This window comes from Amblyraja radiata, chromosome 1 (assembly GCF_010909765.2).
Source record: "Amblyraja radiata isolate CabotCenter1 chromosome 1, sAmbRad1.1.pri, whole genome shotgun sequence".
NCBI classification, from domain to species: domain Eukaryota; kingdom Metazoa; phylum Chordata; class Chondrichthyes; order Rajiformes; family Rajidae; genus Amblyraja; species Amblyraja radiata.
The window spans coordinates 115857408-116111940 of record NC_045956.1 but is presented as its reverse complement, the minus strand read 5'-3'; the positions used below and the strand labels follow the sequence as shown (position 1 = coordinate 116111940).

Genomic DNA, 254533 nt, shown 5'->3' with positions numbered 1-254533 from the left:
GGCATATCATAATCAGCATCATCATCATAATCCTCAGACTGCGACCAATAAGCAACTCTGTACACCTTATTTTTCCTCAACTTTTCAATTTTGGCATTGTAAACTACAAGTTTTTGCTCTTCAAACCACGCATGACATGCTTTTCTGCCCACTACTTTCCCATTTAGACCGACTTTTTCCAAACGAGGTATACAAGTACAAGATGTGTCCATTTTTAAGATCCCTCTTAGACTCGGGCATGACAGAAATTCACTTCAAGGTGAGCTCTAGCTATGCCAGGCTGGGCATTTGGATTGACAATTTCTTCTTCGGAGGCATCTGTTTAAAATGCAAAGAAAAAAAACACTGAACAGCATTGAGTATAAACAAGTTATTATTTGCAGTTTTAGAAAAAAAGTAGAAATTATTTTATTCAACAAAATGCCCAACACAAGTTAAAAGTTAAAACAAATAGTAAATACCCAACAAAAAATTCATATTCATCAGTGTCATCAAATCAATTAAATTCATCTAAATTCAATGACTAGATCTAAACATCTATCCCATTCTTAAGAAAAGGCTAAAAATATGTTTTTAAATAGCCAAGTATCCAAATAACAAACTGATGTACTGTGTACATAATGTACTGTGGAAGTTTTTAGTCAGATATTTAGTATGGAAAATATTGATCATGGATAGACAATAAAACAAAATATAGATAATTTAGATGTTCATGACATGATTGTGCAAAAAATAATGAATTTGATTATCTTGAGAGTGGATGTTTGTGGATTATGATACAGAGATCGGATTGTGGCTGCCGCCATGATTTTACTCATGCTCACAGCCGGCAGGCAAGACAAGGCTGATAACGGGGCCTAAATATCATATTTCGCATCATCAGATTAAATGAAATTACACCAAAAACTAGATAAGATGTTAAATAAACGTCCTACATACCTTTTGTTTTGTCCTGAACTTGCGATCCGTGATTTTGAAGTCGGGGCTAACTCATCCAGCGATTGGGATTCAATAGACCAGCAATTTTTTTTTTTTAATTGCGAACGGGATAACAGAACAAAATTTCTTCATGAGCTTGTCGTATGAGCAAATCCCGCTCCCACAACCAATAAAAACCTGCATTTTAATCACCCCTCCCACAGCCTCTCGAGTTGCACGCACAGGCAGTGGGCAGATCTGGAGCGCCACTGATGGCAGGAATTTGTAACAACGCTACACTTAGGCGATTTTATAGACGACTACAGGCGACTAAGCTATCACCACATGGTCGCCGGGGTGTCGCCTGTATGGTTTCCTCAGTCGCCCAAAGAGTTGTACCTTTTTTCTGGTCGGCGCTGGATTTTGAATTGTTCAAAACTTTTCGGCGACAGTCGGCGCCCGGGGGCTTGACGTCAACGATCATAGCCTGACTTAGGTGCTGTCACCAGGTTGACGTAGGCTGTCGCCGGAGCTGACTTCGGTGAATTCCAATGGCGACTACTTACCTCAACTTACGTCAACCAGCGACAGGTACCGGCGACTGAATTGTCTTACCTTGTTGTAGCTTGTTGCGGGTGGACGTAGTTTGTCGTAGGTGTGGTTGTAGGTGGACGTCCAAATGGGTCGCCGGTTTTCGTCAGCTTGTCGTGGCTTGACGTCGACTAGGTTATTGTAGACATTGTCGTAGATATTGTCGTAGGTGGGTCCAGTCGCCGGTTTTTCGGCGACCTGCTACGACAATGGCAATCGTCGAAATAATCGCCTAAGTGGGACAGGCCCATATAGGACGTACTCACTGGATACTGACTCCTATGTACTGTGTGAACATATTCCATAGGCTTTAACCTCAAACAATTATTTACCCGTGTAATTCCCAAACTATAGCTTTAATGACGGATATATTTTGTGTAAAACTGACTTTTCAATGTATATCTTGACAAAATAGGTTATTTTCAAAGTAAAGCTAGTTGTAATGCTTCTCGTGCATTTAACTTGATATTGTTAAAATGCTGAAATAGCAAAAGGAAAAACATTAAATACACCATTTACAATTACTATAAAGTTAAATATCTAACAAAAACATTTAACTTTTATTTGAATGTTCATTTCAAGAGCCAAGACCTTGGACTTCAATACATCAGATGAATCTTTGGTCTATTAAGGAAAGGGGTGTTTGAAGAGCATGACCTGCCCACTTTACATGAGACACTACAGAAATGGGTACTTAAGGAACTTGAAAGATATCAAGCTGGCTCCACAAAATCATCCAAACTCATTGGATGTGTTAAGGTTCATTTTCTTAAAACAGACAACTTACAATAAGTTAGGTAAAACCAACACAAGCTTTACTGATCATTTAGCCTGCGAGAGTGCTAGGAGATACAAGGTCAAGCATACAGCAGATACTTAACTCCTCCTAGGCCATCACTCTAATGAATGAAGACATACAGCATATTTTTATAGTATTTCGGAAACATAGTCACATATTTATACAGAGTTGCAGCAATGACGTCTAACATATCAATCACAGCTCTACCCATTCAAAGCATGCTTGTCACTAATACAATACTTCTCATGCTATAGTTATATTGATCACAAACTTTAGTTACAAAACCCCCAAATAACAGGAAGTTAGTCAAAGGTCTATCATCTGCAGTACCTTCTTAAACAATGTAAGGATCCTTATTAATTGCCCACAGAAGTTTCAGTATACAGAAACTTCCAATGTTTCAGAAAGCTTATCCTCTCTTAAGGCTTCTGTTTACAGAAGCCAGAACCTTCTCAAGAAGTACATCCCCTCTCACCATTGTCAATATCTTTTGCTTGGGCACAACAGGAAGCAGCTTGGATGCAGTTTGAATGCTGGCCTCCAATTTCCTGATTACCCAGCCCTTCGACAGAACCCAAATTTCAAAGCTTTCATTTACTCAGAACCCAAAACCCAAATAAGTCAAATTAATCTTTACTTAATAAAATAATAAAATATTCCATTATTAACTAGGATATTATCAGATGAATAACTAAGCGAATGGCTGCATCTCTTCCAAAGTCTGGATTGTCAACATTGGTATTGATTCAATATTGTCACGCGTACCAAGATACTATGAAAAGCTTTGTTTGCGTGCTCTCCAATCAAATTGTACTAGACATGAATACCACCAAGCCATACACAAGTACAAAAGGCAGTGCAAAGAGAAAAATACTGGAGTACATAATATAGTGTTGCAGCTTATGGGGCGAAGGCAGGAGAATGGGATTATGAGGGAAAGATAGATCAGCCATGATTGCATGGCCTAATTCTGCTCCTATCACTTGTGACCTTTATGGGGTGCTAGTTACAGAGAAAAAGTGCATGGTCTTCAATGTGTTAGGTTTGAGGATCTGGTCATGAGGAGGACATTTAAGTAATTTGATGTAAGCGAGGAAAATGCTAATCCTGAATCTGGTGGTATACATGCTTTCAAGCTTTTGTATCTTCTGCTCAACAGGAGAATGAAGAAGAGGAAATGCCTGCAAGTGAAATAGGTCTTAATTATGTTAGCTCCTTTCCTGAGGCAGTCTTAAGTGTAGATGGAGTTCGTGACAGGGAGTCTCATCTGTGTGATGAACTGGACTGATAGACCAAATATGTGGGTTGGTCAGTCAGGGAAGACGTGAAAAACGTACTTAGTCTCCTGAGGGACAACAGGCATTGGTGTGCCTACTTGGCCATGGCTGCATTTGGTAATATCAGACAAATTGCTGGTTTTATATACACCTAAGAACATGAAGCTGTCAAAGATAGGGCCTGTCCGACTTGGCCGTCATTTGTGCCTCATTTACTCGTTATATGTAAATTAGGTCGACGGATCGTGACGCGTGGGGTGCACATGCGTTGCGCATGGTGAGGCGTGGAATCGTATGCGGCAGCATGCGGTCTCGCGCGGCGCTCCAGGATTTAGTACAGGAACTAAATCCTCGCGCGCCACCTGCGTGACGTATCGCGTACGCACGCTGACGCATTGGGTACGCACACTGACGCATTGGCGTCGTACGCTGGCGTCCCGACGCCTCACATGTATCGCGTGGTGACGCATGGTTACGTCATCGTGTGTCAACGTCCTTGCGTCAATGTCCTGCCCCGTGCCGCAGGGTATTCTAATGACATCACGTGCACCAGATGGCTGTGATGACGCGTGGTTTGGCCATACAGTCGTGAGAGTGTAGAGTGTAGAGAGTGTAAGGGGCTGAGAAATAATTCTGGTAGGTCACCAGTGTTGAGAATTATCATGGAGGATGTTTGGTGGCCTATCCTCAGTCACTATGGTCTATGGATCAAGAAGTCAAGGATCCAGTTGGAGAGGTGGGCCAGGAGTTTTATGAGACTGGACCTGGGGGCCAGTGTCCCGTCGGTCCGGCCGCCCCCCCCCCCCCCCCGCTGCCTGGATTCCTTGCGTTTGTTGGAATACCGAACTCGCTTATTCTATTGTATGTCTGCGTCTTGTAAGTAAATGTAAGTAAAATGTCTCCGTAACGGTCGTTGCGGAGCTTCCAGAAGTTGACACGATGGAATTAAGTTTGCGACATGGTCTCTCTTTTACTGTCACTTGCCCTTTAGCAGCATATGACATCACAATGGGATCTCATTTACATAAACTGCCTGTGCATTTACAAAAGAAATACGAGATTTTCATTGTGCGGGGGTGGGATGGGGGGGGGGGGGAGGTGAGCGCTGATGCATCACAATGGGATCTCATTTACATTTTTTTAAACTCGCTGTTGCCGATAAAGCTGGACACAGACACAGACAGGGCCCAGAGCCGCGCTCCTCCCTCCCCCTCCCACGGCTCAAGACGCAGTCTCAAAAACTCATTGACTGACTTTCAGTTATTTTTAAATGTCGCACACGCTGGACACAGACACAGACGGCCCGGAGCGGTGCTCATCCCTCCCCCCCCCCCACCCCCCCCCCCCCACCCCCCACTGCTCCAGACCGGAATATTGTGTTGAGGGAACAAGGCTCAACGGGTCCCACGGGGTAGGGAGTGGAGAGGACAATGTTAACAAAGACAGGACTCTCAGTTCAATGAGAGATTTGTAACATTGTTGTCAGGAGAGGGAGGAAGTGTGGGAGGGGACGATGAGAGGATTGTTGTTTAATGTTATTTATACAGATAGATGGAGCGGATGGGTGTAGGGAGGGGAGTGGGGTTATGGTTGGAGTGAGGGATTGAAGGTAGGGGAAAGGATGGAGAGGTGAGGGAGGGAGTGGAGGAGGGGAGAAGGAGAGGGGAAAGAAGAGGGAGGGTGAAGAGGAGGGGAGGGAGTGCTGGGAGATGAGGGGAAATGAGCCATGCCTGCGCAATTGGGGACTATGGGTGAGTGGTGGAATATTGCGTTGGGGAACAGGTAGCGTTGGGGGAACGGGTGAGTGGTGGAATATTGCGTTGGGGAACGGGGCCCTACGGGTCCCACTTGGTCTAGTATATTACTAAAACCCTCATCTAGTTTCCATTTTTGTTTGACTGGTTTGTATTTGTGCAAAAACGGTACAGGATAGCGCTACAATTTTTGGCCCACCATACTCACCATTGTCATGTGATGTAAATTTAACACGTTAAAAAAAAACTGTATTCCACTTGCCCTGCCCATCAGCAGTGTTCCACCCCACAATGATACATCGATGGGATTCATTTACATTTTTTTTAAGTCCGTTTTAAAAACCACCGCAGGTTCCACCTCACAATGGCATCACAATGGGATCCTGAACTTCATTTACATTTTTTTTTAAAGCCGTTTTTCATTTTGGGGAACTCAATACCTGGGACGGTATAAAGCTTGAAACCCACCAGCACCCAGTCTATCTGGGAGTAGCTTTAGATCGTACCCTCAGTTACAAGGCACACACCCAAAAGACAAGAACCAAGGTCTCAACCTGGAACAGCCTTCTACGACAACTAACAAACTCAAAGTGGGGGGCTCGTCCAAGGCATTAGCCTTGTGCTTCTCCACCGCTGAATATGCCTGCCCAGCATGGAGCAGATCATGCCATGCACGTAAAATAGACCGTATCCTCAACGAGACCTGCAGGATAGTGAATGGGTGCATCAAAACAACCCCGGTGCACTGTCTTTATGCCCTCTCTGGCATCGCTCCCCCTGACATCCGCAGAGCAATCATCACAAAAGCCGCGCGCACAAAGCAGGCCAATGACAATCGGCACTCACTCCATGAACACTCTGCTGCCCAGAAACGGCTCAGCTCCAGGAGCAGCTTCTTGGACACCACTGAAGTACTGGAAACCACCCCAACTGATGCCAGGATTACTGAATGGCAGAAGCAGTGGAACAGCCTTGGCAGCCAGACAACAGAATAGATGGAGAGATGCATCACCCCAGATGAATGCCTCGCTACCGGCCACGATCAACCTGTCTGGAAAACACTGAACTGCCTGCGGGTCGGCGAAGGACGCTGCAAGGTGTCCATGAAAAAACAGAAAATAACAACTTCCGATGCATGTGTGTGTGGCAAATCTCAAACCATGGAACACATCATGAGATGTAGCCAATCTCCACAATGTACCGAAGATGACCTGGGCGAACCAAATGCCACTGCGCTCGCCTTCGCCAACCACTGGAAAGACGTGATATGGAAGATGGCTGGACACACGGAAGGAAGAATTGTGGGGAGAAGGGGTTGCGAAAAAAACGAGATTTTCATTGTGCGGGGGTAGGATGGGGGGGTCGCATTTAAAAAAAATCATGATTTTCTTTGTGGGGGTGGAGTGACTGAGGGTAGGGGAAGGAGGGGAGAGGTGAGTGGGAGAGGGGAGGAGGAGGGGGAAAAGAAGAGGATGGGTGAAGAGCAGGAGGATGGAGTGTTGGGGATGAGGGGGAATGCAGGAGGATAGGGTTAGGAAAGGGGGTGGCGAGGCGCAGTTGGGGAGGGATGCCGTGACTTGCTTCACATGTCAGCCCACGCAGTTGGGAATATTGTGATGGGAAACGGGGCCCAATCGGTCCCACTTGGTCTAGTATCTATCTATATACTATTAAAAGTCTCGTCTTGTCTGTCTGTGATATCAAGGAACTACGCCAAAACGGTACACAATAGCGCAACATTTTTTGCAGAATCTCACGCAACTTTTTTCCGTGGTCGTTAATATCAAGTTTCTTCACATTTGGTGTTATATCTCACAAGTTATTGATATTCAGAAACATAGACATAGAAACATAGAAATTAGGTGCAGGAGTAGGCCATTCGGCCCTTCGAGCCTACACCGCCATTCAATATGATCATGGCTGATCATCCAACTCAGTATCCTGTACCTGCCTTCTCTCCATACCCTCTGATCCCCTTAGCCACAAGGGCCACATCTAACTCCCCCTTAAATATAGCCAATGAACTGGCCTCAACTACCCTCTGTGGCAGGGAGTTCCAGAGATTCACCACTCTCTGTGTGAAAAAAGTTCTTCTCATCTCGGTTTTAAAGGATTTCCCCCTTATCCTTAAGCTGTGACCCCTTGTCCTGGACTTCCCCAACATCGGGAGCAATCTTCCTGCATCTAGCCTGTCCAACCCCTTAAGAATTTAGTAAGTTTCTATAAGATCCCCTCTCAATCTCCTAAATTCTAGAGAGTATAAACCAAGTCTATCCAGTCTTTCTTCATAAGACAGTCCTGACATCCCAGGAATCAGTCTGGTGAACCTTCTCTGCACTCCCTCTATGGCAATAATGTCCTTCCTCAGATTTGGAGACCAAAACTGTACGCAATACTCCAGGTGTGGTCTCACCAAGACCCTGTACAACTGCAGTAGAACCTCCCTGCTCCTATACTCAAATCCTTTTGCTATGAAAGCTAATATACCATTCGCTTTCTTCACTGCCTGCTGCACCTGCATGCCTACTTTCAATGACTGGTGTACCATGACACCCAGGTCTCGCTGCATCTCCCCTTTTCCTAGTCGGCCACCATTTAGATAATAGTCTGCTTTCCTGTTTTGGGTAACCTCACATTTATCCACATTATACTGCATCTGCCAAACATTTTCCCACTCACCCAGCCTATCCAAGTCACCTTGCAGTCTCCTAGCATCCTCCTCACAGCTAACACTGCCCCCCAGCTTAGTGTCATCCGCAAACTTGGAGATATTGCCTTCAATTCCCTCATTACAATTAATATATATTGTAAATAGCTGGGGTCCCAGCACTGAGCCTTGCGGTACCCCACTAGTCACTGCCTGCCATTGTGACCCGTTTACTCCTACTCTTTGCTTCCTGTTTGCCAACCAGTTCTCTATCCACATCAATACTGAACCCCCAATGCCAACTTTGAAAATAATAACTGCTTGTGTGGGAGACGATTCTGGCAGTTTCCAGTGATGATATCACAATGGCATCTCAGTCGTCCAATGACAATGGGATCTCATTTACACAAGCTGCCGTGAAGTTTCCGAAAACCGAAAATGACATCACAATGTGATCTCTGCTGCTAATACACAAGCTATGAGAGTTGACGGAGTGGGGGATGGGAGAAGAAGAAATGTTATTTCAACATTGTCTTTAGTGGGAGAGTGTGAAAGGGGAGAGGTGAGGGAGGGAGTGACTGCGGGTAGGGAAAAGGAGAGGGAGGGAGAGGTGACAGAGAGACAATGGGATCATCAGCTTCAAGGGGAGTAAGGAGAGAGTGAGATTTTTGCTACCCCCCCCCCACCCCCACATGGGAAGGATTGATTGGCTCAAGGGAGCACCATCACCAACCCAAAATTCGAGTTCATTCATTGGCTCCGGGAAGCGCCGACTGCCTCCTCCCCCCCCCACCACATGGGAAGGGTTGATTGGCTCATGGGAGCATCAACGCCGACCCAAAAGTTGAATCAATTGGCTCCGGGAAGCGCCGACTTCCTCCCTCTCCCCCCGCATTGAAAGGATTGTTTGTGTTGAGGGAACGGGTTGCATTGGGAGAACAGGTGAGTGGTGGAAACGGGTTGCATGGGGAAACCGGTGAGTGGTGGAATGTTGCATTGGGGAAACGGGGCCCATGGGTCAGGGGGGTAGGGAGGGGAGAGGGGTTATGGAGGGTGGGAGGGAGTGATTGAGGGTACGGAGTGACTGAGGGTAGGAGAAAGGAGAGGGAGGGAGAGGTGAAGAAGGGGGGGGTGAAGTGAGGGGGTGAAGAGGGAGAGTGAAGAGGAGGGAGAGGGAGTGTTGGGGATGAGGGAAAATGAGCCTTGCCTGCGCAGTTGGGGGCTATGGGTAAGTGGTGGGTGAACGGGTCACGTTGGGGGAACGGGTGATGGGGTGATTGGCTCCAGGGTGGCCTGTCTAAGGGGTGAGCGCCGACGCCACGTTCGGGGACCAGCCCTACCGTATGACGCCGCGCCCCTCCCTCGCATTGGGGGACAGGGCCCAACGCGTCCCACTTGATCTAGTATCTATATTACTAAAAGTCTGTTCTTGACCGGTTTTGGCGATCTGTGCTGCGATTTCCGAGAGAACGCCGCCACCTACGGCCGTCATTTTTAGCCACCTCGCTCAGAGCCCCCCTACGCCGCATGTGTGCCAAGGATTTTTCCAGTCGATGAAAAATGACATATATATTAATGATTTAACAAAATTCCCCATTCTCTCTGCTGCCCCCGCTGGCGGCAGGGGGGATGGACTATAAAACCAGGAAGTGGTGTGCCTCAATTAGTCTGCAAGCTGGAGGAAGGCAGAGGGTCACGTTTCTCTGAGCTGTGAAAAACACTGAACACATGTCCACACAACTGTGAGTAAGTACCCTTAATGTGGTTTGAAAATGAAAATATGGTTAAAGTAAAAAAGCACTGCCTGCAAATGGTTGTTTGGGGGGTTTGGGTTGAAATAAAAAGGCGCTCTCTCTCCCCCCCCCCTCTCCCCTCCCCGCCCCCCCCCCCCTCCCCTCCTCTCCCCCCCTCTCCTCTCCCCCCCTCTCCTCTCCCCCCCCCCTCCTCTCCCCCCCTCTCCTCTCCCCCCCCCCCCCCCCTCTCCTCCCCCCCTCTCCTCTCCCAACCCTCTCCTCTCCCCCCCCTCCTCTCCCCCCTCTCCTCTCCCCCCTCTCCTCTCCCCCCTCTCTTCTCACCCCTCACCACCCCCCCCTCACCCCTCCCCCCCCTCTCCCCTCCCCCCATCTCCTCCTCCCCCCCCTCTCCTCTCCCCCCCTCTCCTCTCCCTCTCCTCTCCCTCCCCCCCTCTCCTCTCCCTCTCCTCTCCACTCCCCCCTCTCTCTCTCCCCTCCACTCCCCCCCTCTCTCTCTCCCCCCTCTTTTTCTCCCCCTCCTCCCCTCCATCCCCTCCCCCACCGTCCCTCCCCTTAAACCCCCCTCCCCTCCACACACCCCTACCCCATTACCTTCCACCCCCTCCCCTCCCTGCTCCCACCTCTCCCCCCTCTCCCCCCCTCTCCTCTCCCCCCCTCTCCTCCCCTCTCCTCAACCCCCCCCTCTCCTCTCCCCCCCTCTCCTCTCCCCCCCCCTCTCCTCTCCCCCCTTTCTCCTCAACCCACTCTCCTCTCCCCCCCTCTCCTCTCCCCCCCCTCTCTCTTTCTCCCCTCTCTTTTTCTCCCACTCCTCCCCTCCATCCCCTCCCCCACCGTCCCTCCCCTAAACCCCCCTCCCCTCCACACACCCCTACCCCCTTACCTCCACCCTCCCTGCTCCCCACCTCTCCCCTCCCCTCACCTCTCCCCCTCACCTCTCCCCCTCCCCTCACCTTTCCCCCTCCCCTCTCCCCCTCCCCTCACCTCTCCCCCCTCTCTCCCCCTCACTCTCACCCTCTCTCTCTCCTCCCCTCCACCCCCACCTTTCCCCTCTCACCCACCCTCCCTCTTCGCCTCCTCGCCACCCCCCTCTCCCTCTTGCCCCTCTCTCTGTGTCTCTGCCCCTTCTCTCTCTGCCCTCACTCTGTACCCCCCCCCCCCCCTCCCCTCCTCTCTAGATGTGACTGCAAGTTGGGGACTATGCGTCAGTAGTTAGGGTGGTTATGGGGTAAAAGGAGCAAATTAATAATATTAATATAATATCAAGGGGGGTAATTAGCGTGAGTGCGGGGGTGCGGGGGGGGGGGGATAGTTACTGTGTGTGACGCTGCATGCCATCTCCCCCCCACAACCGCACGTTGGGGGAACAGACCCAACGGGTCTGCACTTGGTCTAGTATTATACTAAAAGTCTTGTCTTGTTTGGACGTCGGTCTGTGTGCGTGCGAGTGAGCGATCTCAAGGAACTACGACAAAATGGTACACAATAGCGCCAAAAACTTTGCAGAACCTTACTCAGCTTTTACCCCTCGTCATTCTTACAAATTTCCTTCAGATTTGATGTTATATTTCACACGTTAATGATATTTAAAGTTTTTAAAAAGCCAACTTTGAAATTATTAACTGCCTTTGAGAGGGAGACTCTTCTGTAAAGACTCTTAAAACACGCGATGTCTTCACTACTAGTTTATTACAAACATTGTTATAATACACACACCGTGCCCTAGCTGTCCGTGGTCTGTCACTGGAGCTAGAGAGCGAGAGAGGTGTGGGGAGGCTACAATTATACTGAAGATAATGGGGAGTGGTTAGTAGTGGTGAGGTCACTATGTTAAAGGAGCATGCACTGATCTACATCCTTCCCCTTGGAAAACAAAGCATTACAATAATGACAGTGAGACCACGACTCATACGCTAGAAACAAACCCGCGCGTACACCGGCAGGAAACAGTTAAAACATTCAAGCAAACTCCCCGTAACGTACAGGCGGCTTGAACAACCGCCCGGAGCGGGTACGCAGCCCGCCCTCCCCCTCCTCCGCAGGAAGAGCAGGGACAAGAGCAGGAGCGGTGACAGGGGAACGGGCAGGAGAACGCGCAGGAGAGGGAGGACGAGGAGACCGGGGAGGAGAAACGGGCACCGCTGCGGGCACGCGAGCGGGCGAGGCAGGCGAGGGGGGAACAGGAGGAGCAGTGGGAGAACGGGGCACAGAGAGTTGAGAAGGCAGAGTCCTGGGCATGCGAGGAGTGGTGGGCAGAGAGGAAGCAACCGGAGGGGCAAAAGGGGCTGCAGGAGGCGGAGCGGGCTCATCGACCAGCAGCAAATGCTGGCGGGACCGGCGGTAGATGGTACCCTCGTAGTCAACTAGGTAAGACCGCGAGAGCCCGCAGAGCCGACGACAACAGCCAGCCGGTAGTGTCCGGAGGCGGACTGCCTCCGGACCACCCGATTCGGGAAAAGACGCGGAAGGGGACGGCAGGACTTGTCATGGGAGCGCTTCTGGATAGCCTGTTTCTGGGCAATGCGCTCCTGGACAGCAGCAGGGCTGAGGACCGCGGGCTTTAGGGATCGCTGGGAGACAGGGATCGGAGGGCGTGTGGTGCGGGAAATATTGCGGATGTTGAGTAGGGCCAGGTAAAATTCCGACTGCGAAAGTCTACAATGCTCCAGCAGCTCCTTGGCACTGCGGACGGCGCGCTCAGCAAGGCCGTTGCTCTGCGGGTACTCAGGGCTGCTGGTGAGGTGGCGAAAGTTCCAGGAGGCAGCGAAGGTGCGGAACTCCGCACTCGAGAACTGGCCGTCGTTGTCAGACTGCAAAGTCACAGGAGAGCCAAAGGTCGCAAAGTGGCGGCGCAGCTTCCCGATGACAGCAGCAGATGTGAGGGAGGGCAGCTGATCCACCTCGAACCAGCTGGAGTAGGAGTCCACAAGGACCAGGAAATGCTTGCCACGCCACTCAAAAATGTCAGTGTCGACCGACATCCACGGCAGGTCGGGGGCATGCTGTTGCAGAAGCGGCTGGCGTTGCTGATGGGGAGCGAGGCTATTGCAGGTTGAGCAGGCGGAGACCCTCTCTTGGATGTCCTGTGCCATGCCGGGCCAATAAAACTGGCTCTGGGCCTGGGACAGAGTGGCCTCGGCCCCGGGATGGCCGCTGTGGGCAGTTTGAAAATAGTGATCCCGCAACGCAGCAGGCACCACAACCTTGTGGCCCTTCACCACCATGCCGTCGTGCAGCACAAGTTCATCCCGGACTAGGAAGTAGGGCGCAGCACCATCCGGCAAGGATGAGCGACGGTCAGGCCAGCCACGATGGATGACGTCCACAAGCTGTTGCAGGGCAGGATCCTTGGCAGTGTGCTGAATCAGGGACTGCATCTGCTGGGAAGGCACAATATTAACGTTTAACACCATCAGGTCAGACGATTCGTATGGGTGTCGGGCAGTGGACGTCAGCGGTGCGCGGGACAGCGTGTCGGCCACAAACATGTCCTTGCCCTTGCGGTACACGATTCAAAACGTGAAGCGCTGGAGCTGCAGCATCATACGCTGCAAACGGGAAGAGGCAACGTGGAACGGCTTATTCAGGATCGTGACCAGCGGCTGGTGGTCGGTCTCAATAGTGAAGGTATTGCCCAGAATGTAATCCTTGAACTTCGAGCAGGCAAATACCACGGCAAGGAGCTCCTTCTCGATCTGAGCGTAACGCTGCTCAGCAGGGGTCATGGTGCAGGAAGCGTAGGAGACAGGCAGCTGCAGGCTGTCGTAGAGCTGCAGGCAGGCGGCACCGAGACCGAACTTCGAGGCATCGCAGGTGAGGACTATGGGGCGCTTCAAGTCGAAGAACTTAAGAGTAGGGGTGCGAACCAACTGGGACTTCAGGGCTTCGAAAGCCGTCTGATGGTGCGGGAACCAAACCCAGGCAGTGTCCTTCTTGGTCAGTTCCCTCAGGGGCGCACTCAGCTCGCTGAGGTCGGGAATGAATTTCCCCAGGTAGTTCACCATGCCCAGAAACCACTGCAGGCTGGGCACGTCGGCCGGAGCGGGCATCCCCGAGACCGCAACTGTCTTCTGTGGGTCTGGCTTCAGACCCTCAGCCGTGAAGACGTGGCCCACGTACGTGACCTCCGGGATGCGGAAACGGCACTTCTTGGGGTTAAGTTTGAGGTTGACCTCACGAGCCCTATCCAGGACTTGGCGGAGGTGGAGGTCGTGCTCAGCGACGTCCCTCCCGTACACCAGGATGTCATCGACTATGATAGCACATGGCAGACCTGCAAACAGCTGCTCTATGGTGCGCTGGAAAACCTCGCTGGCAGAATTGATCCCGAAAGGCATGCGGAGGAAACGGAACCTGCCGAAAGGTGTGCTGAAGGTGGTCAGGAAGGAGGAACGTTCATCCAGCGGAATCTGCCAGAAAGAGCTCTTGGCATCGAGGACAGAGAAGACAGTGGCTGGGCCAACCCGTGCAGCGACGTCCTCCACCGTTCGCATGGGGTAGTGCGGGCGCTTGATGGCAAGGTTCAGGTCCTTGGGGTTTATACAGATTCGAATCTCACTCTTGTCCTTCTTTGCAGCAACAACCATGGTGGAGACCCACCGGGTGGGATCACTCACCTCCTTGAGGATGCCCATGGCCACCATGTGGCGCAGAGTCGACTCCACCCTGTCCTTCATGGCAAAGGAGACGTGGTGAGCCGGTAGGATTACCGGATCGACCCCCGGGTCCACAACGATTTTGTAATTGCAGGGTAGTTTGCCCAACACATCATCAAAACGATCAGGGTACTCGCTCATGGGGGCCTGCACCAGGTGGATACCGCAGTGGAAGGAAACCAAACCGAGGTCCTGGCACGCACGAGCGCCCAACAGAGTAACATTCTCAGAGTTCAGCAGGAGGAAAGTGAGGGGCCGAGAGGTCTCCAGAACCATACAGATAAGGGTTGCCTTCCCGACTGGTACGAGCACTCCCCCCCCATAGGCATGAAGACTGGAGCCGCCGGGAGTAACCTTCTCACCAGATCTTATCTGCTCGAAGAGGCTCACTGACATAACATTGGCAAACGCCCCCGTGTCGACCTTCGCAGGAAAGGTCGTTCCATTCACAGTAACATGCACTGAGGGATCAGCTATCAAAGCAGGTGCACCCAAGAGTGAAAAAATACTCGATTCATCATGGGAGGAACTGTTATCTGAATCAGGGAGTTCGTCTAAATGGTACTGGGAATCGTGAGCGCTATCAGTCTCAGTAAGGTTGTTTAGACTCCTTCTTGGAGCAGGGACAGGCCTGCCACGAGAGCGACATGCTGCAGAAAAGTGATTGAGCTTTCTGCAGAAATTGCAAGTTTTCCCCAGCGCAGGGCAAACATTAAATTGATGATTGGCGAAGTTGCAGTTGGGGCAACGACGCGGGCTGTCCCTCGCGGGTGCGGGAGCGCTACACTGGCGTGGCGGGCCATCGTTCCGCCGGCGTCCAGCAGCACCGGTATAGTGAATGTCCTGAGCCACAGGTGGAGATACGGAGGCGACAGCAGCAGCCATGCGAGAGGCATGCAAAGCATCGTTTAAAGTCAGGTCGGGCTTCCTCAAGAGCTCTGCCCGTAGCTTCTCGTCCTGGAGACCGTGAACTAGGACATCCCTGATCATTTGGTCGGGGGTCACCGCGTCCAGGCGGCAACGCCGAGCCAGGTGACGCAACGAGTCAATGAAGGAGTCGATGTGCTCCCCGGGGTTCTGGCGCCTGGTGAAAAACTTAAACCGTTCTATGATGCAATTAGTGGGAATGTCACAGAGCACGGTGAATTTATCCCTAAGACATACTGGGTCCCGAGCATCCTCACCATCGCCGTACTCGAACGATTCATAACGTTCCATGACCTCCCACTTCTGACACCATGTAAAGAAATTAAAACACGCGATGTCTTCACTACTAGTTTATTACAAACATTGTTATAATACACACACTGTGCCCTAGCTGTCCGTGGTCTGTCACTGGAGCTAGAGAGCGAGAGAGGCGTGGGGAGGCTACAATTATACTGAAGATAATGGGGAGTGGTTAGTAGTGGTGAGGTCACTATGTTAAAGGTGCATGCACTGATCTACAGCTTCCAGCAGCTTCCAGTGATGATGTCACAATGGCATCTCACAGTCATCCAATCACAATGGCATCTCATTTACACATGCTGCAGTGAAGATTCCGACAACCGAAAATGACATCACAATGTGATCTCAGCTGCCAATACACAAGCTATGAGAGTGTTTTTACATAGTTTTAAGGAGAGGGACGTAATGGGGAAGATTAGTAAGATTAAACGAGAACTTACCAGTTTGAAGTTTCATCTTTATTTTATGAGGAGTTACGATGAGGGAATACTTGAAGAAGACCCCGTCCAGCCGCTCACGCATCAATCTTCAAAGCAGCGGTGTGAAATCACAGATAATAATTACTGAAGTATGATAGTAAGATATGTGAAGACTAGAACTACCAGTTGACCTTTATGAGGGGTGGGAGTGGAGGGCACGTAATCCCTCCTCGTAACTCCTCATAAATTAAGATCAAACTTCAAACTAGTAAGTTCTCGTTTAATCTTACTATTTTACTTCGGAGTCACGTGAGTGACTACGTGATGATTTTTAAGCTCTGTGATTTCATGCCGTAGATTCAAATCCAGGCGTCTCACTGCATTGATTGACTCTGAATGAGTAAAGCAATCAACAATGCATAACCATAACATAGATGCAATCAGTTAATGGTTTATTTATCACAACAATAGTAACCCCTTTATCCCAAGGGGGAACTTAATACTGAATCCAACACAGCATCACCAAATACCCCAGGTTTTGTAATCTCCTTATGGTAATACTTGTGAAACATCCGTTCACTTGCCCATCCTGCGGCCACGAGGATATGATCTATTGGGACGTCCAAATCCTTGGCCGCCGATGTTGATGCCGCCCTGGTGGAATGAGATTTAAATTTGTCAGTATCAATACCTGCATCAACCAACACCTGCTTCAGCCACCTTGAAATAGTCTGAACCGACACTTTCTTATGTGTTTTTATATGGCTGATAAAGAATGCTGATTCTGCACCTCTTAAGGTTCTGGTGGTTTCAATGTAACATTGTAAATGTGATATTACACATAGACGTGGATCCGTAGGATATGCTGAAAAAAACAACTTACATCCTGTGACTCCAGGTCTACTTTGTTTGAGTATATCATAGACATAGAACGTAATGGCATCTGCTGCTATTTTCATCCTGTCTATTCGTAGTTTCTGCAATGTTTGCACTCTCTGTGCTGAAACCAGTGCCATGAGCATGACTACCTTCATGGTAATTTTGGCCAAGGACAGAGCTGCAATAGGAGTCCATTGACGAAGGAGCATTAGCACATCTCTTACATTCCAAATCTCTGTATACCTGGGTCTGGGAGGCTTGGAATTGAAAATCCCCTTCATAAACCTACAGACCAAAGGGTGTGATCCTACTGGATTTTGTTCTGATTCCCTCCATAGATATGCAGAGAGGGCACTCCTTGCAGTATTGATCGCACTGTAGCTTAACTGCAAATCAAAATAAAGAGTTGACAGAAACTCTAACACGTCTGAGATGTCTGCAGTGTGATATGTAATATTCTGCTTTAAGTAAAACACCTCCCATTTCCTTATGTAAGAAATGTACTGCTTCTGGGTACTATCCCTCCAGGCTGCTGCAATAACATCCACAGTAGTCCTCTTCCGAGATAGTCCTCTTCCGAGATATTTCCTCCTTAGAATCTGCAAATCAACAAACCAATACGATCATGTAAAGGATGTGAATCACCAGTTACAGGGTGCACAAGCAGGTTTTCCTGTTTAGGAATAATCATAAGGGGCTTTGTGATCATTTTTAACACCAGAGGGTACATGGTTGTGTAGGCCAGTCTGGTACCACCAATACTCCTGAAGCAGAGTCCTGTATACACCGACTAATGAGGCAAAATGGAGGAAATGCATACAAAAACATTCTTCCCCAATGCAGCGAGAAAGCATCCACCGCTACTGCCCCATGATCAGGTTCCCATGACACATATTTAGTTAATTGGTGGTTAAGTCGGCATCCCGAACCGTGCAACAATGTTATTAAATTTGTCACAATCCAACATCCATTCTGTATTGTCATTGAATTTACGTGACCTTGTGTCTGCAACTATGTTGAATCTACCTGGTAGGTAGGATGCCGAAAGCCAAATGTTTCTGGTAATACACCAGGTCCAGATCACGTTTGCCAATCTATCACAAGATTCTGACTTGATACCACCCATATGATTAACATACACTACTGCCGTAGTGTTGTCAATCTGTACCTGAAATTTTGCATATTAGAGCAATAAGCTTTAAGCCCATAAAATGTCCCTAAAAGCTCTAGGTAATTGATCCCTTGTTCTTGGAGCAAAGGTACTTCTTCCACATTCCATCTACCTCCACAGCTGGAAATAGTATTAGTAGCGCCCCAACCTAGAGCACTTACATCAGTCTGTAGAATAATGGAAGGTGTTTCAACCAGAATTTCCCTGGAAGCATTTGAGACACTCCTGATCCACCATTGTATTTCAGTAATAGCTGAAACTGGTAATTGCAAGGGCCTGTCAAAATGCCCTGAATGTATCCTCAATGCCTGTACCTTTGCTCGCTGTAATTGCTGATAATGCAGTGGTCCAAACTGTACAGCTGGAAATGAAGCAATTAGTTTGCCAAGCAAGCTTGCCACCTGCCTAATTGAGGGTTGGTGCTTAATACAACCTTCAACTGCAGATTTTTATCATTGGGCAGAGTCACTACCATGTGTTCTGAATTAATAGTGAACCTCAAGTAATCAATTACTGTGCTTGGTAATAGTTTGGACTTATCTGGATGGATAATAAATCCCAGCCTCTCGAAAGTGAGCTTGATTCTTGACACTGATGCTTCTGCTGTAGCCCGAGTGTCTCCCACAATCAGAATATCATCCAAATAGGCCATTACCAAATGGCCCTGAGCTCTTAGTAGTGCTAAGATTGGTTTTAACAATTTGGTAAGTAGTCTAGGAGCTGAGATTAAACCATTAGGCAATGCTTTAAATTGCCATATTGACTCATCCAGCTAAACTTTAAGTATCTCCGATCATTACCATGCACAGCCACAGAGTAATAGGCATCTTGAAGATCTATGCTAGCCATATAGCATTTTCTTCAAATTAGCTGTATATCATTGGCAAATGTCTCCATTTTTAAATGTTTATACTGTACAAAAGGGTTAAGACTCGTCAGATCTAGAATAATTCTACACCCACCATCCTTTTTTGCTCTAGGAAAAATACTTGACAAATTGATGGTGTTGTTGAACTGACTTCTCAATTACCCCTTTTTTACACAATATTTCAAGTTCTGCCTGAATCTTCATATTCTCTTCTTTTGAGAAAATATGTGTCCGGCTTGAAATATGCTGAGTAGGCGGATCAAAATATGGGTAGAATTCAATTCTAAACCCCACAATACTGCACAGTATAAATGCATCAGATGTTATTTTTTGCCATTCTTTTAGGAAGAATTGTAATCATCCTCCAACTTGTAAGTGTGAGACATTTACTATGTCTTTTACAGGACCAGACCCACCTACCTCTGGGTTTGCCAATGGCAATTGTTGTCCCCTGCTCTTAGTGGGAATACTGTAACCTCCACGTGTCCCAGGAGCAGTGCGCCAATAACTCATATATGGGAAGGACCGACTTGTTCCTTCACCGGCCCCAGTCACCACACGTCGGTCGGAAAACTGCCTTCGAATTGATCTGCCAAGCACCGGTCGTTTCATCATCCCCACGATTTTTGCTTCTTCATTCAGGTCTTTTACCCTTTTTGCTAGATTCTCTACAAAAAGCAGATTAGGCAATTGAATATTAGATGGTTTACAGAGCCCAGCAAACTTAGGGTGGATGTTAGGTCTTATAGCACTTTTACGAATACAGTTTATTTCAAAGTACGCACTACACATGAGTGCTAAGGCATCCTGCTGTGATGCAGACACATGCTCCTCATCCAAGCCTCTGGCGAAAGCCGTAATGCCTGACTCCAGCAATTTCAACACCCGCTGTAATTTCATTTCTTGTGCGCGTACTGCAATGCCCAAATAGCCCCATATTACATTATTCACTGCTGGGACTGCTAGCAGTGCGCAATTCTGTGGGGTTTCATATTTTTTGACAGTCTCGTCCATGGCCAGTTCCTGGAGCTGGTGGGGAGCAAGTAATTTATTGTCATTGCTAATTCATCTCCCAATGGTTCCCCTGTCAGTCTGGGAACAGCAATTTTTTGTGCCAGACCTGGTATTTTAGGCTCTGTTATTGGGCTCTGGTCCTCATATGATTCATCATCTGAATCTTGCTGCCCTGTAAAATAGTCCTCCTCATGGTGGGGGCGATCTGGCATCCCTGCTTCAGGTGTTTCTAGCGCTGGCTCTCCCATAGGCCCATGCATTGAAAACCCTTTTTCAGGTGCTCCACGCGTGGGCTCTCCTGTAGGCCCACGCATAGGCAGCTCTCTTTCAGATGCTGCTGGCGCTGGCTCTGCTGTAGGCCAACGTCTATACTGTCTTCCTTCAGACATTGTTGGCGGTGGCTCTCCAGTAGGCCAACGCATTAAATGCCCTTGTTCAGGCATTGCTGGCGCTGACTCTCCTGTAGCCAACGCTGAGCCGGATCTTTCCCAGGCACTCCCTGCGCTGGCTCTCCCATAGGCTGTACTCTTCCTGGAGTGGGTCCTGATAAATCATTTTCCCCATCAGGAATTCTAGGTTTACGACCCGAGTAGACATCATATCTGCCTGAGGTGGGGTAACCTCCGGGTCTGACTCCTCACCAAGACTTTCTTGGCCTTGCACCCTAAAGGTGCTGCAACGGTACTTTGAGTTACCGCTTCTGTAGTCGCTGGCTTTGCTGCCACCGACTCCTTAATCGGGCGCCCGCTACTCACAGACCCGTGGTCCTCACGAGTTTTACCTGCGGTACGCCTCCCCTTGCCTTTACGCACTTTCTCCATTCTAAACTTGTCTGGCACCCAGCACAAGTCTCCTGGCAGAAAGCGATCTGAAAGCGAAAGTGAACCCACTTACCTTCAGGCTTTTTTCACTCACCGCTTGGAGGGGCTCTGCTCCTCTACAACCAGTCGCTACGCTATGCGTCTGACGATATGATGCGTGTGCGGCTGGACAGGGTCTTCTTCACGTGACTCCGAAGTAAAATTAAAAGTTTTAAAGTGACATTTAAAAGTTGGATTTCTTCAAATCTGCACTGGGCAGTTACGCAGTTATGATGTCACAATGCCCTACCGGCTACAATGTTGGCATCCCAGAACACTGAGTCCTTCACAGCAAATGTACTTCAGGGAAAGAATCTGCCAGCCTAACCCAGCACATCAAAGTTTAATGATTAGATATGGATAACAAAAGATGGATTTGTCGCTGGCACATACAACACATTATATCTTATTGTAATTGCTTTTTTTTTAAGTTTAAAATTATCTGCACAGTTGGGGGCTGTGAGTGAGTGGTGGAATATTGCATTGGGGGAACGGGTTGTGTTGGGGGAACGGGTGAGTGGTGGAATCTTACGTTGGGGAATGGGTTGCATTGGGGGACCAGGCCTCCCATGTGACAGGGTCCCAACGGGTGAGTGGTGGAATCTTACATTGGGGAATGACCTGCGTTGGGGGACCAGGCCTGCCGTCGGGGCTATGGGTGAGTGGTGGAATATTGCATTGGGGGAACGGGTGAGTGGTGGAAACGGGTTGCGTTGGTGGAATGGGTGAGACTTGGATCTTTGTGTTGGGGACGGGGCCCAAAGGGTCCCACTTGGCCTAGTATATATATTACTGAAGCTCTTATCTTGGTTGATTTGTATGCATGCGCGTGCGATCCTAGAACCCTGCCAAAACGGTAGCGCTACACTCACCATTGTCCTGTGATGTAAATGAAACAAATTTTGTTCAGATTTATGGTATATTTTACAAGATATTGACATTTTAAACTTTACAAAAATCACTTTTCAAACCACTTTTCCAGTTGCCCTGCATGTCAGCCGCGTTCGACGTCACAACGTGATCCTGAATCTCATTTACATAGAAAATGGCGATTTTCAAAATCACCATTTTTAATCAAATTCTTCTGTTTTCATCAACAGCTAACATTATGTTTAGGTTATTAAAAAAAAACGCGATTCTCACTGAGAATTTCATTTAAATAAACATTGTGATTTTCATTGTGGGGGGGGGGGGGGGAATGGGATAGGGGGGATGTTTCATTTTTTTTTAATCGCAAATTCCATTCTGGGATAGGGGGGAAGTTTTATTTTTTTTAAATATTGTGATTTTCATTGTGGAGGGGTGTAATAAGGGGGAGTGGGGGATGAAGGTAGAGGAGGGAGGTAGGGAGGGAGAGGGAGGGGAAAGTGGGGGAGGTGAGGAGGGAGGGTGGGGGAGGAGGGGGGATAGGGGGCGAGGAGGGGGGATAGAGGGCTAGGAGGGGGGAGTGGGGGAGGTAGGGAGTGGGGGATAGAGCTAGAGGAGGGCAGTTGGGGAGGTGAGGAGGGAGAGTGGGATAGCGGGAGGTGAGGAGTAGGGGATCAGGGGTAGAGGAGGGGTTTGTGAGGGGAGAGGCTTTATGGAGGGAGGGAGGGAGGGAGGGAGTGACTGAAGGTAGGGGAAAGGAGAGGGAGGAAGAGGTGATGGAGGGAATGCGGAGGGGAGGAGGAGAGGTGAAAGAAGTGGGAGGGTGAAGAGGAGGGGGAGGGAGAGCTGGGGGATGAGGGAGAATAGAGGAGGATGGGGTAGGAAGAGGGATTGCGAGGTAATGGAGAAGGGGGGGGGAAGAGGGATGAGGGGAGTGATGGGGGTAATATTTTACAGGTTATTGCCATTTTGAACTTTAAAAACGTCACGGTCGCACTTCCACTTGTCGGCCGCGCCTGTACAATTGGGGGAGGGTTTACCGTGACTCGCGTCACAACGGCGATCTCTGGCGTCACAATGGGAACCCGTCAGCCGCACCTGTGAAGTTGGGGTCTATGGGTCAGTGGTGGAATATTGCCTCGGGGGACGGGCCGAACGGGTCCGCACCTGGTCTAGTAGTTGATAATTAAGAGTCTAACGTAGGAGTTCTTGTTGTCTAGATGCTCCAGAGATGTGTTTTGGGCCAGAGTGAAGGCATCTGTGGTGGACCTCTTTGGACAGTAAGCAAACTGCAATAAATCAAGACTGGCTGGGAGGCTGGAGTTAATGTGTGCTGTCACCAGTCTCTTGAAGCATGATGGTGGATGTCAGCATCATTTGACGGTAGCCGTTAAGATGCCATGGCCATGGTGCCCGCCCGGAAGGTTCGTTGATCAGCAAGGTGTTGCCTGAAGGTTCGTCGGTCAGCAGGACCGGGAACCTGCCCAATGGCTCATTGGTCAGTGGGACGGGAACCCACCCGAAGGCTCGACGGAATCAGAAACTTACCCGAAGGCTCGTCGGGGACTGGACATCCGCCTGAAGGCTCGTCAGACTGTGGGACGTCGAACGTGAGGAGCAAGGCCCGGTAGGAGGGTGACACTGGGGTAATGCCTCCAGCATCATCAAGGTCAGCTGCAGGAGTTGACCAGGCAAGGAGATGAGAGGGACATCGGTTCGCAGGAACTGCTCCAAAATATTGAGACCGCGAGCCGACCAGACTTTGGACTTTGAATAATACTGCCAAAAAAGCGGTGCCTGCATGTGTAATGTACGGTATGCAAAAATAATTTCACTGTGCAGTTGTATATGTGACAAGTAAAGCACCATTGAACTACTGAAGGCACACTACCTTACTTTTATTTGGCACCGGGATGACAGTGGTCTTTTTGAAGCAGGTGGGAACCTCAGAATGGAGTAATGAGAGGCTAAAGATGTCTGTGAATACCTCTGCCAGCTGATCTGCACAGTTCCTGAGGACACGGCCAGGACATTCATCTGGACTGACTGCTTTCTGTAAATTCACTCTCAGAAAGACCAATCTTCCACAGCAACCATTGGTACAGGCACACCCAAGACTGGCAGGGCAGGTATCCGTCCTCCAGCAACCTTCTGTTCAAAGCAGCACAAATGGACATTCAATCGGCTACATTGGCCAAGCTATGTTGTTCCATGCCTGAAATGGGACTCCCTAAACACGCTATTCTGAGCTTAGATGGAGGAAGAGATTGTACACAAAAATGCTGGAGAAACTCAGCGTTTGCAGCAGCATCTATGGAGTGAAGGAAATAGGCGGAAGAGATTATCGGGTGCACAGGGGATATTTATGGATGTGCCTCATCCATAATTAAAATTATAACATACCCACTAACTCTAAGAAATATCCTCCTGAAGACTGCTCAAAGTGGAAAAGATGCTTTCAGAAACTTGATTCCATGCATCAAAAACATACAGAAGCTCTGTGAAAATCATAGAAGGAGCACACCACATCAGGGCCCTCCTGCTCCAAAGTTAGTGAAGTAACAGACAACAAAGATGTTGGTGAATGGCTGTTCTATGGACTGCGGGAAGACGAATACTTGCATTCCAGAATCACTATGAGGATCACTGGTTAGAACAGTACAGTCCATGAACTGGCCCTTGTGTCCATGATATTTCTGTTGATCATGACGTAGCTTTTTTTAAAAACCTAGTTCAATGCCTTAGTATTGGAGATGATAGCCACAATTTCTAAATCTGCAGATGACAAAACTAAGCAACATTTTGAACTGCAAAAGGAAAGTGATAAGTTACAGTAGGTTCCAAACAGGACGATGGAATGCATGGCAGATGAAGTTTAATGCAGAGAAAAGTAATATGGGGCCATAAGTCATTGTAAGTGATGATAAATTGAGAAAGCGATTATGCAGACATACACAATTCTGGATTTTATCAATAGAGCATAGAGTATGAAGGCAGTGAAGCACTGCTGAAATTTTAGAAAACCGTGGTTTGGGCTCAACTTGAGTACTGTATTCATTCGGTTCTCGTCATCTCATTATTGGATAGATATGACATGAGAATGAGTCCTGAAAAAATGTACAAGAACGATTCATGAGTTGAAAGATTACAGCAGCAGGGAAAGGTTAGAAATACTAAGGCTTTTGATTTGGAGAAGGAAGGCTGAGGAGAGATCTAACAGAGGTCAATAAAAAGATAAGGGGTCTGGATAAAAGGGATAATATGAGGTTGTTCCCGTTGGTGGATGGATTGAAAACTAGAACACAAGAAAATAGTAGAAGTAGGCCAACAGACCCTTCAAGCCACCCCCATCATTCAATATGAAAATGGCTAACCTATGCAGATCTCAACTGATGAAGCCGAATTTTAGTTAAAAATATAAGAAGATATTAAATTGGCTTCTGGGCTAGCTTACAGCTTATATTTAGTCTCAAATTAGGCTTGCCTCAGGTTGCGGTGTGTGAGATAATAAATCCTATAACATTGTCTCCCAAGTGACAAGCAGAGAGAAAGAGCTAGTCACATCTTTGAAGTAAGATGCCATAAACCAAATGGCCTATGTTTATGAAGGACCAAATGACAGAGAGGAAGCAGCGAAAGAGCTAGGGTGATCTCTGTGAAGATAAAATGTCGTAAACCAAATGACCAATGTTATCTTGTACTATGTAAACAAAAGGCCTTTGATGTGATGCATTCTGTGGAAACCTTTTCCTGTACCTCTGACCATGACTAATGTCTGTGAAATGTGCTAAGGGGCCAAAAAAAACCCTATTTAAGGCAATGTAATTCTGTTGTTCAGAGAAGGTGGCTGAGCACAGTTAAGTGTCTATATTGGTCACTTAGCTGGAATTCTCGCTCCCTTCCATCGGCCGATGTTAAGTAAAGTTTTGAACTGGTCTACCAAACAGTTTGTGTGGTGTCTGTTTATTAAGAAGCGAACCTGGTTTAGTAGTTATAAAAGTAGCTTTTTCATTGGCGTAGTTATGCAGGCCTCGCTGGGACCACATCAACGGCTGACTGTGCAAGAGGTTGCAGAGGTTGCCGGGATTGGAAGGGAGATAACTGAGCTCTATCGGCCCCCTTGTAAGACCGACTCTCTAGAAACTCCCGGGAACATCTGTGATCCTTCATCAGACATTGAATTGGTTCCCTGCCGAGGTTCTTAGAAACAGACAAAGGTAAGACCAGTTGGGCTTTATATGTTTTTTTTTAAGAAGGGATTGTGTATGTATTTTTAAGACAGAATTGTGCATGTATTTTTAAGAAGGGCTTGTGTATATTGTTAAGAAGGACGTGAGTGGTTTCTCTTTCTCTCTCTCTGTCTATCTCTCTTTGTTTTCTTTTTTTTATCTCTCTCTACTAAGGGCTCATCGGCCTCGTTGAGACATCCGTGATTTGTCGGGTTGAGATACGGGGGTTGAGGTTTGCGTCTGGCTTATTGAGACATCCGAAGAGTTGTCGGATTGAGAAATAAGTGGCGTTGTATATTAAAGAGTTAAGGAGTCTGCCAGGTTGAGAAACGGGGGTCACGGATAGCGGGTCTGCTTCGTTGAGACACTTGGGGCTTATTTTAAGGGATAAAACGTCTGCCAGGTTGAGAAACGGGGGTCTCGGTTAGCGAGTCGGCCTCGTTGAGACACTTGGGTCGTATATTAAAGAGTTAAAAAGTCAGCCAAATTGAGAAACTGGGGTCTCGAGTAGCGAGTCGGCCTGGTTGATATATTTGGAACGATTCGGAATTAAGAAGTCCGTTTTCTCTCTCTTTCTATCTATCTATGGGGAATGCTCTGGATAACAGTCCAACATATGTGTTATTTGAATCCTAGGTATAATAAGAAATTTAGAATGTTAAGTTACAAGTTGACCAAACGGTTAGGGGATGAAGCCTGGCCAGTAGGGGGAACATGGAATGTAGAGACATTTATATGGGAAAGGAAGGCAGGAAAGGAATGGAAGAAAGGAATTAAAACATGGAAAGCAGAAGCAGAGGAAAAAAAGCATGAGGAGAGTATAGAGTTTGAAGTTGGATGGATGCTGTATGTAAGAAGGGGATAGAGTTAAGAAACAAGGATAGCACTCGGAAAGGATGGAACGTATTGCAATTAGAATGCCAGTGGGCAGAGGAACAAGAGGAAATAATTAAAAGACAGACAGGAGGTGAGAAACAGGTGATGGTTAGTAAAAAATAAACCCAGTACTGGTAAATCCTCTGGAGGAGACTTCATGTCTGGCACGACGACCCTATTTGGTAGTGAAGATGAGGAGTTAGATAATTTTGGGAGATGTCCACATGTCCATTTATGCCCTACCAGTAGCAATGGCATCTTTACCTGGGACAGTTCCGTCAGTAACATCCCTATACCTTGAAGTTCTGACCTTACAAAGCTCCCCAGGATTGGGAGCACGGGAATGCCTTTCTGTGCGTAATTTTTTTAACGCATTGATGCTACCAGAACAGCTGGTCATTATTAAATGTACTACACACACTGGTGCTGGGGACCCTATAGCAAAAGGCAATAGGTTGCTGATAGTGTATCCAAACAGGCAGCCTGTACATCCAAATACGTAGTGACAGCACGTGAACAGATGCTAGCAAATAGAACGGTCCTGCTAAACATGAAGGAGGTATGTACATTACAGAGGGACGCCTCTCATATATAATAATAACTATGGAAACAAGAGGGCTGTGCCATTGATTCAGCACACCCCGCTTGGACAAGTTGGTGTATTCGATACATTTTTACTCGTCTTACCCATGCTGGTAAGGAGGGAATGATTGAATAACAAAGGAAACGTGGTGGCAGGCCTCTGAATGTAAAATTTGCCAACAAAGTAATGCAGGCAAATCAATTAAGATACCCTCAGCAGTGACGCCAATGCCATCACGATCGTTTGAATGCATACAGATTGATGTTATTGAAATGCCAAGGGCCCAGTGTTATAAATATTGCTTAGTGATTTTAGATTATTTAGCAGGTGGAGTGAAGCTCTACCAACCACTAATAATACTGCTGAAACTACAGTAACATTGTTGTAATCCCAGGTTTGGCCTACCTACTGTCATAAGTTCAGACAATGGTCCTCATTTTATTGCCACTATTAATAAGGAAAAATGTGCACATTGTAATATTCGACAGCAATTTCACTGTATACACCACCCACAGGCATCTGGGATGGTGGAAAGAGTCAATGGGGATTGCAAAACAAAATTACCCTGGAGGTAAATCCTTTTTCTGACAGGCAACTATGTTATAAAAAAATTGGGGATGAAGGGAAATTTGATGGAGAAATGAGGAAAGAGCTAGGGAGACTGAAAAATCAAGGGGAGTCGGACTAATCATGATCTGGATCAATGTCCAATTAGGGTTAGGTAACCAGGATTTTGGTAAACAGAAGTCTTGTCAGAAAAAGGGAAAGTAAATTACAAAGAGACGTCTTTGAAGATGAAATATTATATACTGCTGGTAAAACAATGTTTTTGTATATGTACTGATTGTAAAGCAATGTTTTTTGTATGTGTAATGTGTGAAATTCGAAGCAATGAGCAAAGTTGTGTGTCGCTTTAAGAAGTTTGTCCTTTAAAATGCAAATGGACAGTTTATGGTGTGCTCCATTAAGAAACAGGCATGAATGGGGGGCGGAGCTATACTCGAATGATAAAATGTGTTGGTTGATTATAAATCTTTTGAACCAAGTTTAAAGAGACTCATCCCGATTAAAGTGTTAAATGAGATTGGAAATGTCAAAATTACAGAGAAAAAGAAAATGTATTATTGATTACTGATTCTGAGTGAGTTCTTTTGGGAAAGATTGTTTTGATATGATAACAGAGGTTGTCTTTTAAAATGCAAATGAAGCAAGATTACTGTTTTCAAGCAAACAAAAAGATTTTGAAGCATGGGCTGTTTGAGGGAAATGAAGGTAGATGAAAAATTGTCTTATGACTTACAAAAGGGGGTTTGAGGGAACTCACAATGAGGGATGAAAGGTGAGAAGATAAAGTAGATTGGGGAAGAGAACATATTTGGAGAATTGAATATTAGGTGGGGAGAGCCTCTTCGGATATAATCGAATTAAAGAATAAATTCACAGGGAAGTGTTAAGAAGGAACTGGAGATACTGGAGGATCAAAGGAAGACAAAAGTGCTGGAGAAACTCAGCTGGGAACAAGATTACAACTTTTTATTGATACAGGAAAAGCTGCTGTGTCCACCCCCTGGAGAGTGGGGGGAAGCCACCTACAGGCCCTGGGCAATTAACTAATTATGTATGGACGGCAATTAACCCATGTCTTGCCAGATCTACATTCCCAGGTTGGAGGAGTTTTTGCTGGAAACCAGTGACCAAGGCCATAAAAGCTATACGATGATGGTGCTGGGACAAGAAGAAATTGAGACTGTAGTTGAAAAGAACAACCAAGTGTTGCTAACAACATGAACTGCTGTAAAGATTGAAGATCATCGTCGCTGGATACATTTGATTGACTGTGAACAGTTTGTGGAAACAAGGACGATGGGCTATTGATGCTCCCTTTATTCTGGGGTGGCCCAGCCCACATGGACTGAACTTTCTTCAGAATGGCAAGCTTGTGGACTAACCCACATTTAAAGGATGGTACACACCTCCTTTTAAACAAGATTGAAGTCAAACATGACAAGCGCAGCAAAGATACCCTGACTACAGACAGTAAGAGGTCTGCAAAGGCCAGTTAAATCTACCTGTTTTTGCCACAACCAAGGCACTGGTGTATTTTTAGGAAACAGTATATTTGTGACAGGGCATTGTTATGTTGCAAATGCAGTGCCACACAAGAGAAGCATGAACCAGTTACACCAGCACACGGGGAATTCCAAGCGAAGCCGAATAAAGGCTGAGCAATTTTTATGATCCTTTTCCTGTCCTATGGTAGTATCTTAGTGTCACGTCCGGGGGAGGTTGGTGGCCATTTAAAATGTTTGGAGGGACTTGTGGAACGATTGTCCACTATGAATTGATTGTGTTACTAGTGTACTATTAATTTGTCTGATGAGATGCTTATGGTCTTTCGTATGTACTCAGCAAGGACTGTAGTTATCAAAAATTTGATAAAAGGATGGAATGATGAAGCTGAATTTTAGTTAAAATATAAGAAGATATTAAATTGGCTTCTGGGCTAGCTTACAGCTTATATTTAGTCTCAAATTAGGCTTGCCTCAGGTTGCGGGTGTGTGAGATAATAAATCCTATAACATTGTCTCCCAAGTGACAAGCAGAGAGAAAGAGCTAGTCACATCTTTGAAGTAAGATGCCATAAACCAAATGGCCTATGTTTATGAAGGACCAAATGACAGAGAGGAAGCAGCGAAAGAGCTAGGGTGATCTCTGTGAAGATAAAATGTCGTAAACCAAATGACCAATGTTATCTTGTACTATGTAAACAAAAGGCCTTTGATGTGATGCATTCTGTGGAAACCTTTTCCTGTACCTCTGACCATGACTAATGTCTGTGAAATGTGCTAAGGGGCCAAAAAAAACCCTATTTAAGGCAATGTAATTCTGTTGTTCAGAGAAGGTGGCTGAGCACAGTTAAGTGTCTATATTGGTCACTTAGCTGGAATTCTCGCTCCCTTCCATCGGCCGATGTTAAGTAAAGTTTTGAACTGGTCCACCAAACAGTTTGTGTGGTGTCTGTTTATTAAGAAGCGAACCTGGTTTAGTAGTTATAAAAGTAGCTTTTCACAACTACTGTGCCAATTCCACATAACCTTCACAATGTCCATTTGTTCATGACTCTCCCACTGGTGAAAATACTTCAACTTCGCCCCTATCAATATTCTCTCCCCAATATTCAAACATATAAGATGAATAATTATTCAGACATTCTTCGAAGCCCCAAGAAATGTAGATTTAGTCTATTATTGCCACGTGTACAGTGAAATGTTTTTGTTTGCATGCTATCTAATTAAATCAGATTATACTATACATGAGTACAATCAAGCCTGTGTCTAGCTGCTTAATAAGTCGACCCTCTCATGTCAGGAAATAGCTTGACAAATCAAATCCAATGCTTTAATGTCCGTTTTTCAGACAAGGATCAAAACTGTGTGTAGTATATCAACACCCTATAGAATTGTGACGAAACATCCTGGTTAAAGGCTAAAATTCTGTTTACCTTCTTAACTACTTTCCTTCTTAATTAGAGGCCACAGGTACAAATTAATATGGAATATAATTCGTTTTGGAAAGCCTGTTTAAACAGTATGTGATTGGGAGTGCATTGCTGTAGCTGTGATGTAGTCAAGTTGCATTGAGGTCTTCGAGCGTGGAATTGGATAAATACATGGTGAGGAAAACTTTGAAAAGGTATTGAGGGAATGGGGAAGCAATGAGTAATTCTGGTAATGATCCAGCTCGGACATATTGAGTCAAATGTGCTATATCTATTCTATGATTCTCTGATGATCTTTAATATTTAATAGATACTAGACTAAGTGGGACCCGTTGGATCCCATGGTCACACAGGAGGGCTGGTCCCCCAACGCAATATTCCACCTTTCCACCAATTCCAATATTGGTGGCCAGTGGAGGGGTGGGGGGGGGGGCTTACTGGAGCGCTAGTATGGGTGTTGTGGGCTGAAGGGACTGGTTTCCAGAGGGCTAGTATGGACATTGTGGGGCAAATGGATTCTTGGGCTGGCAGCTCAGTCACGCAAGCCTGGTGTGCTGGCAGCTCACTCACTCAAGACTGGTGGGCTGGCAGTTCACTCACGGCTATTCCTTGAAATTCCACTTCAAGCAGGGTGCAACGCCACCAAATTCAAGTGCAGTTTCCTGCCACTTCAAGCAGGGTGCAAGGCCATCAAATTCAAGTGCCGTTTCCTGCCACTTCAAGCAGGGTGCAAGGCCACCAAATTCAAGTGCAGTTTCATGCCACTTCAAGCAGAGTGCAAGGCCACCAAATTCAAGTGCAGTTTCATGCCACTTCAAGCAGAGTGCAAGGCCACCAAATTCAAATGCAGTTTCCTGCCACTTCAAGCAGGGTGCAAGGTTACCAAATTCAAGTGCAGTTTCCTGCCACTTCAAGCAGGTGCAAGGCCACCAAACCAAGTGCAGTTTCCTGCCACTTCAAGCAGGGTGCAAGGCCACCAAACTCAAGTGCAGTTTCCTGCCACTTCAAGCAGAGTGCAAGGCCACCAAACTCAAGTGCAGTTTCCTGCCACTTCAAGCAGGGTGCAAGGCCACCAAACTCAAGTGCAGTTTCCTGCCACTTCAAGCAGGGTGCAAGACCACCAAACTCAAGCGCAGTTTCCTGGCACTTCAAGCAGGGTGCAAGGCCACCAAACTCAAGTGCAGTATCCTGCCACTTCAAGCAGGGTGCAAGGCCACCAAATTCGTTTTTTTCTAAAATCAATATACAGCACAAACCGGACGTAGTCAAGATTAGACTTTTAATTATATAGATTTTCAAACCACATTTACATTTTCAAAGCACATTTTCAAACCAACCACATTTTCAAACCAACCACAGCTTCAAACCAACCACATTTTCAAACCAACCACAGCTTCATACCAACCACAGTTTCAAACCAACCACATTTTCATTTTCAAACTTCATTTTCAAACCACATTTTCATTTTCAAACCAACCACATTTTCATTTTCAAACCAACCACATTTTCATTTACAAACCAACCACATTTTCATTTACAAACCAACCACATTTTCATTTTCAAACCAACCACATTTTCATTTTCAACCAACCACATTTTCATGTTCAAACCAACGACATTTTCATTTTCAAACCAACCGCATTTTCATTTACAAACCAACCACATTATCATTTTCAAACCAACCACATTTTCATTTTCAAACCAACCACATTTTCATTTTCAACCAACCACATTTTCATGTTCAAACCAACGACATTTTCATGTTCAAACCAACCGCATTTTCATTTTCAAACCAACCACATTTTCATTTTCAAACCAACCACATTTTCATTTTCAAACCAACCACATTTTCATATTCAAACCAACCACATTTTCATATTCAAACCAACAACATTTTATAATAGACTTTTAATTATATAGATGTTCAAAGGCATGATAGGTAAAGCAAAGAAGCAGAAAGGTTTTTTCCCCCCTGTGCTGTATGGTACCAGAGGTTGGTTCTGATGTTGACCCATTCGAGGCTGCGTTGGTGGTATTTTCAGTTTCTTGAAAAACAGTGGAGACAAAGATCACTGTTGACCCAGTATACCATAAGTACCACATCTGAGCTTTTGTTCTCCAAATACCATTTCCCCAATCAACCAAGGACTGCACTGGCACCTTGGATTCAATCTTCCACATTGATTTTTGCATTCATTGAGTGGTGGCTCATGAGGTATGGGAAGTGGTCTACAGGAAATAGGTCTCACCAGTGTGGTGCAGCAGAGGAAGGTTGGGGAAAGGCCTGCTTGATCTCTGGGTTGCTGACCATTTTAACTCCATTCCTATTCCCAAATTGCCCTTTCTGTCTATTGCTCCATTACCAGAGTAAGCCCACCCATACACTTTTAGAACAGCACTTCACGTTCTGCTTGGGTAGCTTACAACACAACAGTATGAACATTCAATTCTCCAATTTCAAGCCGTACCACTCTACCTCCCTCTCTCCCATGCCCTCCCAACCCCATCCCAGTGTGCATGCATTTCTCCCACCCTCTTCCAATCCTCCAGCCAGCCATGCTGCTCCTTTCCCTTCCTCCATAAACTCATCTCCCATCTCTTAGTTGCCCTTTTCCCTTTTATTTTCCATCTTTCCCTTCCCGTGTCTCTTAACACACATCCCTCCTTATTGCTCACTCCTCTCCTTATCCCACAAATTAACATGTGAGAATCTATTTATGGTTATTGTAAGGTATTACATGTAGGCTTATTGGGGTTTTTTATTTTGAAAAAAAATGAGTGTCCTTTTTGCACATACAATACAATACAATACAATTCAATTTATTGTCATTTGGACCCCTTGAGGTCCAAACGAAATGCCGTTTCTGCAGCCATACATTACAAACAAATAGACCCAAGACACAACATAATTTACATAAACATCCATCACATTGCTGTGATGGAAGGCCAAAAAAACTTTTCTCTCCACTGCACTCTCCCCCCCCCCCCGATGTCAGAGTCAAAGTCAAGCCCCCGGCGGGCGATGGCGATTGTCCCGTGGCCATTATTGCCACGCCGGGTGATGCAAGGTCGCACACCGGGTCTTGGTGTTAGAGCCCCCGGCGTGCGCTCGCAGAGACCCGCGGCCATTCCAAGCCGCGCGGGGTGGTGCTGTAAGGCCCCGATCCAGGAGCTCTTCAACCCCGCAACTCGGGCGGGAGAAGTCGCCGCTGCGGAAGCCCCGAAAAGCGGTCTCCCTCCAGGGTCCCGCGGGCTCCCGGTGTTACCGTCCGCCAAACCCGCAGTTGCAGCCACCGAATCTCCGGGGGTCGGGTCGCAGCAGCGTCCACCACAGCTCCACCCGCTCTGGACTCGGCCAGCCCCGCGACGGTGAGTAGTCGGCACCAGAGCCCCCGGTCTTCCTGTTGGAGGCCGCTCCTCGCTGCAGCCCCAACGACAACGGAGACCCGACAAAGAAAAGGTCTTTTTGTTTACATGCTATTGAAGTCATTCAGTAAACATCTCTCAATATAAGCAACATTCTTTGCTGCGTGTGATCAATAGGCTCACATATGTATAGGTCTTTCTGTCTATCAACTGCTGGAAGTTGGTGGAGTTTCTCGTTGAATTACTGTTCTTACTGCAGCTATGTTTGAAGTAGGTAGCTCAGGTTTCGTGTTTCAACAGATTCACTGTTAGCATCACTGTTGCTGTGAGAACGATTTTTGTTTACATGCTATTGAAGTCATTCAGTAAACATAAAAGAATAAGCTAGCTGCTTTCATGCAAAACGTTTAAAGGAGGTCTCCTGCAAATATAAAAAAGAGTGAAAATATTTCGAACAATATTAATGAAGACAATCAATCTGAGATTGATATAATTTGGTATATGGTAATCCTACTGCATTCTTACCACGGGGTGGCTCTGCACCACAAATTAGTTGCAAAATAATTTCAATCTCTTGATTTCAACTCTCACAATTTCATAACACATTTTCTGAAAGGAAATAACTTGAAGCTTCCAGAGGACAAAATAAATGTGGAATTGAGCGTTCCAATAAGAATAAACAGGATTCAAATGACAAACTCTATATTTTTAAGAGCGAAGAAGGGCAACTTGACATAAAGCAGATAAATTCTGGCAGTGTTTGAGAGTGGACTGCATGATGGCAGAAGGACCAGCTCTCAATAGTTGAATGGAACAGCATGTGCATCCCATAAGAGAGATTTGACAGTGACCTTAGAATCGTTTTTTCATGGTTACAGGGAACTGTGGAACTTTTGACAAATAGGTGATGAGACTGATGCTGCGATTCTGAAGGAAGATTAAATGAGAGTCAGGGGACTTCTTTTGGTATGAAGGCAGAGTTGGCTCAGGTGGATTAGGAAAACATATTAAAATTTATTTTAGGGAATAAACAGTGGCAGACATTTAAAGAAATATTTGATAATCCTTAATGAAGCTGTATCCCATAGAGAAATAAACACTTACAGAGAAGGATGTTTCATTCAGGGCAAATGTAATTGGATCAAGATTGGGAACATTTTAGAAATGAGTACAGGATAACATAAACAATCATGAGGGTAAAATAGAGAGCTTGGAAGAAAAAAACCCTGAAAACTCTGAAGAACAGGAAGATTTCATCCAAATATATCAAAATAAGATGAGGGCAATAAAAGGGTGAATACATCGATGATGGAAAATTACACTTCTGAACCTTTGAACTATTATTTCATATTTGTCCATGCCAGAAGACACTAAAGGCATACCAATTACAGGTTAAAAGATAAAGGAGAATGATTTTTTTTTCTGTAATGGCAGGATATTGAGAAAATCATAGCATAATACAGAAGAGGTTTCATGAGAGAGAAATTGTATTTGATAAATTTATTGCAGTTGTTCATTAAGAATGCAATGAGCCAGGTTCTTTTGCTCGTGTGTCAGACGACGTATAGCTCGCTGTTGGCTTCTGTCATTGTCCAACATGTTGACAGAATTGGTCGTCCGACCCGTCACAAAGTGCATCGTGTCGTCGTTTCCAGGGATCGCCAAGAGGAGGCTTCTGTCATGATCCCCATGTGCCAGGTGAATAAATGGGTACCAATATACATAGTATATATGGAGTTCCTGAAGCAATTGATAAGATACCACATTAAAGGGAACTGCACAAGTTAAAAGCTTGTTCCATTGAGAGTGATACTTTAGTTTTGAAAATTGGTCATGGGAAAAGACACAGAAAACAGAGGTTAAGATAAACGGATCATTTTCAGATTTGCAGACTGCAACCAATGATATGTTAAAGAGTAAAATGCTGGGGCCAAAACTGCTCAATCTGTATTAATGACAGATAAAGGTATTTGATTTGATTTCATATGATTTAATTTATTGTCATTGTCTTCAAAGTGGAGGAGGCCAGGATCAGGAAGTGAGGTACGTTCATAGGACTATACGCTGTTTCTTGGTCTTACTTCTCAACAATAAAGTCATTAGTTAGTTTAAATAATCAAATCCCAGCGGAAGGAAAACTGTGAGATGCTTAGATATCAAGGAAATACGAGGAAGTTTAATTGTGATATTTTAATAAATTAAGTATTTCTAGTGACAGAAGAATTATGACCTGCGAAGAAATATGAAGAAATTAATTTTTACATTGCGAGTCATTGTGACCTGGACTTGTAACCTCGTTTATTGTTCATTGACAGGACACTGATAAGATGACAGATATCGTCCACTTGAACTGATTGATTTTGGTGTGTGTGGAGTCAAGTGTCATCAGAAGGAGTAAGGTGACAGATACACTACCTGAAGGATAATTATGAACCAGATGATCATTTAACTGCAATCTAGAAGTTTCATGTTTGCTTTTTACTAACATTGCCTTTTGGTTTTTAATTATTGATTTTGGTGTATTTATTGATTTTAAATTCTCCATTTGTTAGGTTGGATTTGATTTTGTGTTGCTTGATCAATACTCCTGGCATTTTAGCAATAAATGTAACCATTTTGTAATCATAAAGAAGAAAAATGGTAACATTCATAAAGAAAATTCAATGGGCCAGGATTTCTGAATCGCAGAATTGCCTTCATTCACCAAAATTCAACATGAAATCAAGTCGCCTTCATTCACCAAAATTACAAACTAACTTTTTGCAGAGTTTGTCTGTCAATTTTCTGACTGCAGTAACCCGATGCTCTGTGGAAAAAAATTTGCACAGTGCCAGAATCCTGTGCATGTTATTGGCATCATTTGAAAAGATCAAGGACACGAGCCAGAACAAGCACTGCTCAGCAAACAACTGAAAAATTGGCATTGACAGCCAGCTTATGTTAGCCAAGGCCTTGAATGGACAACAGTCAATTAACCTTGTATTTCTATTTCTTTTAAGAATATTTAAGAACTACCAAAAAAATCTATTAAATAACAGAAACATTATAAACATTATTAAAATGTAAAATATATTTTAAAGTTAAACTTATGAATGGGTATAAACAATGAAAACCCTTAATGTTAACATATAAAAACAGTGAGTGGAGGAAGGAATCACCTACCGGCTCCTCGCCGACAAGCGATCACCCTGTACACAAACACTATTCTGGACACTAGGGACAATTTGCAATTTACAGACAGCAGTGGGAGTAAATGGAGCACCCAGAGAAAACCCACATGGTCACAGGGAGAACGTACAAACTCCGTACAGAAAGCACCCATAGTCAGGATCGAACCGGGGTCTCTGGCCCTGTGAAGCAGCATCTCTATCGCTGCGATATTGTGCATAAGCTGGATGGTTTTCTTTCATACTGTCCTTTTGCAGTACTCACCCGTTGCAGCGGCCCCTACAGCCTGTCTGTCTTTTTTTTTATTTTTTGTCTAGTTAAATGTAGTGTTTGGTGTTTTTTAATACTAGTTTTAAATGTGTATATGTGGGGGGCAGGGGGGGGGAGGGGGAAACTGTTTAAATCTCTTCCCTGTCTGGGAGACCCGACCTTTTCCCTGTCGGGTCTCCGTTGTCGTTGGGGCCTAGCACCGTGGAGCGGCCTCCAACCTGAACGACCCGGGGGCTCGGGAGACTGCGGAGCTGTGGAGCTGCGGACTACTCACCATCGTGGGGCTGGCCGGCCTCGGAACGTGGGGAGCGGTGGTGACTCGCTGCTGCGACTCGACTCCTGGGGCTCGGAGGCTCCAGCAACGCAGCCGCAGGTCCGGTGGACTGGGACATCGGGAGCTCGCGGGTCCGGGGGGAGAGAGAGACCGCTTCCCGGAGCTCCCGCAACGCGACTTCTCCAGCCCGTGTCGCGGGGTTGGAACGACCCGGACCGGGACCGTACATCACCTGGCGCGGCTTCATGGCCGTGGGACTCACCATCGCCCGTGGGGGTTCCAACCTTGTACTTTCAGACCGGGAGCGGGGCCGTAAATCGCCCCGCGCGGCCTAAAATGGCCGTGGGACTTATCATCACCCGCCTGGGGCTTGGACATCGGGAGAGACATGGAGAGCAGGGGAGAGAAAAGACTTTGCCTTCCATCACAGTGGGTTCACTGTGATGGATGTTTGTGTGAATTTAATTGTGTGTATGTCTGTAGGACATTGTCTTTGTTTGTATGGCTGTGTAAACGAAATTTCGTTTGAGTCTCACTGAGGCTCAAATGACAATAAATTTGTATTGTATTGTATTGTATTTTGTTATGAGATGGCAATGTTTTTATGCTGCGTTGAATGCTCTTTGAACACAGTGTGTAAAAGTATGATGGAAGTGTTAGAAATTTTCCAACAGACGACTATTACAAAAACTGAGGTACAACTGAACGCACTTTATTGAGAGAGAGTCATACAGAGCACAGGAGTCTGTACGAGTCCCCCTGTGCTAATGCTGCAACATATCTCTTTTATACACTGATTGAAACCAAAGAGCGTCGAGACGATGGCAACCGATAAGTCGCTCGGAGCGAAAGGAAATAACAGATAGTTGCAGAATGTTTCACCGGCGCAAGATTAGCGGTTCTGCACGCTATGTGATTACTCCTAATCACGCGACTGAGATCCGTTAATTACTTGCGTCCTAGGCAGTTTCGGTAAGCGATTTTGCAAAACAACTTCTAGTCGTGCAAGTAATTACCTTAAAGGTACAGACACAGATAGAATACACAAGGTAACAAATACATAAATTTTCCATCAGGAAGCAGCTTCAGTTATGAATTTGGAAAGGAAAATTACTAAATACATGAATGGGATATTTTGCTGGGTTATTACAGAAGACATTAACTGAACAAAATGAGGCACTGTTCCTCCAATTTTCGTGTGGCCTCGCTCTGACAGCGGAGGAGGCCCAGGACAGAAATGTTAGTATGGGAAGGGGAGATCTCCAGGTTGTCAAACATTTTAACTCCCCTTCCCATTCCTATACTGACCTTTGTGTCCTGAGTCTCTTCTAGTCAGTGAGGTCACATTCAAATTGGAGGAACACCACCTCATATTTTGCTTGGACAGCTTACAATCCAGCAGTATGAATATTGATTTCTCTAATTTCAAGTAACTCCTCCAGTCCCTCTCTCTCCGCCTACCCCCCCCACCTGAGTCATCCTGCCAGTTCCACTGTTCACATCCATATATCCCTTTGTTATCACCTCTTCCACAGCCAACAATGGATCATTGTGGGCTCCACCTTTCCTTGGACATCAGTGCCGGCTCTGATTTGTTCTGAAACATTAAAAACCTCTATTTTCCCTCTCCCCCGACTCAGTCTGAAGAAGGCTTTCGATCTGAAACGTCACCTATTCCTTTTCTCCAGAGATGCTGTCTGACCCGCTGAGTTACTCCAGCATTTTGTGTCTATCTACACAGTAAACCAGCATCTGCAGTTTCTTCCTACACATATGCACAGATGATTCACTTACATACAAATTACTTACAATTACATATGAAAACCACACTTTCCACTTCACTAAAACATATCCTTAAAAATATTGGTGTGCATTTTGTTGCATAATATCTTTTTTTGTGTTATTTATAGAATAGAGCTTTGATGAAATATTCAGTTTGTTTCTCTGTGATATTGGATACGTTGGGTTTATTCTCATTGGGTATGGGGAGACCTTATAGAAGTTTACAACATTTTGTGGGGCATTGAGTCAGAGTCACAGAATCATACAACACAGAAACACATCCTTCGGCCCACCTCGTCCAAGTTGATTAGGATGTCCCATCTAAGCCAGTCCCATTTGTTTGCGTTTGGCCCATATCCTTCTAAATCTTTCCTATCCATATATCAGTCTAAATGTCTCTCAAATGTTTTTTATTGTACCCACCACAACTACTTCCTCCAGCAGCTCACTCAATATACCCAATCATTCTTTCTGTGAAAAATTTGCCTCTCAAGTTTCTATTAAATCTTTCCCCTCTCACCTTAAACCTTTGACTTTCACTTCCTGATTCCCCTATTATGTGAAAAACTCTCCCAATATATTACTTCTATTATTTTACACATCTCTAATAGATCACCCCTCAGTCTCATCCGCTTTAAGAAATAAAATCCTAGCCTGCTCAACCTATCCCTATAGTTCAGGCTCTCAATCAATACCTGGCAACATCCTCGTAAATCTTCTCTGCAATCTTTCCTTTTTACTGACATCTTTCCTAATGCAAGGTGACCAAAAGTGAACACAATACTCCAAGTGTAACCTCATCATCGTCTTGTACAACTGTAACATAACATCCCAAATTCTGAACTCGGTTCCTTGACTGATGCAAGCCAAAAGCCTTCTGCACCATCTTATCTATCTGTGACATCACTTTCATGGAACTGTGTACTTCCATCCCTAGAATCCTCTTCGCTACAACATTTCCCAGAGCTCTACCATCCACTATGGAGTTCTTGCCCTGGTTTGCCTTCCCAAAATGCAACATCTCACACTTTTCAAAATATAACTCCATTTGCAATTCCGCACTCCATATGCCCAACTGATTAACATCCTGCTATCTGTCTAGATAACCATCTTCATTGTCAACAATACTGCGTTGTGGAATATTTAGGAATAATAGAATGACAGACAGGAAGCAGCATGTGAGGCTGGGAAAGCACATCTCGGATCCGCAGGCGCTCAGCATAGGAGCACCGCAAGGCTGCGTACTCTCCCCTTTTCTACTCCCTCTATACCAATGACTGCACCTCCACTGACTCCTCTGTCAAGCTTCTCAAGTTTGCGGACGACACAACCCTGATTGGACTGATCCAGGATGGGGAGGAATCTGCCTACAGTCAGGAAGTGACACAGCTGGCGTCAGGGTGCCATCGGAACAACCTAGAGCTCAATGCTCTTAAGACAGTGGGATTGATTGCAGACTTTAGGAGAGCTCCCCCTCCCCCTCACCACACTCACCATCAGCAACACCACAGTCACACCTGTGGAGTCTTTTAAGTTCTGAGCCAAACCAGTCCATGGTCTGGTTTGGCTCAGCCACCAAGCACGACATCCGGAGGCTGCAGCGAATAGTACTGGGAGTTTGGAAATTCCACTGAGAGGGTCTCCAAGAAAATGTCCGTTTCTCTTGATAAATAAAGACTTTCATATAATCCAGCTATTCGTCTGTGTGGGCTGAAGAGCCTGTTCTTTAGTTTTAGTTTTTAGAGATACTAGGCTGTGAGCCGAGCATCAAAAATGTGTCTAGAAATAGGATTTTGTGACCCAAGTCACCAAACTACATGAAATGTTCACATATTGTGTAAAAATATTTATATAAATCACCCCTGAAACTCGATATGAAGAAGACTTGCACATTTTTATTAAATTAGAGAAAAAACGGAAAAATGTCGGGAATTATTTAGTCCAATCAAAGCACGTTTAACATTGAGTTGTCTGCCAGTTGGCCAATCACGCGCTTTGTTTCAGGCTAGCACACAAAATGGCTGAGGGGGCTTCACAGATGCCTGTTTTACAGGAGATTCCGATTTGTTGTTCTGTGGAATAAATGTCGTGGAAACTTGCAGCAGGTTAATTGTATTTAGTGGGAAAAGCATTAAAAAGGCTGAAGAAAGTGCTGCGAAATGGATTAAAGTGCAAGAAAGCCTTCAAAGTCCCTGCTGATGTGCTGGAACACAAAGAGGGCCCCCATGAATCAACTCTAACTGAAAGGTACAAAGTCTGAATTTATGAAAATCTATCTGTATGGACTTTAATTAATTTAATATAATGTGAATAAATTCATTCATTCATTCATTCATTCCTTATTCATTCATTCACTCACTTACTCATTCATTCATTCATGAAATTGAGGGCCTAAACTATAACACAGTCAATTAAACATTGTCACTAATGCCAGCGTGTTGTAGAGTAATAAGTCTTTAACAGCTAATCTCGGAGCTGCCTGCGAAAACTTACCGGGAAAAAGTGCTCCGATCGCAGGACATAGGTACTCGCGGTAAATAGCGATCGATATCCCTCCGTTTTACTCCCGTTATCGGGGTCTGAAAACGGCCGCTGCAGATGGCACTATGTACAGCCTACCCCCCCCCCCCCCCGCCCTCCCGCGGAGATGATCCATGGCTCCGCGATCGCGAATCGGCCGCTTATTAATTGAGACCGCGGCTTCACTTTACCGCGAGTACCTAGGCCCCGCGATCGGAGCACTTTTTCCCGGTAAGTTTTCGCAGGCAGCTCCGAGATTAGCTGTTAAAGACTTATTACTCTACAACACGCTGGCATTAGTGACAATATTTAATTGACTGTGTTATAGTTTAGGCCCTCAATTTCATGAATGAATGATTGAGTAAGTGAGTGAGTGAGTGAATGAATGAATAAGGAATGAATGAATAAGGAATGAATGAATGAATGAATGAATGAATGAATGAATGAATGAATGAATTTATTCACATTATATTAAATTAATTAAAGTCCATACAGATAGATTTTCATAAATTCAGACTTTGTACCTTTCAGTTAGAGTTGATTCATGGGGGCCTTCTTTGTGTTCCAGCACATCAGCAGGGACTTTGAAGGCTTCCTTGCACTATAATCCATTTCGCAGCACTTTCTTCAGCCTTTTTAATGCTTTTCCCACTAAATACAATTAACCTGCTGCAAGTTTCCACGACATTTATTCCACAGAACAACAAATCGGAATCTCCAGTAAAACAGGCATCTGTGAAGCCCCCTCAGCCATGTTGTGTGCTAGCCTGAAACAAAGCGCGTGATTGGCCAACTGGCAGACAACTCAATGTTAAACGTGCTTTGATTGGACTAAATAATTCCCGACATTTTTCCGGTTTTTCTCTAATTTAATAAAAATGTGCAAGTCTTCTTTATATCGAGTTTCAGGGGTGATTTATATAAATATTTTTACACAATATGTGAAAATGTCATGTAGTTTGGTGACTTGGTTCACAAAACTGCAGAATAAAGCTCCTCGGCCCACAGCCTATACGGTACAGAAACAGGCCCTTCGGCCCACCGAGTCCGCGCCGACAAGCGATTCCCCCAAATTTACGCTACCGTAGACACACTGGGGACAAATTAGGTTTATACCAAAACAATTAACCTACAAACCTGTACGTCTTTGGAGTGTGGGAGGAAGCCAAAGATCTCATAGAAAACCCACGCAGGTCACGGGGAGAACATACAAACTCCATATAGACAGCACCCGTCAGGATTGAACACAGGTCCCCGGCACCGCAAGCGCTGTAAGACAGCAACTCTACCGCTGCGCCACCGTGCCGCCTGTTCTTGTGCTGTACTATTCAATGTTCTACAACATTTCTAATTGATTAACAATTTTGTTTCTTATTGGCCGGCACTGCAGGTGCTTTTGGACTTATCTGACTGTTTAATCATTTATCTCAGCATCAATGGTATTTCATTGCTTGTGTTTGAGTCCTCCAATAACAAGATAACAACAGTGTTCCTCTAATATTGTCCTGGATGAGCTGGGTTTTCCACCATTTAAACAATGATAAGATATCAAACTGCCATCAAAAACTTTGTATTCTTGGCATTTATTCCATCCGCCCCCTTGATCACGTGCCCTGTTGAACAGTCATAGATTTGGTATCCTGTTCAAACTTCCAGCTGTATATCCTTTCTGTCGCAAATAAGTGTTCTCCATTGCACTTGGACTCCAGCCCAATTACTGCTGACCTGTTCATAAACTCCATTACCGAGTATTTCCTAAGCTCTCTTGGCTGACCTCCCATACTCCATAATTAGTAACAAGATTAATGATTACAACCCATACAAACACTCTGTTCCATTCAGTAGTGGGCCTAGCTTCTCATGCTTGGACAGGGTGGAGGTGGGAGTGATATTTTACTCGAGAGCACACTGTTTCAATAGAGGTTGATAATTTTTTCACCTTTGAGTAGTTGCAAGAGGTCTAACAGTGGCATTTTTTTTAGATAGGCACATAGATATGTAGGAATGGAAGGACATAGATCCTAGGCAGACAGAAGGAATTAGTTTAATTTTGCATAATTTACTCACAGACATGAGGGGGGTGGGGGGCAGGGGGCTGTTTCTGTGCTGTATCGGCATATGTTCCATGTTTCAGGTTTTGGGCTCAGTAGACAACTGCCACCTCCCTTTTCTGGTTTTGCTTGTCGTTACTCTGGCTGAGGTGTTTTTCATATCCACCTCATTTGGTATACACTGATAGTCATGGCTTTAGATAAGTTGTGTCATGTGTCCTGGAATTCCATCCCTCACTCCCTATCCCACTCGACCCTGTGGCCCCGCACGGCTCCCACACAGTTTAAGAAACACTTTACTTTAAATGTTGATCAGAACCAATGCATTCTTCATCTTCCATGAAAAAATCAATCCGAGTAGAGATGGTCCAAGAGAAGATTTTGATACAGTTAAATATTCAATCATAGGCCCTGGGAAATTATTTGGCAATAGACAATAGGTGCAGGAGCAGGACATTCAGCCCCTTGAGCCAGCACCGCCATTCAATGTGATAACGGCTGATCATCCACAATCAGTACCCCGTTCCTGCCTTCTCCCCATATCCCATGACTCCGCTATCTTTAAGAGCCCTGTCTAGCTCTGTCTCTTGAAAGCATCCAGAGAACCAGCCACCACCGCCCTCTGAGGCATTTAATGATCCTTGTAAGTTACGGCCTGATCGTCATTCAGAGAGTATTTTGTTGTTGCAACTAATCCAGCTATTCATCTGGATTCCAGATTTGTAAATTGGCAAACAACGATTGTATATTCAATTTGTCTTTTTAGGGGAAATTATATAAAATCTGAACAAAACTCTGTCCATCACAGGCTCATAATTTCCTTCTATCCAGTCCATCTTCACCATGCATTGCATCAGGAAGGCTGGAAGTATCGTCAAAGACGCCTGCCAGCCTGGCTATTCCTTTTCTCACTTCTACCTTCTTGAAGAGGATACACGAGCTTGAAAGTCTGGAAATCTAAACTTAACAACTTATTTCCAATTGCTATCCGACTCCTGAACCAATCACCTCTTTCTCACCTCCTTCCCAAATGGGCAATCTTGGAGTAATACCAAGATAAAGATAAGATAATTTCATTGTTACTCTGCCTGCGAGTTGAGGGGCTGAGAGCAGAAATGAGGGTATTAGAGGAGATGCAGGCTGCCTCTTACTCTTAACTCTACCTCATTGGATTATTCCGTTATTGTACTTTTTTTTGCACAACAATCTTGCAACATTCTGCTGTTGTGTACTTGCCATTGTTTTATTGTTCTATTTATCAGTACCGTATACCGTTTATTCTGTGAATTTCATGTGAACAAGGAATGTCATTGCACAATAAACTACTCCGAAACGGAAGCAATAAAGCTACTAACATATTTAAAATGGAGACCAGACTATTCTGTTATACCAATAAATTAATCTACCGATTTAATTAGCTAGATTATCAACCAATATCCATTACAAGCCCAGAAATGCAAACAGATGTCTCAACTAACCTTTCTTTCACCCTGCTCTGAGCATCTTCCTCCCACTCTCTCTATTGAATTCCCTTGGTCCTTGCCTTCCACCCTCTGCATCCAATACATCTTCTTCCACAGCTCCAATGCAATCCCACCACCAATTACATTTTCCCTTCTCCCCTTTTCTGCATCCCTGTGAGAAGGGATAAGTGGACTACTCTCCATATCCTCTTGCACTTTCCCTGGCAACCATCACAACATCTCACCACCATCCATTATCATATATAGCCATTCCGGGTGAGGCAGAGATTCACCTGAACCTCTTCAAATCTGCACTGCATTTGTTGATCACAGTGCAGTCTTCTCTACATTGTTTATTATTGTCATGTACAGTGAAAAGTTTTTTTGCATACTATCCAATCAGATTGTTACAACAGTTGATACGGCTCACACCTGCATCTCCTCTAATACCCTCATTTCTGCTCTCAGCCCCAACTCGCAGGCAGAGTAACAATGAAATTCCACTATTTGTCATCTCCCACCACATGAGTCTTCGCATTCAATGTCTCCCTTTACAGTTTTTACCACCTTCAATTACCTTTCACCACTAGGAACTGCTGTCTTCACCTTTCTGTTTTTCTCTTCCATCTCCACCAGAAGATGTAACATCTGATTCCTTACCCTTTTTCTTGACGCCATCCACAAACTGAAATAAACCTTCCAGATGAAGCAACAATTCACTCACACTTCTTCCACTGTGCTCATGGTGTGATCTCCTTTACATCGAAGAATCTGAAGGTAGATTAGGAAACTGTTCTGCAAGATACCTATCTTCTGTCTGCAGGTATGGCCCTGAACTTCCATTTACCTGTTCCCTTAATTCTCCATCCCATTTCCGCTCTAACTTCTCAATGTATCTTACCAATTAAGCTTCACATAAATTTGAAGGACAGGACTTAATTTTCCTTCTGGGCCTCAATATTGAATTCAACAATATCACATAACTTGCCTTATCTTATCACATAATTTATCTTATCTTTATCTTGGTATTACTCCAAGATTGCCCATTTGTACTATCAACTTACATTTGCTCTCTCTTCAGATACTGCCTGATCTGTTGTGTATTTTCAGCGTTCCCCGTTTGATTTCAGACCTACATTTCACAGCTTTATTATGTCCCTTTGTGCATTTTCTCTCTCTCCAATTGGATTTACTTATCAACCAGAAGACCACAGGAAGATTGAAGTCACATCAGTAATCATGGTCTCAGCCCATCAGAGATATTCTCTTTCTCCTATTTATTCCTGCACCCACCATACATACAACTTAATACTAATGCATTTTCAGATTTCTAACATATGCAGTTGTTTACTTTCTTTAGTAAACAACTGCATATGAGGCGCAGCGTATCATCAAGTAACATGCTGAATTGGGCCAAAATTAGAACCAAATAAACGGTAAATCAAACGGATTAAACAGCCAGCAAACTAATTAGTCAAAAAAACACTCGCAATGTAAACCAGAAAGAAAAGATAACTGTAAATGGTGCTGTGAATAATTGCTGTCAGCGAGATGTGGAATTTGTGGTTCTATCCCAAATAGCATGGAGTCAGAAAGATATACAGCAAGGAAACAGCCCCCTAGGCTCAACTTGTCCATGTCGACCAAGTTGTCCTGCTAAGCCAGCCCACGTACAGTACCTGCGCCTGGTCCAGATCCCTCCAAATACTTCTTATCCATGTTTAAGTGTCTTTCGAATGTCATAATTGAACTTGACTCTACTACTTCCCGTAACGGCTCATTCCATGTGCTCACAACTGTCTCTGAAAAAGTTGCCTCTCGGGTTCCTTTTAAATCAATCAATCAATCAATCAATCAATCAATCAACCTTTATTGTCATCTTGCAAAGCAACAGTTGTACAGTGCAAAATAAGAAGACGTTTCCCAGGGAATACCGGAGCATCGCACATGAAACTTAAAACATTTCACACATAATAACAGTAAAAACAATCCAGTCCCTGATGAAACAGTATAAATAGTTAAAAGCAGGTAAAACAGCAACATTAAAATACAGTAAAAACAATCATTAAAATGTCCAGGGCAGCTGATTTGAGTGGCCAGTGCCAGCGTTATTAAAATGTCAGTGCAAAGCCGCAGAATCAGGTGACTGTGAGTACAGAGTGACTGTTTAACAGCCTCACAGCCTGTGGCAGGAAGCTGTTTAGCAGTCTGGTAGTCTGGGCTTTGATGCTACGGTATCTCTTGCCTGATGGCAGGAGATCCAGGTGTGTGTGGAGGGAGTGCAGTTTGTCCTTAGCTATTCTCAGAGCTTTTTTCAGACAGCGGCTCTGGAACAGTTCTTGTACCGAGGGTAGGGAGACGCCAATGATCCTCTCTGCTCCCCTCACTGCCCTCTGCAGAGCCTTCCTGTCTGAGCAGTTGCAGAAATCTTTCCCCTTTCAACTTAAAACTTTGCCCAAAGTTTTAGACTCTCCTGCCCTGTGTAATATACTGTGGCTATTCACATTATCTATGCCCCTAATGATTTTATAAACTTCTATATGATTTCTCCTCAGCCTCCTCTGCTCCAGTGAACAATGTCCGAGCTGTTCAGCCTCTCCTTATAATTAAAACTTTGTAAACCTGGCAATATCTTTGTCAATCGTTTTTGCATAAGTTCCAGTTTAATTCATTGCCATTTTTAGCCTGCCCTTGGTTTTGTTTACAAGAGATGAGTACATTGTACCTGTACTTAAATGAGTTTATGGTTGTTCAGTGTATTAGGGGAAATATCTCTAAGTTAAATAGCTGATTTGCTGAAAGAATGTTGTAGAATGGGAAATCCCTAAAGGACTATAATTTCCACAAGAGTGCCACTAGAACTCCTTACTGGTTATGGAAAATGTATTTAAAATTAAATGATATTTCAGAATTCTGCATTCTGTAAATTCGAATATACTTCATCTTATGATCCCATTTACAATGCTGGATTCTTGGTACAGCTATTTCACTCATCTTATTTGATTCAATTGAAAGCACACATTGTGCTGCACTTATTCTTACCAGGATTTTGAGATTGAAAAAGAAATGGAGTTGAGCAATACTGTTTCCAACAAGCAAACAAATGAATAAATCAAGGCCCCTTGCCAATGATTCATTCGGTTGATTTAGTTTTGCTAAACTCAACTGCAATAAACATGAAGTTCTCTGATTTACTTTCCAGCCTATGCTGCTTTAGCCAGTTTCACCTGAGGCAGTGGTCACCATGCTACAATGTGTTTCTGCAACCCAAAGATAGATAGAGAAAAACTAGCAAAGATGTTTGTTGTCAAACAAACCGATTGTTGTCAAACACGCTTTGTTGGATGTGAGTGCAGAGTGGAAGGCTGAAGTCAGCTACAATGTTCCCCATAGTCACTGTGGAACCTCACAAAAGGAACATTAGTGAAAAGGAGTAAACATGATTCAGTCTTTGAGTGTTAGCAGATGAGAAAATATGGGAAAAGAAACAATATGTATTATGCTGAAATAAAATTGATATTTTACACTGTATGATACATTCTACAAATGCATGTATTTATTTGGTTGTAAGGAGTTCCACAATAGTTGATGGTGAACAATGAAACCTTTGTACATATTGTTTTTGAAACGGCATTTGATTCTTTTCTTCCTTAGAAGTAACCATCAAAATAACAAAGGGTGAAGTGCAACATCGGGGCCTCATCTAAATAACAAACATAAGTAAAAACCAAACAAGTTAATTCATTGCAGCTGGACTGGCTGTCAACTCATATCCCATTCAGTGAAAACGTTATTGTTTTCTGTTTGCCGATTCTCTGAATATTGACTGAGGTTTATATTCAGACTTCACTCCCCAGCTGAAGAAAAGCAAATAATAATAATAATAAGTTCAAGAGGAACAATGTTGTGGCATGATGAAAAAGATTGAGGGGGGATCTTATAGAAACTTACAAAATTCTTAAGGGGTTGGACAGGCTAGATGCAGGAAGATTATTCCCAATGTTGGGGAAGTCTAGAACTAGGGGTCACAGTTTAAGGATAAGAGGGAAGTCTTTTAGGACCGAGATGAGAAAATCATTTTTTACACAGAGAGTGGTGAATCTGTGGAATTCTCTGCCACAGAAGGTAGTTGAGGCCAGTTCATTGGCTATATTTAAGAGGGAGTTAGATGTGGCCCTTGTGGCTAAAGGGATCAGGGGGTATGGAGAGAAGGCAGGGATGGGATACTGAGTTGGATGATCAGCCATGATCATATCGAATGGCGGTGCAGGCTCGAAGGGCCGAATGGCCTACTCCTGCACCTATTTTCTATGTTTCTATGTTTCTATAAATAACTTCTCAAGAAAGAGTAGAGAAAGATTTTTTTTAAAGACATCTGAGAAAAGATTCTATAAGCGAGTTCGGTATTCCAGAAAACGCAAGGAATCATGGGATATGTCAAAGGTAAAACGCTATAAATAAAAATCGAACAAAGCGCTGTAGATTCAATGAGCATAGTTTGGGTCCGATTTTTTGTATTTTTTCAAGTTTGTATTTGTCAGGGGGCAGATAGACGGGGCAAGATATGAGTGGGAGACAGGGGGGCGGAGACTGGACAGGCTCTCGGCAGCTGCACGCACACTGGACCGCGCCTCATCCGCAGGCAGAATTGAACCCATGTCCCCGGCGCCGCAAGCGCCTCTGAACCGCCACTGGACTGTCCCCAGTCCCCACTCGAGTGTTCCATCAACTCTCGGGGGGGCGGCCGGAGACGTCCGGACCGATAGAACAACGGCCCCCATGAGAACCGCCAACTCCAACCCCGCTCCAACTCCAGAGGAACCCGCTCCCCGATGGGTCACTACGGCGGCAAGTGCCAGTTCGCCCACGGCCTGGCCGAGGTGCGCTTCCTCAGCCGCCACCGCAAGTACAAGCCATAACTTGCACACCACCGGCTTCTGCCTCTACGGTACCTACTGCCACTTCATCCACAACCCCGAGGAGGAGCGAGGGCCCCGGTCTCGCCTGCGCCAGAGCGCCAGCCTGGGCTCGGCCTCCTCCGGCCCGGCGCCCAACTGGGCCGCTCTGCGGGTGGCCTTCAGCCCCGACCTGGAGTTGGAGCTGGCCCAGACTCTGGGCTTGGCGCTGGGCAAGGGAGGGGGAGGAGGTTGCTGCTGCCGCCAGCAACACCATCACAAACATCACCAGCAGCTCCAACGGGCGCCCGACCTGCCCATGGACGCAGGAATCCGTCCGCAGACTCTCTGTCTGACCAGAACGACTCCAGCGGCAGCGGCTCCGAGTCGCCCATCTTCGAGCAGGGCCGGCGGCTGCCCATCTTCAGCAGTATCATGGTGTCGGACTGAGGGGAGAGGGGTGGAGGTGGAGGGCTGCCGGCCAACCCAGCGGGACAGGCAGAGCCGAGCTTGAGCTACCGGCTGCAGCAGTAGCTGCAAGTCCGGGGCCGCCCTGCCAGTCCAGGGCCACCCCGGACACCTCCAGACGGGGACGGGACACCAAGGATAGGATTGGGTACGGGCCAGCAGCAACTCAACAGCACCCGCAGTGACAGAGAACCAGGCCCGATCCCGACCACGGAAGAAACGCAAGCCTGGTCAAAATGGCGGCGGCGCGGGCACATCGCGACGCCCCGTGTCTCCCAAGAATTGGAGAAATAGCGACAATTCCCCTACCTGTCTCAAGGCTGCTCACACAGAGCAATCTTGTATCCCTTTAGTACAGCCGACAGGAACTTCTGGACTTCGGTTCCTGCGGCTGCAACAACTTTCTGGGCGATCTCCGTCTCGCTCCTGAGCTCGTCAGAGCAACGGAGCACCGGAGCCGCGGGGCTAGAGAATGCCAGCAGAGCCGCGGGTCTGGAGAACGCCACCGGAGCTGCGGGGCTGAAGAACACCAGCTGAGCCGCGGGGCTGGAGAATGTCAGCGGAGGCGCGGAGCAACGGAGCGGCAGAACACCAGCGCGCACCAAGCCAGCTCGGCCGACCGGAAGCACCAACAGACGGCGACGCGTACGAAAGCACCGCTGGGGACGCAGAGGTGGGTTAAAGGCCAGGTTAGAGCTAGCCCCACACAGGCTAGTGATTCCTAGCCTTTTCCTCGCCAACGTGCACTCACTGGCAAACAAAATGGACGAACTCCGGCTAAGGATCACCTCCCACAACTGGATCAAAGACTGCAACATCCTGATCTTCATGGAAACTTGGCTCAACATCGACGTTCCTGATAGCGCCATCCAGCTAACGGGGCATCATTTACTCCGAGCGGACAGGACAACAGACCAGACCAGAGGTGGGGGTCTGTGCATTTATGTAAATAAAGCATGGTGCACGGACTCCACCATCATCGAGAGTCACTGCTCAGCTAACCTTGAGTTCCTCTTGGTTAGATGCAGACCGTTCTATCTGCCCAGAGAGTTTACCTCCACGGTTGTGACTGCAGCATATATCCCTCCTGATGCTAATGCCAAGCTTGCAATGAAAGAGCTGCATACTGCCATTAGCAAACAACAGACTCACAACCCTGAGGCAGCCTTCATTGTTGCGGGTGACTTCAATCACTCCAACCTGAAGACTGTACTCCCCAAATTCCACCAACATGCCTCCTTCGCCACTAGAGTAGACAAGACACTGGACAAAGTCTACACTAACATGGCTGAAGCTTACAAAGCCATCCCCCTCCCCCACCTTGGTCAGTCTGATCACCTCTCATTGTTCTTGCTCCCTAAGTACTCCACACTCATCAGACGGGTTAAACCCACTGTGAGGACAGTTAAAGTCTGGTCAGAGGAAGCGGACTCCACACTTTAGCAGTGTTTTGGAAACACTGACTGGAAGGCGTTTGCAGCCCAGGCCACCCTTGACTCCCACACGGACGTTGATTCCTACACATCCTCTGTTCTGGACTTCATAAACTCCACCATCAATAGTGTCACCTCCCTCAAACGGGTGACCATGTTCCCGAATCAGAAGCCATGGATGAACAGCAAGGTCAGGCTACTGCTGAAAGCACGGGACACCACTTTCAGGTTAGGCGATGCTCGAGCCTACAGTTCATCCAGGGCTAACCTGAAGAGGGGCATCAAGAAGGCCAAGCACTGCCATAAGCTCAGGATTGAGGAGCACTTCAACAAGAACTCCGACTCCCGACGCATGTGGCAAGGCATCCAGGCCATCACGGACTATAGACTCACCAACACCACCCCCACATCCCGCGATGCCTCCTTCCTTGAGGAGCTTAACCACTTTTATGGCCGTTTCGACAGGGACAATCTAGACACAGCCATCAAGGCTGTGCTCCCTGCTGATCACCAACCCCTCACACTCACCCCCTACGACGTGTACGTGGCACTGAGTAGGACTAATGCACGTAAGGCTGCTGGCCCTGACGGCATCCCTGGGCGTGTCCTCAGGGCCTGTGCTGCGCAGCTGACAGACGTCTGGACTGACATCTTCAACCTGTCACTTGCCCAAGCAATTGTCCCCACGTGCCTTAAAACCACCTCCATCGTGCCGGTGCCAAAACACTCCACTGCGGCAAGCCTCAATGACATCCGCCCAGTTGCACTTACTCCCATCATCACCAAGTGATTCGAGAGGCTGGTCCTGGCACACCTCAAAGGCTGCCTACCCCCCACATTGGATCCCTATCAGTTTGCCTACCGCAAGAACAGGAGTACGGAGGATGCCATCTCAACGCCACTTCACTCCGCCCTCTCCCACCTCGACAACAGAGACACTTACGTAAGAATGCTGTTCATCGATTACAGCTCAGCATTCAACACCATTATACCCTCTAAACTGATCACCAAACTCGGTAACCTGGGCATCGACCCCTCCCTCTGCAACTGGATACTGGACTTACTAACCAACAGACCCCAGTCTGTTAGGTTAGACAAGCACACCTCTTCAACCCTCACCCTGAACACCGGCGTTCCACAGGGCTGTGTGCTAAGCCCCTTCCTCTACTCCCTCTTCACCTACGACTGCACACCTGTACATGGTACTAACACCATCATCAAGTATGCAGATGATACAACGGTGATTGGCCTCATCAGCAACAACGATGTCGGCCTATAGGGAGGAGGTCCAGCTCCTAGCAGCATGGTGCGCTGACAACAACCTGGCCCTTAACTCCAAGAAGACCAAGGAGCTCATTGTAGACTTCAGGAAGTCTAGGGGTGGCAAGCACACCCCCATCCACAACAACGGGACGGAGGTGGAACGTGTTTCCAGCTTCAGATTCCTGGGGGTCAACATCTCCGATTACCTCTCTTGGACCCACAATACCTCAACTCTGGTTAAGAAGGCTCACCAGCGTCTCTTCTTCCTGAGGAGACTGAAGAAGGTCCATCTGTCTCCTCAGATTCTGGTGAACTTCTACCGCTGCACTATTGAGAGCACCCTTACCAACTATATCACAGTATGGTATGGCAACTGCTCTGTCTCCGACCGGAAAGCACTGCAGAGGGTGGTGAAAATTGCCCAACGCATCACCGGTTCCTCACTCCCCTCCATTGAGTCTGTCCAAAGCAAGCTTTGTCTGCGAAGGGCGCTCAGCATCGCCAAGGACTTCTCTCACCCCAACCATGGACTGTTTACAGGTCCAGGAACAGCTTCTTCCCTGCGGCTGTCACACTACTCAACAATGTACCTCGGTGACTGCCAATCACCCCCCCCCCCCCACCCCCCGGACACTCCTCCCACAGGAAAAACACTATGTCTGTATGCATGTAAATAGATTTATTTATTGAAATCATATTCTATGTCACTCTTCCAGGGAGATGCTAACTGCATTTCGTTGTCTCTGTACTGTACACTGACAATGACAATTAAAGTTGAATCTGAATCTGAAGCTTGCACACAATGCAGCACCACCGTTGCCGAGACTCTTTTTCGATTGTGACCTTTGACCTGGGCTTGAGCAGTCGGAAATACCGAACTCGCTTATTCTAAAGCAAAGTATGCATTTAAGGAGTCCTCATTGTCCAGCAGCAAAAGTGAAATGATAGCATGATAATCTGAAGAAGGGTCTCACCCGAAATGTCACCCGTTCGTTCTATCTAGAGAAGCTGCCATATGTCAGGTTCAGGTTACTGGGATCAAGCTACCTGAGGAGCATAAGGAATGTAGAAAGTAATCTGGAGCACAAAAATGGGACATAAAATATCATTGACAGATAAGCTAATGGAGATCCTTTAAATATCTTAAAAGTTAAAGGGTAATTTAAGAGAAAATAGGTCCCCTTAAGAATTATTGCTATCATCAATGTGGATCCATGAGAGATGTGTGAGGTCTCAAATGAATACTTCCCAAGTGTATTTACCATGAGAAAGGTCATAGGTGCGAGGGAATTCAGGGAGGAAAACAGTGACGAACTGATACATCAACGTTATGTAAGGAGAACTGTTGGTCGTGAGGTTCATAAAGGTGGATATATTCGCAGGGCCTGACAAAGTATTCTTGGACATTGTAGGAAGCAAGTGAAGAAATTCCTTGAGCACCAGCAGAGATATTTGTATCTTACTTAGCCATGGGTGAGGTAGCAGAAGACTGGAGAGTGATTAATATGTTGGAAGGAACTGTAGAAGCTGGTTTAAACCGAAGACAGACACAAAAAGCTGGAGTAAATCAGCGGGACAGGCAGCATCTCTGGAGCGAAGGAATGTGTGACGTTTCAGGTCGAGACCCAAGAAGAAGTTAAAGGGCCTCGACCCAAAACGTCACCCATTCCTTCGCTCGAGAGATGTTGCCTGTTCCAATAGACAATAGATAATAGGTGCAGGAGTAGGCCATTCGGCCTTTCGAGCCAGTACCGCCATTCATAGAAACATAGAAAATAGGTGCAGGAGGAGGCCATTCGGCCCTTCGAGCCAGCACCGCCATTCTCTCCATACCCCCAAAGGGATCAGGGGGTATGGAGAGAAGGCAGGGATGGGATACTGAGTTGGATGATCAGCCATGATCATATCGAATGGCGGTGCAGGTTCGAAGGGCCGAATGGCCTACTCCTGCACCTACTTTCTATGTTCCTATGTTTCTATGAGTTACTCCAGCACTTTGTGTCTTTCTTGGTAAACAGGCATCTGTAGTTCCTTGTCTCTCTGGAGAAGAAATCTAGGTGTACAGATGAGTGTGTGTGCAGAAGATGAATTCCAGGGGTGTGGGTTCCTACATCTATGGTCTCCTTTGCCTTCATACCACTGCTCCACTGCAAATCCTCTTCAAGGCATGGCTACTTTGGAAAAGCTTCCCTCCTCCTTCTGACAGACTTTCTGTCAGTCTCTCACTGGTCTCCCTCTATCGTATCTTCTTCACCTGGATAAGGCCCTGACACTTGTCCCTCCCTGTTTTCATCTGCCCATCATAACGCCCATCCAACTCCTCTCTCTCTCTCCACCCCTCCCCTCCAAATCAGTCAGGCTTTGTCCCATCCTTCCCTCCTGTCGCCAATCGTTCTCCTTCCCTCGCGGTTTTGCTGCTGGGTCTCCATCCTAAATGTCAACATTTACCTCCACTGATGCTCCTAACCCGCTGAGTTAGAGTCACAGAGTCATAGAGTGATACAGTGTGGAAACAGGCCCTTCGGCCCAACTCTCCCACACCGGCCAACACTGTCCCAGCTACCCTAGTCCCACATGCCTGCTCTTGGCCCATAACCCTCCAAACCTGACCTATCAAGGTACCTGTCCAACTGTTTCTTAAACGATGGGATAATCCCAGCCTCAACTACCTCCTCTGGCAGCTTGTTCCATACACCCACCACCCTTTGTGTGAAAAAGTTACCCCTCGGATTCCTATTAAATTCTACCATCCGGAGCAGTCACACGACCCGAAACATCACCTCTCCACGCTCTCCAGGGAAGCTGCCTGAGCCGCCGAGTTCCTCCAGCACTTCGTGTCTTCATTTTTGAGTTCTTCCGTCGTTTTCGTTTCTTTTTGTAACAGATTCCAGCAACTGCAGTCTTTTCTTTGTAGTCTTCGCGCTGTCAATCCTCAATTCGCTTGCAACAAAACGTGTCTCGTGTGTGTATAAAGTGTTAAGGCAACTGTGACTGTCTTCCTGCGAAACCAGCCAGTCATCTTCTTATATTCCATCTTTTGTCTTCCTTTTTTGGGGCCACCGCAGAATCTCCTCCAATCTGCTGACTGGTCGGATTTTTTTTTCTCTCTCTCTCTGGAAACCATCTCAGCGGAAAACATTCCTGCTCATCGACTCACCCAAGATACAAATCCCCAACTCTGAAAACGGCTGAAATCTTCGAGCTCGCTGGAGACCCGATAGCCACTTGGAGCTGACCGCTTTGCTACTACAATTCTCAGGAAGAAGTAAATGTTCAATCTCAGTCTTCACTTTAGCCGCTCTTATCAGTGTGGATTATTTCCGTGTTAATGGATGGAAAGTCTCCGTTTTCTACCGTCGGCCTGTTTGGATAATTCCCAGTGTATATATATATATATATATATATTGTTCATTTTTGTGTTCGCTAACAGGAGTTCCGAAATGCAGCGACTCTGGGGTTCACTGTGTTCCCTGCTCGTGTGCACCTCGATGCTGAGCTGCTGTTGCCTCTCGGTAAGTGAGTTCTGCTGTAACGAGCAAGAATGTCATTGTTCCGTTGTCGGTACATATGCCAATGAAACACTCTTGAGTTTACTGCAGTAAAAAGACACGCGATTACTGAGACTGTTTTAAACAAATCTTTACGACGAAGCTGGCCCTAACTCAAAAAAGTTGCAGCCTGAAAAGCAAAAGAAGCAGCTGACAAAATTAAAATGTTTTAAAATGTTTGCCAGACATTTTCAGTAAAAGTAGAGGTAAAGTGACGATGAAATATTGCTATTTGCTCAATCTAGAGTGGACGTGGAGGGGAAGCAGTGCTGTTCCAGATGTTTTCTATTGTGCAGCTGCGATCAGGCACTCACATTCCACTTACTAGCTCTGCCTCCCACACCACTGCTCTTTGAACTCTTGTCTGAATCCCGCACTCCTTGCAAAAAGAAATCCATCTGTAGGGAATGAATCACTCTTGTTTGGTCACATTCTTCAGGAGTAACTTTCTCAAGAGAGCTGAAGTTCTCCTTAAGAGATTGTCAGTACTTTGGAGATATAAAATTGATCGGAATGGTTTTTATCTGACTACCTTTATTTGTAGTGGTTAACTGCGGAGACGAACATCCAAAAGAATATGTATTAACGGGAAGGTATCAATTCAACTCTTACCTCGGCAACCGGGAAATATAAATCCAGTTAAGTAAATAGAACATAGAAAAAAACAGTGTGTAGGAAGCAACCGCAGATGATGGCATACACGGAAGATAGACACAAAATGCTGGAGCAATTCAGCAGGTCGGGCAGCATCTCTGGAGAAAAGGAATAGGTGACGTTTCGGGTTGAGACCCTTCTTCAGACTTAGAGTCAGGGGAGAGGGGAAATCGAGATATAAAAAGGTACAAAACAAATCAAAGCCGAATACTTTTCATATCTCTAGTTTCCCACTCCTCTAGTTTCCCACTCAGTCTGGAGAAGGGTCTCGACCGAGGGATGACATAGAATCAGAAGATGTAAAGTCAGTATGGATAGAACTGAGGAATTGTAAAGGTAAGAAGACCCTAATGGGACTTATCTAGAGGCCCCCAAGCAGTAGCCTGGATATACGGTGCAAGTTAAATCAAGAGTTTAAATTGGCATGTTGCAAAGGTAAAGCTACGGTTGTTATGGGAGATTTCAACATGCTGGTAGACTGGGAAAATCAGGTTGGAACTGGACCCCAAGAAAGGGAGTTTGTGGAATGCCTCCGTGATGGATTCTTAGAGCAGTTTGTACTGGAGCCTACCAATGAGAAGGCAATTCTGGACTTAGTGTTGTGCAATGAACCGGATTTGATAAGGAAACTCGAGGTAAAGGAGCCATTAGGAGATAGTGACCATAATACGATGTTTTAATCTACAATGTGAGAGGGAGAAGGGTAAATCGGAGGTGTCAGAATTACAGTTGAGTGAAGGTGACTATGGAGCCATGAGGGAGGAGCTGGCCAAAGTTGACAGTAAGATACCCTAGCAGGGATGACAATGGAACAACAATGGCAGGTATTATGGGAATAATACATAAGGTGCAGGATCAGTTCATTCCAAAGAGGAAGAAAGATTCCAAGGGGAGTAAGCAGCGACCGTGGCTGACAAGGGAAGTTAGGGAGAGTATAAAAATAAAAGAGAAGAAATATAACATAACAAAGATGAGCAGGAAGCCAAAGGATTGGGTAATGTTTAAAGAGCAACAGAAGATAATTAAAAAGGCAATACAGGGAGAAAAGATGAGGTACGAAGGTAAGCTAGCCAAGAATATAAAGGAGGATAGTAAAAGCTTATTTAGGTATGTGAAGAGGAAAAACTAGTTAAGGCCAAAGTTGGACCATTGAAGACTAAAAAGAGTGAATTTATTATGGGGAACAAGGAAATAGCAGATGAGTTGAACAGGTACTTTGGATCCATCTTCACAAAGGAGGACACAAACAATCTTCCTGATGTACTAGCCAGAGGATCTGGGGTGGCAGAGGAACTGAAGGAGATTCCCATTAGGCAGGAAATGTTGTTGGTTAGACCGATGGGACTGAAGGCTGATAAATCCCCAGGGCCTGATGGTCTGCATCCCAGGGTAAGTGGCTCTAGAAATTGTGGACGTATTGGTGATCATTTTCCAATGTTCTATAGATTCAGGATCAGTTCCTGTGGATTGGAGGGTAGCTAATGTTGTTCCACTCTTTAAGAAGGGTGGAGAGAGAAAACAGGGAATTGTAGACTTGTTAGCCTGACATCGATGCTGGAGTCAATTATAAAAGATGAAATAGCAGCACATTTGGATTGCAGTAGCAGGATCGGTCCGAGTCAGCATGGATTTACGAAGGGGATATCATGCTTGATTAATCTTCTGGAATTTTTTGAGGATGTAACCAGGATAATGGACAAGGGAGAGCCAGTGGATGTAGTGTACCTGGACTTTCAGAAAGCATTTGATAAGGTCCCACAGAGATTAGTGGGCAAATTTAAAGTACATGGTATTGGGGGTAGAATGCTGACATGGATAGAAAATTGGTTGGCAAACAGGAAACAAAGGGTACGAATTAAAGGGTCCCTTTCAGAATGGCAGGCAGTGACTAGTGGGGTACCGCAAGGCTCGGTGCTGGGACCGCAGCTATTTACAATATATAATAATGATTTGGATGAAGAGATTAAAAGTAACATCAGCAAATTTGCAGATGACACAAAGCTGGGTGGCAGTGTGAACTGTGAGGAGGATGCTATGACGATGCAGGGTGACTTGGACAGGTTGGGTGAGTAGGCAAATGCATGGCAGATGCAGTTTAATGTGGATAAACATGAGGTTATCCTCTTTGGAGGCAAAAACAGGAAGGCAGATTATTATCTAAATGGTGTCAAGTTGGGAAAAGGGGCAGTACAATGGGATCTGGGGGTCCTTGTTTATCAGTCACTGAATAAGCATGCAGGTACAGCAGGCAGTGAAGAAAGTGAATGGCATGTTGGCCTTCAAAACAAGAGTAGTCGAGTATAGGAGCAAAGAGGTCCTTCTGCAGCTGTACAGGGCCCTAGTGAGACCACACCTGGAGTATTGTGTGCAGTTTTGATCCCCTAATTTGATGAAGGACATTATTGCTATTGACGGAGTGCAGCGTAGGTTTACAAGGTTAATTCCCGGGATGGCGGGACTGTCGTATGCTGAGCGAATGGAGTGACTGGGCTTGTACACTCTGGAGTTTAGAAGGATGAGAGGATATCTTATTGAAACATATAAGATTGTTAAGGGTTTGGACACGCTAGAGGCAGGAAACATGTTCCCGATGTTGGGGGAGTCCAGAACTAGGGGCCACAGTTTAAGAATAAGGGGTAAGCCATTTAGAACAGAGACGAGGAAACACTTTTTTTCACAGAGAGTTGTGAGTGTGAATTTCTCTGCCTCAGAGGGTGGTGGAGGCCAGTTCTCTGGATACTTTCAAGAGAGAGCTAGATAGGGCTCTTAAAGATAGCGGAGTCAGAGGATATGGGGAGAAGGCAGGTACGGGGTACTGATTGGAGATGATCAGCCATGATCACATTGAATGGCGGTGTTGGCTCGAAGGGCCGAATGGCCTACTTCTGCACCTATTGTCTATTGTCTGCCCCTTGAGCTTTCTTCCCACAGGAAGCCTGCAGTTATACTTGCACTTCTGGCTACATTACTTCCTGCATCTCGCCAGTATTACTGCTGCAGAACTCCAATGAGGCAAGCAGGCCACAGGTGATAGAAACTACGATCCTGAAACAGCACTGCCCTGATCGCTTTTGGATAGCATCTGTTCATTATAAGTGTTTCTGATGTGCCTGCATCTGACTTTCGGTTAATTTATACTTCAGTGGGAAGATCTTGAAGACTGGAACATGCTGATATGTGGCAGCACAATTTTGAGGACTTCTGCATTGGTTAAGCATCATTTGATCCAAGCCATTGAGTTTGGCTCTTGACTGCACTCTGCCATTGGAAATAGATAGGAATTGTTGGCTTTAATGTAAAGTTCTATTGCTAAGAAAAATGGTACAGTTACTCAATCAAGAACATCAGTTAGAACAAATTTTAATTTATTACATTTTTCCTGACAAAATCTGCCTCTGAGTTTTAAAAGCTCTTTGTAACATGAGGAAATATTCACTAATATGGATTAAAATGCCTCCCCAAAGAAAGTAACAGCAAGTTTTCTTTGGCATTTATAATAGGAGCCCATAATTAAATTAGTAATCGTTGAAACTATGTTTAAATTTATTACACATTCGTTTTCAGTGTTATAAACAAATGGCAAATATTCATGCTGTGGCATATATCAAATACCACCGGACAAATTAAATAATCAAGTTGTGTGTTTACATTTTTGCATTGGATCTCCATAATCGTTCCTGTCGGTGGGCGGCGCGACTCACGTCGCAGCGGCCTCTGCAGTCCGTCTGTCTTTTTATTATTTTTTGTCTCGTTTGAATGTAGTTATTATTATTTTTTGTGTGTTTGTGTGTGGGTATGTGTGTGGGGGGCGGGGGGTGGGGGAAACTTTCAAAATCTATCCCCTGCACGGAGAACCCAACCTTTTCTCTGTCGGGTCTCCGTTGTCGTTGGGGCCTAGCACCATGGAGCGGCCTCCAGCAGGAACGACCTGGGGCTCCAGTCACGGAGCTGCGGACCTACTCACCATTGTGGAGCTGGCCGAGTTCGTAGCAGGTGGAGCTGTGGTGGCGCGCTGCTGCGACCTGACCCCGGGGATTCGGAGGCTTACCGCAGGTCTGGTGGACAGTGACACCGGGAGCCCGCGGGTCCCTGCTGGGAGACCGCTTTTCTGGGCTTCCGCAACGGCGACTTCACACGCCCGAGTTGCGGGGTTGAAGAGTACCTGGAGCGGGGCCTTACATCATCGCCTGGCGCGGCTTGGAATGGCTGTGGGACTTTGCTAGCGCCCGCCGGGGGCTCCAACAACAAGACCCGGAGCGACCTTGCATCACCCGGCGCGGCGTTAATGGCCGCGGGACAATTACCATCGCCCGCCGGGGGCTTTGACTCTGACATCAGGAGGGGAATGGGGAGTGCAGGGGAGAGATAAGTTTTTGCCTTCCATCACAGCGAGGAGGAGATGCGCTGTGATGGATGTTTGTGTAAATTGAGTTGTGTCTTGGTTCTTTCTTGTGTGTATGACTGCAGAAACAACATTTCGTTTGAACCTCAATGGGGTTCAAATGACAAATAAATTGTATTGTATTGTATTGTATTGTATCTAATATTTTAATCAATTCAAGATGCAGAATTCTATAAGATGGTTATTGCTGCACCAAATATTTGCTTATATATGCTTTTTGTTCATTACAAACTAAGGACAATGACATGATTTTATTGTCATAAATGGAATTGCATATTTTTTCTTAGCGTGTTAAGTGATTATATTTTGCAGCGCACTTTCCAAAACACATAAATTATCTTCTTTTAAATTATTTTTACTTATGCTTTGAAATACCATTCAGTTTTCCAATTTTGCATCGACAAACTTTGATATTGCTGATGTTTGTATTAACAAATAAGTAACTGTTTGCATTAACAAATTTGAAGTAACCGACCGATAATACAGGTAAATATAGAAATTAATTCAAAATATTAAACTTGAATTGAATCAATTTACACTTTTTCTTATGATGGAAAGATTGATATGGCTAGCAGTAATATAGAAACAAGGAATTGCAGATGCTGGTTTTAAAAAGAAGACACAGAGTGCTGTAGTAGCTGAACAGGTCATACAGCATATCAGGAGAACATGAACAGGTGGTATTCTGTGTTGGGACCGTTCTTCAGACTTTATTCTGAGAAGCTGCTGACTCACTGAGCTATTCCAGCACACCGTGTCTTCTTTTGCATCAACATAGGATCTTTTGCACACACAGCACTTTATTTATTCTTTAACTTACAAAACTTTAACACGCGGAATGTACTGCCTTGCAGAGTTCCCTCCATCTTGTTGGTCATTTCCCAAGGGATTTGGAACACATAAATGTTTTCCAGTTTTCTCATGGCATGTTGGCACAAAGTGATGCATTTGCAATGACTATAATGTTTGATTCTGAAAGCAGCAATTAATTGTCAACATGAGTAAACAAGATTAAGTCTGATTATTTTTCATACCACATCTCTGACAGTACTTCCAAAAATGCTTATAAGTTTAGAGTCATGGAGTGATAGTGTGTAAACAAGCCCTTTGGCCCAACCTGCCTACACCGACCTACATCACCCATGTACACTAGTCCCCCTGCCTGCTTTTGGCCCATGTCTCTCTAAACCTATCATATCCATGTACCTGTCTAAATGTTTCTTAACTGTTGCGATAGTATCTACCTCTACCTCCTCCGGCAGCTTGTTCCATGCGCCCACTACCCTTTGTATAAAAAAGTTACTCCTCAGGTTCCTATTAAATCTTTCCCCCTTCACCTTAAACCTGTGTCCTCTGGTTCTCGATTCCCCTACTCTGGGCAAGAGACTCAGTGCATCTACACAGTCTATTTCTCTCATGATTTTATTCACCTCTGTAAGATCACCCCTCATCCTCCTGTGCTCCAAGGAGTCCGAGCCTGCTCAACCTCTCCCTGTAGCTTCGGCCTCGAGTCCTGGCAATATCCTTGCTAATCTTCTCTGCACCTTTTCCAGATTGACAACATCTTTTCTATAACATGGTGTCCAAAACTGAACACAGCACTCTAAATGTGCCCTCACCAATGTCTTATACAACTGCAACATGACCTCCCAACGTCTATACTCAGGATTCAAGATTGTTTAATTGTAATATGTAGCAGCAACAGAACAATGAAATCCTTACTTACTGCAGCTTAACAAGCCTGTAACACAAAGATAAATATATGAAAATCACCAATACAATAGAATAATTACCACAATACCAGGTAACCAGAATAGTGCAGAACAAAGTTTGTAGCACAACTTTGTACCCAGTCCATAGAAGATCATAGTTGCTGAGATTAATTTGTACAGTGTTTATGAGTTGATCTTTGCTGGGATGAAGCTGTTCTTGAACCTCTTGGTCACAGTTTTCAAGTTCCAGTACCTTCTTCCCGATGGGAGTAAGAAATGAGAGGGTGCACAGGATGCTGTGTGTCCTTGATGATGTTGGTTCACTTTTTGAGGCAGTGCCTCATATGGATCCTTCGATGATAGGGAGGCCTTCAAGACAGTAAATAAAATTTAAAAAAATAACTGAAGATGCTGAAATTCTGAAATAAAAACAGGACATGTTGCAAATACTCAACAGATCAGGTATCACCTGTGGAAAGGGAAACAATGAATTATTTAAGTCCAGGATCCTTGGTCAGAACTTCAAAAGTGAATTCATAATCAAGATATTTTACCATTAACCAGAAAGTGGGGAGGGAAGGATAAAACAAATGGGTAGCTCTGATAAGGTGAACTCAAGCGGTCTGTGGATTGTTAATACTAATGAGGTTAAGAAATATGTCCAGCAAGCCAGACTATCTTAAGAAAAAGTGACCCACCCCTGCTCCCCACATTCTCTGCTACTGAAAACAAAATTGTTTTTCTTACTTTCCGAGTTCTGATGAAGGGCCCTGGATTTGAAACATTATTTTTTTCAATAGATACTGTGAGTGTTACCAGGATTCTCTGCTTTTATATCAAGGATATAAAACACTATGTTAATGCAAGGCACAAGGAACTGCAAATACTGGTTTACAAAAAAGTGCTGGAGTAATTCAGCGGGTCAGGTAGCATCTCCTGAGAATATCACTAGGTAGTGTTTTGGGTTGGGACCCTCTTTCAGATTGATTAAGGTGGGATGAGATGGTTAAGGCAGGGTGGGGTGGCGTTAGTGGGATGGGAGAAAAATGGAAGAAAGGAAAGGCAGGATAAAGCCTAGCAAGTGATTGGTGACAGGGAGTTTTGATAGGGAGATAATTGGACAAAATCCCTCGCACCTGTATCCACCTATCCACCTATCACTCACCAGGCTTTGTCCTGTGCTCCTCTCGTCCAGATATCTCAGCCTCCCCATCCCCTGACTCCACCACAATCAGTCTGAAGAAGCGTGCCGAAACAAAACTTCAACAATCCATGTTTCCCAGAGATGCTGCCTGGCCTGCTGAGTTATTCCAGCACATTGTGTCTTCATTTTCTATATGTTAATTCAAGTTACTTTAATTTGTTGATTTAAGGGGAAAAGTTTATGTTTCATATTTAATGTGCAGGGCAGTGTCCCCTCCCTGCATTCTCAATGACTGTCATGTTTGATTCTGAAGGCACCTGTAGATTGTCATCATGAACAAATGAGACTGAGGGCTCAGGTGAAAGCTCTGGAACTCAGGATTAAACAGCAACAACTTCAGATTGAGGCAATCTTGAGAGAGAGAGAAAACCAGAAAAACATTGATGTATCAGAAGATGATGAATCCCTCAATGAAATGGAAGGAAGAAAATACTTTGCAGGTTAGACATGACTTATTTACAAGATTATTTTTAATAAACACAAAGCTACCTCAATAGTTACTGAGATTAAAATATAGGAGGGCCGAAAATGACAATCATTTAAAAATCACATATTCCAAAAAATAAACAAACAGTAAACACCAAAATGTATGAAGCAGATCAGATATGAAAGAAAATAAGAGGCTATTTCAAAACAAACACTTCAGTATCATCTGGAAAAAAAACTATTAACCTAGTTATTGTGTTCAGTTCTGGGCACCACGTTATAGGAAAGATATTGTCAAGCTGGAAAGGGTACAGAGAAGATTTACAAGGATGTCGCCAGGACTAGAGGGTCTGAGCTCTATGGAGATGTTGTGTAGGCTGGGACTCTATTCCTTGGAGCACAGGAGGATGAGGGGTGATCTTATAGATGCATATAGATCATGAGAGGAGTAGATCGGGTAAATGCACAGAGTCTCTTGCCCAGAGTAGCGAATAAGGACGAGGACTTGGGATTAAGATGAAGGGGTAAAGATTTAATAGGAATCTGAGGGGTAACTTTTCCACACAAAAGGTGGTGGGTGTATGGAGCAAGCTGGCAGAGGAGGTAGTTGAGGCAGGGACTATCCCAACATTTAAGAAACAGACAGGTACATGGATATGGTCGTCGGGCCACCTCCTGCACCTACACACAACTGACTGACTTCATCCACTTTACCACCAACTTCCATCCGGCACTCCAATACACCTGGACGATTTCCGACACTTCCCTACCATTCCTTGACCTCACCATCTCCATCGCAGGGGACAGACTCCTGACCGACATACATTACAAACCCACTGACTCACATGGCTATCTGGACTACACGTCTTCCCACCCTGCCCTCTGTAAAGACTCCATCCCCTACTCCCAATTCCTCCGCCTATGCCGCATCTGTTCCCAGGATGAGACATTCCATACCAGGGCATCGGTAATGTCCTCGTTCTTCAGGGAACGGGGATTCCCCTCCGCCACTATAGATGATGCTCACACCAGGGTCTCATCCATACCCCGTAACACTGCTCTCTCTCCCCATCCCCGCACTCGCAACAAGGGCAGAGTCCCTCTGGTCCTCACCTTTCACCCCACCAGCCGGCAAATACAACACATAATCCTCCGCAATTTCCGCCACCTCCAACGTGACCCCACCACTCGCCACATCTTCCCATCTCCCCCCATGTCTGCCTTCCGCAAAGACCGCTCCCTCCGCAACTCTCTCGTCAATTCTTCCCTTCCCTCCCGCACCACCCCCTCCCCGGGCACTTTCCGTTGCAACCGCAAGAAATGCAACACCTGTCCCTTCACCTCCCCCCTCGACTCCATTCAAGGACCCAAGCAGTCGTTCCAGGTGCGACAAAGGTTCACCTGTATCTCCTCCAACCTCATCTACTGCATCCGCTGCTCTAGATGTCAGCTGATTTACATCGGGGAGACCAAGCGTAGGTTGGGCGATCGTTTCGCCGAACACCTCCGCTCAGTCCGCAATAACCTACCTGAACTCCCGGTGGCTCAGCACTTCAACTCCCCCTCCCATTCCCAATCCGACCTCTCTGTCCTGGGTCTCCTCCATTGCCAGAGTGAGCAACAGCGGAAATTGGAGGAACAGCACCTCATATTCCGTCTGGGGACCTTGCGTCCTTATGGCATTAACATTGAATTCTCCCAATTTTGCTAGCCCTTGCTGTCTCCTCCCCTTCCTTAACCCTCTAGCTGTCTCCTCCCACCCTCCCATCCGCCCGCGGGCTCCTCCTCCTCCTCCCCTTTCCTTCTTTCTCCCCCCCCCACCACCCATCAGTCTGAAGAAGGGTTTCGGCCCGAAGCGTCGCCTATTTCCTTTGCTCCATAGATGCTGCTGCACCCGCTGAGTTTCCCCAGCAATTTTGTGTACCTCAGGTACATGGATACGACAGGTTTGGAGGGATATGGACCAAACGTGGGCAGGTGCGACGTGTAGCTGGGACATGTGTTCGGCATGGGCAAGCTGGGCTGAAGGGCCTGTTTCAATAGTCAATAGACAATAAGTGCAGGAGTAGACCATTCAATGTGATCATGACTGATCATCCACAATCAGTATCCCGCTCCTGCCTTCTCCCCATATCCATTGACTCTGGTAGCTTTAAGAGCTCTATCTAACTCTTGAAAGCATCCAGAGAATCAGCCTCCACTGCCTTCTGAGGCAGAGAATTCCACGGATTCACAACTCTCTGGGTGAAAAAGTGTTTCCTCATCTCCGTTTGAAATGTCCTACCCCTTATTCTTAAACTGTGGCCCTTGGTTCTGCACTCCCCCAACATCAGGAACATATTTCCTGCCTCTAGCGTGTCCAATCCCTTAATAATCTTATATGTTTCAATAAGATCTCCTCTCATCCTTGTCATCCTTGCCTAGTCACTCCATTCTATCAACATATGATAGGCCAACCATCCCGGAAATTAACCTGGTGTCACAGTCTGCCCTCTCCTCATTCTCATCCACTTCACCTGCCTGCCTGCCACTCCCCTCTCATCAGCCCAACTCTCCTCACCTGTTGCACTCAGTTGCCTCTGATCACCAATTAACCCGGTATATAGACTCTCCTCACCGTTCACACAGTGCCAGATTGTTCTCAGCATTCATGCAAGACTCTCCAGCGATTTCCCGATTTCCTGCCTGGCTTCGACTCTCCTTTCGTCTGTCCCTCGCTGGTTTGTTTGCATCGTGTGTTGGATCTCCTGGTGACCGGACCTTCTGCTACCCCGACTACGTCTCCTGCCTGCCCCTCTTCGGAACCCTCGCTCAATCCTGAGCCTCTGTGTGAGTACGGTGTACCCATTCCTGTGTTACTACTCTGTGTTACAGTATCGTAATAAAGTTCGTTACCAACTATACCTGCCTGATTCTGTGCTGCTATTGGGCCCAAGCTATACCCGTTACAGTACAATCTGGCCAACAATGGACTCAGCGCACACAACGTCTCCGTCAAACCGCTTCGAGAGGATTGAGCACACGCTCCTGCAGCACGAAGCTATGCTCACTGCCTCCAACTGCGAGGTTCGACAGGCTGTGTCAAACCAGGAGCAAGCATTGGTTGCACTAGCCACCCAGGTCCAACAGCTGACGACCACCCTCGCCCAGGCTACACCCCATGCTTCGCCTCCGGCTCCGACAGCACCAGCTCCCGGTCCGCCAGGACCATCACCTGAGCCCCGGGTGGGAACCCCGGAGCGCTATGCTGGAGACCCGGAGGGCTTCAACCCATTCATCACGAACTGTTCCATTCTCTTCGCCCTACAGCCCTACACCTTCGCCCAGGAAGCGGCGAGAGTGGCGTTTACCATTAATCACCTGACTGGCAGAGCTCGGCTGTGGGGAACGGCTGAATGGGAGCGACGCACGCCGGATTGCTCCTGTTTCCAGGCCTTCGCCGCGGAGCTTCGCAAGGTGTTCGGTGAGGTTTCGATGGGGCCGGACGCTGCGGGAGGTCTGCTGGGGTTGAGCCAGGGGAACCAGAGCGTCGCTGACTTCGCCATCGACTTTCGCATCAGGGCCCGTCAGAGTGAGTGGAATGCCCCGGCCCAGTGTGACGCTTTCTTGCTGGGCTTGAATGACTATATCAAGGATGAGTTGGTGTCCCACGACCTTCCTTCTTCTCTGGATGGGCTTATCGAGCTAACGACCCGTCTGGACCGACGCATCCTGGCGAGACGTCGGGAGAGGCGACAGGGACAGGCGGACCGCCAGTTATCCACCCAAGCTCGTTTTCCTCCGGAGACTGGACTACCCTCGTCGGGGCAACCGTCGAGGCAACCCGAACCCATGCAGGTGGGTCGCACCAGTCTCACCCCCGAGGAAGGGGAACGTCGGCGTCGGGGGAACCTCTGTCTCTACTGTGGCCTGGCGGGTCATTACATCTCCAAGTGTCCAGTAAAAGGCCAGACTCACCAGTAGCGGAGGAATTACTGGTGAGTCGAACCTCTGAACTTTCCTCTGCCCGACGCCCTCTTTGTCATGCCCGTCTGCTGTTGTCTGATGGTTCTCACACCCTCGCCACCTTCATAGACTCTGGTTGTGACATTAATTTTATGGACAAGGAACTAGCCCGCCAGCTTGGCATCAGTTGTGTTCCCCTGCCTGAACCTGTTCCCGCCAACGCCCTCGACAGCCATCTCCTGGGGACTGTTTCTCACCAGACGGTCCCAGTGCGCATGCTCCTGTCTGGTAATCACCATGAGACCATCCAGTTCCACATCCTGCAGTCTCCCCGTCTTCCCCTCATCCTGGGTTACCCCTGGCTTCGGCGACACAACCCCAACATCGACTGGAGGACAGGGGTCATCTTGGGTTGGAGCCCTTCCTGCCACCAAGTGTGCCTGAATCAAGCCTCAGCTCCTCAACCGGCCACCTGCTCCAGTTCTGCTCCAGATCTGACGGGGGTCCCAGCCGAGTACCTTGACTTTGGGGAGGTTTTTAGCAAGTCTAGGGCCACCTCCCTTCCTCCTCATCGGCCCTATGACTGCGCCAAAGACCTCCTGCCTGGTTCCGCTCCTCCTAGGGGTCGCCTTTACTCCCTGTCCGCCCCTGAGAGAGGCGCCATGGAGAAATACATAAACGACTCCTTGGCTGCTGGTCTCATCCGTCCCTCCTCATCTCCTGCTGAGGCTGGGTTCTACTTCGTGGAGAAGAAGGACAAATCTCTGCGTCCCTGCATAGATTACCGGGGGCTCAACGGCATCACGGTGAAGAATCGCTACCCTCTCCCACTCATCTCCTCTGCTTTCGAGCTCCTGGAGGGGGCCACCATCTTTTCAAAGTTGGACCTACGCAACGCCTACCACTTGGTCCTACCACAAAGAGGGAGTTGAGTGGAAGACCGCCTTCAACACTCCCACAGGACATTATGAATACCTGGTGATGCCCTTTGGCCTCACCAACGCCCCGGCTGTCTTCCAGGCTTTGGTCAATGACGTTCTCAGAGACATGTTGAACAAGTACGTGTTCGTCTATATTGATGACATCCTCATCTTTTCACGGACCGAGGAGGAACACGTACATCACGTCCAAGCAGTTCTACATCGGCTCCTGGAGAACTCGCTCTTTTTAAAGCTGAGAAGTGCGAGTTTCACTCCCCGTCAGTCTCCTTCCTAGGATACATCGTTGGCCAAGGGAACATCAAGATGGACCCCGCCAAGGTCTCTGCTGTCACCACCTGGCCTGTTCCTGACTCCCGCAAGCAGCTCCAAGGGTTCGCCAATTTTTACCGACGGTTCATCCGTGGCTACAGTGCTGTGGCCGCACCCCTCACGGCACTCACCTCCTCTAAGGTTCCGTTCCGGTGGTCTGCCGCGGCCGACGAAGCTTTTCAGACACTCAAGACACGGTTTACATCGGCCCCCATCCTCCAAGTTCCGGACTCAGAGAGACAGTTCGTGGTGGAGGTGGACGCCTCCGACGTGGGGACGGGAGCTGTTCTGTCCCAGCGTGCTGCCGGGGACCAGAAGCTCCATCCATGTGCCTTCTTCTCCCGATGGCTGACCCCTGCTGAGAGGAATTATGACATTGGCAACCGAGAACTGTTGGCAGTTAAGTTGGCGTTGGAGGAATGGCGTCACTGGCTGGAGGGAACCGAGCAGCCTTTCTTGGTTTGGACTAACCACAAGAACCTTGAATACCTCCAGTCAGCCTAGAGGCTCAACTCTCGTCAGGCCCGCTGGTCTCTCTTCCTCACCCGCTTCAACTTCTCCCTCTCCTACCGACCTGGGTCCCACAACGTGAAGCCCGATGCCCTCTCTCGACAGTTCTTGGCGAAGGAAGAGCCTGCCTCTGTCCCCAACACCATCCTCCCGTCCTCGCACAGGGTTGCCTCCCTCACCTGGGAAGTGGAGGAGAGGGTCAAGGCGGCCTTGGAGAACCAGCCGGGACCCAGCGCATGCCCTCCTGATCGCCTGTTTGTGGTTTCTGCCCTGCGGTCCGACGTCCTTCAGTGGGCCCACAGCTCTCGACTCACCTGTCATCCCGGCATTCAGCGGACCAAGGAGATGGTGCTACGGAGGTTCTGGTGGGCATCGCTGGAGAAGGACACTCGGGAGTTTGTCAACGCCTGTCCCGTTTGCAACCAGCACAAGGTCTCACACCAAGCTCCTGCGGGTCATCTGCTTCCACTGCCTGTACCCCATCGACCATGGTCCCACATCTCCCTGGACTTCGTTACCGGCCTGCCCCCATCCCGTGGTCACACCACCATCCTGACCGTGGTCGATAGATTTAGCAAGATGGCTCACTTCGTGCCCCTGCCCATGCTTCCGTCAGCCAAGGAGACTGCCGAGCGAGCTCATGTTACTCCACGTCTTCAGGCTCCATGGTCTCCCCGTCGATGTGGTCTCCGACTGGGGACCCCAGTTTGCCTCTGTTCTGGAGGGAGTTCTGCACGCTTGTGGGGGCCACCATGAGTCTGACATCCGGATTTCATCCCCAGTCCAACGGCCAAACTGAAAGGAAGAATCAGGAGATGGAGACGGCGCTGCGGTGTATGGTGTCCAAGCATCCCTCCTCCTGGTCCCAGCAGTACTCCTGGTCCCAGCAGGGTGTTGTGGGCGTACTCCACCCACAACACCCTGACAAGCTCGGCCACTGGGCTCTCCCCTTTCCAGTGTGCCTACGGGTTCCAGCCTCCACTGTTCCCGGCGCTGGAGAAAGAGGTTTCCTGCCCATCCGTCCAGGCCTTCATTCGGCGCTGCCGCAGGACGTGGACCCAAGCCAGGGCGGTTCTTCTCCGCTCCGTGGACCGTTACGCCACGGCTGCCAACCGTCACCGCACCCAGGCCCCCACCTACCTCGCGGGCCAGAAGGTGTGGCTGTCGACCCGGGACATTCCCTTGAGGGTGGAGTCCAAGAAGTTGGCACCCAAGTTCATCGGTCCCTTTGAGATCCAGAAGGTCATCAACCCAGCGGCTGTGAGGCTCAAGTTGCCTCGTTCCATGCGGGTCCATCCTACGTTCCACGTGTCCAGAGTAAAGCCAGTCCGGGAGAGCACCCTGGTCCCCGCAGTCCCTCCTCCTCCACCTCCTCGTCTCATCGACGGAGGCCCCGCCTTTACGGTGCACCGCCTCCTGCGCTCCCGCCGTCGCGGGAGGGGTCTCCAATACCTGGTCGATTGGGAGGGTTACGGTCCAGAGGAGAGGTCCTGGGTTCCTGCTCGACACATCCTGGACGCCTCCCTCATCAGGGAGTTTCACCGGCGTCGTCCCGACCAGCCGTCCAAGTCCGCCACTCCTAGAGGGGTCGCCGCCCCTGAGACTCTGTCCCCTCTTCCGTCTGAGGCGCCCAGTGACGACGAGACGGAGCTTTCCTCTGATGCTATGGAGGAGGATGCGGACATGGATGTCTCGGACGAACATTAGCCCTCCTCCGGTCCCCCTCCTCCCACCCAACTCTGCGTGGGATTGGGTTTATTTTCTTTATTGTTTTTGTTTTTGTTTTGTGACGTCAGGAGCCGTCCCTTGAGGGGGGGGGTTCTGTCACAGTCTGTCCTCTCCTCATTCTCATCCACTTCACCTGCCTGCCTGCCACTCCCCTCTCATCAGCCCAACTCTCCTCACCTGTTGCACTCAGTTGCCTCTGATCACCAATTAACCCGGTATATAGACTCTCCTCACCGTTCACACAGTGCCAGATTGTTCTCAGCGTTCATGCAAGACTCTCCAGCGATTTCCCGACTTCCTGCCTGGCTTCGACTCTCCTTTCGTCTGTCCCTTGCTGGTTTGTTTGCATCCTGTGTTGGATCTCCTGGTGACCGGACCTTCCGCTACCCCGACTACGTCTCCTGCCTGCCCCTCTTCGGAACCCTCGCTCAATCCTGAGCCTCTGTGAGTACGGTGTACCCATTCCTGTGTTACTACTCTGTGTTACAGTATCGTAATAAAGTTTGTTACCAACTATACCTGCCTGATTCTGTGCTGCTATTGGGTACAAGCTATACCCGTTACACCTGGTGAACCTACACTGCACTCCCGCAATAGCAGGAATGTCCTTCCTCAAATTTGGAGACCAAAACTACACACAATACTCCAGGTGCGGTCTCACCAGGGCCCTGTACAACTGCAGAAGGACCTCTTTGCTCCTTTTTCTCAACTCCTATGACTCTATTGTTGGAAGATATTCCGTGTAAAAATTATATTGAAGCTCTGACATGATATTGCCTTTCAAAACTCAATTTTGTGAGTTAGCTTGTGTCAGTCATATTTAGTTTAATTTTAGTTTAGAGATACAGTGCAGAAACAGGCCCTTCGGCCCATTGAGTCCACGACAACTAGCGATCACCATATACTTCTCTATCCTGCACACTAGGGACAATTCATAATGTTTTTTTACTGAAGGCAAATTAACTAGTGCAAAAGGGTGATCAATGGTCAGCATGGACTCAGCGGGCCAAAGGGCCTGTTTTCATGCAATATCACTAAACTAAAGTAAAATTTGCTTTGTAGCCACATTTTAATAAATCGTAATTTTAAATAACTCAATTAAGTAAATTGTCAGCCTTTTTCCAAGCAGAGACTCAACCTGTCCAACCTTTCAGTATACTATCATATTTTTGATGATATCATTGTAAGTCACCTCCCAAGTAACTTCACATCCTTTTTTATAATATGGCAACCAGATTTGTGCACTATTCCAAGTGTAGTATCACCACACATTCAACATGGGCTTAGCACAATTCATCTCCTTTTTAATTTTTTTACTCCAGAGATATATCATAGTTTTTCCCTTCTTTGGACTTTATTATTCAGAGGTGCCACTTTTTTATGTTTGTTGCATTTGCAATCTGGGGTCTTTTTGTTTCTCTACCTCACCTAGACTTGCAATTAAATAGTGATCCCCTTAGTTTTCCTATTAAGATACAAACTCACATTTATTTGCGTTGAACTCATTTATCAGTAATATGCCTATTTTGCATTTAATCACGTATTCCTGCTATTTGTTGCAGTCCCCCTCATTGTTGACTATTAATTCTGATTGGATGTCTTCTGCAAGATTAGAAATTCTGTTTTTTTAATTCTAAATTCAAACTCAATAATGTAAATGTGAGCAGCACTGGTTCCAGAACTGATCTTTGTATCCTTAGTTTCAACCCCTGCTTTTGGTCCTGAAGTCAGCTAACTATTTGACTAATTCTGCAATTTGTCCACATTCTCTGATGTTATTCCCTTGTGTTTCATGATGTTTTATCAGAGACCTTTCTTAAAACCAAAGGAAAACTTAAAATCTAGAGGTATGCGTTTTCACATTGTTGTACCTCTTATCTGATGGAAAAAGGTAGAAGAGGGAGTGAGGCTGGGGTGAGATTCGTCCTTGATCAGGCCACCAGCATGGAGCTCCATGTAGCCCACTGTTGCCTCCTCTTCCTTTCCCTTGTCCTCAGATCCATTTCTCCCTTATCTTTCTTCAGCACTGTCCTGACTATATCCAACCCTTCCCCCTACCCCACCACATTTATTTTTCTACAACCAACTTCCCTCGTCAGAATAACATTCTCAAATTTATATTTGATGAAGATTGTGCAGAGCTGTACAACGGTGGTAACAGGCATAGTGGATTTTACCGAATTCAGCCACTGGCATCACGTACAAGCTTTCTCGTGCACTGTGACATGACAGAAGGTGGTGGCTGGACTGTCGTTCAAAGACGAACTGATGGCAGTGAAAATTTTGACAGGTTTGGCACTTTTAAAAACAAATTCTTTAGTTAATACACTTCAAAGATTTTTCTGCATAATATATCTGATGGATGAGGATATTAATTTTACCACCATTGCTACTTATTGAACCCATTCTAGTATTATTGTTCCTTCTTTATTAAGGTGGAAGCTTTCAAGATTCCTATTCAAGTGACACTAATCAATTTACTTTACCAAAATCTGCTTAAACCTGAAATTTCTGCAATCAGAATTTCTATAGTTACTATAATTATGCTAAAACTTTCATAGCTTTTGTGTGTAAAATGTTTCTTAAGATGTAACTTCAATTGACTAACCTCCGAAAAGAATTGAATGTTTTTCCTGTATGATACATCAATTTGAAATTTACTGCTAAATCGTAATTGCATTAAAATGTGATCAGTTACAGGTATTTTAAATGTTGCAAAGAGAGAGAAGTAATTTATAAATTTGTACCAAATCTTTTTTTGTTGAAGTGGCTACAATGAAATATAAAGTAGAAACAAGGAACTGCAGATCTGGGTTTACAAAGAAAGACACAAAGTCCTGGAGTAACTCAATGGGTCAGATCGTATCTCAAGAGAACATGGATAGGAGACGTTTCAGATTGGGACTCTTCTATAACAGTCAGTCTGAAGAAGGGTTCTGATGTGAAATGGTGCCTTTCCATATTCTCTTGAGATGCTGCCTGACCTGCAGAGCTACTCCAGCACTTTGTGTCTTTTCTATGAAACAAAATCCAGCTTCAGCAAAAGTACACTTCTGTATCCCCGTTCTCTGTCCCACTATCAGAACTTATAAAAGTGAATACAAGATTTATTTATTTTACGTATTGATATGATATGAAATCTTGCCTCACAATGTTGTTAACATTAAGACGGTTTAGTGTAACAGGAAACAACTTGCTTTTGCATTTTTGTTTTAAAACAAACTTTACTTAGAAATTGAAATACATCATATCACAATTTGACTTTAAATATTTTGCTTAAAGATTGTCTTCATTAATATTTAATTAATAATGTATTTAATATAAATGGTTCAGAAGCATTTGGAAACAAGCAACAATTAAAATTTCTACAACAATCCTAACTGATCATTTGAAATTCACATCTGGAAATAATTTCCTTAAAATTTGACAATGGAATGTGAACAGCACTAACACACCCAACGTTTATTGCCAAGCTAGTTTAGTTTTGTTATTTCATTGCTCTTGAGAAGGTGGTGGAGAACTGGCTTCTTGAACAGCTGCTTGAACTTTTACTGAAGTTACAAGTACAAGAACTAGAAACAAGGAACTGCAGAGGCTGGTTTTGAAAAAAATAGACACAAAGTGCTGGAGTAACTCCGCAAGTCAGGCAGCATCTCCGAAGATTGAGATTAAAAGTACAAGATCTGTTGGGCTAAGAATTCCAGTATTTAGACCCAGTAACAATGATGTAATATCTTGATATTAGGAGAGTTCAAGTTCAAGTGAGTTTATTGTCATGTGTCCCAGATAGGACAATGAAATTCTTGCTTTACTTCAGCACACAGAACATAGTAGGCATTTACTACAAAACAGATCAGTGTGTCCATATACCATTATATAAATATAAACACATGAATAAATAGACTGATAAAGTGCAAATAACAGATAATGGGTTATTAATGATCAGAGTTTTGTCCGAGCCAGGTTTAATAGCCTGATGGCTGTGGGGAAGTAGCTATTCCTGAACCTGGTTGTTGCAGTCTTCAGGCTCCTGTACCTTCTACCTGAAGGTAGCAGGGAGATGAGTGTGTGGCCAGGATGGTGTGGGTCGTTGATGATACTGCCAGCCTTTTTGAGTGTGTGACTTGGAGGAGAACTTGCAAGTGGTGACGTTGCCATGTGCTATCTGTCCTTGTCCATCTGCATGGCAGAGACCATGAATTTGGAACATGGTGTCAAAAGTGCTTTGGTGCATTGCTGTTATTTGTTAATGACACACATTGAAAACTGGTGTACTGGTGGTGATTAGACTGAATGTTTCAGGCTGGTGAGTTGAGCTGATTACTTATTCTGGATGGTGATGAATTACTTATGTTGCTGGAGCGGCACTCAAGTAACTAAATGGAGAATATTCTTTCCAACTTCTGGCTTGTGCTTTGTAGATTGGGAAGTCCAAAAGCAAATACACTTTTGATGATGCCCAACTTCTGGCCTTTTGTTTTTGTAGTGACAGTATTTACATGGCTGCTACTATTAGATTTCTTGTCAATTAAGCTTCCAGCGTTTTTGATACTGAATGGTAATGTTGAATGTCAGGTGGAGGTAGGTAGATTCCCTCATTTTGAAGATGGCCGCTCCCTAATGTTTCTGTGCTGCAAATATTACTTGCCACATCTGGAATATTGTCGAGGTCTATTTTGTGTCTTTATCAGAAGGATTGTGTATGTCCCCATATTTGTCAAAAGGCACTGTTCAGTGGAACTCCTGGGGTTTCGATATGTATGGCACAATGACGCAGCGACTGAACTGCTGCCTCACAGCACAGGTGATCTTTGGTGTGCGGTTTGCATGTTCTCCCAGTTAACAAATGGTTTTCTCCCTCAACCAAAGACATGCTGGTTTGTAGGTAAATTGGTAGGCACACTCAGCTGCCCCTTCTATCTGAAGGGAGTTGATGAGCATGTATAGTTTAGGTATAGTTTATAGGGGGGAAAAAGGTGGGGAATGGGAGTGATCTCTTTCCCAGCATAGTTTCAATGGACTAAATGGCCTCTTTCCCTCTTAATGAAAATACGACCATACAGTAAGTCTTTCCACTGATTTCCATTGACTAGTTTTACCATGTGCCCTTGACTCGCCGATGTAATTTAAACTCACTACACAAGCTTGGCTATATATTAATGTTTAGAAAAGGATTCCAGGATAGATGAAGCTGAATAGTGCTGGTGAAATTCAAACTGATCATCAATAATAAAGCACTGGGCTAAAGAGCTCTACTTCGCTGGTCTGGATTCCAAGAGGCGCTTGTAAAGTTCTGCCGATACAATTGGTCAGGATGTGAGCAATAAATTATTCAGAGCACCTTTTAAGAGTGGAAAAAATGAGTCGATGTTTTATGAATACAAGGCTTAGAGCTAACCATGATGTGCTTCATTTATAGAGAATTGTTTCACAGGAAAGTAAAGACTATCGTAATTTATTAAAACAACCTCAGTGAAAATATATGGCGGTTGATGTTATTACAAAGATCCCAAGCAAATTAAAGGCAAATTCAGCAAAAGTAGATGGCAGTACACTTTAGACTTCTTGACTTTAGAGATACAGTGAGGAAACGGGTCATTTGGTCCACCAAGTCCATGCCGACCAGCGATCACTAACACTATCCTACACACTAGGGACAATTTACAAATTTTACCGGCCAATTAACCTACAAGCATGTATACGTCTTTGGAATGTGGGAGGAAACCACAGCACCCGGAGAAAACCTATGTGGTCACAGGGAAAACGTACAAACTCTGTACAGACAGCACCCATAGTCAGGATCGAACCCAGGTGTCTGCCGCTGTAAGTCAGCAGCTCTACCATTATGCCACTATGATGCCTAGTCTCTTATGCTTAAGATCTCTACCTCCCTCAAGATCTGAGATGGTGCTTATGATAAAAAAAAATTTCACTGTCTTGACCAAACAATTCTTGTATTAGGAGTCTAGATATTTGTGAAGGCAATGTCATTAGTTTCTTGCAAAAATGCAATTAGTGTACAGTATCTTGGTTTGATAATCATAGCGTCAAGCAACAGGGAAACAAGCCATTCAGCCCACCAGGTCCCCTCTGACCAGTGGGTGCTCATCAGTAATGAATCTCATCTTTCACCCCCCATGCCGAGGCAATTAAATTGCTCCTGTAGACTCTTTTTAAATGCTGTCAGCAACTCTGCTTCCACCAGTCCTCAGGCAGCAGTGTATTACAAATATTAACCAATTTCTGAGTGAAAAGGATTCTCATCAAAATCCCCTCTAAATCTTTCACCTCTTACCCTGACTCTTTGTCCTCCAGTTTTCATAAGTTTATGTTCTAGGAGAAGAATTAGGCCATTTGGCCCATCGTTCAATTATGGCTGATCTACCTTTCCCTCTCAACCCCATTTTCCTGCATTCACCCCATAACCCCTGACACCCTTACTAATCAAGAATCTGTCAATCTCTGCCATCAAAATATCTATTGATTTGGCCTTTACATCTGTCAATAAATTCCACAGATTCATCACCTTTTAACTAAATATATTCCTTTTCATCTCCTTTTAAAATCTCATCTCCTTTCTCATCTCCTCTCTTTTATCAACCTCTGAGAATAGTTTCCTGCCGACTACCCATTTATACCTCCATAATTGTATATATTTTATTTATGTCTCCTTTTAACTTCCTCTGAAGGGAAAACAGACCCAGCCTCTCCAATCATTCCTCATGTGTGAAACATTTAATGCTTTTAATTGTGCTTATTGATTAGAATTCAGTACCTTCATTTCCTGCAGGTCCATCAAATGCACATGGAATGAATTAAACAATCAACAAAAATAAAAAAAATGTTCCTTACATTTGTTGATTATCAATTTTCACCGAATACTGGAGCCTTCTTTTAATCAAAATAGGTTTTCTTATGTATTGCAGTTAAAATGTTTATTTAAATGTTCCTTTATTTTCTTTAGAAATTATTGTTCATTCCCATTGGCCAAAGTTACTTTCAAGCTTGGTTTTAAGCAGTTACCAATGTTCACCAAAGCTCTCATCAGAGTTTAAAGGGACATAGTAAACAACACAAAAATCCCACCTAACTTGCATCCTTCTACAAAGCAATTCTGAGTCAAATATAATGCAATCCGAATACAATTAAAACAGATGTAGTCATCTTCTCTTACCTAATGAATTAAAGATATAGGCATAATTAATAATGGATACAGGTGTACAATTCATAATTAATGTGCATGCTCATGTATAATTAATGATAGTGTACTCTCTCTTGCTAGGTTGAAGACATTCAAGATTACCACAGACAGTTCAAATGACACTACCTCCTTATTGCACATTGACCTTTTCAGCAGTTGAATGCAATCTAATTTCTACTGCACTATTTTTTACAATTCATTTCTGATTGGTTCACAGTAAACATTTTTTTAAATATGATCATCTAGCTTCATTTGCAGTAAATACAGAGAATTGTGTCCAAACATCTGTTACAAGTTAGCCCTTTCTGCCACACAATCTTTTACAGTATCTAGTTTTACTTTTAAGAAAATAACTTTTAAAATAATATATTTCACAATTTCTTTGCAGGGTTTGGTCTGATTATAAACGAGGATTTGGAAACTTCCAATCAATCAATGGTGAATATTGGTTAGGAAATGACAACTTGAATTATTTAACATCACAGGGTATGCATTCCAACACCTTTGATTATTATGAGCTGCATTCTTTCTAATTGAAATACCGGTTAAGATTAAACGAACTGCTTCAATGTAATTTGAATCCTCTTTGTAGAATAGAAAGGAAATACACTGTCTTTTGTGAACAGCGAGCAGTGCATGCAAGGATTTTGCTGTGTGCTTATTGACCCAGCATTGTCAAGAACTATGGAAGGGACATTTCCAGCAGAGAAGTTGGGAATCTCTGGATGGTTTTGGTCCAGAAACACAACTGAAAATGATACACGACTGTCCATCGAACGTGTCCAAAGACAGGCAGCTCGATTTGTTACCAAACTTCTGAATTCACTCGGTGGAACCCTCTTCAAGACAGACGTAAAGCTCACCATTTGACCTGTTTTTACAAAATGTTAAATAGTCAGCTCGACATAGATTACCAAACCTACACCAAACCTATTAAGAGCAGACAAGGGCTGATCCAATTCGATCCAATTTGAGATACCAGCTACCAAGACAGATGTGTACATCAATTCATTCTTCCCCCGCACAATTAAAGCATGAAATAGTCTTCACCCTACTATAGTTACTCAACTAGACGCAACTAAATTTAAGGTAGCTCTTTTCCAAGAATCCTTTTTTGCTCAAGTCCACCCTCTGCCACCTCCAGTTTAAATTCGATTTGGAATATTTTGAAGGACCAAGAGCCAAGAACATGATAGTTGTGCAGCTGCATTTTCTCCAGAGATGCTGCATGACCCACTGAGTTACTCTAGCACTTCATGTCCGTCTTTGATATAAACCAGCATCTGGAGTTCCTTGATATTACCTTCGAGGAGATGCCTTGCCAGGTCAACTATTTCTTTCCCTCTTCCTTTCTAGAGTCCAGGCAATTCCTGAGTCCGTCAAATGCATTTTTACAACCTAACTTTCAGTAATATAATTGAAGTTACATTCTGTGCATTGGTATTGCATGCTATTGCATTAGTGGTTGGGCCATTTGCAATATGTTCACAAACTAGCCGAGTTAAATCTTCACCAATGGACAACTGAGAATAAAACTGGCTCCTGCTTGGCGGTAAGCACTGCGCTTCTCCACCTCAACCTCTTCTCAAAACACCAAAGAGTAAAAAAAATCTCTCCCCTTCTTAAGAAGATGTTAACAGGAAAAGCTTTACCACTCTGGTTTGAGAAGCAATTTATTGATTTTTTTAAAGTAATTATTTATTATTCATAACCAACTGAGATTTCAGAATAAGCCAGACCCACTTCCGTACTTATATTTCTACAGTGTTTTACTTTTAAACTTGGCAATCTTGCTTAAGAATTTGAGATTTTTATTGGACAGCCCAACTCAGTAAGGTTAGAAGAATAAATATATCTTCCTTTTTCTTTATATCAGGAGATTACACAATGAAAATCGATCTTACTGATTGGGAAGGTGATAAACACTACGCTCAATACAAACACTTCAAAGTTCAAAATGAGCAGGTGAGGATAATTGGGATGAATAAATGTACTTTTTTAAACATTTGGTTATAATCAGGTTACATGAGACATCTAGCAGCATTCTTTCCAAATGGGGCATAGTGACTGACAGTGTTTTATGGGCATCCTGAAGGAATATACAGTATTTTCCAATTTTGTATGGATCAAATTAATCCAACTATATGAGTACTGCTATGGGCCACTTCATTTAATGGTGAAAGAATGACAAGAAGTTGCATTCATGTAGTTTATTTAATGTTGAATATCACCCTTCTAATCTAATTGCGCACCCCCCAAGATCACAAATACTCCCTGCTTTATTGAAACCCCTTCCAAATTTCTTCAACCAATTGTGTGACTATTGCATGACCTCCTCTGTTGATGAGCTGTTCAGATTTTAATCACAAGAGGAACATACAGGTTGCCAATAGATCCCTCATAATTAAAATGATCCTCAATATTAGGTAAGCCTTGAACTTGCACCTTCAAGTAAAGCATTTGATCTCCGTAAACGATTTACTTCAACTTGTGAACTTAATTGTTCTTGGTCAGGAGATCAACTGCAACAAGACCTACACATGTAAAATCCTTATCTTGTTACCCCTATAGTGCACTGGAGTTGTTGTCTAGACTTCCATCTACTCATTATTTGGTCCTAGTTCTGAGCATTATCTCCAATGGCTTTTTACTCTCTATGAAGTCCTTTCACATATTACACCCTTCTGATCTCTTGTTTCTTTCATATCTTTATTTAAATCCCAAATCAAGTTGTTTTTCCATTCCTGCTGCAATACTGAGAAAGTTCTGATCATCTTTTACAATCCGTTAGCAATTTGACTAAGTTGATCAGAGCAATTTCAACCTCCACCCACATTAGCCAAATGTAATTTTACACATCTACTTGTCATCAGGGAATCAACAGCCGTGCCTTCACACCTTACCCCCAGTGCCTTCCCTGCAGTGTTTGCAGTTATCTTACCCATGGCCTGTATTTTATCTGCATGCTGGTGCTTGGCAACATCATATGAAAATAAATTGTTAGTTTCTACATGAAAGCTGATAGTTTACCTAGCGTTATCTCAAACTACATATCTTACTCCTTCTGTCGCCCTACGTGGTCAAACATTTGGCCTGACTTCCAGAGGGCGAGCATAAATTTCCTTCAGCTAAATATTGGGAGGACCAAAACCATTATTTCTGCTCATTTTCACAAACTTGATTTTCCAGCCAATTACTCTATTTCTCTCTTAACCACATGAAATCTAATCAGATTATTTGTAACAATGTCACATTTACCCTCCAGTTGGTTTTGACCTCATATCTGTGCGATTATTAAGATAGCTAATCTCTATTGGCCAGCTTCATCTCTGCCTCAATTTATGTGGTACTGAACCCTCATCCAGACTTAACTATTCCAATGTCTCCTCCCCTCTCCATTCTATTTGCTGCAAATTTGAAGTTATCCAAAACTCTGCTGTTTACATCATAACCACACTCTCATGTACCCAACCCCCTTTGCTAGCTGACTTACTCAGTTCTCATTTAAGCAAAGTCTCAAGGTTAATGTTTTCCTCCTTGTTTCCAAATCTCTCTAAGGTTTTTCCCAACAAACCTCGTCAGATGCTGCATTCCTCTGATTTGTCCCTGCATATCCCCGATTTTTGTTGGTCTTTCTGTGAATTGCCAAATTTTTGTATAGTTCTTGAAAGTATTTACTATCCATAAAATCAAAGATCTGATATATACTCCAATACTCCAGCAAATTGCATGGATTTGTCTAGCCATCCCTTGAGCTTGGGTCTCATCAATTCCTTTTTTGTGACGGTATGCGCAGTACGGAGTACCAACACCTCCAAAAGGTTAAAAACAAACTTTTAATATTTTTAGTATTTTTATTTTTTAAACATGCATTGATTTTACTGTTTTAGATATTAGTTTATTAAATTATGTTAATGGGTCCCAAAATCAAAATAGAATAATGGTGCATATTAATGGAAAGAAATGTTGATAAATGTTGCTTAATTTTTAATCGGTATGCCGACTGGCACCTTTTTTTGACAAAAATAGCACCAGGTAACATTAATATAATTATTACTCCTGGAAATTGTTTAGGAGGTGCATTTTAATTAAGAGAATTGATTTTGTTTTTTTGCACAGAGTTCATATGTTTTAAGCTTTGGCGCCTACACTGGAACTGCAGGGGATTCACTGAGTGGCACTTTTCACCCAGAGGTCCAATGGTGGGCCAACCACAACGGCATGAAGTTCAGCACAAAGGACAGGGACAATGACCGTTATCATGGCAACTGTGCAAAGGAAGACAAGGGTGGATGGTGGTTTAACAGGTTGCTGAAAATAATATTTTTCTTGACAAAATTCATAATTTACAGTTCTTATACTTTCAACATTAATATTGGACCAGAATTGGCAATAATTTCTTTTTAAGGGGATAATTTCCATTCAAAGTGGCATACTCCGTTTACATTTTCAAACGATGAATAGTTGTCCCACTCTAATTGATACTTTGCAAAGGATGCTGGGGAGGTGAAAACTGCATGTGATATAGAGTTGTTCCTCCACTTTAATTTTTTCCAGCAAAATCTGCATGGACATAAATATAATTTGTTCTGGATACTCTATTTTAGACACAATGACTATTTTAGCTGATGATGATAATCAAAAAAATTGCAGATGCTGGAAATCTAATCTAAAGATATGTAAAAGCACAATGTCTATGTTTTGCACACAGAGCAGAGCTCAGGAAACCAAACTAAAAATCTGCCAATTTGCATGTCTGTTGGGTCTAGCATAAGGAAGTGCACTACATTCTTAATTGTTCTAAAATTCCCAAATGAGGATACCCATAGCCCAAATAGGCCTATTTTTAATTTTCCCCATCGAAAATTGATGACATTTCTTTCTCCGAACTCTTTTTGAAATATATTGCTGAGATTTTCTTTTGAGTTGGATTTATTCATCTCAATTGACAATTATATCTATCATCGTCTCGCTAAAAAGAATAGTCTAATGTCATTAGAATGATGTGTGTCTATCCCATAGCGCAGTAACAAAACAATCTCAGTATCTAAAATTTTGCATGAAAGTTAGGTTTAGCATTAGGGTGTCCACACTACACTCGACATTTCTTTCAAACCTCCAAAGAAGGCCTTCCATAGCCCCAGTTTTAATTTCCTCCATTGATGACTCTTTTCAGATCGATTTTTGATGTACTAAACATATGGGTGGACATGACCCAAGCATTTTGGATTTACCTAAACCACAAATAGAATCTGTGCAAGTGTCTGTAGAAGACCAGCAGCAACCTAAACAAATATTTTAGCGGGATCCCAAAGAAATACTTTGGATGCTGACACATAGACTGCTTACGAATACCAAGGAATTGTTTTTTCTTTGGATGATTCTGATGAAACTGGAAGCTATTTACGTATTAATCTATTTTTGGATAAAATTCAAAGATAAAACATAATGGTCCTGTCTTAGGCATTATCAGGCTTTTGAGAGGAGGTAAATAAACACATTTGACTTCAAATTCCTTTAAATTCCTTGTTGCTTTGGTGGTAATGAATTTCAAGGAACTTCATGAAATGCAAGGAGTTTGGAAGACAATGGTGCATGTTAGGGGGAACGATAGGCAGTGACTTTAGGAGTGCTTTGAAGTCAAGACAGACAAATTACTAATTTTTCAACAGTCAGTGGCTGCTGATAGTGTTTCTTCCAATCCCAAAGATCTTCCAATCAGACTCCCTGGGAAGCCAGTGTACCAGATTTTAACTGAATTTTAAGAATCCATTCATCTGCGTAATGCATCCACAATATGCATGTTAAGCAACAGCCTCAGATGCTTGCAGATTTGCCAAAACTCTTTTCAGTTAGATATTTTCCAGGGATCATTTAAGACACATTATTTACTGAAGTCTGGCCTTATAGTTCCCTTTTAGTCTATTCTAATAAAAACAGAAGCTACCAGTGGAGCGAGAAACAAAATTAATGATACCTTTCATAAGAATGAGAAGACTTTACCCTGTTCTTCTCTCCACAGATGCTGCCTGACCTGTTGAGCATATTCAAAATCTTCTGTCAATGTCAGATTTCAAGCAACAATCTAGTTTTTTTTAAATCACCATAAGAAACTGAAACTGAATTTAATATATAAAGCGATTTTAGAGTTGGAACCAGAAAATGACATGATAGCTATAGAATTAATACAAACACCAAATGATTTGATGGAAACTTTTGCAGAAGATTACACTCCATCTTTTCTTGGTCTGACCCTTCGAATGCAACCTTGCACAAAATGGCTGCCTCTCAATGTCTTCCATCATTGCTAATAATGGGATATAACTATTACGTTTGTTGTATTAACTCCATCAATACATTAATAAAATAAATAAATTAAGATGGTAATTATTAAGGGGTAGGCGAACCAGAATTTTCAGCGACATTATGGCATACCGTGTTAGTTGGTTATGGGTGTAGTAGGGCGGCAGGAAATGAACCAAGACTGAAATAAATCAAGTCCTTACTTTGGCTGCAAGCTTCTATTGAGATCTATTTGGAACATAGTTTGTGACCTAAATATAGCTGATGACATTGGATGGGGAAGGCATGTTGGGAATGAGTTTTCATATGAGTAATTCAATCAGCCCTGCTATCTTTATTATGAAGTACATTGCACCCTACATGAACTTGATTAATGATGTTCCCAACCGTGAGATTGAAGCCAATTTGGCAGCACTGGAATGGAGACACAAGCAAAAGACACATTCCTGTCCTAAACTCTGACTTTTAATTATAAAATTACCTCCTGTTATTAAATAAGCATCTTGTCTCTAGTTTAACCCTACCTACCTCCTAAGTCGAACTGCAGGTTTGGTGAACAAGTTTACATCGGCATTGCATCAACCAGTAACCATCTGCATTCACAACTTCGGTAACGGGGATGTAAAATTTAAGATGAATAACAAATGGGTATAAAGAAATATGACGGAGAATCGCAGCATTCAAAGAGAAATAACCGATAAATACTGTACAAACAAAACAATTAAAAACATGATCATAGTTGGTCTTACATGCTATTAAATAAATGTTGCAGTTACTTCCCAGCTATTAGTTTCTAGGTGAATGCCTAACATAGCATTACCCAATACAAATAATCTGCAGACACAAGGAATTGCAGATACACAAAAATGCTGGAGAAACTCAGCAGGTGCAGCAGCATCTATGGAGCGAAGGAAATGGGTAACGTTTCGGGCCGAAACGTTACCTATTTCCTTCGTTCCATAGATGCTGCTGCACCCACTGAGTTTCTCCAGCATTTTTGTGTACCTTCGATTTTCCAGCATCTGCAGTTCCTTCTTGAACACAGGAATTGCAGATGCTGTTTATCTTACATAAAACAAAATGCTCGGGTAACTCAGCGGTTCAGGCAGCATCTATGGAAGGAATGGATAGGCGACATTTTGGGATGAATATTTTCCATTAAATTTAGGCTGCAAAATCTAATTTATTTGGGATACACTGCATTTACGGGGTTGTTAATTTAAATTGACTGCATTGAAGGGTTATTCTTTTTTATAGTTTTCTAGATGTTTAAAAATGTAACATGTTGATTTTACAGATGTCACTCTGCTAACTTGAATGGACATTATTACAATAGAGGACCTTTCAATGCAAATACAGATGACGGAATTGTATGGTACACATGGCATGGATGGTGGTATTCACTAAACTCCACAGTCATAAAGATAAGACCTTCTGAATTTGTACCTTCAGAATGAATTTTCCAATTTTTTATCAAATTTGACTAAATTTGTATTATTGTACTGTAATAATTTCTCTAAGTAATGCTTATGCACAACATTGTACATTATTCTGCATAGTTATTCCTCCAACATTTCACATGGCACAAAACATTAATTGGTAAAATAATAATGCAGTCCATTTGGTATTTTCCATTAGTAGCAGTATTTAACATTCAACGTGTATCACAAAGCGAACATGTATTATTATCTGAGTAGGGTTATCTGATTTTGGTGTGTGGAGTAGGTTGTTTTAATGCCAGGTATGTGTTACATTATTCTACAGCATGACACATAAGACATATTGCCACATTTTATCTGTTTTTCCATAAATATATTTTAATTCAAACAATCAATATCATTTTGTTATTTAAACTGGATAAAAAATATTCCCTTATGACTTAGGTTCAAACAACTATTCTATTTTCTGTCACCAGGCAGAAATTTAGGATCATTATATTGTATATCAGAATCAGAAATTATTCGCTAAGTATGTTTTGCAACATATGAGGAATTTCACTGGCCAGGTCAGTCATACAATTAAAAGCAACAGACTCAAAAACACATTTTAACATGAACATCCACCACGGTGACTCCTACACATTCCTCACTGTGATGGGAGGCGAAATAATGTTCAAATCCTTCCTTTTGTTCGTCCTTGGTCGTGGGCCTCGAGCCCCCGTTGACGGGACGGTCTTGACTCCCGTAGCCGGTGGCGTTCGGGCCCTCCACGTCGAGGCAATCAGCTCCTGCATCGGGGAGTTGTCAGCTCTCCCCCCGCTGGGCGATCAAACCTCGCGTCGGGGCTGGTCGAGCCTTCCGTGGCGTTGTAGCTCCCGACCAGCCTCTCCCGAGACTGCGAGCTCTTGATGGTAAAGTCCGCAGGCCGCAGTGGGAGCGATCCCAGGCAAGCTTGATCCGCTCTGATGTTAAGTCCGCGCCCCGCAGAGGGGCTCACGACAGTCCGAGGAGGCCTCCAGCTCCAGTGATGGAAGGCCGCAGAGCCCAGAGAATGTGATCCGAAAATTGATCACAAGGTAGGAACCTGAAAAAAAGTTTCCTTCGATCCCCTCCCCCCACATAAAACAAACCGAAGTACAATAAAACAAACTTTTAACAAGCGCTAAAAATAACAAAACGATTAAAAAAACGAACAAACTGCTGGCAGGGTTGCCATGTCCCCAGCGCCCTTGGTGGTCATTAAATGGAAATGTCCTTGATGTTTTGAGAGAAGCAAGTCTAAAGGTTGTTGAAGCCAGTTGAAGCTGTTGAAAGAAGATAAGAGCAGGTGTAGGTCTTTGAACCCTTTAGACCTGCTCCACAATTCAAAATGATTGTGGCTGATCATTCACTTTGATATCCTGTCCCTGACCTCCCCTTATGTGTTGATCCCTTGTACTGTATATTAAATATATTTACTTTTTTCTTGTATATATTTAATGATGGTCTCCACTGCTCTCTGTGGTGCAGAATGATGGACATTTCTTCACTTGAAAATACATCATCCCTACACTGAAGACATTTCTGTTAATCTCCATGTCATCAGGAACATCGATCTTTTATCGCTTTTGTCTACTCTTGTAAATTTTTTTGTAAAAAGAATTTTAATATGATCCTCTCCCATTCTCCTAAACTCCAGTGAAACTAACCAAATATTTCCTTATCTCAGTCCTGCCCTGCCAGGAATCCAGCTAGTGAACTTTGGTTACACTCCCTCCATTGTCTAGAACATTTTTGTTTATCAGGTATTGAGGCAAATACTGTACAAACATTCCAGATGGTGTCTCAACAAGGCCTTGTACATATATACCAAGACATGCATGGATAGGACAGGTTTGGAGGGATATGGACCAAACGCAGGCAGGTGAGACAAGCCAAGCTGGGATATGTTAGCCGGTGTGGGCAAGTTGGGCTGAAGGGCCTGTTTCCACACTGTATCACTCTATGACTCTATCCTTGCTCTTGTGTTCATATTATCTTATAATGATACATGCCCTTTATCTTCCTAAGAGCTTGTTGCACGAGTGTTTGCTTTTAGTGAGGGTTACACAAAGACACCGGATATAGAAACTAGGTGCAGGAGTAGGCCATTCGGCCCTTCGAGCCTGCACCGCCATTCAATATGATCATGGCTGATCATCCAACACAGTATCCCGTACCTGCCTTCTCTCCATACCCTCTGATCCCCTTAGCCACAAGGGCCACATCTAACTCCCTCTTAAATATAGCCAATGAACTGGCCTCGACTACCCTCTGTGGCAGAGAGTTCCAGAGATTCACCACTCTGTGTGAAAAAGGGTTCTTCTCATCTCGGTTTTAAAGGATTTCCCCCTTATCCTTAAGCTGTGACCCCTTGTCCTGGACTTCCCCAACATCGGGTGCAATCTTCCTGCATCTAGCCTGTCCAACCCCTTAAGAATTTTGTAAGTTTCTATAAGATCCCCTCTCAATCTCCTAAATTCTAGAGAGTATAAACCAAGTCTATCCAGTATCAACGTATTGTTCCAGTATTCTTAAATAAATAAGCTTTCTGCCTATGACAGCTTTCTCTTTTATATTAGACAAGTGTGATTGAGGTATTGGCAAACAAAATCATCAACCTCATTTAATCCATGGTCTGTAATTTTTTTTAAATTGCATTAATATTTAAAAGTTGCAGACATCTGCATTTTATTTTACTGTCATCCATTCAACACCTGACCTCCCAACCCCATAACTATTCATATTTGTATTCATCAAGCTTTCTTCTCCGGTGTGTAAATACTCTTCAGAATCTTGAGCACCAATTTAAACAATTTTCTCAATTAACAAATGGGTTTAACTAATAATGGGATTAACTAATCAAGCTGAGGATTGAAGCATGTTGAATGTGACTTTTGTGCAGAGATCTGTGCCTGATAATTCCAACTCATCATTGTGCATTTGTTGACCTCACTAGTTGCAGATATTTTCCAGTGTCATGATTTCTCTTTGTATGGCAAATAAAGTAATAGCTATCCTCATTTTGTATGGGTCCGGTTCCTTCCAAATGTCAAAAGTATCAGGTACCATTAGCTGGTTAGCTGGTTCAGCAACAGGCATGATCACCCTTCATAGAGTAGCCTATCCAGTTTGGTTTCAACCCCAGAAAGCTAAGGCAGCATCATAGAAACCAAACAATCAGTTACCCAAGAAAACTAATAGGAAGGTCACTCACATGGAGGAAAACTCATCTGCAATGCACCAAAAAAATGTCTCACCTCACCACTGCAGGAAGTAATTGTCAGATATCCCTTCATTGACTAATGGGCTGTCATGGCAACAATTAAACAGTCCCTTCTGCAACACATCAGTTAATACTATGAGGATCTTGGCGCAGAAAAACCCAACATATGGGAAAATGTCCATATCAAATGAATCGTTTATTATATGATTTATCGTGGGTACTTATTTGATAAATTGAGATATGTTGTATCCTCATGTTATATTCCCTTCAAATATACCACTCTGTACAATCCCATACTGAGCTTACAAAATGCATAGGAAAGAACTGTAGATGCTGGTTTTTATTGGTGTTATTATTGATAGTGAAGAGGATAGTCTTAGAGGCAACAGGATAAATATTAAGAAGTTAGTAAGATAGGCAGAACGATGATAAATCAAATTCATTCCGGATAAATGTGAGGCGAAGCATTGTGGGAGTTCTAATATCAGTGGGACATGTACAATGAATAATGTAGTGTTGGGTTTTGTTGAGATGCAGAGTCCTTGCTGTACAAGTCCTGGGATCCCCGAAGTTGGCACCACAGGTAGGTAAGGTAGTTATGAAAGCAAATGTGATGCTAGCTTTCAGTTGCCACAGCACAAAATAAAGGGACAGAGAGATTATGATGTAATTCTGTAAAATATTTGTTATGCCACAAGTACTGTGCAGTTCTCAACCTGCTCACAAAGAAGGGAAAACAGAAATACAATACTCATTCAATGCAAAGTGAAATCAACCTAATTTACAGAACACTGCATTTAAATCAAAGCAGTTTTACGTGCACTTCTATATTTACAGTGCTTCTTTGCACATTGTACTTATTTCGGGTCCTCGCTGTGCTGAGGTTAAATGTAACCTGATGCTCGGAACACCACTGATAGTTGGCTGCTCTGTGATATAATGACCTTCATGGGACAGAAATGAACTTCATTTCAAGTTTTCCAAGTCCAGAGGTTGACCAGCAGCTGTCTGAAATGCCAGTTGCACGAAAGGGCAGCCTTGTAGTATCATGTGTCATGATCAGGAAGGGACTGACTAAAGAGATCACACGAACAGTTACCAGGAAAAGGATCAGTGTAATTAAGGTGTATTCTTGGCTATTTGGGTTGGGTCCCACCTCCAGCTACCCACTGTTCAATGGGAGAGAGGATCATCTTGCTGACTTTGAGAGGTATTGCCTAATGTTGACAGACACAATAAGGATTAGTGAAGAAAGGGGAACGGTAGACTGAAAGCATTTACTTGCAGGTAAGTCTTCATTGCACAGTGAGAAGCATTGAAGGGAGAAACAGTGAAAATTTGAGGGCAACGTGGTCCTTTAAGGGTAAAAGCCAGGGATAATATGTACAGAGAATCCTGGATGTTGAGGGATATTGAATGTTGGGTAAAGAGTTAAGAAAGCATAAGATGGGGGGGTGGGGTGGCTAATGATAGGAGAGTCAAGAGAGAATATATAGAAAGTGTAGGGGAGCTCTTGAAAGGAGATTAGGAAGGCTATGAGAGGTCATGAAAAATCACTGGCAGGCAGGATTTAAGGTAAATCCAAAGTATATTATGAGCATATTAAGGCAAAGGAATAACCAGTGAAAAGATAGGATAATGCAGCAAATGCGCCAAGAGAAAAGATCCTAAATAAATAATTTTCAACAATATTCACAAAAGAAACAATGTTGAATTCTGTAAAAGTCTAGTTGATAGTACAGGTCTCCATTTAAAAAAAAAAGAGAAAGCACTTGATGCCTTAACAGGCTTAAAGGTGGATAAATTCTTGGGACCAAATGGGATTTATCCCAGGCTGCTACATGAGGCAACAAAATTGATTGCTGGGGCTCTGGCTGAGATTTTTTATTTTTTGCTGAACACAAGTGAGTTTCCAGATGAACTTTCCAAGAAGGACAGGAAGGAAGGAAAAGCCTATTTAATATAAACCTCCTAGCCTAAGCTAAATATTATGAGCAATTTTGGACTCCATATCTCAGGAAGGTAGTGCTAGCCCTGGAGAGGGTCCAGATGAGGTTTACAAGACTTATCCCAGGAATGAGTGGGTTAATTTATGATGAGCGTTTTACAGCACTGGGCCTGTACTCGCTGGAGTTTAGAAGAATGAGGGGGGCAGTGGCGGACTGGGTCTAAAAATATTGGTTGCCAGGAGACAAAGGGGGCCCACTTCATCAGGGGCCCACTTCATCAGGGGCCCACTTGCCATCGGGCAAGCTGACACCCTGGCCAGTCCGCCACTGGAGGGGGGTCCTTATTGAAACGTACTGAATAGTGAAAAGCTTGGATAGAGTGGATGTGGAGAGAGGGTTTCCACTAGTGGGAGAGTCAAGGACGAGGTCATCACCTCAGAATTAAAGGACGTTAATTTAGGAAGGAGATGAGAAGGAATTTCTTTAGTCAGAGGGTGGTGAATCCGTGGAATTCTGCCACAGAAGGCTGCGGAGACCAAGTCAATGGATATTTTTAAGGCAGAGATAGATTATTGTGTAGGAAGGAATAGCAACTGCTGGTTTAAACCGTAGACACAAAAAGCTGGAGTAACTCAGCGGGACAGGCAGCATCTCTGAAGAGAAGGAATGGATGACATTTCGGGTCAATACCTTTCTTCAGACTGGTTAGGGATAAGGGAAACAAGAGATATAGACGGTGATGGAGAGAGATAAAGAACAATGTGTGAATTATATGCAAAAAAGTAACAATGATAAAGGAAACAGGCCATTGTTAGCTGTTGGGTGAAACCGAGAAGCTGGTGCGACTTGGGTGGGGGAGGGATAGAGAGAGAGGGAATGCTGGGGTTACTTGAAGTTAGATAAATCAATACTCACCACTTAGCTGTAAGCTGCCCATGTGAAATATGAGATGCTGTTCCTCCAATTTGCATTTAGCCTCACTCTGACAATGGAAGCGACCTTGGACAGAAAGGTCTGTGTGGGAAAGGGAAGGAGAATTAAAGCGTTTAGCAACCGGGAGATCAGGTAGGTTCAAGCCGACTGAGCGAAGGTGTTCAGCGATACGATCGCCCAGTCTGCGTTTGGTCTCGCCGATGTATAAGAGTCCACATCTTGAACAACAGATACAGTAGATGAGGTTGGAAAGGGTGCACATGAACCTCTGCCTAACCTGAAAGGACTGTCGAGGTGCCTGGACAGAGTAGAGAGAGGAGGTATAGCGACAGGTGTTGCATTTTCTGTGGTTGCCGGAGAAGGTTCCTGGGGAGGGGGTGGTTTGGGTGGGAAGGATGAATTAACTGGGGAGTTTCGGAGGGAAAGGTCTCTGCAGAAGGCGAAAAGGAGTGGAGATGGGAAGTAGCGACTGGTGTTGGGATCCCGTTGGAGGTGGTGAAAATTTTGGAGGATTATGTGTTGTATGCGACGGCTGATGGGGTGGAAGGTAATGACTAAGGTGACTGTCTCTGTTGCGATTAGAGGGAGGGGGAACAAGGGGGGAGAAACGGGATACTGAGGAGACATGAGTGAGGGCCTCATCTATGATGGGATTGGGTACACCTAAAGAATGAGGACATCTCGGATGTCCTAGTATGGAATACTTCATCTTGGGCGCAGATGAGGCGTAGACGAAGGAATTGAGAGTAGGGGATAGAGTCTTTGCAGGAAGCAGGGTGGAAAGAAGTGCAGTTGAGATAGTTGTGGGAGTCAGTTGGTTTGTAATAGATGTCAGGCGATAGTCTATTTCCTGTGACTGTGAGATCAAGAAAGGGGAGGGAGGTGTCGGAGATGGTCCAAGTAAATTTGAGTGCAGGATGGAAATTGGTGGCAAAGTTGATAAAGTCCATGTGTTCTGCATGGGTGCAGGAGGTAGCACTGATACAATCGTCAATGTAACAGAGATAGAGTTCGGGGATAGGGCCAGTGTACGCCTGGAACAGCGATTGTTCAACATACCCTACAAAGAGGCAGGCATAGCTGGGACCCAATGCGAGTGCCCATAGCTACGCCTTGGACTTGGTGGAAGTGGGAGGAGTCAAGGGAGAAACTGATAAGGGTGAGGACCAATTCCGCTGGGTGGTGTAGTGATAGTAGAGGGAAATTGGATGGTTTTGCAGTCGAGGAAGAAACGTAGGGCTTTATGGCCTTCCTGGTGGGGTATGGAGGTGTAGAGTTACTGAACATCCATAGTAAAGATGAGGGAGTGGGGGCTCGGAAAGTGGAAGTCATTAAAGAGACGAAGGGCATGTGAGGTATCTTGGACATAGGTTGGTGGAGATTGGACCAGGGGGAATAGGATGGAGTTAAGGTACGTGGAAATCATTTCTGTGGGACAGGAGCAGGCAGAAACAGTGGGTCTGCCAAGGCAGTTGTGTTTATGGATTTTGGGGAGAAGGTAAAACTGGGCTGTGCGGGGCTGGGAAATGATAAGGTTGGAGGTTAAAGCAGACAGCCAGAAGTGATGAAATCAGAAATGGTTCTGATCGGAATCAGATAGATTCTTTATTAATACAGGTGTCAGGGGAAGAAGGCAGGAGAATGGGGTTAGGAGGGAGAGATAGATCAGCCATGATTGAATGGCGGAGTAGACTTGATGGTCTAATTCTGCTCCCATCAATTATGCCCTTATGACTTAACAGCAGTGGAAGGGAGATAACTGGAAAAAATGCTGAGGTAGAGGGTTACATAGAAACATAGATAATAGGTGCAGGAGGAGGCCATTCGGCCCTTCGAGCCAGCACCGTCATTGTGATCATGGCTGATCATCCCCAATCAATAACCTGTACCTGCCTTCTCCCCATATCCCTTGATTCCACCAGCCCCTAGAGCTCTATCTAACTTTCTCTTAAATCCATCCAGTGATTTGACCTCCGCTGCCCTCTGTGGTAGGGAATTCCACACATTCACACCTCTCTGCCTCCTCCTGCACCTATTTTCTATATTTCCAAGCTGTATGATTCTGTGACTGAATGAACAACAACTCTCAAGGTTTCTTTATAAGCCATTTTTGGATTCGTTGACCCGTGTTTGGACTTGTGCGGGGACTGGCATTGTTCGAGGATAACTGAAGTATGTCAGAGCACAGTGCCACAAACAATTCAATTTCCTGACAATCTTAATTAGGCTTTTGCAATTACTCTTGAGCAACCTCAGCTAATTTATTTCAGCATTTAAAAAATGATTAAATATAAATCATTCAACTAAAACAAACATTTCCTGAAGGACATTTGGGATGTTTGGAAAGTTGGCACAAAAGGTAATGTGGTATTGAAGCCTCACTTCATCCTTACCATTAAAAAGTATATACATGCAAGATAAATCCAAATTGAGCTGTAATAAGAAACAGCAAAATCTCCTGCAAAATAACATTAAATCACAGAGGTACAGAAGAATTGGCGACATGAAGAGAGCTATTGAGCATACAACATGTTAAACCACTAATTATTTGCATTTATTAAACATTAGAAAATAATAATGCACACGCACAATGCAAATAGATGGCCGGATAATGGCAGCAATATAATCTCAAACTTAGGTGATCCTCAGAAATGCCTACAACCTGCCTTCTTCAATGGTGTTTCACCACTGATTCTTCTTGGGTAACACAGCAGCGCCATCTAATGTTTGATTTAAACCTACCAAATTTCAAAGCACAATATAGTGATATCTTTCAATCAGAGCTTAAATATTTGCAAATTCAAACTAAGGCCATAAATATTTTTGTGTAAATAATCAATGGCAATTACAATAAAAAATATAGTATTTATTTATTAATTCAAATAGATAAAATAAACTCAGAATACCTTTTATCTTCTTCACTATAGCACATTGCCTGTGCCAACTCCCAGGAGTTCTGTTCCCCCTAACTCTCTTCCCCTGCAACCCAACACTATTGTAAAAGCATGATTTCAACGAGATCACACATCATTAACAATACCTGCATAAGATTCCCCCCCGAAAAGTTAGTTGCAAGAAACACTATTCTGTGAATACGATGGTGCAAAATTGTGGACAATAGGAAACCAAATCTCAGCTTCTGGGCCAACTATGATAAACGACATCATATTCAACCAGTTCCCACAATCGGAGGCTTCTCCCAACTGATACGTTGCATTTTTCGTCCTTCAAACATTAACCTGATCTGCTATTGCCAGCTTCACTATATTTTATATTGGCCTATTATAACAAACGAATTGTGTTTAGTTTTCCCAAATAAAACTGAAAATCAAAGTTTAAAATGAACGATTGTAAAGAAGACGTTTTTTTTGTAACACGGGTGAATTATTTAATGAAAACACAACAACGCAAGTTAAATGTAGTTTGATTGACATACATAGTTATACAAAAGTGTGTATATATATTACCAACATTATCATAGTTTTGAAATAGAATTAGAACGAGATATGGAAGTGCGCTCTGCAAATGTGACAATTAGTGGGAACAGTAACTAACGTAACGACACTACGCTCAGCCTTTGTTAATACACAGGTTGGTATTTTGGGCAAAACTTTGTGATAAAGATAATAATATCATCACAATATTTTCACCCATCTGATAATTAGTTCGCCGGCAACAGAATATGTTGACAGTGATTTTTATTATTAGATGTTTTCAAAACACTGCTGTAAATCACCAGTGGGTTATCAGGGAGCATTCCAGCCTCTGAATATCTCTGTACCGAGTGTGGAACTCTCCGCTGTGATGTTAAAGTGCGGCCTAGTCTGCTGTTTCGGGCAGAAGTGAAAGATCCGATGGCGCTACTTTGTGGAAGATTTATTGCTTGTATCCTCGCGTGGCGCCGGGAAAACAAATGATCCGATTACCATTGTACTGCAGTTATACAGGCAAATCATTTGTCCAGAAGCTCACCTCGACAGTATTCTTACAAAAGGTAGAGACACGGGAGGTTGCAGATGCTGGAATCTGAAACAAAAATAAATAGACTGCCCGACAAACCTGCTGGGCTCTATAAAAATATTGTTTAAATTTCTCTTCAAACTGAACTTCTTACTTGCATTATTAAGGCACAAGCCTTCGTGAAACTAATGTCACGTACTGCTTTACAGGCATGTTTGAAATCTGCTTGAAAACCCGCACAAACCTAGTCAAAAAATGTGACGAAATGCAACATCGGCTGACCAAGATGTTAATGCAGGGTTCAGATAGATGTTGCCCAATAAAGTTCATTGCACTGCTCCCCCGCCAGCACCTCGAGAAAAAACAGCAAGTACAACTCAAGGTTATTAAAGATCGCCACTGATATCAATGGGAGTTCACGTGGGGCACGAGCTTGTCCAGGTGGAGCGAATCCCGGGAGCGCGCACTGCAGCTTTAACCAAAGATACCAGAGGAGCTATAGGATCTCTGGCTTTAACTGGCTCTGCAAAGCCGGGCTTGACTTTCCCCGTACGCTAGTGGGAAGGTTTGTTGCATTGCGCTGTAATGAGTGGGTGTCAGTAAGAAATGAGTTTGCGCTGTAATGAGTGGGTGTCAGTAAGAAATGAGTTTGCGCTGTCCTCCTGGTCACTCATTCCAGCATGATTTGAAGCATTATTTCTTAGCGCGTAGTGTTACGTTTTCTTCTAGGTATTTTCCCATCTGCTACTATATTCTATCTTCTACGTTGCTCGTCGTATCGCTCCAAGGCTAACCCGGTAGGTTGTTTGTGTTTTGTAGACGATGTAGTTTGTGCCCGGGTCTTCTAGTCTGAGTTAACAGTGGGCTGTAGGCTATAACTGAGAGGTGCAACTACAACTCCCAGTGGACTCCGCGACGGCGACGGCAAGTTACCAGGTGTGTTGTGAGCTCTGGCGCCACCATTGAAACGTGTGTTGTTGTCAAAGTGGGAGGTGGGCTACAAAATACAGCGTTTGTTTATTTTTCTAGTCGCAATTACGCTGAATGAAAATTGGGAAACTGTATATATATGTCACTCATTGTAAAAATCTTATAAGTTTTCTGTTCATGCCTCTCCCATCTCAATTGTTCAATCTTCCTCGAGGTCAAACTTCGGTTTTGCTCAGTCTTTATCATCAGCCGAATCATCAATTTTAACTCGATTGGTCGGTAACATATTTTCGGTTCTGTATAATGCAATTAAAATAACTTTATTGGATAAAGTTGCATTTGTTATTACAGATTGAAAAAAAAAGGTTTAATGTGAGTGTTACATACAACAAGAAGTCGAGGTTTTAAAATGTGAAACGAGAGCGAGATTTCTTTGCGAGCTTCGTTTTGTTAATTCACACAACATGGCTTTTAGAACAATACTGGCGAATGTTTGGTGGTTAATTATTGCCTGATGTATATTGTTTTGATTGCATTCCAACGAGATATTTGCGTATTAGTAAGGATTATAACAGCTGCCAAATGTTCCATGGGTTTGGAGCTGCAATTAAACTTTGTGCTAGCTACTTATCAGTGAGTTATCTCCATTTATCTAGTTTACTAAGCAAACAACTTGACATCACTGAATAATGTGGTCACATTTTCAGGTTGTTCCTGCAACAAAGGCCTATTTCCAAATAGAGGAGTGGATTATCATGTTTACATGGCTGGAGTTTGTTGCTTGTTATGTTTACCTAAACTGGGGCAAATCGTTGCCATCTAATATATTTGAGTATAATAATTAACATTAAATTTTCCCCGCTGCATTTATCTGTGGGTGGCGGTGCACGGTAAATCATTTCCCATTGTTGTGTACATGGTTTGCTGTCTTCAATTGAGTTATTGCACCCCAAAGAGTTGTAATTCAACTGAAGAATGCATTTTTTTAAATCGTAATATTATAAAGGGAAACAAAATCTCCTGAGTTGAAATAATTATTGGTAATTCCAACTCCAGTGTATTGTTAATTGAAGTAGTGTATGATTATCCTCAAATTGTTTGAATTCAAATCGAGACTTCAACACACATCCTGACCAGCTTTTCCAGTGTAGAGATATTCTATTGCATGATGTACTTTCAAGGAGTATTCTTTTCTGGATTAATATTAAATCAATTATAGCTTGTTGACTACAGGTGAACATCGGGGAAGATCGGCGGGGAGGCTGTCTGGACTTTGGTTTCTTCCCTAACTTTGGTGCCGCTGTAGGGTTGTGTTGTGTTGTGTCGTGGACTTCTGTGTTTGTGCTTTAAAAAAAAAAAAATTATGACTAAAGAAAATCCATTTTGTTGTCTCTTATGAGACCATGACAATAAATTGAATCCAATCCAATGATGAACACAATATATTCCATTATCCTTTACCACAAACTGCAAATGTTCAGGTCATAAGGAATAGGAGTAGAATTCGGCCCATCGCATCTACTCTGCCATTCAATCATGGCTGATCTCTCTCCCTCCTAACCCCATTCTCCTGTCTTCTCCCCATAATGGTCTTATGATATTTTTATTAAAATTATGTTTTGAATTAGTAGCCAAGCCAAGTTAATTATTAATTGTAAAGCACATAGAAACATAGAAATTAGGTGCAGGAGTAGGCCATTCGGCCCTTCGAGCCTGTACCGCCATTCAATATGATCATGGCTGATCATCCAACTCAGTATCCCGTACCTGCCTTCTCTCCATACCCTCTGATCCCCTTAGCCACAAGGGCCACATCTAACTCCCTCTTAAATATAGCCAATGAACTGGCCTCGACTACCCTCTGTGGCAGAGAGTTCCAGAGATTCACCACTCTCTGTGTGAAAACATTTCTTCTCATCTCGGTTTTAAAGGATTTCCCCCTTATCCTTAAACTGTGACCCCTTGTCCTGGACTTCCCCAACATCGGGAGCAATCTTCCTGCATCTAGCCTGTCCAACCCCTTAAGAATTTTGTAAGTTTCTATAAGATCCCCTCTCAATCTCCTAAATTCTAGAGAGTATAAACCAAGTCTATCCAGTCTTTCTTCATAAGACAGTCCTGACATCCCAGGAATCAGTCTGGTGAACCTTCCCTGCACTCCCTCTATGGCAATAATGTCCTTCCTCAGATTTGGAGACCAAAACTGTACGCAATACTCCAGGTGTGGTCTCACCAAGACCCTGTACAACTGCAGTAGAACCTCCCTGCTCCTATACTCAAATCCTTTTGCTATGAAAGCTAACATACCATTCGCTTTCTTCACTGCCTGCTGCACCTGCATGCCTACTTTCAATGACTGGTGTACCATGACACCCAGATCTCGCTGCATCTCCCCTTTTCCTAATCGGCCACCATTTAGATAATATAATGATGAATAAAACTCTCTACAGTCACAATCAGAGCCTTCTGAGATGGGAGATGAGTGTAGATAAACTGGAAGAACAGCACTTTATGTTCTGTTTGGGTAGCTTACCAGACAATGGTATGAATTTTGTGTTCTCTAATTTCAAGCATACCTGCATTCCCAGCATGTGCACATTTCTCCCACCACATTTCTCCCATCATCTTCCATCTCCAAGTATTATATTTCTGTCATGTCCCTTGTCCCTCGCAACAATGCCCTTCCGCACATATCCTTCTACCTGCTTTAAAGTCCATTCTTCTTTATCTCTCGCCCTTCATCTCTATTGCACAAGCGTTTGTCATTTATTCCACCCACTGCTAATCACCCCCTGCCTCTTCACTTGCACCCACCTATTACTTCCCAGGTTATGGACTTTTCCAGCTTTCATCCCCTACTCCATCAGCCTAAAGAAGTGTCCCATCTTTCCATTCCCTCCATTGATGCTGCCTGACCAGCTGAATTCCTCCAGCCTTTTGTTATTTTATTGCGAGAACCATATTGAAAACATTGGTTCCTTTGTCAGGATTTAAGGAGAACATATTTGGCATTTAGTCCCTTTTGCATGCTCAGCCATTGGTCAATACTCTCGTGGCATTGGCCTCTTATCTGTTGATTCCTTAATATCAAGTTTAATTCCCTCAACTTGTATTTAGCAACTGAACCTTGTAACTCCTTTTGGGGGGTGGAGGAAACAGAGAGAGAGAGAGAGAGATGAAGTGCAGAAGACCTTTTTATTGAATGGCTACTGAAAGATTTCGTAAGCCCTAGTTCTGAATATGTCAGCCAGGGGAAATAGATGAATTGTTCACTCTTGAAGAATTTAAACTGCATTTTCAAAGAATGATGTAAGCCTGGTCTGATTTCTGCACATTTATGGGAATTACAAGAATCCATTTAACCACATCGATTCAAAATATATTTTGTTTGAAGAAAAAGAGATGTGCTGCAAGAACTCAACATGTCAAGCAGCTTCTGTGGAAAGCAAAAACAGCCAACATATTGTGTAGAAATGCAGCATTTGTGCCAGAATATTGAGTGCAGTCGAGTCTCTGTAAGCTCTGGTGAGGAAAGAAGACCAGCACACAGTAGTTTAGACATAGACTCATTGATGTTCTTTGTAATTTCATTGTCCTCACTCGTGTATCTCTCCAATCTTTACCAACATTACCTTTGCTTGCCAAATTGCTTGGTGAACCTGAAACTTGACTTTGAGTGATTTTGTGTATAAGGAAACCCAGGTTTCTTTGAATATCAACACTTTACAATTTCTCATTGGTAAGTGAAATCTTAGAAAAATAAGTGACCTTGCACTTAACACATTGTTCCATCTACCATGTTCGTGACCTATCATTTAGCCTCTATCAGTTAAAGACACATACATTGCACATCCATGTTTGCCTATTCCTTTGCTGTGGAACAAAACAAACCCATCAACCCTCGATAGTTGTAATACCAAATAATTAACAACTAGATATATAACCTTACAAATTAATTGCAAAGGTGGAGGACTTCAATGCTTTAGCTTTTAAATTAAGTAGTCATCAGATCTACATTTTGTCTCTGCTGCCTTCCAAAGTTAAAATTAAGTAAATTGTACAAAGTTTGCAGTTTCCAGTCTTGGTTTCAAGATTTTAAATTGCCTTAACGCTTTGTAGATAAAAGAACACGTGTAATGTTCAAGGGTCACCTTTTTCAATTGTGAACATGTGAAGTGCTTGTAGGGAAATGTGGGAACAATTCACCTTTGAGTGTGATTTGTTTTTCTTGTTCATTGAAGAGAAACATTTTGCAGGATGTCACCCAGCTGAAATTTAGACAAGACGTAAGATGTTCTGGCCCTTTACCACATTGATTCAGTAAAATAAATAAACTGTTTCCATCAACTTTATCAACTCTCACCACTCATTCACACAGTTCATTGTAATAATTGAACCCAACAACCTCCATGTTTTTTTAGGAAGGGGTGTGTTTCTAGGAATCGTAACTCTGCTTCTTGCATGGGAAATGGGCTGCCCCTTTAAGATTGCTAGGAGACTTGAACATTTGATATATCAAGGTCAAGTAACAAGACTGTAAAGAAACAATGTGCATTTTTGCATTCAGCAGGGCACCGGATCTCTGTCCGATTTCAAACTAAATAAAAGCTTATCTTATCTCTCAGTAATTTTCCCAGCACAGAAGTGGGCAAGCATAACTTAGTGTTGCCAATTGTCCCAAAATGAATGGTAAATTAGCTGCACCACACCATTATGAGGATTCGCTAATCTACAATGAGAAATTTGACAGAAATAGGACACATGTTCAATTTTTAAATACAAATTTTATTAAAATTATGCTTGCACATTTATGTACTTTTAAATTTTGAATCTGGAATGAACTTTGTTTATGCAGAGATGATTCAGCTGCTGGAAATTAGTACAGGTAAGCAGAATGGTTGGCATGGACATAGTGTGCCAAAGAGCCTATTACTGTGCTGTATAACTGATCCTGACTAATGAACTTGTGCATTCACGATTCCCTCTGTGTCTTCAGATGTCTGCACCATAAGCTGTGAAATACCATCCTTGCTTAAATATTTGTTTACACACGAGTTACCATTTTTCCTCAAGCAATTACATAAGTGCAAATTGCGGTTCTGAAGATCCATCAAGAATTTTGTACATGTATATTTTTAGGAAAAAACAGTTTTATCATTAACTTCTTGAGTTCACATCCAGTACCTTTATTCACTTTGCCCCATGAATAAAGTCTGTTCTCAGTTACATTGCTTAATGTTTACTTAAAGTAGATGCCTGTATTTCCCCCCCACCCCCCCCCCCCTTAAATGAAGATGGCTTTCTTTTTGACAAGTTACCAACCAACACCTTGTTAGTTTTGAACCCATATTTTCTTGAACATTAGTCTTGATGCATTTGTAATATCTGGAATTAGAAAATAAAACGGAAATTATCTTGCCTGGCAAATGCGCAACCTAAATTTGAACAGCACAGAGAGACAGCTGATATAACAGTTGCCTCAGTGCCAGAAACCCAGGTTCGATCCTGATCTCGAATGGTGTCTGTGTGGAGTTTACACCTCCAAGTGACCGCGTGGGTTTGTGCCTGGTGCTCTGGTTTCTTCCCACATCCCAAAGACATGCAGGTTTGTAGATTATGGCTGGTGTAAATTGCCCCCAAAGTGAAGAGAGTGGATGAGAAAGTGGGATAACATGGAACTGGTGTGAATGAGTGATCGATAGTCAGTTGGACAAAGGGCCTGTATCCATGCTGTATTTAAAAACTTTTCAAAGTTGCTCATCAAAATAAGAATTATTGAAGCCATCCTCGAACTAAGGGGGTTCTTTGTGGATTAATAATTCTGGACACATGGGAAGCTGGAATCTTGAGTAAGTAATAAACAGAGGGTCAGGCAGCATCTGGAGGAAATGGGCGGACATTGCGTTGGTCCAGGATAATTTTCTTAGATTGATAGAGTAAGGGGAAGAAAGCTGGAAACGAGGTGGAGGTTGGGGGAATTGAGGGGGTATTACTTGAAATTGATTAATTAAATGTTCACACTTGTATTGTAAGTTACCCAAGTGGAATATGAGGTGCTGTTCTTCCAGTTTGCATGTGGTCTCTGGCAATGTTAGAGGTCAATGGTGGTTCCCAGGCCTTTGGTTGTCTGTCTATTCCCTCCTCAGATGCTGCCTGGTCTGCTAAGTTTGGGTTATATTGCCCTGATTCTGCTTGGTAAAGATGTTGATGCATTAATGGGGAAAAGCTGCATGTAAGGGAAGTAATACATGACTGACTTGCTAATAAGGACGACAGATGGCACAATGGGTTAAGTGTTCGGCTGGCAACCGGAAGGTAGCCGGTTCGAATCCCGCTTGGAGTGCATACTGTCGTTGTGTCCTTGGGCAAGAACTTCACCCACCTTTGCCTGTGTGTGAATGTGTGTGAGTGATTGGTGGTGGTCGGAGGGGCCGTAGGCGCAGATTGGCAGCCACGCTTCCGTCAGTCTGCCCCAGGGCAGCTGTGGCTACAGAAGTAGCTTACCACCACCGAGTGTGACTGAGGAGTGAATGAATAATGCGATGTAAAGCGCCTTGAGTATTAGAAAGGCGCTATATAAATCCCATCCATTATTATTATTATTATTATTATTAATAATGTTACAACATGTTTAAGCCACATAATAAGTACAAACTTGTTTACAATAGTTGCAGATGGTTTATTAAGCAAGTTATGCAAACAAATTTAAATCTGGCAAGCTATCTTTGTTTTACACTAAAACATTTGTGTCCCAATGTAGTTCATCCATATTTTGTATTTACTTCTGTGTGGTCCAAATGTTCGAAAATTGGTGTGTAGTTTATATAATTATATGAGATTAAAGGGTTGTTTTAATTCCACTTTTGGGAGGAGGCACTGAGCAACACTTGAACTGTAGCTGTTGAAAGAAATGCTACTGGGGCGGATGTTTCAGGATTGTGACCCAGTGACCTTGAACTATAATTCCAAGATGAGACGGTAGGATGAAACTTAGATCTGGTGTTTCCATGTGCCTGCTGCCATTTGTTCTTGGTGGTGGAGGTAGCTGGCTTGGGAGATGCTGTTGCTGTAGCATGGGTGGGTGAGTAGTTACACTGAATTTTGTAGCTGTTATGCACTGCAGCCCCTGACTATCTGACTCCAAACAGAAACTGAAGCAGGAAGATCCAGTACAGAAAGTTGTTCAATGCTGGCCTGTGGAAACAGATGACATCCTTCGACTGCTTTGAGTTCATGGACTGGTCCATACTCAAGAATTCAGCAGCCAACCTGACTGAGTAGGCCACTGCTGTGATTGACCTTATCAGTAAGTACAGAGACGAATGCGTGTCGAACAGGGCGGCACGGTAGCGTAGCGGTAGAGTTGCTGCCTTACAGCGAATGCAGGGCTGGAGTCCCGGGTTCGATCCTGACTACGGGTGCTATCTGTGCAGTGTTTGTATATTCTCCCTGTGACCTGCGTGGGTTTTCTCCAAGATCTTCGGTTTCCTCCCACACTCCAAAGACGTACAGGTATGTAGGTTAATTGGCTTGGTAAATGTAAAAATTGCCCCTAGTGGGTATAGGATAGTGTTAATGTGCGGGGATCACTGATTGGCGCGGACCCGGTGGGCCGAAAGGGCTTGTTTCTGTGCTGTATCACTAAACTAAACAAGACTGTTCCTCAGCTGGAAACTATGGATGAACCCACTTGCTTTAAGAAAACTGCTATCACCTCCGTGCCAAAGCAAAGCAAGATGCGTGCCTTAATGATGACAGCCCAGTGGCCTTGACTTTCTTCATTGATGACCAAGACTGCTGCTTACTGGTCAAACAATCATCAGCAGTACAAGAAATCTCTATGATCTTTGCAAAGCCATAGGAGTGCTAAGAGACAACACTGGGACAAACATGAGTCCCAGTATAACTGTTCGGACAGATGTTGACTGTGGCAAGGCCTGAACATTATAACTGACTAAGAAGTGAAGTCATACAATTACGCTGGTGATAGAGTGGTCTTCCCTGATGAACAATGCATTCTTGGATCACTTTGAGCAGAAGGCCAACAGTGTGATGATGATATGCGACCCGTCAGACACTAGTGTGTCTTTTTGCATGGTCACAGGAAGATGGGACTTCGTGAGGGTGAACCCATGGAAAGCAACTGGCCAGGATGGAGTCCTAAGGCCACATTCTCAGCAACTGTGCAGACAAACTAGTGAGTGTGTTCATAGACATCTTTAATCTCTCCCTACTCCATTTGAAGGTACTAACTTGCTTCAAGAAAACTGCTAACATCTCTGTGCCAAAGAAAAGCAAGTTCTCGTGCCTTATTGATCCTGTTCAGTGGCCTTCACATCCACCATCCTGTAGTGCCTTAAGGGCCTGTCCCACGAGCATGCGACTCCATGCGGCAAGCGCAACCTAAAGGGCCGGTCCCACCAGCATGCGCCTGCATGCGGCAAGCGCGACCTAACGTGGTCGCTTGAGCCATACGGCCTCGCGGGGCCGGTCCCACTTCGATCAGCGGAGCCGTATGGAGTTGTGCAGAGCTGGTCCCGACATCGCGCGGGGCTCCGAAAAACTGACCGTGTTCAAAAACTCTGCGCGGCAACGGCCTGCCGGCCTGCCAGCCTGCAGCCGCCTCGACGCCGTACGCACCGCATCTAACTTCATGTCGCTCACTCGACCTCCGCGTGGCCTCCGCTTCTGGTTTGGTCGCGCTTGCTGCATGGAGTCGCATGCTCGTGGGACAGGCCCTTTAAGAGGCTGGTTATGGAATACATTACATCCAGTCTACCAAGCAGCCTTGATCCACTGTAGTTTGCCATTGCCACAACAGGTCCATGCAGAATACTCCTATTCATCAACTAGCCAGTGCCATCTTCTTTGCTGTCATGTGCTGGGGAAGCAGGGCAAAGGCCATGGACGACAACACAATTAACAGGCTCATCAGAAAGGCTGGCTCTGCCCTGGGGGTGGAGTTTGATTCACCGGAGATGGTCTTGGAGGGGAGAATGCTTGTCAAACTGTGTAGCCTCTTGGACAATATAGCTCACCCCCTCCATGACACACTGGTCAACCTGAGGAGCAGGTTCAGAAATGGATTAGTTCCACCAAGATGCAGCAGAGAATGCCACAGGAGATCCCTTTTTCCTACGGCTATCAAACTGTCCAACTCCTCCCCATCTGTCGAGCGGTAGACTGACTCTCCATTTCCCCGTCCCAATCTTTGCACATCTCAAATCCTAGACTTTCCACTCGTCACTAGGATGGGGAGAGATGGAGAGAGGGAAAGCAAGGGTTACATGAAGTTAGAAGTCAATATTCATACTGCTGGATTGTAAGCTGTACCTTGTAACCTGGTGCCAAGACTACAACCTCTCCCTCAATGTCAGCGACAAAGGGGATTGTGTAGAAACAAAACTGCAGATGCTGTTTTTACAACAAAAAAATGCAAAGTGTTGGAGCAATTTCGTGGATCAGGCAACATTCCTGGAGAACATGGATAGGTGATGATTTGGGCCAAGACCGTTCAAACTAAATATCAAACGCCAAAATATTCAAGACCGTCTGATAATATGCATGTGCATGAAACAAATTTGAAGCATATTTGCAATTTTTCTGCAAGATGTGGGTGGGGAGCGGTGTGTGGTGCAATACACGACCTTTTGTCTTGAACCTATGCAGTTAAAAGTCAGAAGGTACACAAAATTGCTGGGGAAACTCAGCGGGTGCAGCAGCATCTATGGAGCGAAGGAAATTTGTGTACCTTCGATATTCCAGCATCTGCAGTTCCCTTTTTGTGTACCTTCGATATTCCAGCATCTGCAGTTCCCTTTTGAACACAGTTAAAAGTCAGTGCTGGAGGCTGTGTGCAGGGCATAGTAGTGAGAGGGGGGAAATATAATGGAGATGTGTGGAGCAGTGTGTGTTGGGGTCCTGGAATGGATTGCCAGGGATGATAGAAACATAGAAAATAGGTGCAGGAGGAGGCCATTTGGCCCTTCAAGCCAGCACCGCCATTCATTGTGATCATGGCTGATTATCTACAATCAGTAACCCGTGCCTGCCATCTCCCCATATCTCTTGATTCTGCTAGCCCCCAGATTTCTATCGAACCCTCTTTTAATTTCATCAATTGAATTGGCCTCTACTGCCTTCTGTGGCAGAATTCCACAAATTTACAACTCTCTGGATGAAAAAGTTTTTTCTCATCTCAGTTTGTAAATGGCCTCCCCTTTATTCTTAGACTGTGGCCCCTGGTTATGGACCCTCCCAACATTTGGACCATTTTTCCTGCGTCTAGCTTGTCCAGTCATTTTTATATATTTCTATAAATTGCCTCTCATCCTTCTGAATTCCAGTGAATACAAGCCCAGTATTTCCAATCTTTCCTCGTATGACAGTCCCGCCATCCCGGGGATTAACCTCATCAATCTACGCTGCACTCCCTCAATAGCAAGGATGTCCTTCCTCAAATTAGACCAAAACTGCACACATTACTCCAGATGTGGTGGACAACTGCAGGGGGACCTCCTTATTCCTATACTTAAATCCTCGTTTTGAAGGTCAACATGCCATTAGCTTTCTTCACTGCCTGCTATACCTGTATGTTTACTTTCAGTGACTGGTGTACAAGTACACCCAGGTCTCGTTGCACTTCCCTTTTTCCTAATCTGACACCATTGAGATAATAATCTGCCTCCTTGTTCTTGCTGCCGAAGTGGATAAACTTACATTTATCCACAATATACTACATCAGTCATGCATCTGCCGACTTACTCAACTTGTCAAAGTCACCCTGCAACCTCCTAGCATCCTCTTTGCAGTTCATACTGCAACCCAGCTTTGTGCCATCTGTAAATTTGCTGCTGTTACTTTTAATCCCATCATCTAAATCATTCTATATTGTAAATAGTTGCAGCTGCAGTACCGAGCCTTGCGGCACTCCACTCGCCGCTGCCTGCCATTCTGACAGGGCCCCGTTAATTCCTACTTTTTGTTTCCTGTCTGCCAACCAATTCTCTATCCCTGTCAAGACCCTACCCCCAATACCATGTGCTCTAATTTTGCCCACTGATCTCCTGTGTGGGACCTTATCAAAGGCTTTCTGAAAGTCCGGATACACTACATCCACTGGCTCTCCTTCTTCCATTTTACTTGTCACATCCTCAAAATTCCAGAAGATTGTTCAAGCAGGATTTCCCTTTCATAAATCCATGCTGACTTGGACCAATCCTTTTACTGCCGTCCAAATGCACTGTTATTACTTCTTTAATAATTGACTCCAGCACTTCCCCACTACCAATGTCAGGCTAACTGGTCTGTAATTCCCCGTTTTCTCTATTGCCCCTTTCTTGAAAGGTGGGATAACATCAGCTACCCTCCAATCCACAGGAACTTATCCTGAATCTATAGAACATTGGAAAATGATCACCAATGCGTCCACAATTTCTAGAGCCACCTCCTTGAGTACTCTGGGATGCAGACCATCAGGCCCTGGGGATTTATCAGCCTTTAGTCCCATCAGTCTACCCAATACTATTTCTTGCCTAATGCAAATTTCTTTCAGTTTCCCCAGATCCTCTGTCCTCCAGTGCATCTGGGAGATTGTTTCTGTCTTCCTTAGTGAAGACAGTACCAAACTACCTGTTCAACTCTTCTGTCATTTCTTTGTTCCCCATAATAATTTCGCCTGTTTCTGACTTCAAGGGACCCACATTTGTTTTTACTAATGTTTTTCTCTTAATTTTCCTAAAAAAGCTTTTACTATTCTACTTTATATTCTTGGCCAGCTTGCCCTCGTACTTCATCTTCTCACCCCATATTGCCCTTTATATTATCTTCTGTTGTCCTTTGCAAGTGTCCCAATCCTCTGGCTTCCCACTACTCTTTGCTATGTTGTGCATCTTTTGTTTTAGTTTTATTCCATCCCCAACTTCCCTTGTCAGCCACGGTTGCCTCTTACTCCCCTTAGAATCTTTCTTCTTCTTTGGAATGAAATGATCCTGCATCTTCTGGATTATGGCCAGCAATTCCTGCAATTGCTGTTCCACTGTCATTCCTGCTAGGATCCTTTTCCAGTTGACCTTGGCCCGCTCCTCATGCCTTCGTAGTCCTCTTTGTTCAACTGCAACACTGACACTTCTGATGTAACCTTCTTCCTCTCAAATTACAGATTAAAATTTATCATATTACAGTCACTACCTCCCAGCGGTTCCTTTACCTTGAGTTCCCTTATCAAATCCCGTTCATTACACAACACTAAATCCAGGATTGCCTTCTCTCTGGTTGGCTCTAGTACAAGCTGCTTTAAGAATCGATCTCAGAGGCAATCTACAAACTCCCTTTCTTGTGGTCCAGAACCAACCTGATTTTCCCAGTCTACCTGCATATTGAAATCTCCCATAACCACAGTGGCATTACCTTTATTACATGCCAATTTTAACTCCTGCTGCAACTTGCACCCTTGTAGAGATCAGCTCGCCAGACTACCACGGCACCTCCCTTGTCGCAGATTTGATCACCCAGTCTGGGATGTTGCGGAGTGAGTGGAGGGCTGTACGTTCGGGGGGGGGGGGGGGGGGGGGGGGGCGCGAGGTTAGAGTGAGACAGGAGCTGGTGCAGGGGGCAGGGATTTAGATTCTTAGACCACTGGGATCAGTTTTGTGGTAAGACTTGAGAATTAAGGGACTGAAGTTTAGGGGTAACATGAGGGGGAACTTCTTTACTCAGAGAGTGGTAGCTGTGTGGAATGAGCTTCCAGTGAAGGTGGTGGAGGCAGGTTCGTTTTTATCATTTAAAAATAAATTGGATAGTTATATGGATGGGAAAGGAATGGAGGGTTATGGTCTGAGCGCAGGTATATGGGACTAGGGGAGATTATGTGTTCGGCACGGACTAGAAGGGTCGAGATGGCCTGTTTCCGTGCTGTAATTGTTATATGGTTATATGGTTATATCCAGGCTACTCAGCAGAGGCCTCACCTTTGTTCCCCTCCGTCCCCATCTCAATGAGTTCCGCCTCTGCCACAATGTGGAGCTCTTCTTCCGTCGCCTCTTGCCCCCCAGTGATGATCCCGTCTCCGACGGACCCTTTCCTCTTGGACTCCCCCTCATGGCCATCTACCGGCTTTAGACTTTTTTAATTTAAACTGCTGGCGGGACATCAACCGCTTGAACTTCTCCACTCCGCTGTCCCCCCTCCCCCAGGCAAACTTGCCTGCCAGAATGCTGGCCCCCCACGTGTTAGGGTGCAACCCATCCCTTTTGTACAATTCACCCTTACCACAAAACTGATCCCAGTGGTCTAAGAATCTAAATCCCTGCCCCCTGCACCAGCTCCTGTCTCACTCTAACCTCGCGCGCCCCCCCCCCCGCCGCCCCCCCCCGAACGTACAGCCCTCCACTCACTCCGCAACATCCCAGACTGGGTGATCAAATCTGCGACAAGGGAGGTGCCGTGGTAGTCTGGCGAGCTGATCTCTACTAGGCTGAGGTCACGCGCCAACTCCCAGACACGTCCTCCGACTTATCCTTGAACCATGACCCCACAGACGAGCACCAGGCCATTATCTCTAGCACCATCACTGACTTCAACAACTCCGGCTCCTTGCCCTCCTAAGCCTCCAACCTCATCATTCCCCAGCCCCGCACGGCCCAAATTTACCTTCTCCCCAAAATCCACAAACCTGACTCCTGGCAGACCCATTGTTTCTGCTTGTTCATGTCCCACCAAACTTATTTCCACATACCTCGACTCCATCCTACCCCCCCCCCGGTTAAATCCCTCCCTACCTATGTTCAAGACGCCTCACACGCTCTTTGTCTACTCCAGGACTTCCGTTTACTAGCCCCCACCCACCCAATCCCCTCATCTTCACCATGGAAGTCCAATCACCCTACACCTCCATCCCCCACCAGCAGGGTCTCAAAGCCCTCCGTTTCTTCCTCAACCGTAGAACCAACCAATCCTCATCTACTGATACTCTCCTCCACCTAGCGGAGCTGGTCCTTACCCTTAATAACTTTTCGTTTGACTCCTCCCATTTCCTCCAAATACAAGGTGTAACTATGACCAGGGTCTCTTCTATTCCCGTGACTCTGCTCTCACTCACCATCCTCCCCACTCGCAACAAGGGCCGAGTCCCCCTTGTCTTCACCTTCCACCCTACCAGCCGTCACATACAACAAATAATCCTCCGACATTTTCGCCACATCCAACGTGATCTCACCACTTGCCACTTCTTCCCATCTCCTCCCCTGTCTGCTTTCTGCAGAGATCGCTCCCTCCGGAACTCCCTGGTCAATTCGTCGCTTCCCACCTGAACCACCCCCTCTCCGGGCATTTTCCCTTGCAACCGCAAGAAATGCTACACTTGTCGCTTTACCACCCCCCTTGACTCCATTCAAGGACCCAAGCAGTCTTTCTAGGTGCGGCAGAGGTTCACCTGCACCTCCTCCAACCTCATCTATTGCATCCGCTGCTCTAGATGTCAGCTGCCCTACATCGGTGAGACCAAGCGGAGGCTTGGCGATCGCTTCGCTGAACACCTCCTCTCGGTTCGTAATAACCAACCTGATCTCCCGGTGGCTCAGCACTTCAACTCCCCCTCCAATTCCGAATCCGACCTTTCTGCCCTGGGCCTCCTCCATGGCCAGAGTGAGCACCATTGTAAACTGGAGGAGCAGCACCTCATATTCCGCTTGGGCAGTTTGCATCCCAGCGGTATGAACATTGACGTCTCTAATTTCAGGTAATCCCTACTTTCTACTCCCCTTCTCAGCTCTCCCTCTACCCACCCCCCCCCCCCCCCCCCCTCCCCCCCCCCCTCCCCCCCTCACACCCTCACACCCTCACATCAGTCTGAAAAGGGTTTCGACCTGAAACATTGCCTATTTCCTTACCTCCATAGATGCTGCCTCACCCGCTGAGTTTCTCCAGAATTTTTGTCTACTGTTTGGGGGCCTGTGGATAACTCCCATTGGTGTCTTCTTATCTTTACAATTCCTCAATTCTATCCACAGCGACTCTACATCATCAGTCCCTATGTCACCCCTCGCAAGGGACTGAATTTCATCCCTCACCAGCAGAGCTAACCCACCTCCTCTGCCCACCTGCCTGTCCTTTCTATAGGACATATAACGCTGAATATTCGGTTCCCGATCCTCCTGCAGCCATGTCTCTGTAATCCCCGCAGTCATATCTACCAATCTCTAACTGAGCCTCAAGCTCAGCCACTTTACTGCTTATACTTTGTGCATTCATATATAATACTTTTAATACTTTACTCACCTCACCTTTCACATCGATTCCTATTTCACTTGGCTATACTCTCCTATCCCTTTGTGAGCTTTTTGCTCCGTTAATTCTGGTGTCTTTCGTAACTTTTCCTATACTCTCTTTCCCTTTAACTCCATCCTTTCATTTCCAATTTGCCTCCCCCCCCCCCCCCCCCCCCCACCCCCCCCAGGCAAACTTGCCTGCCAGGATGCTGGTCCCCCACGTGTTAGGGTGCAACTCATCCCTTTTGCACAATTCACCCTTGCCCCAAAACTGATCCCAGTGGTCTAAGAATCTAAATCCTTGCCCCGTGCACCAGCTCCTGCCACAAATTCAGATCCCACATCTCCCTGTTCCTGCACTTACCAGCATGAGGAACTGGAAGCAAATCGGAGATAAACACCCTGGAGGTCCTGCTTCTCAGTCTTCTTCCGAGCTCTCTAAAGTCACGCTGCATAATCTGTTTCCTCTTTTCCCCAATGTCATTTGTGCCGACATGCACTACCACTTCTGGCTGCTCACCTTCACCCTTGAGTGACGTCCTGGATCCTAGCACCAGGGAGGCAACACGCCATCCTTGAATCCTGCATGTTGCCGCAGAAACCCCTGTCTGTACCTCTCACTGATGGGGACGCTGATACGACAGTAGAGTTTTTTTAAAAAACTTTTAAATAGGCACATGTATTTGCAGGGAATAAAGGGATATGGATCACTTGCAGGCAGATGAGATTAGTTCAGCTAGGCATCATGTCTGGCACAAACATTGGGGCCGAAGTGCTCCACTGTTCTATGTTCGAGCTTCGTTTGCCAAAAATTATTTAGGTGAACCAAACGAACCATGATTGATGCTTAATATATAATTGCAGAAGTTATTTAACTAATGAGAGTTCATTTTTCCCCTCAGACTTTTGCATGTTCTCATCTTGACCACAGTCGACTCAGTTGCTACATTTCCAATGCTCTGGGGGTTGCTTTCCATCCACCATTTTTAGATTATGTCTAAAATGTTGCTATCTTTCACCTGAATTGCACCGTCTATTCGTGGATAAGGAATGTATTTTATGAAGACATCTCCACATGACCTTGCTGCTATGTTTGTGAAAACCTTTCCAGCCCCTTCTGTGCTCGGATTCAGTTCTGCACATATTCATATTCTTTTGACTTCAATAGAGAAAATGGCTACAACTGCCAACATCTTAACTGGTTTCTTCTAAGCATGACTAAGCATCTCAATCAAATCAGTGTAACTCATGCTGGTGTTCTGTTTGATGGCAATGGGGTGGACCAAAATAGCAGTTTTTCCCAATGACATCCACATCATGTGAATGACTAAAATGCCAAGAGGTGTGCTTTACGCATGACCCCATGGTTTGGTCACAGGCAGAAGTGCTTTACCCTGTGAAAATATCACACTTTATTTCCCCGGTGAAGTTCAGCAGTGTAACATATCCAAAATATGCCCCCAGCTTTTGTTCTGCTTTGATTCTACCTAAATTGGAAACAATCCTGCTATTACTTTAGGTACACAAAAATGTTGGAGAAACTCAGCGGGTACAGCAGCATCTATGGAGCGAAGGAAATAGGCAACGTTTCGGGCCGAAACCCTTCTTCAGACTGATGGGGGATTATCCAGTATTGCTATTTTATCCAGTCCATAGCTAGCAAAAAAATGTGCTGCTGAAAGTCTGCGCAAATTTTCATGATCGTAAAGTTTTTAATTGTTTGGCTCGAGGGGAAGAGAAGATTAACATTTGCTTTCAAGGTACAATAGTTATTTTGTGCTATTCAAATGGATTTGCTGTCGTCTGCATTCTTGCTAATGCATTTTGTGGAAAAGTGATTTGCTGTGCAATCTTTCATGCTAATTTATCCTGACTGGATCAGACACACCCATTTCAATGACGAAGCTGCCAGTTCCTGCTGGAACTTTGGCTCAGTTGCTCGTTTGGATCTTGAAATGCAGCATGATAAGAGCTTTGCTACGCTCATTAAACAGCAGCTTTCGGGAGACCATGGCTTGAACATTCCGCTTAAACATGTCTGAGAAAGTGAGCACTTGCCCTTTGTGCTGCATTGCTTGCTGAGTGAATCCACAAGGAGCAGTCAGTCCCATGAGAGTTCTTAATGCAAGCCGATGGTTTAGTTTACAGTACATCTCCATTTCCAGAATGTCGCAACCGGCAATGCAGCCAAGTGAGTGCCTGCCTCCACTTAATGAAGAGGAAGTTTTCATGATTCAATACTTGCTTTTTAGCGCGTTGTCCTTTTCGCGGTAAACAGTTTATGGTAAGTTGCTTTTTATTGGACCCAGTATTGATCCTTCTCGGTTGTACATTTTCCAAAGTGCTGCCCTTAAGGGCATTCCGGACTCTTTGTTTTTGGAACTGCTCATAGACAATAATCGTATTTGGGCATTCCGCAGGTTAAATGCAAACACATTTTAGCCATTCAGCCGTTCTGGAAAGACGCTTAAGAAGCTATGAACTACAAAAAGTGAATACTTTATTTCGCACCTTCTGCGAGTGAAATGTTCAGTTGCATTGAATTGAAACCCTCGTCAAAATGTAAACCTACCTCCTATCATGAATTTCATTCTCCATTATGTTGCGCCATTAATTATTTCCATTTACCTTTTTGTAAACGTTGTCTTGCACCTGAAACGCCGCGAGTTGTACTACAATGGGAAGATTTGTCTTGGCACTGATCCCTTCTCTCACACACACACACACACACACACACACACACACACACACACACACACACACACACACACACGGCAGAGGTAAAGTAAAATGCTAAACTTTTAATGTGAATCGCATCACAATCATTGTTTTTGAGGAAATTACTTTGTGAAAGGAGTTATTTCAGCCCTTTATAGGAGCCATTTCAGCCCTTCTCGCACAGCAATCGCCGTTGATTTTAGTAGACTCCCATCAATGTACTCTTCCTGCCCCCTCCATTCAAGGTTTCAAGGTCAGTTTGTCACGTGTACCAATTAAGGTACAGTGAAATTCGAATTACCATATAGCCATACTGAAAAAAAACAAGATGCATAACTACATCAAAGTTAACATAAACAGCCACCGCAGTTGATTCCCCACATTCCTCACTGATAGACAACAGGTGCAGGAGTAGGCCATTCGGCTCTTTTAGCCAGCACCGCCATTCAATGTGATCATGGCTGATCATCCACAATCAGTACCCCATTCCTGCCTTCTCCCCATATCCACTGACTCCGCTATCTAGCTCTCTGAAAGTATCCAGAGAATTGGCATCCACTGAGGCAGATAATTCCACAGACTTGCAACTCTCTGTGTGAAAAAGTGTTTCCTCATCTCCGTTCTAAATGGCTTACCCCTTATTCTTAAACTGGCCCGTGGTTCTGGACTCCCCCAACATAGGGAACATGTTTCCTGCCTCTAGCGTGTCCAAACCCTTAATCTTATGTTTTAATAAGATATCCTCTCATCCTTCTAAATTCCAGCGTATAAAAGCCCAGCCGCTCCATTCTCTCGGCATATGACGGTCCCGCCATCCCGGGAATTAACTTTGTGAACTTACGCTGCACTCCCTCAATAGCAAGGATGTCCTTTCTCAAATTTGGAGACCAAAACTGCACACAATACTCCAGGTGTGGTCTCACTAGGGTCCTGTACAGCTGCAGAAGGGCCTCTTTATTCCTATACTCAACTCCTCTTGTTATGAAGGCCAACATGCCATTCGCTTTCTTCACTGCCTGCTGTACCAGCATGCTTACTTTTATTGACTGATGAGCAAGAACCCCCAGATCCCATTGTACTTCCCCTTTTCCCAATTTGACACCATTTAGACAATCTTCCTTCCTATTTTTGCTACCAATGTGGATAACCTCACATTTACAGTTATAGAAACTTACAAAATTCTTAAGGGGTTGGACAGGCTAGATGCAGGAAGATTGTTCCTGATGTTGGGGAAGTCCAGAACAAGGGGTCACAGTTTAAGGATAAGGGGGAAATCTTTTAGGACTGAGATGAGGAAATCATTTTTCACACAGAGAGTGGTGAATCTTTTGAATTCTCTGCCACAGAAGGCAGTTGAGGCCAGTTCATTGGCTATATTTAAGAGGGAGTTAGATGTGGCCCTTGTGGCTAAAGGGATCAGGGGGTATGGAGAGAAGGCAGGTACAGGATACTGAGTTGGATGATCAGCCGTGATCAAAATAAATGGCGGTGCAGGCTTGAAGGGCCGAATGGCCTACTCCTGCACCTATTTTCTATGTTTCTATATTACCCACATTAAACTGCATCTGCTCATTCGCCCAACCTGTCCAAGTTACCCTAAATTCTCATAGCATCCTCCTCATAGTTCACACTGCCACCCAGCTTTGTCATCTGCAAATTTGCTAATGTTCCTTGTAATCCCTTCATCTAAATCATTATGGGTCAATTTAGGGCCTCTAATCTCACCTACACATGTTTGGATAAATGATGGAAACAAAGCACATGGTGCAAACCACTGAATCACGGCATTGCTTTGTCTGACAAACTATTAATAGACAATAGGTGCAGGCGTAAGCCATTCGGCCCTTCGAGTCCGCACCGCAATTCAGCATATGACAGTCCCGCCATCCCGGGAATTAACTTTGTGAACCTACGCTGCACTCCCTCAATAGCAAGAATGTCCTTCCTGAAATCTCTTGGTATAACAGATTTTGGGGGAATGCATACCCCTCAGAACGGGCTGTGATCAGGGTGTTAAACCAGGGGATATTTCTCCAACAGGATGGCAGATGGTTTCCTGATCCTTCCAGTGCACTGGGAGGTTTTTGGATAGTGGATACATTTAAGGTTTTGTGCTTTAAAAACTTTAAGTTATACAATAAAAATAAACACATGGCAACAATCTAGACAATCCCAGTTCAACATATTCAATACTTGACTAGATGGTCTCTGTCTCGATTCGTGTGTTCCAAGCTCAAGCCATTCGCTAGCAAAAAAACTTAAAAATCCTTAAGCATTGTGGAGTAAGGGACCTGGAACTCTTACAAATTTATTTTCCGATTAAGCATTGCACTTTAAGTGAATACATCTTAATTTTGACGGTTGCAGATGGTAATTATTTGTACAGCTTGCATTGAGCTGCAATAGGCATGGGTTGAAGTCTGCAAATGAACAACACTAATCAATTCTTAGAGTACCCTTAATTGTTTGAAATCAATCACCTGTCAAGAGCTGTAGATTTGAAGAGCATTATTGGAAATGATCAAGCCAGCAAACTTATCAAAATTCCTTGTATCCTCGTTTCAGGAATGCTCTTTAATGGTAATCACGTGCCCAGCTGATCCAGATCCAATTATAATTCCAGATAACCATCTTCACTGTCTACAATACCACCTATTTTAGTGTCATCCGTAACCTTGCAAATCATGCCTTGTACATTCTCACCAAATTAATGATATAGATGACAAACAGCAATGGGCCCTGCACTGGAAGCGTGTTTCCAGTCTGACAAACAACCTTCCTTTAACCACCCTCTGCTTCCTATCATGAAGCTAATTCTGTATCCAGTTAGCTAGCCCTTCCTGGATCCCATGTAATCTAACCTTTCAGAGCAGCCTACCAAATAGTTTCATGGTAGGCCTGGATAGATATGTTGCTGGGAAGAAATTACAGAAATCCTGGCTGAGATGTGAATCATAGATAGACGCAGGTGCTGGAAGACTGGCTGCTGTTGTGCCTCGAAGGGCTGAAAAGAAAACATGGGAACTATAGACCAGTAAGCCTGACATCTGTGATGGGAAAGTTACTGGAGAGGATTCTGTGGATTAAGATGTATACATATTTGGAAAGTTAGATGTTGATGAAGGAAGGTCAGCATGTTATTGTACGTGGGGGATCGTGTGATAAACAAAAATCAGATTTTTGTATGGCAAGGTGGCATCTTTTGTAGATAGAGTGGTAAAGAAAGCTTTTGGTGTGCTGGCCTTTATAAATCAGAGCATTGAGTATAGAAGTTGGGATGTAATGTTAAAATTGTACACGGCATTGGTGAGGCCAATTCTGGATTATGGTGTACAATTTTGGTTGTCTAATTATAGGAAGGATGTTAACAAAATAGAGAGAGTACAGAGAAGATTTACTAGAATGTTGCCTGGGTTTTAGCAACTAAGTTACAGAGAAAGGTTGAACAAGTTAGGTCTTTATTCTTTGGAGCGCAGAAGGTTAAGGGGGGACTTGATAGAGGTCTTTAAAATGATGAGAGGGATAGACAGAGTTGATGTGGATAAGCTTTTCTCCTTGAGAGTAGGGAAGATTCAAACAAGAGGACATGACTTGAGAATTAAGGGACAGAAGTTTAGGGGTAACATGAGGGGGAACTTCTTTACTTGGAGAGTGGTAGCGGTGTGGAATGAGCTTCCAGTGGAAGTGGTGGAGGCAGGTTCGATTTTATCATTTAAAAATAAATTGGATAGGTATATGGACGGGAAAGGTATGGAGGGTTATGGTCTGGGTGCAGGTAGATGGGACTTGGGGAGAATAAGTGTTCGGCACGGACTAGAAGGGACGAGATGACCTGTCTCCGTGCTGTAATTGTTATATGGTTATATGGTATTGAAGTAGCAAGAAGGTTGACAAGGGGCTGGGCTGTATACACAGTCTGTGGACTTAAGCAAGGCATTTAAACTTCTATCGATGATTTGTATGTCTTGGCCAAGACGTATGCAATTTCGTCTCCAGCTTCCCAACAATATGCTTGGAAATATCTGATCAGGCCTGGGAGATTTATCTACTTATGTCTTTGGATGTTCTGGACCACTAATGATTGTAACTCAGACTGTCCTTGAAACATCTGTTAACTTTCCCAAGTTCCCCAATCTCCTTTGGCAAATACAGATATTAATTGAGGATCCTGTGGCTCCCAACATAGATGACTAGACCAAAAGTATGTTTATGTAAAGATTTTAACCTAAATTCAGTGCTGTATTTGCTCAGTGTAAATTTTCCTTAAAGCTTGGGTTGTTTGCTTGGACCCAGTGGCTGTCACACAATTAGAGAGCAGTAAAGAGCCACCATGGTTATATAGACATTTTGTGACGTCAATTCAGTCTCAAGAATGTCCCAACCCGAAATGTCACCTGTCCATTCCCACTTCAGATGTCGCCTGACCTGCTGAGTTCCTCCAGCACTTTATCATAAAAATCATTATATCTAAACTGTGTACTCCACCAAAACCACACTTTAAGGAATTTCTTGGATTTGGTTTGCATGCTTGAGGCTTTTTGATTGTAAGAATGGGTGTAAACCCAAGGACGGGGATAATTATAGAAATGAGCAATATTTGGATAAGATCCCAGAGGATAGGGCAACCACAAACCAAATGTCAGTCAGGAAAAGGCTGGAATTAATTAAAAGGAAGTAGTGTTTGAACACTTAACCGCTAAGCAGAATCAACATGGTTTTATGAAATGGAAATATTATGAAACATTGGAGCTTATGAGTTTGCAACTTGCAGGTGGAAAACTGAATGCCGGTACATGGAACTTTATCTTTTGGAAAGATACAAGTGCTGCAAGAAATACTGTATTTGACATGGGATTGAGTGTAAGTGTTTGCAGGAATAGATATTTGATTGCAAATAATACTGATTTGCAGTAACACTGATAAAATGATTTTTTTTAAATTTTGATGAGCAGTAACTGGTGGTCTTTGATTTGTGGAGGCAAATTGATAATGGCAGGTGAAATGCGAGGCTAGTTTAGCTGGTTACACTGGGAAGAGTCGAAAAGCAGAAAGTTTAAAGCTAAGAGGCCGTTACATGGTGTTCAGAAATGTTATCTTACGATGTGTATGCTGACTAGTACACAAATAACCTGAAAGAAAATTGAATATTGATTCTTATTGCAAGAGAGATGGGATACAAGAGTAAGGAACCTCGTACAGGGTTATAAGGGCATAATTGAGGTGAAATACTTTGGTCCCCAAGGATAGGTCCCCTTGGAGTTGCGCTGTGAAGGTTGAGGATAGTTCAATAAACTATGGAATTTGGCATTAGCAATCTCATAATAACTGTCAAATTGGGCAGAAATGTTGAGTAAAATACTTGATATGAGACGACATTTGCGGTGTACACTGTTAATTGATTACACCAATTGTGAGGAATTGATTTGTTGAAGGTTGTTTATGACATTTGCTACAGCAGTGAACTGATTTGGAGAGTGAGCATGTAATTAATATGAATATGGAAGGAAAGTGAGAACAGACCAAAGCCATTTAGAAAAGGGAAAATAACATTAAAGGGCTGTCTTGTCTCCTGCATAGATTAAGATGGAATCAAGTTAAGGCACAAGTCCAATGATTTTCCAGTTTAAAAAAAAACTGCCCTCCACTGAAATGATTGCAGTGTGGATGAATCTGGGGTGAATTACTGGTGATTTTGACTATAGTCCACTTCCCCTCCTTTGTGAGGCCACAATTGGAGTTTTGTACCATAGGAAACATTAAACTGGAAAGAGTGCAGAACTGATTGATGATGTTGCCAGAACCTTAGGACCTGAACTCTGGGGAAAGGTTGGACAAGCCAGGACTTTATTCCTTGGAACTCAGGAGGCTGAGGGCTGATGTTATAAAGATGTATGAAATCACAAAGGGAATAGGTAAGATTAATGCAGAGTCGTTAACCCATGGTTGGTGAGTCAAGAACCAGAGGACAGGGGTTTAAGATGAGGGGCAAGATTTAAAAGGAACCTAAAGTGCATCTTTTTCACTGAGGGTGGTGGGTGTATGGAGCAAGCTGCCAGAGGATGAAGTTGAGGCGGGTACTATAATCAGGATTTAAAAGACACTTGGACAAGTACACGGATAGAGAAGGTTGAGTGGGGTATGTGACGAACATGGCCAAATGGAATTGGCTTAGATATGAGGCACCTTGTTTGGCATGGACAATTTGGCCAATGGGTCCCTGTTTCCATGCAATAACTCTGACTCTATGACTAAGTTATGACCAGTCTTTGGTAAGATGTAGGTGTAGTCTGACATAAGGGTGATTCTTGAGGGTGTGTGAAGGCATGTGGAAGAGAAAGATGAATACCCGGTGAACATCAGGAGGTGAACGGTACATAATAGCTACTTTAAAAAAGAAATTGTGGTTAGCATTTGTTCTATGGTGATCATCTGCCAGAAGAGTAGATTGAGATTAATTTTTAATAATGCCATTTAAATATAGTGGTTTAAACTGCGTGGGATGAGGTTGTATATTGGAAAGGAAACAAATGTTGAAAGACTTGGCAATTGCTGATGAGAGCAATTATTGCACAATGAAAGGTGTTTGTTTTGAAAGGTGTAATCATTGGGAATAAGAGCAACGGTGAATATTCCTGATGCAAGATCTTGAGTGAAATATTCACTTGCACTTCTCCTTCCGTAGATTCTGACCAGTTTAGCTTATTGTCACGTGTACCAAGGTACAGTGAAAAGCTTTTGTGTGCTATCCAGTCAGTGGAACATGAGGCAACACATGATTACAATCGAGCCGTTTACAGTGTATAGATACCTAACGGAATAACGTTTAGTGCAAGTTAAAGCCAGCAAGGTCTGATCAAGGATAGTCTGAGGGTCACCAGTGAGGTAGATAGTAGTACAGGACAGCTCTCTGGTTGTAGTAGGATAATTCAGTTGCCTGATCACAGATGTGAAGAAACTGTCCCTGAATCTGGAGGTGTGCATTTTCTATATCTTTTGCCTTGTCGGGGAGGGAGAAGGGATAATAATGCCGCTGGCCTTGCTGAAGGAGGTATAAATAGAGTCAATGTAGTCAAACAAAGGTGGTTTGTGCGATGGTCTGGGGAATGTCCACAATTTGCTGCAATTTCTTGCGGTCTTGGATGGAACTATTGCCAAACCAAGCTGTGATGCATCAGGATAAAATGCTTTCTATGGTGCATTTGTAGAAGTTAGTAAGAATTGTAGGGGACATGCCGAACTTCCTAAGACTTCTAAGGAAGTTCGTTGGTGTGCTTTCTCGGTCGTTGCTTCAATATGGGTGGTCCAGGAGAAGTTGATGATATTGACTTCTAGGAATTAGGAATTTTCAACCATCTCTACTTCGGCACCATCGATGCAAAGTGGGGTATGTCGATCAGTATCGCATTTGTCTTGCTGACATTGAGAGAAAGGATAGATACCAGGACATGAGGTTCTCGATCTCCTTGCTGTACTCTTTCATCATTATTAGATATCAGCAGTATCGTTGGTGAATTTTGAAAATTGAATTGGATTTGTACATGGCAGCACAGTCGTGTAGGAATAAAGGGGGCTGAGGACGCAGCCTTGTAGAGTGTTGACGATTATCATAGAGGGTGATTTGGAGTCTGATCAGGAAGTCGAGGATCCAGTTGCAGAGATGAGTGCTGACACCAAGTCCCGGGAATTTGGTGATCAGCTTGGATTGTATAATATTGTTAAAGGCAGAGCTGTAGTCTATGATTGGGAGTCTGAAGAAGGTGTCTCTCTCGTCCAGGTGTTTCAGGAATTAGGGTAGGAATAGGGTGATGACATCGTCCGTGGACCTGTTGTGGCGGTAGGCGAGCTGCAGTGGGTCAAGGCCGCTGGGTAGACTGGATTTAATGCATTCCACAACTAGCTTCTCAAAACATTTCATGGTGGTAGATGTCAAGGCCACTGGACGGTAGTCGTTTACACATGAAATCTTGCTTTTCTTCGGCACCGGGATGATGGTGGTCGTCTTGAAGCAGGTGGGTACCTCAGAACTGAGTAGGGAGAGATACGACTTGACCTACTGATTTCATGTTTTTGTTCCCTATTCCAGCATGTGCAGTCATCTGTCTGCTAATCATGCAATGTACTGCCTGTCCCTTAGCTTGTACAGGGGAAGATATTTGACCACGTGTCAATAGGGTAATAATTCACCCAAAATATCTTTGGTCCTGTAGGATTTGACAATAGAGGGCCATTAAAAGGCCATTTGGCCTTTCGAGCCAGCACCGCCATTCATTGTGATCATGGCTGATCATCCACAATCAGTACCCCGTTCCTGCCTTTTCCTCATGTCCCTTGACTCCGTCAACTTTAAGTGCCCTATCTAACTCTCATGAAAGCATTCAGAGAATTGGCCTCCGCTGCCTTCTGAGGCAGAGAATTCCACAGATTCACAACTCTGGGTGAAAAAGGATTTCCTCATCTCCGTTCTAAATGGCCTACCCCTTATTCTTAAACTGTGGCCCCTGGTTCTGGACTCCCCCAACATTGGAAACATGTTTCCTGCCTCTGTCAAGAGTTCCCAACTTGGGGTAAATTTACCCCAGGGGGTAAATTTTGCCTACCCAGGGGGTAAATTTGAACAAAATGTTAAAAACAGTATTTTGAAATTCCCCATTGTCGGTTGCTTTATTATGATAGAAGTGTAAACTCAAATTACTTAACAAAGCGGGGTGGGGTAAATTCACTTTCGAAAATTCACCAGGGGTAAACGGAACAAAAGGTTGGGAACCCCTGCTCTAGCGTGTCCAATCCCTTAATAATTTTATAAGTTTCAATAGGATCCCCTCTCATTTCGGAGTATACAAGCCCAGTCGCTCCATTCTTTCAACATATGACAGTCCCGCCTTCCCGAGAATTAACCTTGTGAAACTACGCTGCACTCCATCAATAGCAAGATGTCTTTCCTCAGATTTGGAGAGACACAATACAAGTGAGGTCTCACCAGGGCCCAGTACAACTGCAGTTCTTAGTTACATCCTCAAAAAATTCCTGAAGATTATTCCAGCATAATTTCATCTTCGTAAATCCATGCTGACTCGGACCGATCCTGACACTTGCTGTTGGATGGCTACCCAAGCAGATTTTCAAAGACATTTGGCAAAATGCCTCAACATCAGCTCCACAAGGCCCTCAAGGCCCCACTCTTATTTTACACAGCTGAAATGTCAGCAACAAGGTCTGGAAAGGATATTTAATGTTAAGCAGTAAAAGGAAAAGTAAGCTATTAGATGGAAAGTATATGGGAAAAAAGCTTAAAGGCTTCTTTTGGAGGTGAGAATGCAGGAGGCTGCAGGTAAATAGTCCTGAAAGGATGCTTTAACAAATAATACTTACATTTAAGAGGATCTTTTAAAATAAGGTATATATTTATTCAAAAGTAATAGTAATAGAATGTGGTGGCCTCTGGGATTCTCAACCTGAAAGATTGGAGGCTACAGGGGAAAGAAAATCCCAAAAGTTATGTATTTGAAATCGGCATCAAATTACAATGGATGATGCATTGATTTTGACAGTTTCATATTACTTGGTTCCCGATGTGCTACATAGAAAATTGAAGGGTGTTTAGGATTTCATTAGGTTGTTTTGCACCACAGCTTACTGTAAATTAGGGAATACAGCCACACAAATATGTTTGCATTTGTCTAGCTGCAGGCAACATTTGGTATGAAATTCCAGGAGGGTGAAACTCTGCTGCTGTCTCCTTTTTGCCAACTTATGATACTTTGGCCCCTAACATGATCCCTTTCCCTTCGGACTAAGGTATCACATGCGTTATTTTCCTGCCGGCGGCTGACTTGTCTTATTTTCTATTTCTCCCTACTATTCCTCGTTTTGTTTCTACAGCTTTTTAAAGTCAAAGTAGAACATGGCCAGGTCAACCAAGCTCAATTTGGCCTGGATATTTCACCGCTGGCTCTTGACACTGGCCTCCTTGCTGAAAATTATTGGGCTCCGATTACTGAAGATGGAAAAAATCCTTTTTTTTTAGTGCAGTTACCTATGTGCCCTTAGAATGAGTATAAAGTGTGTACTCTGCATATAGATTTTGTGTTAATGAATTACAGCTGAGCTCAAGGCTGCAGTTTTTATATTGAAGATAATTGGCTTAGTATGAATGAATGCAGTCATGTATCCAAATTAAATTATCATGATTTAGTTCTCCTCTTAATCTGGGGAAAGAGAATCCAAAGGCGCAAGGTTCACAGAAATGTTGAGATGATGATGGCCAGATTGTGAAATCGGTAAGCTTGTTTGAAAAAGTTGGCCTAGAACCAAATATTTGACAGTCCTCCAATTTGATGCCTGCAATAGATATAGCTGGGTAATTGGCTCATGTCCTTCCTCCTCGGTGATTTAGTACATGACCTCCAGAGAGAAATGGGAGCCTGTCAGTCTTGCATGCTCATTGTTATGGTGCATCAATAATACTTTGTGATTTTAATCTGAGAAAAGTAAACTGAACAAGGTCATGTTCAGCCAGAGTAGCTGAAATGTGACTCCAATAAAATCAATTAAATTGCATTGCAGAAGTGAAAATTCTGTATCTAATGTTCCTTGTGTGGATTTACCATTGTGAGCAGCATTCCAAAAGCCTTATTCACAAGCAGCAAGAGGTGTCATGCATACCAGTCTGAACTTCAGTGGTTTGGTTTTTATACCCAAATATGTGTGGTACAAGGATATAGGTTTGTTGTTTTCAAAGTGAATTGTCCCCTTGGCTAGAAAGAGCAACATCAAATTTGTATGACCAGGAGGTAGAGATTAGAGAAAAATGATTTTGGAGCCAGTTATCTTGCTCTGGTTGTGAATAGTAAACAAAAAATGTTGTTGGACTGGAGAGCTGGGACTTTATATATACAATACAATACAATACAATACAATTTTATTGTCATTTGAGCCTCAGTGAGGCTCAAACGAAATTTTGTTTCCACAGCCATACAAACAAAGACAATTCCTAGACATACACACAATTTAATTCACACAAACATCCATCACAGTGAACCCACTGTGATGGAAGGCAAAAGTCTTTTATCTCCCCTGTTCTCCATGTCTCTCCCAATGTCCAAGCCCCAGGCGGGCGATGATAAGTCCCACGGCCATTTTAGGCCGTGCCGGGCGATTTACAGCCCCGCTCCCGGTCTAAAAGTCTCGAAGTTGGAGCCCCCGGCGGGCACTGTATGACTCCGCTCCGGGTCGTTCCAACCCCGCGACACAGGCTGGAGAAGTCGCGTTGCGGGAGCTCCGGGAAGCGGTCTCTCTCTCCCCCCGGACCCGCGATTATGACTAAATTATTAACATTATAGGTTAATAAACTGCAAATAATTGTACCATTCACCCATTTGCGACACTGGATGTTTGTGCTTTGTTTATATTGCTTATTAGACAATAGGTGCAGGAGTAGGCCATTTGGCCCTTTGAGCCAGCACCGCCTTTCAATGTGATCATGGCTGATGATCCCCAATCAGTACCCCATTCCTGCCTTCTCCCCATATCCCCTGACTCTGCTATTTTTAAGAGCCCTATCTAGCTCTCTTGAAAGCATCCAGAGAACCTGCCTCCACCGCCCTCTGAGGCAGAAAATTCCAAGGAATCACCACTCTCTGTGAGCGTTCAACAATTTATTCCTTGCTACCCCATTATATTGAAAAAATAATATTTTTGCCTGGTATTCTAACCCAATTTGGTCTTCTGATTTTTATACTGCAGTTGGTGGTGATAATGCTCTGGAAATGGTAAATGGACCACATCACTGTCACTCATATCTATGATGCTCTCACTCCTGGATGATCCTGAAGTTGTCCAATCACAACTCTGTTCTCTCCACACAGGATTCCATGTCAGGAATTGCAGCTGGATGCACTTCCCACTGGTGTAGTCTTCTCCCAGACTTCCCACATCCTGCAGAAAGGGCATACAGTGCTTTAACTACCAACCCAAATGTATGTGGTAAAGAAGAACGTTAGAAACAAAACACCATATTGCCTATTTAGCCTCTTCAATGAATCATCTGGAGTCCAAGCCAAAACACTCTCAGCCACATTTGGAGAATTGTTTGCAGTTCTGGTCATGCCATAACAGGAACGATATGGAGGCTTTGGGGAGGGTGCAGGAGAGGTTTGCCAGAATGTTTATCTCCAAGAAGAGGTTGGACAAACTTGGATTTTTTTTTCTCTGGGGTGTCTGATGTTGAGTGGAGACCTGAAATGTCTGGAAAATTGAGTCTTTGTGGGCGGTTAGAAGTTTTCTCCCAAGGTAGAAATGTTAAAGACTAGAGAGCATAGCTTTAAGATCAGAGGGGAAGGCTTGAGATGTACAGTGAATGTTTATTTAGAGTGGTGGGTGCTAGGAACATGCTGCCAGGGGTAGTGGTGGAGGCAGATATGATGGCGGCATTGAAAAGTCTTTAAGATAGGTACATGGATATGCAGGGAATGTACCAATATTATGCTGTACATTGTACTGTCCTATTATGCTGTACAAGTATGAAGTAAAAGGATATTATCAGATGTATGCATCAATGGATCACCATTGAACAAAGCAAAATGATTGAATTTTGAATATGGCACTTGGCTCCAATTGCAGACGCAGGTTTCTTGCTACTTGTCAGATTCTGAGGTTTGTTTTTTACTGATTTGGAACTATGGTGGGATAGACGTGAAGGTCACCTCAGAAAAATTGGCGGATAAGGATAATGAAATGAATAATGTAATAGTTTGAATGTTGTTCCATCCACCATTATTTAGGTGCAAGATGCATAATTCCAACTTTTAAAGAAACAGTAAAAAGTTTTGATAGCAAGACATTTCTCTTTGTCTGTTGATTGATCTAAATTTTGCATGATTCCAATATCTATCAAGAGAGTTAATGTTTCCTGGGGCTACTCCATGGCTTCTTTATGGAATGTACTATAGATTAATCTGCTTAATCCTCAGAATTAAAAATAATGAACAATTTCTGTTTGCTCTCTAGTTACTACATTGCTATCTCTTTGTCTTTCTTGCCCCACCCATTACTGTGGACTATAGTTAATCCAGGAAAATAGCTATAGTATGTGCTCCAGCATGTCTATGAGTCTGTGAATGTTTATCTACTAGAATTATGTTTTTACGCGAATAGAACATGAGGTTCCCGATTACTTTACTCATTAAGATGGATCCTGATTTACGTTACAGAGGATCCTGATTTACTTTACTCATTATCTTGAGATAGGGTAGGAAGCATCCTAAGTCTTGTTCAAGCATTAGCCTAAGAGAAACGGGTATCCTGGATCACTGCAATTGTGAAGATTTGGAATGCAGGGAAATGAATAGTTGAAACCTCCCTGCAGATTCCAGGTCATTAATGTCAGGGCTGCCTCTGTCTTGCAGTAAAGAATGATGCAAAGAGTGAGGTTATTTTTGTTGTTCCTATATTTTACTTTCCCCTTGGAGAAAAATTGAAGGCAGATGATGTGCAACGATGGACGGCTGGTGTGCATACTTGGAGTTTAAATTTAATCTATTAGTTGAACTCAGTTCTGTATTTTAAGTAACACAAAAAAGCATAATTCTTTCGATTTCAGAACTTAAGCATGTAACGTAACATTTAGTGGCTTGAACTTGGATAAATCTTTCATTTGGGGCTATGGATCACACATCTTAATTTTAATTAAATACCAAATCAACTTTTGCAAATTCATAGCTTTCATCAATAAAATCAGAAGCATTGTGCACATGAATAACTTCAGTTAATATCTAACTGGATCAGTCTCAAAAAAAGGTGTGCTAGTACAGAAGAATGCACCTGGGAACCTGATGAACCTTTTGATATTTTTGGACATGGTTTTTGTTTCAGCAAAACATTTGTCAATTAAATTATCCGCTAATCAATACTTTAGAAGTGATTTGCTGTTGGCCAATGAAACATCAAATTAGGATTTGTAGGCGCAAGTCACTCTGGCCCAATTGAACAGAGCATTCACAACTAATAGGAGAAACGTTTGCAGTTTTTTATTTTGCAGAATCTTTGGGTAAGCATCATTACATCGTGCAGTAATTTCTTGATTAAGAATGAAAAAACATGAAACTAAAATCAACAAAATCTGACTATGCTGGTTTTACCTGATCTGGCGATAGACATCTGTTTACCCTGTCCCCAGGTTTTGCAAGGATTTGGTTCCTGAGGACTGTCAGAGAGCTGACTTTGCCACAAGTCAAAAAGTCTGTCTTCAAAAGTAAATTGTACTGGATGCGCTTGCTGTAATTCTTTTATTTCATTGAATAATTACTCCAACACTACCCATAATTAAATTAAAGAACGATGTACAGTATCCAGACATTAATGAATTCCATGAAATATTTTTACTAGATTATAAGCACGTAACAAAATATTTTCACTACCTCGGTACACATGACAATGAACTAAACTGAACTAAAAATGCTTTTAAAGCATGGTAAAATCTACGTAAAAGTTGGTTTTGTAAATGTCATCACTCATAGCTGGGGAGTCCTTGTACATGCTGTCCATTCCAGTTAAACACCAGGGGCGGCTCGGTGTGCTTTCAGTGGTTGAGCCTGTTTCTCTCAAGTTACATTAATCAAGAGTGTTTTATTGTCATATATCCTGGACGGGACAATGAAATTCTTACTTGCTACATACAGCACAACAGAATATGTAAACATTGTATATAACGGGGGGAGAAAAGAAAAAGTTAAATAAATAACAAATATAGTGTAAATAACATATAATAGTCTTTTGCAATTCAGAGCTCATAGCTTATTCGTTATGTTTAATAGCCTGATGGCTGTGGGGAAGAAGCTGTTCCTGTACCTTCTTCCTGATGGCAGTCGTGAGATAAGTGTGTGGCCAGGATGGTGTGGGTCCTTGATGATTTTGGCTGCCTTTTTGAGGGTGCGACTACGATAGATCCCTTCGACGGTGGGGAGGTCAAAGCCGGTGATGGACTGGGCAATTATTCAAAGGGCTGTGATTGTTGAGAAGGTGACCATATTTATCCGATGAATTGGAGAGTTAAATATTTGATTAAGCAATATTCAGGAACAATCAGTTGGAGAAACTTGGTGGGTCAAGTTGCATTTATGGATGAAAAACATTTATTGGATCAAAACCCTGCATCAGGACTTGGAGTGGAGAGGGGAGAGAGAATAGATAATTAATTTATTATATTTCTCATAAAGATATAAAGGGGAATGCAGAGGCAGAAATGAGGGATCATTTGCAGACCTGGAGAGATAAGGAATGACTGGAACATGGAGCCAGCTGGGGAAGGTGTGGTTTGGAGGTAGAGACAGTTAAATTGGAATTTTAGTTGGAGTTCTTAAATTGGAGGAACTCAGCAGGTCGGGTAGTGTTTGGAGAAAAATGGATAGTTAAGGTTTGTAGTCTGGCCCCCAAAAATCAAAACTTAGAGTGAAGTAACCAGTATAAGAGACGAGTGGGGCATGCGTTGGGTGGAGACAGATGACGAGATGTTGATTGGCGGATACTTCAGATTGGAATGGGAAGGGTGGTGATAGCAACAGAGGCTGGGAGGTACGAAGTGGGGATCAAAACACTGCAGATTCTGGAGTGTGAAGATTGGAGCTGAATAAGAAATGATGGGAACAACTGGGTGAAGACTCGACCAATTCAAAGCTGAATGCAGAGGAAATGTGCTCCCAAATTATTTTATTTAGTATGCAATAGAGCTTATAATTGGCAGGACATACATAGATGAAACCTGCAGAAAGGTACATGGCCATAATGTTCAAGCAAAACTTTTTTTTTGGTAGATCCAGATTATAACTTAATGCCTGAAGTCGCCAATGTTTTCCTCCTTCCTCTTGACAATCTCTGGAGAAAATGTTACGTTTTTAGAATTAAGGGAGAGAGCATGGATTTGTCACCCAACCGAGTCCACACTGACCATTGATCATCAATCAGTTCGTGCTAGTTCTGTTTTACCCCACCTTCATCATGCATTAGGGTGCAATTTAGAGACCAATTAACAGCAAACCCACATGTATTTGGGAATTGGGAGGAAATTGGAACACTCTGAGGAAACCCAGCCAGTCACAGAGAGAACTTGCGAATTGCATTCAATCTGCATAAGACATAATAGCAGAATTAGGCCATTCAGCCCATTGAATCTGCTCTGCCATTCGATCATGGCTGATCTATTTTTTCCCTCAACTGCATTCTCTTGCCTTTTCCCCGTAACCTTCGATGCTCATGCTAATCAAGAACCTATCAAGGCATTTGGCGAGCTTGCCTTGATCAGTCAGGGCAGAGTACAGGGGTTAAGATGCCATCTTACAACTAAGATATTGGTAAGGTGGCACATGGAATTTTATATGCGTTTTATTGCCCAGCTGTAGCAAGGATTTCATTAAGATTGAGAGGATGTTACTTGGATTGAAGAGCTTGAATATGAGGAAAGGCTGGACAGGCTGAGACTTTAACTTGCGTACCATGGCCTTTGGTGTGTATATATAGTCAAGTCAAGAGTATTGTAATATGTCCCAGACAGAACAATTAGGGTTATTTACAGTCAAAGATCCCATAAGGTACAGCATGGGCAGATAAGGTGGCAAATCAAGGTCAAAGGTCAAAAACTTTATTTGCCATTTGTGCTTACACACATAGGAACTCTTGTGCGGTTGTTCAGAGAGTCAAGTCAAGTCAAATTAAAAAGACACACAGAAAGACACATAATCTATAAAAACATATACTTCTCTAAAAATAAAAAAGAAAGTGCCTAAAACCCTATATAAAGGGGAAAGTGAGAACATTGTAAATTGCACAAACCCTATATAAAAGTGTCGATTGCATTGTAAATTGCACAGGCCCAGGAGACAATATAATATGATATAATATGATATGCTATGAGGTAGGTCAGGACATCAGTTCATTTTGTTTTGGCCAAGAGTCTCACTGTGGCAGGGAAGAAGCTCTTAAAAAAGCGTGTCCTATTTGTGGCGATGCTGTCCGCTCGTCTGTGCCTGAGGTTGTATGTGCAGTTTTTGTGTTTGAGCAGGGAGTGAGCTGGATGTAGTGTGTCTCTGATGATTATCTCTGCCCTTTTTTGACAGCGCTGTGTGTAGATTGTGTCCATGGAGGGGAGTTCCGTTCTGATGGGATACTTTATTAGTTTGGGCATGGAATATAAGAGCTGAAGTGTCTGGTACAACTAATATTCATTTGTAGGTGGAGTCGCTGCATAATGGGGAAGTCTGCACTAAAGATAGCTTTGAGTAGATACACTGGGATGTTGCTTAGGATGGAGTGATGTATGAAGCTCACAGATGAGCAGGGTGGTGAAGGCATTTAGCTCGCTTGCCCACAGTCAGAGTAGAGTACTGGAATTGAGATGCCATCTTACAACTAAGATATTGGTAAGAAGGCACATGGAATTTAGTATGTATTTCAGTTGCCCAGCTATAGCAAAGATTTAATTAGACATGAGAGGATGCAGCAAAGATGACCAAGGATGTTACTAGGACTGGAGGGACTGAACGTCAGGAAAGACTGGACAGGCTGAGTATTTTCTGGAGTATAGGAGCCTGAGGGGATGATCATATAGCGATGTATAAAATCGCGAGGAGCAGAGAAGGTGAATATTCAGTCATTTTTCCCAGTTTGGAGAGTCTAAAAGTAAAGGTATGGGTTTAAAATGAGAGGGGAAAGATTTAAAGGACATCTGATGGGCAGGGTTTCAGAGGGTGGTGGGTATATGGAGGAGCTGCCCAAGGAAGCTGTGGAGGTGGGTACAATTATAATGTTTTAAAGACAATTAAATAGGTGCCTGAATGGTTAAGGTCAGAGTCGTACAACAAGCAAACTTGCTGTTAGGCCCAAACTGTCCATACCAATGATTTTGAGGGGTGTCTGCCAAATGCAGGTAAATGAGGTTAACTCAGTAAGGCATCATGTTTGGCATGGATGAGTTTGTCTGTAGAGCCTGTTCCCACGTTGTACAAGGGCAAAGATTTAAGTGATAATATATTTAAATGGTAGTAGATTTAAATGGGAACTGGACAATTCTCTAGATGGAGAAAGCAGACTTGCATAAAAGAGACTTAAATACTTAGTATGGTATTGGCTTATTATTGTCACGTGTACTAACTTGCAATGAAAAGCTTTTGTTGAAATATGTTTGAAACATTACACCTGGAAGATATGAGACTCCTCCTTGCAGGCAAATCAGACCACTTCCAAAAGACGTGGTCTGCATTTATTGACTTACTACAAGAATAAGGTGCATCAGTACTTCAAAAAAGAAATGGTGTCAGGATCTGGTAAAGGGGGGAGGAAAAATACGAAGTTGGTATATCCCTTTTGCGCGGTTTTCATAATAGAGCTTTTTTTTTTTTTTTTTTGTTTGTTTTCGGGGGTCTATTTCTTAACTCTTTTCCTTAACTAATGGGTTTTTTTTTAAATTGATCACTCTTTTCCACTAACACAACTTTCTCTCACTTTCTCTACTTTCTTTATTTCTATCTTTCCTTAAAGCTTAAAAAAATGAAGGGGGACAATAAATGTAATATCTGGCTTGTACTACTGTAATTTACTGTACTTCTAATAAATAAAAATATTTTTTAAAAAAACAAAAAAAAACAAGCTTTTGTTGGTGCGCTATAAGATTAAATCAGATACTACACATGAATACAATCAAGTCACGTAAGTACAACTGGTAGAGCAAAGAGAAAATGATCAGAGTGCAGGATATAGTTGTCCCATGGCAGTATTACAGTTCCAGAGAACAAGTCCAGTGTTCACTGTGAGGTAGGTTGGAAGATTGGGAGTGCACTCTAGCTCTGTATAGATGTGGGCTGGTTGCTGGAACATGGGAATCTTGGTACATGTCTGGCATGAAGATGGTGGACGGTAGGGTCTACTTTTATGGTGTTTTAACACTGACTTTAAACTTTGCACAGAGAAATCTGAACTTCATTCTGGGATTCATCTGTTTTATTTTCTGGCAAATTCTAAACTTGTAAATTTTGTATTACTGTAAGGTTGATACAACTTTGGTCCAGTTGCACTGCAAGCATTGCATTATGATTTGGAATTATCAGATAGCACTCTAAAATTACAAAATCCAGTGAGAATATCTATTGGATATGTAGCAAACCTAACTTTTGTTTTCTGTTCACTTCTAGATAAACGTTATTTGCTTGAAGAATCAACATTCAAGTCGATTCAAATTGCTATTTTGGAACAATTTATCCTTTCTGATTTGCCTCGAGTGTTGTGTGCACTGCTGCTAATGTCAGATTAATATTCCGAACAACTCTGTTGGATATATTTGAAATGAGCTTGCAAGCTAATAACTGCAATGGAATGGATGATTCTTTGCCCGATACAGTAAATAGCGCATGTCAGCCTAATCTGATCAATGACACGAATGACAATAAACATTCCTGTGCACGAACATCTCGTAAAACAGTCCATGTGGCAACCCAATTGACTATTGAAAAGTGTATGATCCCAGATAAGCTAATGTTTGCACGTAGTAGTAGTAATAATAATAATGCCAGGGCAATCTTATCTGACCAAGAATTGTGCGGAATCCCAGATATAGCCGGACCTGAATTAGAAGTGGCTGATGAGCATCTCTGTGATGAAGTTACTAATTCTCAAACTAGCTCTTCAGATAAGTACATGACTGCAAATCTGAGTTGCAACTCCGAGAGTTCTGCTACAATAACAGATCCTGGCTGGTGTGTCCAAAAACGTAAATTATCTAACTCCCTCAAAAGTAAGATGCCTTGCATTGAGCCCCTTGGTGCCAGCCATGCCACAGATTTTGTACACAAGTTAAACTCTAACGTTTCAAATGAAGAGTATCTTCAGAAGACGGTGCATCACGTTTCGGGTAACAGCTTGAACTTTGATAAAATTCGCAATACCAATAATTCAAGCATAGGAATTAAAACACGTATAGAAAGTTTAGAATATCTAATATTGCCTTGTGAAGCACAGTTGGAAATGAAAGGTGGTTGTCTTGGCAGCACAGAATTTGAATCTACTGTGTCTGTCCCTGAATTGTCAGTATTTTCCAATAGTTCGTATGAACCAATTGTCGTGTCAGATCAGTCACTGGATGTTTTTGAATCTGTGGGTGACTGTGAGCTGACAGATGACCTGCTGACTACATATCAACTGCCAATGGAAGTTGTCTTTGATTCCAAGGACCCTCTTGAAGGGCTATCAAATCAGCAGCCAGTCGTCGATGAAAAGGCGCAAGTACTTTGTCAAGCAGAATTGGGTCAGAGAGCTAGATTCTCTATCGGCCCCTCCCAAAATCCTAATTGGAACGATAGGGAGAACACTGATCGTGAGAAATTCCGTTCCACTGATGACCTCTGTGTGAAATATCAACCAAAGGAAATGGTACATGAACAGTTGGGAGCTACAAATGAACAAACCACCAAAGTTGACAGTAAGAAACCTATGCAAAGGAATGAAGCTTGCAGAAAGCCAGCCAACTGGGCAATGGATGCCACTTTTATGGTGTTGCAGGAAGCAAATAATTCAAATTCCGCATCTGAAAGCACCAATTGGAATGGTGATACAGAGGAACCTGTACCTCAAGCAAGGGAAAAAAATGAGGAAACATTTCTAATTTCTAATTCAATAATTCATGAAGATGGAAATACTTACTCTCAAACATCAACCCCATTGCCAAAGTCCACAGGAATGACATTCTTCAGCCCTCCCTATATGAATCCAACTGGCAGAATGGATGGGAACTACACCACACCTGTAAAAGAGTCTCCCATTAACATGCAGCTGCATACAACCAGAGACCCAGTACAGAGGCAATGTTACAAGGTAAAACATAATGCAAATATGAAAGCAAAATTGGAGATAAAATGTTACCCCAAGCCTAACTTTAACAATGTCAAACCTAAAGTTGTATCCAGAGTTCAGACAAATTTGTCACCAAAAAATGTCTCCCCTTCATCTGAAGGTTCATCAAAAAATGTTCCAAGGTCCGTCGGTTCCATTCCATCACCACGGTCTCCATGTTCCCTCTCTTTTCCAAAAGCCTTAACTAAGGATCAGCTTTCCAAATCTGCACTAAAAGCAAAGTCGGCAGTCTTGAAATTGCAGAATGTTGTGTATAAGAAAATGCTCCCTACAAACAAGCAGCGCGTTTCGATTGCAGAGAAGATCTCAAAGTCCAATTGTAAGAATGCTCTAGCCTCAACATCTTCAAAACCGGCTTTAATTGATGGACCCTCAAGTCAAGTACACAACTCATTGCAGTACTCTGCTAGCACAATTCAACTTAATAAAACTTTTCATTGTAATGGAAGTGAGAGAACAAACCTTTCAAAGCAACTTGTTCCTGATATTGAAAAACCAAGAGCCAGATGTTCGAGTCTGGCAAGTGATCACCAAGTTGATTTAAATGTTCCAGCTTCTGTGCCGAAAGTGGAGAAGGCTTGCAGCATAGAAGAAGTAAGTGGTGACTGTTATTGCTGTACGTTTTGAAATGCGAGCCTTTTTGTTAATGGTTAGAGCCACATTGTTAATTTTCTGTTATGACCAATCACAGCTACAGGTGACATCATTTGAATAGTTTTATTACTAGACGTTTGGATTAAAATTCAAGTGTGCATTTATTTGGGTTAATTAAAGATCAACTCTAATCTCTCCAATTTTTCTCACTGCTACTATTATCGGTCCAATGTACTGCAAGTGGGAGAGGAAGAAATAAAGCAAAACAATGTAGTGGATATAATATGAAAGTACTAATTGAGCAATGGCAGTGCAAGTGGTTGCGGCACTGGCTGAGAAAATAGCTGAAGGCTTGGAAGTTAGTTGTGCAAAGGGGAAACTCATTTTGGGCATGGCTGAAAATCGCAAAATATTATTTTGTACTTTTCAGTGATGTTCAGTTAGGAATTAATGTTTGGAGAACAGACTGCAACGTTCCTTCCATAACACTTGGGCAAAATAGAGATGAATATAAATCTGATGAATTCCAAACACTATTACAGAATACATTTATTAATTGATGGAGTAGCATTCAGCCTAGTGTTTATTTCTCATTAGTTTGGGCTGCTGGATCCCAGCCAACTAATTTAACCAATGCACAACTGAATTTCTATCTTGTGTGATGATTATTATCACTGTAACAGATGTGGCATTCCTGAGTTCTGGATTTAATAGCTATCGTCTGGGCCAATGACATCTGCTTTAATTCCTTCATGACTGCTGGCAAAATAATATTGAATTAAATTGTAACTAAAATGCCCTTTTTGATAAATATGACATTCAATTTTAAACTATCGATCATTTATTGACTTGGGGATAAGCTGATCTATTCCTGCCCAATGTGGCTTGAAATCCACAGCAGCAAGGCTGATTCTTATCCGTCCTTGAATTTAATGAGTTGTTAAGACCATTTCAAAATAGAATTCAAGTTAGAGTAATGTGTTGGTGTTGGCCAGTGGGAGAGAATTGAAGTATGCAGCTGCAAAGTGGAAAACATGGGAATATTGTATATTTGGGAAGGTGGAAAGCTGCTGCTTGTATTACAGCTTAATTGTAAATGTTTTTCAAACTATCTAGGATTACCTTCATGATCCATTTTTAACCTAATGTAAAGTGGAATTGCCTGATTTGAGATTTAGAAAGGATCTGCAGAAAAATAAAAACAGCAGTGCTACTTTGGAAATGCAGTTGTAGGTTGAATAGCTTCCTATTCATCCTGTGGGTGAGCTCTACAGAAAGTATATTGGAAATGAAGTGAAGCACTGCAATGAAAATATTTACAGCTATTGTACTCTGGTAGGTTAAATCGTGGCATGCTTTCCATCGTCAATCAAATGAGATGCAGATAACTCTGAACAGCACAGGGATATTGCAGTTTCTCAGGTGGTGGTGGTGAGGTTCAGGCAAGCTCAAAGCCATGTATGCTACAACTCTAAAGATAGTCAAAGTGCTGGAGTAACAGTGGGTCAGGCAGCATCTCTGGAGAAAAAGTATGATACGGTGGTTGGAAAAGGTTAGGGCGTCCTGCCACAGGACAGGGGGAGATACAACGAGACCTGGGTGTCATGGTACATCAGTCATTAAAAGTAGGCATGCAGGTGCAGCAGGCAGTGAAGAATGCGAATGGTATGTTAGCATTCATAGCAAAAGGATTTGAGTATAGGAGCAGGGAGGTTCTACTGCAGTTGTACAGGGTCTTGGTGAGACCACACCTGGAGTATTGCGTACAGTTTTGGTCTCCTAATCTGAGGGAAGACATTCTTGCCATAGAGGGAGTACAGAGAAGGTTCACCAGACTGATTCCTGGGATGTCAGGACTTTCATATGAAGAAAAACTGGATAGACTCGGTTTGTACTCGCTAGAATTTAGAAGATTGAGAGGGGATTTTATAGAAACTTACAAAATTCTTAAGGGGTTGGACAGGCTAGATGCAGGAAGATTGTTCCCGATGTTGGGGAAGTCCAGAACAAGGGGTCACAGTTTAAGGATAAGGGGGAAATCTTTTAGGACCGAGATGAGGAAAACATTTTTCACACAGAGAGTGGTGAATCTCTGGAATTCTCTGCCACAGAAGGTAGTTGAGGCCAGTTCATTGGCTATATTTAAGAGGGAGTTAGATGTGGCCCTTGTGGCTAAAGGGATCAGGGGGTATGGAGAGAAGGCAGGTACAGGATACTGAGTTGGATGATCAGCCATGATCATATTGAATGGCGGTGCAGGCTCGAAGGGCCGAATGGCCTACTCCTGCACCTATTTTCTATGTTCCTATGTTTCTATGTCATTTGTAGCTGGCCCTGATTGTTCCTGGTCTTTATTAGCCTCCAGCTCTTCACCAACCCCCCACCACCCCTACTTTCTTTTTTTTTTTTATTAGAAGTACGGTAAGTTACAATAATACACAACTGAGCTGCTGAGTTACTCCAGCACTTAGTGTTTATCTTTGATATAAACCAGCATCTGCAGTTCTTTATTTCGGTACATTTTTTGTACCGCTTCATTTTTTGAACTTTAAAAAAAAGATAGAAGTAAAGGAAGTAAGGAAAGTGCGCAAGAGTCGTGAAGGTGCAGGAGAGTGTTGAGAAAAGAAAGCCCCTTAGAAAAGAAGTTAGAGAAGGAAGCAAAGAAAGAAGGTAGACCCTAGAAAAGAAGGAAAAAGAAAGGAGAAACAATCGCTCTATTATAACATTAAACTCCGCAGAAAGGGGACTACCAACCAAGTCCGTTTTTGTTGGGGGGTTTTTTAGAGGTGCCAGATCCTGGCACCTTTTATTTATTTATTTATGTATTTGTTTTTTAAATTACTATTGCACCTTATGCTTGTAATAGTTCCAAAAACGTAGACCACGTCTTTTGGAAGTGGTCTGCTTTGCCTGCTAAGAGGAATCTCATCTCTTCCAGATGTAGTGTTTCACATCACCCCTACTTTCAGTCTGAAGAAGGTTCCTGACCCAAAACGTCACCCCTCTTTTTCTCCAGAGATGCTTCCTGAGCTGCTGAGTTACTCCAGCACTCAGTGTTTATCTTTGATATAATCCAGCATCTGCAGTTCTTTGTTTCTGTACTATAACTTCAATTGGTACACTTAGCATTTTGATGCAACACTTGGAATTTCCAACTACAGGTGCACAGCCTTTTATCCGAAAGCCTTGGGACCAGACACTTTTCGTAATTCAGAATTTGTCGGCCTTTGGAATGGAAATTTTTTAGCGTAGATTTTAATGGCTGGCTCAGTGGTAGAGTGATCGGCTCATATCCGCAAGGTCGCGAGTTTGCGCCTTGATCCCGGCAGTTATTCGGTCGCGAGTTTGAGTCTTCAATGTAGTTTTTTCTTGCAGAATAAATGTTAGTATGAAATGCAGTGTAGGAGAGGTCTACTGACTGTGTGGGCAGAACTTTGGAAGTGATTGCCCACCAGTCTAAAAAGCCGCTGTGTCTCCCTGTCCCTGGGATAGCAGGGGGCGATCAAACAGCACAATACCCCCCTCCCCCTCCAACTCCAGAGGAATCCGCTCCCCGATGGGCCGCTACGGCGACAAGTGGCAGTTTGCCCACAGCCCGAGCTGCGCCCCCTCATCCGCCACCCCAAGAACAAGACGTACCTTGCACACCATCAGCTTCTGCCCCTACGTGTTCCCCTGGAGTTGGAGCGGGGCTGGGTTGGAGTTGCTGCTGGCTGTGGGTCTCTGGGATCTCCGTGCTTGCAGTGGGCCTGGGGGTCGGTGTCCCGTTGGTCCTGACGTCTCCGGTGACTGGCACTGACCTGCTGGTATCGCTGACGTGAAGACAGTGCAAAGCCCCCGCGCCGGTGCAATGAGCGGGGAGCTGAAGAGGGGAGGGAAGGGGTCACACACATGGCCGGGAAGCAGAGGGGTGTAGGTGGGGTGAAACTGAAGGGAGCGACAATCTGCTGCTGCCTGCCCGCTGAGTTAAAAAGTTCCCACGCAAGACTCACGATACACTGTGTATCGTGAGTCTACCGTGGGAACTTTTTAACTCAGCGGGCAGGCAGCAGCATATTATCAATTATTAACCATCCCGCGCAATATACCTTCTCTATGGGGATTTAGTTCCCCTTTCTTTGAGGACCGACCCAAGGTTCGGCTGTCACCTCTGTGGGCCGCCGTCGGTGAACGTTTTCAAGGACCTTTCTTCAAGGACAGAAAAAATGTCCGCTATTCGGAAGTTTTCGTTATTTGGATCTTCGGATAAAAGGTTGTGCACCTGTATTGAATGTTATTCATATTAATACTGTGATGGTTGGATTTTATGCCTTGAGTTTTCAGGGAACCCAGTCATTTTAAAGGAAACGTTGTTTCCTGGAATTTAAGTGGAGTGCAGGAAATGTCACCTGGTGAGCCAGATGCTGAATGGTTAGGATTTAGAAACATAGAAAATAGATGCAGGAGTAGACCATTCGTTCCTTAGTGCCAGCACTGCCATTCAATGTGATCATGGCTGATCATCCACAATCAGTACCCCGTTCCTGCCGTCTCCCCACATCCCTTGATTCCACTAGCCCTAAGAGCTCCACCGAACTCTCTTTTGAATGCATCCAGTGAATCGGCCTCCACTGCCTTCTGAGGCAGAGAATTCCACAAATTCACAACTCTGCGTGAAAACGTTTTTCCTCATCTCAATTCTCCACCAGATGGCGCCAGCAATGGCTGCCTCGTCTCTTCTTTGTGTATTATTAGTATGTGTTAAATGTATGTTTAGTGTTCTTTCAAACGCCCTCAAACTTTTTCTAATCTCTTGCCTTGACGGAGATGCAAATTTTCTTTTTTCTCCCGTATCGTATTTCCGTCCGACTTCGGGAACTCCAAACTGCGGGAGTTTCGATCACCCCGACGCGGGAGTTTCGATCACCCCGACGCGGGAGTTTCGATCACCCCGACGCGGGGGCTTTGACCGCCGGCTGCGGGAGCTTCGATCGCCCCGACGGATGGTTTGACTGACCCAACTGAGAATAAAGAGGAAGTTTTAACATTTTTGCCTTCCATCACAGTGAGGAATGTGGGGAATCCGCTGCGGTGGATGTTTCTGTTAACTTTTATGTAATTTTGTCTTGTTGCCTTTTTATCGTAAGGTAAATCGCTTATCACTGTACCTTAAAGTTGTACATGTGACAATAAAAAACCTTTGAAACTTTTAAATGGCCTTTCCCTTATTCTTGAACTTTGGCCCCTGGTTCTGGACTCCTCCAACATTGGGAACATGTTTCCGGCATCTAGCTTGTCCAATCCCTTAATAATTTTATATGTTTCTATAAGATATCCTCTCATCCTTCTAAATTCCAGTGAATACAAGCCCAGTCGTTCCATTCTTTCATCATATGACAGTCCTGCCATCCCGGGAATTAACCTTGTGAACCTACGCTGCACTCCCTCAATAGCAGGAATGTCCTTCCTCAAATTAGGAGACCAAAACTGCACCCAATACTTCAGGTGTGGTCTCACCAGGGCCTTGTACAACTGCAGAAGGACCTCTTTGCTCCTATACTCGACGACTCTTATAAAGGCCAATATTTCGAGATTTTTTCGAGGATGTATCTAGTAGAGTAGATAAGGGAGAACCAGTGGATGTGTTATATCTGGACTTTCAGAAGGCTTTCGATAAGGTTCCACATAAGAGATTAGTATACAAACATAAAGCACACGGTATTGGGGGTTCAGTATTGATGTGGTTAGAGAACTGGCTGGCAGGAATCAAAGAGTAGGAGTTAACGGGTCCTTTTCAGAATGGCAGGCAGTGACTAGTGCGGTACCGCAAGGCTCAGTGCTGGGACCCCAGCTATTTACAATATATATTAGTGATTTGGACGAGGGAATTGAATGCAACATCTCCAAGTTTGCGGATGACACGAAGCTGGGGGGCAGTGTTACCTGTGAGGAGGATGCTAGGAGGCTGCAAGATGACTTGGATAGGCTGGGTGAGTGGGCAAATGCATGGCAGATGCAGTATAATGTGGATAAATGTGAGGATGTCCACTTTGGTGGCAAAAACAGGAAAGTAAACTATTACCTGAATGGTGGCCGATTAGGAAAAGGGGAGATGCAATGAGACCTGGGTGTCATGGTACACCAGTCATTGAAAGTAGGCATGCAGGTGCAGCAGGCCGTGAAGAATGCGAATGGAATGTTAGCATTCATAGCAAAAGGATTTGAGTATAGGAGCAGGGAGGTTCTACTGCAGTTGTACAGGGTCTTGGTGAGACCACACCTGGAGTATTGCGTACAGTTTTGGTCTCCTAATCTGAGGAAAGACATTCTTGCCATAGAGGGAGTACAGAGAAGGTTCACCAGACTGATTCCTGGGATGTCAGGACTTTCATATGAAGAAAGATTGGATAGACTTGGCTTGTACTTGCTAGAATTTAGAAGATTGAGGGGGGATCTTATAGAAACTTACAAAATTTGTAAGTGGTTGGACAGGCTAGATGCAGGAAGATTGTTCCCGATGTTGGGGAAGTCCAGAACAAGGGGTCACAGTTTAAGGATAAAGGGGAAATCTTTTAGGACTGAGATGAGAAAAACATTTTTTGCACTCTGGAATTCTCTGCCACAGAATATAGTTGAGGCCAGTTCATTGACTATATTTAAGAGGGAGTTAGATGTGGCCCTTGTGGCTAAAGGGATCAGGGAGTATGGAGAGAGGGCAGGTACAGGATACTGAGTTGGATGATCAGCCATGATCATATTGAATGGCGGTGCAGGCTCGAAGGGCCGAATGGCCTACACCTGCATCATACCTTCTATGTTTCTATATGCCATTAGCTTTCTTCACTGCCTGCTGTACCTGCAAACTTACTTTCTGAAGTGTTGAACTGCAGATTATTGGCATATTACTGGCAATGGTTGCTCCCTGCATTTATTGGGTATTGTCACCTAGTGAATATTGTCCGCTCATTCTTTACAATGTTTGGGGGAGCAGCTTATCTACTATTAGTAGGAGGATTCTGTCAATTATTCCCGATGGCAAATAGCAGGGTGTGCCCCTCATTATTGTCAGTTGCCTGTTGTTTACAACATCTGAGGCATGTACTCTGCTCAGATATTCACTTTGTGGATTTGTGACTCAGCTTTTATGGCTAAGTTTTAAAACTAAAGTGGCAAAACTATCTGTTCCTTGTTCTTCATTGGTTAGTGTTTGACCTTTTCAAATATCAGACAAGGGAACTATAACAAATGGATGGAGTAAAGGTTGCTTGATTCGAGGATAGTTGTGATCGAGGTGGTATTCCTTCCTGACAGTCCCTCTGTCTTTGAAGTTCGATCTTGTCATTGGGTAAGGCCTTTGGTGTTTCGGGTAAAGATATCATTGACTGAGCTGAATGTGGGCAATGAAGGGGGACTGTCATGGTAGACAATTTACAGTGGAAACAAAAGACTGGAGGGCATAGCTTTTGGGTGAAAGGAGCAAACTTTAAAGGAGACACGTGGAACATTTTTTTTAGTAACTGATGGATGCCTGGAATGTACTGCTAAGAGTGGTAATGGAGGCCGATACAATAGTGGTGTTTAAGAGGCTTTCAGATAGGCTCATGGATATGCAGGGAGTGGAGGAGTATGGATCATAAGTAGGCAGATGAGATTAGTTTAGCTTGGCATTATGTTCTGCACAGACATTGTGTCCCGAAGGACCAGTCCCTGTTCTGCACAGTGTCACAGCGGTTGAGTTGCTGCTTCACAGCACCAGAGACCCAGTTTCAATCCTGACTATGGGTGCTGTCTGTATGGAGTTTGCATGTTTTCACTGTGACAACGTGGGTTTTCCCTGAGATCTTTGGTTTCCTTCCACACTTTAAAGACATACAGGTTTGTAGGTTAATTGGCTTGGTATAAAAGTAAATTGTCCCTCGTGTGTGTGTGTGTGTGTGTGCGCGTGTGTGATAATGTTAGTGTGCGGGTTCGCTGGTTTGTATGGACTTGATGGGGCGAAGGGCCTGTTTCCGCACTATATCTCTAAATTAAATACTGTTCTATGTCTAATTATGGACTCTTTCAGGGCAGCCCATAGTCTTTGCACACTCAAGCTTCTTTTGGCTGAAACATCCAGGCTTTTAAATGCTAGTACAACTAGTTTCAAATGTTCAGTTATTTATGCTGATACTTATTCACACTTGCAAGGCTCCCAAGGTCTTGATTTACCTATAAAACATGCATGGTTGAACAATCAATGAAGTGGCGTCCAATTAATGCATTAGTTCAAAGAAGATGCGGCACGGGGGCGCAGCGGAAGACTGATGGGCCTGTTTCCGCACTGTATCTCTAAACTAAATTGGTATTTGCTAATCTTTATCCCTTTATTTTGAGGAGATGTTTAAATGTGACAAGACAAACCAGCATTTATTGATTATCTTTGGTATATCAAGTATCTGTTGGATTTAAATGTCAGCCAAGGTTATGAAATGTCTTTTGGGCAACTAGCATCATTGTGTCAAAAGTTTACTTTAGTATTTGAAATGGTTTTAAACTTTCTAAGTGAAGTTCTGAATTGTAATTAGTGCAATAATTTTAATTGATCTGAATTTCCAGTTTTGCATCTTGTAAATTCTATGTGAATGCTCCATAGAGAACACAAACAATGTTAGCACTCAAATGATGCAGCACTTTGTAATGAAGATAAAAGATATTTTTGTCCTTCCCTCTTCCCCATTGTCAGTGCTCAAACAATGCAGTTGGCTGAGGCAGTGTTCTTTTGATGCGTACCCTGTTCATGTATTTGAGATTGTTGTGCAATAATTGTGGAAATTGGCCAACAATGCAAGTCAGCGATCAAAGGCACTCTGAGTGGCTTAACAGTTGCAGTTTTTTTCCATTTTAACATTGAGCCATCAACATTTGAGTGCTTTGCATGAAAAGCTTCTAATTCTCATTTGGACATATTTTTAAAAGTGAAACTACTTACCATGTAAGTAATAGTGCATTGCTCTTCGGTGTATGCTTTTTGGTATGGACAGTTATGCATCATTGTGCAGCAGAATACTGAATGTGCTTAGACTAGTGGTGGCTCATGCAAAACAATCATCTTTCAATGAGTGTTTACACGTGAGACAGAAATAGATGTCTCTAACTACATGTAAGCCTGATTTTGGTCAGTTGATTACATTTTAAGTGATTTGTATAAGATCAGTGGACCCCTTTTCAATTTATTTTTTCCACATAACATTTTTTTTGGTCAGGTTATTTTAACTAAATCAGCACCCAGTGATCAAGGTGGACGAAAACCATCTCTCAGCAATAAGAGGAGCCTACCTATGCCGTCTCAGTCTGCAAAATTAAGAGTGCCATCTTCTGAGTCCAAATTGCCTCTGGGAAGTATGAAGAACCACAACCACTTGGGTGGAGTGCAGTGTCCAACAAATAAGCAGCTGATGCAATCTGGTAAGCTAAACACTAAATTGCTTAAACTTAATGTATAATTGCTTAAGCCACTAGTTTAGAATTGTAAAATGTTTTTGTGATTGGTTATTTAGGTTTGGGTATATTATTGTCACATGTACCAAGGTACAATAAATATTTGTCTTGCATGCTATCTAATCAGATAATACTATATATAATACAATCAAGTTCAATAGGTGAAGCAAATGGGAAGATAGAATGAAAAATCGTTCTCAACATTATAGCACATCCGTTCCATTGACAAATCCCAATGTCTGCAGTGGGGCAGAGGTGAATTGGATAGTACCCTAGGTTATGGAAGGAGCATTCAGAAACATGATAAGAAGGGAATGAGCTGCCTCTGACTTTGGTGATGCACACTTTCAAGTTGTTGGCAGGAGATAGGAGGGGAATGACTGGGATGGGAAAAGTCTTTCTTGGTTCTTTTTCTGAGGCAGCATGAAATGTTGATGGTGGGGAAACTGGCCTGTGTGATGGACTGGCCCACATTTCAAATTCCCATTTTTATTTTGTAAGGTGCTTGCTGAATAATTAATGCTGCTTTCTAGGATTATTTTGATGGAAAATAAAAAATGACTGGATAATCTGTAAGGGGAGTCCTTTGTGCTATAATGTTGAGAACTATATTTTTCATTCTATCTTCCCCCTTTGCTTTCCCTATTGTACTTAATTGTATTTATGTGCAGTATTGTTTGGATAGCATGCAAAACAACATTTTTTTGTACCTTGGTACATGTGCCTTAACCAGTCACTACTTGCTGCTGTAATGAATAGTCTTCATCAATATAATTGCATCCCACAGAGCTTTGTGGAAAAAAACTCAAAGCTTTCAATTACTTTTCCACGCACCATCTGGTAAATAAGGGTTAAATGTTGTAATAGGTTAAGACAGTTTGAGATTCCTACCTTGCCACCAGCAGTGATGTGGTGTTTGTAAGAAAACAAAGCCATTTGATTTGACCAAAAGAATTCGTGAGGTTGGCAAATATTGATCAAGACTGTGAACATGCAAAGAAGTAGTTAATTTACTGTATATTGTATATAACAGTCAATGCAGCCAAATAAATGAGTTTACTGTGAAATAAGTAGGGGGGGGGGAGGACCACATGTCTTTGAAGAGTGTGGATCATTGACTTGCAGTTAAAATCTGGGCGAGACTTCAAGTTTGAACAATCCCTTGCTACACTTTCAATATAAACATTGCCATTTAACGAAATGTTTTTTAGATGTTTCAGCCACGGCAGCTTGCCAATGCTTTGCCGTTGCTAAAAGCAGTAAACACTGGAAACATTGAACAGCATGTGGGGCATTTCTGGAATGCTGCCTCTTGTTCCTTCCACAGATGGTGGCTGGGCTGGTTGAACATTTTGAGTATTTTCTGTTTTTGATTCATTCAGCTGAGTTGTGAAGGCACTTTAAGTGTGTTTTGGTTTAATTATGCCCTGCCGCCTTCGCATTGCTCCATTAATAACTTGCCTTTCTTCCAATTAGTTTTTTTCAACTTTGACATTCAAAGCCAAATAATTATCAATATCTAATTCCAATGCAGAAGAGGCTGCAGTGACTAAATCTGCCAAGTCAGCAATGGACATTTTCTGCTTCTTGTAACAAGATTTAGTTTGCAAATGTCTGCTTTTGCCAGATTTGAAATACAATAGTGATTCTGAATATTTTTGGTTCGTGCTACATTGTGAACAAAGAAGTTCTTGTCAACTAAGTAATTGAAACCAAATGTAAATTCCTTGTTGAGGCTACTGAGTCAAACAGCCTGGGTTGAGGTTAAATTATAAGGTATGCGCACTTGGATTATAGTTTAATTTTAATCACTTGTGTAGTGTCACTCAGTGCTGTAAATTAAAAACGTGTAGTTTTGCAGATTGTTGCACTCAACTGGACAATTGCCTGTACACAAATTTGCTGGAGAAACTCAGCGGGTGCAGCAGCATCTATGGAGCGAAGGAAATAGGCGATGTTTCGGGTCGAAACCCTTCTTCAGACTGATGGGGGGTGGGGGGGAGAAGGAAGGAAAAAGGGGCCCGAGGGCGGGCGGATGGGAGGGTGGGAGGAGACAGCTAGAGGGTTAAGGAAGGGGAGGAGACAGCAAGGGCTAGCAAAATTGGAAGAATTCAATGTTAATGCCATCCGGACGCAAGGTCCCCAGGCGGAATATGAGGTGCTGTTCCTCCAATTTCCGCTGTTGCTCACTCTGGCAATGGAGGAGACCCAGGACAGAGAGGTCGGATTGGGAATGGGAGGGGGAGTTGAAGTGCTGAGCCACCGGGAGGTCAGGTTGGTTATTGCGGACTGAGCGGAGGTGTTCGGACAATTGCCTTTTTAGGTTTAATTTGAAGATATTTCCTCAACTTTTATTTGCTTAGCTTTGCATAAGATGAAATTCAATCAATTCCCCAACACATGGTTGTAAATGTAAGTGCTTGCTAAGGAAAGTGTTTTTAAAATGTTGTACAAAATGTGTAGGACAGCAGACCAACTCAAAATACAGTGTGAGTGAAGCTTATTTCTCTGATGCAATGGAAACTGGAAATGGGTTTCAAACCTTGTAACTTTTAATTTGGTCACACACTTAACTGGAAGTTTGAAATGAGTGGACACTTCTCAGAATAATTGCAGCATCAGCAGGGCAAAAATGTTTCTTTTTGTTTTGGGATTGCTTTTTGTAGCTCCACTGCCATTCATGAGTCAAATGGCAATGGGCTAGTCAAGACTTGCCTTGTGTGGGTGGAAATGCTTGCCTACTTGATACTCTGAAGTCCAGGTCAGAGCAATCTGCCAAGTGGGTCATTAATAACATTGCTCTGCCCCTTACTCTGGGATTTGAGAATGGTAATGAGATTTTCACTTTTAAAAATTGTTTATTGGCAATTATCCAGTTGCCATGAGTTAATAGTAATGTACGTGTGGGGTTTTCGAGAGTAAGGAGCAAGGTTAATTTAACCAGGGTGATACGGGCCAACTGTTAGGCTTTGTTGTATGCAGAAAGACGGCTGGCCCTAAAAACCTTAGCTGTTGTCAAAAGCTCTGTATTTAGGGCGAGTAGTACACAAGATGGACAGGTCACACTTGAACTGGAGAGGGAAAGATTTGCTGGAGCTGCTTGGGAGGATTTAAAGTTGATTGGCAGAGGGAGAGGTGGGTGGGTGGGGGTGGGTGGGGGTGGGTGGGGGGGGCTGAGAGAAGGGCAGTGTTGGCAGCTCAATGTTCCAGGGTATAGTTGCAGCAGCTGTGATAAATGTACATGTAAGAGAGGGAGGGGGTTGCCTTTTTAGGGAAGACCTAACTACAATACAGTACTTTCTTGGGTTGCACACTTTCCGGTGAGGCTCTATAAGTAGAGCTTGGGAATTAGAAGGTGCTGGCTTGTCTTTGCTGGGTCAACAATTTGTCAACCGAATTGTTAATAAAGATTAAAAAATGAACATTGTCAGTAAATGTGATGCCAAAATTGGTGGTACAGTGGATGGTAAGGAAGGATATGTGTATGTTTACAATACTGGAGAGATTTTAGCACAGAACATTAAAAATGTCATATCTCCACTGTTTCAAGTAGTTTGGTGTTAATTTTTTCAGGGATTGTTACCCAAATGTGCAAGAGATAGTAGAGATAAAATCAACTTAGTAATTAAATTAATTCCCTGGTTCAACCAGTTTATCTCAAAAATATAAATTTTTCGGACATCAAAAATGTGACATGCTTTGACACAATGAAATAAAGAGGCAATTTCTGCATTGATTTCATTATAATTCAAAACATTTTCACGTTTGTTGTTTTGCAGAGGGGGATGTTTCACAGTAATAAGCAAAACATTTGATGAATTTGGCCTTAAGTGCTCTGGCCATATTTCAAAGAGTGTAACGGTGGTTACTCTTGGTGTCCACCCTATTTTAGAGTAACCACTGTTACACCACAATGGCACAAGTTTGAAGAACTCAATAAATGAAATTATGAGAAGAAAGTAACCTTAATATCAAGATTCTGTAAAAGCTGCTGCATGCCAAAATTAGTGAATTGTTTTGTCCACCATCACACGCGTAACACCAGCCTTTTGCAGCATCTATATTTCCATCAAATTATGTACCTGCAGTCTCTTATTATATATGGACAATTACTTCCATAAAGTTTATTCAAAACATGAGAAAGAAATTACAAAAAAAGAATTACTGGAAGAAACAGGAGCTGCTTTCATTTTGGTCCCTTGGACACTGTAATGCGCGTAACACACGTTTCCGTAGATAACAGGAATATTACTCATTTGGTCACATACTCCAGGTTTATAGCAAGAAAGCACATCTCTGTGTTGAAAAACAGCAAAAGTGAAGAAATCAGCTATCATGCTTTAGAAAAAAAATGACTAAAAGGAATCGGGCCATTGTTAAATGTGACCTAGGTGAAAACAAATTAGACAATGAAACTCAAGATGACTTTGAAGCTAGTATGACTTGGGAGGGGATGGGATGGGATGGAGAGAGGGGATGCAAGGGTGGTGAATGTAAGAACAGGAAGATTGGGTAAATGAATGTGTGGCTGAGGAGTTGGTGCTTTATGTTTCTGCATCATTGGGATCTTTTCTGGGGCAGGGGTGACCTGTCCAAAAGAGACAAGTTGCACCTTCACTGGAGGGGGACCAACATCATAGCGGGAAGGTTTGCTAATGCTACACGGAAAGGTTTAAACTAAATTGGCTGGGGGATGGGATCTCGTACAGGACAGAGGCACATGAGAGGCTAGAAGTTGGTAAAGAGGGTGGTGTAGAAAAGGTTAGTGGGAAGAATAGGCAGCTGAAAGGCAGAGAGCGAGAAAAGAGAGTTGGTTTAAACTGCACGTATTTTAATGCAAGGGGCCTGACGGGTAAGGCAGATAAGCTTTGGACATGGATAGGTACGAATGACTGGGACGTTGTAGCCATGACTGAAACCTGGTTAAGGGATGGGCAGCCCAATGTTCCTGGGTGCAGGAGCTCCCGGAGAGACGGGAGTGAGGGAAAAAGAGGAGGGGGGGTTGCATTGTTGGTTAAAGAGGATGTTACGGCTGTGTTCAGAGGTAATATTATGGACGGTTTGTCCAGTGAGGTGATATGGGTGGAGCTGAGGAACAAGAATGGGATGATCACCTTGTTGGGGGTGTACTACAGACCATCGAATAGTCAAAGGGAATTAGATGAACAAATGTGCAAGGAGATTGCAGACAGCTGCAGGTCAAATAAGGTTGTTGTAGTAGGGGATTTTAACTTTCCCAATATAGACTGGGAGAATCATAGTGTGAAGGGTTGTGGATAACCCTTTTGGGACCAGTGTCCACAGTTCTATTCGGTTTAAGATAGTCATGGATAGGGACGGAGAGGGTCTATATGTTAAAATGCTCAACTGGGGTAAGGCCAACTTTGAGGGTATGAGAGAAGGTCTCGCTCAAGATGACTGGAGCAGGTTATTTGAGGGGAAAGGAACATCGGCCAAGTGGGATGGTTTTAAAAGTGTACTGAAGAAAGCTCAGGATGTGTACGTCCCCCCGTTAGAGTGAAGGGCAAAGCAGGCAAACGTAAGGAAGCTTGGCCGATGAGGGAAATTGAGGCATTGGTCAAAAACAAGAAGAATGCATTGGATGGGTTTAGGCAGCTGGGATCAAGTGCATCCCTGGAGGAGTTTTGGGAGCTAATGAGTAAACTGAGAAAGGAGATCAGAAGGGCAAAATAGGGCCAGGTGATAGCTCTGGCCAGTAGTATTAAGGACCATCCCAAAAGATTGTATAAATACATAAGGAGGAAAAGGGTAACTAGAGAGAATGGGACCTCAGGAATCAAAGCGGTCACGTCTGTGGAGCCACAGGAGATGAGCAAGGTATTGAATATTTCTCCTCTATATTTACTGAGGAGAAAGACAGTAGGACGGAGGAACTTGGGGCAGTCAATGGAAGTGTCTTGAGAGCATTTAGTGTTACCGTCGAAGAAGTACTGAAGGTAGACCAAATCTCCAGGGCCTGATCATATATATCAGACAACATTGCAGGAAATGAGAGAGGAAGTTGTGGGAGCACTGGTTGAAATTTACGAGTCATCCTTAAATACAGGAGACGGAAGACTGGAGGGTGGCAAATGTCGTGCCTCTTTCCAAGAAGGGCTGCAGGGAAAATCCTGGGAACTATAGGCCGGTGAGTTTAACATCTGTAGTTGGAAAATTACTTGAGTATTGTGAGGGATAGGTTATACAGGCATTTGGATGGGCAAGGGCTGATTAGGTATAGAGCTGTAGATGTGTACATGGATTTCAGTAAGGCATTCGACAAGATTCCACATGGTAGGCTGCTCTGGAAGGTTGGATCGCCTGGAATCCAAGGAGAGATAGCTGAAAGGATAGCAAATTGGCTCCATGGAAGGAAGCAGATGGTGATGGTGGAAGTTTGCTTCTTGGACTGGAGGACTGTGACTAGTGGTGTGTCTCGGTGGTGGGGGTGGTGGGGGGGGGGGGGGGGTCTGTGCTGGGCCCGTTTGCTATCTACATCAATGATTTGGATAAAAACATACAGGGAAAGATTAGCATGTTTGCTGATGATACAAAAGTGAGTGGTTTTACAGATAGTGAAGATGGTTGTGAAAGATTGCAGCAGGATCTGGATCAATTGGAGGAATGGTTGATGGAATTTAATACAGAAGTGTGAGGTGTTGCATTTTAGGATGTCGAACAAGGGCAGGACCTACACAGTAAATGGTAGGCTGGGTAGTGTTGTAAAGCAGAGGGATCTTGGAGTATAGGTGCATGATTCCTTGAAGGTTGAGTCGAAGGTGGTCAAAAAGACCTTTGGCACTTTGGCCTTCATCAGTCGGAATATTGAGTATAGAAGTTGCGAGGTCATGTTGCAGTTGTAAGATGTTGGTGAGACTGAATTTAGAATATTGTGTTCAGTTCTGGGCACCATGTTAAAGAAAATATTGTCAAGCTTGAAATGGTTCAGAAAAGATTTCCGAGGTTGTTGCTAGGACGAGAGGGTGTGAGCTATAGGGAGAGGTTGAGTAGGCTGGGTCTCTATTCCATGGAGCGCTGGATAAGGGGTGATCTTATAGAGGTGTATACGATCATGAGAGGAATAGATCGGACAGATACAGAGTCTTTTGCCCAGAGTAGTGAAATCTGTAGTGGAGTAGGGATGGCAGTGGAACAACAATGGCAGGTATCTCTGGGAATAATACAGAAGATGCAGGATCAGTTCATTCCAAAGAGGAAGAAAGATTCCAAGGGGAGTAAAGGAGCGACTGGCTGACAAGGGACACCAGGAACAGTATAAAAATCAAAGAGAAGAAGTACAACGTAGCAAAGATGAGCGGGAAGCAAGAGGATTGGGTAATGTTTATAGACCAACAGAAGATAACTAAAAATGCAATACGGGAAGAAAAGATGAGGTACGAAGGTAAACTAGACAAGAATATAAAGGGGTATAGTAAAAGCTTCTTTAGGTATGTGAAGAGGAAAAAATTGTTAAGACCAAAGTTAAACCCTTGAAGACTGAAAAAGTGAATTTATTATGGGGAACAAGGAAATGGCAGATGAGTTGAACAGGTATTTTGGATCCGTCTTCACTAAGGAGGACACAAACAATCTTCCTGATATACTAGTGGCCAGAGGATCTGGAGCGACGGACCAACCACAGGCAAATGGGACTAGTGTAGCTGGGACATTGTTGGCCGGTGTGGGCAAGTTGGGGTCAAAGGGCCTGTTTCCACACTATATCACTATGACTATGACTTTATGATTATGACTGTTAGAAAAATGAATATTCATACTGCTGGGTTGTAAGCTGCCCAAGCAAAATATGAGGTGCTGTTCCACCAATTTGCATTTGGCTTCACTCTGACAATGGAGGTCCAGCACAGACGTCAGTGTGGGAATTGGATGGGTCAATTCTATTTTTGCCATGGAGAAAGAAATGAAGACAAGGGAACTTTGGACAATTAATGGGGATATCTTGAGGACCGTCTGTATTATGGCTGAAGAGACACTGAAGTCCAAAGGCATAAGAAGTCAAGTGAGGGCAGGCCCTACACCGTGAATGGAAGGCTGCTGGAGAGTGTTGTAAAGCAGAGGGATCTTGGAGTGCAGGTACACAAGTCCCTGTAAGTACAATCACAAGTAGATATGGTGGCCAATAATGCTTTTGGTGATTTGGCCTTCATCAGTCAGGGTATGGAGTATAGAAGTTGCTATTTTGTATTGCAGTTGTACAAGAGATTGGTGAAGCCACAATAGTGTGTTTAATTTTGGTCACCTTGCTGTGGGAAGCTTGCCATTAAGCTGGAAAGATTGCATTACTTCAAGAAGGGGAATCGAGAATCATAGGACAGAAGTTTAATGTGAGAGGTAAGGTTTGGATCCTGAAGGGCAACTTTATCCACACGGGGTAAGTGGAAAGTGCTGCAAGAGGAGGTTGTTGAGGCAGGTATTATAATGACATTTGGACATGTATATGGATAGGAAAGGTTAAGAGGGATATGAGCCAAACATGGGCAGGTGGGACTAATTTAGATGGGGCATCTTGGTGGGCATGGGCAACTTGGGCCAAAGGGCCTGATTCAGTCCTATATCACTCTAATCTGGTGATCTATCAGTGTTTCTGAATCCATGAGTGTGTTTTGCAGAATAATTTCACTGGAATTTTAATATGGAATCAATCGACTTGAGAGTTTAACATATTTCTGGTTAATGGAACACAGCTCCTTATAAATGAAGGAAATTGTTTCTGTAATTTTACAGCTATGAATTTGCTTCCCATACATAAATTAATTCCTATCGTTGCAGTACTTGGCATTGCCAGGGAGTGGCGTGAAATTACTTATTGAAAGATGAAGGAAACATGACGTTTTGTACCACAGTGAATGCTTATGCTGTTGTATTTGCCAGGCATAAATATTAAATGTCCTGTACTTTTTCCACATTCTTGATGTATTGATGATAAATGGATTTTGAGCATTAAGCTGATTTTGCAGCTAGCATTGCAGAACGTAATAGAATGCTTTTGTCAATCTCAGATATGGAGATCATTGCCATGGTTACTCACATAATGCTTGTTCCCTCTGCATGCTTAAAAGACGCGTCAATGAAATTCACAAAGGACAATTCATTAAAGGAACACTTCCTTGGAATTTAATGGTACACAATATTTAGGGTATTGTACACCATTTTAAAATTGAATATTTCTAAATCTAGTGCTATTTATATTCATTTCCTGACTAAAACTTGTATCTGTCAAAATTGTTTGGTAGAACTGGATAATAAATTTGTTACTTGCTGGTGATGCATTTGAAATGAACAACAGTTCAGCCAGGAGAACATTTACCTGAATTTCCATGTTTCAAGATTCTATGGCCAATTTTATGGAATAAATAAAATAAAATGGGTGTCTGGATATGTAGAGTAGAAAATGGGGGTTGTTGTGAACTTGCTACCTCCTGGTTGCAGTATTAAAACATGAAGTTTGGTGACTACTGACTACTGAGAAGCCATGAATTTAACACTTGTTATAGAAGCAGGTGTTTTAAGATTTAACCATGGCATTATAGTTTAATTTGTAGATGGCTATCACATTTTCTGATGGAGTGCCTCAAAGCTTTATAGTGAGAATTCCAGAAATGTTGTGTTATGTTGTTTGCTCCTCCTGTGCCTTCAGTGATTCCAGTAACTTTGTCCTAGTTTATTTGATTGAAACCTGGTCTAATTTGTCAAATTAGTGAGATTTTTGCATTTATGTATGAGTCTGCAAACAGATCACAATTTCCTTTCGGACGATGTACTATTTTTTATCATATTATCGAGGACTTTCATATCAATTAATTACTTAAATCAAGGAAGATAGTGTGAGATTATTCCAGTTTTTAATATTAAGGATAACAATATGAATTAAGTAGATGGATTTAGATATTACTTGGCATCTCTTTCTAAGAGGATAACATTCTGACTATGCAAGGAATGTAATATTGAATTAAGGATGAACAATTGCTAAAATTAGTGTATTCAAATAGAAGTAATGAAAATCAAGTGGAAAAATTCCCCAATGTTAAATCATTAGTAAAACCGTGCTGCAGTAACTCAGTAGGTCAGGCAGACTTGAACAGGTGTTGTTTCAAGTCTGGACCCTTCAGACTTGTAAAGCTACCATATGTCCTCCAGAGATGCTGCCCGATCCACTGAGTTACTCCAGCACTTATTGTTTCGTTCAAGAATCCAGCATCTGCAGTACTTGTCAAATTGAGTTTTCATTATGGGAATTAATGGAAGGAATGCAAACAAATAAATATACGTTTGAAGATGTTTTGTCCAATTTGGTGTAGCCCTAGACTTTTGGAATTTGATTTCAAAATGGGCAGAGCTTAAACTGAGCATGGGTTGATCATAGCATTTGATTTTGTGTTTTGCACTGCGTTATATCAATCTCTGAAAAACAGAGATGGAATTTTATGTCTAAATTTAGATATTGTTGTCGTAAATCCATCAGGCTTCGTTGTTTGAGTTTAGTTTATTGTCATGTGTACCGAGGTACCGAGGCTTTTGCATGCTAACCAGTCAGCGGAAAGACAATACATGATTACAATTGAGCCTTTCGGTGTACAGATAGATGATAAAGGGAATAACATTTAGTGCAAGATGAAGTCCAGAAAAGTCTGATCAAAGATAATCCAAAGGTCTCCAATGTCGTAGATAGCAGCTCAGGGCTGCTCTCTAGTTGGTAGAATGGGTTGGTTACCTGACTGCATTTTGGGCAAAATCTTGAAGATGACGTTTAAACTTCTTGCAGTTTACACTTTTTTATTCTTCCTCCAGATGAACACAAGGTTGCTTCAAATAACACAAAACCAAGGCTTGGATCAATTAAAGCCACTCCAAACTTGGGCGGTAAAACAGTGAAAGGCACCTTCAACTCTAAGCTGCCCATTCCAACTTCTGGATTAAAACGAGTCAACAGCCTGTCATCAAACAGCAGTGGTGTGTCAGTTCACAGTGTTCGGAGCACTTACAGTAGTAAAGGCAAGTATCTTGTGCCCTACGTATTGGAAAAAATACTTTGAAATTTAGCAATGTCCATAGCTTTTGATTTTTCTGCAGGAAATTCATAATCATCATAATCATGTTTTATTAGCCAAGTATGTTTTGCAACAGACGAGGAATTTCATTTGCCATACAGTCATACCAATAAAAAGCAACAGAACAAACAAAATATATTTTAACAAACATCCACCACAGTGACTCCTCCACATTCCTCACTGTGATGGAAGGCGAAAAAAAAGTTCAATCTCTTCCCTTCTCGTTCTCCCACGGTCGGGGACCTCGAGCCCTCCATTGACGGGATGATCATGGCTCCCGTAGTTGGCAGTGTTTGGGGCCCTCCCGTTGGGGCAATCAAGCTCCCGCACCGGGGTGGGGGGGGGGATCTCAGCTCTCCCGTGCCGGGCGATTTGACCCCAAATCGGGGCTGGTCGAAATCTTCTGCATCATATGGAGCTTCCCGACATCGGTCTCTACCCGAGACTGCGAGCTCCTCGATGGTGAAATCCCAGGCAATGAATAGGCTCTGATGGTATGTCCACAGCCCCGCAGTGGGGCTCAAAATCAGTCCCGAACAAGGCCTCCAGCTCCATGTTGTTTGGCCGTAGAGCGACCGGAGATACAATCCGGAATACAATCGCATCTCCGGCGATCGGAGAGATTGAAAAAACATTTTCCCCCTACATAAAACAAACTAGAGAACATTAACACAAACTTTTAAAACACAATAAAAATAACAAAAAAAAACTAGACAGAGACTGTTGGCGAGGCGGCCATCATGCAGTGCCCCCTGGTGCCAAGATTTTAACAATTGTTACAATATTGCAATTTTTTATGTTTATATCTTGAAATGCATTGATTCTTGGCACTAATTTTTAATACATGGACAAGACTGTGGAACTTAAGTAATGCAGACATAAACTTGCTATAGCACAAATCTTTAAACTGGAAAAAGCAAATGGTCTATCCAAACTTACAGACAATTCATTCTGCAAAAATATTAATTCGAATTGATCCATCTCTGAAGCTATTGCTAATTTAGGATTACCTAAAATAAAGTGGAATTGAATTGTGTTGCCTCAGTTTCAAGCAGATTTAAAATAACATTCAACACTGGGGCACTGATGGTAAATAATCAAAAGGAACAGTGGGCCAAATAGCTTCTGTACTTTAATAGATTGCGATATAGTACTTGATCAACGTTGCAGATAGCTCTACATTTGATAATGTAATTCGTGTTGCCTAATGAAATACGCATCTGCCTGGAGTGTCAGATGACGTTTGCTGTCAAGTTAATGTATTTAATTGTTTGACAGTGTCCAGCTGAAATGGAGAAGGATTTCATGAAATTAATTGTTTCCTGGTGTCACTGGTTTAAATGCTCATGTCTACTGTGCTGTAAGAATGAACAGCTTTCTACAGCAGCACCCTGGAACAAAGGCTATCTAACTAGTGTGTGTGTATAGGAGTGATTCAGTGCTCTCCAACAAAAATATTAAAATACGCATGAAAATATTCACAAAGTGTGCACTATACAAATCTGCATCATTTCAATTCGTGGCTCTGCAAATAAACAACAGGAATGCAGCATAAATGCGTGTGAATGCAATTTTTCGGCGAAGGAAGCTTGTATTCTACATGCTGCTTCTTTGTTTCCATTTTTTGATTGGCCATCTCTTTGTGCGTGTGTAGCTGGAGCACAGCACACAGGCATGCCGAGCAAATTACTTTATTTCCACTCTATTTCACTGAGGGGCAGCGCAGGAGATGGCAGCATGAGCAAGGGTGAAATGTTATTTCTGCGACTGCTTGATTTTGGACTATTTCAATGACTGTATCAGGAGGACTTCGAAGCTGCACTCATACGACTTTTTCTCCACATATTTTCTCCAATTCGACACTCATGCCTCCCAACACTTCAGGAAGTCGCAGTGATGTCATGTTTGTGACCTTTCTATTAATTGGATCTTATAGTTTCTGTATTGTTCCTTTGTTAGCAGTCTTCATTGCTCGACCTAAATACCAGCATTTCAAAAGTAAGTCATCAGTCTTTTTTTTCTTAATGTGTTCTCTGAACCATTGGTAGTTTGAATTGTGAATTTTACATGCTAAAATGAAGTCTTGGCACAGCTGCAAGATGGGAGACAAACAGCAGTACAAAGGCAGATGCATTCTTGTGTGATGGGAGAGAAAAATATTACTACATCAGCGGATGGATTCCACCGGGACCAGTTAATTTAGTGATGTCAATAGTGGCGATTGAATTGAAGCCCTTAAGGCAGTTAAGCAAAAATAAACATCATTTTATTTCTGGTTATTCTGAGCAATGCACACAAGCCACAGCAGGTGACAGAAATGTGTGAAATGCTTACTGCACGAATACTCCAATACAGAGCAAAAGGCTTATGGTTGCAGGGTAAACAAGCAATGCTCTCATTCCAGCAAAGAAGTATTAAGCTTTTGTGGATTAAATCTGTGCGAAGCTTATTGCAAAATAAAAAATAAAAAAATAAAAAAATAAAAAATCCAAGCTAATTTCATCAAATGGGAGGTACTTCATGGCAGAATGATTTCTGATCTTTGACATCCAGAATGATGCCCTGGTACTGCCTCCTCACATGACCTGTACTTCTGCAGCAATAGCTGCTTCCATTTGTGGCACTATTTCATCCATAGTACCGAAATGAAAATTGTTAAACTGTGCCTTGGGTCAAGTCTATAGCTATCACTTGTCTGGTACATTTTCTAAATCAATTTGCATGATACCATTCTGTTTTAGGGTAACGGGGCATGCAAAACAATTATTTGAACAAGATGAGATAAGGTAGATGTATTGAGAAGGTAGTCATTTTTAACAGCTTGTGTACAACACAAGCTGATTTTTTTCAATTGAATATACTGGAGGTTTGAAGTGGGTAAATCCTGCCCTTATAAATGAAATGCAATCCAACTTCGGATCAAAATGTACTGTGATGCTTAAGTGGCTATACAGTAGTTTGTGCAAAATAAATGTCCCCCTGTGACTTTGCACAACGGGCATGTGTCTGTTGCCACGCAACTGTTAAATTTTGAAGCTTGAACAATATTAGTTCAGCTCGGTTTATTGTCACTTGTTCCGAGGTACAGTGAAAAGCTTCTGTTGAATGCCAACCTGTCAGCAGAAAGGGAATACATGATTACAGTTGATCCATTTACAAGGTATAGATACATGATATGTATCATGTATTATGGTGGTATATTTATAACAAATGGATGGATGGTCTTTGGGGAAGTTTCTTCAATCCCTGTATGTCCACTTGATTGAGGATGTCACATGTGTACAGGTACAAAGTGTGTATAATTGTAAACAAAAATAGCTCGATGCTTCAACAGACATACTTTTTCTCTCTCCATCAGCTACAGTTGCTTCAGTTCATCGCGGGGATGGTTCAAGGGAACGCATACGCTCTGCATGTGCCAATCATATTCAAAAACAGTCTTTTTCGGTGATAAAGGCTGCATCCGTTAAGTCCCCATGCAAAGGTAGAAATGCTTTGAACGTAGTTGAAATATACTTTAGTTTTGTGTTCAAAATGCACTCTCCTGTACGTGACTTGAATTTCAGCATCTGGTGGAACAATTTGCTTTGTAGTGTTAGATCTGAATGTTGCCACCCTGTGTATGCGTTTGTGGTACTGAAGTAAAATTGCACATCACTTTTACTGGGATTCTTTCATGATAACTATCGGTGAGTGTGACAAATTTCTTATTGGTAGCTCGCAAGTAACGTGGCCTGTAAACAGCTCCACTGGTTAAGAATTGAAACAAGCTCTCTTTTAATTTGACACAAATGACTTGGACCATTCTAAGATTTATGCATTTAGTTAAGTTCTGCCATGCACATGAAAACTGTTGTATTTTTACTTGACCACTCCTATTGCCACAGGCTTGTGGTAATAAATAACGATTGCTAGTTATGGTTTACTTTTCCTTCCTTTGAGTAATTATTCCAGGAATCAATGTTTTAATTTCTAGAGTTGGGTGTTTAAAAAGCCAATGATTCAAGATTCAAGATACATTTAATTGTCACATGTGCCAGATGGCACAGTGAAATGAGATTCCCATACAGCCATACAATAAAAAAATTTAAAAATAAATTTTAAAAAATGATATTTCATCACTAGATACAAGTCGCTGCAGTTGCTTGTTTACAAAAGAAGACTGTGCTTGAGTAACTCAGCAGGACTGAGTTTGAGGAAGGGCACTGACCCCCAACTTCACCTCTCCTTGTTCTCTGCGGATGCTGCCTGACCCGCCAAGTTACTCCAGCACTGTCAATATTTGGCCACTGACCCAAATAAAATGGCAGGCTTTTTATGGATTGTTTCATATTCTGGCCTGATTAATCCAAAGGGGTTCTATAGATGCACAGATTCTGTGTTGCATTGAATGAAGCCATCTTTAAAGATTTATTACTGGATCAATTTATCATAGCTGAATTTTAATTTGTTCCTGGACATTCGTGTGTGTTTATAACTACCAATCCCATAATGTTGAAGTAAAGGCAGGATAATGCTGGGAGCACTCTAGCCAGGCAGCATATGTGGAAAGAGAACAATTTGGTCCATGACACTTAATCAAAACGGGGAAAGACAAAGGGTCTATCTTGTCATATTTCTAGCAACTGCAAGGCTTTATCCTTTTAGACTCTTCTAATTTAGGATTAAAACGATGTAGGGGCACATACAATAGCAAACCACAGTTTTTAAAAAACAGGAGGGAAATGGACAGGTGACTTCAGGATGATGACAACACGAGGAATGGCCGATACTGATTAACAATTGCTGTATCATCTTGAGGGGCAAAATGCTGGAGTAAATCAGCAGGTCAGGCAGCATCTCTGGAGAGCATGGATCGGTGACATTTTGGGTGGGGGAGCCTTGTGCAGTTCCTTGTGCCAACCAACATCAGGAATTCCTGGTATCGAAGGGTTGTGAGCAGAAACATCGCCTACTCGTGTTCTCCAGAGATGCTGCCTGATCTGCTGAGTTACTCCAGCATTTTGCCCCTCAAGATGATACCTGACCCATTGTGCTCCACCAGCAGGTTGTGTTTGCTCATGACACCAGCAGCTGTGAACAAAACTGTAAAAGGAATAGATCGGGAGGATGCTCAGCCTCTTGCACATAGTAGGGGAATCGAGAACCAAAGGACATAGGTTTAAGGTGAGGTGAGCGGGGGGAAAGATTTGATAGGAACCTGAGGGGTAATATTTGCCTCGCAAAGGAGGAGGTAGTTGAAGCAGGTACTATTGTAACGTTTAAGAAACATTTAGACCGTCACATGGATAGGACTGGTTTAGAGGGATATGAGCCAAACAAGGCAGGTGGGACGAGTGTAGATAAGGCATGTTGGTTCGTGTGGGCAGGTTGTGTTGAAGGATCTGTTTCCACGCTGTCTGACTATGTGCAATCTTTTGTTTCTTATTTGTAAACTATAGTCTGACAAAGAAATTGGCTTATTTTAAGTTCTGAAACTGAAGAGAAGTCAAACTTCGCAATTTCCACAATGTGCCGTGATTGTATCCTTAAGATCAATCACATTTCAAGTTCAAGTGAGTTTATTGTCATGTGTCCCTGTATAGGACAATGAAATTCTTGCTTTGCTTAAGCACACAGAAAATAGTAGGCATTTACTACAAAACAGATAAATGTGTCCATATACCATGATATAAATATATACACACATGAATTAATAAACTGGTAGTGCAAATAACAGAAAGTGGTTGCTAATAATCAGAGTTTTGTCCGAGCCAGGTTTAATAGCCTGACGGCTGAGGGGAAGTAGCTATTCCTGAACCTGGTTGTTGCAGTCTGCAGGCTCCTGTACCTTCTACCTGAAGGTAGCAGGGAGATGAGTGTGTGGCCAGGATGGTGAGGGTCTTTGATGATACTGCCAGCCTTTTTGAGGCAGCGACTGCGATAAATCCCCTCGATGGAAGGAAGGTCAGAGCCGATGATGGACTGGGCAGTGTTTACGACTTTTTGTAGTCTTTTCCTCTCCAGGGCGCTCAAATTTCCGAACCAAGCCACGATGCAACCGGTCAGCATGCTCTCGACTGTGCACCTGTAGAAGTTAGAGAGAGTCTTCCTGGACAATCCGACTCTCCGTAATCTTCTCAGGAAGTAGAGGCGCTGATGAGCTTTTTTGATAATTGCGTTAGTGTTCTCGGACCAGGAAAGATCTTCAGAGATGTGCACCCCCAGGAATTTGAAGTTCTTGACCCTTTCAACCATCGACCCATTGATATAAATGGGGCTGTGGGTCCCCCTCCTACTCCTTCCAAAGTCCACAATCAGTTCCTTGGTTTTGCTGGTGTTGAGGGCCAGGTTATTGCGCTGGCACCATATGGACAGTTGCTCGATCTCTCTTCTGTACTCTGACTCATCCCCATCAGTGATACGCCCCACAATAGTGGTGTCGTCAGCGAACTTGATGATGGAGTTCGCACTGTGGTTCGCTACGCAGTCATGGGTATAGAGTGAGTACAGCAGGGGGCTGAGCACGCAGCCTTGAGGTGCTCCCGTGGTGCTGATTGTTATTGAGGCTGACACATTTCCACCAATACGAACAGACTGTGGTCTGTGGACGAGGAAGTCGAGGATCCAGTTGCAGAGGGATGCGCAGAGACCCAGTTCTGCGAGTTTGGTAACCAGTTTGGAGGGGATGATTGTGTTAAATGCCGAGCTGTAATCAATGAATAACAGCCTGACATATGAGTTTTTGTTGTCCAAGTGGTCCAGTGCGGAGTGGAGGGCCAGCGAGATTGCATCCACCGTTGATCTGTTGTGGCGGTATGCGAACTGCAGTGGGTCCAGGTTTTTGTCGATGTAGGAGTTGATTTGCTCCATGATCAACCTCTCAAAGCACTTCATCACCACCGGCGTTAGTGCTACTGGTCGATAGTCATTGAGGCACGTCACCTTACTCTTCTTGGGCACCGGTATAATTGATGCCCTTTTAAAGCAGGTGGGGACCTCAGACCTCAGAAGTGAGAGGTTGAAAATGTCCGTAAAAACTCCCGCCAGTTGGTCCGCACAGGTTTTTAGAACACGGCCGGGTATACCATTCATATTGATCTTCATATAAAAGAACTTTTGTAAAAAGCTTCATGTAAAGGGCCATTATTTGGAGGCAAAACTTCCAAGTGTTGTTCTGTCAGGAATGTGCTTTTCAGTAATATAAAAGGGCTTTGTTCCTTAATCTACTGTTTAACAGAAATTCAAATAAATCTTCCAATGCAGAAAGCTCGTTCCAATTGTGTTGAACTGTTTTTGTGTAGAGCTTAGAAAAACTCTTGCACATTTTTGTCTTGACCATTAATTTATCAGTGAGGCTTAATTTTACAAACTATTCTCTTAAATTTATAGGACCATGGAGAAACGGGAACACTCCAAGCCAGGTTCTTTCAGGATCTGTTCCAAGGTCTGCAAGACAGTTGACTACTTCAAGCAAGCTAAAAGGTAACTTCAACATCACTGTCTGTTTCAGCTGCCAGCTTCATTAGCCATTGATGCAGCTGTCACTTTTATTCATTCCACCAATCTTTAGTTTATGATGGGTTGGAGATTATCTTAAGACATTGTGTGATTAAGTTAAGGAATTCAGTTTTTCCTTGGTTTGTTGCCTTCTGATTACCTGCAATTTAAGCACAATCTTGCTTGGCACAATCTGGTAAAACCTCAATCTGAAAGAGTACCAAATGCGTAGCTGAGATCGTGGGTTGTCTGTCAAAAGCAAGCTGATGCACCTGAAACTCAACACAATCTGTTTGCTATCTAATTTGGTTTCATGTATGAACTGGTTTGAAATCTGTTTGGACGGGTTTGATTTCATTCTGTCAAGGGCAATTTGAGGGAAATGTAATCTGTTTTTCTCTCCTCCTTGCCAAAAGGGTGGCCTTGTCCACTGTGGCCTTGTGATAGCTCTCTAACACAAAGTAGATCATGGGTTTAAGGTCCACTTCCCAAGGACTGCTTGACACTTATGATTTCACATGATTACTTTCAAATCCATGAGCTTGTAATTTGATGCAAACTAGAACAACCACAGGCCTTTGACAAGAACTTGTAGTGCTTCTCTTATTTTGTATTTTAAAGGATTACACTTGAACCTGCTACGATGCCAACATTAATGCACCAAATTGGGATAGTCTGCAAGAAGCTAAAGAGTAGCTTAAAAATTAGGGAGAGTTCCACAGCTTGGGCACCTGGTGTGGTTGGCAGAATTGAACTGTTCAAAGTAAGAGTCCAAGAACTAAGAATTGTTCTGAGATTTGTATGGTCAGCTGATAATAAACAGAGTGTAATATGATTGTTAGGTGTTAAAAGTAGAACTTGGAGCTATGGGGCATGTGCTAATGTGGGCAGCAGAGGTGTAGAAAAAGGAAAATGATAGGCCAGTTTTATTTAATGTGACGTCTGCTGTATAAATAGATCATGTGGTTTTTGAGTCTGGTGTAACAGATGGAAGTTGGTGGCAATGATGGAACACAGATAAGACCTGAAGCTCTGCTTGGGGTATTATGAAGGGGTTTTGTTCAGCTTCAATTACCAGGCAGAGGGAGCGTTGATTTGAGTAAGCTTTTAATAAAGGCCAAGAAAGATGTAATGTAATTTTTTTTAAATAAATCTTAGTGCTTGGGGCTCATTGTTCACTTTAGATAAGTTGATTCTGATGAGTTTAGATAACTTTGGAGTGACACCTACACTGTGAAACTTGAGAGAATAATGTCATAGAATTACACAGTATGAAAAAGGGCCTTTGTCCATGTCAACTAAGCTGGTTTTCGGGGTTAGTCCCACAAAGGTGAAATTGTTCTGAGTAGTGATGCCTGAGATTTAATTTTTTAAATCACAATGCTTATTAAAAAAATTGTATAAAAATTTCCCATTTTTATACAATTCCTAAAAATCACAGACTAAAAGGGTATGTAATGCAACAAAATCAAGTTGTAAATTGCATGGGTATTTTCAATAATTTGTCAGATTCCTAATCTAAGACTTTGCCTCCATCACAGTGAGGATGTGCTTGGTGAACTCACTGTGGTGGATGTTTAATTTGTGTTTATTGTATGTTTTGTTATTATTGATTCTGTGTATGACTGCAGGCAACATAATTTCGTTCAGACCGAAAGGTCTGAATGACAATAAAGGATCTATCTAATCCTTCATTCAGCCTGTTGTAGGTATTGAATAAAACCTATGACCTGATTCCATTTAGTCTGCAACATTTTGATAGCATGACTATGGATTCGGTAGATACTCTGAATGCTTCCCGACGGGTGGAGGCTGTGGACTGGGAACACTGCCAGAGGCCTTTATCGAGGCACTGCGGTCTCGATGCCTCCTGGATGGCCGTGTGGAAGCCCTGGTCGGGGCCCAGCCGGGGTCTCGCGGGTCGGAAGGAGGAGCCAGGTCTCGCGGGTCGGAGTCCAGAGCGGCCGGCGGAGCCCGTGGCTTGGGCCTGGGTAAGCGCCATGGAGGCCGGTGGTGAAGCCTCGCGACGGCAGCCAAGATGCCTCGTAAGTGGCTGCTATTTGTATACATTGTGTATGCCAGCAAAGTGCCTATAATGTATTCCTTCCTAATCCTATTCCAACTATCTTCCTGAATTATTTTGATTCCTGCGTGTTTAAATACAAGAATAAACAAGTCCCAGGCAGGGTAATCTGGAATCGGTGGTGCCTGCCTCGAAATCAGGGTTGGAAATGGGACGTATATATTATTCTGGGAGTAAATCTTTCCCTCAGGATTATGGATGCTGAGATGCTGCGTAGTTTAAACTTTTAAACTGTAAATCCATCAGTACAGAATTATACTGCTTATTGATGGCAAACTTTTGCGAGTTTCCATCTCATAACATTAAGTGGTGAACTTTTGAAGTCACAAAAACGATTCTGTAGGGATCACACTTGTTGCTGTCAATGGACGTATGTGCTCAGCCACAGTCTTGGTTAAAAAAATGAGATAATGAACACATGACGCAACTGGCAGCAAATTTAAAAGAAACATCAGAAAAATTATATCAACATGTGAACTGAAATGGTGGCATAGAAAAATTGTGTTGATCAGACACCAAGGTATGGACTCCTGGAACCAGAGATCAAGGCTAAAGTGCTGAATACCTTGGTGTTCTTCAAATGAGAGGCTGCTGTGTCAATTATAGCAAAAGGTGCAAATTAGATTTCTAATGGGCTAACTATTGATAGTTAAGGATTAAAGTGGCCTGCGACACTTTAAATCTGGCCCAAAACGTCTCTTATCCATTTTCTCCAGATATGCTGCCTGACCCGCTGAGTTACTCCAGCGTTTTATCTATCTTTGATATAACCAGCATCTGCAGTTTCTTTTTATTACAGTTCAAATATATCTTGTTGCTTGGTGGTACACAAAATTGCTGGAGAAACTCAGCGGGTGCAGCAGCATCTATGGAGCGAAGGAAATAGGCGACGTTTCGGGCCGAAACCCTTCTTCAGATATCTTGTTGCTTGTTGGGAGAAAATAGGAGGTCCTGAACACAATCCGCCAAACAAATAGCCATCAGAGGGTGGTTCCTGTGGGCTAGAAAGTCGCAGTTGGGAGGCAAGCATATAACCACATACCAGAAAATGAGAACCAAAATGGCCACCATGACCCTTTCAGATATTCCTTTTTATTCCCCCATTGTACTCTTCCCACCTTCTTTGTTACTCACACCAGCTTACAGTTTCTTCTTGGCACAAGTAAAGGCTCTTTAGCCTGAAATGTCAACTGTTTCACTTTCCACATATGCTTCCTGACCTTTTTTTTGAGCATTTTTTGTTTATGACTAATAAACAGGTCATTCGCCTTGGAGTGGAGATAGAATTTACAGTCCTGACTTGGCTTGTCAAGGAAAAATACATTTAAAGATAAATTGTCTAAAATAATAGTTTAAGGAAATATATGGGTAAAATCAACATGGCAAATATCGACTTTTAAAGGTGTTTGATAAGATTCCATATTATCGGGTTGACCTCAAAGATTAAAAGGGGCAAAGACAACATAGTTGGTAAACTGATTAGTTGATAAGAAATGGCTTTGTTTTCCAGTCTACTTTGTTGCTTTACAGAGTTCTGCGTTGGAGTAGCTGCCATCCATGATACATATGACTTTGAATTGAATGGGTACAATTTTCAAGTTTGCGCACAACACCAAACTTGGAAGTGTTAAGTGTGAGGAGGATGGTAAAAGTCAAGCTACTAAAATAGATCAAAATAGACTGCAGTCTGAAGGAGGGTCTCGACCCGAAACATTGCCCATTCCTTCTCTCCAGAGATGCTGTCTGTCCCACTGAGTTACTCCAGCATTTTGTGTCTACCTTCAAAATAAATCAATAGTTGGCAACAAATATGCCGAGATGTTGTGCAGAAAGAATGAAAATAGGCTCTCTAAATGGGTGCACAAGAGCAGGTTGAAGTAATAGGTTTTGAGTATGGGGGACAGGTTGAGAATCGAAGCTTAAAATTCAGATCTAAACAACAAGAGCAAGGAAGTTATAACATACCATTATGTAATGCATGACTTGGTCATTGTTGTGAGACAAATGAAACTTTTACGCTACTCGTAATTTACGTAAACTTTATTGAAGTTTTAAGCAACTAATTTCTGTAATACATAACCTCAAAGCATCTGGAAAATATCGCTGATTCCGCAGGCCTCACCGGCCTGAGACCTGGCACATGCGCACACTCTGGAAAGGCCCCGCACATGCACACACTTCAGTATTGTCTAATGCCTAATGCTGCATATTATAACGGATGCAAAAGCTTCAGAGGTTGAAAGATTTTTTAATGCATAGAATGAGGAACTTTAGTTGTGGCTGGACCCCATGGGGAAGGTGAGGTTGCTCTTAATGGAACATGAAATTAAGATACCTGGAAGATATTTAAATCTTTAAATGGTTCAACTATAGAGGCAGTAGATGAAATATTTTTCATTGGAGGAAGGGTTAAGAACTAAAGCTTTTTTGCCGTATCTTCATTCTAAGTTGGGAGGAGAGTTAAGGAAAAGGACCAAAAAGGTAACAATCTCAGGATTACTGCCTGTACCACGCGACAGTGAGAGTAGGAATGGAGCGAGGTGGAGGATAAATGCGTGGCTGAAAGACTGGTGCAGAGGGCAGGGATTCAAGTTTCTGGATCATTGGGACTTCTTTTGGGGAAGGTGGGACCTGTACAGAAAGGATGGGTTGCACTTGAACCCGAGGGGGACCAATATCCTGGCGGGGAAATTTGCAAAGGTCACTGGGGAGACTTTAAACTAGAATGGTTGGGGCGAGGGACTCGAATAGAGAAAGCTAGTAGACAGAATGGGAGGCAGGAAGCAGAAAAGGGAAGCACTCGGACACAAGAGGAGAAAGAAAAAAAAGGAAATAAACAGAGAAGAAGAGACGGGGGGTTTCTTAAATGTGCATATTTTAATGCTAGGAGCATTGTAAGAAAGGTGGATGAGCTTAGAGTCTGGATAGACACCTGGAAGTATGATGTTGTGGCGATCAGTGAAACATGGTTGCAGGAGGGCTGTGATTGGAAACTAAATATTCCAGGATTTTGTTGCTTCAGGTGTGATAGAATTGGAGGGGCAAGAGGTGGAGGTGTTGCATTGCTAGTCAGGGAAGATATTACAGCAGTGCTTTGGCAGGATAGATTGGAGGGCTCATCTAGGGAGGCTATTTGGGTGGAACTGAGAAGTGGGAATGGTGTAGCAACACTTATAGGGGTGTATTAGAGACCGCCAAATGGGGAACGAGAATTGGAAGAGCAAATATGTAAGGAGATAGCAGATATTAGTAGTAAGCACAAGGTAGTGATTGTGGGAGATTTCAACTTTCCACACATAGACTGGGAAACACATTCTGTAAATGGGCTGGATGGTTTGGAGTTTGTAAAATGTGTGCAGGATAGTTTTTTGCAGCAATACATAAAGGTACCTACTAGAGGAGGGGCAGTGCTGGACCTCCTGTTGGGAAATGAGACGGGACAGGTGGCGGAGGTATGCGTTGGGGAGCACTTCGAGTCCAGTGATCACAATACCATTAGTTTCAATATAATTATGGAGAAGGTCAGAACTGGACCTAGGGTTGAGATTTTTGATTGGAGAAAGGCTAACTTTGATGAGATGCGAGATGATTTAAAAGGAGTGGACTGGGACATTTTGTTTTATGGGAAAGATGTAGAAGAGAAATGGTGGACATTTAAAGGGGAAATTTTAAGAGTACAGAATCTTTATGTTCCTGTTCGGTTGAAAGGAAACAGTAAAAATTGGAAAGAGCCCTGGTTTTCAAGGGAAATTGGACATCTTGTTCGGAAAAAGAGGGAGATCTACAATAATTATAGGCAGCATGAAGTAATTGAGGTGCTTGTGGAGTATAAGGAATGTAAAAAGAATCTTAAGAAAGAAATTAGAAAAGCTAAAAGAAGATATGAGGTTGCTTTGGCAAGTAAGGTGAAAGTAAATCCAAAGGGTTTCTACAGCTATATTAATAGCAAAAGGATAACGAGGGATAAAATTGGTCCATTGGAGAAACAGAGTGGGCAGCTATCTGCAGAGCCAAAAGAGATGGGGGAGATATTGAACAATTTCTTTTCTTCGGTATTCACCAAGGAGAAGGATATTGAATTATGTGAGGTAAGGGAAACGAGTAGAGTAGTTATGGATACTATGAGTTTCAAAGTAAAAGAAGTACTGACACTTTTGAAAAATATAAAAGTGGATAAGTCTCCAGGTCCTGACAGGATATTCCCTAGGACATTGAGGGAAGTTAGTGTAGAAATAGCCGGGGCTATGACAGAAATATTTCAAATGTCATTAGAAACGGGAATAGTCCCCGAGGATTGGCGTACTGCGCATGTTGTTCCATTGTTTAAAAAGGGTTCTAAGAGTAAACCTAGCAATTATAGACCTGTTAGTTTGACTTCAGTGGTGGGCAAATTAATGGAAAAGATACTTAGAGATAATATATATAAGCATCTGGATAAACAGGGTCTGATTAGGAACAGTCAACATGGATTTGTGCCTGGAAGGTCATGTTTGACTAATCTTCTTGAATTTTTTGAAGAGGTTACTAGGGAAATTGACGAGGGTAAAGCAGTGGATGTTGTCTATATGGACTTTAGTAAGGCCTTTGACAAGGTTCCTCATGGAAGGTTGGTTAAGAAGGTTAAACTGTTGGGTATAAATGCAGGAATAGCAAGATGGATTCAGCAGTGGCTGAATGGGAGAAGCCAGAGGGTAATGGTGGATGGCTGTTTGTCGGGTTGGAGGCAGGTGACTAGTGGGGTGCCTCGGGGATCTGTGTTGGGTCCTTTGTTGTTTGTCATGTACATCAATGATCTGGATGAAGGGGTGGTAAATTGGATTAGTATGTATGCAGATGATACCAAGATAGGGGGTGTTGTGGATAATGAAGAGGATTTCCAAAGTCTACAGAGTGATTTAGGCCATTTGGAAAAATGGGCTGAAAGATGGCAGATGGAGTTTAATGCTGATAAATGTGAGGTGTTACACCTTGGCAGGACAAATCAAAATAGGACGTACATGATAAATGGTAGGGAATTGAAGAATACAGTTGAACAGAGGGATCTGGGAATAACCGTGCATAGTTCCTTGAAGGTGGAATCTCATATAGATAGGGTGGTAAAGAAAGCTTTTGGTATGCTAGCCTTTATAAATCAGAGCATTGAGTATAGAAGCTGGGATGTAATGTTAAAATTGTACAAGGCATTGGTGAGACCAAATCTGGAGTATGGTGTACAATTTTGGTCGCCCAATTATAGGAAGGATGTCAACAAAATAGAGAGAGTACAGAGGAGATTTACTAGAATGTTGCCTGGGTTTCAACAACTAAGTTACAGAGATAGGTTGAATAAGTTAGGTCTTTATTCTCTGGAGCGCAGAAGGTTAAGGGGGGACTTGATAAAGGTCTTTAAAATGATGAGAGGGATAGACAGAGTTGACGTGATCAAGTTTTTCCCTTTGAGAATAGGGAAGATTCAAACAAGAGGACATGACTTCAGAATTAAGGGACAGAAGTTTAGGGGTAACATGAGGGGGAACTTCTTTACTCAGAGTGGTAGCGGTGTGGAATGAGCTTCCAGTGGAAATGGTGGCGGCAGGTTCGTTGGTGTCATTTAAAAATAAATTGGATAGGCATATGGATGAGAAGGGAATGGAGGGTTATGGTATGAGTGCAGGCAGGTGGGACTAAGGGAAAAAAGTTGTTCGGCACGGACTTGTAGGGCCGAGATGGCCTGTTTCCGTGCTGTAATTGTTATATGGTTATAATTACATAAATAAATTGTTTGGCACAGTAAATGGTAATAGAATGCACTGCTTGGTTGGTACTTTCCTTTAAAAAGGAAACTGGGTTATCTGAAAGGAAGAGATTTGTTGGACTTTCAGTGGGCATGGGCAGAGGATTGAGACTAGCTGGCGAGAATTCTACACTTCCGTTCAAATTGGGTTGTGCTTGTATATAGTCATGATTAACCAATTTAGGCCATTTAGTCAATGCAATCTGATTTGATAATAGGTGCAACATGATTTGTAAATTTGGAAGCATTTGCTAAGGTTGAATTTTGTGAGATCTACTAATTTTCATGTGGCTTTGCTTAACATTTATAGTAAAAAGGTTGAATTCTTCATCTTGATAGCTGCTGTGAACTAAGTATAGTTGGATCATTGTGCCTTGGGCAAGAATACTCATTGTTAAATGTACAGTTAATAGTGATGACAGACCAAGTTGGATTACTTTGACAAGGTTGGGTTACATTAAAGAATTGACCCACCCATCCCATGTGTACAGGTTTGAGGCTGAACTGGGTGTAGGCATTTTTCAGTGTTCATTGGTCAGGTGCACTCATGTTTAACGTCAGGGATTTTAGATCTAGTTTCTTGCGAATTTTTGGGCTTGGTGCTCCTGGATATTCCGTGCTGAATGTGCTCTGTATTAGAATGTACATGATTAGTTTTAAATATTGACTCGAAAGGTATTCAATCTTCATTATTAGTAATGAGATTTGTTTTAATCTGTTTCAAATTTCATTTGGGTAAAGAGAAATAACTAGGAAGTGGAGGGTTGGGGATGGGAAGGCTTGACTGGATTCTGCAATTATTCAGATGTAAAAATGAGCCGGTATATGGTTGCCAGATGTAATTGGACCACAACTGCAGTATTGGAAGGTAAGGAGTTAAAAATGTAATCATGATATGTTTTCTATAAGTTTGTCTAAACTTTGTATAATAGTTGTGATGAGAAGCAGTTTTTCGATCAATATATAGTTGGCCATAAGTCAATTTACTAAAAGTGCAATTTTCCTGTGGTCTACTTCACTGAACTAATATAGTATTTTAGGTATTGTCATACACGCAAAAATGTTATCAGTTAGAATTAAAACTGTCAAATGAGTTGTAATTGCAGTCTATAAGTTTCTGCTATTTCTATAAATCAAGTTATTTAAATCAAGCCATCAAGCTGTTTACATGCTACTGCAGTTACGTGAAATTCTGTATTCTCTGTTACATAAACTGACATTGCTTGTAATTGTAACTACTGAATTATGAAATTAATTTAACGCTATGTGTGAAGAATTCAGTGTTGAAGTATCGGCAGTGTTCCTTCATGATATCCGTTTATAATTTTGAGCGTTAGGAGGTGTGGGAGTCAGAACATCTGAAGTATATTCTGTATTTTAAGGTAAAACTTCAAATTTCTTTAATTCAAACAGTGGCATAGCTTGTATTTAAAGCATTCTTAAATGTTTGATACAGGGAATTTGGTGATGCCCATAGGATTAAACTGTTATCTCAATACAAGGAATATTGTGGAGAAAGCATATGAACTTGGAGCCTAGATTGGTACTTGAGAATGATTTTGAGCTTGGAAGTAAGGAAGGTGTAAGCACTCAAATAGGCTTATAATATAGGCCTCCCAATAGCAAGTAAGAGATGGAGGAACGGATGTACAGATAGATAAATGAAAGATGCCGAAGCAACCGTGATGTCTTAATGTATGATTTAAACTTCCCCAATATTGAGTGGGACTTGCTCAGTATCAAAGGCTCCGAGAGGCAGAATTTGAGAGATGTATCCATGAGGGTTTCTTGATACATTATGTGGATAGTTGAATGTGATAAGGAACATACTGGACCTTGGGTTGGGAAATGAGACTGGCCAGGTGACTGGTGTTACAGAGGAAGAGCATATTGAGGATGGTGGTCATAGCTCCAGGTTTTTTAATTGTTTTGAACAGGGAGAAGGCCAGACTTTTCGGGAAGGTTTTAAATTGGAGTAAGACAAACTACAACTTTGTCGGAGCACAGGAGGTTACACTGGAAGCATTTACTGAGTCATCCACATCTGGTTCAGAACTTGCATGTTGCAGTAAGGAGAGAGGATTAGGATGGCAAAATAATGGAACTTTGGATGACCAAAGAGGTTGTAAATGTGGTCAAAAAGATGAAGTGCATTCAAGGTTTAAGAGAATGTCCTTGATGGAATATGAAAAAATGCAGAAGGAACTCGAGTGGGCAATTAGAAGGGCCAAAAGGGGCAACAAAATGACTTTAGCAACTTAGATTAAATAACATTCCAAAGATTGTTGTACCTATATTAAAACCGAGAGGGTACCCAGGAAGAAGGGAGGATCACTTGAGGATAAAGGAGGGCATTTGTGCTTAGACTACGGGGATGCATGCAAGGTACGAAACGAGGAACTGCAGATGCTGGTTTGCACAAAAGGGCGCACAGTGCTGGAGTAACTCAGCAGATGAGGCAGATCTCTGGAGATCATGGGTAGGTGACATTTGGGGTTTGGATTACTTTGCATCTGTATTCACCAAGATGGAGGACCGTGAGATCAGCGTGTAGAATACTAATAGGCAAGGGCAGTTTGAGATTAAGAGTCGGGAGGGTGTCATTTTCATGTCTCAAAATAGAATTGTTGGGGCTTTGGAAGAGCATTAAGATGGTTAAATCCCCAGATAGACAATGCTGGAGTAACTCAGCAGGACAGGCAGCATCTCTGGAGAGAAGGAATTGATGATGTTTCGGGTCTAGACCCTTCAGTCTGAATCCTCAGGACGTGTTGGGATCCAAGGTCATTGTGAGACCAGAAGAGATTGCAGAAGCTTTGACAAAGATCTTTGTATCTTCTCTAGCTACAGATGAGCACCTAGAGCACTGGAGAGTATTTAATGTTCCTTTATTTAAGAAGGAAAGTAGAGATTACAGGAGCCTGGCTGTGGGTGGAGGATATCTTCATTTTCCATTTTCATACAACAACAGTCTTTAGGCTTTGTAAATACAAATGGTAGAAATATGAATAAAACAATGCTGATAGTACCTCTGTTCAGTTGCTTCTGGGAAGAGAGAGTAAATGTTTTAAGTTGAAGATTCCCCAGAACATGTAAATTTTGGCAGCGCGACTCACCCGTTGCAGCGGCCCCTACAGCCTGTCTGTCTTTTTTTTTATTTTTTGTCTAGTTAAATGTAGTGTTTGGTGTTTTTTAACACTGGTTTTAAATGTGTATATGTGGCGGGAGGGGGGGGGGGGGGAAGGGGGAAACCGTTTAAAATCTCTTCCCTGTCTGGGAGACCCGACCTTTTCCCTGTCGGGTCTCCGTTGTCGTTGGGGCCTCGCACCGTGGAGCGGCCTCCAACCTGAACGACCAGGGGACTCGGGAGACTGCGGAGCAGCGGACTACTCACCATCGTGGGGCTGGCCGGCCTCGGAGCGTGGGGAGCGGTGGTGACTCGCTGCTGCGACTCGACTCCTGGGGCTCGGAGGCTCCAGCAACGCAGCCGCAGGTCCGGTGGACTGGGACATCGGGAGCTCGCGGGTCCGGGGGGAGAGAGAGACCGCTTCCCGGAGCTCCCGCAACGCAACTTCTCCAGCCCGTGTCACGGGGTTGGAACGACCCGGAGCGGGGTTATACATCGCCCGGCACGGCTTCATGGCCGTGGGACATTCCAGCGCCCGCCGGGGGCTCCAACTTCGAGACTTCTAGACTGGGAGCGGGGCCGTAAATCGCCCGGCACGGCCTAAAATGGCCGTGGGACTTATCATCGCCTGCCTGGGGCTTCGACATCGGGAGAGACATGGAGAACAGGGGAGAGAAAAGACTTTGCCTTCCATCACAGTGGGTTCACTGTGATGGATGTTTGTGTGAACTAAATTGTATGTATGTCTAGGAATTGTCTTTGTTTGTATGGCTGTGGAAACAGAATTTCATTTGAGCCTCAATGACAATAAATTGTATTGTATTGTATTGTAGATAAAAAACAAGCTTGGTTTGTGTTTAAGGGTGGAGGAGAGAACAAAGTACATCTCCGATGGGTTTGCCTTTGGGGATCTGGTTGACGGATTAATCAGGGCAGTTAGGAACACGAATGGGAAAATGAAATAGAGCTGCAGAACATGTTTAACAAGTCAGGATATCCTAACAAAATGAGCCAGTATCACGTGGACTTGTCTGCTCAGATGCAGAGTTGTCTAAAGTTGTACAATTTGAGTCTGGGAAAGTGAAACAGTGATCACGGTGATAAGGGAATATGAAGACTGAGGCCATAGACCAGCAAATCGTGGAGATGCATATCAAATTAAGAAAAACTGAAACAATTCATTTTGGAAAGGTAGAACATCGCAGGTAATGTGAAGTAAAGATTACTATATTGGTGAGTCAATTGAGCATATCGTTTCTGAACGTTTTTTTGAAAGTGGTGGTTTTAATCTTGAAAACGTGTTGAATACAGAAGGCAAAATGGCAAAAATGCTTAAACAAGCAATGTTTAAGTATTGCCTGTATTAGGAATCTCTTGGTTTGTGTCAAATTTAGTGCATCAATTTAAGTTTAATTGGAAAAGGGTACAGTGCCAAGGACGTGGGTCTTCAGTTCTTCTGGGTCCTCCAAAAATATTCCAAATTTAAACTGGAGGTGGCGGAGGGTGGACTTAAGCAAAAAAGGGTTCTTAGAAAAGAAGAGCTACCTTAAATTTAGTTGCGTCTAGTTGAGTATGTTAGGGTGAAGACTATTCCATGCTTTAATTGTGCGGGGAAGAATGAATTGCTGTACACATCTGTCTTGGTAGCTGGTATCTCAAATTGGATCGAATGCCCGTGTCTGCTCCTAATAGGTTTGGGTTTGGTGTAGGTTTGGTAATCTATGTCGAGCTGATCATTTAACATTTTGTAAAAACAGGTCAAGCGGTGAGCTTTGATTTGAAAGGTGAGCTTTGGGATTCTATAAACCCATAGAATCATGGTCAAACGGATGCAATGCAAGTTGATACTTGATCCAAGTTCTTGATTCAAAGTACTTCATTCTAAATGCCAAGGCTTTCAGCACTTCATGAACTAGCAAAACAGTTTAATTTTGTGATACCAGTAGTCAGTTGTAAAATTCTTCTTTGCCTGTAATTATCATGAAAAACTTAATTGTATTTTTTAAACATTTGATATTTGCCTCTTTCAAATTGAGATTTCAGTTAATGAATTAAACCAGTAATCTGGAATTCTACATTTTAAATTCACATTATTTAAACACCTTGTGTATGTGTGTGTGTATGTATGTATATATTTGTATGTATATGTGTATGTATATATGTATATATTTATTTATATTACAAGGATGACCTATGTGATATTTATATATATATGTGTGTGTGTGTGTGTCATCCTTGTGTAGAATTCATTAGAGGATTGACCTTTCTTCCAGCCTTGCCTCTGACTAACTGGAACCAATTCTTGCTTTCTGATCCTTGTCAATCCAGTTATTATACTGCATGCCTGGCTGGCCTCGTATTTCACCTTTACATAGAGCAGAATCAATAGCTAGCTGACCAAGCCATCCCCTTGAGCCTACAGTGTCAGTATATATGGAAATACTGATGATCCAACCTAATCATTTTGTACCTTTCCTCTCCAGCTCTTGTGCCTTTCCAGCTCTAGACCTCTCAGATCTTGGCTTTCCGTTTCGGTGACCTGTGCTTTCTCCCCATGTTTTCATCAGCTACCTTACTTACCTCTAGATTCTGGCACCGCAATACATGTGAACTGGGGAACCCAATTCATATGCAGCAATGTTCCCGATGTGGCCTCCTTTACATCGGTGAGACTAAATGTAGACGAGGTGACCACCTCAATTGCACTTTGTCCACCAAAACCTGTTGAGTCTCCTGGTTACCAACCATTCTAACCCCTCTTCTCATTCTCCATCCCAGGGTACTTAAGGAATTGGCTCTAGAAATTGTGGATGCATTGGTGATCATTTTCCAATGTTCTATAGATTCAGGATCAATTCCTGTCGCTTGGAGGGTAGCTAATGTTATCCCACTTTTTAAGAGAGAGAAATCAGGGAATTATAGACCAGTTAGCCTGACATCGCTGGTGGGGAAGATGCTGGAGTCAATTATAAAAGATGAAATAGCGGCACATATGGATAGCTGTAACAGGATTGGTCCGAGTCAGCATGGATTTACAAAGGGGAAATCATGCTTGACTAATCTTCTGGAATTTTTTGAAGATGTAACTAGGAAAATGGACAAGGGAGAGCCAATGGATGCAGTGTATCTGGACATTCAGAAATTTGATAAGGTCCCACATAGGAGATTAGTGGGCAAAATTAGAGCACATGATATTGGGGGTAGGGTACTGACATGGATAGAAAATTGGTTGGCAGACAGGAAACAAAGAGTAGGGATTAACAGGTCACTTTCAGAATGGCAGGCAGTGACTAGTGGGGTACTGCAAGGCTCGGTGTGGGGCCGCAGCTATATACAATATACATTAATGATTTTGATGAAGGGATTAAAAGTAACATTAGCAAATTTGCAGATGGGTGCAAGCTGGGTGGCAGTGTGAACTGAGGATTCAGGGTGACTTGGACAGGTTGGGTGAGTGGGCAGTTGCATGGCCGATGCAGTTTAATGTGGATAAATGTGAGGTTGTCCACTTTGGTGGCAAAAACAGGAAGGCAGATTATTATCTGAATGGTGTCAAGTTGGGAAAAGGGGAAGTACAACAAGATACGAGGGTCCTTCATCAGTAACTGAAAATAAGCATGTAGGTGCAGCAGGCAGTGAAGAAAGCTAATGGCATGTTGGCCTTCATAACAAGAGGAGTTGAGTATTGGAGCAAAGAGGTCCTTCTGCAGTTGTGCAGAGCCCTAGTGAGACCACACCAGGAGTATTGTGTGCAGTTTTGGTCTCCAAATTTGAGGAAGGACTTTCTTGCTATTGAGGGAGTGCAGCGTAGGTTTACAAGGTTAATTCCCGGGATGGCGGGACTGTCATTTGTTGATAGAATGGAGCGGCTGGGATTTTATACTCCAGAATTTAGAAGGATGAGAGGGCATTATTAAGGAATTGGACACGCTAGAGGCAGGAAACATGTTCCCGATGTTGGTGGAGTCCAGAACCAGGGGTCACAGTTTCTGAATGAGGGGTAGGCCATTTAGAATGGAGATGAGGAAAAACTTTTTCACCCAAAGAGTTGTGAATCTGTGGAATTCTCTGCCTCAGAAGGCCAATTCTCTGGATGCTTTCAAGAGAGAGTTAGATAGACTCCACGATCTTTAAGAGCTCTAAGGATATGGGGAGAAGGCAGGAATGGGGTACTGATTGTGGATGATCAGCCATTATCACATTGAATGGCGGTGCTGTCTCGAAGGGCCGAATGTCCTACTCCTGTGCCTATTGTCTATTGCCATATTGACCTTTCTGTGCTTGGCCTCCTCCATTACCAGAGTGAGGCCACAGGCAAACTGGAGGAACAGCACACCATATTCTGCCAGGGTAGCTTACAACCCACGTGTGCATGGTGGCCAGTGGTAGGGTTGCTACATTACAGCACCAGAGATACAGTTTCAATCCTGACTGTGGGTGCTGTCTGTTTGGAGTTTGTATATTCTCCCCGTGACCTTCGTGGATTTTCTCCAGGTGGTCTGGTTTCCGACCACACTCAAAACTTACAGGTTTGTAGGTTAATTGGCTTAGTAAAATTGTAAATAGTCTCTCGTGTGTGTAGGATAGTATTAGGGGATTGCTGGTCGGTGCTGACAAGGTGGGCCGAAAGGACTCTTTCCGTGCTGTATCTCTAAACTTAAATTAAACCCAACTGTATGAACATTGAATTCTCCAGTTTTGGGTAACACACTGGCAATTAGCATATTTTTATTCTTTTCTTACACTTTATACTTTTCAGCTCTGGCCTTTGCCAACCGTCTGCCTATGATAAACCTCTCTCTCTTGCATCCACGTGTCACTTGCCAGGCTTTGTCTTCCCCTTGCATTTCCCACCTTTCTTCCTCCACAATCGGTCCGAAGAAGGGTCCAGACCCAAAATGTCTCCTGTTCCTTCGTTGAGTTTCTTCTGCACCTTGGATTAGTTTGTAGTTATTTAGGTTTGGAATTACAGCGGGGAAGCCGGCCCTTCAGCCCACAGAGTCCGCAACACCCAGCAAACCCCGTACATTAAATTAAATTAAATTTCTTTATTTATATAGCACATTTTTAGTCAACTTGCATTGACCCCAAAGTGCTTCACATAATTACATCCACACACACAGGCAAAGGTGGGTGAAGTGTCTTGCCCAAGGACACACACAGGCAAAGGTGGGTGAAGTGTCTTGCCCAAGGACACAACGACAGTATGCACTCCAAGCAGGATTCGAACCAGCTACCTTCCGGTTGCCAGCCGAACACTTAGCCCATTGTGCCATCTGTCGTTACATTAACACTATTCTACACTAGGGACAGTTTGTACATTTATACCAAGCCAATTAACCTACAAACCTGTACGTCTGTGGAGTGTGGGAGGAAACAGAAGTTCTCGGAGAAAGCGCACGGCGGTCACGTACACCTGGGACTCTGCCGCTGTAAGGCAGCAACTGTACTGTGGCATCACTGTGCCGCCCCTTTTTTTTGTAAACCAGCATCTTCCTTGTTTCTGCCAAACACACAAGCAATACCATAAGGTACAGCAATTAGATGGGTCATCTGATTCGGAGGGCAGATAAATCTTAAAACACCTTAGCAACTTGAATGCAAGTGGATTCTAGGTTCATGTTCTCTGTACACGAAGTCAAGGAACTGCAGATGCTTGGTTTAGGAAAAAAGGGTCAGTGCTGCTAGAACTCATCTGGCCAGGCAGCATCTTGTTTCAGTTGTGACCCTATCTCGGACTTATTGTGGGGGACAGGGAAGAGGAATGAAACTGGAAGCGAGGGGCATGGCGAAGCTTTGTAGATAATCTGTGAACCAATGAGGGGGTGTGTATATTGAAAGGCAGGTGGTGGGCAAAGCAAGAGATGAAAAACAGAAGGTGTGAGACGAGGATTGAAGCATTGCAAATTGTCAACCTAGAAGAATGAATATAGGTGGAGAGGGGCGGGTACAAATCCAGGTGGGGCACAGGGGTGGGGAGCAAGAAAGACGGGTGTGGAAGAGGAAAGGGAGGTGGGGAGGGGGTGGTAGCTTCCTTATATCAAGAAAACAAGGGGGTGGGAAAGAAGTTGGATTGTTTGGTCAGTACGTTCATCACTACTGAACATCATTCAATTTTACGATTTATTAATTTGCCCTTCATTTGAATCCTATCTGAAATGTACTGCGATAACCATCTAGATATTAGCCAACTGCCAAAAAATCTACTTAACTCTCATAATAGAATAGAATTATCATGTAAAAGTCAATGCAGTCCTGTTTTCTCCATGACATCAAAGGTTGGTCATCTGGTAATTCGTACAGTAGATCTTTTGTATCATTTGAAAAATAACAGCAACTCCATCCCAATTGTTTGAATGGTGTTTGTTATAATTCACGCAGACAGATGTGAAAAGCGTTGACAATGAACCTTTGTAAGGATTCAATTTTCATGAAGAAATGAAAAAATCCCATTCAATCACTCCATGGAATTCTTTAACTTCAGCACAAACCAAATGAATAGTTACTTGCATTCTCACAATCTCAACAGTTTTCAATACATTTGTCGACAGTGCAATTGCTGATTAAGACCCAATTACAGATTACGTTTGCGTTTATATAATATTAATTGTTATTGCTTAAAGGGATGTTATTATTGGAAGGACTAAAAAAGGATGATATTTTTGTGAAGATGAGTTCTTGATATCAAATGATCAACACTTCAATTGCAGCTTCACACTCATCTAACTACAAACGTGTCAAGTGTACGTTATTGATGCATTAATTGCCTGTCAGAAGTTAAATGCATAGGCAATCCATGGGTTAAACATCCGGCTCTCTGCAATTTGAGAGGGACAATAGACAATAGATGCCCTTTAAGCCAGCACCGCTATTCATAGTGATCATGGCTGATCATCCACAATCAGTACCCCGTTCCTGCCTTCTTCCCATATGGCCCGAAACGTTGCCTATTTCCTTCGTTCCATAGATGCTGCTGCACCCGCTGAGTTTCTCCAGCACTTTTGTCTACCTTCCATGTTCCAGCATCTGCAGTTCCTTCTTAAATTCTTCCCATATCCCCTGACTCCGCTATCTTCAAGAGCCTTATCTAGCTCTCTCTTGAAAGTGTCCAGAGAACGGGCCTCCACCACCCTCTGAAGCACAATTCTACAGACTCACAACTCTGTGTGAAAAAGTTTCCTTATCTCAGTTCTAAATGGCTTACCCTTATTCTTAAACTGTGGCCCCTGGTTCAGGACTCCCCCAACATCAGGAACATGTTTTCTGCCTCTAGTATGTCCAAACCCTTAATCTTATGTTTCAATAAGATACCCTCTCATCCTTTTAAATTCCAGAGTATACAAGCGCAGCCGGTCTATTCTCTCAGCATATGACAGTTCCGCCATCCCGGGAATTAACCTTGTGAACCTACGCTGCACTCCCTCAATAACAAGAATGTCCTTCCTCAAATTTGGAGACCAAAACTGCACACAATACTCCAGGTGTGGTCTCACTAGCACCCTGTAAAACTGCAGAAGGGCCTCTTTCCTCCTATACTTAAGTCCTCTTGTTATGAAGGCCAACATGCCATTCGCTTTCTTCACTGCCTGCTGTACCTGCATGCTTACTTTCAGATCCCGTTGTAAATCAGTGTCAATGTTGCAGTTGAATAACGGGGACTATGTTGGCATGAGAGAGGAGCTGGCCAAGGTCGACTGGAAAAGGATCCTAGCAGGAATGACGGTGGAACTGCAATGGCAGGAATTTCTGGGCAAATCCAGAAGATGCAGGATCATTTCATTCCAAAGAGAAAGAAAGATACCAAGGAGTAAGACGCCACCGTGGCTGACAAGGGAAGTTATGGATGGAAAAGGTGTAACAAAGCAAAGAGTAGCGGGAAGCCAGAAGATTGGGAAAATTTCAAATGACAACAGAAGGTAACAAAATGGGCAATATGGGGTTAAAAGATGAAGTACAAGGGTAAGCTGGCCAAGAATATAAAGAAGGACAGTAAAAGCTTCTTCAGGTATGTTGAGAGAAAAAGGTTAGTAAAGACAAATGTGGGTCCCTTGAAGGCAGAAACAGGTGAAATTATTATGGGGAACAAGGAAATGGCAGAAGAGTTGAACAGGTACTTTGGTTCTGCTTTCACTAAGGAAGACATAAACAATCTCCCAGATGTACTAGAGGACAGAGGATCTAGGGAGACAGAGGAACTGAAAGAAATTAGCATTAGGTGAGAAATAGTATTGGGTAGACTGATGGGACTGAAGGCTGATAAATCCCCAGGGCCTGATGGTCTGCATCCCAGGGTACTAAAGGAGGTGGCTCTAGAAATCGTGGACGCATTGGTGATCATTTTCCAATGTTCTATAGATTCAGGATCAGTTCCTGTGGATTGGAGGGTAGCTAATGTTATTCCACTTTTCAAGAAAGGGGCAATAGAGAAAACAGGGGAGTATAGACCAGTTAGCCTGACATTGGTGGTGGGAAAGATGCTGGAGTCAATTATTAAAGAAGTAATAACAGTGCATTTGGATAGCAGTAAAATGATTAGTCCAATTCTGCATGGATCTATGAAGGGGCGATCCTGCTTGACTGATCTTCTGGATTTTTTTGATGGTGTGACAAGTAAAATGGATGAAGGGGTGCCAGTGGATGTAGTGTATCCGGACTTTCAGAAAGCCTTTGATAAGGTCCCGCACAGGAGGTTAGTGGGCAACATTGGAGCACATGGAATTGGGGGTAAGGTGTTGACATGGATAGAGAATTGGTTGGCAGACAGGAAACAGAGAAGGAATAAACGGGACCCTGTCGGAATGGCAGGCAGTGGCGAGTGGAGTGCCGCAAGGCTCGGTGCTGGGACCGCAACTATTTACAATATATAAATGATTTAGATGGGATTAAAAGTAACACAAGCAAATTTGCAGATGACACAAAGCTAGATGGCAGTGTGAACTGCGAAGAGGATGCTAGGAGGTTGCAGGGTGACTTGGACAGGTTGAGTGAGTGGGCAGATGCAGTATAATGTAATTCCACGTTTGGTGTATTATGTGCTGTTTTGGTCTCTTTGAGGAAGGACATTCTTACTATTGAGGCAGTTCACAAGGTTAATCCCCAGGATGGCAGGACAGTCATATGAGGAAAGATTGGAAAGACTGGGCTTGTATTCACTGGAATTTAGTAGGATGAGAGCGGATCTTACAGAAACGTATAAAATGATAAAAGGACTGGACAAGCTATATGCAGGAAAAGGGTTGCGGGTGGTATTTTGGGGGTTGAGCGGGGTATTTAGCATGGAGTTTTGGAGACGGCGTGATGGATGAAGGTGGATTTGCTTGATGCTGCAGGCATCTTCTGCCATTTGGGAACAGGGAATTTTTGCACTTCTTCAACCTCTCCACTGTGAGCTGTGAGCAGCAACAGTCAGTGGCTGGGTCAACCAGAGCTGGGATTGCTGAGCTGTCTTGCTCACTCACTGAAGCTGGATGATGGCCACTCTTCTGATAATGCTCTTTTTGTGTTCCACACAGTTTGGTAATTTCTGACTTCTGAGTAATTTGAGTTATGAGTAGTTCTCTGAATTTGAGCCCTTTTGCAACACACTGATTGTCTGTAACTTTGAGTACAAACTGCGTGCCCTTTCTAATTCAAAGTTCACATGCATTTCCATATACCAAACCTGTTTATTGGGTTAAGTCATGTTTTTCAAGGACAAAATGTATATGGAATAATTGCAGATGCTGGTTTAAATCAAAGGTAGACACAAAATGCTGGAGTAACACAGCGGGTATATCTCTGGAGAGGATGGGTGACATTTCTGAAGAAGGGTCTCAACCTGAAACGTCATCCATTTCTTCTCTCCAGAGATGCTACCTGTCCCGCTAAGTTACACCAGCATTTTGTGTCTTCCTATGTTTTCCAAGGAGTTAAAACTAGATAGTAACCTGATCCAAATGTTCACATACAGCTTCAATCTTTTTCATCTCTGCAGTACATTTCAAGTCTAATGAATATCAGGATGTTTTAATTTGGAATCTGGATGATGCTGACAAAATGAGCATTATGACAAAAATAAACTGGAAACACAACAAGCCAGTGTGACACATTTTGTGCCTGCATTCTTAAATCCCCCGCCAATGAATTTTAGGTTGGCTTTTGTTGTGAATTCCTTTTGAATGATGTGCTCTAAAGTCAATAAGGTTATGCAAATTGAATTAACGGCAGTTGTCAAGGCTGCCACATTGTACCGAACTCCTTGTCTTGGTACTGCTCAAACACTCCCCACCCACCATTCCATCCCTGCATCTGAGTGTCAGCTTTGAGGTTTGAACATGCTGTCATGTGACCAATAAAATAGGCTGTTATTGGTTTCTGCTTCGCCCCTGCACAGCTTCCCCACCCCCAGTCTTTAATCTGCCGTTATAAGATCAGCAAATATCTTGTCTTAAAATACTAAAATGCTAAAATAAAGATTTGTTCCCAAATGCAGCTGTTTACATTTAATACATTTAATTTCTTTAAATTTACTTTCCTGTCCAGAATTAGTTGTTAAACCGATGATGTAGCGGTAGAGTTGCTGGCTTACAGCACCAGAGACCTGGGCTTGATCCTGACTACGGGCGCTGTCTGTACGAAGTTTGTATATTCTCCCTGTGACCGCGTGGATTTTCTTCGGATGCTCAGGTTTCCTCCCACAGTTCAGTGACGTATAGGTTTGTAGGTTAATTAGCTTTGTAGGTTGTAAGTTGTAAAATTGTAAGTTGTCCCTAGTGTGTAGGATAGTGCTTGTGTACAAGTTGATTGCTGGTCGGCATTGACTCTGTGGGCTGAAGAGCCTGTTTCTGCGCTGTATCTCAAATCTAATCTGCAACTGACTAAAACATGTACCCATTCCTTCTCTCCAGAGATGCTGCCAGTTCCACAGAGTTACTCCAGCATTTTGTGTCTATCTTCTATTTAAACCATCATCTGCAGTTCTTTCCTGCATCCTTTTTAACCTATTCATTTTGTCAGCAACCATTGTAAGCCAGTTGTGCAGTAGTTAGCCACATCAAGTAATCTGAGCCTTTTGTAGTTTTGAGGATTTCAAGGTGGCAATGTTGATTTGAGGGTAGGGCAGTGTATGTTTCTACATGGATTTTAGTAAGTGTTTGACATGATCGCTCGTGGTAGGCTATTGCAAAGAACACATGGTGAGTTGGTAATTTGGAAACAAAATTAGCTCTGTCATACACAGTGCAGAGGTCAGAGCATTTTCTGACAATTGGTCTGTGAACTGTCAAGTAAGTTTGCATATGACATTAAAAATATGGCAGTTGTGGGTGGTAAGATTGTCAAATAAAAAGGCAGAATATAGATCAATTGGAAATTGGGGGGAGGGGGAGAGATAGTAGGCACAGTTTAATCTGGACAAGTTTGTGATGCTGAATATTGGGAGGTCCAATGCAAGAGGAAAGTATGCAGTAAATGGCAGGACCCTTCAAAACATTGGTATTGGAAGGAACTTGGGCTGCAAGTCCATAGCTCGATGAAAGTGGCAACATTAATTGATAGTGTAGTTAATAAAAGGCAGATCAAATGCTTGCCTTTGTTAATCAGGGCTTTGAATGTTTAAGTTAACAGAGTAAATAAAATTGAGGCATCTATATTAGGTAGGTAGTCAGTTTTTTCCTCTGGTAGAAATGTGAAATGCTGGAGGATGTAGGTTTTGGGGAGTGGGGGGGAGGGACACGACTGAAGAGGGTAAAGATGAGCAAGGCAACTTTTTTTGATTGGCGACTGCCTGGAATGTGGTGCCTTGGGAGGTGGTAGAAGCAGATCCAATAGCAAAGTTTGAAGCATTTTGGCAAATGCATGAACAGGCCGGCAGACCAGTTAGCGGCAGCTGGGTTTAGTCAGATTAGCATCATGATCTCTGTGGATATAATGGGCAAAGAGCCTGTTCCCCAGCTTTACTGCTGTTGCAGATGGTTTACACTAAACTTGGTGTCCTAATGATGGAGGGAATGAGCATTAATGCCAAATGTTTGAATATATTGGTTTGTCCTGGATGGTGTTTGTCCTGACCTGAGTTGGAAATTAGCTCAAAGGCAAAGTGCTGGAGTAACTCAGCTGGTGGTCAAGCTGCATTTCTCGAGAACACGGATTGGTAATGATTTGGGTCAGGCTGCGACAGACTGATTGAAGAATGGGGCGAGATTAGAAAATTGATAGAGATGGGGCTGGGCAAAGCCTGGCGGGTTTAGTTTAGAGATACAATGCGGAAACAGGCCCTTCTGCCCACCGCGTCTGCGCCGACCAGCGATCACTGCACATTAATTAAATCCTACACACGCTAGGTACAATTCTTACCAAAGCCAAATAACCTACAATTTGGATTGTTCGAGGAAACCAGAGCACCCGGAGAAATCCCACGCAGGTCACAGGGAGAATGTATAAACTCCGAACAGGCAGCACCCGTAGTCAGGATTGAACCTGGGTCTCTGGTGCTGTAAGGAAGCAACTCTACTGTTGCTCCACCCTGCCACCCTTAATGGGTATTAGGGGGATGCATGCAGGTGATGAGGCTTTTTTGATCAGCAGATGGTTGGACAAAGACTAGAGATGAAAGGACAGAAATTAAGGAGGGGAGAAATGGGTAGGAGTCCAGGTAGGGCATGGTGTGAGGGAGGGGGGTTTAAATGGGGGAAGAAGGGAGTGATGGAGGGTTATATAGAATAGCTTGATAATTCCTTTGTCTTGATGTAGTTTTGGTACAGGATGTGGATGTTATCAAACTGGCTTTCAATATCTAATTGTCCTTAAACTGCAGCAACCTAGTGTAGGTTTTCTTAATTTTCATCAGTTCCAACGTACAGTCTGATTGAAGATCAACCCTTTAATATGCTATTATCCAACTGGCGACCAGTTGGAGGACAGTCTACTGTACATTCACCAGGCGATGCAAGGGCACCAGGTTTTCCCCTGAAGGCAAACCAGAAAGGTTTTACAAAAGATTGGTGTTTGTTATGCTGACAAACTGATGCTTAGCTCATTCCAGATAATGTGAGTGAATGTTTAAATTCCACCATACCACCAGGGAAATATAATTCTTCTGTATTTTTGGCCGAGGCAGATGGGTTTTAGTTGGACTAAATTTCTGTCAGTGCATGGGAAAAAAAAAGTGTATTTAATTTGACAGTAAGAGCATTGATTTCTTGGTGACTCTGGGCTTGAGTCATCTACCCTAGTAAAAAATCAACTTGCAGCCATAATGTTTTCCAGAGTTAGCTTCAACATATTTCAAGTTGAAGTGGAACTTAATGTGTTAAATGGAAAAAGATCCCATTCCTTTAAAAACGACAAATCCAGAAATATTTTGCCATTCCAAAATTCAAATGTAAATAATCCTTGTGCCAGCATTTTAGCTTGTCTAGAGTCTGATTTTGTGTAAGCTAATTTTAAATGACCACAAAAGAACATGAATGATCTGCAGTCTATCTAACCTTACGCTCAAAGTATGCATTGAAATTGACTCAATCAGTTCCGTCTAGGCAGATTCTATCGTTAAAGATGTATCATTGCAAAAGACAAGGCACCACTGCACAATCTTGTACAAACTGCAAAGAAATGTTTATTTGGCAGGAAAAATAACAATGTGTTGGAGTAACTGGGGGGTCAGGCAGCATCTCCGGAGAATATGGAGAGAAGTTTAGATGCTGGACCCTTCAGACTTTTTTGGGGGGTTGAGAGGGGGGGGATGAAGAAGAAAGCTGGAAGAGGAAGGGCAGGGCAAAGCTTATTTGGCAGATACGGATCAGCAGATGCTAGTTTACGAAAAAGTCACTTTCAGCTGTAAATGAAGGCTGGATGTACACTTATTTTGATTTCTGTACTTTTGCATGTCTGAAGCACCGCTCATCTCCTAGAGCCAGTTATTTACTTTATTTTGTTTACAACAGTAAATTATGTGTAACCTTGTTGATAATGTGGCTTCTCAGTAAATGGCATGTGTTAAACTTGGAAATTCAAGTTCCTTAAATTTTAGTTAATTGAGTTTTTAAATGCGAGTCCCCTTGTTCTTGTGCTTAAACGTGGTACGAATTTTTCTCATTTTTCTTTCTACACCCCTATGTCCGGGAATTCGAGCTTGAGTTGAGGCTTGCTTGCTTCACCCTCATGCTTTTAAGTTCCTACCCATCTGAAGGCTTACCCATACTACTACTTGAGGCTGTCTCCAGATCCTGCCTCTTCTTGATCTTTTCTCTCCTCCTTGTAACTGCCCTTGCGTCCTTCCCAAAAGTGCACTGACCCTTCATCCATCAAGCCATCTCTATTTTCATTGTGTAATGTCCTTAAAATAAGATAATGCTGGAAATACTGAAGTCATGCTGCCTCCTGGGGAGTGAAGCAACTTTTTAATGTTAGTTCAATAACTTTCTGAATTTCGAATGTAGTTTCTGCTCCTGTTTTATGTTGGCTGATAGTTAAGATTTTGTGCAGGAGATGGTGACCAGATTATTAGTTCTCAACTTTTCAATGAGTGATCTTTGCTCGGAAATAACCATGTGTAAAATCTATTATAACTCCAGCAAATAATAACAATATCATGGAGTTGACAGTTTTCTGTTGTTGTCTTGATCTCCTTGTATTACAGAAAGAGTTGATCTCACTTACAATCCCTTTGGTGCAAGTAACTTGATATTCAACCTATTCTTATTGTACATCTCTGAATGGAATGGACTTGAACAGCGAAGTACGAGGGAAAGTTGACTTTGTTGCATCTGTGCATTACATCCAATTAATGTATTGAAACGTCGCAATAGTCTAGTGCTTCCATTAAAAGGATTTCAAAAGAGTCCTTAGATTGACCATGTATTAGGTATGTTGCAAAGCCTACCTGAAGCGTCTTTGAAAATCTGCTGCTGCCCGTGTGCGCGATTTTGGCGCCGTTTAGAGGGGGCGGGTTTAAAACGCGATTTTCTCTAGGCTGTTCAAATCGAAGATGTTCAGCCTAGTTAATTATTAACGAAAAATCGCTGGAAGACCCCGTCGCAAAAGCTATTATTAGGTTTAAAGGCCTTGAATAATAGTTATAGTAGTTTAAAAATCAATCTCTAAACCCGCGACCGCCAGCAACCGCAGGGTCTCATAAAGCAGATAGCAGAAGGTATGCTGCATATTTTTACATTAAAAAGGGCTTCTAAAGATCCCTTTATACAAAGTTTAATATTGCGAGTAGCTCAATTTGGGCCCATTATATCGCGCAGTATTTTTCTGGGCATTTGGGGCACAAATCTACCGCAATGTGAACGTTCTAAACCAGCGCGTTCCACAGGGACCCACTAGAAAGCTGATTTAAATGGACATTTATTTACAGCAATTGAACACTGAATTCCTTCCATTTGGCCTATAAATTAATGTAAATGAGATTTAAAAATCATGTTTTATTGTGAATTATTTGTGAATATTATTTGGACATTTAGGCTATTTAAAAATGTTAATCATTTATTAAGAAATGGATAGATGTTTAGATCTAGTAATTGAAGTCTGAAATTAGCTACAATTAGGTAACTAACTAATTATATGCTTTAATTTCAGGTCATCCAAGTAAGATTATTTTATATTTGTTTCAGAATGCTTCAATCTATGATAACTGAAAATTTCATTCAGTTCTCTTAATTTTTAAGAAAGTTATGGGCTTTTGACTGTTCACGATCACAACTTTTTTGTTATGTCCATAGAAAATCAATAGGGAACAAGATGCTCATTTCCGAGTATGAAAATGGCCATAACTTTTAAAATACTTGAGATATGAAAGTGAATTAGGTGTCAAATTAAACTTATTTTTATGCTTTATCTGATGGGATAAATTACAGACTTGATTTTTAAAATCTCAACATTTTGTAACATTGCTACATGTATGAGACTCCCAGGAGTGCACATAAATTGCATTTAGCAAAGTGTCTTAATAAGCAAGTTTGGTATTCCGACTGTGCACGCCCAGGTCATAGGCCACTCGCGATAAACATTCTCGGCAGCTGTGTTGCTGCGCCTGTGCAGGCCTGCGATTCGTCCATGATCGGGGTAGGACCCGGGTCTCTGGTGCTGCGGGTGCTGTGGAGTTGATGCTGGGCCGTCCCCCTCCCCTCCTGGGTGTCCCGTCCCTGCCCGGGGGTGACTGGGGTGACTTTGGGATGGCGGGGCGCCAGCCAGGGGCGGTGATGGGCTCGGGCTTGCAGCCGGCGCGGGGTAGAGATGCTGTCTCCAGCTTGGCTCTGCCTGTCCCTCCGGGTTGGCCGGCAGCCATGGACTGGCGAGATGGCGGCCCCGGGCTTGCAGTCAGCGTGGAAGGGAGGGGGGGGAGACGCTGGCTCCGACTCGGCTCTGCTGCGGCTCCCGGGAGGCCTGTTCCCCGGTGGGCTGGGGACCGTCGGCTGTGCCTCTTACCTTGTCCTGTCGGTTGGCCCCCTTCATGCCGGCAGGGATGCATATGGGGTGCTGTGGTGGCTCGGCGGGTCAGGCAGCAACTCTGGAGAAGGGTCTCGACCCGAAACGTCACCTATTCCTTTTCTCCGTGAATGCTGCCTGTCCAGCTGAATTGCTGCAGCGTTTTGTGTGTGTCCCTATTGATGGCTGGTGCGCGGCATTTTTTCGGCACCGGGGGGGTTGGCTGGCGGTCCCCGGCCCGTCGGGGAGTGGGTTCCTCGGGAGTTGGAGCAGGGTTGGGCTAGAGTTGGCGTTTCGTCTCCGTGCTGGCTGTGGGCCTGGGGCCGCCGCTGCTCCGGGCCGATGTCCCGTAGTCCTGGACATCATCGGCTGCCCCCGGGGGGGGGGGGTGAGAAACAGTCCAGTGGTGGTTCGGAAGTGCTTGCGGTGCCGGGGACCCAGGTTCGATCTTGGCTGCGGATGAGGCGCAGGTCTATGTGCGCGCAGCTACTGAGAATGTCTCTCAGCCCACCCAGTCTCTCCCCCTGTCTCCCACTCACATCTGTCCCTCTCGCGCTGTTACACCCTGCTCACCTGCTACCTGGCACCCCTGTTCCTCAGATTAAATATTTTTACATAAATTCTGAATAAAAATAAGAATGTAAACACAGCTTGTACAGCCACGCTTCGTTCGCTTTTTCTTTATCATGAATGACCTTTGACAAGTCCCATGATTCCTTGCATTTTTTCGAATACCGAACTCGCTTATTGAAGTAAAAGAATTTCAAAACAATTCTTCAATACGAAATAATTGTTGTTTTTTTTGTAACCTTTTTTGCATTCCTTTGCCCCAGAATGAAACTAGGTTGTAATTAAGCTGCTGTTGACGTTCACTGGAACAGAGTAGGGAGGAACTGCAGATGCTTGTTTAAACCGAGGATAGACATAAAAAGCTGGAGTAACAGCAAGACAGGCAGCATCTCTGGAGAGAAATGGTGGACGTCTCGGGTTGAGACCCTTCCTCAGACTGAAAGTCACGAAAAAGGGAAACGAGAGATATAGACGATGTAGAAATATAGAATAATGAATGAACGATATGCAAAAAAGTAACAATGATAAAGGAAATGGGCCATTATTAACTGTTTGTTGGGTGAAAACTAGAAGCTGGTGCGACTTGATGTTGTTCCTCCAATTCTCATTTTGAGGCCTGGGACAGAAAGGTCGGTGTGGGAATGGGAAGGAGAATTAAAGTATTTAGCAACAAGGAGATTTCCTAGAACTGCCCTGTCTGCACAGTTGCAACTTGCGTGTTGCAAGTCTTGTGTGTCAATTGCTGTTGGAGCTGCACTGAGGGGCAGCTGTGGGGTTGAGAGTGGAAACATCTTGTGCCTCCTTATGAAATATGTTTATGGCTCCCAGAAAGCAGCGAAAGACACCAGTATTGTTTGCCTGAAATATATGCTATTGATTCAGCAGGAATTTTCCCACGTTGTGGAAACATTTATTCCAATGGCTCAACAAAGCATGCATTTTCATTGAATTAGCAGTACACTCATTACAATGCATGTGCATATTCATGTACTTTAACTTGAATAATACATGGCCATTCAAGCAGTCTAATTTCAAATTCTGCTCATGTCACCACTTGATATATGCAGCACCAGAAGCTGAGATATTGCATCGCTTACAATTTTCATAAATCCATGTTTCACACGTCTGGCTAATGCCAAACGTCAGTAAATTTGCGCATTATTTTGTTCTCCTCCAGTGACTTCTCAAAGGAAAGTGATGATGTAACTTCCCCAAACAGCTGGGATACTGTTCTCATCTTTGTGCAAAATAATACTTCCGTTTGTTCAGGAAGTTCAATGAAATTAAAAGTGCTCTTTTGCATTTAATATTTGCCTTTTCACAGAGATGTAATCTATGTCAGAAATCAGAATGAAGATGCAATTTTATAAACTGTTGTAATGAAGGAGAATGCTAGCCGTTATTGTGCTTTAACAAATTGCCCTGAATAGTGTCTGTTGGCACATGCCAAATGAGACAAAGGTGGCTCATTTCCTCCTTTTGAATGATGTTCAAAAGGTACAGGTACAAGGTACCTGTTCAAAAGGTGTTCAAAAGGTACAAGTACAAGAATCAGGTACAACAATCTTCTAGTTCACGGTGCCAGTTACTGAGGAATTGATAAAATTCCACTTTATATACTTGCTCTAAATCTCCACCTGTCATGATGCAATTGTAGGTACAATTCAAAATGAAGCGAGTCAAATTCTAGCTTTGAGATGCTTAAATACCCTGTTCAAAAACATTAATTATACATATTTTTTAAAGCTGAAATCAATCAATTTGGAATTTTCTTAAATTTCATGCTAAACTTCCTGATTGCAGTCTACCTTTCTACCTGTGAATTGAAACGTAAAGATCACTTTTTTAAATTCTTGGCATTTGACAAGATGCATTGGATATATAATTATACATTTTGTGTTGTCTTAAACACTGTATAGTTAAGGCCAAGCATTGAACAATGTGAATGTGCACAAATTCCCGTCAATTGCATCTTTCCATGTCTCTCAATCTGAGACGGGGCGTGGGACTCAACCTCTGCAGATTTGCACAGGAAACCTGTTTACGGAACAATAAGGCACCAGAATTCCTTTGAGGAATACAAATTATTTTTCAAAAAATAATCTTCAGCTTTTTATCCTTCAGTTTTAAATTGCTTTTGGCAGAGCTGATTTTTAATAAGTATAATTTTAATGTAAAGCTCAATCTTGATTTAAAACCCATAATTAGAAATTGCTTTTTTTCATTTTCTGCCCCCACCCCCACATGTTTTTGGAACTGATTAACCATGAAACAGCAGTGCAATTTGGGGCAGGCTTGTTTTGATTTGGTGGGATGGTTTGCCGGCAGCTCAATCTTTGTGACACAACTGCAAAGGAAAACCCTGCCAAATGGATATGTCGCCCTCTCTGAAAACATCTCTGTGTTGATGAAGCTTTGGCATATTTGAATTCTAATTTCTTTGAGTTTTGTGAAATCACATTTTACGTTGCTTGGCGATGGTGATGAAACTTGTGCTGTGATTGCACATGAGCATTGTTTCATCCTTCAGTTTTTCATTATCTGGAAGAAATGTTCTGGATTACAAGAATATCGTTAACGAAAGTCCGTGTCCGACTGACTGTAAAAGGGTTGTTCCAAAATCTTCAATTTCTGTCAGCATACAGAAAGAACACCATTGTTTTTCGGAAAGGTTTGTGATGTACCTGGGGCGGGAGCCAAGTACTTGATTGCAAGTAGTAAATACTGTGTAAACACATTTTTAACGTGCAGAAATCTGAGTAAATATATGGTGACATTTGCTCATCTCTTGGTAATTTATATACAAAATTAATGTTTTTAATTTGGCTTTTGTGAATATGATCTCTTTGGCTGTCACTTTGAAATACTTGGATGAAGTGTCTATTTTATAAAAAGTGACATTAAAATGGTGTTTTGGCATTTAAAAGGACAGAATTAGCATTGTTTAAACCAGCTGATAAACAGCATCAAATTGTAGCTCTTGAATATTTTCTGTAAGTGTCTGCCGAGGTGCATATTTGATAGAAATATTTACCATTTGAAAGCAAATAAATTCTATTGAGAACCAATGTTTGTTAGGAGTATTTCAGCTATGTTGTGGAAAAATATGCATGTGATTACCATTTTAACCAGATTTTCTTGATGTTAGAATTTGATCCCGTTACAAAGCTACTTAGTGCCCAGCATATTGAAGATGAGCTTCTGTTCTGTGTTAGCTTTCAAAAGTTAATATTAATTCATAATTTTCGTCGTTTCTCCATTCTCATTGCTAGAGCTAAAGTTCACGTTTTTGTTTTGTACTTTGAACAAAAGCTAGCCATTCTGAATCTAATTGCACACCCTTGTAGTTTTACAATCCACCACCTCGACTATACTAAGAAAGAAATGACTAAACTGAAGACCTTGTCAGTAATGACTAAAATTGAGTGTTTTTGCACAATAATGGGAGTGGATGTGGGAGAGGCCGCAGTCAAGAAATGCTGTAGATAGTGAGCAGGTCGGGCAGCAATTGGAAAGAGGCAGTTTGCATGTTTCATCAAACTTGTTGCTAATGTTGAAAGGTCAATGATCTAATACACCTATCCTATTTACAAGAATTGGCTTGCAAAAAATGTATTCAAGCCTCTTTTGGGTGTTCAGTTCTTTTGTTTTGTAAAGGGCCTGTCCCACTTCACTTAGGAGACCTAAACAGCAACCCCTGGTGACCTTGCCTGCCACCCAAGGTTTCCATGAGGTCACAGGAGGTTTTGGTCACTCCCTAATGGTCGAAAGTGGTTTCCACGTGGTCGAGGTTTCATCCAGGTTGCTGCTATTTTTTTTTCATCATGATTAAAACCGTCCTCAACTAAAAATAGGCTGCCGTTTTAAAAATCGATAATTTGTTAGTCGCAGGTCTAGTCGAAGCTGGTTTTCTTCATAGTCGAGGAAGGTTTTCAACATGTGCGTGGGAGGTGGTAGGAGGTTGCAGGTCACCTTGACCTTGATTTTTTTTTTTTTTTTTGGGTGACGGGCAAGGTCACCAGAGGTTGCTGTTTAGGTCTCCTAAGTGGGACAGGCCCTTAACAGTTGTGACCCATCCTCCTCACCTCCTACTGCTATATAAAGAAATCCCAGATAGTATTTCTCTGCAAGTATTTCAATGCATTTTGAATATCCATATTAAAGCTGAATTGTCTGCATTCTCGTGTCAATTTTAAATTAAGATGTGCTGTGCTCTGTATAAACACAATCTCCACTCCCCTGCTCTGCCATTTGCCAATGTGGTAATTTGTGGATAATTTTAGGATCCCAATGCTCTTGCTGCATGAAGTATCAGGATTTTCACTTTAAGAGCATATAGACTATCTCAGCACTAAAACAAATCATTCAGTCCAACTTGTCCATGCAACCGAGATGCTCATCTAAGCTAGCCCCATTTAGATGAATTTACCTCTAATTTGTACTATCTATGTACCTACACAAATGTCTTAAATGTTAATGTACCTGCCTCAACTTCTTGCTCTGCCAGCTCATTCCATGTCTGCTATCTTCTGGTTCCTATTACTTGCTGAAAGCCGTTTGAATTTGGATGTGAATTTTAGGCGGCACAGTGATGCAGCAGTAGAGATGCTGCCTTACAGTGCCAGCACCTGGCTTCGATCTGGATACGGGTTATGTTTGCACGTTCCCCATGTGACCACGTGGGTTTTAGCCGGTGCTCCGGTTTTCTCCCACGTCACAGTTAACCTTCAGCTTTATCAGTTAATTGCCTTCAGTAAAAAATTGGAAGTTGTCCCGCGTGTGTAGGGTAGTGCTAGTGTACAGGGTGATCACTGGTCGGGACGACTCTGAGCCAAAGAGTCTGTTTCTGCACTGTATATCGAAAGTTTAAAGAGTGGGAAATGCCATTGAGTTGTAGTTTCAGCCATGATTTTGAAAATACAAATGGTCCATTCCCTATTTTTAGTTATATATTTAACTTGGGGAAAATGACTATAGTTTGCTCGATACTTGTGCAAGGGTTACATTGGAGCTTGCAAAACTGCCATGAGTTTATCTGAAATTGGAGAAAACACTGATGCAAGAAGCTAAATCTGAGGCTTTAATTTTGTCTATAACTGTGATAATGAAGGAACAATGTAACCAAGTCCAAATAGTGAGACTTGAGACGTGCAACTAAGAGTTTGAGAAGGGGATTGTCACTAAACATGTTTGCTGCTGAATGCAGTCAGACCATATGTGGTGTATCCAGTATGTTTAAGTTTGTGGTTTGGTGCCAGTTATGTAGCCTCTTGAACGTTGTTTCAATGAATATGGATGTTAAAATTCTTTGTGCAAGCAAGTCGCGGATTTCTATTTGTTGTACATTGTAAGATGGACCTATGGTCCTATCGTGTTCAACATAATTACTCTTAAATCCACTCCAAATATTTGCAATAATTTTTCGTTCTGGTTCATGGTGGGAATAATGGTGTAAAACTGTAAAAGATGAATTGCATAAAGATTTTAGCCATTAGACAATAGGTGCAGGAGTAGGCCATTCAGCCCTTTGAGCCAGCACCACCATTCAATGTGATCATGGCTGATCATCCCCAATCAGTACCCCGATCCTGCCTTCTCCCCTTATCCCTTGACTCCACTATCAATCGAACTCTCTTGAAAGCATCCAGAGAACCGGCACCTGCCGTCTCCCCATATCCCTTGACTCCGCTATCTTTAAGAGCTCTATCTAACTCTCTCTTGAAAGCATCCAGAGAACCGGCCTACAACCGGCCTGAGGCAGAGAAATCCACAGACCTGCAACTCTCTCTGTGGAAAAAGTATTTCCTCATCTCCGTTCTAAATGGCTTACACCTTATTCTTAAACTGTGGCCCCTGGTTCTGGACGCCCCCAACATCGGGAACATGTTTCCAGCCTAGCGCGTCCAAACCCTTAATCTTATATGTTTCAATAAGATCCCCCCTCAACCTTCTAAATTCCGGAGTATGTAAGCCCAGCCGCTCCATTCTATTAACATATGACAGTCCCGCCCTCCCAGGAATTAACCTTGTGAACCTACGCTGCACTCCCTCAATAGCAAGAATGTCCTTCCTCAAATTTGGAGACCAAAACTGCATACAATACTCCAGGTGTGGTCTCACTAGGGCCCTGTACAACTGCAGAAGGACCTCTTTGCTCCTATATTAAACTCCTCTTGTTATGAAGGCCAACATGCCATTAGTCTTCTTCACTGCCTGCTGTACCTGCATGCTTACTTTCAGTGACTGATGAACAAGGACCCCCAGATCCCATTGTACTTCCCCTTTTCCCAACTTAACACCATTTAGATAATAATAATCTGCCTTCCTGTTTTTGCCTCGTGGATAACCTCGCGTTTATCCACATTAAACTGCATCTGCCATGCATCTGCCCACTCACCCAACCTGTCCAAGTCGCCCTGCATCCTCATAGCATCCTCCTCACAGTTCACACTGCCACCCGGTTTTGTGTCATCTGCAAATTTGCTAATGTTACTTTTAATCACTTCATCTGAATCATTGATATATATTGTATACTAGACCAAGTGCAGACCCGTTGGGTCTGTTCCCCCAACGTGCGGTTGTGGGGGGGGGGAGGCGGCATGCAGCGTCACACACTAACTACCCCCCCCCCGCACTCACGCTAATGGAGGGGAGGAGGGGGAAGAGAGAGAGAGAGGGGGGGGAGGGGGAGGAAAGAGGGGGGGGGGAGAAGAGGGGGGGAAAAAGGGGGGGGGGGGAAGAGGGGTGGGGGGGGGAAGGAGAGAGTGCCTTTTTACTTCAACCCAAACCCAAACAACCATTTGCAGCCAGTGCTTTTTTATCTCTAACCATATTTTCATTTTCAAACCAAATTAAGGGTACTCACAGTGCTGTAGACATTTGTCAATGTCATTCAAAGCTCTGATTGAGGCACACCTCTTGCAGAGACTGATTGAGGCACACCACTTGCAGAGACTGATTGAGGCACACCACTTGCAGAGACTGATTGAGGCACACCACTTGCAGAGACTGCTTGAGGCACACCACTTCCTGGTATTATAGTCCCTCCCCTTCCCTCCAGCAGGGGCAGCAGAGAGAATGGGGAATGTTGTAAAAACATTAATATCTCTGTCAATTTTCATCGACGGGAAAAATTCTCGGCACACATGCGGTGGAGGGGGGCTCTGAGCGAGGTGGCCAAAAATGACGGCCGTAGGTGGCAGCGTACTCTCGAAAACCGCAGCACAGAACGCCAAAACCGGTCAAGAACAGAGTTTTAGTAATATAGATAGCTACGGTCCCAGCACTGAGCCTTATGGTACCCCACTTGTCACTGCCTACCATTCTGAAAGGGACCCGATAATCCCTTCTCTTTGTTTCCTGTCTGCCAACCAATTTTCTATCCATGTCAGCAACCTACCCCCAACCCCAATACCATGTGCTCTAATTTTGCCCACTAATCTCCAATGTGGGACCTTATCAAATCAAGTTTTGCCTCTGAGTTTGTAAGAAGCTGCTTGACTTAATTTTCATTTTTTTTATGGTTAAAAGTGAAGAGAATGAAATTTTAGCAATATTAATCGCAGAATATTTAGTGGTACAGGTGCACAACCTTTTATCCGGAGTTCCGGAAACCGAAAAGCTCCGAAAACCGGACATTTTTTCCAGGATGTCGTCTGCACACCAAAGCTCACGTTTGGCGCCAAACTTGACCCGAAAAGACCCACGGTCAACCCAGGTCTGTACTACTGTAGCGGCTGCGGGCGTCCGGCTGCGGGCGGCGCCGGTTGTAGCTCCGACCCCGGCAACACTACCCCATGGCTGCGCGGCGCTCCAAATCCAGAGCGGCCCGCGGCCGGACACCAGCAACCCCAGCTCCGGGATGTTGTGTGTCGGCGGCCACAGCGCTCCGGAGCTTACAGCACGGCGACCCGCCGACTCCCAACATCGTGGAGCTGGGGCTGCGGACGACGCTGGATTTGGAGCGCCGCGCAGCCAGGGGTAGAGTTGCCGGGGTCGGAGCTCCAACCGGCACCGCCCGCGGCCGGACGCCCGCAGCCCCCAGCTCCGCGATGTTGGGAGCCGGCGGCCACAGCGCTCCGGAGCTTACTGCACGGCGACCCGGTAAGGCATTGCCCGCTCCCCGCCTCTCTGACCAGGTAGGGGACTAAGAATTAAAGTTTCCCCCTTCACCCCCCCCCACCACATAAAATCCCTCCAAACTAACTGACTAACATTTAAGCAATGATTTACAATGATTCCCCGGTCTCTGGGGAGGAGGCAGCCGCTCCAGACTTTTCAAGCCGCCCGCGCTACCTACCTAATCTACGCTAAAAATCTTCCATTCGGAAATCCGAAAAATTCTGAAATCCGAGAAGTGCCTGGTCCCAAGGCTTTCGGACAAAAGGTTGTGCACCTGTACCGCAAATAAATGTCTAAGTCGTCATTAACATGTCACTGTATCCAATTCATTCTCTAAAATTGGTTTTTATTTCTATTGTACTTCATGTAAAAAAAAAAAATATTTGTTATTTATAAAATTGCACTTGCTAATATTTCTCTAAATTGGTTGTGCATCTGAATTTGCAACAATCGGATTAAATTTCCACTGTGACAAAACCGGGAAGTGAAACAAATGAGGATGGAAATCTGGACTCAGCACTGCTGTGTCCATTTGGTGCTGCTGAGATAGGAAAATAGAACCTTGTGTGCACCCAGATCTAGATAAGGTAAATTAACCACCTTGTTAAGAGCAGTATAAATGAATGATATTTTGGTGATACAGTTCCTACATGGTATCTGTATTTCCATCTGTAACAGCTAAGTGGCACTGTTCTGATTTTCGCAGCTGAGGCTGTGATATGGTGGATTCATATTCTGCAAACAATCTTTCCAGTCGCTGTGCTGCGGACTGCACATTGTATCACATTGCAGTTTGCATCTACTTTGTTATAAAACTTTTTGGCCAGTTCAGCAAGATTTTATTCAGTTACTCTTGGAGGGGGGGAAGGGGGGGTGTTCTCAGATTTTTGTTCTCAAAGGATAATGGATATTTTGCTATCATCTATCTATACGCTGAAACTCCGTGATTTCTTCCATTTTGCTAGCTAATTCACTTTTACATTCACTCATGCACTCCTCAAAACATTTGGACATTTTTATGTTCACATTTTTTCATAAAATCCCCCCCCCCCCCCCCCCCCCCACCACTCACTCATTTTGTCGCCTCCTGCTGGCCAGCGACCATAACGGCTGCTGACGCCCGGCTCTGCTCCAAAAACGCCGACATTTTTCCCAACCACTGGTGCCTGGCCCGGCTCTGTCACGCTGTCTCAAGCCAAACATCGCATGTTCAACCGCTGCTTTTCGCCCTCCCCCCCCCCCGTACTAGGGGTCTGAAGCACGTTCAGGGACCAGACCCAATGGGTCTGCACTTGGTCCAGTATACTTTTAAAACTGTGTTTGTGTGTAGATTTTGAATAAAATTGATCACAAAAGTTTCTTTTTAAAAAACATTATCGCCGCTTGACCTGCTGACGCCACAATGCCCACATTCCCACCAATCAAGGCTCACCTGCCTCCAGGCCCCGCCCCCCCCGCCGCTGTGGACTAAAGCCCCGCGCCCAGCCCAAGTACGCTCGCGCCACGCCTCCCGCAGCTGGACTCCCACATCCGTCCGCCCACTCTCCCCCTTCCTTCCCCTCCTCTCCCTCCTCTCCCTCTCTCCCCCACAGCCCCCTCATCTCCCGCCCCTTGCCCCTTCTCTCTCCACACCCTCTCCCTCTTCCCCCTCTCTCCCCATCCATCTCCCTACCCCTCTCCCCACTCCTTCCGCCCCCCCCTCTCCCCCCCCACCCCTTCGCTCCTCCCATCCATACTCCCCTCTCACCCCTCCCCCTCTCACCCCTCCCCCTCTCACCCCTCCCCCCTCTCACCCCTCCCCCCTCTCACCCCTCCCCCCTCTCACCCCTCCCCCCTCTCACCCCTCCCCCCACTCACCCCCCCCCCACTCACCCCCCCCCCACTCACCCCCCCCCCACTCACCCCCCCCCCCCCACTCACCCCCCCCCCCCTCTCACCTCTCACCCCTCCCCCCTCTCACCCTCCGGAGTGTTGGGCCTGCTGACTTTAACACCATGGGGCTGTGGGTTGCGGAGCTTCCAGCCGTGGGCGGTGCTGACTTTAACACCCTGGAATCCTGGGGTCTTTTGCCGAGGGTCGCCGGTGTTGGGTCTCCGCCCAGCTCGGCCTGTGGACTTCGGGAGCCGCGGTCTCCGGTAGGAAGCGGCCGCTGGGTGTGTTCTTCCTTTCCGACACCGGAGCTCCGATCGTCCAGGCGGGAAGGCCTGGGCATCGAGCTGCCCATTGCGGCGACTGCGGAGGACTCAAAGGCCCGACCACGGGTGAACAAAAGGAAGATAACTGAACTTTATTGCCTTCCCCTCACGGTGGAAAACTTTGATTCCGCTGTGTGGGGATGTCCATGGTAAATTCTATTGTGTATTGTGTTTTTTATTCGTGGCTGTATGGTAACTCAAATCTCACTGTACCAATTGGTACATGTGACAATAAATGCAACGTAAGCACAACATGTACCTCTTTTGCAGCTGCTTGATACAACAATGTCTGATTCAACCTTTCACAGAGATGGTGCCACCCATCAACCAGACCAGTCACGATCAGAAAATAACATGCCCAAAAAAACGTTGGTTAAGTGTATTTTTAATATTTGAGAGGTTAGTTTTTCATAACAGGTTGATCTTGTTTGCACAGTCAACAACTGAAAGATATCGTGAAAAACAAAATTTTGTGTATATCAATTTTGTCCTATCAGGATTGTGCAACATTACTTATGCCTGTAATTTTGTTTGCTAGCTGACAAAACCTGGGTGAAGTCCAACTCCGCACAGAAGGCAGGCTCCCAAACTAACCTGTCAACACACCCTTTGGATTTGCGCACAGTTGAGAAGAGACCCCCTGGGCTACTTCACTACAAAGCTACATGTGAAACGCAGGTTGCATCAATTGCAAGGCTGAAAGAACGATTAAAAACAAGTAACCAAAGATGCGAAGCTATTGCAACAGTGGTTCAATATCTTCAAGGCCAGGTGAGGATTCGCTTGAACTTTATTTCTGTGGCTACTTCAACATTAACCTTGAGCAAGTTAATAATTTTATCGAAGATAGACACAAAGCTGGAGTAACTCGGCGGGTTGAACAACATCTCTGGAGAAAAGGAATAGGTGACGTTTCAGTCTAGACCCTTCTTCAGACTGAGTCTGTCTTGAGTTCATGCATTCTGCTGATTTACTTGTGTATCAGGATTGGGTTGTCACAAGGAAAGCCAGCTTTTGCATATTACTAATTGGCTGTAGGATGGTGGTGAGTCGTCATCTTGAATCACTTTCTTACTAGTGAAGGTTTAATCTAGAGTATTACATTGCCGGTTCCCCGCAATCAATATCCTTGGGGGGGTGTTTGTGTGGGGAAAGGTCACCATTGACCGAAAACTCACGAGTGAATCGCAAAGGGCAGATCGAAGGCTGCCAGGTTGTGACTTGCCTCTTGCCACTAATCAACATAGTGCACCCTCTTCACATGCCTGGATGAAATCAGTGCCAACACTAGCAAAGCCCAAAATGATGCAGTTAGAAGCATCCTCCTTGATGGGCACCCCATTGACCATCTTAAATATTCATTCCTTCAACTTTTGAACAGTGGTTGCAGTATTTGCCATTTGTAAATGTACTGAAGTAGTTCGAACCGATGGAATGACACCCCTTAAACCATGCTCCGATACACAACCAAGTAGTTAGTACAAGGGTAACAAGGACATGGGATACCACTGCTTGCAAATTCAAAGTAATTCAGTTGCCCGACTTGGAAATGTCTTACTGAACTGTCGTTTATTTTGTCTAAATCTCTAAAGCCTTGTATTTCCTATCCACAGCACCATGTGAGTATCTTTAGCAGTAAAGCTGCAGTAGTTGTTGCAAATAGGGAGCTCACCCCTACCTCGAGGGTAACTTTTCATGGACAATAAATGGCTTGGCAGTTCATGCCCTGATCCTGAACATCAGAACATTTGACCTTGTGATTGAAGGAAGGACATAGAAAAAGTAATTTAAGGTGGTTAGGCTCAAGGTTCTGCCCTGAGCAAAGTTTACTATAGATTTTTGAAATGTGCAATTTCAAACTTGGGGGGGGGGGGGGGATTAGTGTTTCAAACAAGATCATCCATTACGCAATGCATTTTCATTGAAAAGCCTATGAATTTACATTAAGGTAGTTCAGCAGTAATTTAAATTATTCATTTAAATAATTTATTTAAATCATTGGATCGGGCCCTGATCCAATTCGTCACCATTCCATGTCCCGCAAAGACTCTGCCTGACCTGCTGAGTTACTCCAGAATATTGAGATGTTGGTATCTGTAGTTCCTTGTGAATCCATTTAAAGTTCTTATTGGGTTGGGCTTGATCCATACTTCGAGACCAAGCCATGGCAGGTCCTCCAACCACAGTAGTCTCTCATAACCACTTTTCTGCACAATGTTGGGCAGCTCAATGTTAGTTGTGCAAATGCATCTCATCAGTTTAAATAGTTGGGAAAATATCAGATTTCTATTTAAATGTTTTAAATTAACAAACATTTAAAGAAAACCTTTGCATTTCTGGTGTGAGCCAAATTACTTTTTTTCGGCTGGTGTAAAGGTAGAGTTAAACGCCCTGGTTTAATTACACATTGCCTTTGATCAGTCACTGCTTTTATTCAAATATTGCTGGGAGGCTGCATTATGACTTGCAAATTGTTCAGTTTGCAAACGATTCTCAGGAACCGAACCCTGTCATAACCCAAGGACCTGTCTGCTTCTAATCTGGATTATGTACAACAGACATTTCAAGGCACTGGATGATGCTACTCAAGAGGCCTCTGGAATTCCCCCAAATGGTAAGGAAGGCGAGGAGAACTACTGCAGTGCCCTTTCCCAGATCATTAACAGAGTCGACAGGAATTTCCACTTGCATGACCATTATCAATCTCTCAAAACACCAATTTTAGACCTCTTCTGTTGACCAATTGTTCATCTTTTAACAGTCAAGGTGATGCTCAAAGCTTGCTTTGTGGGTGGGGTGTGGAGTGCAATGTTCTTATGGAAACGAGGAATCTCTGACCCATGACCAAGTGAAGGGACATTTAGGTTTATTGTTGCCACATATACTGACGTACAGTGAAATGTTTTATTTTGCATGACACCCAATCAGATCAGTTTATATAATACATGAATACAATCAAATCAACTCTTGGATAAGAGGGAGGGCAAAGAGGAAGAGAGTGCAGTATATAGTTGTCCGCAATTTATTGAACCAGTTCCTTAAACCTACAATGTCTGCAATGGGATAGAGGGTACTAACACTAGTACCCTAGCTGGTGGTAGGACTGTTCAGAAGTCTTATAACAGGGGAAGAAGCTGTTCCTGACTCCAGAGCATGCTTTCAAGCTTCTGCATCTCCTGCCTGATTGGAGCGGGGAGAAGGAATGATGGGTAGTACATGTCTTTGATTCTATTGGTACCAAGGAGATAGATAGGGTGCTGAAGAAGGCTTTTTGTATGCTGGCATTCGTCAGTCAGAGGTTTGAGTCTAGACATTATGTTATAGTTGTACAAGATGTTGGTGAGGTCACATTTGAAGTACTGTATTCAGTTTTGGTCATTTTGCTATGCGAAGGATGTTGTTAAGCTGGAAAGAGTGAAGAGCAGATCTATGAGAATACAAGATAGATACAAGATACATTTATTTGTCACATGTACCAATTGGTACAGTGAAATGTGTGGTCACCACACAGCCATATGAATAATAAAGAGCACAGAACACGATAGACTTTAACACAGACATTCCCACACAGCGGAATCAAAATTTCCCACTGAGGGAAGGATCCAAAAATTCAGTCCTCTGTTGTTCACCCGTGGTCGGGGGGCTCCCGAACCCCTCGCAATCACCGCCACAGGCGACCTGATGTTCAGGCCCTCTCGCCGGGATGATGAGACTCCGACGTCGGAACGGGAGAACCACCTCAATGGCTTGGACATCCAAATCAGCCACTTCCTACCGGATCCGCGGCTCCCGAAGTCCACAGGCCGCGCTGGGCGGAGATTCAACGCTGGCGGCCCTCGGCAAAGGGTCCCAGGACTCTGCAATGTTGGTCAGTGCCACCCCCACTGGGAGCTCTCCAAACCCCAGCTCCAAGATGTTGAAGCACCAGCCCCAGCACTCCGGAACTTCAAACGGCGATCCAGGTAGGCATCGCCCGCTCCGCAGTGAATCCAGTGCTGCGCTGCCACCGCTGAAGCTCTGGTCCGGTCCCCGGCAGGAAAGGCCGCTCCAATCCAGTTGGTAGGCCGCGAGGAGGGAGGCGAGGACGCAACTCGGAGAATAGTCGTATCCTCGCCAGGAAGTGACTGGGAAACTGTTTCCCCCTTACCCTACCCCCCTCCCCCACATAGAAAAACTAAAGAAACCTCCAAAACACACTTTTAAAACAGACTAAAAATTTTAAAAAGATAGAAAAACAGACCGACTGTCGGCAGAGGTTGCCATCAATGCGGCGCCCCTAGTGGCTCAAGACTCCAGGGCCAGAGCAAAGGTGGAAGGTTGGGCAAGCTAGGACTTCTTACCTGGGAGAGCAGGAGAGGGGTGATCTTCCACAAGTGTATAAAATCACGAGGGGAATAGGTTGGAAGAATTAGGCTTCTTTAACCATGCTGGGGGAAATCAAGAAACTGAAGACATTGTTTAAGCTGAGGGGAAAGATTTAGTATGAACCCAAATGGCAACTTTTTCACGCATGATGGAAAGTGCATGAAATGAGTGAGGGGGAGTGCAGTGTGACTCTGATGGCTGTAGTGTGAGCATCAGAGTTACCACCAATAGTGTATGTGATTTAGACACACTGCTAGAGTAACTCAACGGATCAGGCAGCATCTCTGGGGAGAAGGAATGAGTGACGTTTTGGGTCGAGACCCTTCAGACTGATGTCAGGGGAGAGGGAGATGCATAGATAAGGAAGTGTAAGGTGCAGCAGTAGGAATCAGAGGGGGAGCAGTGATAGAGGTTGACAGCATCTGCAGTTCCTTCCTACACAGAGTGTGTGATTTACTGGGCAAGGAGTAAAGTGAGAAATGCATGTTTGGCCAATGAAAGACAAAGGTTGATTAGCATTGCGTAAATTACCACTTATTTTAAAGATCGTATTATTTAATAAATTAGACTGTCGGAAATCACAATGTGCAAATTGCTAAGTTGTGAGATTGGGGCAATGAAGGGAGGTGCCACGAATGCAAAGCAACCTGAAACCACCAGGAAAATTCAAAACATGCACCATGGCCAATTAATTATCTTTTATGGCTGGTGAAACGCGTGTACAATATTGCAGATTGGAGGTGAGCTGTCAAGTGCATTGTTAGTAATAGCATCATATTCCTTGCTATGTTCTGATTATTAACACCTTGCCCATCTAGATTTGAGCAGTAATATTACAGCTCTATCTTCGTTTTAAACCAGCATTAGCAGTTCCTTCCTACACAATATTACAGCTCAGTTTGTTTTCCTTGCTGCTGCATGTGCAATTAAAGTACCCATTCCCTTTTTATCAAATGAAAAAGCACACTAAAACAAGATATCTGTCCTGTGACTGACATAACTCAAGGCTACTTCCTTAAAGAAAATGACAATTGTTTCATCTGTTTACTTTAATTTAGTAATCTACTTCAATCCTTCAATTTTCATTGTTTTTGTTTGGAATAATTTAGAGCTAACTACCTTCTCATTAGCTAGTTCTTGACAATGCAACACCCTATACAGATTGATATACGGAGAGATTTTGGGGGCCAAGTCCATAACTCCCTCAAAGTATCAACGCAAGTAGATAGTAGTAAAACATGGTGTGCTTGTCTTTGTTGGTTGGGCCATTACATATGAGAGTCAGGAACATGTAATGCAGCTTTTTAGGACTGGTTCGGCTACATTTGGAGTATTGCATGCTGTTCTGGTGGACCCATTATTGGAAGGATGTAGCGGTTTTGGAGAGGGTGCAAGGGTGGTTTACGAGAACTATACCTGGATTGGTGGGTATTAGCCACAGAGGTTAGGCAGGCTTGGATTGTTTTCCCTGGAACAATCGGAGGTTGATTAGAGACCTGATAGAGGTATATAAAATCATGAGAGGCATTGATTGGGTAGATGGTCAGAACAACTTTCCCAAGAACGAAATGTAAAAAATGGAAATATGAAATACTAAAGGGCATAACCTCAAAGTGAAATGGGCAAAATTTAAAGGAATTATGTGAAGTAAGTTATCTAGAGAGTAGTGAGTGCCTGGAATGCACCACTGGGGTGGTGGTTGGGTCAAATACAATGGTAGCATTTAAGAGGCCTTCAAATAAGTTCATGGATATGCAGCGAATGGAGGGATATGAATTATGGCCATTCAATACAAGCCAGCAGTGCCATTCAATACAATCATGGCTGATCATCCAAAATCAGTACCCAGTTCCTGCTTTCTTCCCATATCCCTTGATTATGTTAGCCCCAAGAGCTATATCTAATTCTCTCTTAAACATCCAGTGAATTGGCCTCCACTGCCTTCTGTGGCAGAGAATTCCACGGATTCACAACTCCCTGGGTGAAAATGTTTTTCCTCATCTCAGTCCTAATACCCCTTATTCTAATTCTCCCCAACATCGAGAACATTTTTCCTGCATCTAGCCTGTCCAATCCCTTAAGAATTTATGTTTCTATAAGATTCCCTCTCATCCTTCTAAATTCCAGTGAATATAAGCCGAGTCATTCTTTCATCATATCAGTCCCGCCATCCTGGGAATTAGCCTGGTGAACCTACGTTGCACTCAATAGCAAGAAACCCCCTTCCTCAAATTAGGAGACCAAAACTGCACACAATACTCCCGGTGTGGTCTCACCAGGGCCCTGCACAACAGCAGTAGGACCTCCTTGCGCCTATACTCAAATAAAATAATTCAGGAATATTAGAATGGAACATTCCTGAGCCATTTAAAAGGATTCAATGGAATGATATTCCACACGATTTGGGACAGAATGCATTGGCTAATCAGCAGATCGATTCATCTTGTCATGTTCTGTGCTCTTATTCCCCTTTAACTATTTTCTTCCACGTTGAAGCAAGTGAATATGCATTTTTCCTTATTTTTATTGACAAACTGAGCCAACAGCAAAGCAATATAATTACGTTAACATTGGGTTCAAGTTTTGTACGATTGGAAGCAATTGACGCTGGGAATTTTTATTTCTGAACCAGATCAGACCAAAGAACAAATTGTATGAAGTTGGGTGGCAGGTCAAAAATTAGACAAAAAGCAAAATGAAAAAATAGCTAAGATCATAGTGAAGAAAAAATGGTACAAAAACAGCTAGTCAGAAATATCAAAATCTGTTTCAGATATTTTCAAAGTTAACAACATGCAGATAGGTTATGTGATTGGGAGGGGTGGGGGGGAATGGGGTGGTGATGTCTTGAGAACTGAGAAAGAGGTGACGCATTGTTTGCATCAGTTTTTGCCGTATAAATGACAATCCAAGCAACAGTAAATCAGCAACTGCGAGGGAGGAATTTGTAGAAAATTCCAATCACCAATGTCGAGGTGCAACCCATAACAGTCTCCAGGACCTGATGGATGTCACCTTGGGTAGTAAAAGTTGTGGCAAGTGAGAGATAATTACAAGTTCTTAACTATAGTTACTTTTGTTCAACATTTTGCAAATATACGTTTACTCAAAGGGAAGGAGTGCAGAAATCTACAGAATTCATTGGGAAAGTATTCAAATCTATTGTCGATAGCAGGACTAAAATGCAAGGGAATTGGGTAATGTCAATGGTTTTTATGACTGATAATGTTTGATCAACATTGATTATAAAAGGAAGATTTGCGATAGACAAAGGATATAAACCATTTTGTTTAAAGGTGTTAAATTTCATCTCCTGCACATGTCTATTTCTTAAGTTTGTGATTCTAAAATCTGTTAGTAACCGCATCAGTTTTTGATATTTGCACTGCCAGGTAAATTATAATTTATTTAAACCGTCTTTACTTACAGGAACAGTTGTCGTAACACTGATTTCTGGGGAAATTGCTGTGTGCTTTGTCTAATTTTGGGCAAGGGGAGACAAACAACTGTCACTTAGCAAGAGAACATTTGATGGTATGAAATAGTAGCTTCCAAAAGTTGATGGTATAGATTGTTTGCACGCAACAAGATGCCCAGAAAGTGGGATGTTCTTAGTGTGATCATCATCATTCTTTCTTGTCATCATGCAAAGCAACAAATTGTACAGTGCAAAATGAGAAGACGTTTCTCAGGGAATACCGGAGCATCGCACATAAAAACTTAAACATTTCACACATAAATAAAAACAATCCGGTTCCTGATAAAAAACAGTACGAATAGTTTTTAAAAAGTGCAGGTAAAAAAGCAACATTAAAATACAATTTAAAAAAGTCGTAAAATGTCCAGGGTAGCTGATTTAAGTGACCTGAGCCAGTGCCAGAGTTATTACTCAGTGCCAGTTATTAAATTGTCAGTGCAAAAGCAGCAGAATCAGGTGGAGTGACTGTTTAGCAGCCTCATAGCCTGTGGAAGGAAGCTGTTTAGCAGTCTGGTTGTCCGGGCTTTGATGCTGCGGTATCTCTTTCCTGATGGCAGGAGATCTAGATGTGTGTGGAGTGGGTGCAATCTGTCCTTTGCTATGCTCAGTGATTTTTTCAGGCAGCGGCTCTGGAACAGTTCTTGTACCGAGGGTAGCAAGACACCAATGATCCTCTCTGCTCCCCTCACTACCCTCTGCAGAGACTTCCTGTCTGAGCAGTTACAGTTGGAGTACCACGTGTTCATGCAGTACGTGAGTACAGACTCCACCGTGCCCCTGTAAAAAGTCCTGAGGATATTGGTGGGGAGTGAGGCCTGTTTGAGTTTCCTCGGGTAGTGCAGTCGCTGATGGGCCCGTTTGACAATCCCAGTGATGTTCCTGGACCAGGTGAGACTATCTGTTATTTGCACTCCGAGGAACTTTATGCTCTCCACTCTCTCCACCGTGGTGCCACTGATGTTGATACTGAGAGATACTGTTCTTACTCCATTGAAGGGCACGGGAGATGGGAGAAAGGAGGCCTGGATGACCAGAGAAATTGAGTCTGGTCAGGAAAAAGGTGTTGGTCAGGTATACGCAGCTGGGATCAAGTGTATCAGAGTATGAGAGATTGACGAGCATACTTAAGAAGGAAATTAGGACAATAAGGGGACATGAAAAAGCTTTGGCAAGTAAGATCAAAGAAAGTCCGAAGAGATTTAACTATATTAAGAAGAAAGGGTAAACTGGAGAGAGAATGTCCCTCAAACCAGCATGATCATCTGTGTGGAACTGCAGGAGATTCCACATGTAAGATGTCCTCAATAAATATTTCTCCTATTCGACTTAGGACAGTTCATGGAGATGTCTTGGAGACTGTCTTATTTACAGTCGGAGGTGCTGGATGTCCGAAGATGAAGATTAATCTGGGCCTGATTAGATATATCCGAGGACGTTGGGAAGCTAGAGTAGAAATTACTGGCTGTGATATCTGAATCATCAGTAGACACGGGTGAGATGCTGGAAGACTGGAGCTAATGTTGTGCCTCTGTTTAAGAAGGACTGCACAGGAAAAACTTGAACTATATGGCTAGTCATTCTAAGATCTGTGATAGGAAAATTACTGGAGAAGACTGAGGGATAAGATAAACATGCATTCGGTTAGAAAAGGATTGATTGAGGGCAGTCGGCATGGATTTGTATGTGGGAGATCATGTCTCAAATTTTCAAGTAATAACGAAGTAGTTTGACACGGATAGATGTTGACAGTCTGCATGGACTGCAGCAATTTATTTACGACACCATGGTAGTGTGCTCAAAGTTTAGATCACATGGGATCCATGGAGAGCTAGCTAATAGGATGCAGATACAGAAATGGCCTCATGGAAGGAAGCAGAGGGTCGTGGTGAAAGGTTGTTTTTTTCAGACTAGGTCTGTGATTAGCGGTGTACCTTGGGGATCTACATCAAAAACTTAGATGAGAATATATAAAACATAATTAAGTTTGTAGGTGACCATGATGGTAGTAGTTATCAAGGAAAACAGTGCGAACTTGATCAGCTCCACCATCAATAGTGTCACCTCCCTCAAACGGGTGACCATATTCCCGAATCAGAAGCCATGGATGAACAGCGAGGTCAGGCTACTGCTGAAAGCACGGGACACCGCTTTCAGGTCAGGCGATGCTCGAGCCTACAGTTCATCCAGGGCTAACCTGAAGAGGGGCATCAAGAAGGCCAAGCACTGCCATAAGCTCAGGATTGAGGAGCACTTCAACAACAACTCCGACCCCCGACGCATGTGGCAAGGCATCCAGGCCATCACGGACTATAGACCCACCAACACCACACCCACATCCAGCGATGCCTCCTTCCTTGAGGAGCTTAACCACTTCTATGGCTGCTTCGACAGGGACAATCTAGAGACAGCCATCAAGGCTGTGCTCCCTGCTGATCACCAACCCCTCACACTCACCCCCTACGACGTGTACGTGGCACTGAGTAGGACTAATGCACGTAAGGCTGCTGGCCCTCACGGCATCCCCGGGCGCGTCCTCGGGGCCTGTGCTGCGCAGCTGACAGACGTCTGGACTGACATCTTCAACCTGTCACTTGCCCAAGCAGTTGTCCCCACGTGCCTTAAAACCACCTCCATCGTGCCGGTGCCAAAACACTCCACTGCGGCAAGCCTCAACAACTTCCGCCCAGTTGCACTTACCCCCATCATCACCAAGTGATTCGAGAGGCTGGTCCTGGCACACCTCAAAGGCTGCCTACCCCCCACATTGGATCCCTATCAGTTTGCCTACCGCAAGAACAGGAGTACGGAGGATGCCATCTCAACGGCACTTCAATCCGCCCTCTCCCACCTCGACAACAGAGACACTTACGTAAGAATGCTGTTCATCGATTACAGCTCAGCATTCAACACCATTATACCCTCTAAACTGATCACCAAACTCGGTAACCTGGGCGTCGACCCCTCCCTCTGCAACTGGATACTGGACTTACTAACCAACAGACCCCAGTCTGTTAGGTTAGACAAGCACACCTCTTCAACCCTCACCCTGAACACCGGCATTCCACAGGGCTGTGTGCTGAGCCCCCTCCTGTACTCCCTCTTCACCTACGACTGCACACCTGTACATGGTACTAACACCATCATCAAGTATGCAGATGATACAACGGTGATTGGCCTCATCAGCAACAACGATGAGTCGGCCTATAGGGAGGAGGTCCAGCTCCTAGCAGCATGGTGCGCTGACAACAACCTGGCCCTTAACTCCAAGAAGACCAAGGAGCTCATTGTAGACTTCAGGAAGTCTAGGGGCGGCAAGCACACCCCCATCCACATCAACGGGATGGAGGTGGAACGTGTTTCCAGCTTCAGGTTCCTGGGGGTCAACATCTCCGATGACCTCTCTTGGACCCACAATACCTCAACTCTGGTCAAGAAGGCTCACCAGCGTCTCTTCTTCCTGAGGAGACTGAAGAAGGTCCATCTGTCTCCTCAGATTCTGGTGAACTTCTACCGCTGCACCATCGAGAGCATCCTTACCAACTGCATCACAGTATGGTATGGCAACTGCTCTGTCTCCGACCGGAAAGCACTACAGAGGGTGGTGAAAATTGCCCAATGCATCACCAGTTCCTCGCTCCCCTCCATTGAGTCCAAAGCAAGCGTTGTCTGCGAAGGGCGCTCAGCATCGCCAAGGACTGCTCTCACCCCAACCATGGACTGTATACCCTCGTACCATCCGAGAGGCGCTACAGGTCTCTCCGTTGCCGGACCAGCAGGTCCAGGAACAGCTTCTTCCCTGCGGCTGTCACACTACTCAACAATGTACCTCGGTGACTGCCAATCACCCCCCCCTCCCCCCCCCCCCCCCCCGGACGCTCCTCCCACAGGAAAATACACTGTGTCTGTATACATGTAAATAGATTTATTTATTGAAATCATATTCTATGTCGCTCTTCCAGGGAGATGCTAACTGCATTTCGTTGTCTCTGTACTGTACACTGACAATGACAATTAAAGTTGAATCTGAATCTGAATCTGAGCTGGTCAAGTGAACTGAGGAATGTCGTGCAGAGGGTTCGAGGAACACAAGTACATGGTTCCTTGAACGTGCTATCACAGTAGATAGGGTAGTAAAGGATATGAGTATATATCCTATATTTACCAAGGAGAAGGACAGGAGGATGGTGGATCTTGGGGCAGTCAATGGAAGTGACTTGAGAGCAGTCAGTGTTACAGTCAAAGAGGCGCTGAAGGTACTATTGTGTTTAGATGGACAAGGGTGATTCAGGGTAGTGAACATGGTTTTGTACGTGGGAGGTCATATCTTACATCTGAGTTTTTTGATGACTGGACCAAAAAGGTTGTTGAGGGCAGAGCTGTAGATATTGTATATTTGTACTTCAGCAAAGCTTTTGACAAGGTCCCGCATGGTCGGTGGCTGTGGAAGGTTGGATCGCATGGGATCCAAGGAGAGATAGCTGAATGGATATAAACTTGGCTTTATGGAAGGAAGCAGAGGGTGTTGGTGGATCATTGCTTCTTGGACTGAAGGCCTGTGACTTGTGGTGTACCTCAGGGTTCGATGCTGGGTCCGTTACTGTCTGTCACCTATTTCAATGATTTGCATGAAAACATTCATGGCAAGATTAGCACGTTTGCTGATGATACAAAAGTGGGTGGTTTTGCAGATCGTGAAGATGGTTGTGAAAAATTGCAGCAGAGTCTTGATCAATTGGCCAGGTGGGCTGAGGGATGGTTGATTGAATTTAACGCAGAGAAATGTGAGGTGTTGCATTTTGGGAAGTTTAACATAGGCCGGACCTACACAGTGAATGGTAGGGCTCTGAGAAGTGTTGTAGAGCAGTGGGATTCAGGACTGCTCTCACCCCAACCATGGACTGTATACCCTCGTAGCTCCTTGAAGGTGTAGTCGCAGGTAGATTGGGTGGTCAAATGTGTAGTTGGCCTTGGTGTATTAATTGGTAGATTATGGAGATGGTTACAGAATGTGGGGAGAAAACAATGGGCATGGGTATCCAATGTAAAGTATCCATTGGTTCATTATTTATCTTTTAAAATTTGTTGAAGAAGTTTGTCTCAAGACACATTAAGGTAATGTTTCAAGATGGAGCCCATTAATATTATTAGAAAAATTATGAAAATGACTTCGATGCAGTAGAGGAACTGCGCGACAATAAAATGTGCTATGTCATTGCTTGTACTTCAGACTGAAACGTAACCTTGCACAAAGCTCCTGGTATTGCAGGCTAGTGTTGGTAGCTGCTGATTAGATTGCATGTTCTGTTGCTTGAGGCAATAAATTAAATTAAATTAATTTAATTAAATTTAACCAATTTGAATAGTTTGACCATAAATTTGAAGTTTAAGTCTTTAAATGTGGGTGATTTGAGATCAGATGTATTCACTCTTCAAGGAATTGTGTACTATACAATCAAGTCTGCTTGTGACATTGTCAATGCCTCCAGTTTGCGTTTTGACCATTTGCTGGAGTTATTACTTTAAAGCACTCTTTTTTTCATAATTTTGGCCTGAATTATCAAGTACAGTTTACATGGAGCTATTTTTAAAATGAGCTGCCCTTGCAAGTACCTGTATCTACAAACCTTTGCATTTACATGGCTTGCTCTTGAAAATATACTATTCTCAGCATTTAACATTTTAAAATTTGAGCTGTCATGCTGCAGTCAGTTCAGCTACGATCCAAAGTACTTTGTGCCCAATGAACTACAAAAAGACAAGCTTAATTTTGAACATGCGTTTTGCATATATGTGAGTAATATTTGTAAGGTTTTCACCACGTTTCTCCTGTCAGTATGGCAATATCAACACTGATAGTAATTACCTTATTCTCCAGTGTACGTTCATATAGGTGCATTTAATCTTTTGCACTTTAAGAATCTTCTTCCTGCTCTGGGATTACCTTGGGCTGTATTTGAGTTACTTTGATGTATGCTTCAGAAATACTTTCAATATTTCATTATATAGGTGTTGAATTACAAATCAGCCCAACTTGCTGTAATATGAAACTCTCTAGTTACATTTCAGCAGACCTTCTGTTTGCCAGCTTTTTCGACTTTCTGGTACTTGATAGCATTGCATATTAAGATGAGATATCAGAATAGTCCATTATTGTATTAGGTGGAAGATCAATGCGCGTTGCAGTGCCAAGCTTCAACTGCTGATATACGATGAAATGAATATTGATCAGCTTCTTACCGCCCCCTCTCTACCACTCCCCTGGTCTCCAGTTTACAGACAGGGCTGTGCCTCTTTTAATGAGTGCTTCCCAGTGCTTTCTTATGCAGCTGGTTTTTTTTCAGGGCACAGTACTGCAGGAAATATGGTACATATACTGCACTGAAAGTTAGCTTGGACGGCAAGGGGCAATGGATCTTTTCCTACAAGCATTTTAAATGTAGAAAGACCAGTTTGGGTTGTGGCGTGGCCACCTGTGCTCCGCACAAACAGCCGGATAAAGAGAATGGGCTGCAACAGCAGCAAAATGTGCCTCTACGGTCCTTGCACTGGAAATAGGGTAACTGATGCATCCTTTCTTGATTTGCTGACTGGGAATGAAAGCGGTTGCTAGCTGGCGCTAGTAGTTTCAACCAATTCCTTTGTTTCCAGCTGTTCTTCGCTGTCGGTTGTTCCTCCTCTTTGCTGAACAATTGGTGCATTAGGGAGTCAGATTAAGCAGAGTGCTCAGAACATCATCTTGCTTTTAATAGCTGCATCCTGACTATGCTTTTGGGATTAAAAAGGCTCAGTCAATTTCCTCAGTTATTGATTTGCTGGTGAATTGGATGTCGCTTGATTGTGTCTAGGATACTAAAGGTAATGCAAGGTCTGCCTGTTTTTCTTTATAAGATTATGTAAAATTGTGCACTTCAATCTTTTGGTTTTTGCTTATGTTGAAGATAGAAGTATTTACTGGATCAATTTACAGCCATACTTGTTTAATATAAATTTAAATCTGTGTTGGAAATGCTAAATTGTGTTGAACTTGGTTAATATGCAATGTAAATTATATTGTAATGGTAGTTAATACAGTTGAAATGCTGATCTCCAAGATTTTTGCATAATTTGCTCATTTAAAACCTTTAAAAAAATTATACTGTTCATTAGTACACCGACTGACCTAGTTGAGTTTGGAAATGCAGATCAAAAGTTACGGGATTGTTTTTTCCTCCAGGTGAACTTATTTAGCTTTGAGGCTTTGTCTAGAAGGCACATGTTAGTTTGTCCCTTTGTACATGTTTCTATTGATAATTTTTCAGAACCACTTTTGGTGTTTTTGTCATTTGGATGAATTTCAGTTTCCACCATTGGAAACTGAAGTCCAAATTTGAGACAGTAACGTGAATCAATAAAATCATGGGAGACCCCTTCCACCCATGCAACGGACTGTTCCAGCTGCTACGGTCAGGCAAACGCCTCCGTTGCCATGCTGTGAGAACGGAGAGGTTGAGAAGATCTTTCTTCCCAGAGGCCATTCGGACTGTAAATCTCACCAGGGACTAACTTTACTGAACGTTTTTTCCTTCCAATATTTAATATGTAAAAGAATATGTGTGTGTCTATGATTGTGTTTATAGTTTGTTTGGTTGTTTGTTTGTTTGTCTTTTTGCACAAAATCCGCGAGCATTGCCGCTTTTCATTTCACTGCACATCTCGTATGTGTATGTGACGAATAAACTTGACTTGACTTGAGTTGATGTACTAAATATATTTCTGTGGTAACAATGTATTTTTCTTCTCAGAAGGAGGAAGTGGACAAACAACGCAAGGGGTTGTCTCAGGAGTTGCTCGCTTTGCATTCTGAACTTGGTAAGAAATGCATAAATTGATATTGTACTTCGAGTTTGAAAATGTAAATGATGCAATCCATACACAAGTTTCTGCACCTAGTTCGTCCTTGGTAACTGAAAGTTATTCGATTCTATATTTCACTGGAGTCTGATGGCTTGACTACTCATGGAATTTCTCCCACTTGGTGCAGCAGGAGTTGCCAATGTTTCTTCTGTTGCATTTCCAGAATGCAAACTCTCAAGTTCGGATCAAAAAATATACTTGACTCTACTTACTTTGATTTAAATTATTCAGAATGAAATGGTTAATTTATTTGGGGGGGTTTAAATTTCTAAGTATTGAAACTATCAGAGGTTTGTGCATTTACCTGCTTTTTACACATGGAAACTTGGATAAAAAAGATAACCCAGAATTTAAGTTCTGAAGAATTCAAATAATTCCTCAATTGTGTTAGCCTTAATCATTGTACACATCAAATTTAAGCAGAAATTGTGTGCAATTTGACATGTATTCACTTGATGCAGGCCAGTTGACCAAGCAGAAAAACATTGAATTCAGAATGCACTAGTCACTTTCTGACTTGAGGCACCAGAATTTTTTCCCATTATATGATTACCATGCTTGTCATTGATGTGGATTGAAAATTGAAATGGATTTCTAGCTTCCAGTGCTCTGAAATAAGATGCTCACTAAATAATAGTCATGCCTTCAAAATTACTCAGGTAGATTTAACAGTTTAACCTGCTGAGTTGTTCCAGTAATATATTTGTTTGCTTTGATATGACTTGTTATGAACCAAACAGATTTCTGGTTCTGACTACCAGTTGTGGCAAGCTTTAAAAGAGCTTGTGCTATGAATCAATTGAAGAGGAATTTGGGAGTAAACTTGCTTTCATCATTCTGGGCTATTTTGTTTGTAGGTGGCTCAACATGGCTAAATCAAAATTTCTGGGTTTTACATATTGTTTCATTCATAGCCTTGCAGAAGCCTGTGTTGGGAAGGAACCGACTTGAGTTTAATTCCAGACAGCACCTTAAGACAGTAGTTGGTTCAGTATTTAAGATTAATGTCGCAAGAATGTTATTTGAACTGGTTATTGATACCTGGAATGATGTTTGGTGTCACATTGTTTGAGCACTCATTGAGTGAGTGAGACAATTATTTTGACCCCATTGGTGGCCCTGCGTGGGTTGATAAATGTATTTCACATGATCCAAACCCATGCCAATGCTTAATATTGGCATCTTTAATTCCTGTAATTAAGGAGATTCAACTTTGGTTAAAATGGATGCTGAAGGATTGTTTTCTTTATCTTTAACCGTGATTGCTAAGACAGCAGTTTAAGATTAACCTGAGCCCATGGTGTGGAAACCCATTCATCAATGCTCATGCGGGGCAAAATGGAGTATTTAATGACACTTCCATTTCTCCACGCTCCACCCATAGCTATTTGGTTTCGGGTTTTTTGATTTAATGATTTAATTTAAGAGTTTAATGATTATCCAGGTACTAATTAAGGGTTTAATGATTATCCAGGTTCTGCCTCCGCCCTGTTCATTCTGTAAATTCTTGATTTGCTACTCATAGTAGCAGAAAAATGTCTTCTATAAACCCTTCCAAATTGTAACTTAGCACTGACCCAAGAGAAATGGGATCTTCCATTTCCCCCCAACTTTGAATTTTACACAGTAGAAACAAGGAACTGCAGATGCTGGCTTACAATTTTTTTTTAAAAACAGTGCTGGAGCAACTTGGTGGGTCAGGCAGCATCCCTGATGAGCATGTGTTGATGACGTTTCAGTTCAGAGTCCTTCCTCACGACCCGAAATGTCATCTATCCATATTCTCCAGGGATGCTGCCTGACACATTCTCATCGCCACACAGAGATGAGAAGGAATTTCTTTAGTCGGAGGGTGATAAATCTGTGGAATGTTTTGCCACAGAAGGTTGTGGAGGCCAAGTCAATGGACATCTCTAAGGCTGAGATAGATAGATTATTGATTAGTATGGGTGTCAGGGGTTATGGGGAGAAGCCCAGAGAATTGGGTTGCTGACCTTCCTGAATTGAGGGAGAGATAGATCAGACGGGAGCGAATGGCGGAGTAGAATTGATGGGCCAAATGGCCTAATTCTGCTCCTATTCCTTATGATCTTATGACTTTGTGACAAATGTTATACATCTCCATCAAGATGTTTCTCACACCCAACCTCAACTAAATCCACAGCAATCTTTCATTCCAACTGCAGTTCTCTGCTCCTGTTCTGGTCAAATTATATTCCTGTTGTGTGGGCACCAGAATTGCATGTGGGATACAAGCTGTGCTACCTCGTATTACCTGCTTCCTGATGGAATTTAAGGACAATTTAGATGCATTAAAAAACAAGGGGCTTCGTCCTGCAGAATGCCACTCCACTCAATTTGCTGGTGGTTTAATTTCCTGTTCAATCTGATGAGATTGTTGGCTTTTTTCCCAAACGGCCATGTAATAGCTGAGCTCATCATTGCGTTAGTCTAAGTGCACATTGCGCAGTGACAATGCATTCCACTGCTCCATTTTAAAAATCTTGTTCTGCTGGTATTACTGCCTCGCCTGAAATTACTGAGCCTGCCCTTTTTAACAGTCGTAAGTCAAATCTTCCATTCTTCAGCCAACACATCTGTACCCAGACATTGGAAAATGATTGGAGTCCACTGTATTTCCTCCCTTTTAGAAACCCCTTCATACATGTCTGAAGGAGGATGCTGAATATTTCCAGCATTTTGCAGTAGAGCAAGAGATGTTTGGATTGATGGCCATTTCCCAAAACTTGCTGATATTCACTTACCTGGTGCCCTTTTTGACCCAGCCTGTGACTGGAGAACAATACAGAGCTGAAATATTTAGTTTTTTTTTGTATCCTTTGTTCTCTAAAAAACATCCACATTACACAGCAAGTGCATGTAGTCCCCACCCCATATGACGTGACTCACTTAAATGGTGCTGACCTTCCTGAATTGAATACCATCTATAACCTTGCCATCTATCCAATTTGTATACTTTATTTCCCTGTCCACCATTTGTGGTAAATTCAGAGCTATCCATGTCTCTGAGTTGAAGGTAAACAAAAGAGAGCTATGGAATGTATTTTTAATGTCTATCTATTGTTGTACGTCTTGTGCATGAATATGGTTGGTTGCACAAACAATTTATAAATAGCGAGAAATGTATTGTAGGCAAGACCACTGTAGGTGAAGAAGATGCTTCAGTTTTAATGTGACCGCACCAGGTATCCTCAGTGATCTGATGTTGTAATCCACCCTGGCAATTGAATAATACTTTCCTTTTTCATTCACTGCCCTCTGATGTATTTTGTTTTTTGTTCATTGGTATCTTTTGGATAAAAATGTCTTTATTACTGTGGATGCCAGTAACATATCAAGTTATGATGGTTTCAAGTCAAGTGGTTGGCAATAGAATGCCCTTCATGATAATGAGCAGCATAAGCATCAGATCATCAGGTTAGCTCTTGGGGCGAAGGAAATCAAGGGATATGTAGGGGGGGGGGGGGGGGGGGGGGGGCAGAACGGGGTACGGATTTTGGATGAGCAGCCATGATCATATTGAATGGTGGTGCTGGCTTGAAGGGCTGAATGGCCTACTCTTGCACTAATCTCTATGATATTGGTTTGAGAATTGGCCATCTGTTCAGCAGGAAGCAGTCTTGTATGGACATTTTTAAAGCTGAAAGTGAAGATACTTGATCACGAAGGGCTGGGAGGAATATAAAGTGGGATCAGCCATAATCTTGGTAATGGTAGAGCGGTCTCGAGGGATTAAATGGATCTTGTATACTTAGTACACTAACCTGTCTCCAGGATAAGATGGGACTGAGGGCTGTGGAAGAAGAGTAAAGGAAGATTGAGCCAGTGAGATTTATGTTTGGGTAGATGAACTAATCACAGTCAAACCTGGCTCATTATTGAATTTGAAATCTATTTGGTTTACTGAAAATTTGATATTTGGATCTTGCATGTCTTTGGAATGCATTTAATACAAGGTGAAATTACAAACACCAATACAATTCAGCGTTCTAGTTCTGCGTCAAACTGTAATTGTATTCCATTAAACATAGCCTATTATTTATATAGGATGATATAGAATGAACTTTCCAAATTTAGGTAACCGCTTTAAACCCCCCCCCCCCCCCCCCCCCCAACCTCTCCTTTCTCGCCATGGCCTCCAATCTCAGCCCCCCCTCCCCCCCCACTCAGCTGGACTTCTACATATTTCTCCCAGCCATCAAAACCCCCTGGCCTGAATCCATCATATCCACATATTACCTGTCACGCTCTGTCTCTTCCAGCTTTCTTCTAACCCACCACTCTCCTCTCCCACCACCAGTGTGAAGAATGGTCCTGACCCAAAATGTCACCCTTCCGTGTTCTACAGAGACGCTGCTTGACCAGCTGAGTTACTCCAACACTGCCCTTTTTTAAAGTAGCTTGAATGCATGACCGTTGTCCTTGAAGCTATTTTTGGTATTGGAACAAAGGAGTCTGTTTTTTTTAAATGGAAGTACATTAACTAGCATGAGATTGTCCTGAATAATATAATCAGCCGTGTTGTCATTGGGAGTTATGACTGCAATTTTTACCGGAACCGATTATTAGTGTGACGAAGCTGCCCTTTCAGACTGCAGTCGACTGCATTGAGTTATTTAAGTATTCAAAAGGGAACTGCAGATGCTGGAATATCGAAGGTACACAAAATTGCTGGAGGAACTCAGCGGGTGCAGCAGCATCTATGGAGCGAAGGAAATAGGCGACGTTTCGGGCCGAAACCCTTCTTCAGACTGAAGAAGGGTTTCGGCCCGAAACGTCGCCTATTTCCTTCGCTCCATAGATGCTGCTGCACCCGCTGAGTTCCTCCAGCAATTTTGTGTACCTGAGTTATTTAAGTAGCTGATATTTAAAAATTGGGGTTGCAGGAAATGGAGTTTTGCCTAGTTACCGATGTACAAGTTTATCCCAATGCATTTCGAAGTGTTTGATGCTGTTGTAAAATTAAATCTGCAATCGTAGGTGAGGTTGTGACACTGAAAAATTGCATTTAAAATCTTCGATTACCATTTTAATTGAAACTACAGGTGCACAACCTTTTATCCGAAAGCCTTGGGACCAGACACTTTTCGTAATTCAGAATTTGTCGGTCTTCGGAATGGAAATTTTTTAGCGTAGATTTTAATGACTGGCTCAGTGGTAGAGTGCTCGGCTCATATCCGCAAGGTCGCGAGTTTGCGCCTTGATCCCGGCAGTTACTCGATCGCGAGTTTGAGTCTTCAATGTCGTTTTTTCTTGCAGAATAAATGTTTGTATGAAATACAGTGTAGGAGAAGTGTACTGACTGTGTGGGCAGAACTTTGGAAGTGATTGCCCACCAGTCTAAAAAGCCGCTGTGTCTCCCTGTCCCTGGGATAGCAGGGGGCGATCAAACAGCACAATACCCCCCTCCCCCTCCAACTCCAGAGGAATCCGCTCCCCGATGGGCCGCTACCAAAGATCATAGAGGAGCTCCTCTATGATCTTTGGCCGCTACAGCGACAAGTGGCAGTTCGCCCACAGCCCGAGCTGCGCCCCCTCATCCGCCACCCCAAGAACAAGACGTACCTTGCACACCATCAGCTTCTGCCCCTACGTGTTCCTCTGGAGTTGGAGCGGGGCTGGGCTGGAGTTGCTGCTGGCTGTGGGTCTCTGGGATCTCCGTGCTTGCAGTGGGCCTGGGGGTCGGTGGGCGGCGGTGGGAGCTGTGGACCTACGGACCTACCTCCGTGGAGCTAGCCAGCTTCGGAGCGTGGAGAGTTGCGGGGGCGAGCTGCTGCGACCCGACTCCGGTGGATGGTGACACCGGGAGCTCGCGGGTCTCCGGTGGGAGACTGCTTTGCGGGGCACCGGCAGCGGCGACTTCTCCCGCCCGAATTACGGGGTTGAGAGCAAACATCATAGAGGTTGAGAGTGACCTGGAGGGGGGCCTTACAACGCCCGGCGAGGCTGTAAATTGCCGTGGACTTGCTAGCGCCCGCCGGGGGCTCCAACATCAAGACCGGGGCAGGGCCCTACATCTCCCGGCGTGGCTTTGAGTGGCCGCTCCCCGATGGGCCCCTACGACGCCCCGAGCTGCGCCCCGTCATCCGCAACCCAGGTTCCTCTGTAGTTGGAGTGGGGCTGGGCTGGGCTGGGCTGCTGTTGGCTGTGGGTCTCTGGGATCTCTGTGCTTGTGGTGGGCCTGGTGGTCGGTGTCCAATTGGTCCTGACACGGTCCTGCTGCAATCGCCGACGTGAAGACAGTGCAAAGCCCCCGCGCCGGTGCAATGGGCGGGGAGCTGGAGAGGGGAGGGAAGGGGTCACACACATGGCCGGGAAGCAGAGGGGTGTAGGTGGGGTGATACTGAAGCGAGCGACAATCTGCTGCTGCCTGCCCCGCTGAGTTAAAAAGTTCCCACGCAAGACTCACGAAACATTGTGTATCGTGAGTCTACCGTGGGAACTTTTTAATTCAGCGGGCAGGCAGCAGCATATTGTCAATTATTAACCCTCCCGCGCAATATACCCTCATCTTCTCTTTTATGAATGGAGATTTAGTTCCCCTTTCTTCGAGGACCGACCGGAGGTTCCGCTGTCACCTCTGCGGGCCGCCCTCGGTGAACGTTTTCAAGGACCTTTCTTCAAGGACCGAAAAAATGGCCGCTATTCGGAGGTTTTCGTTATTTGGATCTTCGGATAAAAGGTTGTGCACCTGTACTCAGAAAATCGAAAAGCCTCGCTTGTAACCCCATTTTTCATTGGTTCCCGTAATTTACAATATTTGAAGTCCGCCATAATTGTTTTTCGAGCCTCTGTGGAATTATTGCATAGAAAATAGAGGATTTGGTTATTTTCCTCTCATCTCCGTTTTGAATGCTTAATGCCTTTTTTGAGAGAGTTCTTTCATTTGCCCTTGTTTCCCCTCCCTACAAAAACAATCCCAGTCTGTTTGGATTTCTTTAAGTCACCAATCGTATTGCAATAGAATGACCTTCAGTTATATCTATTGCCCATTCATCTATATTCTGGCCAAACTGCAAGGGCGAAATGATCGGTTGAAGTAAACATTTGGATGCCGGGAGAGTGGAAGATTGCTGTGGTTATGATCCTAGCACGGCTGTCAGTGGTGTTGGGTTCGTGCACATGTTTATTTTGCATCTGGTATTTGCTTCTCTGAGACCAGTCCTCCTCTGGAGTCTTTGTCTAGAAAGCTGCCTGCAAAGGTATCCGGTTTCATGATCTGATGGAAGGATAACACTTATTTTGGCCTAAATGGACATGAAGAGCTTAACGCTATGTTCCAATGTAAATTGCTTTAAATCTATATTGACTGGAACAAAATGTATGTGCAGCATGGTATTGCACACGTGGCAGACTGAACTTTAGAGTTCCTTTCTTCAGTTATTTTCTTCTTCCATTAAAGTCTTGCAGGAACCCCTCTTGTCGTGTTGTGTACAAAATGCAAGAATAAAATATCTGGCACATCCAGGTTTTTAATCAAATTGTCTCTAGTTTTTTTTTGTCAATTCACACAAGGTGAGTGATGTGCTACACTCAATGCTTATCTGCTCGGGTTGTGACTTTTCAAAAATCTAGCAGGGGATGCACAAAAACTGATCAAAAAAAAAGGCGTTCTCGATTTTAAAGCTGGTATTGATTCATGCATGCATTTGTACCATTAGCTCAACTAACACAACTTATGCCATGCAGAGACAAGGAATTTGACGTATACCCAGTTGGAGAAGGATCAGGAAGAACTTCAAAAAAAATATGAAGGAGTCCTTCAAAAGCTGTCTGAAGAACATCGGAATGAGCTTAAAGATTTGGAACAGAGACTGGAACAGCTTTTCAATGCAGAGAAGGAGCATTTGGAGCAAAACTTCAAACAAGATGTGGAAACTCTGCAAACACATCTGCAAAAGGAGGTCTGATTCTTCAGATTAATTTTAAATTTCTAGGGAAAAAATAGTAATTTGATTCTGCACTATTTTATTTTGGCATATGGCTTTTTATTTTTTTGGAATTTTTTGGCTAAATGTCTGTACGTATTGAATTGCAGTGATTACATTGTAGGAGATGGTGATTTGACATATTACGCCTATACTCACTCTTTGTAAGCTGTAAATTTCCCCTCTTCAAGTATCTAGACAGTTGCTTATTGAAAACCACAATTAAATTTTCTGAAATGTAGAAACTAGGAACTGCAGATGCTGGTTTACACAAGGACAGAAAGTACTTGAGTAACTCTGGGTCAGGCAACATCTCTGGCCAAGATGGATAGGTGACATTTTGGGTCAGGATCCCTATTGAGACTGATTGTTGGGAGGGGGTGGAGGAGCAGAAGAAAGCTGGGAGAAAAAATGTGGGACAAAGTGTGGAAGGACACGGGTTGGGGGGGGGGGGTTGTATGGCAGATGGTTGGAACAAAGTCCAGAGATTAAAGCAGAAGGTGTGAGAGACTGAAGAGTTGCAAATTGAGGCTCGAGGAAAGAAAGAGGGGAGGGAAGAAATAGATGGTCCACAGGGAAAGGGCGGGGGGGGGGGGGGGGGTGAATTGTTAGCTACCTCTAAATTTGTCTCTGTTCAATACCCTGGTAGTATATACTTGTTTCCTTTATCATTATTACAAATTTCCATATCTTTAATTCATTTGTTCCATATTGCTCTATTGCTGTACATCTCTCGTTTCCCTTCCTTTACCTCTCTGTCTGAAGAAGGGTCTCGGCCCGGAACGTCACCTATTCCTTTTCTCCACAAAAGTGGGTGGTTTTGCAGATAGTGAAGATGGTTATGAAAATTTTCAGTAGGATCTTGATTGATTGGTCAGGTGGGCTGAGGAATGGCTGGTGGCTGGTGGTGAGGTTACATTTTGGGAAGTCTAACCTGGGCAGGACTCACACAGTGAATGGTAGGGCTCTGGGGAGTGTTGAGCAGGGGGATCTGAGTACAGGTGCATGGTTCCTTGAAGGTGGAGTCACAGGCAAATAGGGTGGCACATTGGCCTTCAGTCAGAGTGTTGGGAGGTCATGTTGCAGTAGTATAAGATGTTGGTGAGGTGGCATTTAGAGTATTGTGTTCAGTTCTGGGCACTGTTATAAGAAATATGTCAAAATGGGGCGTAGGAGGGTGAGGAGTGATCTTAGAGGTGTATAAAATCATGAGAGGAATAGATTAGGTCCAGTAGAATGCACAGAATCTCTTGCCCAGAGTAGGTGAATCGAGGACCAGAAAACATGGGGTTAAGATGAAGGGGAAAAGATTTAATAGCAATTTGAGGGGTAAATTTTTCTCACACATTGTGGTGGGTGTATAGAAAAAGCTGCCAGAGGAGGTAGTTGAGGCAGGGACTATACTTTATTGTCATTGTAGTGGTGCATAAAATGAAATTCAAAGCGCACTGCCTGAGCGGAGCTCAAATGTACAAAATAATAAAAATAACAATAAAATAACAGCAAAAAAGTGAGAACATTTAAGAAACTGTTATGGAAAGGATGTGTTTGGAGGGATGTGGACCAAACGTGGGTAGGTGAGATGAGAGTAGGTGAGACATGTTGGTCGGTGCGGACGTTGGGCCGAAGGGCCTGTTTCCACACTGTATCACTCTATGACTCTTAACTCGGGAGGTGCTGTCTGACCCCGAGTTACTCCAGCATTTTGTGTCTCCATGTGGACACTAATTGTTTACTGTGTTATGAAAATTCTTGAGCAACGTTACTTTGGCTAATTTCTGATCTGTGTGTGTACAAGTTTCTCTGCAATTAAATGAAAAAGCAACTAATGCTCTGTTCACACGGAACCTGTACATTGACACTTGGGCAATCTTAGTTCTAAAAATTTGATTTTAATTTGAAAACAACTTTTAAGTTGAATTAGCACAATTAAGGACAGTTTAACAAATAAAAAAGTCTAATAGCTAAAATGTAAGCATTGTCGCCAATGCTTTATTGCGAGATTAAATCTTGGAATCCCCAACCCAACCGGAACAGAAATGTAATCATGGAAGTAGAGGAGCTCAAGGAGCTTAGTGCCACATTGAGGGCAGTTGGGCATTCCTTTGCCTGCCATTGAAATTTTAGTTTAGTTTAGTTTATTTATTGTCACGTGTACTGAGGTACAGTGAAAAGACTTCTGTTTACATGCTGTCCAGTCAACGAAGACTGGGCATGCTTACATCCAAGCCATCAACAGTGCACTGATAGAGGATAAAGGGTACAACATTTACTGCAAGATAGTCTGATTTTAAAATAGTTTAAAGCTCTTCAATGAGGTAGATGGCGGCCGGGACCACACTCCAGCTAATGAGGACCGTTCAGTTACATGATAACAGCTGGGAAGAAACTGTCCCTGAATCTGGAAGTGTGCGTTTTCAAACTTCTGTATCTCGTGACTGTTAGGACGGGAGCAGAGGGTGCAACTGGTTCTTGATTATGCCTGTGGCCTTGCCGATGCACCATGAAGTGTAGATGGAATCAATAGAAGAGAGGTTGGTTTGCGTGATTATCTGGGTAGCGTCCACAACTCTCCGTTACTTCTTGCGGTCTTGGATGGAGCTGTTCTCAAACCAGATTATCCCAAATTTTCCTTTTTTCTTGTAAAGGGCATCCTATCTCCGAATGATCATTCAGTTATTGTCAAAATCCTATTTCCAGTAGTTTGCCATACGCTAGTTTGCTTCTACACTTCATACAATAATTGCATTTCAATAATCTTTAGTTGCATCAGAATTGGGAATGTCCTAAAGCTTTAAGTGACTCTCAATTGCATAATTTCCATGATATGACCATTAATTGATGCCTCTTTTTAGGTCGAAAGCTTATCTTCTGAGCATGAAGCACATAAAGTAGAACTTGTTGCAACCCATGCAAAGAACCTAGAATCCCTTGAGAAAGACTATCACCAGTCTTTGGAAGGTAATCAGCATTGAATGTGATCTTTTATCAATGGAATGGCATTGTGAATTGAATAGATGATTTATGAACAGCTGACATATCCCACTCATCAGTTATGTTTGATGTAATCTGAAACTTTTGGATTTATTTTTGTATTTCTTTGCAGAACTGACCAGATCACATGAGATGGAACAAACAACATTGGAAGACAGCTTTACAGAGAGACAATCACTGTTTGAGGTTAGTGTAACAACCTTGCAGGAAAATATGTGGCAAATCAATTCTAAATTAGGAAGATACATCAGAAATGTTGTGCACTGCCAATGAATGAATGGATTGTTATTTTGATGGTTCTGAGGCAAAATCTGCCTTGGGGGGGGGGGGGGTTAAAATTGGAGAAATCACTTGTCATGTTCAGATCTCTCGTACACAAAGAACCCTTCCAATTTTTCATCCTTGCTACCTTTCTTGTAACTGATCTCTGCACTCTGCCTTAAAATATGGTATCTAATGTTGACATGAATATTGCAGCTGTATTATCATGGATTTGGTGACCAATTTCCAAAGTTTATAAAATGACTGCACTTGTATGTTATGCAATTTGTGTGCACTTGCCTTGTCCCTTCCAAAGATGTGTTACATTGATACGTAGACGATAGGTGCAGGAGTAAGGCATTTGAGCCAGCACCGCAATTTCATGTGATCATGGCTAATCATCCACAATCAGTACCCTGTTCCTGCCTTCCCCCCCTCCATACCTCTTGATTTTGCTAGCCCTAAGAGCTCTATCTAACTCTTTTGAATGCATCAAGTGATTCGGCCTCCACTGCCTTCTGAGGCAGAAAATTCCACAAATCCACTATTCTTTGTATGAATTTTTTTTTCCTTTTCTCTGTTCCAAATGGCCTACCCTTTATTCTTAAACTGTGGCCCTTGGTTCTGGACTCTCCCAACATCAGGAACACGTTTCCTGCATCGAGCGTGTCCAATCCCTTAATAATTTAAATGTTTCTATAAGATCCCATCTCATCCTTCTAAATTCCAGAGAATACAAGCCCAGTCGCTCCATTCTTTCATCATATGACAGTCCCACCATCCCGGGAATTAACCTTGTGAACCTGCGCTGCACTCCCTCAATAGCAAGAATGTCCTTCCTCAAATTAGGAGACCAAAACTGCTCACAATGCTCCAGGTGTGGTCTCACCATAGCCCTGTACAACTGCAGAAGGACCTCTTTGGTCCCATACTCAATTCCTCTCATTATTAAGGCCAAGATGCCATTAGCCTTCTGTACCTGTATGATGCTTACTTTCAGTGACTGATGTACTAGGACGCCCAGGTCTCGCTGTACTTCCCCTTTTCCTAACCTGACACCATTCAGATAATAATCTGACTTCCCGTTCTTGCTTCCAAAGTGGATAACCTCACATTTATCCACATTATACTGCATCTGCCATGCATCTGCCCACTCACCCAACCTGTCCAAGTCACTCTGCATCCGCATAGCATCCTCTGCACAGTTCACACTGCCACCCAGCTTTGTGTCATCTGCAAATTTGCTGATATTACTTTTAATTCCTTCATCTAAATAGTTAATGTATATTGTGAATGTGCCCCAAGATTTATTCTTGAAAATACTTTATCAGTGCGCTAAACCTAAATAACTCCTACTGTTAAGAACCTGTCTAATTGGAATCTGTAATTATAGGAACAGATTGCAAAACTGAATGAGGAAAATGATTCTTTGAAAGAAGAAATTAAAGCAAAAAAGATTGCAAAAGCACAAATGCAGAGAGATCAAGTAAGTACTAGTTTTGCAGAGGATTAAAAAAGTTAGGCATGCTTTGAGATGTATTGTTTACATCAACTCACAAGATGAACAATTGTCAAATTTGGGGTGATTTGGGGTTTGTGTAGTTAATGGCAAAAGCATATTTTCTCATGGAGCTGCTGTCCTGAAATTGAAATAACACGTAGATACAAAAGTTACTTAATACAAACAAAGCATTGAAACACGACCATGCAATAGAGCAGGCCAATTTTTGCTGTATAGGGTGATTTCACGAAAGGTCACTGGAGCGTAAATCCCCACTCACGTGACCGAAAATTTTAACTGGGGGACAAGCGTCACTTCCGGTACATGTTAGTGGATGGGAAAACACGCACTTTCACACCCGTTAAAAACATCGAAAACGGCCTGGTTTTGAGCTGCAATTAACGGAGCCAGTCGGGGTGACCGTGAGGAACAGCTACCTAAATTTACAGTCCAAAAAAAAGATAGAAACTAAGGTAAATACAAGAGCGAGCTGAAGGTGTAAAAAAGGCGGAAGTGCTAGCGGACTTTTTTCTTGGAGATTTAAAGATCCAAAATATCGGGAATTATCGCGTTTGCTCGCTGCATTTCATCAAAAGTGGCATTATTGGCTTTGTTATCTTTATTCATTTGTTATATGAAAAGTATTAAAAGTTAGAAACCCGTCAGTAAAATTGCAAAATCGCCCATGGTTCTCGGGTGGGTTTTAACATGCAAAATGAACACGCTTCTGAAGCTCCATTTACCATTTAAATAATCGTAAACTCTCAATGCGTTTGGAAATCAATTTTACTGAGATGCAAGCTTACGATTATTTAAATGGTAAATGGAGCTTCAGAAGCGTGTTCATTTTGCATGTTAAAACCCACCCGAGAACCATGGGCGATTTTGCAATTTTACTGACGGGTTTCTAACTTTTAATACTTTTCATATAACAAATGAATAAAGATAACAAAGCCAATAATGCCACTTTTGATGAAATGCAGCGAGCAAACGCAATAATTCCCGGTATTTTGGATCTTTAAATCTCCAAGAAAAAAGTCCGCTAGCACTTCCGCCTTTTTTACACCTTCAGCTCGCTCTTGTATTTACCTTAGTTTCTATCTTTTTTTTGGACTGTAAATTTAGGTAGCTGTGCCTCACGGTCACCCCGACTGGCTCCGTTAATTGCAGCTCAAAACCTGGCCGTTTTCGATGTTTTTAACGGGTGTGAAAGTGCGTGTTTTCCCATCCACTAACATGTACCGGAAGTGACGCTTGTCCCCCAGTTAAAATTTTCGGTCACGTGTGTGGGGATTTACGCTCCAGTGACCTTTCGTGAAATCACCCTATAGCGGACTGTGACAATCGCTTTTGTTAGAATTTAAATTTCTGTGAAGATCAGTCTTGTTTTGGTGAACCCCAGGTTTCGGGGAATCATGTGTTGGAAATGTATTTAATATCACAACATCTGCAGCTTCGGATGTTATCCCAATGTCATTAATTTTAGACTAATGTTAGTGACTTTCTTTCAAACTGAAGTTCAGAACGCATTGTTACAATGTGAGATCAGTACAGATATTAACTGGTTTTAATTAGTATGGTATTTTATAGTTAAATGCAAAGTGTACATTATCTGACCTTGACAATTAATTCGCAATGATCCACAAGTTCTGAAGCTCATCTCCCATCACTGTAATTTGAGAACTTGTGATCTGTCAGGCGAGATTAAAGTAGCCACTTGATAGCTTCCATTGATATAGTGTTTCTAAATGCAGCAATGTTGTTGCTGAAGCCTAATCAAAGAAAGATTATCCATAAATCAAAGGTTTACAACCAAATGACTACAACCTTGGCCAGTAGGGAAGGCTGTTCAGAGTGACTTAAAAATAGTTTGTATTGGACCTAGTGAGTGGGATAAAGCAAGTGGGAGGCCCAGAGCAGAAGAAATGTTGTTGTTTTTTTGTCCAAATGGATGGTTTAATACCACTGGAAACGTGTTCCTCTATTTGCTTTCATTTAGGAATATTCACCTGGGATGGGAAATTGATATTGATGCGCACCTCCTAGATCTTTGAGGGAAATTAAATGGTTGTTGTGGGATTAAATAGTGAATGTGAGCCAACAATAACAAGTTTGTGATTAATACAGGCAAAGCAAAGTGCAATGGACAGCTGAATAGGAGAGCTGATGGTGTTTTGGGTGAAGTCTGAGCAGTAATATTGTTGACAAACAGTTAATTGAGGTTGAAACTAGATCCTTTGGATTCTAAATGTGATTTGTTCCAAGTGTTTGTGGTAGCAGTGATATCACTGATTATAGAATGGGTCTTGCATGGATCAAGAATGGGAAGGCAAAAACTCTGCTTTTCTTATTGTATGAAAAAATGTAGCTCGTACAACGCTAATGAGTCGTTTGGCAATAATGCCCGTCAAGAGGTGATGTGGCAGTGAGACTGTGAATTGTGGGTACAAATTGTGACCAGCTGGGTGTAAACCTCATGATAAATGCTGTGTTTTAAACAGGTGATAATATTTGTAAACAACTCTATGATAGATTACTAAAACATGGATTGGTACAGCACAGGAACAGACAATTTGGTCCCCAATGCCCTTGCCAAACATGATGTGAAGTTAAAATAATAATCTCTGCCTGCATATGATCCATATCCCTCCATTTCCTGGAAATCCATATGCCTCTAGAGTATCTGCCTCCACACCTGGCAGTGCTTTCCAGGTACCTGCCACTTCTCTGTATTAAAAAAAAAAAAACTTGCTGTACATATCTCATTTTTAAATTTTGGCCCTCACCGTAAAGCTATGTCCTTTAGTCTTTCCTCAGCCTCCGATGCTCCAGAGAAAACAATTCAAGTTTGTCCAATCCTATACCTAAGATAGACACAAAGTGCTGGAGTAACTCAGCAGGTGAGGCAGCATCTTTGGAGAAAAAGGATGGGTGACGTTTAGGGTTGGGACCCTAAGAGGGGTACTGACTCAAAACATCACCAATCTCTTTATCTCCAAGTTACTTCTGCACTTTGTCGATCTTTGGTATATATCAGCACCTGTAGTTTTTTTCTGCATTCTTTGTAGCTAATATCCTTTAATCCAGCCAATGTTCTGCAAACCTCTTCTGCACCCTCTCCAAATTCTCCTCACCCTTCCTGTAATGGGGTAATCAGAACTGCATATGTACATGAAATGAAAGGTGGACCCAAATGGAAAATGGCAGCAATAGCAATGACAATTGATTGGGGCAACAGTACTTAGAAACATAGAAAATAGGTGCAAGAGTAGGCCATTCAGCCCTTCGAGCCAGCACCGTCATTCAATATGATCATGGCTGATCATCCAAAATTAGTACCCTGTTCCTGCTTTCTCCCCATATCCCTTGATTCATTTGGCCCTAAGAGGTGTATTTAACTCTCTTGAATACATCCACTGAATTTGCCTCCACTCTGGCAGAGAATTCCACAGATTCGCAACTTTCTGGGTGAAAAAGTTTTTCCTCATCTCAGTCTTAAATGGCCTACCCCTTATTCTTAAACTGTGACCCCTGGTTCTGGTCTCCCTCAACATCGGGAACATTTTTCCTGCATCTAGCCTGTCCAACCGCTTAAGAATTTTATGTTTCTATAAGATCTCCCCCTCATCCTTCTAAATTCCAGTGCCTGCACAATCATTTATATATCAGAAACATTTGAGGAAGAGAAATAAACCATTATTTTGTTTTACAAAGATGTGTAGTGTGGGTCCAAGGGAGTTTCCATAGCAATATCTCTGGATTTGAGTTGACTAGCAAATTTGTGCTGGAGGAGGGGAGTAGGTCGGACCTCTGTTCGAAACCATCCTGGTGAGATAGGGTAGCAAAATAATTGTGTATTCATGGTTACAGTGAGCAGAACAGAAACTCTAAACGGCAGAGGATGTCAGATATGTCAAGTATGCAAGTGGAAAGAAACTGAGCCAGAGTAGGAGCAAGAAATTGATTTGATGGGGCAAGAAACAATAATTGAATAGGTCGGTAGAGTGCAAGAGTCCTGCGGGTGGGATAGATTAAGAAAACTGGAGATGGGATAAATGGTCTGCATTCTGTGGGGACGTGAGAGATTCCTGGCCATAGAAGTCAGAAATGGTGGTAAAGGTAAACAATGTTGGACTCAGAATTCATTAAATTGAGGAGGGAGATAAAGCCGAGTTCTGACTCACTAGTTGGAGACTAATTTCTTCACTGCATTAAAAACATCCAAGATAACTGCAACATTACCATGTTCAGTCAATGTTCACTTAACCAACTGTGTAATTGGAAACCCACTGGTTTAAAACTTTTATTTGTAGAAAGTTGACCCTGTGGGTCTGTTTTTGGAGCAAGAACTGGAAAGTTTGAAGGCAGTGCTCGAAATAAAGAATGAGAAAATACACAATCAAGAGAAAAGGCTGATGCAGATGGAAAAATTGGTAAGTCCACTTAAGAAGCTCAAGGTTCAAGGTTTCAAGGTCAGTTTATTGTCACATGTACCAATTAAGTTACAGTGAAATTTAAGTTACCATACAGCCATACCAAGTGAAAAGCAACAAGACACACAACTACATAAAAGTTAACATAAACATCCACCACAGTGGATTGCACATTCCTCTCTGTGATGGAAGGCAATAAAGTTCAGCTTCTTCCTCTTTGTTCTCCCGCGGTCGGAGCAGTCAAACCACCCGCAGTCGGGGCGATCAAAGCCCCCGCAGCCGATGATCGAAACACCCGCGTCGGGGCGGTTGAAACACTTTCTGTGCATGGAGCTCCCAAGTCAGCCTCTTCTTACCAGAGACAGCGGCTTCACGATGTTAAAGTCCTCAGGCCCAGCGGTTGGAACTCGGGTTCCTGGCAAAGGGATCGCAAGCTCCGCGATGTTAAAGTCCCGCAAACTTCTGCGGCTTGGAGCGCCCGTCGGTCTCCAGGGAAGGCAGCAGTGGGGATGGCTATACGATACGGAAAAAAATTGCATCTTTATCAAGGTAAAACATTTTTTTACGGTTTCCCCCAGCCTCCCCACATAAAACAAACCAAGGAACACAAACATACTTTTTAAAACATACTAAAAATAACAAAAAGAAGAAAGGACAGACAGACTGTTGGCGAGGCAGCCACTGCTGGTGGCACCACTTGGTAGCTTAAATCTATCACAGGGTTGTCTAGTATTTGGAATAAGTTAATTCTCTCTTTTGGTTATGTTGAGGTGAATAGATATGGTAGTTCATCTGCAGCAAGGGGTTTGATATTTCCAGATTACTTTAATCACTATCTTTTCCTGTCTTTGTAAATATTAATTTGTATTCCTCAACAGGTTCCTAAGTGAATCTTTAATGCACTCAAATGGCTTGGTCGTATGGATTCAGAACTGGCTTACTGATCAGACAGAGTTGTGTGGGGAAGGCATTATTCAGGCTGAGGTTTGTGACCAGTAGAGTTCAGCAGGAATCTGTGCTGGGACTTCAGCTGTTTGTGATATAAATGATTGGACACGCACGTAGATGGGTTGGTTAGTATGCTTGCAGTTGACACCACGATTGTTGGAGTCACGGAATGTGAGGAAGACTGTCAGATTATACAGTGGGATAAAGATCAGATATAGAAGTGGGTGGAGTGATAGATGGAGTTTAATCCGAGCAAGTGTGAGGTGTTGCACTTTGGGTGGCGAAATGCAAGGGGAAAGATACAATTAATGGCATGAGGCTTAACAGCATTGATGGACAGAGGGATCTTAGAGTCCAAGTCCATAACTTGGTGATGTGACAACAAGTATATTGAGCAGTAAAGTAGTCATATGGTATACTTGCTTCCATAGGTAGGGGCATAAGAATCAGGAAGTTATGATGGATCTTTATAGGAATTTGGTTAGGCTTTTTGGAATATTGTGTGCAGTTTTGGTTGCCCCATTACAGGAAAGATGTGTAGGCTTTTGAAAGGCTTTGGAGGAGGGATAGCTGAATGATGCCTGGCTTATGGGGTATTAGCTGTAGAGAGAGTTTGGACAAACTCATCACCCTGAGCACCGGCACATCACAGGGCTGTGTACTGAGCCCCATGCTCTACTCCCTCTTCACACACAACTGTGTTCCTGCATTCGACACCAACACCATCGTCAAGTTTGCAGACGACACAACTGTGATCGGGCTGATCACCAACGGTGATGAAACAAACTACAGAGCAGAGGTCCAGAACCTGGCGGACTGGTGCTCACGTAACAACTTATCCCTAAACACCTCCAAGACCATGGAGCTGATTATCGACTTCAGGAGGACACATAATGGGGAATACACCCCAATCTCCATCAATGGTGGCAATGTGGAGAGAGTGTCCAGCTTTAGGTTTCTGGGCACACACATCTCAGAGGACCTCACATGGTCCACCAACACCGCTGCGCTGGTCAAGAAGGCACAGCAACGACTGTTCTTCCTGAGAACATTGAAAAAGACTGGTCTGCCCAAACAGCTGCTGACAACCTTCTACCGCTGCACCACAGAGAGCATACTAACATATGGCATCTCTGTGTGGTATCTCAGCTGCACGGAGGCGGAGAGGAGAGCTCTTCAGCGCGTCGTACACAGAGCGCTGAAGATTATTGGGACACAGCTACCAGCCTTGGAGGGCATCTACCACACACGGTGCCTCAGGAAGGCCGTCAGCATCCATAAAGACTCCTCACACCCTTGTAATGGACTGTTCGAACTACTTCCCGCCGGCAGACGTTACAAGGCCTTCTACGCCCGAACCTCCAGACTCAGGAACAGCTTCTTCCCCAGAGCTATAGCTGCTCTGAACCGGCCCTGCTGAGTGCCAGACACCCCCATGAACTGTCTCCCTCAGATGGTCACGTCGCACATCGACCCGGCATAGACACATTTGCACTTTAGACTGTTTTACTGTTTTTATAAATCGTATTTCTCGGGGTATCTAAATCTAAATTTTATTAGTTGTTTAAGTTACGACATCGGATGGAAGCTGCATACCAAATCTCGTTGCACATATGTGTAATGACAATAACATGTATTATTATTATTTTCTCTGGAATGCAAGAGATTACAGGGAGAAGTATATAGAATTGAGAAGTATAGTTTGGGTCGAAGGTCAGAACCTTTTCCCCATGATGGAAAAATACTAGTGGGCACAGCTTTAAGTTGAGAGGGACAAAATTTAAAGGAGATGGGCAAGGAAGTTTTTGGAGTGGTGATTGCTTGAAACTTGCTGCCACGGGTGGTAGTTGAGGCAGATACAATAGTAGCATTTTTGAGACTTGGGTAAGCATATGGATAATACAGGGATTGGTGCGAATTGGATCATGCACAAACAAGATGGTCTTGGTATAGTGTGCGGCACAAACAAGATGGTCTTGGTATAGTGTGCGGCACAAACGTGGGCTGTAGGGCCTGGTCTTGTGCTGTACTATTCTGTTTTTTTACTGGATAGCCTGGATCTCGCCACACGTCTCTGTATTGGTCGTGTAGGATTGTCAGCCCAACGTGACTGGTTTAATCCAAGAGACATTCAAGTCAGGGATGATTGGGGTATAGGCTCTCGGAGGTCACTTGGGGATGGGCATAAAAGTAATCAGGCCAACCTGGAGAACTAACTCCAATTTGAACTGAAAATCTGGTTTTCTTTTTCAAAAATAGATGGAAACGCATATTGCGTTGGATGAAAAGCATAAAATTGTGCTACAAGAAAATGAAGACTTAAAAGCTCGAATGGACAAACATAAAGCTGTGTCCAGGTAAGTGACTTCACTCTTCCAGAAATGCTTTGCTGTCAATAGTGATTGTTTTTTCAATTGTAGTTACAGGTGCAACACGTTTTCCTGGGATATAGGTTGATATGCAAGATGCTATCTCCAGTATTCCAGTTATGCATCTGTATATTCATTTTCTTTGTGCTCCAGAGTCTTTTCCTCTCTTCATGTGGAGCGACTGCTGGCTTTGGTGCATGAGGAATCCAGTGGACAATTTTAGGTTATTTTATGTTAAGAAAGAAGATTTGAAATAAATCGAGTGGAAAAATCTCTAAATGCGTTACCTTTTTGCTGCCAGGTTTTTAAAAATTGAGAAGCAAAACATTTTGTCATGCACAAAATCCTTTTGGTTGAAGAATGTAATGCAACACTGTTTTAAAAATAATATTTGCATTCTGATTTGGACATTGTCTTCCCACTTGAATTGGCAAATGGCTGCAAATAGACAAAGTATCTGATATAAATAGACAAGCTTACTTCTACAATCAGAATTCTCAAATTAAACTCTTCAATGAGTTGGAAAGTTTGGCCTGTCTTGTATTTTGGTCAGCCAACCAGAAGACCTATCATTGACTGTCCCATGAAGTGGAACTATCTTTAAGGGCCTGTCCCACCCGCATGCGATTGCATGCGTCTAGCGCGACCAAATGTGGTCGCTTGAGGCGTACGGCCGCGCGGGGCCGGTCCCACTTCGAACCGCGGAGGCGTATGGAATTGTGCGGTTTCAGTGAGTACAGGCCCAGTGCCGCCAAACGCTCATCTTGCAAACCGCCTCTGGATCCTCTCCAGGGCCAACACATCCTTCCTCAGATATGGTGTCCAAAATTGCTCACAATACTCCAAATGTAGCCTTACCAGCGCCTTTTAGAGCCTCAGCATTACATTCTGTTGTATTCTAGCACTCTTTAAATAAATGCTACCATTGCGTTTGCCTTCTATACTACCGATTCGACTTGCAGATTTAATTCAGTCAAATGTGAAAAATGACAAATGACACTAATAATGGTAGAACAGTGAATAGTATCAATAATTAACAGATCGTGGAATGCATATACTCTAACTAACTTTAACTTTAAAGGTGACAATTGGAATAAGCAAGTTCTTGAATATGGAGGAGCTGAGTAAAATGCATTTTGTTCCAAAAATAGTCTTACCAAATCAGAATTTGGTCTCATCAGAGCAAGTACGTCAAAATGCACACAGGATGCCCAGCTGAGCTTTGGACCAGATGTGGCCAAGACAATGGACATTTTTAAGGCGGAGATTGACAGATTCTTGATTAGTATATGTGTCTGGTGTTGTGGGGAGAAGGCAGGAGAATAGGGTTTGGAGCGAAAGATAGATCAGCTATGATTGAATGGGAGAGTAGACTTGATGGGCCCAATAGCCTAATTCTGCTCCTAGAACTTATGAACAGTATAAAATGAGTTGGATTATAGCTGGAATGTTGAGTGCATTTCTGATGACAATGGTACAGAAGGGTATGATAAAACTAGAAAGGGTGCAGAGAAAACTGGGATGCACCCAGACTGAAGGACTTTAGTTATGATAAATGGCCAAACTGGAGCATTTCCTTTGGAACAGAAAAGGGAATAGGAGGGTGGTTCACCTGATGCTTTCAAAATTGTGACGGACCTTTTTTCACTAAATCAGTGGATCCTAACCTGGATTCATGACTCGTTTGGGGCTTTGTCAGGGGTCATGAAGGGGACACAAGCAACATATCAATTTGTTGAGCCCATGTTTAGGAACCTAACAAAAGTACATACCACATACAGTATTTTGTTCACGTATGCGCGTACTGGTGGCATAAAGGTTAAGAACTACTACACCAAATGGATCAAAGGCATGGAATATAAATTTAAATTAACTGCTGGATTAGTATTTTGTTTAGGGAAATGAGGAGAAATTTAATTAGTTAGTGGGTGGTGATTCTGTGGAATTTGTTACCACGGAATGCTGTGGAGGCTGTAAATTGATATTTGTAAGGCAGAGATAGACAGCTTCTTGATTAGTTTGTGTGTCGGGGTTATGGGGAAAAGGCAGGAGAATGGGGTTGAGGGGGGAGAGTTAGATCAGCCATGAATGAATGGCGGAGTAGACTTGATGGGCCAAATGGCCTAATTCTGCTCCTATCGCCTATGACCTTATGAATTTTTATACTGTGGTCCCAATGGAGTCATTAATGAACATTTGGTTTCCAAGCACTTTGAGCAAATGAATCTGTTTGGCGAAATTGTGCTTGGTAACGGGGCTGTCCCACTTGGGCGACCTAATTGGCGAGTTTAGGAGAGTTTGAAAAAATGTCATGTTGAAGACCTCCTTCGACTGTAGAAGTACTCCTTCGACCTCCTTCGATTATGTTGAATACCTTCGACTAGCTACGACTAACCTCGGGAAAATTGGATACCGAATAGTGGAGAGTGAAGACTATCTCCTTCGACCTCCCATAGCCTATGATGAAGACTATCTACGACTACCTTCAATTACCTTTGACTACCCTCGATTACCTACGACTAACATGCCGACCTACTATGACATACTACGACTAAACCTACGAGTAAAAAATGTGTCGATTAAAAAAACATTTTTTTCCCCCATGGTGACCTTTTTTTACTCGCGGGCATTTTTCAACAATATGCCGCAACCAAGCTGAGGCCTTGAGTACATGGGGACTACTCTCGAGCATGAAGGAGAGTTACAAAGACCTCCTAGGACCTCGTGTCGACCATGCTGCGAGTATGAGTCGAGGGCAAACTCGCCAGAACTCGCGGATTAGGTCGCCCCAGTGGGACAGTAGACTGTAGGTTCCATGATGCCGTTCATTTCAGTGAAGACTTTCAGCTGACGGAGTTGAGCAGGTTACGGATAAAACAAAAAACTTAAATAAAGACATAAGATTGCAGTTGCGGGAATCTTGAAGCGGGAAATAAACTCCAGTGAATCTTTGGATTGAACAGCAACTGTGGAGGTTGAGGGCAGAGAAATCTTTGACATTTTGGGTCGAGGCTAATGGAATATCCAATGTTTTAATTCTCTTGATAGTATGCTTAATTTTAACCATTTTGCAAGTTTTCAAAACATTGAAGCTTTTTGGACAGCTACCTCAGTCTGGCAGCATAGTTTTGTGACAGTTAAAGCATTTCAGAGGATAAGTAGTTGAAGAGGCTCTGCTCCTACATTCTGAGCCAGTGTGATGTTATTGTAACCATAGACGAGGTCCTATATTTACCCAATTATATAAATTATACATTTTTAAGGCTGTTGGATTGTTAAGGACTATTTTGAGTATTACCGTTGACTATTTTTAGGGTATTTTAGGGGGGAAATACAATATAAGCTATCTCAATAGTTAATAATTTTTAAATAACAATAATTGTTGAGAAATATTATTGTATACAGAGTAAGTCCTTTGTGTGCATGTACAAAACTGGACTGAAGTAAAATATGTTGCTTTAAATTGCCGTTGTGATCTTGTGGTGATCTCTTTCAGCAGTGTGTTTGTAAATTTATTGCAGGCAATTGTCAACTGAGCAGTTGGTTCTCCAAGAGTCATTGCAGAAAGAATCAAAAGTCAACAAGCGCTTATCTATGCAAAATGAAGAACTTATATGGAAACTGCAAAATGGAGACGTTCTTAGCCCTCAGAAGTTATCACCAAGTTCTTCTTTCCCCTTTCAATCTTCTGGAAATTCATCACCCTCATTTTTCAGCCCTACACCCACACCAAGGTGACACATCCAAACCTTTTACATCAAAGGTTATTGGGACATTCAAGGGCTTTTGATTTTTGACCGTGACAAACAAAATTCTGTTCTATTATATGCTGTAAGATTATGAAAAGCATTTTTTAATATCTATAATTGAGTATGATCTGTATATAGAATGTTGCACAGAGCACTTAATATAAACAGCAAGAATCTTGCTTTTGCCTTTTTGCCTATTAAAATCAAACTCAGGGCATGTAGATTATTTTTAGCAAATCTGAGTGTTCCTCATTTATGTAGAACATTTGTCTGGTAAAATGGAGGAACTGCGAGATATCTAGATGAAACTAGCTTGTAGAAGTCGGGAAATGCTTGTGCAGTGTCTAGTCCTTGATCTCTGTTAGAAATCAGACCGATAGCTGTGTGTACAGATTTAAATTCACTTGGAAGTTAATGGCCAGAAGATATTGTGGAGTTCAACACTTGCTGACTTTATAATGCAGAAAGATGCTCTCAATCTATCTAAGCACTTAGCAATATTAAAGGAACAATTAGTACACTAGCAATGCAAGGAGAGCACTTAAATTTTGATTCCAATATGTGGCTGCATATTACTGATTGCAATATGTGGCTGCATATTACTTTGCATCCATTCAGTTGTAATGAATTTTGAACTTTTCAGGACAGTAAGGACTTGTCTGTTCAACCATCCTACAGGGAAGTAAATCATTCCACCTTGAACTTTGAGGTGTGTTCTTAAACATGGTGTTAAAACATCTTCCATGGTTGTGAACGCGACTATAGTTCTCAACAACCCAGAAAACAATTTTGGTCACTATATAGCTATTTTTAATGAATTTATCTTAAATGGCCACGTCTCTAGAAACAAGTCTTACCTGGCTGACTGCATAGGAATGTTGGTTGTGTTTATACTGTAATAAAAGTAGAATCAAGTGTAGTAAAGTTGCGAAATACCAAGTCAATGGTTTGTCTTTTACACTTAAAAATTCTCTTTGGAGATGTGTAGCTTTGTGGAACTTGTCACCATTGAGGAACTGCTCTCCATTGCCGGATGTATCTTGGTGATTACTTTGATCTTTTCTCTGCATTCCTTTCAATGGCGTGAATCTAGAACCCCAGGTAGATCTGCAAGAACCAGCGGTAGCGCCTAGACATTCTAGTTTTTGAGATTTATTAGAACTGTATTGCTTAGAAGTTTATACGAGTCTGTTTACTGTTTTTTGGTAGGTTAAACATAATTCAAAACTCTGATCTGTTAAATTTGGCAACCTTCAAGTGCAAATTGATGGGACGATGATTTTAATTTGTGGTCATTACACCCCATTCTGTGTGAATGCAACACAGATAAACAGAACATTTCCAGAATCCTAGTGCAAGTCAACAATTGTCATCATACAATTATTCTAAATGTACTGAAGCTATTTCTATTCATCGCATAATTTATTACTCTTGAAGCTACTGCCATGAGCAGGTGATTTCCAAAGAAATCCAGATTAAACCATGACTAAGCCGGTCAAAAATTATCTGTTGGTCTGGCCAAAATGTTGATGTTCTTTGTTGCATTAAGTGAGAGGATACGTTCCTATTGTATCAATAAGTAATGAAACTAAAAACATGCAGTTTTTCAACTTCCCAATTGAAAATTGGCATTTGCTTTCAGAATGTTATTAATTTTATCTTGATGCATGCTGATTTACAATTCACTTTCCAAATTAATCTGGGCCACGGAAAATCATGATTAGTGTTGAGTTTTATCGGCATCTACTGCAAAAAGCTCCAAATTCTCAGGCAAATCTTGGTTATTTGTTACTGATCTGTGTACTATTCACTTTATACTGGATTAAAAGGAGGAACATCAATCACTAAATTCATTTAATCTACAAATTGAAATGGAGACCCAGCCAATTGGATTTATTGATTGTTCTCATTTCTATGTAATTTCATTTCACTAACCAATAAATATACTGACATGGATTTGCAATATTAAAGATGGTAACTTTCTACTCAAGGCATTCAAAAATTCATAGTTTTTCAAGTAACGCACCCGATGCCTTTAATAATTTTCCTCCAGTGTTGGTACTATTAAGTTTGTTTGGTCAGTTGAAGAAAAAATATATATTTTGGAAAGGAAAAATAACATCTTCCTAGCTTCATTTTGAACTTTGAATAATCACCTCAATCAACCCTTGCTGTAAACCAACTGAGATTTCAAAGGTATTTCTTGCATTTGGTATGCCAATGATTATTTGTGCATTTCATTGAAGTTAGCATTTTCACTACAGATGCTTATTTTTGAAACTCGTTTACACATGTTGGAGCGGCCTGGAGTTTCTTGTTGCACAGCAACACTGGTTACTGGATGATAAACCTGTATTATTTGCTTCTCCAAGTTTAAAAAGGGATGTTTCTTAATCAGTGATCCAATTTGTGGTGTGTAATTAGGAAACCTTCTCTTATGCTGATGCTTGTTAAATGATTTTGGGTACATGCAATATTTTAACCAGTAAATCCGTAGAAGCTTGTCTATTTTGTTGCAGAAAATAGCCATCTTCAGTATTTGTTATGTTTTTGCATAACGTTTTTGACAAATGATGTAATGAGATCCAAGATGCATTTATAATTTTTACTTATTACAAACCTGATGCCCAATGCAAAAGGGACAATGATTAGTTGAACTGCTCTAAATAAATGTCCTAACAAAGCTTGTAAACATTTTGATTTCATTTTACATGTACTTTGTGCATTGATCACTTTTAATCTTTTGCATGGTAAATGTATCCGTTGCTTCCTTGTTAAATAAAGTTATTGCTGTTTTCTCTAATCAAACATTTCTATTGATTTTATATTGTATATTTGTTGATTTATTCCGTTTGCATTTGTTTCACTAATGGTTCCATAAAATATTGCAAACATTATAATTATTTAGCATGTGAACATTTTTTCAAAGCTTCAGTCAACCATTGTGTCCACACACGCACACGCGCACACACACACACACACACACACACACACACACACACACACACACACACACACACACACACACACACACACACACACACACACACACCGTTCCGCATGGTAGGCTGCTCTGGAAGGTTAGATCGCATGGGATCCAAGGAGGGATAGCTGAATGGATAGTAAATTGGTTTCATGGAAGGAAGCAGAGGGTGGTGGTAGAAGGTTACTTCTCGGACTGGTGGCCTGTGACTAGTGGTGTGCCGCAGGGTTCAGTGCTGGGCCCGTTACTGTTTGTCATCTTCATCAATTATTTGGATGAGAACATACATGGCAAGATTAGAAAGTTTGCTGATGATATAAAAGTGGGTGGTTTTGCAGATAGTGATGATTGTTGTGAAAAATTGCAGCAGGATCTTGATCAAACGGCCAGGTGGGCTGAGGAATGGTTGATGGAATTTAATACAGAGAAATGTGAGGTGTTGCATTTTGGGAAGTCTAACATGGGCAGGACCTAAACAGTGAATGGTAGGGCTCTGGGGAGTGTTGTAGAGCAGAGGGATTTAGGAGTACAGATGCATGGTTCCTTGAAGATTGTCACAGATCGACAAGGTGGTCAAAAAGGCTTTTGGCATATTGGCCTTCATCAGTCAGATAATTGGGTATAGAAGTTGGGAGGTCATGTTGCAGTTGTGTAAGACGTTGGTGAGGCCACATTTAGAGTATTGTGTTCAGTTCTGGGTACCATGTACAGGACCCTAGTGAGACCACACCTGGAGTGTTGTGTGCAGTTTTGGTCTCCAAATTTGAGGAAGGACATTCTTGCTATTGAGGGAGTGCAGCGTAGGATCACAAGGTTAATCCCCAGGATGGCGGGACTGCCATATGCTGAGAGAATGGGGTGGCTGGGCCTGTAAACTCTGGAATTTAGATGGATGAGAGGGAATCTTATTGAAACATATAAGATTATTAAGAGTTTGGACATGCTAAAGGCAGGAAACATGTTCCCTAAGTTGGGGGAGTCCAGAATCAGGGTCCACAATTTAAGAATAAGGGATAAGCCATTTAGAAAGGAGTCGAGTCCCCAAATCTGAGGAAGGACATTATTGCCATAGAGGGAGTGCAGAGAAGGTTCACCAGACTGATTCCTGGGATGTCAGGACTGTCTTATGAAGAAAGACTGGATAGACTTGGTTTATACTCTCTAGAATTTAGGAGATTGAGAGGGGATCTTATAGAAACTTACAAAATTCTTAAGGGGTTGGACAGGCTAGATGCAGGAAGATTGCTCCCGATGTTGGGGAAGTCCAGGACAAGGGGTCACAGCTTAAGGATAAGGGGGAAATCCTTTAAAACCGAGATGAGAAGAACTTTTTTCACACAGAGAGTGGTGAATCTCTGGAACTCCCTGCCACAGAGGGTAGTCGAGGCCAGTTCATTGGCTATATTTAAGAGGGAGTTAGATGTGGCCCTTGTGGCTAAAGGGATCAGGGGGTATGGAGAGAAGGCAGGTACGGGATACTGAGTTGGATGATCAGCCATGATCATATTGAATGGCGGTGCAGGCTCGAAGGGCCGAATGGCCTCTACTCCTGCACCTATTTTCTATTTTTCTACGAGGAAACACTTTTTCTCACAGAGAGTTGTGAGTCTGTGGAATTCTCTGCCTCAGAGAGCGGTGGAGGCCGGTTCTCTGGATACTTTCAAGAGAGAGCTCTTAAAGATAGTGGAGTCAGAGGATATGGGTAGAAGGCAGGAAAGGGGTACTGATTGTGGATGATCAGCCATGATCTCATTGAATGGTGGTGCTGGCTCCAAGGGCCGAATGGCCTACTCCTGCACCTTTGTCTATTGTTATAGGAAACATGTCAAGCTGGAACTGGTACAGAGAAGATTAACAGGGATGTTGCCAGGACTCGAGGGTCTGAGCTATAGGGAGAGGTTGAGTAGGCTAGGTTTCGATGCCTTGGAGCGCAGGAGGATGTGGGGTGATTGTATTGAGGTATAAAATCATGAAAGGAATAGATCGGGTCGATGCACAGTCTCTTGCCCAGAGTAGGTAAATCTAGGACCAGAGGACATAGGTTTAAAGGTGAAGGGGAAAAGAATTAATAATAATCTGAGGGGTACCTTTTTTTCACACAGGGTGGTGGGTGTATGGAACAAGTTGCCAGAGGAGGTAATTGAGGCAGGGACTATCCCTAATGTTTAAGAAACGGGTTAGACAGGTACATGGATAGGACAGGTTTGGAGGGAAATTGGACCAAACGCAGGTAGGATTAGTGTAGCTGGGACATGTTGGCTGATGTGGGCAAGTTGGGCCAAAGGGCCTGTTTCCAAGCTGTATCACTCTGTGACTGTAAAACAAATTGACTCGTTTTGGGGTCAGTTTTTTGCATTCTGATTCTGTTTTTACTTTAGTTTATTGTGTCACATTTATTGTAGTACAGTGAGAAGCTTTTGTGTGCTATCCGTTCGGTGAAATTACTAACTATATTACTATATTGGAAACGGCCATTCTCTATTCTCCCGTCGCCGGGCAAGAGTGGCTGAATCTGAACCCAACGGCTGTAACCTGAACACCAGACACCACTGTGGCGGAGCCCGCTCCCCTCGCCTCCCCCCCTGCCGCCGGGGCCCAAGCCATCTTCCCCCACACCACCCCCGCTGGGCTCATGCCACCCCGGCTGGGCCCACACCACCCCCGCTGGGCCCACGCCACTCCCGCTGACCTCCGCTGGGTCGACGCCACCCTCGCTGACCCCCGCTGGGTCCACGCCACCCCCGCTGGGTCCACGCCACCCTCGCTGACCCCCGCTGGATCCCGTGATCCCCGCTGACCCCTGCAAGTTCTCAGCCAATGACTCCTCTTCAGTTTGGAAGGGCATGCAAGAAATCACCAGCTATAAGAGGAAAGCCCCCCCGCTCTTTGGACAATCGTCAGCTGAACGACCTGAATGAGTTTTACTGCAGGTTTGAAAATCAGAAACGTAACCCTGAAACCCCCTCCCCAACAAACACAGCCAGACCCCAGTCTGCAAAGAAAGGACCCTGCACACTCTCCTTCCTTCACCACTTCACACCTACTTAAGGCAAGACTCCAATATGAAAAGAGTGGACCCTTTCCCACCCCACCCAACACTTCACACCTACTCACAGCCTGACCTCAGTCTGCAAAGACTGGGCCCTTCTACACCCATCCCACTTCAATCACCACTTCACACCCAATTACTAATTTTTAAGCAGTCCCTTCCTGCTTCAAAGTCTCCACTATTGTCCTTGTACCCAAAAGGTAAGGTAAGGCCTACAGGCCTGTCGCACTGACCTCTGTAGTCATGAAGACCGTTGAAAGGCTTGTGCTGGCCAAGCTGAAAAATATCACAATCCCTCTGCATTTTGCATATTGGGCCAATAGATCTGTGGATGATGCAGTCAATCTGGGCCTGCAGGCTGGGACTATTTCATCCTCCAGCAGCTAGACTGCCAGGGAACCTATGCGAGGATTTTGTTTTATTGATTTTAGCTCTGCATTCAACACCATTGTGCCATAGCTACTACGCTCCAAACCTTCATGAGTTGACTGTGCCTGAACCCCTCTGTCGGTGGATCACCAGCTTTCTGACAGACAGGAAGCAGCATGGGAGGCGGGAAAGCATATCTCCGACCCGCAAATGCCCAGCATAGGAGCACCAGCAAGATGCGTACTCTCCCCTCTCCTCTACTCTCGCCACATCAATGACTGCACCTCCACAGACACCTCCGTCAAGCTTATCAAGTTTGCGGATGACACAACCCTGATTGGACTGATCCAGGATGGGATCTCTGTACTCTTTTCAGTTTGACATCTTTCCTATAACATGGTGCCCAGAACTAAACACAATATTCTAAATGCGGTCTCACCAGAGTCTTATACAACTGCAACATGACCTCCCAACTTCTATACTCAATACTCTGACTGATGAAGGCCAAATTGCCAAAATACTTTTTGACCACCTGATAACCCTGCGACACGACCTTCAAGGAACCATGCAACCATCAACCATTCCTCTGCCCACCTGGCTAATTGATCCAGATCCTGCTGCAATCTTTCACAACCATCTTCACTATCTGCAAAACCACTCACTTCTGTATCGCCAGCAAACTTGCTAATCTTGCCCTGTTCTGTGACGTTTCACAGAGTGCTGGAGTAACTCAGCAGGCCAGGCTGAGTATAGAAGTTGGGAGGTCATGTTGCAGTTGCATAAGAAGTTGGTGAGGCCGCATTCAGAGTATTGTGTTCAGTCCTGGGCACCATGTTATAGGAAATATGTCATCAAACTGGAAAGGGTACAGTGAAGATTTATGAGGATGTTGCCAGGACTAGAGAGGCAGAGCTATAGGGAGAGGTTGAGTAGGCTGGGACTATTTCATGGAGCACAGGAGGATGAGGGATGATCTAATAGAGGTGTATAAAATCATGATTTGAATAGATATGGTTGAATCTTTTGCCCAGAGTAAGTGAATCGAGGAGCAGAGGACATAAGTTTAAGGTGAAGGGCAAAAGATTTAATAGAAATCTGTGGGGTATGTTTTACACACAAAGGGTGGTAGGGGTATGGAACAAGCTGCCAGAGGAGGTAGTTGAGGCAGGGACTATCGCAACATTTAAGAAACAGTTAGACAGGTACATGGATAGGACAGGTTCGGAGGGATATGGATCAAGCGTAGGGCAGGTGGGACTAGTGCAGATGGGACATGCTGGGCCGAAGGGCCTGTTTCCACACTGTATCACTCTATGACTATCTTTCCCTCTCAAACCCATTCTCCTGCCTTCTCCCCATTACCTCTGACACACGTATCAATCAAGAATCTATCAATCTCCTCCTGAAAAATGTCCATTGACTTGACCTCCACAGCTGTCTGTAGCAATGAATTCCACAGTTCACCACCCTCTGACTTAAGAAATTCCTGCTCATCTCCTTCCTAAAGGAATGTCTTTTAATTCTGAGACTGTGGCCACTGGTCCTAGACTCTCCCACTAGTGGAAACATCCTCTCCAAATCCACTACCTTCAAGTCTTTACCATGCTGGGACGTCAACAGCTTCACACTGTGTCCCAAAGCTTGTGTCCTGTCCTGCATCACCCAAGGCAGCAGAGACGTTATAGGAGAGGGCAAGCACTGTAACAAAGTAGCTCACGATGGTTTGGGTAACATTCAGGAATGTCTATGCAAGTCACATCATGAATATTACTGAAGAATGGTCTTGACCCAAAATATAATCTATACCCTTTCTCCAGAGATGCTGCCTGACCCACTGAGTTACTCCAGCACTCTGTGACATGTCACCTATCCATGTTCTCCACAGATGCTGCCTGACTCACTGAGTTACTCCAGCACTCTGTGATATGTCACCTATCCATGTTCTCCACAGATGCTGCCTGACTCGCTGAGTTACTCCAGCACTCTGTGAAATATCGCCTATTCATATTCTCCGCAGATGCCTGCCTGACCCACTGAGTTACTCCAGCACTTTGTGACTATTTTCCCTTCATCCATCTGCCCAAGCCCACTATTCCCCTCCTTTCCTATGTTCCTTTCCAACCATAAACCTCTCTCTGCCTTTACATTTCACTCCTCTTTCAAATCTGCTCTACTTATCTATATGCATTTTCTTCTTCACTTTTTAGTCATAGAATGATGCAGTGTGGAAACAGGCCCTTCAACCCAACTTGCCCAGCACCGACCGACATGTCCCATCTAAAATAGTCCCACTCACACGCGTCTGGCCCATATCGATCTAAATCTGTCCTATCCATGTACGTGTCCAAATGTCTCTTAAACAGTAGGATAGTCCCAGCCTTAACTACCTCCTCTGGCAGCTCGTTACATACACCCAGCACCCTTTGTGTGAAAAAGCTACCTCTCAGGTTCCTGTTAATTTCTGAAATATTGGTCATAAATTTGGCGCAAAAATGCTCCAAAATAAGGCTCAAAATGTATCAGAGAGCATCTAAAAACCCTGAGCTTCCAGGGCCCTTAAGCGGGCCCTGGACCCTGGCATCGAGGGACTTCATGCTTCGCGCACGTGATGTGTGCAGTGCACACACTATTACACTTTAAGTTTTTTGTAATCCTGTCGTGCGACCCCCCCCTTTTTGAAAAGCTTCGTACGGGCCTATAAAGGTGAGGTGGACTAGCTTTAATTGGATCAGCAATTATTACCCAGGGTGTAAATGGGTCCAGTATTGGGTCAACAGTTGGATCCCCGATCAAGCAGACAGTTGAAGTTGCGTTACCCTCTCCACATGGCTGTTTGTAACCACAAAAAGACAGGCAAATAGACATGGACTGGGATTTCTCAGACTATTGGTTTTCATCTTTGATCTGCTTTCGGGTAAACTGCTAGAATTTTTTTTCAGGAGACTCTTTCAGCGTGTGACTGCGGTGAGACTTGTCCGTGATTGTGCAGGTGCCCTTGTTGAAGCAGCGCTATTGTTGATTGGGTGGAAGTACATTTAGCCGTATAAATGGCCTGCTCAAAGTCTTGTATTGCTAAAACAACACGTCAACATGATTTGTGTATATCTGATCCTCAATCTATTTGCTATGACATTTTCTTACAAAAACTCTGGGGCTTCTTCTGCTTGAAGGTAATCCTTCTACAATGGAAACTGCCCAGTTCTTTCATTTTAATGAACATTTGACATGAAATCCAATGGGCTGACTCCACACTGTACCCGAAGAGCAAAA

The 254533-nt window shown here is 43.5% G+C and overlaps 2 protein-coding genes and 1 long non-coding RNA gene across 5 annotated transcripts; 2 read left to right on the top strand and 1 right to left on the bottom strand.

The window, feature by feature from the left end:
* Positions 1 to 50194: 50194 nt before the first annotated feature.
* LOC116978376 lies at positions 50195 to 71560 on the bottom strand. The gene is made up of 3 exons (XR_004413450.1): positions 71549 to 71560; positions 53754 to 53759; positions 50195 to 50618 (listed from the first exon to the last, which is right to left on the bottom strand). It is a non-coding gene; the product is annotated as an uncharacterized LOC116978376 (long non-coding RNA).
* On the top strand, positions 56607 to 88554 carry fgl1 (fibrinogen like 1). The gene is made up of 8 exons (XM_033029487.1): positions 56607 to 57102; positions 57268 to 57349; positions 65611 to 65797; positions 75347 to 75506; positions 80806 to 80903; positions 82294 to 82382; positions 84537 to 84724; positions 88018 to 88554. The coding sequence occupies exons 2-8, from the start codon at positions 57278 to 57280 to the stop codon at positions 88175 to 88177; spliced, it is 954 nt and encodes a 317-aa protein (XP_032885378.1). The 5' UTR covers positions 56607 to 57102; positions 57268 to 57277; the 3' UTR covers positions 88178 to 88554.
* Positions 88555 to 98720: 10166 nt separating this feature from the next.
* Positions 98721 to 247670, top strand: mtus1 (microtubule associated scaffold protein 1). 3 transcript variants are annotated; one of them, XM_033029459.1, is made up of 15 exons: positions 98721 to 98810; positions 136335 to 138642; positions 147864 to 148065; positions 158905 to 159108; positions 162523 to 162648; positions 166536 to 166628; positions 205461 to 205693; positions 220547 to 220613; positions 228369 to 228583; positions 231463 to 231568; positions 231714 to 231787; positions 233256 to 233348; positions 237677 to 237796; positions 241004 to 241101; positions 244635 to 244851. In XM_033029459.1, the coding sequence occupies exons 2-15, from the start codon at positions 136486 to 136488 to the stop codon at positions 244849 to 244851; spliced, it is 4005 nt and encodes a 1334-aa protein (XP_032885350.1). In that variant the 5' UTR covers positions 98721 to 98810; positions 136335 to 136485. The 3 variants fall into 3 exon arrangements, with proteins under 3 accessions (XP_032885350.1, XP_032885358.1, XP_032885367.1); XM_033029467.1 differs by lacking the exon at positions 98721 to 98810 and adding an exon at positions 98833 to 99181; XM_033029476.1 differs by lacking the exon at positions 98721 to 98810 and adding an exon at positions 116361 to 116725 and having other exon boundaries at positions 244635 to 247670.
* The last annotated feature ends 6863 nt before the right edge of the window (positions 247671 to 254533 follow it).

Excerpts from the sequence above, each read along its gene's own strand:
- mtus1 (XM_033029476.1), top strand. The coding sequence starts at position 136,486 with ATGAGCTTGCAAGCTAATAACTGCAATGGAATGGATGATTCTTTGCCC. Across the intron at positions 220,614-228,368 it reads CGCTTTGCATTCTGAACTTG|AGACAAGGAATTTGACGTAT; the intron begins GTAAGAAATGCA and ends TATGCCATGCAG. Across the intron at positions 233,349-237,676 it reads CACAAATGCAGAGAGATCAA|AAAGTTGACCCTGTGGGTCT; the intron begins GTAAGTACTAGT and ends TTTTATTTGTAG.
- fgl1 (XM_033029487.1), top strand. The coding sequence starts at position 57,278 with ATGCAGCGACTCTGGGGTTCACTGTGTTCCCTGCTCGTGTGCACCTCG. Across the intron at positions 65,798-75,346 it reads AGGAAGAAAATACTTTGCAG|ATTGTGCAGAGCTGTACAAC; the intron begins GTTAGACATGAC and ends TATTTGATGAAG. Across the intron at positions 82,383-84,536 it reads TCAAAGTTCAAAATGAGCAG|AGTTCATATGTTTTAAGCTT; the intron begins GTGAGGATAATT and ends TTTTTTGCACAG.